The sequence below is a fragment of the Uranotaenia lowii genome, chromosome 1 (genome assembly GCF_029784155.1).
Source record: "Uranotaenia lowii strain MFRU-FL chromosome 1, ASM2978415v1, whole genome shotgun sequence".
NCBI lineage: Eukaryota > Metazoa > Arthropoda > Insecta > Diptera > Culicidae > Uranotaenia > Uranotaenia lowii.
Genome location: NC_073691.1, coordinates 141641542 through 141909898, shown reverse-complemented (window position 1 = coordinate 141909898; position 268357 = coordinate 141641542). Strand labels below are relative to the sequence as shown.

Below are 268357 nucleotides of genomic sequence, written 5' to 3'. Positions count from 1 at the left end.
GAAAATGTATGTAGTAATGACACGGTAGTAGCCTACGCTGATGACATCAGCGTAATAGTAACATCGCAGGACAAAATTATGCGAATACGTGATCTATTTTCAAACTTTGGGCTGGTTTCTGGAGCGAAATTGAATCTAAGTAAAACCACTGCTATTGATGTGGGATACATTAATGGACACCCCATAAACGTTGAATGGCTACAGACAAGAGAAACTATTAAAATCTTAGGTATCACTTATGCAAACTCTATTCGAGTTATGATCCGACTGAACTGGAATACACTGTTATCTAATGTCTCCCAACATGTATGGCTTCAATCAATGAGAACTCTAAAACTCCATCAGAAGATAACGATTCTTAATATGTTTGTCAAATCTAAAGTTTGGTATGTTGCCTCGATCCTCCCTCCAAATACAAGACACATCGCTAAATTAACGTCAACCAGTGGAAACTTTCTTTGGAGAGGTCACTGTGCAAGAGTTCCCATACAACAACTAGCAAGAAAAATCGAACATGGGGGTTTAAATCTTCACCTACCAGATTTAAAATGTAAATCTCTCATTTTAAACAGACATATTATGGAAATTGATAGCATACCATACTACAAGTCGTTGATCGAAAATTCTGAGCCCGCTCCAACAAGTCTTCCGGACATAAAGAATATCAAACAGATCCTACCTACCTCTTGCAATCCAAGAAAGGCCATCAGCTAGAGCAATATATCATCACTTCTTAACCAACACTGATCTTCCAAAAGTGGAACGGAATAATAGCAACATAAACTGGAAACGGATTTGGCGTAACATTTCATCTCGTCAACTGTCTCCTGATCAAAGAGAAACCTTATTCCTGTGGGCTAACGAAAAATCACCATGTCGACAACTGCTGTTTACCATGCGCCGAGCAGAGGACGAATCTTGCCTGCACTGTGGATTCCAGAGAGAAACTATTGAACATAAATATCGTGAATGCTCCAATCTAAATCGTGCTTTCGAATTGCTTCAAAGAAAAATATTTGATACTCTAGATAGAACAAGATCTTTGAGCTTCGAAGAACTCATTCATCCAGTACTTTCGAATATAAACAGACAAAATAGAATAAAAATATTAAAATGTCTCCGTACCTACATCAAATTTGTAAACGCAAGTGAAAATAGTATTGATATTAGTGCATTAGATTTTGAAATGAGTTTAGACATCTGATACGATTCTGTAAATAAGTTTAAAATTCTCAATAAATTAACTGTATATATATATAAAAAAAAAAAAAAAAAATCTGAATTCTGTATCTGAATTCTGAATTCTGAATCTGAATTCTGAATCTGAATTCCGAATCTGAATTCTGAATCTGAATTCTGAATCTGAATTCTGAATCTGAATTCTGAATCTGAATTCTGAATCTGTATTCTGAATCTGAATTCTGAATCTGAATTCTGAATCTGAATTCTGAATCTGAATTCTGAATCTGAATTCTGAATTCTGAATTCTGAATTCTGAATTCTGAATTCTGAATTCTGAATTCTGAATTCTGAATTCTGAATTCTGAATTCTGAATTCTGAATTCTGAATTCTGAATTCTGAATTCTGAATTCTGAATTCTGAATTCTGAATTCTGAATTCTGAATTCTGAATTCTGAATTCTGAATTCTGAATCCGAATTCTGAATCTGAATTCTTAATCTGAATTCTGAATCTGAATTCTAAATCTGAATTCTGAATCTGAATATGAGTTCTGAATCTGAATTTTGAATTCTGAATTCTGAATCCTGAATTCTGATTCCTAAACCTGTATTCTGAATTTGAAAACTGAATCTGAATTCTGCATCTGAAATTGAATCTAAATTATGTATGAGTATGTAGAAATGAAAAAAAAAAACATAAATTCATTCTTCAACACGGGTAAAAAAACGAAGGTCATAAAATCTTCATATAAATTCTCCCCCCCAACGCAGTTTTCTGTACGGCTCTGCATTTTGTTGACACCCGGCATGGCTATAGACACTATAATTTCATATATGAAAATATAGTGTCTAATAGGCATGGCGGACTCTGAAGGAAACGCCCATCCGCCATTTGCTGCATTGAAAAGCAAGAAGTGTAAGATATAAACACTGTTGCCGTATTTGCCCCAGCAGACTGAGAAACTGCCCAGACCACGGTGCGTCTTAGTAATGCCTTTTAGCTATTTGAGTTTGAGCCACTCTTCCTTAAGCGTGCTGATGGTTTATTGGATAGCGTATGCGCCTTGGGATCTGATGGTTTTTGGTTCGATTCCTGAGTCAATAAATTTTAATTTTTTATTTTGATCATCTCTAATTTATAAATGATTGCTGGTGCTGCTGCTTCGAGGCGCCACTAGCAACTTTTTTTTATGCCATAATAAGTATGATATGTATTTCGTAAAGAAAACGGTTTCAACTATTTTGTTTTTTTCCCGTTTTTGAAAGGGTTGTGTAGAAAAAAAAATGCATTCTTTTGAGACTAAAATCATTTTAATTGTGCAGCCCAGTTTCGCAAAAACGTTCTTGACATTTTTAAAATGGCACATACAAATCCACGGACATCAACAGAACTCGTCGAGCTGAGTCGATAGGTACCTATAAAGGTATGTCTAAGACCCATAATTAATGATCTCTCAAATCGACCGATAACCAAACCTTTCTGTTAGAAAGGCAAAAAGGACGTCCAAGTTACACCTGGAGATGTTCATTAGACCAGGATTTTGAAAAATATTCACATATATCAGAAGAAGAATGGCTCGAGCTTGTGAAAGACAAAGCAAAATTGAAGAAAAGGGAAGAAGAGATTTACAGTAGAAGTGCTAGTGAAATATCAGATGAAGAAGAAGAATAGTAAAAATTTGTAACGTATTCTCGATAAAATCTGGTAAATTAAGTCACTTAAAGTCTAATCTCCAAAGAGGAAGGCTAAAAAAATTGTTAAATGTGTAGTATAGGATTATGTAGTTTTGAAAAGAGCAATATTGTCATGAACCATTGGGAATCAAGGAGAAATTGAAAAAAATTATAATTTTTATGACTCAAGCGTCTGACCGAAAAAGAAAAACAAATCAATTATAAATAGTAATGTAAAAGGATAAGGGGAAGGGTAAAGGGTTGGGACGTGCGAACAAAAAATTGGGCTACTTGCACTTTGGGTATAGAAGAAAAGTTAAGTAGTCCAAAGAAGTCAAAAACAATGTAAAGTTATAAGGTAAGGTAAGTAGAGTGGTAGCGGCAAGGTAAGATGTCTATTAAAATGAAAAGTTTGTATTTCATATTTCTATATCCCAATAAGAATGATCAAAAACCTGCCAACCATCCAGGTATATACACGGATGCCGGAATACTTGAAGAAATTTTCTAAAAATTTTAAATTTTTCTAAATTTTTGAATGGTTGTGCAGGTATTTGAAACATTCCTACAAAAGAAAAACCAACATTGACACGAAATACACGCAGACATAACAGATAACACGAAGCCATGGTGCCGGGTATGGAAAATTCTGCATTAGAGTTACGCGGAATAGAGGTAGAATGCAGAGGTGTTCATACTTTGGTAAAATTGCGGTGAATCCGTGCACCCATGGTACCCAACATACAACATACAGAATGAACCATTTACCAGAATTTTTTTCGCCATAAGAACCATTTCCCAGAAAATTGAAAACATTTATCCTTACTAGAAATTATTGTCGGAAGCGGCGGCCCCATCTAGGTCTGCCGGGGCTTCCTAGGTCTGCATGAAAGCTAGGGGTGATCCCTTAGCCCAGTCCGCCACGCGACAGCGTGAAGGACAATATTTCTTTAAAGCACTTTAAAGTTCGAACGCGCAGCGTGAGGAGTCAGATACCAAAACGGTTTTCAAAGCACCATGGTTGGCATTGAATCAATTCAAGTACCCAAATCACAAAACATAATATCGGTTCTGAAATAATTTTAGTTGGAAACTTTCAAACAATTGCTTTCATTTGAAAAATCATTTTGAAAAATTTAATTTCGAATCATATGAAATTTACAAGAATTCATTAGATTTAACAGCACAAAAATAAAATAAAAATAAATACAAAGAAATATTCTGGGATTTGTGTCATTCTGGGAAATGTTCTATTCTGGGGAAAAAAATTCTGGGAAATGTTTCATTATGGGGAAAAAAAAATCTGGTAAATGGTGCATTCTGGGAAATTTTTTTCTGGGAAATGGTTCATTCTGGGGTTTGATTTCGGGTATTTGTCATTCTGGGGAAAAGTCATTCTGGGCAATAGTTTTCGGGTAAATGGGATACAATCCTTATCATTTTAGCTAAAAATGAAGCTTGTTATCTTATTAAATTGATATTTTTCGGTGAGTGTCGAATCAAATAATAACAATTCTTTTACGTTTCGGCCTACTGGATAATTTCAGCCTTCTTCAGAAAACTGTATTTAGATAAAAAAAAATATAATAAACTTTAAATTAACACACTTTTTATCTTAAAATCACTCCACTTTTTTTGCACGTACACACAACGAAAAAAATCTGTAAAATCACATCACATGTGATGTAAATAAAAAGAAGCATCATATATGACGGAATTTTCAGTGCTAGTTGGAAATTACACGCCAGTAAAATTTTGCAACGTGTAAAATAAAAGTGATGTAAAATTTTGCAACGTGTCAAATCAAAATGATGTAAATTATAAAATCACTGAATACTGGAATAAAAACTTTCCAATTGGAATTTGTTTTATTTAATTTATCGTTAATATGATTCAATAATGGAATTTTCTCATTTCCTAATAAAAAATAAAATCTTTCTGTAATTAATATAATTCATTTTATTAAACGGCAAAATTTTTTATCTCACAAATTTTGTTTGTCTTTAGGAGTTACATCCATACTTTTCTTTTCTTCCCCGAAGTACCGGATCCTAAATTTAATAACATGGAGCCACTTCCAGATCCGCATCAAAGATCTCCAGCAACCAGCAAGATCGATAAACTCACTCGCGGGAAAACTGCTTCAATAAAAAATTATAAAATATTATATATGGTGCACGACTTGACTTAACACTTTGTTGACATTTGTGTGTGCCTGTTTTCGATAGTCTGTATTTTTACATGACATTAACGCGTTCAGTGTTTTAAAATATTCATTGAATATTAATTCAATGTCCTATAACATTCCATGTCGTGTAATTTTAAGAAATTTCTATCTCAGTGCTGTTAAGAATTCTGTGTGACCAGAAAAAAGTTGTAAAATTACATCACATATGATGTAAATAAAAAAAAACATCACATATGACGGAATTTTCAGTGCGAGTTGAATATTACACGCCTGTAAACATCTACAGGCGTGTGGAATTTGAAAGACATGTAAAATATTAAAGACGTGTAATATTCAATTCGCACTGAAAATTCCATCATATGTGATGCTTCTTTTTATTTACATCATATGTGATGTAAATTTCCATCAAATAATCGCGTTCCGTGTCAAGTAATATTTATGCCATTAGAATTCAGTGCTGTTAAGGATTCAATCTTGTTTTATTCTGTAAATTTACATTAATAAATCGCGTTCCATGTCATGTAACATTAAAGATTTCCAATTTCAGTGTTGTTAAGGATTCAGATTTTTTTTCTGTGTACAAATTGCATCGCCGCGTGCTTCCGATACGGCTGTCTTATTTAATTTGAATCCAAACTTTTAACCGCTTCTAACAGCTGGTGTTCAGCATTTTCGGCGTCAGTGTCGGCGTCGTCGTGATGTCGGCGGAAATCCTCGTGTTTGAGGTCGTCGTGTTTGAATTAGTAGTTTTGGGTTTGAATTGAGGCGTCTCTCTTAGTTTTTTAATTATTAAGCTATATATTTCAGAGATTTAAATGGAATCTTGTTTGATATTTACTGCATTTCCTTTCTTAAGTTTAATGTATAATGTTTCAGCTGTTTTCCTTTTTGATTTACTCTTTCTAAAATATATGCTTTCTCAAAGTTATACGTATGATTTTGTTCTAGAGCATGTTGTGTTAGTCCTGTGGCTCTGGCGCTTTGTTTGAGGTTTGTTTTGTGGTTTTTAATCCGTTTTTCCAGAGTTTGTGATGTTTGGCCACAGTACTCTTTCCCGCATTCGCATGAAATCGAGTAAACCACATTTTTTTTTGAATTTTGTTATTTGGTTTTGGTAAATAGGTAAGTTATGATTTTGTTAATTGGTCTCGAAGACATGGTCATGTTTTCTAAGCATAAAATTTTCAGAGTTTAAATTAACAATTATTCAGTATTTTGCTGAATAGCCCTAAAGACACAATAAAATACTGTTTCAGTTAAGCGCTCTTGGAGCACGTTCAACCAATGCCATGTAAATAACTTTGGTTTGAACAAAATATTGTTTAAATTGCTTGAAAATGATTATAAATCTCAATTTTTCGACAGAATCTTAGTTAAACTGCCTTTTATTCACCACTTTTTTCGATTCAGTTTTCCAAAGTATACAATGATGAAAGTGTGGTGATTGCGATTCTTACATTCGCCATTTTCTAATAAAACCGCCCGCTCGACCGCGCAATGTCGGCCAAAACACGCACTCGAAAGCCAACGCAACTGCATTCTCCAAGATTAGTTTAGAGACTGATCATTCCTATGCTTAACATTCCAAAACAAATACGAACGAACCTTCAATAACACATTAACCACTCACAAGTTTTCTTTCCACCAATACAAAAGCCATTTGAATAAGTTGTTCACCCACAGCCTACAGTATATTTCAGCTTCACACATGTAGGTACTAAGGGGCAGCATACTAACACTATATACCGCTATGTTTTGATTCCACCTATATTTTTTTTTTATTAAATGTGCTCTTTTTGTGATCCACTATGTATGGAAATACACGCTCAGAGATTTAGCTCGTATTCTGTAGGTAATAATTGATTCATATTTTTCTATTCATTTTATGAGTATTCCTATTTCTATTTATGAATAATCTTATTTTTTCCTATTCCTATTCTACCTCACCACATTCACCCCCTTCTCTACTCTCCAAATTAAAGAGAGCCTTCTTTCAATGTGTACTCAACAAAAAAAGAAAAGTTTTATCAGCTCAAGAAACATCCTTGATTCTTAAAAAAAACTTGTCTTAATTCTTGACTCTTTACGTCGGATTCTTAACTTAGAACTTATTTCTTTTGACCTCCTCATTTTCATTTTGACACATGACATTTGATCTCCACATTTTTACTTTCCATAATCGATTCTTGACACTTGACTCTTAATTTCTAATTCTGGACTCTTGACCTTGCGATTCTCGACACTTGACAATTCTTACTTCCGAATTCTGGACTATTGGCTTTTCGATTCTCGACATTTGACGCTTGGTTCTTATGCTATGACTTTTGACTTCAACTATTGTATCTCAACCTAAACTTTGGATGTCAAACTCATGGCTTAAGACACAAGACCAAACTTTTAAGCATCGATTCCCTATCTGATTCTTGACTCTTGATCTTCGATTCTCGATACCTTGACGCTTGATTCTTATGCTTTGACTTCTGTCTTCAATTATTGTATCTCAACCTCAACTTTAGATGTCCAACTCATGGCTTTAGACACAATACTCTTAACTTTTAAGCCTCGACTCTCTATTGCTTAGTCTTCACTCTTTACCCTTCGAATTTTTACACTTGACTCTAAACTTTCAATTCTGAACTCGTCAATCTTCCATTCTCGACACTTAACGCTTGCTTCTTATACTCTCGACTTCAACTATTGAATTTCAAACTCCACTTGGATTTCCAACTCATAGCCTAAAACATAAGACTCTTAACTTTTAAGCCTTGACTCTCTATTTTTAAGTCTTAACACTTGACCTTTCAATTCTCGACACTTGACGCTTGATTCTTATGCTGTGACTCTTGATTTCAACTATTAAATCTCAACCTCAACTTCGAATATCCAACTCATGGCCTAAGACTCTTAACTTTTAAGCCTTGACTCTATGTTTCTAATTCTTCACTCTTGACTCTTCGATTTTGACACTTGATTCTTAATTTCTAATTTTGTACTCTTGACCTTTCGATTCTCGACACTTGCGCTTGGTTCTTATCCTATGACTCTTGACTTAAACTATTGTATCCCGACCTCAACTTTGGATTTCCAACTATTGGTTTAAGACACAAGACCCTTAACTTCAACTATTGAATCTCCACTTTAAATTTCCAAATAGTGGCCTAAGTCACAAGACTCTTAACTTTTTTAGCCTTGACTATGTTTTTCTAATTCTTCATTCTTGACCCTTCCATTCTTGACACTTGACTCTTAATTTCTAATTCTGGACTCTTGACCTTGCGGTTCTCCACACTTGACACTTCTTAATTTCGAATTCTGGACTATTGGCTTTTCGATTCTCGACATTTGACGCTGCATTCTTATGCTATGACCTCTGCCATCATAGCATAAGAATGCTATGATTGTATATGGTATCTCAACCTCAACTTGGTTCTCCAACTCATGGCCTAAGACACAAGACTCTTACTTTTGAGCCTTGACTCTCTATTTCTAATTCTTGACTCTTGACCCTTCGATTTTCGACCCTTCAGCTTGATTCTTATCATATGTTTCTTAACAACAACTATTGTATATCAACCTCAACTTTGGATGTCCCATTCATGGCTCAAGACACAAAACTCTTAAGTTCAACTCGTGGCCTATAAAACGTGACTCTCAACTTATAACTTTCACTCTTAACTTCCTATTATTGACTTGCAAACCTTCATTCTTGACGCTTGACTCTTAATATTTCGACTCTTGACTTTTCAGCCTCGGCTTCAAACCTTCAACTCGTGGCCTATAAAACGTGACTCTCAACTTTCAACCTTCACCCTTAACATCATATTCTTGACCTTCGAACCTTCATTCTTGACGCTTGACTCATAATATTTCGACTCTTGATTTTTCAACCTCAGCTTCATACCTTCAACTCGTGGCCTATAACACGTGACTCTTAACTTTTAACTTTCACTCTTAACTTCCTATTATTGACTTTCAAACCTCCATTCTGTTGACCCTTGCTTTAATATTTCGACTCTTGACTTTTCAGCCTAAGCTTCATACTTTCAACTTGTGGCCTATAACACGTGACTCTCAACTTTTAACCTTCACCCTTAACATCATATTCTTGACCTTCGAACCTTCATTCTTAACGCTTGCCTCTTAATATTTCGACTCTTGACTTATCAACCTCAGCTTCATACCTTCAACTCGTGGCCTATAACACGTGACTCTCAACTTTTAGCTTTCACTCAAAATTTCCTATTATTGACTTTCAAACCTTCATTCTTGACCCTTGCTTTAATATTTCGACTCTTGATTTTTCAACCTCAGCTTCATACCTTCAACTTGTGGCCTATAACACGTGACTCTTAACTTTTAACTTTCACTCTTAACTTCCTATTATTGACTTTCAAACCTCCATTCTGTTGACCCTTGCTTTAATATTTCGACTCTTGACTTTTCAACCTCAGCTTCATACCTTCAACTCGTGGCCTATAACACGTGACTCTCAACTTTTAGCTTCACTCTAAATTTCCTATTATTGACTTTCAAACCTTCATTCTTGACCCTTGCTTTAATATTTCGACTCTTGACTTTTCAGCCTAAGCTTCATACTTTCAACTCGTGGCCTATAACACGTGACTCTCAACTTTTAACTTTCACTCTTAACTTCCTATTATTGACTTTCAAACCTTCATTCTGTTGACCCTTGCTTTAATATTTCGACTCTTGATTTTTCAACCTCAGATTCATACCTTCAACTCGTGGCCTATAACACGTTACTCTCAACTTTTAGCTTTCACTCTAATTTCCTATTATTGACTTTCAAACCTTCATTCTTGACCCTTGCTTTAATATTTCGACTCTTGATTTTTCAACCTCAGCTTCATACCTTCAACTCGTGGCCTATAACACGTGCTCTCAACTTTTAACTTTCACTCTTAACTTCCTATTATTGACTCTCAAACCGCCATTCTGTTGACCCTTGCTTTAATATTTCGATTCTTGACTTTTCAACCTCAGCTTCATACCTTCAACTCGTGGCCTATAAAACGTGACTCTCAACTTTTAGCTTTCACTCTAAATTTCCTTTTATTGACTTTCAAACCTTCATTCTTGACCCTTGCTTTAATATTTCGACTCTTGACTTTTCAAACTCGGTTTCATACCTTCAATTCGTGGCCTATAACACGTGACTCTTAACTTTTAACTTTCACTCTTAACTTCCTATTATTGACTTTCAAACCTTAATTCTGTTGACCCTTGCTTTAATATTTCGACTCTTGATTTTTCAACCTCAGATTCATACCTTCAACTCGTGGCCTATAACACGTTACTCTCAACTTTTAGCTTTCACTCTAATTTCCTATTATTGACTTTCAAACCTTCATTCTTGACCCTTGCTTTAATATTTCGACTCTTGATTTTTCAACCTCAGCTTCATACCTTCAACTCGTGGCCTATAACACGTGACTCTCAACTTTTAGCTTTCACTCTAAATTTCCTTTTATTGACTTTCAACCCTTCATTCTTGACCCTTGCTTTAATATTTCGACTCTTGACTTTTCAAACTCAGTTTTATACCTTCAACTCATGGCCTATAACACGTGACTCTCAACTTTTAACCTTCACCCTTAACATCATATTCTTGACCTTCGAACCTTCATTCTTAACGCTTGCCTCTTAATATTTCGACTCTTGACTTTTCAACCTCAGCTTCATACCTTAAACTCGTGGCCTATAACACGTGACTCTCAACTATTAGCTTTCACTCTAAATTTCCTATTATTGACTTTCAAACCTTCATTCTTGACCCTTGCTTTAATATTTCGACTCTTGACTGTTCAACCTCAGCTTCATACCTTCAACTCGTGGCCTATAACACGTGACTCTCAACTTTTAGCTTTCACTCTAAATTTCCTATTATTGACTTTCAAACCTTCATTCTTGACCCTTGCTTTAATATTTCGACTCTTGACTTTTCAGCCTAAGCTTCATACTTTCAACTCGTGGCCTATAACACGTGACTCTCAACTTTTAACCTTCACCCTTAACATCATATTCTTGACCTTCGAATCTTCATTCCTGACGCGACTCTTAATATTTCAACTCTTGACTTTTCAACCTCAGATTCATACCCTCAACTCGTGGCCTATAACACGTTACTCTCAATTTTTAGCTTTCACTCTAATTTCCTATTATTGACTTTCAAACCTTCATTCTTGACCCTTGCTTTAATATTTCGACTCTTGACTTTCCAACCTCAGCTTCATACCTTCAACTCGTGGCCTATAACACGTGACTCTCAACTTTTAACCTTCACCCTTAACATCATATTCTTGACCTTCGAACCTTCATTCTTGACGCTTGACTCTTAATATTTCGACTCTTGATTTTTCAACCTCAGCTCCATACCTTCAACTCGTGGCCTATAACACGTGACACTCAACTTTTAACTTTCACTCTCAACTTCCTTTTATTGACTTTCAAACCTCCATTCTGTTGACCCTTGCTTTAATATTTCGACTCTTGACTTTTCAACCTCAGCTTCATACCTTCAACTCGTGGCCTATAACACGTGACTCTCAACTTTTAGCTTTCACTCTAAATTTCCTATTATTGACTTTCAAACCTTCATTCTTGACCCTTGCTTTAATATTTCGACTCTTGACTTTTCAAACTCGACACTTGCGATTCTCGACACTTGCGCTTGGTTCTTATCCTATGACTCTTGACTTAAACTATTGTATCCCGACCTCAACTTTAGATTTCCAACTATTGGTTTAAGACACAAGACCCTTATTTTTAAGCCTTGACTCTCTATTTCTAAGTCTTCACTCTTGATCCTTCGATTCTTGACACTTGACTTTTAATTTCTTATTTTTAACTCTTGACTTTCCAACCTCAGCTTCATACCTTCAACTCGTGGCCTATAACACGTGACTCTCAACTTTTAACCTTCACCCTTAACATCATATTCTTGACCTTCGAACCTTCATTCTTGACGCTTGACTCTTAATATTTCGACTCTTGACTTTTCAACCTCTGCTTCATACCTTCAACTCGTGGCCTATAACACGTGACTCTCAACTTTTAGCTTTCACTCTAAATTTCCTATTATTGGCTTTCAAACCTTCATTCTTGACGCTTGACTCTTAATATTTCGACTCTTGACTTATCAACCTCAGCTTCATACCTTCAACTCGTGGCCTATAACACGTAACTCTCGACTTTTAGCTTTCACTTTAAATTTCGTATTATTGACTTTCAAACCTTCATTCTTTTGACCCTTGCTTTAATATTTCGACTCTTGACTTTTCAACCTCAGCTTTATACCTTTAACTCGTGGCCTATAACACGTGACTCTCAACTTTTAACCTTCACCCTTAACATCATGTTCTTGACCTTCGAACCTTCATTCTTGACGCTTGCCTCTTAATATTTCGACTCTTGACTTTTCAACCTCTGCTTCATACCTTCAACTCGTGGCCTATAACACGTGACTCTCAACTTTTAGCTTTCACTCTAAATTTCCTATTATTGGCTTTCAAACCTTCATTCTTGACTTTTCAACCTCAGCTTCATATCTTCAACTCGTGGTCTATAACACGTGACTCTTAACTTTTGTAATTTCCACTCTTAACTCCCAATTCTTGACCCTTCAGGTCTTGGCCTTCGAAACTTCGTTCTTGTTGCTTGATTTTTTTTTTATACTACGTTTCTTGGTATTTTTCAAAAAATACTTTTTTTTTAGTTTTACTTGTGATATGATGGTAATTCCAAGCCATCACTTTAGGTAACTATGGGTCATGCCTTTCCATGCCATCTTTTTTTTTTTTTTTAGATTCAATTGTTTCATGATGGTAGTTCCAAGCCATCATTTTCTGACTACTTTGGGTCATGCCTTTCCATGCCGTCTTTTCTAGTATCAATTGTGTCATGATGGTAATTCCGAGCCATCACTTTAAGTTACTTTGGGTCATGCCTTTCCATGCCATCTTTTGAAGTTTTAAGTATTTCATGATGGTAATTCCAAGCCATCACTTTAAGTTAGTTTGGGTCATGCCTTTCCATGCCATCTTTTCTAGTATCAATTGTGTCATGATGGTAATTCCAAGCCATCACTTTAAGTTACTTTGGATCATGCCTTTCCATGCCATCTTTTTATGAAGTTTTAAGTATTTCATGATGGTAATTCCAAGCCATCACTTTAAGTTAGTTTGGGTCATGCCTTTCCATGCCATCTTTTCTAGTATCAATTGTGTCATGATGGTAATTCCAAGCCATCACTTTAAGTTACTTTGGGTCATGCCTTTCCATGCCATCTTTTTATGAAGTTTTAAGTATTTCATGATGGTAATTCCAAGCCATCACTTTTAGTTAGTTTGGGTCATGCCTTTCCATGCCATCTTTTATAGTATCAATTGTGTCATGATGGTAATTCCAAGCCATCACTTTAAGTTACTTTGGGTCATGCCTTTCCATGCCATCTTTTTATGAAGTTTTAAGTATTTCATGATGGTACTTCCAAGCCATCACTTTTAGTTAGTTTGGGTCATGCCTTTCCATGCCATCTTTTATAGTATCAATTGTGTCATGATGGTAATTCCAAGCCATCACTTTAGTTTAATTGGCTTAAAAAAGAAATTGGCTGGAAAAATAGTATCTATAAGGCTCCAAATTCCATTCATTCGTTTCCTTAACGTTATTTGTTAAATTTCAATTTTTTTAATATGCGTGGCAAACATTTAAAAGAGTTATTTTTTTTTACAAAAGGAAGCCAATCCTAAAATGATTATAAATTCAAGCATTCTAGGGCCTTTTAATCAAAAGTTGGAAGCGTCATTTACAATATTTTTTTTTGCAGGGTTTATAAATATTAAAGCTATGAATCATTTAACATTGTGTTTAATTATAATTGTATATCATAGGAAACTTGGATCTGAAAAAGGATTCCTAAGGGAAATTTTTGAAAATATCTAACATATGAGCTAGGTTCGAGGGAGAGTCATCAACCTTTTTTTTTTTTAGTAGGTATCTTAAAAAAACATTACGAAAAAGTCTATTTTGTTTCAATATTTCTAAATTTCAAATCACAATAAAACAAATTAATATTTTTTTTTCAAGGATTTTACTTGAAAGTAGGGAAGCCGATAAGTTATGTTGAGTTGGTTTCATTGGACACTAGGATTAACCCTTAAACTTTTGGTCAAACCATAATTATAAGACAGCGATAATTTAATTTTAAAGAAGAATTGGAACGCTTCGAAGGAAACATTTGAACTAGGTTCGGAAGACCTTTATCAGTCATTTCTAGTATTTATCATCTCAAAAACATCACGAACAAGGCTAATTTATCTCAATATTTTTATTTAAGATTCATGTTGCAATAAAAAACTAAGCTTCTTTTAGGGTTCTATAGGATAGTCGGACAACCGATAAGTTCTACTGAGTAACCTTAATCTGCAACTTCTTCCTTGCTGGTAGGGGCCATTGTCTCAGTACAACCCGTTGTGACCACCAGCCTGCTTCTAGGCTGTATGTGATTGCTAGTGGGGGCTATCTTCAATAAATCGAATCTCTTGAAGACGCATTATTACTGAAAGCACATAAGCCAGACGAGAGTTTATCATTCTTCACAGACCACTAAGTTTAAAAACACTGACAACTGAACACGATATCACTTTTTTTGTTTATAGTTTTATAAGTTCACAACATAAATCAATTCGTATACACATTTAATTCTACAGGGCAAAAAGGCGGTGACATGGCCTGTACTTTCGAACAGCACTTGCGAAAGACGTCTTATGCTAAGTGAAAATTCAATTCACTATGAAGAAACTAAACCTGAAGCATTAACATATCATTCCTCAGGCCTTGATAAACTCTAAACCGTGATTAAATACCTTTTTTTTTTTAAATATTTCCCAAGATTTCCAAGCATTCACAGTAAATCGAATTTTCAAATCCTTCAACTCTGTGTTGAAAATTAATGATAATTATCAGAAAATTTTGTATCTGAGAAATGATTAAAATTGCCTCTAGAACGTTAAAAAATTCTGAAATATCGCGTATTATAACCAGCAAAAAAAAACTCTTATCACAAGGTTCATTAATCGAACACCTCTCCAATAAAAACCCAATCATTCCTGTCTGAAACTAGATTGAAATTAAATTTAAATAAAAAAAGTCAATGTTGATTGGAGGGCAGTGAATATTTTTTTTTTATAAGCATTTTGAAGATTTAACATTTAAATGAGGGTTAGAAGGTTTCTTATGTATTACCCCTTTCATCCACTTAACTCTTCAAGGTGTCAGGTCAATCAAGATAGGAATATCTCAATATTTTCTTAAGTTGAAATCGTAATTATGTGTTTAGTTAATTTCGGAGAATCGGTAGGTTCTGCTGATACTAATTTTGGCAGCACTTACCTCCTGCTAGTCGCCGACACGAAATAAATATCGCCCCGGTTTACTTCCGAACGGTTGTTCAGACTATCTTGCCAAAATACCGAAATAAATACCTGAAGAGATTCCCCGCCAGAAGAGAAAATGGTCTCCACTACGGATCAGTTGCGCAAGCGGGCCTCGGTGTAACCCACAAGCCGGAATGTGTTCTGACTCGTTGCGCGGGTCGATTCTTGAGAAAAATGCAAGAAAACTAACGAAAGCAGACGGAAAATTATTCTTCACTGGTCACTCTCGTAAAACGTAACAAAACGCAACCAAAATTTCACTTTTTGTTTACACTTTTATTCGCTTACAAACACATGCATTGAACTTTTCCAGGTAGCACGCGATGACAAAAGGTAGCATCAATATGATCGAACGTGCAGTCGATGCTGTCAGATTAAAAGCCTTTTATACTTGGGGACATTTTTGTGTCTGAAATTTCTTGCAGCCTTTATTTCATTTTATTTATTTTTTTATCATGAATGGTACCTATAAGAACACTCGTAAAACAAACTGCATCACTCAAAGGAAAATTGACCGTTCACCAAGAAAAATGGAGAAACCATTTCTAAAATCGACAACAAACAAAGGGGTGCCATCTTGCAATCAAGGAGACGACAGGAATTCAGAGGGCAACCGGAATTCCTTCAATCTAACTAGGATTCGCCGAATGCACGTCGTGACCGAACTCACGCTTCCATCATAGAGCAACTCCCAAACTCCAGTAAATACAAAGCTACACGAGTGTTTACTTACGATTTCGGAGCATACCGCGCCATTGTGGTGATTGCGATTCTTACATTCGCCATTTTCTAATAAAACCGCCCGCTCGACCGCGCAATGTCGGCCAAAACACGCACTCGAAAGCCAACGCAACTGCATTCTCCAAGATTAGTTTAGAGACTGATCATTCCTATGCTTAACATTCCAAAACAAATACGAACGAACCTTCAATAACACATTAACCACTCACAAGTTTTCTTTCCACCAATACAAAAGCCATTTGAATAAGTTGTTCACCCACAGCCTACAGTATATTTCAGCTTCACACATGTAGGTACTAAGGGGCAGCATACTAACACTATATACCGCTATGTTTTGATTCCACCTATATTTTTTTTTTTATTAAATGTGCTCTTTTTGTGATCCACTATGTATGGAAATACACGCTCAGAGATTTAGCTCGTATTCTGTAGGTAATAATTGATTCATATTTTTCTATTCATTTTATGAGTATTCCTATTTCTATTTATGAATAATCTTATTTTTTCCTATTCCTATTCTACCTCACCACAGAAAGTTTTCTTGAGTTTTCAGATTTTTAAAACAAATTTGAAAAATATTTGCTATTGCACAACGGTTTTTCATGCGATATAAAATCCGTCGTTGACATGTAGAACTTGCAATATTTCTCTCAAATATCGTGTTAATTTGCGAGAACCGTGGAAAATATACGTGTTTATGGCAAAAAAAGAAAAACTGAGCAAAATCAATACGCGTTTAAAGAAAAACCTTAATGTACTTTCTTTTCTATGCATAAGTTTGGCTGATGGTATACGTATAAGTTTGGCAATAAAATTTAGCTTTTTTTAAGAGTTTCTTAAATGTCCCGGTATTTTGTCGTGAAATTGTCGAAGTAATCGATGAGATGAATAACAACACAGGCATGTTGGTGTTATCATTAACAAACAAATTATTGTAACTATGGTTCCCTATGAATCTCTAGGGAACAGACTAGTATAAATAGAACGCAAAGTAAAAAAATAAAGTCATTCCAAGTTCTACCGTCAAACAGAACAAGTCTCTCCTTTCCACTGCCCAAAGTGCTGCATCAACAGGTTATGGGCCCAGCACTAGTGGAAAGGAGGAGAGAAGTGGAATCATCAGCGGCAGGAGGACGACCTGGTAGCCGTTTGGAAGTGCGTCGAAACTGGTAACCGTTTGGTAGTGCGTCGAGCCTGGAAACTGATTGGAAGTGCATCGAGCCTGGGACCGTTCGGAGGCGTCGAGCCGGGAATCCATTCGGAGGTTATAATGCCTGGAATCCGATGGAAGGTGGTCGTGCCTGAAATCCGTTCGGAGGTGATCGAGCTGGGAATCCTTTCGGTGGCGTCGAGCTGGGAAAACCATTCGGTGGCATCGAGCCGGGAAGCAATTGGAAGGTGGTTTAGCCTGGTATCCAATTGGAAGGCAGTCGAACCGGGAATCCGTGCGGATGTGTCGAACCTGGAATCCGTTGGAGGTGGTCGAGCCGGGAATCCGAAGAGGATCGTCAGGCCACTGGGAAGGCGAAAAGACTTGAGAATGGGCTACGGACTGCAAGGAGCGTCAAGCCGACGGGAGGTTGTCGTCGAGCGAACCGAAGACAGGTTGTCGTCGAGTGAGCCAGGAAATGGTCGTCGGGCGAAACCGGTGGAAGGTCGTCGAGCGAAACCTAGTCGTGCTGAAGACGATAAGGTTCGGTGTGTGTCGAGGAGGAGTAGCCACTTTAGGAGGAGCCACCGGAGAGATTGCAGTTGGATAACTGTTAACAGCGTGTGTTGAGGAGGAGTGTTGAGATTCGTCTCATCGAAGTAATCGATGAGATGAATAACAACACACGCATGTTGGTGTTATCATTAACAAACAAATTATTGTAACTATGGTTCCCTATGAATCTCTAGGGAACAGACTAGTATAAATAGAACGCAAAGTAAAAAATAAAGTCATTCCAAATTCTACCGTCAAACAGAACAAGTCTCTCCTTTCCACTGCCCAAAGTGCTGCATCAACAGAAATGTCCCGCTTTTTACTGAAAGTATCTGGCAAGCCTAATTTAGTGTATTTTATTGGCAATTTTGGAAGGCTCGTCCATCGAAAAGTGCACATTTTCGCAACACCCCCTTTTTTGTGATTATTTTTTATGATAAGCGGAACCATTTCCATTTGAAATTAGCGGGAAAATCGGTAGAACTAGTAGAGATTTGAATGATTGAAAATACACACAGACATTTAAATGCGAGTTTTCAAATCATTTAAACTAAAAAAAAAAAACAATGGAACTAATCTTTTAAATTTGGTAGAACACTAAATTAGTATTTGATATCATATAAATGAATAATAGTGTCGAGGGCTCAGGGTAGCAGTGGGTGATTCCCAGACATTAAACGATGCGGACACCAACTCCAAATTTTCGGGTAAGTTCTTGAGCTTACTTTTTACGGTCAAATGATGACAACTCGCACTTGCAGTTCAAACAATTTATTTGCACTATTCACTAAACATTTATTTTGGACTTTAAACGAACTTTAATAACTTATATTTAATTTATTTCTAACACTTAACAATTATTGAGACAGTAAGTATAACTTAGAAAATTGCGGCCTGGCCGTCTTGCCGTCGTGATGGAACAAACTGAAGTGAAGTGATCGCTGGAATGGCGTTTCGGAAAACCCAAGCCGATCTTCTTTTCTGCTGTTGAATAGAACGTCCTTTTCATCCGCTAAAACAATTCGCGGCTTTCATAACAAGACTTCTATAGCGATGAAATATTTCGCGCGCCACGCGCGCCGCGTCCTACTACGACGTGTCGAAATCCTGCTGACTACCTCGCTGCTCGATTACCATGCCTGAACATCCTGCCACCTCCAGAAATGGTAATTTCTGGATACTGTTGTAATCGCTCGCTTGTATGGAAGAAGAAGTGTCACCGTCTGAACGGTAACTCGTATCGTGCCTGACCTTGCGTCGCTGATGCCGAAAAACCATGGGTTTCGATTCTGGGGAAAATATAAGACCCGGTAGACCCGGACAATAACAGGTAAAATATTGGAATGGTCCTCACCTGGGACCCAAAATATCAGGGGGCCTTGTACTTCAATTCATATCTGCTATCCTCAATCATTCATGCCAATTTCCGTTCAAAATTTTGTTGCTGGTATTGATTGATGAACATCCACTTTCATTCATCTTTCAATCGGTTGATGCGATTGACTGCAAAGCTTTGCAGCCGAAACATAAGCCATCCCGTCTTCTCCGATCGATAACTTATGATTGCCCAAAATGTTTGCCCATTACATAGGTGATCGATTTGTATCATGTGTGTCCTGTTTACTGCTCCCAATCTCCCAATGCTACCTCATAATCCACATCTCATTCTCATAAAAATTTTTAGCCCTTCTCATATTAGCTACATCAAGCTCAAATGTTTATTCGAGACTGGCTCGAGCTGGTTCTGAGCCGAGCTGATCGCTGCTTCTTATAAACCACGTATCCTCTTGAAGGTTCGAAATTTTTAAAACCCAACTAAACGCATCTTCGGATTTTCGGAGCCGAACGACTATTGAAGTCGTTGCTTCGGGAATTCTCTCGTATCTCATTTGCCGGAACAACCCAATTACTATCGCTGCTATCGTATAGATCGATGACGCACACTTTAATTGGAAAGTCGCCAGAATTTGCCTGTTCAAAGTCTACCCCAAGTGCAAAGTAAACAAAGTTTTCGAAACCCAAACGAATACAGCTAAAAATGCCTTGCCCGGAGAATCTCTTCGGTATGGTGGTGGTGCGATCCGAGCCGGTGTCCAACAGTGCAACTAAATAGAGAGAATGGATGAAACTACTCGGAGAATGTCTGGCTCTGGTTGCTGCTTCTCCGGTCATCAGCTGATCGATCAGCTGTTTGGGTTCGTGTGGTTCTTCTACTTTGATGACGTCATCGAGCTGGCTTCGCTACTTGTTGTTGACCAAAGGCTGCTGTTGTGTGAAGCAAACAAGAGGGTGTACTGGGTGGTACTCGTTGGTGTTGATCCTCTGGGGATTTATCTCGCCCTTCCGCAGTCGTGAATTGGTGCTGAACCTCGGTACGTATGCTGTGTAGAATACCAGTGCTGGCCCCTGCCACCATGAGGAAATTGAACCCATATCTGCCAAGAAAAAACCGTGAAAAACTCCATCCGCTAAAATACTCGAATTTGTATAAGATTTGAATGCTGCTCCATTCGAGCCCTGCTCCACATAAAGCCCAAGTGCTTGAAATGATCCGTTCCGATCTGAATTTCTCGACAGCTGAAGCGCCTTTCGCTCAGCCGGAATGCGTCCCAATACAATTTCGGAATTCCATACCTCCTTCCCTGCCACCGTCTTCGCCCTGGGGATGATGTCCATGTTTACATCTTTCCGCTGTTGACGAACTCGAGTGGTGAAAACACGAGCCGAAGCTTCATCATGCGTCGTGCGATCATCTTCCTGTGTTAGTTGATCGGGAGACGAGAGCTGTAATGGATGATCAGTTGGATGGATAAGTATTTGCCAATACATATTGTGTATATCAGCAACCAAAACAAATCGATGAGAGCGAGATCGCTTGTTGATCGTTCTCAAGTGCTGCCTTGAAGTGTTCAAGGTTGTATAAGAGGAACCGTGTAAAACAAAGACGTTGATTTTCGTACTTCTATTGCGCATTTCAGAGTAGTGGGGGACTTGAGAATCTAGTTTGGATGTATGCTCGCAGTCGGTCACTAGTGCCATGTGACTGAGCCGAATATACTCCGTAAATAATTGTCTATGTTGGTCGCCCCTAGCAGCTTCTTCAACCAGTTGATTTCCCAATACATGCAACGGACCTCTAGGTTTCAGATCGTCGCCCAGCTGATTAATGACGTCATCTTTCAAACTACGATAGATCGTTTGGTGGGGGTCTTCTTCACATTTTATCTCCTCTGACGAATAGGATGCAATGAATGAGTCTTCGTCAATCACCTTAAATTTCTCCACTCGATTCTCCGTTTCGATTCGGGCAAATTGACATACAATGGGAATTGATTGTGGTGTATCAATATCGGATTTGGTTTTTCCTGATACCACCCAACCGAAAACGGTGTTAACAAATAACGGTATCGATTCACCCAAACAAATTTGACCGGGTGTTGAAAACAACTCGAAAAATATCTCAGCACCAAGAACTAGATCAATGGGCTTCCTTTGGTGAAACTCTGGGTCAGCAAGCGTTAAATTTTCTGGAATAGGCCACTCAGAAATATCAATGTTTGAGGCTGGTAATTCTATCGAGGCTTTTGGCAAAATTAACATGGGAATCGAAGTAGTGTAGCTAGAATTACGTGATTTGATCACGGCTTGGAATCGAAACTTGACTCTGGTCGATAAGTTTCCAATTCCAACTATCGGTAAATTAACCTTTGTACGTCGGGTCTGCATGAGATTGTACAGGCGATTAGTGGCAAAACAACATTCGCTGCCTGAATCCAGTAAGGCGCGAGCTAAATGTTGGTTCCCTTCGTCATCGACTACCACTACCACGGCCGTGGCTAAGATTACTCGGGATCGATCGAAGGTTGGTTTGTGGCAACTGGTGCTGGTGCTGTTGATCCCGGAGTAAGCTATGTTGATTCTCGGAGCTGGAGCTGGGGCTGATGACGGTTGCTGTTCGACGTTGGCCGGTAGTGTGTTGGGGATTGTTTTAGCGGGGTTTGAATTGGTATGGGTATGTGTATTGGGGCAAAGAAGCGTGTGGTGTCTTGATCGGCAATTCTTGCAGCAGTTCTCCGACGGACATTTTCTCGAGTAGTGGCCTCTTCGGAAACAATTTAGGCAAAGTTTGTTTTGTTTTACGAGTGCGGTTTTTTGTTGAACGGGTAAATTAAAGAAAGTGGGGCATTGGAATAAGTAGTGATCATGTGGGCATGCGAAGCAAAATGCTTTTCTGGGTCTTTGGAATGCACTGTAGCTTCCTGAACGTGGATTTGATTGGCGATTTTGTGGTTGAGGATGGGTTTCAGTGTGTGATTTGGAAGATAACTGTTCGAGGACAGTTACTCGGCGTTGGATGAAATCAGTGAGGTTTCGGAAAGATATGTTATCACTGGCGGAAGAATATTCTTCCCAATCTCTGCGGGTGGTGTGATCTAAGCGACTGGAGAGAAGGTGAATTAAAAGCAAGTCCCAGTGTTCAGTAGATTCTCCCAGTTGCTTTAAAATTCGTACGTTTGCTTCAAATTTTTCGACCAGCGAGTGTAGTTCTATATGCGATTCCCGTCGGAGAATTGGAAAGTCGAAAAGCGTTTGGACGTAGTTTCTTTTAAGAATGCGGGAATTTTGGAAATGTTGGTTCAGCAAATTCCAAGCAACGGAGTAGTTTGTGGCGGATATAGGGATGGTTTGTATAAGTTGAAGAGCCTCTCCAGTAAGCGAAGATCGCAAATAATAAAATTTCTGGATGCTCGATAGTTCTTGTGACGAGTGTACCAGTGAAACAAACAGGTCATGGAAATTGAGCCAGTTCTCGAAATTTCCAGAAAAGATGGGCAATTTGACATCGGGCAACTTAACATGCGTTTGGTGGGGCTGTGTGAAATGAGATGGTGCTTGTACTGTGGCTTGTGGGGGGCATTTTTGTAGCAGGAATCCTTTGACTCTATAAAAGGCGGATTCAAACGTGGTTTTTTGCTCGAGATACTTATCTAGTGCTTCAGGTGTTTCGTCCAGGGTTTCCAATTCAGATTGGACCTTCGCGTATTCCGACCAGATTTCGATGAGAGCTTCTAGTCGGACTGGTGCTTCTGCGGTGTCTCGGGTTTCTTGAAAACTATCGACGAATTTGCTGATGTTGATGAAAGATGCTGATAAACTGCGCCGACGGGCTTTTAGGCTGCGCAGTTTTCGCTCGGTGGCCGACATGATATGCGATGTTGGATCTAAAATTTCAGACCAAGTAGCTCCGAAAGCAACAATACATTGATTGGAATGCTAATTACCTTAGCAAGGCAAGGATATTGCCTTGTATTTTTATATAATCCTGCTGCTAATGAATTGTCGCTTGGAAGTGTTGATTCTATAGGGTGATGATGATCTCGGGTGATGAAATTTGGGGTGCTTGATCGAATTGATGTTAAGTGTTGTTGATGATGGTTTGTTCCAGGCACGGATGGGTGTCGAATCGCTCCGCGGCACTCCGACGGAGATGATGTGATGTGTGTAGCCGTATACAATGATGATATGTGCAACAAAAAAAAGATCCGGTAGGGATGAACACGGAATGTAGTGCGATTGGAGTGCTACTAACCTTTTTGAGGATAGAAATATGCCTTGTATATTTCTTTGCTTTGACAAGCAGAACTGCGTTCCCAAAGATGGCGTGGGGCGTCCGTTTTTACGATGGCGTTGGGGCTATCGGTGCTGTAGCTTCCGAATAGGTCAAATCCGGATCCGTTCCGGATTCAGGGCCTCATCCGGCTCGAAGGACCAAATGTCGAGGGCTCAGGGTAGCAGTGGGTGATTCCCAGACATTAAACGATGCGGACACCAACTCCAAATTTTCGGGTAAGTTCTTGAGCTTACTTTTTACGGTCAAATGATGACAACTCGCACTTGCAGTTCAAACAATTTATTTGCACTATTCACTAAACATTTATTTTGGACTTTAAACGAACTTTAATAACTTATATTTAATTTATTTCTAACACTTAACAATTATTGAGACAGTAAGTATAACTTAGAAAATTGCGGCCTGGCCGTCTTGCCGTCGTGATGGAACAAACTGAAGTGAAGTGATCGCTGGAATGGCGTTTCGGAAAACCCAAGCCGATCTTCTTTTCTGCTGTTGAATAGAACGTCCTTTTCATCCGCTAAAACAATTCGCGGCTTTCATAACAAGACTTCTATAGCGATGAAATATTTCGCGCGCCACGCGCGCCGCGTCCTACTACGACGTGTCGAAATCCTGCTGACTACCTCGCTGCTCGATTACCATGCCTGAACAAATAGAACCGTTCTAAATTAAATGCAGCATCACTCGGTGATTTTCCCCAAAAAATTGATTCACGACATTGCAATATGAAACTGTTTGATTGATTAGAGGAAAGAAATAAATAAGTTTTAAAAATAAATGACTCTTTCGAGTTAGTTTGCGGCATGATGAAATCGATTGAAGAGCAATTATACTGCAGAAACTTCCAAAGATTTGCTAAGCTAAATTTCTAGTTTCAATCGAGTTTGATGCACTGTTTCTACGAGAGGAAACTTATGACTCAACGAAAAGACAAAAGCGAATTGTTTGTAAGATTGGTTACTTGGATACAGTTACTTGAAACCGGTTGAAGCTGTTATATTGTACTGGCAAAACTGGTTCTATTTTTCATTTACATGATCATCAAACACTAATTTAATGCTCTACCAAATTTAATAGATTAGTCCTATTAATTTTTTTTTAAGTTTAAATTATTTGAAAAATCTATTTGACGATTATTGACGAATATTGTTACGCCATCACCATCCGTAAGAAGTCCTTTTTTGAATGCCTCGTTATAGCCGTCATACAAGTACAGGGGGGAGCAACAAACATGTACAAAATTCTTAATTATGCCTGTATGTAGTTTGGAGTTCGAAAATGAATAATTTAAGTTCATAAATACTATGCACAATCTTTGAAATTATATTTCTTATACGAACACACGAAAACCAAGCTAAATTTCGCTTGACTTAGCCCAATGAATCACCAATTTGATTAGAATAAATATTAAATTCCGAATAAACTGGAATCCTACAATTTACTGGTTCATCGGGTTTTCCGGGGCTTTTTGCCAGTCTTTGAAAATCATTTGCTTAAGTTGGGAAAGCTTTAACGAGGGACACTCCTGTTTCAGTCGGACTAGGTGTTCTTCCTCGTACGCTTTGTAGGCTGCCTTCATTCGTTTCTCCGGGTGTCGATCGTCAGTGGTATCTTTGACGCTCAGAATAGAGATCGCTTGGTCGATGGTTTGTGCTATTTCCGTATCGGCCATCACACGGTTGAGATTTTCCTCTATTGGAACCGACTTTGTGACCGCAGGTGCCGCCTTTGGTGGGGCATTTAAGCGCTCGACGGCTTTGTTCCGTTTTTCCACCTCTGCCTCGATCTGAGAACGGGTTACCTTCTGAACCGAAACCTTGGGGGTAACCTTTATCGAGCTCATTTCCTGCTCCAACAGTGCTTTAGTTTCCGCTTTTTTCTTGGCTAGTTCGGCTTTCTTGCGTTCCTCATCTTCCTGATTCGGAAAAAGAGACCGTTCCATCAGTAAGTAAGTAAATAAGTAAGTACGTAAGTAAGTTAGAAAGTAAATAAGTATTTTTTATTAATCATATGTTTGTTTTTCAAGATGTAACGTCCGCCAAAGTTTTAGATAGCAGTTCTTTAGAAAAACTATCTTTAAAATGTACCGTACTGAATTGTCCAGATTTTCAAAAAAAAAAAATGAAATTGTAGTTGATTTTTTTGTTCAATGATCAGAACATCTAACAAAATCTGTAATGAAATAGCTTAAACCATTTATCCGATTATAATCTTTGGATCATATGATATTTAGTCAATTATTCTCGATATAAAATGAAGGCCAGCCAATACTCTGTTTGCTTCAGTTGCATAAATTAAGGCGTCTACAGTACCCGTATTTCGCATTTATTCATGCAAACTAAGAAAAACTAGTTTTGTTTCCTGAATATCATTATAGTTTTGTCATGGTCTCCTGATATTTGACCAAACCACCTATCATTTTTGCAGCCTTGTAACTTAAACTTTTCTTTTCCTTTGTGCAAACTTAAAATTCTCGGACCACAATTTTGGATGCTCAAACGTATTTCATATTTATTTATATCTGCATAAACATTTTCATGTATTAAATATATATTTTTAGTACAATGAGGCTGGAGCAAATATCAATTTCTTCTTTTGTTTCAACCGCCTTCCCCAACCTCCCCTACCCTTCGAAATTTCCAAAAAAACCCGAAGGGAGAAAAAAAATTAAGTTTGAAGTATTTTATATAAATTTCGAAAAAAAGATTCAAATATCCGAAAGATTACAAGAGCAGAAAACAAATTTTAGAAAATGGGCGTTTTGAATTCTTGATTTTATTGAATTTTCGACAAAGAATTACTTGATTTATAGGTTTTATGCAATATTATCGTATGCAATTTTGTTGCATGCAAACTTTCGTGCAATTTAGAAATGTACGCCCAGTAGAAATGGCTGTCCCCATCCGAGACGTTAAACAACATTCAGTTAACATTCAGAAATATTGTAAAAATTCACAGGCTGCGTGTTTGTATTAATTTATTACTTTTTTAATCATACCTTTTGTTTTTTCTTCTTTGCTAGCTGTTTGTCGTCGTCGGCCCAGAGAGCATCTTCGGCTGCCTTGGCCGCTTTATCTGAAGCCACTTTTTTCGCTTCTGCCTTTCTTTCCCGTGCCTCGACGGCCTTCGAGTTTATGCCCATCTTTTTCGGCATTTTGATGGTAAAATTTGCCAATAACGATATGAAAACAGTGTCTTTAATTGCGTTGGTTGAATTAGAACCTGGCGTCTGACGTTTATTCCCTTCCAAAACAAAAACATTAATTTTTTTTTATTAATTCCCTTTTGTGGTGACAGTTCGCACGTCATGTTTTGTGGCGAAATTTTTCGTGTAGCTGCATGCTCAAGAAATTTAACTCAAAACTCAGTTTGAGGGTGGCAAAAAACCGAGTCCAATTTTGTTAACTAAATTTACACTGAAAATCGAAAATACCCAAACTTGAGAACTGCCACCCGCCAAACCTAAGTTCAAGATTGACAACTTAAGTTTGTGAAAAAATCACAGCTTGCCAATAAGCCATACTTGTCCTTCAAGCGAAGAACTGTTTTTTTGGGGGGTTTTGTTGTAAGCGCATCTGATTCTGTTACCTCCATGGCGGCAGATTTAGGTTTGGGGGGTAAGTTCAAAGCGAAGAACTGTTTTTTTTGGGGGACAACTTTTATCCTCGCTTCATTCGCAGAAAGTCTCACATATACGATGATATAGCTGCCTCTCTCAACAACTCTCCGGTGGTCGAGCGGTTAGCATCCTGAGATGATAATCGCAAAGCCATTGCAGGTATGAGTGTGATTCCTGTACCTGGCGATATTTTTTTTTATTTTGATTTCCATTTTATTGTGGTATCAGATTTTGGGGGATGAGTTCTCCTTTAAGAGCTTAACTTTGTGCTTTGCCACCAATAGCCAAATCTGTAGGGAGGGAGTTTCATTCGGGTTGGCGGGGAAAGTTCTCAAGTTTGGGTATTTTCGAGGTTCAGTGTAGTGATTTTTTTTTTGGTTTCTTAAGCGATTTTCTCTCCGGGTATGAACAAAAAGAAGAAAATTCTTCAAAATTTCGAAAAGGAGGTCGAATCACTCACTAAATGACCTCACTGGTTTTTGACATTTCACGATTCCTGTTTTGATTTCTTATTTTCTAAAACGCTGAGGAAGCAAAGCAATCATTTGGGTCCTTATTTAATTCTCACTCACGCGTTTTTAGCAATCGTTCTGCTCAATTTTGGGACGGAAAAAATTTAAAAGGAAATTAGTTGTTAAGAAATTTAATGTTTCTAGTATCAAATATTGAATAATCAATCATTATGTTTGTTAATCTAGCTGAAAACTGAAATATTGGAATAAATTGATTTAAACTGTATAGTTAAACTTTCCGAAGTTATTTTTATTCCTCGAAAATAGAATTTAGAATTGTTCATCCTTTTATTTCAGTATGTTTACTGGAGATTTTTCTATATATAGGATTTTCCCGTTCCTGAATAGTGTTAGTATGTTCGCGTAAAAGTATGTGCGCTGCCCCAGAATATTCAATGCAAGAAATTCAAATGTCCAGAAGAAATGTGTTGCAAAAAAGGGTTTTAACAACATGTTGAAACATTTAAATCAACAAACCTACTTTTCGAAATTTTTAAGAATATCGGAGAGATAACCGTGTAACCGTTCGTTACACCTCAAAAATGTGTCTTCGACACATCAATCAATTTCGACTTCAACCCTGACCAAGAAACGTCAAAGCCATCGACACTCAAGGGCTCTCAGGGATTCCTCCCGTTTTACCGCTTTCCTTATATCAGCACGCAGCCACTTCTCTCACAAGAGAATTTCCATGGGCGGAGGATTAACTCTATTGTTAACACGGGGAAGTGCTATCACCCAATCAACGATGCCCACGTCTTTTAACATTCTTCATTCGCGTTAATATTGGTGCGTCGGTCAGATTCTCAAAGCTTGTAGAATATCGACTAATAAATGCAAGGTCTTTCTGTCCCCGAACGCCTTGGAGCAAAGTAGTGCGCGTTGTGTTTAGTAGTTAACGTAAAGGTTATTTTGTTTAAAATTATAAGTGGTGTAAAAATTTCATAATTCTTTAACTAACTTACAGGCAGATAAAAACGGGCAGATAAAATAAAAACTAAAGACGAACACAAGCTAAAAGTCTTTGTTACAAGCGAAAGTCATGTAAAAATGACAAAAGTACGTTTAGAACACATGTTAAAAACGTAACATAATGTCAGTGAAAATGTAAAACTGTTACTAAAAAGCTACAAAAAAAGTACACGAACACAAGCAACGAGTTAAAAACGTGGTACAGGAAAAGGTATAATCTAAAAACGTGCACAAGTGTATTAAAATGGTTCGGTGATAAGTTGTCCCAACAAGAATGAAAATAAGTTTATTTCTATGATTAACAGATTAAAAATATCATAAACAACACAACTATGAAACACAAAAACAAGTTAAAACTATATCTTGAAGAAAAAGGTAAAAATTTCTTATGTTTATAAATATTGTGAAACATTGTTAAACATCATGCGGTATAAAAAAAAAAAATGTCATCACAAGAAGACTAATGAATCTTGGCAGGTCCAGAGGGCCTTTTTCTTTTCTGTTTCATAACCTTAATCTCAGGATTATTCTCATCGGGTGCCGGTTTTGGACGAAACCGAAACCTCATTGCACGGACACGAGAGCTGATGGTAGACATAACCTATAAAAGGTCTACCAAACAACATCGCATTACGCCGATATCCGGTGAGTTCAAGCACCATTCGGGACGCCGAATTGGGTGCGAATTCACCGAAGTAGCCGCTCTTTGGAGGTGACCGGTTTCCGAGACCAGAACCAGAATCGTAGTTATTGACAAAAACCAACAATACCGCAAGTATACGAATCCGAATGTGACGTTAAGTTAGTTAAGTTAAGTCCCTGCGCAGGCAATAAATGTTCAACAACAGTTTTGTAAAATTAGCCCCCCTGTAGTAGTTCTTTATTTTGAATGATTTACACCATAGATTCTGTATTTACATTGTTTTCGCCGTTTTCTCAAACCTATCTTTGAAGGATTGTACTGAAAGTTCATGCATTTTGGTCTTCTATTAGATTTTACCTCTGACAACGGTTGGTAGCATGCGAGGTGTGTGGGTCATGAACGGACGTGCAGGTGTATAGACACATTCTCCCGAAGCAACGGGCCAGTCTCAACGCAGCAGCCTGTCAGGCGGGCCACCGCGTCCGTCATCTGGTTAAGTGTGGCTTGGTGGGTGATCTCAAGTGCTAGTCTAAGTTGCACATTTGGCGACCGTGACAGGACTTTTTGTGTTTTAAGTAAGTCATATCAGTGAAAAAGTATGTTGCATGTTTTTAAAGTGAAAGATTTTGTTTCTAAACACAAAAAGTTACCTTCTTCAGAGATCACCCATCAGAGCGAGAATCGAGTGAAGTTTGGATAGAGAGCGAATAAGAGCAGTGTTGCCGGAGTCACATTTTGAAAATATGCACCAAATTTGTAAGATAAAAAAATTATATTATTTTTTTTTGATTGACGAAAAAGGCGTGTTGTGAGGACAGCCTTTTCCTTTGCGAGTTGGGAGGACCGCAAAGAAGAACAGCGAGTTGAGAGGACAGCTGTTGGGAAAAAGGCCTGTTGAGAGGACAGCCTTTTCCTTTGCGAGTTGGGAGGACCGCAAAGATGAACAGCGAGTTGAGAGGACAGCTGTTGGGAAAAAGGCGTGTTGAGAGGACAGCCTTTTCCTTTGCGAGTTGGGAGGACCGCAAAGATGAACAGCGAGTTGAGAGGACAGCTGTTGGGAAAAAGGCGTGTTGAGAGGACAGCCTTTTCCTTTGCTAGTTGGGAGGACCGCAAAGAAGAACAGCGAGTTGAGGGGACAGCTGTTGGGAAAAAGGCGTGTTGAGAGGACAGCCTTTTCCTTTGCGAGTTGGGAGGACCGCAAAGAAAAATGGCGAGTGGAGAAGACTTCTGTTAGGAAAATATGAATTTTTGGACAGCTTTACCTTCGCGTGTTGAGAGGACTGCAAAAAAAAAAAAAGAATAACGAGTTGAGAAGACAGCTATTAGGAAAAAGACGAGTTGTGGACAGCCTTACCTTTGTCAGTTGGAAGGACCGCAAAGAAGAACAGTGACAGTTGTTGGGAGAAAAGAAATACCCAGTTGTATGGACAATTAAATAATAGCAAGCACAAAAAAGAACAGAGAGCCAAGTACTAATGCTGATGAGAAAAGATCTCGAGTTAGGAAGACAGCCGATTTCTTGCGTGTTGAGCGGAAGGCAAAAAAAACTGCGAGGGAAGAGGATACTTGTTGTAAGGAAAATAATAAAGAAAAAATGGCGATTTTTGAGGGCAGCAGGAATCAAGATAACACCAGTTTAGTTTAGAAGAAAACAATAGCGAATTTCGAAGACAGGCATATACGCACCCTTTAGATGAACTACTTGATGAGAAGAATACTGTGAAGAAAGAATGACCGAGTTATAAGACATGCTGATACTTGCGAATTGAGAGTATGGACAACAAATGAGAACAACTGTTATGAAAAATAGGCGAATTGCTTAATAGTTGCATGAGATCTCGTAACATGACTTTGGGAGAACAGTTGTCATAGCAAAACGCGAGTTGAAAGGAGGTCATGAATTTATAAAGGGCCACACAAAAACATAGTGGAAAGAAAATATAACTAGTATATATAAATTTTAGGTATCAGCAACTTAGAGAAATAACAGTTTATAAAGGAAAACATTGAAATACAACTTAATTAACAGTAAAGTGGGAAAAAGGTAGCTAATAGAGCTTGAAAAGAAGATTTGAATTAAACTGCTATTGAAAACCCAAGGAAATCTCTGATAAGATATCCATCGCATGTTAACGATTTCCAATTAGTTTTTTATGCCTGCATTGATGATTTACCGTGCGTTGTGAGAGTTTCTCTACTGTTAGATCATTATTTAGCAGATGTTTTAATAAGGTACATGCAAGTTGGTGATAATAGACATAAATTATGACTTGGAAGATATTGAAAAAAACCATCTGGCAAGCCTGGTGCACAACTGGGTTTGGGAAAAATAAGCTATGTGAAAGAGCCGTACGGGGCTGCCATACGTACGAAATGTGTGTCTGGTGACGTGTATGCGTGAGATTTCTCCCAATTAGAATTGGAGCGGGTGAGACAAAACTCGCGTTGCAGTCGTGGTTGTCAAAAGCATAGATTTATCTTTAAAGTAAAGATTTCAAGAATACTCAAACTGTTTGACTTATTTTTTCTTCAACCAAAATCAAATGGAACGACCGTTTGAAAAACAAGATAGATGCTGATTCATATTGAGATCATCAACTGTTCACTATCCACTGTATTGAATTATGGTTTAAGAAAATGCTTAAAATATTGATTTTCGTTGTATATACTATATATGACAGCACACGTCGAAATAATATGCGAGCACTTTGTGCAAGTAAGAACAAAATTAGGAAAAAATCGAATAACTTCTGTTTTGAGATCCTCAACATTGATGGAACGTAAATGTTTGAAAATACGCTTAATACGGCAACGCTGGTTGTCAAACCATTACATTCCTGTCACAAACAGGAGCTTAACTCTCAAAGAGCGAGAACGTTACTATTACGTTTTCACACGCTGAAAAGACCTTGTTTGGCTTCCGAAAACATTTCTCGGAGAGACGCACCGGGGCGTTGTTTAATGGCCGTACGAGAAAAGAGAGAATGTGGTGGAACATGATGCCCTTGTGTGGACTGTGATGTAACATTGCCAGGGCCCAGGCCCAGATCATATGCGTATCAATAAGCCACAGATATGTGTGGGTGCAATCATGAGGACCTGTCCGTCGGTATTCTCTTCAGTGGGAGAGCGAAGTTCGCAGCCAAACTGTATGAAGCGCAGCGCCAACTGGTTTTCACTGGCAGAATTGAGTAAATGCGTTATGATATTTAAATCCTTAAGATCATCTCTTCTATCGTACTGCCTCCTACGTTTGGATAGCGATGCAAATTGGCTATAGTAGAGAAATTTACTTTCAACATGTTTAAATGATTAAACACAATTTCGTAGAAACAATACATGTTGAAATTGTTTTTCATCTGAGAGGAAGGGAGATGTGTGGGTCATGAACGGACGTGCAGGTGTATAGACACATTCTCCCGAAGCAACGGGCCAGTCTCAACGCAGCAGCCTGTCAGGCGGGCCACCGCGTCCGTCATCTGGTTAAGTGTGGCTTGGTGGGTGATCTCAAGTGCTAGTCTAAGTTGCACACGAGGTACCACCCGTGGCCTAACATCTAGTTGGTTTCCCCCATTTGGACATCACTGTTTGAGTTCGACTCAAGAGGGAATAGCCCGTGTTGAAAAATCCTATAACGACCCTGAGTTCCATCCATCCCACCCACTAATCTAAAATAAAAACAAACCACCCACCCGCTGAGCAACCGCGAGTTACAACCGTTAAGAAATCAGAAAATGCGCTATATTTAGTTCACGAACTGTAATTTGTTTTTTTGCCACTCTCAAACTGAATTTTGAGTTGAATTTCTTGAACGTGCAGCTACACGAAAAATTACGCCGCACCCTATTTCTCTTTCGTAAAATTTTGTAAACAGAACGTGCGGACTGTCACCACAAAAGGGTATTACGTCATCGTGATTCCAGGGCTATTAAACCTAGGGTTGAACAACTTTGACACAAAGTAGGCGCGGTGAAGAAGTGGGCACGGAAGGCAAAATTTTGACAGCCTATTACATTGTTTACGTTTTGTGTCAAAGAAAATCAATGAAAAGTATGACGAAAAAGTCGTGCTTTGGTAGTGGTGTTTTATATGACGTCACCACCAACTTGATGTAAATCTTTTTTGTTTTTGTTTTACAACAAACAACAGTGGCTGCAATGCCAAAACGGAAAAACATTCTCCTAGCTCCTCGGGCAAAAGCCGTGAAGCCCGATCTCCGAGCACTGCCTCCAGCAGCAGTGGCTACAGCAGCAGTTCCTCCTCCTCAACGCCCTTCCTACTGAAGCAGAAAGTTAAACTGGAACCAGAATCGCTACCAACCATTTCCCAATTATCGCCCGATGCCGCTGAACCAGGTCGTGATGGATTGTGTATTTTCCAACAACATTCCCACTTGATACTTATTGTACTATCAGTGAGTTTAGTATAGGAACTTTCGTCTGTACACAGCAAAAATTATTTCCTGAAAAATTACGCAAATGTCCTGTAACAAAAAGGAGCAGGACATTTACCGTAATTTTACAGGTCGAAAAACAAATTACGTGACATTTAATTTTCAGTGTACAACTTTTTTACAGGACATTTGCTGTAATAATAAATGAATCTTCGATTACTTTCAAGGAAAACAACCACCCCCCCACACCCCCCCCCGCATCAACCCGGAGCTGATCGAGCACATCCTACGATTTATCGTCGAGGGCGATCACCAGTGGCCCCAGGAGGGAACGATCCTCATCTTCCTCCCCGGGCTGGAAGAGATCAAGAACGTTCACGAAGCCCTGCTGGATAGTCGCATGTTTGGCCCCCGGGAGGATTGCTTCCTGCTAGGTGTTCCGAAAGGCTCCCAAGGGAAAAAGGAAAATTGCGCTGAGTACCAACATCGCTGAAACTTCGGTTACCATTGACGATTGTGTGTTTGTCATCGATTGTGGTCAGATGAAGGAGGATAGGAATATGGAATCGTTGGAGATGGTTTGGGTTTCCAGGGCTAACGCTTTGCAAAGGAAGGGTGGAGCTGGTCGTGTTATGCCCGGAGTTTGTATTCAACTGTTTACGAGACCAAGGTTTACGAGTCATATACTGGGTCAACCGGTGCCGGAGATTCATCGAAAACCATTAGAACCACTTCTGTTGAGGATCAAAACGCTCGAAACTTTTAGAGGTCAATCGCTGAAGCTCGAGCTTACCGGGACGGAAATAAATTCGAACGGAGAGAATAATCGGCTCCTAGTGGCCATCCTATGAGTTGCCCTCTACCCAAAGGTCATCAAAGTGTTAACCCCAGAGAAAAGCTTCATCAGTGGAGCGAGTGGTGCGGTACACAAACTGCCTCAACCGTCCGATCTTGGTTTTAAAACCCAAAAGGATGGATACGTTTTCTTGTATCCATCCTCGATAAATGCCACATGTGGCCACTTCAATTCCCCGTGCCTGGCCTACCAGGAAAAGGTTAAAACGTCCCGGATCTACATTCGGGATACCACAATAGTTCCGCTGCTACCGATGGTCCTGTTCTCGGGCAGTGATCTGCAGATAGAACTGCACGGTGGCGATTTCGTGATCCTGCTGGAGGATGAGTGGATTGTGCTGCAGGCGAAAATGATTAAATTCTTACGCCTCGAGCTGGCTAAAGTTTTGGAGCTTTAAATTTCCAATCCGTTGCTGAATTTGGCACACCACGAGCATGGCCGCAAGGTCATTGGAACTATTATGCAGTTAATTATGAAGGAGTAACAGGAGAATGCTTGTAAAGTTGTTTTGGCGCCTTGTATATAATCTAGACGACGCAAAAAAAAAAATTGCTGGAGCGAGTTTTGGTAACACTAGGTTACAGCTGTTGTACTTAAGAAGAAAAGGAATAAATGTTATATGTTTGTATTTAAAAGAATATTTCCTAATACATACAATGTGAAGAATTTAAATTCTTTGAAGTTTTGTTCAACTAGTGTGTATCACCATCAGAAATTTATTCAGTTATCGATTTTTTTTTACCAAGACCAAGACTTGGAATCAAATTTGGTTCAAATTAAGTCTGTAATAATATAAATCACTGATTTCAACTGCCAAGATTTTAAAGTAAATACATTCTGGGCCTGCAGGGCACCGCCGGTCGTGTTGGGTGTTCGCGGCGTCATCAACTGGTTGCATGTCTGAGTAAACACAATCGGTTTGGTGTTTGTACTTTTGTCCTGCAGCAGCATCGTTGTTGCCTAGAAAGAAAAAAAACTGAACTTAATATGGCAAAAGGAAATCGGGATAGCTAATTCTTACCGTGGTATCGCTTTTCCTGCTAATTATGTTGCCCATTGTACCTAAATTGTGGTGGCCACGCATCTTTTTGTTACTGCACAGAAGAGCCATTTTCTGCTGTTCACTTCCGGCTATGATTTGCTGTTGCTGTATCGAATTCAGCTGTTGTTGGATTTGCGAACCGGGAGGTTGTTGCGGCTGAAGACAACCGGTGGCCAAAGTCGAAAACTTTTGTGGTGAAGGTGTCATTATCAAATTCGATTGGTCACTGCTTAAAACTGGACTATGCATTATAGGTAAATCATCGAAACTAGGAGTAGTAGGACTCATGGCGGCTAGATACTTAAACTGTTGCTTCCGGAAAGCGGTCCCCATTTCCGCCCCTGCACCATTGCCTGGAGTTTGTTCTACATTTGTTATACTAGATATATTCTGACTCTGTTGGAGCTGAGGTTGCTGTTGTGGAGCAATTTGGTGTATTGTTTATATTCTGTATGAGACATTGAGAAATCTGATCTAGTGGAGTAGATACATAAATGACTACTGCTGAATAACTGTTGATGCTGCTGCTGTTGAAGCTCGATTCCGACGTCCGGGTTAATAATGAAACTGCAACCCCCTCCTACTCCTCCTCCCCCACCTCTGCCACATCCATTTCCAAACCAAACCACCGACGAGTTTAAGGCCGTTGGCTGACTAGTGGCAAATATATCGGTGCTCGAAAGCTGAAATACTTCCGTCGGATCCGGTTTCGCTCCACGCTGGCATAGCTCGGCAACGATTGCCACATGAATGGGTTTAACTTCACCGCCCTCCGGCTGGCATCGTTGGCCAGTGCCGCACGTTCAGTCTTTTGGCAGATCCTCGACGACAACTCCAGCGCAAAGCATCCGATATCGCCGAACTGTTTGGTCACTTCGTCCAGATGCCATACCCGCAAGTGATCATCGTTGATTAGTGTGCTCAGCTTCTGAGCCAGAAGGAACAGACTTTCCTCGGATTCCGCTGTAGGGGAGAAAAATGTTTGAATTTACTGATAAATTCACGAAACCAAAACAAATTTTAAATACGCACTGTCACTGAACCGATATTATTCAGTCACTCAATAATCTCCGTGATACCTGCGTGCTTGATGCACTTTGATCACTTCTTGTTTTGTAAACAATGTCACAGCATGGCTGAGTGGGTTATTTGACAGTTTACACCACCCTTATCTATAAGCCCTGCGTGATTCGACCCATGCATATCCAACAAGGGACTATTCAAATATTACGTAACGCGTTAAGGGGGCTGAGGAGGTGTAAAGGCAGCCACACAATACCACGTCGGACGTCGCGTCGCGTCAGCTGTCAACGCCGTCGTCGAGTACTAAAAAGCTGACGCGACGCACTCTACAATTTTCGCACCACAATATAGTCCTATTTGCCGCTGGTAGTGTTCGTGATTTTTTGCTGGTTGTTTCACCAACACTTTTCAGTTTTGGGACAATTAACCTCAAAAACGACCATGTGTGTCGACCGGCTGCCCGTTTTTTGTACCGAGAGTTTTTGAGGTTAATTGTCCCGTCTCATCTGCACACGCTCAGCAAGTGTTCGTAAGAAATGTCAAAAACAACTCTATAGCGTCCACAGACAAGGCTGACAGGGAAATATTGAGTCAAAACTCGGCAAACTCCAACACAAAATATTTCATTCATTTTTTTTTCATTACTGAAAAACGAGAACATATATATCAAGCTAATATTTATGATAAATTCTATATGATTTCATCATTATGTCAAATATATTAAAATCTTTAATATCAATTTCAATGAATTTTGAGTAAAATTTGTATCATCGAAGAGATAAAATGACAATGATATGATTTTTGAATCTGTTTGTGTGAATCTTTGAAGAAAAATATCAAAAACAAATAGTTCAAATCCTGCTGACGCGCTAAAATTTTGATTTTTTTCAAAACCAAAACGTCGACGCTGGAAAACGCTGCCGTTTAGAACAAGTTTTGCGTTTTAGTACAATGCCTTCACTGACGCGACGCACCATTGTGGTGACTCAAACGGAAAATGGCATCCTCAAAATTAAATGTCAACGCGACGCGACGACGGACGGGCTATTGTGCGGCCGCCTTAAGAGTTTGTTACGCTTTGTAGATTTAGGTTAGAAAATCTGTGACGAATGTGTTACGTTGGGGGGTGGGGGGTTTGAGAATGACCGAAAATTGCGTTACGTAATATTTGAACGGCCCCCAACAACAACATAATGGAAGTCAGAACTCCTGTATACATTCATATTTGAATTTTAATAAAATAGTTTAAGGACCGAAACGGAAAAGGAAATAAAAAAAAAACATAGTTTTTTGTATTTCCCCATTTTGCTTCTTATAGTCATATAACAATGGATATTCTAAAAGCGGAGATAGCAAGAAAACGGAAGATTTTGGAGGAGAAAAAACTTGTGGTAAAAAGAAACATTCTGTTAAAATTAATATAAGTAAACAAAGTTTTATAATTTATAATAACTGCTTACAGGATGATAAGAAAAAGTACTTCAAAAGGGGTGAACTCTTGGCGCAAGAACAGGAAGAATATCGAGAAAAGTTTGGTCAGAGTGCAGGCTCAAGCGGGGTCACTGAAGTATCTACTGATGACGGGGAACGTTCACCGACCAAGGACTCGAAGTATGATTTCCGAAATCTCCCACGAGCTGAAGTGATACGAAAGCTCCGGGAACGTGGGGAACCTATTCTGCTTTTCGGTGAAAGCGAATCCGATTCATGTTCTCGCCTTCATCAGTTGGAAATTTCTGCTCCGGAAATCAATCGAGGTTTCCGAAATGATTTCCAGGAAGCGATGGAACAAGTCGATGAAGAATTTCTCAATGAACTGCTTACTTCCAATGCAGGACTAGCGAAAGGCAAAAGTTCCAATGAAGATTTTGCTATTGACGATTCCGTTACGTATGAATCAATTCAGGAGATGGCAGTTCGATTGGGAAGAAGTGGCAAAGAACACGATATGCATGTAATCGTTACGGTTATTCAGTTTGTTTTAAAAATGTGGAATGACCAGTTAAACTCAATCGCAACGGCTCAGCGATCCGCCACCAAATGGAAAATAGCCCGAGCAACTTTCGAGCAGACTCGTCTTTATCTGAAACCACTACTGCGGAAGCTCCGAAACAAAACCATTCCCGAGGACATCCTCGACAGCCTAACGGATATCACTAAAAGCCTGCTCAAGAGAGATTATCTTCACGCTAGTGATGCGTACCTGACGATGGCCATTGGCAATGCTCCCTGGCCAATTGGAGTGACCATGGTGGGTATTCACGCGCGTACCGGACGTGAAAAAATTTTCTCCAAGAACGTTGCCCATGTGATGAACGACGAAACCCAGCGGAAATATATTCAAGGATTAAAACGATTGATGACAAAGATGCAGGACTTTTTCCCAACCGACCCGTCGCGTTGCGTTGAATATGTCAGTAAGAAAGATCAACCGGTGTCGATCGGTATGTAGGGATGAATAAAGATAAGACAAGCTAATTAAAATATTTATGCATCCGACTTTAACTATCGTTAAACGTTGCTTCGAACATGTCCTTCGTGATTTTTTAACTCACATAAATTGTTTAGACAGATTGTGTACAGCTTTAATCATTTTTCTCAACATGAATACGTATAATTTTCCCGTCTGTTTGGATAATGTGCCGGTATTGAGGATGTCCTTTTTTTACTTTTTTTTAAAGGAAAGTACAGGATTTAAATTATGTAAAGCTTCCTAGATGAACAGCTTACAGCTCGTTTCACCGGTTTCACCTTGATCCTAAAGACGTGCTAGTGAGTTGTGCTTATTCGTACTAGCGCGCTAGCTCGATACAAACGGATAGGTGGTTTCCATGGTGGTTTCCTTTTTTCGATTTATGCAGACTGTCGGTGAAACCTGTTAGGTGATAGATAATAGGTGTGTTCAACAAAACTCAATCGAAATCAATTGAAATGGATTGACAGTTGCACAGCTGTTTCTCCAATTGACTTCGATTCATTTCTATCAGGCCGCTGATTGAACAGCCACTCACCAATACTAATGCGTTCTGTTGTTGTCAAAGCCGAGTGTTGTTCTGTATAATAAATTGAATGGAAGAAGAAAGCATTTCCTCCGCGAAAGATTCCTGATTTGCATTGTTATAAACCCGTTTTCGACGATAAATAACATTCTTCAGGACTTATTTCTCGGTTTTATAATTGGTAAGTTATAAAACTGTTATGATGATTTGATATGATTTTACGTTTATTTTGTGTTTTTAATGTCAGCAACAGATGTAACTAAATCAGCGAGAAGTTGGTCGTATAAACTCGAAAGAACAATCCCATTGGATACTATTCCGGATACGAGCTTGGAACACCATAATACCGAGTACGCTTTCGGCAAGCGCTTCACGGGAATAGCCGGAAAATTATTAGTAGAACAACATTACAAAATTAGTCTGCGCTGCAATTAGACTCCTAAACAGCTTGTATTGGAAGAGGCAATACTCAGACATCGAGCAGTGGGTTTTAATAGAAGAAAATGTCCCAATCGAAGACGAAGAAGCAAAAGTATAATAGAATTCTAGAAAAGAATTGTATTTCAATCAGCTATTTTTAGGGACAAGGGAGGCACAAATGCGTAAAATTGTTGAAAGCAGGTCGTGAAGATTTTAGATTGATATCAACTTTTAATAAACAATATGTATATTACGGAATAAAATACGGTAACTTGATGTTGTGCTTTATTTTTTGGTTATTAACCATAAGTGCATATTTTCCCTAAAGTGTAAGGTTGAAGCGGCGTAGAATCCGGATTAACCTGAATGTAGCCGATGGACAGATGCATGGTCAGCAACCGATCCAAATTTGCATTTGCATCGCAATTCCTGCACAACTGCAATGATTGCACCAACTGGCTCCACCAACGCAGCACACCAGCACAGCACAGCACCGACCGATACCATCTGCACCGCATCACCACAACACGGAGTTTCCTGGCACCACTTTGATTTTCATAGCATTTGCCGTTGTTAACGAGCAGCTGCATTTGATTCGACATATACAACATACCACTAGCACTGCACCATCGGCACAGTGCAGCGGTACAGCATCACCACTGACTTAGCACCCGACAGAGAACACCGCACTGAATGACACAACTTTCATTTTTTCAAATGATTGTTCACAACAAACTAAATCAGCTGTTTTTTGACATTAAAAAACTTCATATGTGTTAGTGCGATAGAAATCGATAGAAACGAATCCTGCTTCCGAGCATGATCGGTTTTGATTGGTTTCGATCGATTTCGATTGGCTTCAATGAACGCCAATTGGATTAGTTTCGACCAAAACATTGGCTGAGTGAACAACAATTTACCAATCGAAATCGATTGAAACCGATTTCAATTGCCTGTTGAACACGCTTAATATTATACTATTCATCTGAGTTACCTCACACCACCATGATCGTCCCTGATCAAACGACGAGCATTTTCCACACGCATCGAAAAATAACGATTGAAAACGATCAAATTTCGATATTGTTTGTTGATTTTTTATACGGGATGAATGAGCAAACGAGTTCAAAATCCCGATGGAATGAATAAACCCAAGAGGTCTAAAATCCCAAATAAAAAAACGAAACAAACAAGTTTAAAATCCCAGATGAAAAAAAATGATTTTTCATCGGTACAGATCAGGTTTTGGAAAAATAAACAAAATCACGAATATTTGCTGTTGTTGAGCAAAAGATGATTTTTCTGATCGCGTTTAACGATTTTAATTACGGAAAATCAAAAGAAATGCACGTAGCTTACACGATTATGATGCAATGATTTGGATATCATCTTAATTTTCAGTTCTGTCTGCATTTTCATTTTATGTTTGTCTGCATTTCAGTGTAAAAATGAGATGCGTCGATTTCATGTTTTTTATTTATTTGTTCCATGATTTCAAAATGCAGTACAAAAGAGCACTCTTGCTTTTAATTTTCTATTCCTATAATTGATTTACGGCTTTCGAATTTGCAAAAAAAAACGAAATCAAGCCTTCATCATCTTATTCGAACAAAACCAAATTCTGATAACTTCAACGAAGGTTTAAAATCCCAGATAAAAAAAATAACTTCAACGACTTCAACAGTAGCTATTCGACTGGGTTGTCAAAACAAATGCCGCGAGATAAAAAGAAAAGAAAAATAGGATTAGATAACAAACGACACGGCTGATAGACGTGGTAAATAATTGATAACAGTTAGTTGTGATAACTCTCGTGATGTTCAAAACGTGCTAACATATAAACAATTTCAGGTTCCAGTCACTGTTCAAACACAAGGATGGAATCGCAGCAGAAAATGAGTTCCACGCCCAAAGAACATGTTTCCAATGTCAATATTGGCTTCATTGGGGGTGGAAATATGGCCTACGCTATTGCAGCCGGCTTGATCAATAAAGGTGACGTTAGTTTGATCAACCTTGGAATACATTGCAATGTTTCCTTGTCTGCGATCTGAGCTTCCGGTTAAAAAAAACTGAGATAGATAAAAAGGGAACCACCAACAAACCGACTGAAAAAAAACATTACCTGCTAATTGAAAGCCTGTAGATCTTGAGCATGAAATTTCCTAAAGCATAATATTCTATACCATGACCCGTGAAGCAATTGGGCCAGCTAGGTATTCCTTCCAACACGGTATTGAACCCGCCCATGTTGTATATGTATAGGTATACCAAAATGATTACTGTAAAATAACCCTGAACGCTTCAAAATGCCTCCAAATGGTTTAGATTCAACTCCGTTGAGCACCTTTAGAGGCAGGTCAAAACCCTACCGAAATATCAAAATTCTTAGGAACAATATGACAAAACTCGAATTGTTTTCAAGAGACCGTTGCACATAAAAGTTTATAGGGTAAATGTACCCGTTAAATTATTTTCTGTCTGTTCCTTATAGACTCAAAAACGATTATGTTATAATTTGATTTTAAATCATGCTCACACAACAATTAAAATCTGAACAATTTTAGGAAATTTCATTTATTATTGAAAAGAGTAGCAAAGCACATCGGGTCATATGATTCCGATCAAATTAGATACACATACAAGTCTTGATGTAATGAGATGATTTACCGATTTGAAATTCTCTTCCAACTCGGTCTGTATGACGGCAGTGTGGATGCTCCCATACAAACCCAACGTAAGATTAGGTAATTCATTAGTCAAAAAATTTCAAGTGGTTTGCACCAAGCAGGTCGTGGTTTGTATGTTTTCTGTGTTCTAACATATAATCTACTTGAAAAATTTCTAAGTAACTTAACTAAGTTTAGTATACAAGTCATATTTAATAATGAGATGATTCAATTGAAAAAACTCCTCCCACTTTCACCTATCCCTAAATTTTTTTATGACGGAAGACTGTTCAAAAATAAACAAAGAAAAACCATTTTTGGAATATTCCAAAAATGAAAAATTGAAAAAAAAAATTCAAATATTTTTAAAATTGTAGTAGTTATTTAGAAAAAAAAAAACTTAAAGATTCATCTTTATAAATTTAGAATTGAAGATCAATGACTTCTCTAAAAAATAAAACTCAAATCCAACTGGGAATTATTACAAAAAGGTCGCTTTTTTGTGAAAATGTAAGAAATAAGGTATTTAAGATTAAAATTTATTCTTATATAAAACAGAATTTAAGAAACTGAGCCAAATTTTCAGATTTTGAAAATGAAACGATAAATAAATTCAAAATAAGATTTTCTTTCAAAAAACAAGTATGTTTTTAAAGGTGTTGCAAACCACACCGGATCAGCAAGTCTTGTTATAAAAATCACCTAATACCTAATTCGATTCAATTGAATTTCTTTTTTTTGCCAGGTGTGCTTAAACCACAACAGATCATGGTTTCTGCAACTAATCTAGATAATTTGCGCAAACGCTGGGAACGTCTTTTGGTGGATCGTCTAACAGTTGATAACGTCGAAGTAATTCGCAAATCGGATATCGTGTTTCTCTGTGTCAAACCTCACATCTTACCCATTTGCCGTCGCTCGATGGAGGGCTCCTCCAACATTCCCGACTGTAACACCAAATTAATGGTGTCGATTCTGGCCGGCGTCACTTTGGAACGGTTGTACAACGAATTCTCTTGTTTGCCCAACATTCCGTTCGTTCGAACAATGCCGAACACTCCGATGCAGGTCGGAGCTGGTTGCACCATATTTTGTGCCGGATTCGATCATCACAATGCTGTAATGGACCAGTGGGCTTCATCTTAGTGGATATAATAAATTTCTCTTTTCCAGACGGTTGAGGCTCATTACAATGCTACAAAATTCATGTTCAACCAGTTAGGGCTGGCGTACGAAGTAAGGGAGGAGCAAATCGATAATATGACCGGTTTGACGGGTTGCGGTCCTGCTTTCGTATACCAAATCATAGAAGCTCTGGCTGATGGTGGAGTGAAGCAAGGAATACCTCGAGAGATGGCCATTAAAATGGCAGCACAAACAGTCCTGGGAGCTGCGAAAACAGTGCTAGAGACGGGAAAACATCCAGCGGTGCTGAAGGATGAGGTCTGTTCGCCAGGAGGCGCAACCATTCATGGTGTACACGAGCTGGAAAAAGGAGCAGTACGAGCGACCCTCATAACTGCGGTTGAAAAGTCGTCCGCTCGAGCCAAGGAACTATCTTAGGCATCCAGTGTCGGTGCATTACTGTGGTATCGATTGTTGCGTTTAATTTGTGTCCCTGCATGTAATTTGTGTCTCGAAAAAATTATGTAATAATGAGTCATTTGAAGATAACGTACATTGATTTAGTTTTTGAATATCGAAGAAGCCCATTCATCCGCTCGTAGGGACGAATCATCCCAGAGGATGAAAATTCCGTACAAAAGAAAAAAAAACATCCGCTTGAAACAGATTGCATGCCGTGTGTGTAATGATTTTCCGCGGCTATGATGGTGGATTGCACATTTATTTGTGAAATTTCACACGTTATGTGTGAAATGCGCTGCCAGTGTAAGAAGGAAGGCTTATTACAAGGTGAATATATTTCGGACATAATCTATACACATCCTTATTTTGAATAAAATCTCTTTCTTTTATTATTATTTTATAGTTATTTTCAATTTTCTTTAAACAATCGTTTTGCTTGTGTTTCATTCGGTCTCATTTTCTTACGCAGAGAGTCAATGCTTCGCACGACTTTCCTCGAGCCGGATTTCACTGTTTAACGAACCATCAGAGTTTTAATTTTGTTTTGTATTAAACTACTGACAATATTCGTGCATTTATCTTCCTTTCTTTTATTATAATATTAGCTTAGTTCACATTCTTCGTGATAAGGTCTCTCTCTCTTGTTTCTTTTCATAAATACAGTTTGGTTACCAATTGTAGGGACGCAAAATGAAGAACTAATAATACCAACCCGAAGCAAGTAAGAACAAACGAATTCTGACGAAATATTTACAAAAAAATATCTAATACAAGTTCTTTACGATCGGCAGGCTTCTCCATCCGAGCGTCTGAGCGAATTAAATAAATTTACTAAACCTTCTTTATTATATTTAGTCCTGTCTTATGAAGTGCTTGTTTTTCTGCGGCACAATTTGCTAGTGTTTGCTTTTGTCTTATTGTTTACGAGCTTTGCGTTCGTTGATCCAAGTTTTGAATCGGTTCTGACCCTAACCTAGACCCCATGGGTTTTCACTCTTGGAGCATTCTCGAACCTGAATGGTCTCCGATTAATTTATGTTCTATTCGTTTTTTCAAAATATTTCTACATTATAAATATTAAATTATTCATTAACTTGAGAAACTAAGGCGAATAATTGAACAAAAAATTACCTACTTACACAATGCTAAATTCAATCTTGTAAGATCTACATACGATATAAAGACATGATACAGTTTGACAGCTATGTAATTTGTTTTGCGCGTCTTGTTTATATCAACGCACGCGTTTCACAACAGAAACTTCGCTTAAAAATTAACGCGCGTCTTCGTATTCAATCTTAAAAGCTACGGGCTCTAGGATTTCTAGCGTACTATTAATGATTTTTGTTTCTCATTGTCTGTTTGTTTATTCTTTCTATAGCTAATTCACAAGTGTTTTTGTTCTGTTTCAAATTTTGTCACTTTGGATTGATGTATGTTATTTGAATGCTCGATAAGCGCAACGAGAGCAAGTGAATTTTTAAAATAAACTTTTTTGTTATCTGCACTAATCAGTGGTTATTTACTTCATTATCGTTCTAAGTTGCGTCTATTTTACAATTAACTATGTACACCTTGCTGCAAGTTTTGATTTTTATTCAATTTGAGTTTGAAATTTCACTTGGTAGGTAATTGCTTACTAATTATAATTTCTTCTGATTACAAGAATTCGTTGGAAATCGGCTACCGTCGTTGACAAGGTCGAATCGGTTGATATACGACGACAATTCGTTTTGCAAATGATAATTTCTCTCCACTCCGAGTCATTGTCAAGGTTCGTTTCATAATGCACATCGTCTAGTTAGCGGTCCTTTCAATGATTGACTGACACGAAATTCTTTCGCGAGTCACAGTAAATGACAAAGTTTAACTTTTCACAAGACGAAATTTGTTGGGTTGTTAGGTTTTTATGAGAGAAAAATCTAAATATTTTAAGTTATTCATGTTATCTTTTTGAAATCACTTTCATCGGTTTAAAACATGAATTTAAAGTACAGGGATGGCAATGTTAAAGAAAAAGGGGGAACTTGTCTATGGCCGGACAACATTGATTTTTCGAGAACGCATTGTCCTAATTTAACATCATCTTAATACCATGGAAAGAAAGTAAATAGCAGTCTGATATGGTGTTTGAAATATGATTATCCAATCTGTAAAGGTAAACCAATGATAGGCACCGAAAGCTTTTGCCTAGTAGTACGGAGAGGATAGCCTTAACTATGCATTTTTATTTTGATCACTTTGTTCGGCCTGTTAAATGTGAGTTGCTCATAAACGTCAGTGTTGGTTGGTTATTTTTCGACTACAGTAGATATAAGATAACAAAACGGAAGTTCAAACGAAATATTAGGAAAGTTTAAAAAAAAATGCGATTTTGCTACGACCGTACAAGAAAATATTCAAAATTAAACATGATTTCGACTTGAAATTTTCATTTTTTCATCTCTATAATAGCACCCTCAAATGGTTGGCAGAAGGTAAGGGTTCAAAAAACGAAAATATTTTGGTCCTCTGAGAAACTTTGAATTTGGCTGTCCGGTCAGAAAATTTTTCTCTAGTTTTTTTTCGAAACAAATGTTTCATTCTGGTTTGTCAAAACAACTTTTATGAAAGGTTTCATAGAATGTTCAGTACCCTTATGAAAACTCGTACTCACAAGACCTGTGCAAGTGATTTGAGTCATTTTGCTACTTTTTTGCCATTGGTGACAATTTTGGTGAAGTAATTCGTAGTGTCCGACCATAGACAACACTTTTGGAAAACAGTGAAAACTTACATAAAATGTTATGAATATGTTGTAAATTGTTTTTTTTTCTAATATGGTTTAGAGATAATAATGTTGTACGCTTTAAATCAGTAGGGGAACCAATATTTACAAACATATATTTTTGAAGTTATTGCTAAAAAAGCTAAAGGGTGCGGTAGTAGACAAGTTACCCCCACTCATTATTTATGTCATAAAATTAAATCCAGTTTTTATTTCTTTACTGAATGTAGATGCTTTTTGATGTCATTCCAAGCCTCATCCGTAACTTCGTTCGGCTTTACATCTTAAATCTCCATTAAATATTTTTTATATCCCCAGATAATGAACTCTAGCGGGTTGATGAAATGGGCAAACCCTTCTTACACCATTTCTGAACGATCGCTGCTGAATTCTGAGGAAAGCAAAATTGTCATTCCCAAAAAGCATTTTAGCGAAAGAATGCAAATGGTCTTTGACAACAAGGTAGTTGCAATTAATACTACTTGTTTATTTTTACTGCACTACTTGTACTTTTATTGCTAATTATATATATTATGAAATCGTTTCTTAAGAGAAATAAAAACTGGTTCAAGTTTTATGACATAAATAAAGTGTAACACTTCCACGTTGTTATCTATAATTCCTTACAACGTTGAATGGAAAGTTAGCTAGACAGTTCAAGAGAAAGCAATTTACCGTGTTAGTAGAGGCCTTGTAGATATTCCCACAATAAACCTAACTACATTTGTCAAGGGTCTAGGGGCCTCCATTGATAAAATGGTGTATTATAAAAAAAATAAAAAAAACTATAAACATCGTTTTCAATAAAAATTTTAAAAATGTTCATATTTCTCACTTAGCACTAAAAGTGACAATAAATTTAATAAACCTACTTACTTTTCCAGAATTTAAATTTCCTTCACAAAAATTTAAAAACAATTGAATTATAGGATGAATCTTGCATCTTCATTTTTGTCACTTAATTTAAACTTTTCCTTTTTGAAAACGCATGCAACAAAATTTCGTCAATAATCGCAAAAATGTTATCTAAATTGAAAAGTTGGTACCTTATTAACATTCCATGACCCGGTGAGAGAATTGAATTCATGGCTTGCGGCTATACTGTCGTAAAAATTGCTATACGCAATTCGGACAAAGGTACTCGAATTCTTGATTGAATTTAGACCATCGCCCTCGAGGCTGATGCTACCGCAATACTAGCAACCGGAACAACCGACTTGACAACGGTCGCTGTTTGTGAAATGGATGTGCAGGGAGTGCCAATAGCGGAATTCATCATGCCCGAAAGTTGTCAGGATTTTACAATCGTTTTCATCGGAGGGGGTACGGTCGTTGATGTTGACACCGTTTCACCATCGGCCACGGATCCGATACCAGCCGTTCCGAGGTGATGATGTTGCTGCTGTTGATGTTGCTGTTGGAGGTGTTGGTGATGTTGTGACTGTAGTTGGTGCTCAGAAGACATGTGATTCATCTGGTGATCATCGACATCTGATGACGTTCCACCCAGACAGTCGCTGATGTCGTCAATACGGTTGATGTGATGGTACTTGCGTTTGTTTGAGGACGGAGGTCTTTGGATCGACTGGGGGCTGTCTGCCAGGAACGATTGATCCAGTGGAAAGTGAAGGGCGGCTTCAGTTTCATTACTTTGCAGGTTCAAAATAGAATCGATTGCGTTCTGCACCTGACGACTAATGTCTTCTTCGAAATTCAAACTAGCCGGGCCACCCGTCTCGAAGTGAATATGGTTCAACTGATGCTGAAGATCGTTGGCCGCTACAGAGTGTTGTAGATGGTGGTGGTGGTGATGAAGAGCGTGCTGCTTAGGATTTCCCTGAGAGCTGGCACCACTATCCATTCCTAGAAGATCACGATCGAGAAAGTTTAGCTTACCTCCGCTATGACTATGATTATGACTAGAACTGTTAAGACCACCACCAGTGCCGAGACCTATTAGGTTAGTATCATCACAGTTTTCTGCTGCACCGAGAATCGGTGAATGGAAGCAATTTTTCGAGCCCTTCAACGGACTATGATGGGCTGATGGCACATCGTTCGTCATTATGCTCACCGGACCACACATGCTGTTAAGATTGTTTAAGCTTAGACTGAGATTTGTATCGAGAATATCCAGGTCACCGGTCGTCGAGGCTAGCAGAATATCACCGTTCCAAGAAGTGCGCTTCGAATTATTAGTGCTACCACTAGTGCTAATATTAGTGCTATTTCCTAGGTGCCCATTACCACCACCATTATCGTTAAGAATATGATTGTTACCTGAGCCGATGGAGTTGATACCCTGTCCTTGTACGATTTGATGATGACCACCCTCTCTGCCATGGCCAGAGTGATTAGAGTCACCTTGACTCTGGGTACACTCCAACAACCACCGATGGTCATCGTCCTGAGTTCGATTCCCTACGGGTAGACAAGGTCGTTTGGAAGGATTCGTACCATCACCCCAGCCACATTCGGCCACCGTTTGACTCCAGTGACGCTTTTGGCTTAGCTGACTTTGCATTATCTCAAAATTGTTACTTTTGTGAAGAAAACTTGCGTTATCAAGAGCACTTTCTCCACCCTGAAAAAGAGCTTCCAAGCGAGTTTCAATCATATTCTCCTCTTGTTTCTCTCCAACTACTTCTTGAGAAGAATTATCTTCGGAGCTACGGGTGTGCAGCGGAGTCTCGCCAAACAAAGCTTCTAGCCGGTTTTCTACCGATTTATCTGAAGGCACCCTTGAGACACCTACCGCAGAAGAAATGACGCCACGAGGTGCGTTGACGTTTGATGATTGTTGTGCGTTGAAGAAAGCAGCCAACGGCGAATCCACCTGATCTCGGCTGTTTTCTTTATCTTTTGTACCCTCTCCACTGGCTGGATTGAACAAATCATCCAATTGCTTTTCCATAATTTCCTCTTCCGGGGATTTCATGGCTTTAGAACTGCCGCCGCCATCTCGAGCTCGATCATCAGCCAAGTAATTCAGTTCCTTCTGTATACACATCCATTCATCATAGGACTCATGATGATTGGATTGAGCTTTCGGAAGATTAGCTGAATCACTTTTACCCTGAGATTCTCCAATGTGATTGAAAAAACTTAACGAAGGAGCCGGTTGAGGTTGTGATGCTTGGGCTTGTTGTACTGCAATGTGGGCGGCAGTCGTCGAAGATCCAACGTCACATTTCTTCATGATGAAACTAGGAGTAATTTCGCTCTCGATGTCGTCGAAGCTATCTTGCAATTCTTCCTTGAACAATCCCGTTGGACGACGCTGATCAGATGACGTCTGTTGATGCCTGTAAGCTACAAGCTCTTCAGTCTTTGGATTGCACTCTGACTTTATATTCTCTGCTTTGATCGCCGTTAGCGTAGTTGCTGATTCAGCTGTCAGTTGATCCTGAGAGGAGCTAGAGTCACCAAAAGGAAGTTCTTCCTTTTTTATTTTGCTTTCTTCCAACCCTGCATCCATTACAGATGGCTGCTGCTGCTGTTGGTTAGCATCGACGAAGAAAATATCGTTACCGAGGGCTGACGATGGATTAAGGTATTCGTTTATTTTAAGCTGCATTTGGAGAATTTCGTCCTTGACATCCGCTATCAACATGCGATCGATCATCATTAGTTCTGTCGTACGGACGTGGCGCTAGTAATAATAAAGTTTGATTAATAAGTGCAATAGCTTTTTTATACTTTGTTTCAGAATTACAAAATGTATGTCTGTGAAACAGAAACAATGAACATTTTAACTGTCTATGAAACAGAAGTTGTGACTTACCATAGACTCCTGCATGAGCAGGTACTGATACTTGTTCAACATGTTCCGATAGATGACCGGATACTCCTGGACGGCTTCTTGGAAGGCGTTTTCTTCGGTTTCATTCTCCTCGCAACGTTCCTCGTACATACAGTGGTATCGAATCAATCGCTTTACCGCATCCTGTTTGCTTGCAAATGGAGTGTTCGTGTCCGGTCTGGTGCATGCATCCTGATCGACGGAAATCTGTCGTTCGAATCTAAACAGGGAAGAGAAAATATAAATATTGTTGTTTAATAGATAAAGATATATTGAGATCCGTTCGGTCAATTTAGTTGAAGTTACACTCCACACAAAATTATCTACAGCGGTATGAAAATTTCAGGTGCAATGGCTATGCACCTACTTATAACTTTTGTTAACTCAAACTGATTGACCGTTGACCAAAGAATCCTTTGTCGGATTGATCGATGTTAATGCACACAATAATTCATAAATAAAATATCAATATCACACTCACAAACTTGATCGTGGTACAACGACCGGTTTCGTACTGCCGGGGATGGTGGTCGTGACCACGGTAGGCGTCGTTACGGTGGGAGCTGCGGTCGTTGTCACTGTGGCTGCCGGTGCCGCACTACTTATAGCAGAGCTGCTACTGCTGGTGATCGTGTTGATTAAGTTGCTAGTAACACCGGAACCTGTAGAAACTGCAATCGATAAACTTCCTGGAACCACTGTTGGAATGTTGCTTGTATTGGCGGTGCTGTTAATGACCGGTGTTACCGTGGCAGCCGCAGGAATAATAGCCGGTGTCAGTGTCACAGGCACTTTCGACGGAACGTTTGTCGTAACGAGGGCGGGCGTTGGAGTAGTCGAAGCGCTGCTACTTCCCATAGTGACCAAAGGAGGCGGAACAATGTTCAATGACTGTTGTTGTTGCTGTTGCGGAGACTGCAACTGGATGTGCATTGGAGGATTCGCTTGGACAACTATACCGCCCGTTGATGCAGGGATGACAGACGTTTTGGTCCCTATGGGTAGATTCCCGACGATGTTTTGCGGGAGACTGTTGGTTAAAATAGCCTGAGACCCGCTCACGATGACAATAGATTGGCCAGGGTGAGGAAAACTTTTGCTATGGTGATGATGTGCTGTTCCAATAGGCATTGAGGTTGGCACCAGTGGCGGGGGCACTGGAGTGTTGGAAGAATGTTGTGAAGTTTGCGAAAGCTCGACTTTTGTCACACTAAGAGATTGGAGATGAGGAGCTTGAGGTTGAGTGGGAACCAACGAGGGCATCGGCATGCAGTTAGGTGCACTTGTCAGGGTAATATTTTTGTTGTTGAGAACTATCTGATGATGCTGATGGGCTTGTTGAGTCGACTGAGAAATTACTTTGGTAGTTTGATGCTTTGTCAACGCCGGTGATTGTTGCGTAATGGTGACACTTGTCTGAGGCGGAAGTGCCGAGCTAATCGGAATGATCGATGTTGCCGATGTACCGGTTAGCTTTGTTGTCGGTTTGGTTTGCTGCATATGTCCGCTGTTGGTAATTGTTATGGACATGGCTGAATTGCTACTAGTTACAATCGAACTGACATAGTTCGAAGCGGAAGATGTAGGAAGCATTATATCCTGTTTAGCCACTTGTGGGGAGTTGATTTGTATAGGCGAAGGAATAGTTTGTAAATTAGCACCGCCTTGGAAGATAGCAGCATTCGCCGTCGTCGGGGTAACAGTGATTGGTGAAACAATTGCCTGTTGGGGTGGTTTTTGTTCTGTGCTGCTGATCACGGCACCTCCCGGGGCAGTTGATATCGGTGCTGGTGGTGGAGGTGGAGCATTGGCAGCTGCAACCGCTAACGCATGACTTGACGGAATCGTAGGGATGATTTTCCCTGTGGCCAAAATTTTTTGCTGTTCAATGAAGAGTCGTTGAAGTGCTTGTGTAATATCTGGATCCGTCATAGCTTGAATGTTTGTCAAAATAGGCAGTGGTTTGTTGAAAACAGGATTAGTCGGATCGAAATCAGCCGGAATGGTTAACGTCGCTAGCAAATTTTTGTTTTGTAGTTTCGCCGATAAAACTTGGATCTGCTGTTGGACGTTCTTCAGTAATTGTTGATTTTGGGGCGTCAATTGTATCGTTTGAACCCTTGGAACAACGCTTGGCGTTCCGATATTAGTCGTTGTTGAGCCAGTCGTCGTTGGAGTTCCTCCGCCAGAATTTACACTCACTAAAGGTGGTATTGCAGGCTGTGGTTGAATCTTGCCTTTCTTATTACCGACATTACTTATACTATTATTATTATTACTGCTACCACTTAGAACGTTATTCGATTGAACACACACATTTACACTACTTATACTGCTGTTGCTGCTAAGACTACTGCTGCTTAAAATGGATGATCCGTTGGTCGCATTATTGACGTTATTCACAATTAAATTATTGCACTGGTTTCCAAATCCCGGTTTGTTACCGATCATGGTGGTTTTACTGTTGATGCCAACATGTTGCTGAATTTGCGGTTGAACCTGTGCGATCGGAGGTGCAGCCGGTGAATTCGTTACAAAGTTGTTGGGGTTAACCGTACCGACGATTTTAGTGCCAATCTTGGTACCATCTTCAGCTAGTATTGGCTGCGCATGCTGTCCTGGTTGCAGAATCACATTCGGAGGAAGACCACTGCTAACCGGATTGACTTTGACAAGGCTGGTCTTGCCGACCATCGATTGTTGTTTGTCGGATTTTTTGGGACGACTTCTTTTAGGTTTTTCGGGCTTTACGTTGTTCTGAACAGGAGCCACTGGCGTAACTATGGTTTTATTGGGCATCGTAACAGGCATTGTAACTGGAGTCTGTTTGAAGCTTTGGTTATTCTGTATTACCATATGTTGTTGTTGTGGCTGTGGTTGCATTTGCTGTTGTTGCTGACTTGTGATCACAGGCTGTGGTTGAACCAGGTGGTGTTGTTGTGGGACGGACATGGTCGTTTGAGGTGGCGGTGGCTGTTTTGGTGGTTCACTAGCTTGCGTAACTTGACCAATATTGTTGAAATGGATTTGTCCTTGGAGCAAACATTGCGCCAGCTGTTGTGCATTGATTCCGGTAGGTACAATTAGAAGTCGCTCCATTGGACCCAGGGCAGCCGTCGTTTGACCTGGGCTCATTTGTGTGATTTGGTTCGTAAGAGTGTTTAAGGAAAAGAGCTGTTGGTTGGGTCCCACTTTTGGAAGCTCCACAAACTTCGGGGCATTCGAGTTTATTACAACGGTGTGTTGTGAGGATGGCTGTGCATGCGGCTGTGGTTGCGTCTGAGCAGCTGGAGCAACCTGCTGTGACATCACCGATGGAGATGGTTCCACAGGAGTTGACTCATGCTTACGAACCTCTTTTAGACTCTGAGTGATACCAACCGGTTGTGGAGCAATGTGCTGCTGCTGATGATGTTGTTGTTGTTGGTTGACCAAGTGTGGTGTCTGGTGTATTATTTGGCTTGTACTCGTTGCTGTTGGTTGTGAGTGTACCATGAGATGCCCTGGCGTGTTAATGACAGATTGTGCCTGTGAACTGGTCACAATTATATTTTTCGATTGTATTTGTCCACTCACAGCTGCCACGTTTTTCGGTTGAGGTGATTGAACTATTGGTTGCGGCTGGCTTATTACCGGTTGGGCAACATTCGTTAAGGGCTTTGACGAAGGTTCATTTACTAGACTTACGTTACCTAAAGCACCAGATAGAATTGCTTGCAAGATCATTTGTGACTGGTTGTCTTGGGGACTGTTGACATCATGCTTTAAAATGAGTTGACCATTTTCCACAAGAGACAGGCTCAGGGCGCCGCTTAACTGCTGCAGTATGTTTTGTGTCGAATGAGACTGTTGCGGAGGTAGCGCCGCTTGTTGTTGAACAACAGGTTGCGTAATGGGCTGTGGAGGCGGCTGTAATTGGACGTTTGGATGCGAAACGTTGATCATTGCCGTCGATTGTAGATGTGGCGTTCCTGCGAAATTCTGCTGTTGTAGAACTGGAATTTTATTATCTATGATCGGGGTTATTTGAATCTGATTGTTGATTGTATTTTTGGTTGTCTTGTTGTTATTCATATTTGTACCATCAATCTGCGATATTTGAATGTTACCGATTTGAGTTGGTACTGGAGTTGCGTTTATATTTTCCAGCGACTTATCCAGCAGCTTTTTACCATTTTTCTTGCTGTTACCTGATTTTTTCTTAGTCGGAGTCACCACCATTGGTTTACTAGGCGAAATCACCATAGAACTTGTCACAGGAGATGTCAAAGTGGGCGTGACTATTGGAGCTGCATTGATGCTGGTCGTAGTGATAGTTGCAGCCGAAAACTGATGTCCTCCCATTATGCTCGAAACGGCAGCTGATACCATGGGTGGAAGCGGAGTTGAGGAAGCAGCGGCCTGCATCAGTTGATTTTGGATTTCGTTAATTTGACTTTGGAGGGTTGGCGTTACTTGTGTGTTGAGAACGTTGTTCATAAGGCTGTTAACACACAGGGTGTTTTGAGGTGTGCTAACCGAAGCCATAGTCGATATCACGGCTGAAGAGGCGATGGTTTGCGTTGGTGCCACTGTTGCTATACTGACCATTTTCGTAGTGTCTTCACTGCTGGTTGGCTGGTTGGCAATCCGAGGTATTGAGATCGTGAAAGGTTGGGCCGAGTTAGGGTCACTCGAAGGATCAATGGTAATCATGAACGGTGGAGGCTCTTGTGATGTCTGCTGCTGCTGTTGAGGCAACGACTGACATTGTGAATTGTGCAGTACATTAGTAGGTTTAGTCGATTGTAAGTCGCCGCTAGCGACAGTGGTTTTAACCTGCACAGTATCTTGAGTATCCAGTCCAGTTGTTGGGATTGAAATAGTGTACGGGAAATCTACATTCGATCCAGAAGCATTGGCCGGTATGGTAATCATTATGTCGGTCGTTGCAGGGGCAGATGATGGTGGTGCAGGTGGCGGAGACATTATTTGTTCTTTTGAAACCGGTGGCTCGTTCGATATCACATGATGTTGGAATTCGTGTGATTGTTGATCAGATGTTTGCACCAAAGGCGGCGGTTGCGTGGCAGGAGGAGGTTCATCAGTATCCATAAAGTCGTCATCTTCTATACCGATTCCTGAAATTTTCATAAGATTCGCCAGATCTAGTTTTCCAGTCGAGGTATGAGTATTTGTGAAGTTTGGGGATGTTGGTGGAGATGACATAGGCTCTGGATGGGACACCACACTTGGTGTCGAAGAAGTCACAGTTGTGTTCACTATTTGAGCATGACTATTCACTGGGATGCTAGGCGTCACCATAATCGGTGCCGCCGTTGCTATGGGTGGTTGAGTTGTTTTCTTCTTTTTGCTTTTTCGCTCTTTCTTAGGCTTTTCAGGTTCAAACTTTGGCAAATGCTGTTGCTGGTGCTGCTGATCAATGGTCACTGATTGTTGTAGGTGACTACTATGGTTGAAAAATTGTTGATGCGATAAGTGATGATGTTGTCCTTTGGCATCGGTCACTATCACTTGTTGCCCCCCGGTTGTTGTGATAATTGGCGTTTGTTGGCGATTTCCATCAGCCGTCGTCATAGTAGAAATTATTTGAGCAGTTTGCAGTTGCTGTCCTTCCATGCCAGTGTTGGTTATTATCTGTCCTTGGGAGCTTTGATGTTGAGCGGGAGCCGTGACGGTAATCGTTCCTCCAGGTTGCGCTGTTGTAAATTGGATATTTTGAGCACTGACAACGATCTCACTGGGTGTGGACGATTGTGTTGCCGGCGCGGCAGCAGGAGGGGGCGATGTAAATGTGGCTCCACTAGCAGCGGCCAACTGTGCAAAGTTAGCGTTGCCGATTTGATTCAAATTGAGATTTTGATTCTGTATACTGAATCCTCCCGTAACGCCTTGCTGAAATTGAGCAGGTAACGAAGTAAGCAGTTGGCCGTTCAATCCATTTGGCACCTGGATTTGGGTGAGATTTCCATTTAGTTGCAAATTTTGGATTTGTGCTACGCCTTGACTTAGCAAATGTTGATTGATGGCAGCTGCTAGTTGCTGTTGCGGTTGCCTTTGGCCTTGTAAACCCTGAATTTGCGTAAGTGGCACCCCTTGGTTGGTTTTTAAAGCCGGGATGTTTTGTTGCACCAAGTTACCTTGGGATGACACGATAAAAGTTGGTGCAGCTGCCAACTGCATGGCCCCATTAGTGTTCAATATCCGAAGAACTTGCTGTGGTTGAGTTTGTTGCAACTGTGGCCGAGTGTTGTGTATCACCAGACTAGGCGCCGCTATTTGAGGTGTTGGAGGCCTTAGTATTAGCTGTACACCTTGTGGAGTGTTTTGCTGCACTATCACTGGCATTTGGTTAAGTAGAAGGGGTTGCGTGTTCAGGTTGCCTGTAGGCAGAATGATTGAACCCGTATTTGGTGGTGTGGTTGTTGGGTTTGACGTCGCAGTCGGTGTTGTTTGTGGAGTAGCAACAAGCTGCGGTTGCGGTGGCGTTGTATGCGCCTGTTGAGATCCTTGCGGAGTTGTCTGTGTCACAAACTGCCCTCCGGCTGTAGCTTGAGTTGCCTGCATGTGAGTCGGATTGACAACTGATGTCTTTGGCTGGCCCATTATGTTTTTACTTAAAGAATTACTTAGCGAAACTGGTGTAAAGGTAGATTGAAACTGCTGCTGTGGGCTTTGCTGGGCAGATCCCGGCGACGGCGATACCGATGGCGTAATCGGTTTTGGCAATATCTGCTGAGGTCCTTTGGAATTCTTGTAGGTGTGGCCACCGATGACAACTGTTCCTCCAGCGATAGACATCGCTGTCCCAACGGGCGAGGAGGATGAGCTCGAAGATGGCGACGATGTGATGATTTGTTGGATAAATTGTTGAGCCTGAGATTGTGAGCTGGAAACAGAATACGCTGCGGGTGGCGAGCTGAAATGTTGGTGCTGAGGTGATTGCGATATGATTGTTTGTCGATTCTGCAGTTGCTGTGCATGTCCCTGGATAGTTTGGTGCTGGGCAGACTGTTGCTGTTGCTGAATAGTTGCCGGCTGCTGGGTGATAAACTGGGATCCTTGAAATATTTGCACTATTTGACCACCGGCACCGACAACGGGAAACTGATGATAAGGGAAAGAAGAAGAAAATATTAGTGTGGTTTCATACGCAGTATACATATTTAAGAGCTTGGCGAAGACAAACATTATAACCGATGTTTTAAAAATTAAATAAATAACATAGAACTGTGTTTCTAAGATGAACCAGTATTTTTAGGAGTTAGATCTACTATCACGAAACTTACCTGCTGCATCATGGGTTGTGGTGTTGGGGGCCTCAGTTGAGCGGAACTGGTGGCAGAGACTCCTGTACCAGGTGGTCCCGATACGGACCCGGTGGAAGGTCCTGGCCCTGCACCTCCCTGTACGATAATGCTTCCACCCAAACCGCCGTGGCTACCACTCGTGACCAAAATGGATCCGTTGGGACTAGCAATGGGACTGGGGCTAGCAATGGGACTTCCCACGAAGGACACCGCTTGGGTTTGTTGCGATTGCTGATGATGTTGTTGTTGTTGCTGCTGCTGATGTTGGAGATGCTGTTGCAATGCTTTTTTCGCCGCTTTCGGGCTACAAGCGGGGATACCAATAGTGGTCCCATGTCCATGACCTGCATGTGACTGGATGATGTGCTGCGACTGCTGCTGGTGCAATTGCTGCAGCTGAGGTTGATGGATCACAGTTGTTGTGGAGGACTTGCGACCCTTCTGGGGAAGAGACAAGCGTGATATTAACTTTCGTATGCCCTCAAAGCGATGAGTTTTGAACTTCTACAACTCACCTTGTTGTTCAGAGAAATGTTGTTCGAACCGACCAGTGTGGTATTGAACTCATTGCCAGGTATTGTTGTGATGCTGTAGGTCGCCGCTCCAGCCGGTGATTGCGTAGGGCTTGGTCGATACAACACCGTACCAGCGTTCGGGCTGCTATTGCTGAGTTGAACTTGTTGTTGCTGTGGCTGCTGGTTGAATGACTGCCGCCGATTTGTGATTCCGGCCTTCCGATCCTAAAACGAGCGTACGTAAGATTAGGTTACCAATTTTATGTTAGTGGGAATAACTTATTTTACCTGATCCGGTGTCGTATTGCTGATATGACCGGCATTTGTTACCAGAAGTACATCTTGTTGTTGCGATTGAAGCTGCTGATGTTGTTGAAATGGTGACTGCGAAGGCGATGGCTGCAGTCGCGGGCTTGCCGGGATCGATGGCGATGGACTCGGCGTCAGAAACGGACCCGGAGGAGACAGAATACCTAGAATGGGTGATGAAATAAGCGACATGTTAATAATTGATTGACAAATAATCATAGAGGCGTGTGCAAATAATATTTTCATTTGAAATGCATTTTCTATTTTTTTCAATTGTGCCTATTCTGCCTGCACTTACTCATGAAAGCTGGCAAACGATCATTAAATGCTGAACAGAAATTACAAACCACAAATCATTAAATAATTTTTTTGTCTTAATTTGAGACGTTTTCAGTCACTGGCCATCTGGTTCACCTCTGTTAATAAGATATCGTGCAGATAAATTTTAAACATATTTTTTAAAAGATCATCCATGAATTAGAAAGTAAAATGTGTTGTGTTATCACTACCAATAATAATTTTACTCTCCCGAAGTAGGAAACACAACAGTACTAGAATTAATTATGCTATTTCCAAACAGTTGTCCAACAGTTCATGCCACCAAAAAGGATCGACGCAAAGGACGACAAAAATTCACAGAATCGTTCTGGCAGGTATCCTACGCTATAATACACAAACCAAATGTTGGGCGTCATTCATGAAGAGCGAAATCCTTCCAGGCACAAAACAGTGTAAACATTTTGCGTCAGGAAAAGCACCGACCGAGATTTGCTGCAAGAATCGCCTACACCTATACTTACATGTTTAGGTTTGCTTTTTCGGGTTGTTTCTGATTCACTCTCGGCCTCTTACATTCTCACCCCTCAATTTGTTCCTCAGCATTCGTCCTTCTTTATATTACAACAACCGACGATGAACAGAATCGCATGGAGAAATTATCCTACCGCCTACCACGCGCCATCAAGAGCTTCGGAATACGATATAGAGAATTCCACGACATTCTGTCTGTTACTTTTCTTTGTTTATCGATTAGATCAAATCCGTGTTGCATACGGCGGTTGGTTCTCGCTCGCGTGGTTGTTGTTTTACGCTTGTTGTTGTTGTTGCTGTTGTTTTTGACATTTATCCTTTCGTGGATGTATGTGTGGGTGGATGGACCAGACTCATTCGACTCATTAGACTGGATAAAAGTATTCAAATAACTTCGTTGATTTTGGCATCACAATATATGATGCTCGAACAGCAGCCAAAACTAAAAGATGGGTAGGGGAGAGTGGGGTATCGTGGGCCATGGGGAAACGTGGGCCACTTTTAATATATCAGATGTGTGTTGAGATAAAAATCTCAAACCAACTGTCACCGTCGTAGCTTTGCGTGAGCATATATTCCTATATGTTGTTGACTGAAATACGCATCATATGCTTCTTTTATTTATCAAGCTAAAAAAAGTTAGAAAAATTTACTTACATAATTAAAAAAAACACCCGCTAATTTCATCGATACGCTTATGATCTTAGTTTTGTCATGATCTTTCACGTGGAAAAGGAATTTTTGATGAAACATCAATAAGTCACACAAACGCAACCAATTTGCAAATCATAGCTTGTGGGGAATCATGGGCCACACATCTTGAATCACCTATATTTTTATGTTTTTATACATACATATATACGTTTTACCTATCTGTAAAGTTTTCTTATGCCAAATGAAGAGCTATGAAAAATATTTTGTTCATCCTATATAAGAAATTTTGCCAAAACGTTTGCGAGCCAGGTTTTGGAATCTATGCGACCATACACAGCTCTCTTTTTTATTTCATCATCTGGAATTTCTTTAAAATAACGGAATGATTAAGGAAATCACACTTTTGGGTCAACTCATAAACTTTGCATGTTATTTGGCCAATTTGGATTTGGTGGCCTACGATTCCCAACCATTTTTCAAAATCCAAAAAATATAGCTTTTTTTTCAAACAGTCCGAATTTGGGGAAAATAACTTATTAAAAATTTTATAAAAATACCTTATGATACCTTGAAAATGTAGAAAACCAAACCATTTTTTATTTTCATTTTATCTTTTATAATGAAGAAGGTATGGAACAACGAAAAAAAGCGGCCCATGATTCCCCACTCTCCCATATCCTAAAAAGATGTTGATCGGTCTTGAACATGCTGGCGTTATATTCGACATCCATACTTTCATTGCGACAGGATATGTTCGGTCAATCGAGAACTGACCTTATGATTATGCTTCCTGTAATACATTTTGATTGCATGGACCTTGAGCTCATAGTAGGGTCAAAAGACATCAAACTATTTTAGCAGTTAAATCTCATGCATACAAATAAAACTAGATTTCCATGAAAGTTAAAAGATTGACCTTTCTAATGCATTTTTTTTTTTTTTTATGTTTGCAACTTTTAGAGATATTGAACAATAAAAACATGCAATGTTGTAAAGAAATCATCCAAAAAGTACCATGAAACTTGAAAATAGTGACTAGACACCTTCAATGAAGTTGAAGTCGCTTCGAAAAAAAATAAATTTTTCTTTTTCGTTTTTTAAGATTCGTTTTTGAAAAAATGTCTTCAAAACATGTTGTTTCAAAAGATAGAGGTTGGATGTCTTCAACAAAGTTTTTTTTTTTAATTTTATGATCTTTTTTGAAAACGTCATGGTTATAATGATAAATAATGAACACAAAAATAGAAAAATTATGTCACTTATAGGTGAATTGATCAGGAAAAATACATTAAAATATGCACATTTAAAAATATTGAAACATTGTAGAGAAAATATTGGTATCGATTTTTGAAAAGGGCCAATACGCCAAGACCTCTGTTTTGAGAAAAACGTATTTAAAGTTTCAGAAAATATAATCAATTGTCTATTTCACTGTTTCTTATCATTTTCCCAAATAACTCCTTAAAAATAAGCACAATTTCATTCCACGATAGGTGAATACAAGTTTTTGTGATTGTTACGTGGAAAATGAATAAATTATGGCGTATTTTTTTTTTATTCCGGATTTGGCTCTGGAACCGTCAGAATAAAAAAGCAAGTTTCTGGTTTCGAGTTATTCCATACGTAGGTGTGCGTGAGAACGAGCGCAATGTTTACATGCAGCTGTCATTTTGTTCTCCCTTCTGGATTTCTTCATTCGGTTCTTCACATCCGGATTGCCGTTTTTCGTGTCCGGATTGCACTGGACTGCAGATAGTACGATTTTGCTTGGCTGAGAGGTTCAAAATCGCGGCAATAATCATTTGCCCGTTCATTATTTCAACTGTTTTGTTTTCAGCCAAAAACAGCTGTTTAATGTTTTGACAACAACGTTGAGAGTATTGGTTAACTTCTCGCAAAACTGACTTTTTTCTCAGGGCGACTCCGTCCCTTTTTCGAGCGAACCTAGGTTGCCTCTCGAGCAATAAATGAGCACGATGACAGCAGTTAGAGCGAACCTAGGTTGCCTCTAGTTTGCCTCCAGGTGAAAAAAAATACGGTATTAGTTTTTTGGCCCTTTTGTTTTCTTATTTCGGTATCGAATTTTGAATACGGCGAATGCGCCAAGACCTTTGTTTTGAGAAAAACGCATTCCAAGTTTCAGAAAATAAAATAAATTTCCTATTTAGCTGCGTACAATCATTTCCCTAAATAAGACGCCAAAACGCTTTCAATTGATTTAATTTCATCAAAAAATTAATAAATATAACTGTGGGCCCTTTTACCACAGACCGGTGCTCTCATTTTGTTCATTCGCCAAATTGGAGCGCTTTTTTGAATTGCAGAATGACTGTTCGCCTTTTGGATCACTCATTAAAGAAGCAATATTCAAGCAAATTTCGGCTTGAAAGCGGGTCAAAATGATCACATTAACACATTAGCACATTCAACGATCTTATAAATGCTGATTTGTGCTTCTCCTCGTCCTGGGAAAACAAATTTCAAAAACTTCAAAGCCCTTTTTCCATCTCGAAATGACTATTGGCCCTTTTGTTCGCGACGAAATTTTGAGGGGAAATGGGCGAATGAACTGTGGGATTACACACTCATAAAAAAAGCTATTCGCCTTATTTAAAAAATTAAATTTAACTTCACCAAAATAAGTAAAATTAAATAGAGATCATATTTTCGGATGTAAAATAAAGAGTTTAAGCATTTATGTGATTATCTGGATTTGTTCACAGTTGGCGCATTCGCCGTATTCAAAATTCGATACCGATTTTGTCTATTCGCCAAAATGCGAGCGTCCTTTATAAATCCAGAATGACTGTTCGCCTTTTGGATCACTTACCACAGATGCGATATTTCGACAAATTTTACCGTTGCAAAGCAGCTTAAAGTAATCTCACTGAACGTTTTTGCACATAACCATTAGACTGCCCCAAATTTGTATGAGAAATTTCAAGCTTGTGAAATGTTATGCGCTGTAGGCTAATATTGTTCCTTGGCCTAGTACAAGGTCTCATGCCAAATTTGGGCCAGATCGCATCACGGGAAAGGGTCGCTCAACGAGCCTAAAATTTGTATGGGATTTTGAGACATTTTGTTCGGGAGGAACATGGAAATCCAGTTCACTATTCGGGAATATGTTTTGGAATTGGAGTCGTGAAGCGCAGAAAAACAAAACCATTGAGAGGAAACAAAAGCAATCCTAATTTGGTGGATTTTTTTTTCATCATTTACAACCAACCCATAGTTTTCCGCCTTGTCCTTCACACGTCACAGTGCAACATCAGGAATATATGATTTCTCTCACGACAATTCGGCTACCATTAGTGAGCAATCCTTCCAATCATAGACAAAGCACAATCGGGTGTCACACGCGAACTAGACACTTCAGCCATTGTATTTCTTCATGTATTTCACATTTATTTTGCTAACACACGCCTCGGCAAAAAACGTGAATTTCGGCGAGTGCCACTTATTTGGGGTAGATTATTTTTAAACCACCGAAGAAACCAAGCACAAAAATTAACCGCTCCTTCATCGATAGATTGTCATGTTTTTTGGGGAAACAACTGAAGTACAGAGACAACAATCACTTTCGACTTGATACATCCCGAAACGCACAGCAAAAACGTCAATGTAGCGGAACAAAATATGCTTGTCGTCATTCACTGTATTCAGTATTTTTCTTTTATCTCCGGGACTTCTCATTCCGAGCGAATCCTTATTTGAGTCGTGAACTGGCGCACGTGAATAGTGAATGGCTGAGAACCCCAACAAAACAGTCCTGCCGCTCACGGTTCTGGAGGCTTGAAGTGCTTCCGACTTGGTTCATAACAAGAAGGATCGAAAGGAAAACCTACACCAGCAATGGCATCATCAGAGTGTTGTGTAGCAAAACAAAGCTTCCTGACTGTGGTAGCGAAAAGAAAAATTCGGGAAAATCCACCAAAGGGGGCAACTAATAAATTTATTTCATTGAACTTTGAAGATTGGTGAAATTTTAAGGAGTGAATCGATCGTTGAAAGGGAAAATTGAGAAAATTTGAAACGTGTCATTAGACGGCCCATCCAATTATTTTTAACGAAATCTATATATTGTCAATAGGCATACGATTGTACCTTGTCATAAAAAGTGCTGGCTCAGCAAAGTGGCGTATTAAGCATCTGTAAAATATTATGACCCGTGTCAGTACGGTAAGTCTCACTAAAGATGACAAATTTTTCAATGCTTAACTCATAAAAAATACGCGTCCTTGTGAGGGGTCCATTCCATTACCATTGGGTTGGGACAGGAGCTGACCATCAAACTTTCTTTAAAATTGTTCGATAAACGTGTCAGTCTTGTGAATGAGATATGTTCATAACTTTATCACATGCATAACACTAGTCGAGGCACTCCGACTAGCTTCAATCCACAATTCCTTGCACATCAGTTCAAGGTTAGTTATGATGTCCTTTCCAATCCCCCCAACCCCCGAAACAGAGTTAAGCCATTTCTATATAAATAAAAAAAAAAAATGAATCAGAAAACACATCTCACCTTCTTGATAATGATGGATTGGTTATACCACTATTATGAACATACAAATTATTATTAAACTTGCGGGATACTTTAAGAACCAACATTTTGGTTAAATCAAACAGTTGATGCTTGAGCCCATTCAATTTCTCATTCGTAATTTTTAAAGATTTGTTTATATGACTTATATTATGAACTTCTTCTGTTCTTATCTAAGCAATTTTGGAAAAACAGGAATCTTTTTTCATATCTCGGGGGCATAAGGGGCATAACGAGAACCCCCACTGAGGCAGTATCGGGGCACGATGAGCATTTTCTGCCGTAGCATCTAGCAGCATCGATGCATTTTGCACTAAACGGTGAGTCGTAGATCCATCAATCAAGCAATAACAAAATAATGTATGTCTGTTTGTAGAATACAAACAATTCACACACACACTCATACATTATGTTTCTGGTGCTTTGTTTGGCGGATGATGCTACTTAACCGTATAATGCAATAATCAAAATAATCTATCAAGAATGGTAAATGAAAAAAAAATCGCCTCGACTAGGAATCGAACTCGAGTCTTCTGATTACCTCTCCGACATGCGACACCTAACCAATAGGTAAAATCGTCAGATGTAAACTAGTCAAGTTGTGGCTCTATAATTCAGTTGACTTCATTGAGTTGAATTCGCTACTAGATTCTACGGCAGGAAATGCTCATTGTGCCCGATCAATGGTGTTTTATACGCCCGTGTTAACAAGTGTCAACACCACTGGGTAATGATCTTCGATACCATTCTAGCAAGTCAAAGCGGGGTTAGTTTTTCATTTAGAAAATGAGAAGAGGAAAACGTCAGATCAATAATTTCAAATCGTGTTAGCTGCGTGGTGATTTCGATTTATTTAAATTTCTAATATACAGTTTGTTACAAGTTCCGTTTATAGTTATTTGAATATTACCAACAGAAGAATCGTAAGTTATCATCTTTAATGTGAGTTGAATTATATTCAATCTTATATATCTGTTCAGGCTATAAAGAAGCCAAAACAACTCGTATACATAATTTATCGCTTTGCACGAGGTGAAGAAAACACTAAATTAGTGAGTATATTCTATTTATCAACTGCTTAACTAACAGAAATTGTAATTTTAGTTTGAGCTGCATTAAAAAAGTAAGTCGCTGCAAATAAAAGTGTATCTCTCAAAAAGATCCGAACAACAAGTTTAAGTAAATACGTCGTGTTTCCGTCACTTGAGAACCTAGTTTATACCTTTATCTCCCCTACTGGTTGATGTTCACGGAAAATTCAAACGAACATTTTATTCGATAAAAATCTAGAGAAATTTCAACGAAACATGCGTAAAAAAATCTGGATCATTCACTTATCAATTCAACTAAAGTTAAAAGAAATAAATTAATTCAATTTCTTCAATTTGGAAATTTTATATTTTTCATCCGGTTTATGTAGCGCGAACCTTTAAAAAATTCTCATAAAAACATTGTCTAGAAAATATCACAACGCGTTTTCCCAATTAAAAATGCTCGCAAATAATGAAACACAGTTCAAAGGGTTTAACATAGAAATTAAAATCGATAGAAACTTTCCAATTGAAGCGGCTTTGTTAGTGTTCATTTGATGCTTCCCGTCCCAAATCCCATCCTCCCGTCGAATTTTCATAACATCCTTCAACTGATTTCTGATCACTTCTTCACTTTATTGTAACACTGACACTTAACATTGTTTAAATAAGTTTCCAAATGAATATACAAATTTAGATTTCCTTACAAAAAAAAACTTTTGGGAAAAATTTTTCACCAGAGCACCAATTTTACCAAACTTTATTGTTCAAGCACACATCTACTCCTCCAGTTAAATTGGTTAGGCCATTCTGTTTAATAAACTGATTATTAAGGGGAATAATTTAGCATCCAACCAAAGGTTTTTCCATCATTTGATAAAGCTGAGTTGTTTAACTCAGAAAAAAAGGCTCTCTAGTGGTCTGGTGGTTTTAGCATTTGTAAGATGCTAGCCATCGTAACTTACATTCACCAATGGCAGAGAAGCCAATGCTTTTCAAATTAAATTCACATCAATTGTTTAGACTAGCCAGTGGACGATTGTCTTGGAAATTTTTTGCCAAATTGCTTCGTATATAAGCTTACTTCTTTGTAGGGGAGGGTGGGGTATCGCGGGCCACTTTTTCGTTCTTTGCTCCTTAACTTTTTAATTACATAAGATAAAATGAAAAAGATAATTGGTATAGTTTCCTACATTCCTAACGTATCTTTTTATAATAAAATTTATTTTTTTAGAAATTAATCTCCCCGAGTTTTGACTGTTAAAACAAGTTTTTTTTTGGATTTTGAAAAAACGGTGGAGAATTGTGAGCCACCAAATACAAAATGATCAAATAACATGAAAAGTTTATGAGTTCACCCAAAACTGAAATTTCCTAATTCATTTATTTATATTAAAGCAATTTCAGGTGAAAAAACATAAAAAGGGAGTTGTGTATATTCGAATTAATTCAAAAATCTGGCTCGCGTATGTTTTGGCAAAATTCTTCATATAAAATTTAAGTTCGTCTCTATCGAGTTCATTATTGATATTGATAGAATATTTTTCATTTGGCATAAGAAAAGGTCATAGATAAGAAAGGTGTATTTTAAGTTATAAATGCGTAGAAAAAAAAATGTGGCCCACGATACCCCACATTATGTGGCCCATGATCCCCGTCCTTGGACAAGCGTGGATATTTGATTGACAAGCTTTTTCTTTTAATAATTAAAATAGATGATTTTCAATAACAAATGAGCAATTCCCTCACTGAGTAAAAGATTATATTTAAATTGATCAATCAATTTTTGTAAAGGGTGATACGGTCAAAATTTGGTCAATATCAACTTGACGTATTTCTTTCAATTTTGCATTTCAAAAACCTGAACACCACTCATTTTGAAGGTGTGTGTGTGTGTGTGTAGAATGTTGTTCCTATTTTGATTTTGGAATTCACTCTTCAGTTGTCAAAATGTCGTCCAAGGAAGAAGAGCAGCGTATCAAAATTTTGCTCGCGCATCGCGAAAATCCGAGCTACTCGCAAGCAAAGCTGGCAAAATCGCTAAATCAACCGTTACAAATGTAACTAAAGTGTTTGGGGAACGTTTGTAGATAGCCAGGAAGTCTGGATCGGGGGGAAATCGAAAACCGGAAGCTGCTGAGACGACAAAGAGAGTTGCCGGTAGTTTCAAGCGAAACCCTAACCTCTCTCTCCGAAATGCCGCAAATAAGCTGGGTGTATTGTCTACAACCGTGGATCGAGCCAAAAAACGAGCCGGACTATCGACTTACAAGAAGGTAGTGACTCCAAATCGCGATGATAAACAAAATACGACGGCCAAAGCGCGATCCCGGAGGCTGTACACGACGATGCTGACGAAGTTGAACTGCGTGGTAATGGACGACGAAACCTATGTCAAAGCCGACAACAAGCAGCTTCCGGAACAAGAGTTTTATACGGCAAAAGGAAGGGGAAAGGTAGCAGATATTTTTAAGCACATGAAACTGTCAAAGTTCGCGAAGAAATATCTGGTTCGGCAAGCCATCTGTACCTGTGGCTTGAAAAGCAGCATTTTCATAGCTTCCGGGAACCAAGAAATTTACGTGAAAGAGTGTTTGAATAAATAAACGTCTGCTGCCTTTCCTGAAGAAACACGGTTGTTCCGTACTGTTTTGGTACGGTAAAAAGGCCATGGAGTGGTACGCCGCCAACAACGTGCAGGTGGTTCCCAAAGACAAGAACCCTCCCAACACGCCAGAGCTCCGCCCAATTGAGAAATACTGGGATATTGTCAAGCGGAACCTAAAGAAGACCGGAAAAAAACTGCTAAGGACGAGATCAAGGCAAACTGGCTTTCTGCGGCGAAGAAGGTGGACAAGGTGGCTGTAAAAAATCTGATGGCAGGGGTTAAGCGTAAGGCCAGGCAATTCGGATTTGGAAAAGCGGAAGCCTAACTGAATATTTTTCTTGAATTTTATACTAATTAAACTTGAAAAAGAAATTAAATTTGATTTTTTAAATACACGATTTCACCAATTTACACGCGTTTTCCCTTGACAAAATTTTGACCGTATCACTCTTTAGACGACTACGAGTTGGTATTTAGCACTCAATCCCAAAAAATCGAGGGCCCCAAATATTGATGGTTGTAAAATTCAATGATAAAGGATAGGGATGCCATCCCCATCCTGCTTTACAGCCGTAATGGAACAGCATAGTTGATTTGTTATATTTAGTCGGATTCCGGCATCTTATTGTTATGTAAAAATATCATGGAGCATAACCCTTCCAAGAAGCTTGAGCTTCGCTAAAAATTCACTTTATTGTGCTCGAAAATCGTTTCTTACACTTTTTTTTATCGTTGAAACACATTCCATCGAAGAGTTTCAGGCCGGAAAACGAAAAAACGCTCAACCAAAAATCTTCTTCCAGACACGCAAGCTTGCTAGTGTCCACGGCCAAGGCCATTTGTTCAATTTGTAAAATAACCTCTCCCGCACACACAAAATTTTGCTAGCATGGGATCGAAACATGAAATATCATCAGAAGAAGCATGTCCACGTCAAAACAAAATCAAACTTTCTCCGAATGGAGTAGAAGTATCAATACTGCGCTACCAATTCCATTCATTCATACATGTGGGTTTTGCTGTCAGCCCAGACATTAATCGATTCCAAAAGGCCAACAGGTGCGCCCGGTCATTGCTTTCATCATGTTTAATTCGTTCCCTTTCTTGCAAACTTTTTTTCGAGACAGGGAAAATAGCAAAACAGCTAAATATCGATCTCTTCCTGGCTCGTGAATGTGAATCAAATTTACGCCCATCCTCCTCCCTGGAGCAGGAAAAGGGGCGATGCGCCAGAGAGACCATCAGGTTACCTTCCCGGCATATTCGCCTCCGTTCCACTGACTGGCCATTAATTGCGCATGTATGCATTTTTCGGACCCCCGGGATAACCGTGTCGTTGTCGTCCAATCAGTCAGTCAGCTAGTCATCAGTCAGGTGCGGAAATTAGGAAGTATCCGAAACCTTTTTTTGCCAATCCCTTACACCGTGGAAGCTCGCTGTGTTAGTTACCCGAGCAGACTTTGATGCCCACATATAAAGCAAATTAAGACCAAAATAAGGTGTTGACATCAAAACGATAGCATCTTTTAATGTTGATTTTTTCAGACATCAAAACTAGACATCATTGAGGTTTCAAAAAAAATCTATTTAATAGCAAATTTAAACCAACATGAGGTGCAAAATGCCAGCATCTTCTGGTGTAACATTTTCACGATAGCAAAATTAGACATCATTAACCTGATGATGGCCAAAACTTCTTCAGGCATTAAAATTTTCCGGCAATAATGCTCCAGAGGTGCATCCAATATTACAATTATTTAATAATTACATAATTACTCTGGAAAACGGGATGAAGTTAGGGTCTCAGTTTAAGCAAAATTTAACCAAGTATGAACATTTGTGCTCTCATGTTTGCTGTGTACCATTATGTCAAGCAAAATGAGAGCAAATTTGGCTCTTGGGGAGTGATAGCAAAATTTGCTATAATTTTGCTTAAAAGGGAACGTTTTGATTCAGTAGATGGGTTCTGTTTTTTGTGATTTTTTGTTTCGAAAAGACATATGGTCGGCAAATTTTTCAAGGCCGAAAACTATCAAAAACGTTAAGCTTTTTTTTGTTTTAAATAAAATTTAAGTTAACAAATAAAATTCAAAAACAGTTTTCACAAGATAAGACCCTAAAGGATTACTATAGAGTTTCCTATAGAGAGGGCTCTCCATAATTTCTTATTCACGAAACAAAAACCGTCGGATGTATATTTAGAACAACTTTTTTCCGAAGTTATTGGTAAAGAACTCGGTTTCCTATTCCTATTTATATCCATTAAAAAAATTGATAACACTGTTAAAAATATTCGAAAAAAAAACACTATTATGAAGGTGCACTCGGACGAAAAGGAAACGTAAAATTCACCAGGACGGCCCGGCAAACCAAACTGATTCTATAAATGTGTTACCCAGTAACCATAAGTTTGTACAGAAAAACCTGTGATACTTACTGAACCACCTGTACACTCAGAGAAAACCTGATATTTGAACTGAAACAAAATTGAATTTGCTTAATAAAACATCTATTGTAACAAACTCTTTTTTATTTGATGAGTTTAATGCAAAACAATAATTTTTGAAACAAAGGATTCATTCTAAACAAAAAAGAACTTTGAATCAAAGAATTAGTTTCAATTTCAAAGGTTGAAAATTCTTCGAAGTAGGTACATGACAGGGCGGTTTGGTGACTAAACAAAGGAGTTATTCCTTTTCCTAAAATTTTTTTTCGCTGCGTGTAGTTTTTTTTCACCGAAACACCTGTAATATATACCGAAACGCCGGTAACCGAAATACCTTCTTTTAAACGTTTAAACAGCTGCGAGAAGCTGGGCTTTCAGCCCAGTTAGGTGGAAAATTCAAGAGAAATTTACAGCCAAGCTCGAGAGAAGTAAGCGAATGTGAGACGTTGTAATAATTCTGAGCAATACTCATTGATTTTAAACACCCATTGAGTTATTTTTTTATGCCAAAGCTAAGCGCTCGCAGGAAGAAAAAGCCAACAAGCGCTCCATGGACAGTAACTTCATAGTAAGTCTCGTCGCTAGTCTTAATCTCGGTGTGATGCGATAAAAAGCGAGCCGAAAGTCGTTCTAATTCAGACGTAAAAGGTCCTTCCGTTTTCATTAAGTCTTGTTGTTGTTTCTAGGTATTTCGTTAGCCTTTCTGTATGCGTGAATTGATGGATTCTACTTTCGGTGAAGACGGCAGGAGCAGCGGAATGAGGACGTCTGACAAATGGATATTCGAGACGACTGCGATTTCAAATCGAAGAAACTGGGCAACCGTATGTTATCTGATTCAAAACAAATGCTTCAGGATCAGGATCACTCAGCTAGAGCCCACACAAGTATTTTATCCAATCTGAATGCATCTTGTTTTCGAAACCGTTATAAATTCTTTTATTTTCAATATAAATTTCCCATGCACAATAGTTGATTCTTAATTCTCGATTCTCATTTTTTAAATTTTTATTCTCGAATCTCGCACTTAAAAACAATATTAAAAAATATAATGAGATTGTCTTACATTGTGGCAAAAGAAAATAACATTGAATCAAATGAAATTTTTTTGAATCAAAGCATATTTTGAACAAAAATTTTTCTAAAGTTAAATTGACTGAAACAAAGGAAACGCATTTGAAACAAAAAACAATTTATTTATTCCAAAATCAAAGGAAATTTCCTTTATTTTTACGATACTTTTCTTTGAATTAAAAAATCTTTTCGCTGCGTGATAGCAAAGAAAAAAAACATTTCCTTGTTTCAAACCACCGATAAATAACCACGTTTAGCGAGATTCCTAAATATACTACCCAGTTGCTTGCATATGTATTAGTAGGCCAACCAAAAAAATAGTTATAGAAATTCCCTAGAAATGTATGGAAAATTTTCATTAAGAATAAAATTCCAAAGAAAAACTGTCTTGTTGTCAGCATATTGAAAGCTTTTGAACATAAATTTTACTGATTTTGACACATAAGTTATTTCAAAGAATGCGACTGATTACTTATTTGAACAATATGATTTCTCAATTTTCCATTAATTCTAGAGTTCGTTTTGATTAGGTCGTATGAACCACTTAACGAGTTTCGAGAAAATTGCTGTGTTAGTTTGAAACCACCTTTTAATTTCTCATTTTACAAATATCGGTCGGAATTGTTCGGAAGTTTTTAATTCAATTCGAAAATAGACGACTTAAATCCGTTGCTGTATTCAAAACGGGTATTATCGGGCATCTAAATATTTTGTATTTTCCATTAATTTTCACTACTTTCCTAAGCATTTTCTATGACGACCTATGAACCAACTAGTTAAACTGTTTATTTTGCGACCTTTGGCTGCACGGAAATCCAGCGCATCGCAAAATGTCGTTAATACCAAATTGCACTCGAAAATGAGAAAGTCATCATACGCCTTAATTTCAAATCATGTTTACAAAGCAATTATTTAACTAAATGAAACCAAAGTTTTACCAAACATAGAGTAACATGTTTATCAATCGTTTGCATTCAATAATTCAATTTTGTTTACATTGGTTCATACGACGTAATCAAAACTAACTCTAGAATTGTAATTTTGTTGGAAATAAAATCCTATAGGTACATATCGTCCCTAATTTCGTAACTATTTTTGACCCTGCGTTTACATGGCTCTGTCGATTGAGGTTAAGGTTTTCATTTACCTATCTTGAGTAGTAGGAAAGTATATCACAGATTCTGTTTCCAATTCCCTTTCCCATCACAAGATAATACTGGTAAATTCCCGGCCTTACGCCAGACACTGCACTATGCAGGGGACTGAAATAAACGGAGAATCATCGTCAATGATCACACAAATTTTGCTGCCAATGATTGAATTTGTGGTAATTTGTGGCAATTTGTTAGAGAGAATTAGAAGGTTTTAGTTAAAATGAGAGGAACCGGTGCTAAAAGAGAATGAAAATGTGCTAATTGTTGCAAATTGTTGCTTTTTTTGAAGCAGATCATTACCATTCCAAATGCAAAGAATTCTCTCTCCACTGCAATCCCTCGGCACTATGAAGTTTGAGGCGGCAAAAAATAAAAAAAACTGAACTTTATCGGATCGCTTTTTTATGTTCACTAGTTACTAACTTGATATTTAACTAAGATATTCCCATTTTTTCAACTTATTATCTTGGATACTGAACGCAACACAGACATCAGACTTTGAAAAATTAAAGAATTTATATGATGAGAAAAAACATTAACTTACATATACTTCTATGGAAAACATTTTTTTTAATTAAAAGTACAACATATGAAAGCTTATATTAAGAGCTTTCAATCGAACCATTCAAAATGTTTACTCACTTAATTGATATATGATAAAAATGATAAATAAACAATTTTTTTTAAAGTCAAAAACTTAAAAGCCTTGCCAAAAAAAGCCCCGCTTTGCTCCATACTCTTTTTCCTTTCAAGATATAGTTTTAGGCCCTAAAAATACAATGAAAGAGTTTCCAGGCACCTTAAACAGGGTGGCCACTCAAAATCAGTTTTCGATTTCCCGCATTTTTCCCGTCCCGTGAAATTCCCGGTTTTATACAACAAAAAACCAACAAAGTTCCGAATATTCATTTTTGAAACCATATAAACGAAAATCGATTAAGCTTTCTTTTGATAAATGATCTTTAAATGGTTTTTGTTTCAGTTATGTTTACCAAATAACCTACAAATCGTTAGATTGATACGCAGGTTTTTTTTCAATTAGTAAAAATATGCCACTCGAGTCGAAAATGTTAAACAAAAGAAAAAGGGTTTATTAATTAAAATATGTTTGATTACACTGAGTATCAAAAAAAGATTTTTGAAAATAGTCCAGGGTTTTCCTACTGAATTAGACTAATATTGACGCCCTGAGTCCGAAAATGACCATGGTTTTGATCAATCAGGTCAAAACCCCTATTACTAGCATATTGAAGCGTATATAGCCATATGGCTGTATTTTAAAAAAAGTTGGCCTGATACAGCAAAATCAATGTGATTTTCTAACTCAGGACACAAAAATTAGTCTGAATCAGCTGAGAAACCCCAGACTATTTTTTGGCTGTCACCCAGTGTTATCATTTTTCAGTTCTATTTGTATCTCAGATATTTTTAAGTATTTTAATTTTTTCGTCGTAACTCCCCTTGACATGTTGATTCCGTCGTATACGATACGTTGGGCTGTCAGACTTTCCTCAGTTTGGTTTTCAACTAGGCATTTTGCGTTAACGGAAAAGCCTCTTTCCATCTTCGCGTTCCCATGAGACAAAATTAGAAATTTTTTTTCTAAATTGAAGAACTCCTTTTTCGATTCGCCAATAAGTTCCAAAATATGTCCAATCGTTATGTTTTTCTTCGATATCCAGAAAATTATGTATTTATTGAAGGTATTGCACATAATTGTCCGAATTCGTCCTTAATTTTATCGGCACAAGCTCCACTTAAGTATTGCTTGTCAACAAGTACTTCTAGACAGTCTAGAGGTCCAAACGTTGTCTAAACTTGTCGGAAACATGACCCTACTCTTTTGCTTTTGCCAATAAGCGTTTTTGATTTTACGTTTAGTCGTTCAGATTCTACAACTTTCTCCATCAATGCTCTTACAAGCCCGGTTCATGGACTGGATTAAAGGACTCAACAGTCAAAGCGACCGTAACAAAAAAATAACTCAATTCTGGTCCCAGCAAAACATCATCTACAGCTTTACAACAATGTCGAATACCTTCGATCGGGAAATCGATGGAAAACTCCGTTTAAAATTTGGATGGTTTTCCTTAATCTTTTTCTTCTCTTGTTTTTTTTACCTCGTTGACAAATCGGATGAGGTACGGTAGCATTTTGGCAGCCCGTTCTGCAATGCGTTCATTTTCTACCCAGCGAACGTCACAAAATTTTAAAGGAAATATAGTTGAACCCGTTATTGCAGTGTAATCTGCCCTTCCAAGTGGAATGTTTTTGAACAGGCTATACAACGCCCTCAAAAATTCATCCAAATTCCATTCACTTTTCCTCAGTCCCTCCTCGAACGAGTGATGTACAGTGTGAAGTCCACTGCTCCCAATAGTGAGAATCTCGTACGTCGGATTCGAAGCAAGTTCTTGAACCTCGCTAGTTAGTTCCTTTAGCATTTTCTAATTCACTGCTGGACCATCCATGAAACACTGGATCACTTGTTTCAGTAGATCAGGATTTTTCGAAAAACATAGTTTCACGCCATTCAAAAGGTCATTCGAGTGCGTCGACGATAGGAATGCAGAACCAATATACCTTGCTTCAACTAGGTTTGTGTTCTGATTCCAGAAGCGAACACTAATATCCATTTGTTGCTTCTGCACAATCTTATTTAACGTTTCGTCAAATCCTATAATACGAACTCGCTGCAATTCTGTAGTAAATTAAAAACTTCATTCAAAAAGTAAAGAGCAATGTCGTGTGTAATCAAATAGCCTATTTTTGTTCTTCCCATTTCCATTCGATTAGTAATCGGCCTGTCCGAGACTATCCTTTTGAAGATCGACACATCGGAACCAGAGCTTTTGGTCGAAACTAGTCAGGTCGTTGTTCAATGAAGCAAGTTCAAACTGACCGAAACCGATCTAGCTCGGCAGGAAGATTCGTTTCGACCTGGTAGAAATCGGTCGAAGTCAATTGGAAAGAGACAGGTGATCAGCTGTCAATCCGTTTCTACTTGTTTCGACCAGTTTCGACTGAATTTCATTGAACAGACTTTCACTGAGCCAAAAATTCCCGAATTTTCGAAAAAATTCCCGGCTTTTTCCCGCTTTTCTCCCGTTGGATTTCAAATCCCGTCTTTTTCCCGCTTTTCCCGCTTTTCCCGAATGGGTGGCCACCCTGCTTAAAGCACCGTTTTTAGAGTTATAGTAAAAAAAAATGAAAATATCATTCAAATGGGTAATTTTTACCTATTCATGAGTATAAATTTAACAAAGCTGTTTCTGATTTGTCAAAAAATCGTTTCTCATGATAAATCAATCATTTCACATATTTTTTTCTTGAGTTTCACGAAAATTTTTGATAATATTTATCATTTGATTATCAATTAGTTCTAGAAGCGGCTTTGAAAGGAAATAAAAAGTAGGGTCGAAAATAATACCAATCATCCTACTATATAAGTTTTTTTTAAATTTTTGTATAAAGTTATTTAAAATGAGTAAAATAGTCATTTTCATACATAATTTTCAAAATTTACGAAAGAGTCCAAAACACCAAATAATACTTTTTGCGACCTCATTGTATGGAACTGCCCCATAGTGCACTGTGCGCGTTTTTTTTGGTGATGGACCGTGACACAACGCCTATGACAATTAACACTCGTTCTCCATCTACACGCTAAGAAATTTTTACATACTGAAACCGTAAAAAGTACATAATTTGAAGTTCGTTCCATTCTACGTGCGATGAGTTTCGGAGACTCGGTGAATTTTACATACTTTCCCAGTTCTTTATGTTTTTGAAGTTCCTCTCCGTTGAAATAACTACAAAGTATGTAAAATTGGGGGTGACGGCGTTGTGCTTCTCACTCGCACCACCAGAAATTCAGTCTGTGTTTTGCATCCTACTTGCACGCACACAACATTTCCAAAACTGCCGGTTAAGTCTTTCCGAAAACATCAAGATTTCTTCACTCCTCTTGGTAAGTTTGAAAACATTTATTTCTGCTGTATGTTTTATTCAATTTTTGTCCATAATTGCCGATTCCACCATAGTTCCGGCCGCAACCAAGCAAACAAAAAAGCATAAGTAATATTTCTTTTTTTTTCTATTTTAGCCATTTTTTGACCATTTCTTTCTTCTATAGGATTTACAACCTCACCGGCCAATCCCGGGTCTCCTGGACACCCAGCCCCAGAATCTGCAGCCCAATGACCAGCCCAAGCTTACCGATGTCCTGAAGTGACTAACGCTTTAACGGTGGTTTCTGTTTTACCCATCATGCTATGGCTACTTCAAAATTATCCCCAGCGAAGAACTTCTCGGGTGAGCCAACGGAGCCAATTTGCTTTAATTTCATAGTTTATAGACAATAAATTAGCATAATCCAAATAAAATGATTCAATTCGAGAGAAAATATCCCTGCTTCTAAATTTCTAATTTAAATTCAGAAATTTTCCTAATTTATGTAATTTTAACATACTTTTTAGTTCACAGAGCCCTACATTCTTTTGCGTACTTTCTACATACTCGTCCGTACCAGCCTTACTACATAATTTTTCGTATCACCCTTTTTACATACTAGTGGCTTCCTGCACTTACGGGTTGTGTTGACTTCTTTTTACATATTTTTGTGTACGATTTTTTAAGGGTGTAGCTCAGCTGGTACTCTGGTTAAGCTGTCGGATGGGAAAGATGAAGGTAGAAATATGTTGTGAGTTCGGTTCTAACCGATTGGCAGTTTTTTTTGTTTGTGGCCCTGCATCATTTACCGAGAGTTCGGGTCTTTATGCCAGTAACGGGAATGCAATCATATCATCTCTGGCGCAAGGCACATTTTAGCGCATTTTCGACACACAGTTAGCTTAGCTCCGATCGGCATTGAAATTTTTCAACCTCTTCTTTGGGTGTGGACTTCCACATATTTTTTCAGTAAGTGGGACATGCTTTTTAAAGAGGGACAGCAGTCTTTTTTTCAAGCATTCATCTTTGTAAACTTGAGCATTTAATGTACATTTTGTGAGGAAAATACTTGACCGCAGACCACAGGTAAAACAGCTTGCCATAATAGAACCTTCTCGATTTCGTGTAGAATTATGGCCCAGGAAGCGTCCCTGAATCCTATTTGACGTAGGTTTCGTCGTCCATTAAGATGCACCTGTTGCTATTGTCCAGAATCCGTTCGTTAAGTTTCCGTGCCCTTGTTTTTGCTCGAGATTGTTGCTCTATTGATTTCTTAGGTATGTACCTTGTGCTTCTTGTACGTCTTCAAGGAGTTCCTGGCCTTGATTCTCTGAATCATCCCAATGCTTGTTTTAAACTTTTTAGCCAGATCACGCGTTGATACCGATCGGTTACGTTTGATATGAGTGACTAGTAATCACTGACTACTTCAGCATCTGGGGTTGACTAGAACCAAGTTTTTTTCGGGATCTAGGCAGATCCTTCAAGGACGACTCTTTGCCATATTTGTCGATGATATTTTTCACGTTAGTGTACTTTGAACCGTTTAGCGATTTGGTTGTAGGTAACGCCCTTTTCAGTGCAATGCAAAATTTTCTTTCTAGTTTGTTAGGCCTAGTACAAGGTCTCATGCCAATTTTGGGCCAGATTTGATCACGGGAAAGGGTCGCTCAACGAGCCTAAGGCTGATGTCATGCTGAAGCAACTAGCAACGCAACCAGCAACGCAACGTTCACACGACAAACCAGCTCTCATTTGATCTCCATGGAAAAAGCGCAGACCTGTCATACTGGTCGCTTTGTAAAGCGCGACCAATCTGATGCCAGTGTGTTTTGTAGCGCGACTCGTAGGAAATCCAATGGGAATATTGTTTTTTCTCGATTTGAAGCAGTGATTCCGGGTTTTAAGCACAATAGTACGAAGATCTGTCCGAACTTGTGATAATAAACTAAAAAATATCTTAATCGGCGAGAAAATTTTCATGAATTCTTAGTTCCGGCAAAAAAAAACAAGGAATTTTGTCGGTTCAAATTTAGGCATTCTTGCAATCCGGGTCGTGTTTTGATGAGTTTTTGATGGCCCCCGAAATAAAGGAGACGATTCAAAGCATTATCAGATGAAGAGAAGTGATGATTTGTAGGGAATTTCAAAGCGACAGGTCGCGCCAGCATGACATACCAATGCGTTGCAACGCTTCCTTATTGGAACGTTGCGTTGTGTTGCGTTGCTAGTTGCTTCAGCATGACATCAGCCTAAAGTTTGTATGGGATTTTGAGACATTTTGTTCGGGAGGAACACGAAAATCCAGTTTTTCATGAATAACTTTGGCCCCTTTCGGCCGATTTGTTTTGAAAACGGTTTTTCTTAAAGCCCCAACTATGACCAATATTTCATCCGAAGAATGCATTACGATTCAAATTAAGACACAAAAGTTATTAAGCTTTCAAAAATAGTTATCTTTTTTAAGGGTGATATTTATCACTATTAATGAGAGACACTGCTTCGAACATTTTGACGCAGCATAAACAGTGATGAATATCACCCTGAATAAAGTTACCCCATTTTTTAAATTTAATAACTTTTTTATCATAAGTCGAATCGAAATGCAGTCTTTGGATGAAATATTTGTCATAGTTGAGGCTTTAAGAAAAACCGTTTTCAAAAGAAATTGAGTGAAAGGGACCAAAGTTATACATGAAAAACTGGATTTTCATGTTCCTTCCGAACAAAATGTTTAAAAATCCCATACAAAATTTAGGCTCGTTGAGCGATCCTTTCCCGTGATCCGATCCGGCTCAAATTTGGCATGAGACCTTGTAATATGCCTAGGATCAATTTAAGCCTGCAGCGCATAACATTTCACAAGCTTGAAATTTCTAATACAAATTTGGGGCAGTCTAATGTACACAGACAAAAATTGTCCAATTTTTAAGTAAACTAATGTTAAAAGTTACTATTCACTTTTCGATACAGTTCTCTCTCAATGAAGATAAGAAGCTGAAATTTAATTTTCTAATATTAGTTTTGCGATCCGCCATAAAAAAATATTAGAAAGCAATTATAACTGTTTATCAAGGTAGCCAAAAAATAAGGGGTTTTCCGGAATCAAAACTGTGGGGCTGGAATCGTTCCCTGGTCCGCCATTAGGACTCATGCCACATTTCAGAATATATGGTAAACTCTAAAGGGTCGTTCAACGACCCTCAAGTTTCTATTGTAACTTGACACCATTTGTCCTAGCGAAACTGCAAAGTCGTCAATATTGGCTTGAATTCTTATGTACTGATTTAACTACAAATTTGGTTTCCTTATCTAGACGTTATTCCACATATTTCCTTTTAAGCCCGTCAGATGACTCTTTATGACAAAAAAAAATTAAGGGTATAAGAAGGGTATGTCCATCTCTAAGATATGCTGTACCAGCATCGAATAACCTGATTTTTCCGTTCAATTTAGAACGCTTTGGAGATTTTCCCCGCTCACCCTAGAGATGACTATAGGGGTTAACTAAATAAGTTGAAATTTGGCATGTGGCCTTCTGACAGGTCAAGGAACGATTTCAGCCGAAAGGTTTTGATTGCAGTACATACCCCTATTTTGGATAACCTTACTGTTCATTTGGAGACTAAAAAATACGTGATGACTCACCCGAAATATTGAACTCAAATATGACAACTGCCTCAACTTCCTGACGAACATGTAAAAAATATAACACTTTATAAAACCATCGAATTACCTCACGTCAATAATCACTAACGGGTTCTAATGAACCTGCCACAAACCATCCACAATCTTTCAACCGTAAACATGGCTAGATGGTTTTTCATTGAAATGTCAAACCTCTCTAGTTTTTCCAAGGAAATAAAATCTAGCATCCTTAGCACAGGAAAGGGATGGAAAGGACCATCCACCAGTGCTGAGGAACTGTTGGGGGAAAAAATAAAAGAAAACAAACAACACCTCCTGCTTTGTCCACATCCTACCCTCGAAGCCCCTGATCCGATGAACGAGATTTCGTGAGAGCTCTCCTCTGGTGAGAAAGAGAACTTAGGTGAGAGTTTGCGAAAGGTCACTGGCGCCCAATTGTTGTAGCGATTCCGGAAACTATAGCGAACTTCTCTTCCACCCACACGCTTTATGTACCTATATCCTTCCTTCCTGCCTGGCCCGATTCATAGCTGTGGAACAAAAGTTGGGATAAAGGCTACACTTTCTAGACGGGAAATCCCACTTTATTCGGTGCTTGTTAACCAATGCCATGGAACGTGGCTCCTGAGAGCGCGCAGTGACTTTGATCGATATTTCGCGTTTGGCCACGTGTAGACGTGTAACTGCGGGAATGCGCTAGATATTTTCCTACTTTGGGCCATTGTTTCGCTTATTCTTGTTTATTTTCCTTCCAAGTGGCAAACTACTGTTCGAGGATTTGCATATAACAACACGAATGAGATTGATTCAACATGTTAAACCAAGTGGTTTTCGAATTTTATTGAAATATTTCGAATTCTGAGTTTGTTATATTTATTTCTTAAGGAATGCCATGTACATTAGAAAAATGTTGAATAGAAACCAAATCACTCTTAATCGAAGCTGGATGTATCAGCTTTCAAAAGTAGAAAACAGTTTAAGGATACATGAACCTCAGACCGATATTGAAGATCTTTGTATATTTTTCTTGTTGATCAATGTTACCTCGCTGATCGAAGTAACCCCAGTTTACAGACTTCCTGATTCCTAATATGGCCGTACGACTCTCAGGGCGTTGGGTCATAACTACCCCGTGCTTGTATTTACCCCAGTTTGGATAACGTGCCGCTATTAAGCCTACCCCCATTCTAATACCTGATAGATCGCTGATTTTAAGAGCATAAATATAGCTCGAAACTTATTGACAAATGGTAAAAATATTAATAATAATAATAATTCGTAATATTTACGAATTCTGTTTTTTAACTTTGAAATAAACATATAAAAATTATTACTGTGTGTAGCAGGTATCATTACTTACTATCCATTTTGTAACTAAATGTTGAGTGGTTGATTTACCTGAAAAGTAGGAAAAGGTAGAAAATTAGAATAAACGAACATATTTTATTCAAATTAAAGAAAAACGATTAGTAAAATGATGGAAATTCTGTTGAATTTTCAAAATTCTGAAGGGACATCTTGTTGGTTTTGAGTTAATTATATATGTCATATTTTCTTATATTTAAAAAAATGGAGCAGTTTTTTATTTGTTTGTTGTTTTAGGGAATGATTTTGAAAAAAATGCATCACTTTGTTTTGTGACTTTTGAATGAAGTTTATGTTTTCTTTATGACACAATACTTCAAAATGAAATTACGATGACCCTTTTACTTTTGAAACAAAAAATGTGCAATAGCGTAACAATCTGAAGCGACAAAGCGCACTACAAACTAGCAAAAAAAAAAGCCATCCAAATACAGTTTTAGAGCTGTTCTGCATTCTATAAGCTCTGTGGGCCATTTTTGGGGAAACTAACTGCTATATTCGTGCTCTTGGTTACTTGGAGGATCAGGGTGGCCACTCAAAATCAATTTTAAATTTCCCGCATTATTCCCGTTTTTTTTCCGCATGTTCTCACGAAGTTCCCGGTTTTATACAACAGAAAACTAAACAAAATTCCGAATATTCATTTTTGAAACCATATAAACGAAAATCGATTAAGCTTTCTTTTAATGGTAAATGATCTTTAGATGGTTTTTGTTTCAGTTATGTTTATCAATAAACCTGTAAATCATTAGATTGATAAGCAGGGTTTTTTTCAATTTTCTAAAGCTATGTCACTCGATTTGAAAATGTTGATTATCATTTTTCAATTTTATTTGTTTGTCATATATTTTTAAGTATTTTAATTTTTTCGTCCATCAAGCTTGCCTTTTTCTGAGCGTCGAAAAGCACCTTCAATTTTTTCGCTTCCAGTTCCTTACTCTCCTTTTCTGCCTCTCGCTCCCGTTTCGCTATAGTTTTTTTTAGATTTTCCTCCATTTTTTTGCTTTTACGGAGCGAATTGAGAATTGAGACCATGCATGGATCAACGATTTCGTTACCGTTATAGCTGAAACTCCCCCTGACCCCCTGAAAATCCTCTTTCCATCGTCGCGTTGCCATGAGACAAAATTAGAATTTTCTGCAATAAGGTCGTTAAATTGAAGAACTCCTTTTTCGATTCGCCCATAAGTTCCATCCAAAAAATGTCCAATCGTTGTGTTTCGATATCCCGAAATGATGTTTTTATTGAAGGTATTACACAAAATTGTCTGAATTCGTCCTTAATTTTACCAGCACAAGCTTGACAACAAGTACTTCTAGACACAGGTCTAAAAGTTTTTTTTTTGGCAATATCTGGATAGTGTGCAATCACATCGGGATGGGATAAGTCAAGGGAGATCGTATTGCCATTTTATTCAAAAATCCACAGTAAAACGAACTACAGCTATTTCTGAATACAAGGATATCCTTGTCGGAAACATGACCAGACTCTTTTATTGCCGATTTAGTTGAGAATCCAATTTGTACGCTTCCAGGAGGTAGGAGATTTATTTTTGTGTTTCACGCCATTCAAAAGGTCTTTCGAGCGCGTCAACGATAAGAATGTAGAACCAATATACCTTGCTCAACTAGGTTTGTGTTCCAGAAGCGCACACTAATATCCATTTGTTGCTTCTGCTAAATCTTATTCAACGTTTCGTCAAATCCCAATACGAACTCGCTACAATTCTGTTGTAAATTAAAAACTTCAATCAAAAAATAGAGAGCAATACCGTGTGGAATCAAAAAGCTTATTTTTGTTCTTCCCATTTCTATTCGATTAGCAATCTGGCTGTTCGGGACCATCTTTTTGTTGTTCAATGAAGCAAGTTCAAACAATCGAAAGTTCCAGTTCGGCAGGAGAATTCGTTTTGACGTGATAGAAATCGTGTCGGAGTCAATTGGAAAGCGACTGGTGATCAACTGTCAATCCATTTCCATTTGTTTCGAACTATTTCGAATGAACTTCATTGAACAGATTTTCACTGAGCCTAAAATTCCCGACTTTTTGAAAAAATTCCCGGCTTTTTCCCGCTTTTTTCCCGTTGGATTTCAAATCCCGTCTTTTTCCCGCTTTTCCCGTTTGGGTGGCCACCCTGGAGGATGTATAAGAAAAAGTTCATGATCTTATTTCAAAAATCGACCGTCTACAATTTGTTCATTGGCCCAAAAAAATTGATTTGTTTTAAATCGAAGCGCTTTTGAGTGGTTGGTCATCTGAAACATTGTTGAATCGAAATGACTTAAAATGCATTTAACGTTAGGATCAAGGTTGCCGAAATCACAGAAAAATCTGAAATTTCACAGAATTTTGAGCAAATTTTCGACACAGAATCTGTGTCACAGAACACAGAATTTTAAAATTTTCACAGATTTCACAGTTATAATATAAATTATAATATTTTTTGGATAGTATCAAATATAGATTTCTTACTTTGAATTAGAAAAGTATGATAAGATTGGTTATGGTAATTGATTTTGCCCAACTCAAATGTTAAAAATACCCAATTTTTCATGAATTTTCTATGAATTTCAAGGAAATAGCATCACAGAAATCCATCACAGAATATTTGGGCAAATTCACAGAAAGTCAGAATTATTTTTCTCAAAAACACAGAATTTTTTTTTCGGCAACCTTGGTTAGGATCTGTTTTTTTCAACATTAGTATTGATTAAGGATCTGATGTTATTTAAGAAAAAAAAATCAGGGTTTCGGACTTTGATATCACCCATGCTAAGCTCAGTTCTTATAGAAATGGGACACTTTCTTTTTTCAATAGCTCGTTTACTAATCGGACATTAAAAAATTTGACAGCTTTATGCCGCCTGTGAAAAGTACTATCCGACCTTTTTTTGTCAAAATTTAAAATTTACACGTTTTCGAAATATTTACTTTGTAAGAGAAAAAAAAAACTTTGCACAGTTTCCATCAAAATCGGTCAATATGAAATTGATAGCTGACAAAACCGTTGATTTTTCGAAGAATTACTGTATTTGAGTGGTGGAAAAGTATGCAAACACTGTCGACAAAGTTCAATTCAAGCATTGGAGTGAAGCACATAATCGGCAACTTCGGTTAAGGGTCATCAGGGAAGTCAAGTCTCATGTCGGAATTTTTAATTTTTAAGAAGTGAAAATCTAAGTGTTGATCGCTGAAAGGTTTCACAAATTTTTCTCCGATAATCTGGAAATGTTACCTAGCTATGACTCCTGAAACACAACCTAAAAAATCAAATTTTTGCTAGTTCAAGAGCTCGTAAGCTGTAAAGCCGGTACCGATGCAATGATACAGGTGGTTTTTGAGGGACGAAAAAAACTTATGAAAAACTCTATTCAGGATTGCTAGCAATTTTTCGTTTAGAAATTCCAAAGTTTTTCCCGGTTTTTTTCACGGATATTAATGATGATTTATTATATATTATATATTAATTTTATTTGTTTTTAATATAATCAAGGTGAACAAAAAATTCAATGTAAATTTCTAACAGTTGTATCCCAAAACTTGTTAAACGGTAAGAAATTATACTTCGGCGTCTTTTAACCCTCATCCGCATTAGGGTGTCATTTTGACACCATTGCAAGTTTGAAGGCTTGTAACTTTTTTCAGAAGCTTCAAAATACAAAAATTTCTTCGGGGACCCTAAATGAATTCAAAAGTTCTTCAATATTGCATCTTTACTTTTTTTATGGACGAACCCTGGAAGCCTGGACAAAAAAACTCCCTTTTCCGACTTTTGGTGTCATTTTGACACCACAAAAGTAAAATCTATTTAAGTCGTTTGAATTATTATGAACTTCATATAAAACTTATATCAATAGAAACCTTGTAATGTCAGTAAAATATGTTTAGAACATTATATACAGCTAAAGTTACAAGTTTTCTCGTTATTCAGCATGAAAGAAAAAAAATCTGAAAAACGTGCCTCACGAAAACTGCTGTAGTTCATATGTTACGCGTCCAAAAAAATATTTGCCTTATGCATATGAAAGCTGAAGTTAATGCCTACATCATGAAGACAAGAAATATTTTTTTAAATTTTTTTTAATGAAATGGTCACAAAAAGTTCAAAAAAGTGGTCTAAAAAACCTACTTTTCATTCGATTGCTAGTAAATACTGTTTGAGCGATGGTAGAGTTTTGAAAAAAAAAATATGACTACAAAATGTATTAAAATTCCAACATTTTGCTGTCTTTAGATTTTTGATGCAACAAAAATTGAATTTACTGGAATTTTTCAAAGTTCACTACTTTGCGCGATTTTTTTACAAATTGAAATTTCATCTCTTTTTGTGGTTCACCGTCAGGTTGTACCCGGATTATCAGTGCTTTTACTTTGTTTGGACCAACCAAGAGTATATTCATTGGAAAGCACATTTAATCTTCATTCTAGTGAGGTGCTGCAATTCACGCTGTGAAATTTCACAAAAATATGAAAATTATAAACGTAAAATCATTCCTGAATTTCTAGAACTACAAGCACCTCGTCCAGCAAAACGTGTTTGTTTGCTCTCCGAGTAGGTACGGGGGGTGGTGATTCGGGCAGAGAGCGAAGCCGACAGACCAAGAAAATTTAATGCACGACACGCATCGTTATTTCGTCTGTCGGCTTCGCTCTTCGCTCCCGAATCACCACCCACCGTACCTACTCGGAGAGCAAACAAACACGTTTTGCTGGACGAGGTGCTTGTAGTTCTAGAAATTCAGGAATGATTTTACGTTTATAATTTTCATATTTTTGTGAAATTTCACAGCGTGAATTGCAGCACCTCACTAGAATGAAGATTAAATGTGCTTTCCAATGAATATACTCTTGGTTGGTCCAAACAAAGTAAAAGCACTGATAATCCGGGTACAACCTGACGGTGAACCACAAAAACAGGTGAAATTTCAATTTGTAAAAAAATCGCGCAAAGTAGTGAACTTTGAAAAATTCCAGTAAATTCAATTTTTGTTACATCAAAAATCTAAAGACAGCAAAATGTTGGAATTTAAATACATTTTGTAGTCATATTTTTTTCAAAACTCTACCATCGCTCAAACAGTATTTACTAGCAATCGAATGAAAAGTAGGTTTTTTAGACCACTTTTTTGAACTTTTTGTGACCATTTCATTAAAAAAAAATTTAAAAAAATATATCTTGTCTTCATGATGTAGGCATTAACTTCAGCTTTCATATGCATAAGGCAAATATTTTTTTGGACATGTAACATATGAACTACAGCAGTTTTCGTGAGGCATGTTTTTTCGGATTTTTTTTTTCTTTCATGCTGAATAACGATAAAACTAGTAACTTTAGCTATATATAATGTTCTAAACATATTTTACTGACATTACAAGGTTTCTTTTGATGTAAGTTTTGTTTAAATCGGTCTAACACGCCAAAAGTTATAACGATTTGAGCTTGTGGTGTCAAATTGACACCACAAGTGCTGATTAGGGTAATGAAATCTAATGCGGATGAGGGTTAACACGAAGTCTTTTCTTATCAAATTCCAGGTTTTTTTTAAAGAATCTAATTTTTTTTTAAACAATCTAATGAAATAGGCATCTATTCGTTGTTTTCTTCTTTTCGGAAATATTGCGAAAATAAGTCCGGTTAAATTGATCTTGAACTATAACTTTTCAGCCACTGTGATTTTTTTTAGAATTAATATAGAAAAAAAAGAAAAAAAAATTGCATAATTTTTATAAAAATATGTTAAAAAATACATCGAAGCATAAGATCAAATCAGCTGGTCAACTTGAATGTAGATTGGTCTTACGAAACTAAAAATCATCAGATTGCAGGAAAATATTTAGTTATTTTCTGAATGCAGTTATCTTTCCTTGTACAAATCCAAAGATATGTTTTAGAAAAAGAAATCTTCCAATAGGTACACAGATTTTTTTTTGACTATCACGTGTCACTGAAAACAGCAACCTTTAAAATAAATCACCTGTAATTAACAAAACCTGTAATTTTAAATTGTTTTCCTTGAAAGTTAACGATGATTTATTTATTATTACAGCAAATGTCCTGTAAAAAAGTTGTACACTAAAAATTAAATGTCACGTAATCATGTTTTCGACCTGTAAAATAACGGTAAATGTCCTGCTCCTTTTTGTTACAGGACATTCGCGTAATTTTACAGGAAATAATTTTTGCTGTGTATAAGATAATGAATATCTTTAGTATTGCTCTAGTCATTTGAACTAAAGATTTGTGAAAATATAAAAATCGCGTATAAGATAGGGCTGAACTTTAATCATTTGAATGTAAGATATTATTTTGTATCAGGGTAGAGACCTTGGATTTCGACAGGACCTATTTTCGATACAATTGTTACATAAGATATATATTCCAGCGTTGGAAACTGCAAAAACTTAACGTAGGAAGAATTAAAAACTAAACACTTGCGATATAATGCTTCGTTCCTCAGGTTATTTCAAGCGATATACACAACAACTACAGCAACAACATTGAACAATCGATATCTTTTTCTAGTGAAAAAGAGGTGTAACTCTGTTTAAAAACATCTCAAGCTGCTATCTTATTTGCTTTTTGTATAAAATAATTTAAGGGAATATTTATATCAAACACTGAAATATTTGATGTTTAAAACTAAAACTGATACAGTCGAACCTGAGTGAGAAACCTCTATAAGTGAGAGTGTAAAACCTCTATAAGCTAGAGTTATTTTCCTGACTGGACCAAAGAAATTAGAGAAAATACCAGTTTCGTATTGAATTTCTGGTACCAAAAGGATATACCAAAAAGCAAATATCCACAGTTCCATATTGAAACTCTCTCGAGAAAACTTCGAACTGATGCATCAACTGGTTTCTCATAAATCAGTAGATTTCTATCAAATACACATTGAATAGTTGCTCAGCAATTAGTTAAAAAAGCGATTCAAACTTCGTTTTAATAACGAACGAAAATAAGCGTTAATGAGATAAATCTCTATCGAGGCCGTCAAAAACTGCTCTTAAATTAAGAAATAGTTTTAAAAATAATTCTGGAATTCCGTGAAAAAAATTCAAGCATGACAATTTTCCCGGAGAGATGCTGAAATTCCCGGTTTTTTTTCGGTTTCCGCGTGATGCGATGAAATTCCAAAGTTTTTCCCGGTATTCCCGGTTCGCTAGCAACCCTGCTCTATTTCAAACAAATTCCATCGGTTGAATCCTATACCATGTCTGCTCGTGGTCCCTAGCATATTAAAGTATGTATTTTTTGATGGTTTTATATAAAATTTAATGCTTTGCCAATATTCTGCTCCTGTGGAAAAAACAACAATTTTCAAAACGAAAACTTTGGTTTTCGCTGTTTTGGAAAGCATAAAAAGAGTAATCTTGTATGCACCCTTCGCAGCCTACGATCTATACTAACCGAACATACTTTTAGTCCAATCTCATGATGGTTTAACTTCGTTGTTGAAATTGAAGAAGGAGGATGTAGCCACTTAAAATACAAATTAGACGAAGTACCTATAAGTTGGAAAAACTGAAATCATGGCTAAATATCATGGCTGAAAAAAGTGTACACCAGTCGATGGGACGTACCCAGAATAAAGTAGAAATTTTTCTTACAAAAAACGATAATTTTTTTATTTATTTTTTTAAATAAATTATCATAAAATTACCTTCATTTCCCTCATAGAAAGTATTTAGATCAAACGAATAGTTTTTGAGATACACGCATTCGTAACTGTCCCATTTCTGAAAGAACTAAGCTTTATTACTCATGGACGCTGCCGTATTTTTTCCAACAAGTGAGTTTCATGATAGTTTTGCTACGTTTCTTCGTTGGTAATTGTGATGCTTCGATTAGAAGTAGATTGATTTGAGTTTTTAATCATTATTTATACTATTATATTATTATAGCGGAAGAGTGGAAAGGTACAGATGCACAGCATCACTCCGGAGTGCGGGAATTCAAGCGGCTGCACAAAAAAAAAAAAAAATGTCACAATAATCGAAAGTGGTAACACGAAAGTAGAAAGAATTCGCATCGCATTGCACAATCATCCCACGCCATTCATTCAGCGCTGTGCGTTTTGTTACTATCGGGGGATTGTGAGTTAGGAAAATTATTTTTAGTCAAGACAACTTTGTTGTTTTGCTTTATTGGTATTGTCGCTGTCGTATGTTTCATTAGCTAATTAAATGTCACCTAAGCCGAGATGTATGTTGGTTTGTATTTTAGAACTGGTTACTGATCACTCACGGTCTTTACTGGACCATTTTACATTGAATGCATTAAAAAAAAAAACATTGATGAAGAATAACGAACGATAAGGTGAATTGGGACAACGATTATGTTTAACCGAGAGTCACTTATTTGCGAAGAAGTCCAAACCGATAACAATCCCTTGCATCGACCAGCTTCTTCTTAAATGTTAATCATTTTGCGTACCCTGAATTGGAAAAGAGAAGCAAAACAACAAAAAGTTCAAACGTGGAAACCGGTTGAGTGCATCATTACTACAGTACTCGCCGTACATAAATGTGCAACTCATACGTGTATTCACGACACATTTTGACCCGCTTTCTACCTTTCTTTCGGTTCTATATGCCGATCTGACTCACGACATGGTGGTACAGAAGCGTCAATCACACTAGAGCGAGTAGGGAAAAGTAAATGAATGTGTCGTTTTTTTTTCATTCTATGTTTAACGACGACACGGCTGATTTTTTCGATGCATTGAAATGGGCCTTTCGACTTTTTCCTACAATGTTGTATCAAAGCATCAAAACTACACTCGGAGCACAACAAGTAGTTATGCTGAGGTCAGAGGTGTTTTTCTAAATGACGTACGAGAAATGAAAATTCTAGTGATAGCCAGTTTGTGGTCTAATGTAGCGGAAGTGTTTGGTATTATGTAGAGAGCAGTCAAGTAAGGCTGATGTCATGCTGAAGCAACTAGCAACGCGACCTACAACGCAACGTTCACACGACTAACCAGCTCTCATTTGATCTCCATGGAAATCGCGCAGACCTGTCATACTGGTCGCTTTGTATAGCGCGACCAATCTGATGCCAATGTGTTTTGTAGCGCGACTAGTAGGAAATCCAATAGGAATATTGTTTTTTCTCGATTTGAAGCAGTGATTCCGGGTTTTAAGCACAATAGTACGAAGATCTGTCCGAACTTGTGATAATAAACTAAAAAATATCTTAATCGGCGAGAAAATTTTCATGAATTCTTAGTTCCGACAAAAAAACAAGGAATTTTGTCGGTTCAAATTTTGGCATTCTTGCAATCCGGGTCGTGATTTGATGAGTTTTTGATGGCTCCCGAAAGAAAGGAGACGATTCAAAGCATTATCAGATGTAGAGAAGTGATGATTTGTAGGGAATTTCAAAGTCACAGGTCGCGCCAGCATGACATACCAATGCGTTGCAACGCAATCTTATTGGAACGTTGCGTTGCGTTGCTAGTTGCTTCAGCATGACATCAGCCTAAGTGTCTCATGTCTACGCGAAGAGAGATACTGGTCGCAAAGTTGAATCGAGTCGGATTCCGGGCTTGGGCACTCGAGTCGATTGCGTCATATCTGACCGACCGTAAGGCTTTCACAAGAATACGAAACACGCGCTCACGAATGTTCGGCACACCGTCTGGTGTTCCTCAGGGGAGCCACCTCGGACCCCTGCTTTTTATAATTTTCGTGAACGATCTGTGCTCAACATTCAGTCCGGTACACTCCTCTACGCCGATGATCTGAAGATTTTCCGGAAGATCCATAACACTGTTGACTGTTTGGCACTTCAAGCTGACATCGCTAGACTACATGAGTGGTGCCGCTTAAACGGAATGCTAGCAAACGTCAAAAAGTGAAGAAGTGCGAGGTTATGAACTTTTCCCGTGCAAGAAGAACGATCCATTTTGACTATCAACTAACCGTAAGGCTGGAAAACGTGATGTCGGACTTGACCTCGGAGTGAACAACAGGCCCACATTTGTTGAACATGTCACGCTTATTTCCGTAAAAGGATGCGCTGCTCTCGGATTCCTGCGTCGTTATACCAAGTCCAACGTCCAGCCTTCACCACTTTCTGAATAATGGGTTCGCTGTAGATTCGCGCCAGCTCGTGGTTCATCCTTCGCCTCCACACTCCATTCTCCCGCACGCCGCCAAAGATGGTTCTTAACACTCGTCGCACGAGTACTCCGAGTGTGCGCAGGTCCTCCTCGAGCAATATCCACGGCTCGTGCCCGTAGAGGACAACCGGTCTAATGAGCGTTGTGTACAGGTCACACTTTGTGTGGGGGCTAAGTCTTCTCGACCGCAGTTGCTTGTGGAGTCCACAGTAGGCACGACTTCCGCTGATAATTCGCCGCCGGATCTCACGTTGTCATTGTCTGCGGTCACCAGTGAGCCGAGATAGACAAAGTCTTCGACTATCTACAGCTCGTGGCCGTCGACTGTGACCTTGTTATCGCTGGACAAGCGGGTTCGGTCGGTCTCGGATCCGCAGGCCAGCATGTACTTCGTCTTGGACGTATTAATCATCAACTCAATCTTTCCTGCTTCGCGTTTCAGTTCAGTCCTCCACCGCCGCAGATGATATGCCGATTATATAAATGTCATCGACAAAGCAGATAAGTTTATTGGATCTGTTGAAAATCGTGCCCCGCATTTCGACCACCGCTCATCGAATGAACTCGACAATTCACCAGAAATCCACACACAGCACTGCTGTGATGGTGCGTAGGGACTTGGTGTTCACGGCATTTTTGGAGGATTTGCCGTAATGTGAAGATCTGGTGCGTTGTTGACCGTATTTCCATGAAGCCTGCCTGATGACTTCCTACGAATCTGTTTGCTTGTGATGTTAGCCGGCGGAGAAGGATTCGGGACAACACTTTGTAGGCGGCGTTGAGGACAATTTGTCTTCTTGTAGATGGGTCATATTACCCCCTCCTTCCACTCTTCCGGTTGCTGTGGTGTAGGCTATCGGCCAACTTGTCCGGACCCATTGTGGAAGGTTATGCTGCGATGGATCAAGTTTCTCTAGCTAGGAATTCATTGAAAATTGTATGTACCATATTGTCTTTTCATACGGAAAGCGTTAAATCATCGGTTAATGTTTTTACGAGGAAGAAGTCAACAGTTATAATTTGTTGCAAACATTGATGGCTCGTAGATGATTAATTTTTAATTCCCTATGCTTGTTTTCGTCGGCTTGTGTAATTTGTATCTTTTTGATTTCCGAACGTACACGCATATGGATGCAAATCAGTGTAGACAATACCACCACCACTATCATGACATGATGGATACGGTTGGTGAAAGTAACAAAATGCGTCACTAATCACTGAATGAGACCTAATAGCTCTGTGTTATGATAATAATTTATTTGATCCGTAATCATACTAGGTCAATATTGTTCGAAATTATTGTGCAGATGCATCTCGTCTTTTTCCTAGTACAACGTTGCGCTGTAAACAAATAACGAACCAAAAATAAAGAACCGGATCAATACATTTAACACGTCCGTCTGTCGCGGAAGGATTGGTCGGTCGGTGCAATTTTTGCCCTCACTTTTTTGCTCGACGATAGACGGATTGTACAGATTGTACAGAAATCTGATTGAATCTCACGCACACCTGCGAGGCCAAAACGGACCAGCCAAACCAGATTATCAGCAGTAGAGCCGAATCGGTTATGTTTTGTTCGCAACTAGGTATGCATCCGAAACTCAAAATTCAACCAGTTCACCCCATCAGTTTCCGAGCTGAGATCAGAAGAGCCAAAGCAGTGATTCTTGTCCGTGCCAAAACAGCACCAATACTACCGGACTGAGGAGTTTGGGTTCGAAAAGCTGAATCCCTTCTTGCTAGTGGTGGTTATTCGCTTCGAAACAGACAGATATGCAGGGTATGGATTTTCACGTGAGTTTTTCCATCCTACAAAAACAACAACCATCTCGGTCTGGTTTCTGCTGTGTGTACGAAACGGAATCCCCCAACTCACGCGAGGCAGCTCAGCCGTGAGCCCGTGACCAGACAGCGAAACTCACCACCTGACGGATACGAACTCATTGTTGATTTACGTTTTCTGTTTTCTTGTTTTGGTTCAATTCCATGACGTTGGAATATTACCTTTGCTGCTGCATTACAATCGGCCCGAACGCTCAATCGGAACAGAAAGTTCTAGCATGACACGAGACTTCCCAAGTAACACCGATTGTTTTGTAAGACTCTTTAAGCCTCTTATGAAACCTAAACTTGGTCTAGTAGCCTGCTATAAAACTTTATATGTTACTTGGGTTTACCTTTTCCGAGTTTTACGTCGAGAGCAAAATGTTATCAGAAATTTCATAAGCGCTGGAGAGTCGTTCTACAACTGATCGATCAGTTGTTGACAATTATATTTGTTTACACAGATGATTGTGGCACTCAAAAGATGGCATCGATTATAACGCGGGATATAGCTACATATTTATGAAGATAGCCAAAATATGAAATGCTATATTAACACTGATAAACATTAGGTATTATTCGCCATGAAATATTTGTTCCCCATGTTTCAATGTTAAAATACCTAGTTTGTGTTATATAAAAACGAAAAATGATTAGAACGCAGTATACAATATAAAATGTAATGGTGCTTGAAAAAATAATAATAGCAAACAACTTGAACGCCTGTGTTATATCGGATATGTATGGCAGAGTGGGGTATCATGGGCCACTTTCTTTGCTTCGCTCCATAACTTCTTGAATATTAATGATAAAATGAATGGTTTTCCCCATTGCTGACGTATCATTAGCTAATTTTTTATTTATTTTTTGATAAATTATTTAACCTAAATTCTGATTGTTAAAAAATAAGCATTTTTTTTATTTAAAAAAAATGGTGGGGAATCGTGGGCCACCAAATCCAAGTTGACCAAATAACATGCAAAGTTTATGAGTTGACAAAAAAATGTAATTTTAAATTCGTTTCGTTATTTTAAAGCAATTTGAAATAAAAAAGAGAGTTGTGTATGATCGAGCGTGTCATGAGAATACTTTTTACCGTTCAAGACCATTTGTCCCGCACCGTATTTATTGTCTAGAAGAAGAAAAGTCGATAGGCCGATTTTGCGTTGATCTATGATTGACATGGATGGATCGAAGCACGTGTTTTGTTTTCGTACCCCGATCGGACAATCTATTCATCTAAAATTTTAATTACTTTCATTTGATATTTTTCTTTTTAGAATGTATACTTCACCGGTTAAAAACTCATCGATGATTTTTTGCAGAATTTTTAAATAACGTTTACATGAGTAAATTTGAACTAGATCGCATAAAAAGTTATTAACGCATTTACCGTCATCCGTCCCTAAAATTTTTACCCGTTACACTGCCGTTGGACGAATAATTGTCACATGTTACATTCTGAAATTTACTACTATTTGTTGTCTGGAAGAATTATTTCAAACAATTCGTTTGTTGTTATTTGATAGTAAAATCAAGTTCACTCTAAAAAACATGATTTTATTAAATATAATACAAATATTTATTGCAATGAGGCGGTAAACACCAACATATCTCACATATCCAATTGTAACATGTGACAATTGTGCTTCCAGCTGCAGTACAGTCCCTGGATTGTCGATTCCACACTCCTGACTAAAACCAATAAATTTATTTATTTATTTAAAACAATGCATAAAAGTGTTGTAACACAGTACTTTTGAGTCAATGAACCGTAAAAATTGTTTAAGTCATATCAGGTAAATTTCGAAAAGAAGATTGAAAAGTTGACGTAATTTGGCATATTTTTGCATTTTTAGATTGTCAAAATACGAAACATAGATTTTTTGACGAATCTTCAAAGGTGGTTTTGAAACTTTTTGTGAATTTGCGATTTCTAAGATTTTCTTGCACTTAAATTGAACTTTGCGCAAAGGATTTTGATTATATTAACTCGAGATTTCCGCAATGTATTTATACTTATTCATCCGAAAGCCAATTTTAAACCGATACTAGGAGTGTAATTACATTAGCGCTGCGATATTTTACCCAAAAGAATTTTTTTTAATGCCCTCGAATAAAGTTACAAGCCGCAAAACTTCCAATAGTGTCATATTGACACTCAAGAGCGGATTAATGTTAAGGAGCGCTAAGATATCTACGCCGAGAAACTCCAAAATTCGGCACTTTATATATCAGAAACTGTTGAACCAAATTGTTCACACTTAGTTTCATTGAGTTACTAAACTATTTGTTTATAATCTTGTCGATTGTAGTTTCATTATTAACTTTATAACATGTGATTTAAACTTGTAATTGCGGAGAGCGGAAAAAACAAGATATCTTGTTTTGGGTCCACAATGAACGAATATAAGTGTTAATGAGGTATATCAATATCGAGACTGTCGAAAACTACTCTCACATTTCAGCCACGAAATTTCGTAAAAATAAATAGAAACATGACATTATTCCCGGTGATGTGCTGAAACTCTCGTTTTTCCGGTTTCCCGGAAATGCGATGAAATTCCAAAGTTTTTCCCAGTATTCCCGATTTGCTAGCAACCCTGGTTTAAACTTATTTCATCTTTCAAGTTAAGCAGGAGGGGACATAATAAAAACTAATGCAATAAACCAATAAATTGAAAAAATAAATTGTATGCACAAATTTTTACACAAATCTAGATTTAATAAAGCAGAAAAATTTAGTTATTTTACATAAAAAATTGTGAAAGTTATAAATTTATTATTTTAAAAAAAATCAGAATTCCCACAGTTTATTTTTTGCTTTTGGATTGTTATGAATATTTTACTAATGTATCGAATATTTCATAAAATTCATTTAACATTATTTATTTTCCTCATTCGATTGTTCGAAAAATCGATGGGGAAGATGGGGTGATCGACAATGAAGAATTGGATATTTGTTTCGAGCACATTAACCAGGGTGGCCAACGAGTTTTCATTTCCAAATTCCCGGTTTTCAAAATTGAAATTTTATGGTTTTCCCTGTTTCAAAATGCGCAAATAAATATGTTTATCAGGTTTTCAACCAGAAAGTGTAACGTGTATGTGATTTGACTTAATTTTTTTTAGATTAATCTTGAAAACTGAAATATTGAATAACCGATCCATAAATCAAGTTAGTTTCACGTTAGGATTCATTATACTAAATTTAATTTTTATTTTTGACAATTATTTTATTTTTGGAATAGGAAATCACGTTGTATTTTATAGCTTGGCTGCTGCTTGATATTCTAATATTTTTCTTTTAAAGTTCTTAAAACAGGTGCCGTAATATCATTCTCATTTTGAATACTAAATCATGTTTTATTGGATACCTTGATTTTGTTTAAAGAATATAATGAATTCTAGATGCCTGAATCTATTTACCTAAATTCTAGTAAATTTATCTAAATTCTTAGTTTCAATTTTTAGTCCTATTTCAAAACTGCATGTTTTTATTCGATTTTTCTATTTGAAATCCTACTGGTTTAGGTAAAAAAAATACATAAGAATCAGACAAAACTTGGTATCTTGTTACACCTTGTGCCTTCTGTTTTTTTTTAGAAGTTTTTATTTTAATATTTTATCAATCAATTGAAATATGGTTAAAATGAAGTATGGTTATGATAATTTTCAAATTTTAATAACGGTACCGTAAACACAATTGAAAACCGCTGCAAACAAGTAAAGTCACGTTAGAGAAAAATCGCGTTGTTCGAATAATTTAAAAGCAACCTTGAATTATATGATCTTTTTTTAAAAAAAAGCAGACAATTAGTTGACCTCCTGATGCAGAATCAATTTTGGACTAGTGTAAAATAATTCCAGTTATAAGTTAGATGTTAAGCATAAATCTTAGTTTTCGAGATATGAATTCTCAATTGCAAACTAACTGATTTCAACGTATGCATTTACATCAGGACTATAAAGTCGCAGCATTGAGATTTAAAAAAAAATCCTTTTACTTATTTCTTCATTTTCCATATATTCATAAAGAAAGTGCACAACGGCACAAAATCTTTAAATATTCAAAATTTAACTACCATGACTTAATGTATTAAATCTCCATAGTTGTGAAAAGATTATTAAATTAAAACATTTTTTTATATTCACTGCAGTACATAAGAAACGAGAGCTAATGAATAGTTTATGGTACAGAAATTTTTCTACGATTCTTTGCTAGACAAATGTATGCGCCTTGATAAAAAATCTATTTTTTTTATGAAATTCCCGATTTTTCCAGGCGTTTTACTCAGCCATATCCCGACATTTTGCCGATCTTCCCGAATGGTTTACAAATTTTCTGAAAAAACTCGTCATTATATGCATGAATTTTATGATTTGATAGATTTTTATATGGGAAAAAATACCCTATAAATAATTTTCCCGATTTGATTTCAAATTCCAGGTTTTTTTCCCGGTCCCATTTTCAATTCCCGGTTTTTCCCAGTTTTCCCGGATCGCTGGCCACTTATTAACTGTTTCCAGAGAAGCCAGATGTGAGTGGCGCATCCGCAAAGGTTTTTTTTTGTTTTGTGTTCCATTCTGAGAAATTGTTTCCTGTTAATAATAAAAAGCTTCACGGAAATTTTGGAAAACTTTACAAACGCATTTTCGTCATTTAATCAGAGCAAACATTTTTATTTTCGAAATATTAAAAGTGTCCCCCATAGCCGACTTTCCTCTACACACAGTACGCGTCAAAATAAATTATGTTCCCTGCTATCAAAATTTTCAGATCCCTTGTTAGGAATATCAATATGAAATATTAAGATTTGCTAGTTGTTCCTGGGGGCTACCGTCTTTGGTATATATCTTCGCTGATATCTCCGAAAATGTTGCATTCATTTTTCTCCGGGTTGAATTTGCGGCAGTCAATAAGAAGGTAAAACACTCCCCCTTATTCTGCGCCGCGCGTGAGGTGACGATAGTCGAGTCGAGTCGGAGTCACGTGAGTCTTGTCACCTTATTCTCGAAGCCGATGTGACAGAGCATACGATTTGTACCTCACGGTGACTACTAGATTAGGAGAAAACCTCAAAAACTTCATTCTAAAAGACGTTTCTCACCTAAAGCGACTATTGGAATCGGGTGACTCGACTATCGTCACCTCACGCGCGGCGCAGAATAAGGGGGACTGTCATAAGCTCTCCAGATGTTTCACAATTCGTCTGACCACCATTGTTCTCAAAACACGAACACGAGTATGGACGACTTTTTGCAAGAAACTTTCGGATAAAGAACAACAAAGGATGATTCATTCATACGAAAACACATTTTAGCACCCTAAGAGCAGTACCATGACGTGGGCTACTTCGCTAGTTGAGGACATCGATAATCGTAAAAAATGGAATAATGACAGCAGCTTCTGAAATCAGCATTTTAGAAAGGATTAGGTAATTACTACAAATATTCGAAGAATCAAAAGGATTTTGGTCACCTCCTAAGAAATTCAACTACACTCAGAAATGAAAATAATATAAAAATTATTAGTTTTCAGGTATTCGGTTATTTCTCTGACGATAATAAACTGAAATCACTAAAAAATAATGACTCACGGTTTTTAGCCATTTGCTTGTAATTTCTTGCTCTTGGTTGGTTTCAAACAAATTTTCTAGCAATTTAGCTTGAAAAAACGATGTTTAGTTTGAAGTTAACGAATATCTGCGGAAACTTGCCTTTTCACCATCTTATTGGATTTAATCGCGCCCTATCCTTTTGACTTTTAAAACGATGGAACAATTTTCTAAGCAGAGAAATAGCGATCTGTTTAGGTTATTAAGAGTGCGTACTTTATTTCGTCCAAGTGTAAACTGACTTGAAATGTGAAAAACATTTTCAGTATTTTGATAAAAATCACCGGGTGTTAGTGTATTAAAAATGCTACAATTCATCTGAATATTTTAAATTGATATTTCTTATGTGACAAAAGATACAGTGATTTGAAAACTTTGATAGTAAGTGCGTACTTTATTTTGTCTAGTACTGTATATTCATACTAGTGCTCGTAAATGAACCCTAAACGAGCAGTCGTTCGTTCCGTATATTTAGTGCAAGCAGCACTCAGAAGCCACGGTACTCCAGTTAGTTGAGTGTATAATAGCCAACGGTTACGGTTATGCGCTGCGGTTGTTCCTCCATATAGAAACACGCGTTTTATCAAGTGAAGCATGCCGTTTGGTGGTTGGTGGAAAGCCGACTTTAGTCTCTTTCATCCATGTACTTGTCTCCGTTATCAATACTGGTCCTGCTGCGTTCTCTACGATACAATTTGAACATCGTAACTGCAGTTCGGTTTATGTGTGCTCCAGTTGTTTGTAAACAAAGCCCAACCTCCGCAAGCTGGCTGACTGTGGCTTGACTTGGTGAAAAACTTTTCGAGTTTGCTTTCCGCACTGGAACGAAAAAGTTGACCAAACTTTGTTGCGATTTTTATGTTTTCTTCTTGCTCGCTTCGCGTTTCTTCTTGTTTGCTAACTCCTCGAGTGGATGACTTTTCCGGAAAAGTGTTGGCTACTGATTGGTTGGATAAGAAATTCCTTGAACCTGCTTACTCTACTTAATATTTCGCCCGATTTGAATGCATCTTGAGGATAAAGTTATAATCTAATTTGAAAAAATCGTAAACCATTCTTGCAAGAAAGAGGGTGTCTGATGTGTCTCGACCTATCTAGGTTTGAAGTGCTTGAATGAGAGCAACAAAAGTCTGCCAAGTATCTATGAATGGATGACGTGAGGGGTAGTGAAAATATTCCATTCAAGGAATTTCGCAAAGGTCGTTGCTCTCCGCAGGACACTCTAGCATCGCACTGGGTACAGCTTTTTATGCTTCAGATATCCCGCTGCTGGGGCGATAAACGATAAACTTATTCCGCCAAGGGGGACAAGGGGTATATTTTTTGGGGAACACGGCGGGACGGAATTACGCCACACAATCTGCAGGCCACTGTGCAATGTTCAAGGGCAAGGACTAGAGAGCTTCGTCGGCAATCGCCCTAGTGATAGCCCTTGAGGAAGATCATTAAAGAGTGATAATGAAATTTTCCTTCCGGGGTCGTTTGCACGATGCTTGCAGTTATTGCTGTGTGACTTTTCCCCTATTCGACCCGTTGCAAAAGTTACTCCCAAAGGGCAGTAACACTTGGCCGCTTGGAATGTGGCAAGGGACCATTCATCGCTGCCGTCGACGAGGAAAGCGATAAAGGTTTGACCTATATCTCGATTGCACCAACCAGCAGAAGCAGCAAGCACGCTTCACGTTTCCTGAGCGGGGGCACAACGTGAGGCTGAAGAAGTTCTGTTATATACCGGACGACCCCATACTACCGCTGCCAGCCACCAGTTGATTCTAAAGGAAAGCTTTCTTCGGTAGAAGAACTGCATAAGGATATCTAGATAGATGGTTAGGAAAAACTACACACGCAATGCAACAGCTAGTCAGTGTTATTTTTCTTATATGTACATAGGTGTTTTCTAATTTTCATTTTTTTTAAGGACTGCACTGTAGCTAAGCAATAGACCTTTGAATAAACAACGGTCAACGAAGAGACTTTAGAACTAACCTTCCGTCATAGACTATCAAACTGGCCAAATAATTGGGGATAGCATTCAACTTGCAAGTGAAACACAATACTAAAGTATTCAGTACTGATTTATGTATTGATTTGAATTTATACTAATTTAAACCCATTCGAGACGGATTGCACACCGTGTGTGCAATGACTTTCCGAGGCTATAAGACCGATTGCACACCGTGTGTGCAATGGAAGTAGTTTTAACTATTTCATGATTTTGAATAAACCTGTGGACCAATTTTCATGGTTCTTGAACCAAGAGAATGTTGAAAGCATAGATAATCGTAATTTGGCATTGGTTTCACTGTGTATGAAAATGTCTTCAAATATCTGAGGTTGAAAATGACCTATAAAATTAGCGCAGACAGAGTTTCGTTTCGTCGATACAGACAGTAGGTCATTTGCAGGTTATTTGTGCTGTTTTTCTGGAAGTGTGCGTCGGTGATTGTTAAGGTTTGGTGAGGGGAGAATAACTGAAATGTATATGCATCTAAGATCTGGTGTATAGCGTTTGTGTGAACTTCGTATTGTTAAGTCTTATTTTTAAGTTATCAAGCTTTAGAGCGTGCTGTTGGGTTCTCCAGCCCTTTACGGAGTAATTTTAGTAAATTCCACATTCACCCAGGTGAAATCTGTATCTTATAATTGAAAACATTATTTACGGTAGCTATTCAACTAAACGTATGATTGATAAAATAAACTATTGGTGACTTTTAAACAATTTATCTAAAAAAACAAATGAAATAAACTTCAGCTCTATGGTAATTGCTAATAATATCATCATCATGGATTTTTTTTCATGGAATGTATTCAAACAATCATAACATGATTTTCTTGTAACTTCTTGTTTTGTATTGTATTGAAATTTTTGAAATTTTAACGTTCCGTTTGATGTGCCTTCATGAAATGTTTGGCAAATCACCCTCCTTTCAAGGTTTTATTCAGTAGAATATACGCAAGATTATGTGACGATCGTAAGATTTTTCAATATATATATATTTTTTTAAAATAAAGATCTAAATTATTATAAGAGTTTGTTAGCCGGACTTAAATAGTTGATCAACTTAAATAGTTATCAGATAGAAAAAATCAATAGGAAGACACAAGAAAAGTTGGGTTAAAACCGACAAAGTTTAAATCATGCTCATGAATCACAAAAGTAAACACATTTTGGATAAAGTTTAAAAAAACTCATTGTTGGTTTAAACCACACTACATCATATTTTTTGCTTTCCTTTATAACCGAACAAAAATTAAACGAATGATGAACATGTTAAAAATGGTGTATTTTTATTTTTCTACCCATTGCACACCGTGTGTGCAATGCGGCTCCTCGAAATAATTTTATTTCGAGGAGCGGACTGCACACACAGTGTGCAATGGACATTTTTTGTGAATTTACGATTGAATTTTAGAAATTTCATTGAATTCATGTTTTTCAGATAAAAATTGATCGAATCAAAGAATAAAAATTTTTCGCTCCTGGGGGACGCGTTCGAAAAAAGTCGCCGTCTCGAATGGGTTAAGTTATTTACTAGAGCATTCTGTACTGATTCATGCATTGATTTGAAATTTTTACTAATTTAAGGTTTTTTACTCACAGTGTTATATTAACATTAGTTGAACAAAAGGCTTCCGCCTTCAAAACAATTTAACTTAAATAGCATAGCTTGATTAACATCTTCCGCCTTCAAAACAACTGTATATGAACATTACAGTGGGTGTTTTTTCGGAACCAATAGCTTGGGGCTGAAATCGTTTCTTGGCCTGACAGAAGGCCCTATGTAAAATTGAAGCTCATTCGGTTAACTGCAAAAGGTCGATCAAGTATGTTTTGATATTTGATACTAGCGACACTGCTAAATTTGGCCATACCTCTCTTGTACTCTTAACACATTAAGGACCACAAAGAAATATTAGACGAAAAATACCAAAATTCGGCACTATATATCACTATATATAATTCAGTACCTTTGAGTTACTGATAGTGCTCTGTTCCATTTTGTTGGATATAGCTTTAGTTTCTTTAATGAATTATTACATTTGAGTTTTTTGAGTCCAGCTAAGGCTATAATCATCTAGAATTCGGACAGTTACAAATGTGTGTATTTTAAAAACTATTCATGAGATCGAAAAACTTTCAGGGTGGCCACTCAAAATCAATTTTTGATTTCCCGCATTTTTCCCGCATGGTCTCACTAAATTCCCGGATTTATGCAACAGAAAACCAAACAAAATTCCGAATATTTAATTTTGAAACCATATAAACGAAAATCGATTTAGCTTTTTTTTATTGGTAAATGATCTTTAAATGATTTTTGTTTCAGTTAACGGAAAATCTTTTTTCCATCGTCGCGTTACCATGAAATAAAATTAGAATTTTCTTCAATAAGGTCGTCAAATTGAAGAACTCCTTTTTCGATTCGCCAATAAGTTCCATCCTAAAAATGTCCAATCGTTGTGTTTTTCTTCGATATCCCGAAAATGATGTTTTCATTGAAGGTATTGCACATAATTATCCGAATTCGTCCTTAATTTTATCGGCACAAGCTCCATCTAGGTGCTGCTTGTCAACAAGTACTTCTAGACACAGGTCTAAACGATTTTTGGAAACATCTGGATAGTGTGCAATCACATCGGGACTAACGCACGATAAATACCGAGTGATGGGATAAGTCAAGGGAGATCTATATCCATTTTATTCAAAAATCCACAGTAAAACGAACGATAGCTATTTCTGAATACAAGGATATCTTTGTCGGAAACATGACCAGACTCTTTGGCTTTCTTAATTGCCGATTTAGATGAGAATCCAATTTCTAAGCTTCCAGGAGGTAGAAGATTTATTTCTGAGAGTTCAATTCCAATAAGTGTTTTGGTAGTACAAATTTTCATACCTGGTTAGCAAAGTGATACCAAATTTTGCTAAAACTGAGACCCTAACTACACCTCGTTTCCTGAGAGCTTGGAGAGCACAATGATGCCAATATACGGCATCACATATTTTCCAACGATAGTAAAATTTGACATCATTATTCTCTCAAATCTCTTGAGCAAATGTGGTGTAGTTCAGGTTTCAGTTATAGCAAAAAAGGCATCATGTTCCTAACGCAGTACTTAAAATATGCTTTCAATTTTGCTGTGTACCACCTTATGTCAAGCAAAATTAGAGTAAATTTAACTTTCAAAGCATGATAGGGTAAATGTACCCGACCTTGGCACCTAAGGCATGGTTTACCCTTTTTTTCGACATTCCTACCTTCCTGTTGAGTGCACCATATAACATCCTTTGAAGAATTTACTTGCTAACTTGCTTAGAGATCAACAAAAATATGTTTTCTCTATGGAACTTTCATTAATGTGAGCAAAATGCATTCAAAGTACTCACTGCGGTGCTCCAATTACTTGGCCGCCGTACCAATTGTTTGCCGTTTCCATAATCTGATTCTTGGCCACCAGCAATGTGCAATAGATCTTTACCACCAATGCTCGATTGACAGTTAACAGAATTGTTGGCTATTCTGAATATATGGCCACTGACAGAATGACGTCAGCTGAGCGTAAAGTTCTATGCGACGATGGAACACCGGGCGCCACTAATACAACAAAAAGGCTTTTGAAAACATTGATGAAATTTGGTTGAAAGGGAAGCACACAATAAGCTTTCATTTCAAAAAGTCGGAGGTCCAGAAATTCCGCAATGCGATTGAGACACATAGGGTTATTTTCACTACCAAACAACTGTCTTCATATTGTGGAGTTTGGCTTCATAAAGTAAGAAAGTGAAAAAATCCTTGAATGGTATTTAAAAATTTTGCCCTTTTGAATTTGTTAGCTGAGATTATGAGCTTCTAGATTATGAGATTATGAGCCATCTCGAATGCCCGGGGTGTTGCGCAGTGGTTTGACGCGCCAAATAGATGTTAGAATGTAAACCTTGTTAAAACAGTTTTTTTTATTCGACTTACATCAAATATTTTAGGGAATAATTGGAAAGCAAACGATATTTTCCTGAACTTCCAACTTCTGTTTCCATGAAAAAAATTAGAACAAAATTCCAAAAAATTAAATCTGAGTAGGTATATGGCTCCCAAGCAATAGAAAACGATTCCAAAACTCAATTAATTATGTATTTTATATATCTACTAAAGTCGTAAATTGCCATCGATCTAACAATTTTTAGATAAGAAAAACATCTTAAGTCTTGTGAGATGCTTAATTTCACTTAGTTTTTTTTTCAATATTTCGAACCACTGTGTTCTGTAGGAGACCACGTGGCTTTTGCTCGGCAGACTGCAATGCAAATGCTGTTCGCACGCATACCAATGTACCTTCGATTCATGGTTCCCAAATAGCGATTTTTGCATTTAAAATGCTTGGATATGACTTTTAGTTAGTCGAATCACTTACGTTCTCCAACTTATTTCGAAGCTTAAGTTGATAGCAACAGTCTTATCATACAACCCAATTAGTATGAAATCATTTGTGCGTAGTTTGAAATGAAGTTTTAGGGAAAATATCAGCCCAAAAATACCTCTTTAATGAACATCTCCTTTTTCAAGCTTCCAACACTGGTGGTGTATTTCGATTGAAGTTGCATGCCAAGAAAAGGAACAAAATTAGTTTTAAATTTTTATTCAAAACCTAAATAAATATTCACTCTTTAGTCTTTCTAGTATTTTTTTTATTTTTTGTCGAGTTTAACTGTAAGCATGAGTATTTATTGCAAATTTTTCAAATAAATGTCCGCGTTTGAAAGCGCATGTGAATTTAACAGTTGCACTAGAAAGGTGAGTTCATCTGATTTTCATACGGTGATTTCCAACATAATTTCCTCGGATGCAGATCGAAAAAAATTAACTTCTTCATTAAAGTACAAACAATCAAAAAATTCGGTAAGCACAGATTTAAAACAAATTATTCTCTTCGCAATGAAAATATATTCAAAATTTTTTAAGCTCAATTTGGACCTGAAAAACATGAAAAGACATGTTGGCATGCCAAGAAAAGGACCATGCCAAAATAGGGCTCACTTACCCTAGCAAAATTTGCTATAATTCAACCATACTATTGTTCTCGGGATAATTTTTCTTTGATGAATACCGTTCCGTTTTTTTATATCTTTTTTTTGCAATGCAAAATTTCCAATGAACCTCGTTTAATATTCGCCTTCACTTATGCAATCTTAAGTTACCATACGATTTTCGTAGCAGCGATGTTTATAACATGTGCATTGCATTATAAGGCCATTGTAACGCCGCAATGTAATGTAATATCGATGACATATTTTTCACCACTAAATCTCATATTTTGATAAGCACTTATGATAACACATTTTAATAACTGACCTGAATGGAAAATATATATTCTAAACATCTAAATAACGGTTATTTCTTGTTATCATTCAAAAACATTTCATTCAAACAATTTGGGATATGTTTGTCCCTTAAAAGTTTAAACTTATCAAGTCGAAAAAGCATATCTTTTGGTTTAGATTTTTGTACGAGAGTAAATGTAAAAAAATAAATGTAATAGTATTCACATAACTTAATAAAATGTTATTTTGTTGTATTATTTGGGATTTAAGAGCAGAATGTCTGTAGTTAGTTTGAGAGTTTAAACCGTAATGAATAAATTTCTTACCAGAATGCAAAAATTTTGATTTTAGGTTTGAGTTTCACAAAATCATGTATACCTCGATGATGCATAATTTTTGGATAAATTGTAAAGCAAATGTTGCTATAACTTTGGTCTCAGTTTTGAGTTTTGTATGATGGCTTATTTTGCTATCCGTATAAATTCTACAGCAAGTTTTGCTTCAATTATGCTGTTAATGCAAAAATTGGTCTCAGCCTGCTATCAATAAAAGTAAATTTGAAACCTTAGTTATGCATTATTTTGCTCTCAAACTTAATTTGACATCAAACAATGCTATCATTTTGGCCTCGATAGCTCGTTTTGGTTACTGTTTACTAGCGATTCCGGCATCAAAGTCTGCTCGGGTTTCAACATGGTTTCTGTCAACTGGTAGTGTTCAATGAGCCAATGTTTTGGTCGAAACTAGTCAGGTCGTTGTTCAATGAAGCAAGTTCAAACTAATTGAAACCGATCCAGCTCGGTACGAGGATTCGTTTCGACCTGGTAGAAATCGGTCGAAGTCAATTGGAAAGAGACTGGTAATCAACAGTCAATTTCCACTTGTTTCGACCTATTTCGACTAGACTTCATTGAACAGACTTTCACTGAGCCAAAAATTCCCGACTTTTCGAAAAAAATTTCCCACATTTCCCGCTTTTCCCGGATGGGTGGCAACCCTGAACTTTCTATGAAGGAAATGAAGGTGTTAATATGACATTTAATGTAAAAATATATATATAAAAAAAAAATTATCAATGATTTCAAGAAATACTCTTACTTACTCACCTGGAAAAAGCAATTGGAATCTGATTGGAACCTTTTCATGGGTAGGCATCTCGAAGTTTTTGACATAAAGAATCCCGTTTTAACATAAATTTGTTTGTCCATCAGAACACATCTGTCACATTGTGTAAAAATCGGTTGCACAGATTGCGATCTATTGAACTGCTCAATATTAGTTATTTACATGGTGTCTACAAGTCAGACATCACTTTTTGCCTGCCGGAAATGGATTTATTGCATTATTTAAGGGGTCTGCATTCAGTTATCCCCAATAACCATAGACTTTTTACCATATTTAAGATCAATGATTCCACTCTGATGCTTGGTTTGAACTTCGTGTGGATCCTAGAGTGGCTCCTTATATTTCTTAACCATTTGGTCAAAAAAAAACAACCAGAAAAAATCAACAGTTCATGAGTTTTTAAGTTGACAATAAAGGCGAGGCGCAAAATGCGCAAAAGGCGCAAATTTGTGCAAAATTATTTTTACCATGTCTTTTTGCATAGTAAATATCTCAAACACATGTTAACTTAAAAATCTGGAAAAAAATAGATAAGATAGTCCTTTTTATAACCAACACAGCGCTAAATTTTCGCATATCCGATCTCTAGTAATGTAGCTATCATCGAAATGAAGGGTCCGGATACTAAATGATCATAGCTTTACCGTAAGATGAAATGATGGGAATAGAAATAGATCACGAAAAATGATGATGATCACAATTCCCTTCATACCGATAGACTTCGACTCTCGACCAGCATAACTTTCATACGCCAGGTTGTTTCCTGTAGTTGAATGTTAGTACATGTGCTCCGGGGAGGCGCAAGATGTGGGTTCAAGTCTTACCGGGAGACAAGGAGATTTTTTTTCGCATGTTTTTCAACATCAATGTTCATCTTATCTAGTCCCTGAAATTTCATTCATTTCTCTACAAAAAAGTTTCGCTGACTACATGTTTGAGTCAAGACCCCTCTCTAGGTCGCAGTTAAAAAAAAATAAAACATAATTTTATCAGTTTCTAAAATCTGTGAATATAAGATTGTAGGACAAGATTCCATGTTTCTTTCTAAATAAAAAAATCCTCATGTCTAATTAAGGGGGGAGTAGGGTCTAACGGGTAAAAAAACACCATTTTCACGAATTTTTTTAGAGCTATCATTCAAACAAATGTATTCAATTTTTTTGCATTATACAAAGCATTGTTAAAAGAACATTTAGTAATTTTTTCGTAGAAAAATATTGAAAAATGAGCCGGTGACGGAGCACTTTCGAGGATGCCTTTTAGAAAACAGGATTTGCGATGGACACTGTATCTCAGCACAGAATCATCTGAAGTCAAAAAATCAGAGCAAAATATTTTTAATAGATGTTTTTCAGGACCCCAACGATTTTATTTAACTTAAAAAATTTTATGAAATTTTTGTGGTTGTTTGAAGTAAAAACTACGATTTTTCACGAAAAAATCCGCTATTTTTTATCTGTAAAATCTCCCCAAAGTAAAAAAAAAGAAAATCGTTGGGGTTTGGTATTTTATATGTAGAAAATATGTTCCAAATTTGAAAAGAATCGGTGAAGTAGTTTTCAAATGACGATGTCCACTGACATTAAAAATGTGTTTTCGAGAAAAACGCGTTTGAAGTTTCTGCTCTAAAAATGATGCAGTATTAGATAAGAGGAGATAAAGGCCTATAATTTCTACAGTTTTGTTTCGATTGACTTGAAAATGTGACACAACATTCTTGAAATGTTTTACAATAAGAAAAAAAAATCGATTTTTTGAAAGTGTTAGACCCTACTCCCCCCTTAAGGGTAAATTTTGAAAAACCAAAAATCCTATCTCGACGCAGTGTTTAGATTCCTCGTAAAAGTCCGTTCTTGCTGAAAAATAACTTTTAGACACTGAAAACAGTATCGAAAAGCGATAATTTTCGTTACCTACTGTTTTTTGCTGGCAAAAGTACAGTCCACGATTTAATTGATCAGAAATATTCAGTCATTTGGCATGGTCGTTTACACGTGGTTGTTTGTTCAGGTGCCTTTTTTTTAAACTAAGGCATTTCAAATAAATGCAAAATGAATTGAAAACTATGATATCTTAGTTAATTATAATAAAAGCAGAAGATTCGTAAATCAATAAAAATAAGAAACATTCATTTTATTATTTTCATAGTGTAGTTAAAATTGTAATTTATAATTTTGCAGTTTAAATTGATTGAAATTGAATTAAACTACCTATACTATTAAAAAAAACTTCAGAACCCATAAATTTTAAATTCAGGATAAAATTTTGATTCATAATCGAAATTTCAAATTTTGAAAGAAATTTAAAAAGATACAATGTGTAATTTTTTGTAGTAGCCATGAAAGAATTAAAGACAATATTTCTAAATCCTCTACCGCATATGACCCATATATGGTCTCGAACTTTGTTTTATAAATATTTTTAGCACGATTCATTACTGCAAAACATTGCAAACTATATTTATAATTTAAAAAAAAACTTATTTCGTGCATTATTTAAACAATTAAAATAATTGAAAAACAGATCTATTTTTTTGCAAAAGTTTCATAGTTGCAATGTTTCCATAATTTATTCAGTAGAGGGTCAGCTTTGTTATGCAGAAAGATGTGGATTTGATTTCAGTGAAAAAAGTTACATGTAATTTTTCAACATAAATATTTATTTGAGTCAGTTTCCTGGGGTAAAATTATGAAAATGATTGATCCGTTTAATGATAAAAATTATAACATGATGCGAGAAGACACAAGAAAAATTGAGTACTTTATCTGATCGCTTCTTCTCCATCACCATTATTGGGATCTCTCCCCATTGCTCAATATTGGACAGTGAGAAGGCTGACTCTCTCGCAAAGGTAGGTGCGCTTGAAGGTGATATTTATAAGCGTCAAATCTCCTTTAACGAATTTTTTTTTAGTACGTAAAAATGCTCTCATCAATTGGCAGCGCAAATGGAATGAAGATCAATTGGGCAGGTGGCTCCATTCGATCATCCCAAAGGTGAAGTTTAAAACATGGTTCAAGGGTTTGGACTTGAGCCGTGATTTTACTAAAACATTTTCCCGTCTCATGTCCAAACACTGTTCCTTAAACGCGTTACTGTATCGTGTAAATCTTTCTTAGCACCAATCTCTGTACCTGTGGCGATGGTGATCACAACATTGACCATGTTGTTTGGTCGTGTGAGGTCCACTCGATCGCCAGAGCGCAGTTAACAAATTTGCTTCGGTCTCGGGAATTCAACCTGATGTACCTGTAAGAGATACGACGGACCAAACTATTCTTTAAAGCTATCGATCTTCTTCTGTAGAATTTTTCTGAATCTGCTACTAATTTTTAGTTTAAGCAAGAAATGTAAACAGTGCAAAAACAAATGCAATCTTGGTTCCTTATACATACTGGATTGAACCGTTTCGAATAAATAGTTTAAAAAACCCCTGTAACAGGAAAACAAATCTGTTTCTGTAAAGACATGCTAAGTTTCTGTAACCACATGCTAACATAAATTGGCTAAGCCAAGGCTAACTTTAAGGATTGTACATGTGTACATGTGACTAAACATGAGATGTATCTACATGTTTTCCAATCTGTAAAGTCTTTATTCAAAAATTGATTTTGCTGTCCTCAATTCGAATCATTTTTCAGATTCTGTCAAGTCAAATCTAGTTCCGGTGATGGGTTTTGAAATTTAAAAATTACGAAGATTTGAGTAAAATCAATCATTGATAACTAATAAACCGACAACTCTCTTTAAATAACAAAAACTGGTTTCGAATCAATTTATTATCTTTAAATAAATAGTGGATTTAATATATTACCCTGCTTTTCTAGTTTCAAGGAAACAATGCTTGAAAAAAATGCTCAAGTTTTAAAAATACAATAGATAAAATGCAACTATTTCTGACAACATTTCTGAAGAACATGTAAGCACTTTCGGTATCAAAGATTAAAATTCCATTAACAACTTTGTTGGAGACTGCAAGATTGTGATAAATAAACTAAAAGGGCGTCTCAGTTTTCTTAGAAGTTTGAACTACTCGTGATCTTCGAAAAGTTGATCATTGATTCGAAACTTTTGATTTGAATATCTTAGAAATGTTCTAAAATGTTGCTAAAAAAATTCGAAAGTTAGCTCTTGAATCTCAAAACTTGAGCTAGCAGAAAAAACCAAACTGCATATTTGGATACGTCGCCCTAAAATCAGTCAAAATCAGCTCTTAACCTTCTTCAAACGGAAAAACGTATATCTTGTTGCCTTATGCTTTCGAGAAGAAATAAGTAAATATAATCAATATTATTGCGATACATAATTTTGTTATTTTGTTTTAATACTTCAATCAAAACACAAATGTTGAATAATTTTAACATGTTTAAATAATTTATATAGTGCCTTTTATCGACATAAACACACCATCACCATCACCAACAATTTGGAGTAAAATTTTTCTGGAATTTTCTAAATTTTATTCCATTCTGTCACGCGTTTCGAAAATTTTCAAAGCAATCCTAACATATTCAAGCTTTAAAAATGTAATTCGAAATTTTCTGGATCGTAATCGAAAAAAAGGTAATTTTGACACAACTTGATAAGATAGATCTGGACCCCGTGATGGTTTTCTTTTCAAACAGTTCGTTTGATAGGGAATGGTTTCCTTTTCAACTTAGCAATGTCAAATTTATTATGATTAGGTTACAAAAAAGCACCGTGCGTAAAGATGATTGGTTTGTGTTTAACTCATGAATTAAACACTATCACTGGAAAATTATAATATTAGATTAGGAAATTATTTTATCGGCAATGTTGATGAAATTTTATATTCTTTCAGAAAGAATATTTAAGAATTAAAAAATTAGACGAATAAAAGATTAGAATAAGGTGAAAGTTATTGAAAATCAACGGAAGGGTAATTTTAATTTGAAAAACTTTTCAACACATTTCATATTTTTGTTCCTTTGAATCCCTGATATCGGAACCAAAACTGAATTACTGTTTTCTTTTGGTAATTTTTCCGGGTTCGGTTCTAAATTCCCGGTTTTCCCGGCGCAATTTTCAATTCCCGTTTTTTTTCTCGGTTCTGTGGCCACCCTGTTTACTGTTAACAGTGTAATTTGTGGTCATTGGCCATGCAACAAGAAAATTCTACTGAACAAAAGTAACGTGTGTTCGGTGGTTATTTCGGAAATACGGGAATATTTTCCGAACAAACTATACAATGGTTACCAATTCATCGTTTTATTACTGAGCGTTCGATAATATTTTACCGAAACTTCGGTAATTTTTACCGAACAACCGGTAATAAAAACAGAATAACTGATTATATTTACCGAACACACTGTGAAATTTCGGTAAATAACTAGTCGATAAAATGAATTACCGAACTCGTGTTTTCGGGGTTAGTCCCTAGACCAGAAAAGGATGACTCAGGATGAATGTTCGGAAAAGAGGTAGGCTTATGGCATAGAGTAACTTTTCTTAAGGAACACCTGCCAAATTTCGCCGGAAAAACAATGACGGCTCAATGAGCTTGAAGCCATTAAACCTTGTGTACGGGGTTAATATTTCCGATTGAAGCATGGGTTCAGACGAGTTTGTATAGACGACACGGACACTTCCCACGGCACTTGGCAAAGTGGTTCACTCGCCACGCCAGTCTGTGCCGTTTGTTGTGTACAGCCGCTCGGCTCGATCAGCTTTCGCTTGTTTGCACACACCGAGAGGCGAGGGACCGAAAGCTAGGCAGCTCCTACTTCACAATACCACACAGATGTTGCTTACTGGTGTTTTTGTGCTTCTTCGTTTTGCTCGCTTGATTCCGTTTATCCGTCCCGTACGAATGGGAAACGAAAAATGCGGATGGTTCCATTCATTCTTTCCCGAGTCGTAACAGCCTACAACCAAAACCACCCGACGACGCCTGGCCGTGTTATGTTGTGTACGTAACGAGGAAGATTTTCGATTCAGTTTTGTGTTTGAGTGTATGTTTTCTCGGCAGATTTCAACTCACTTCTCACGTGAAGTGGGACTTTTTTTGTAATGTGTTTAACTCTGTTTACGGCTCTTTTAGCGAAAAATAATGAGTATTTTCTAGAAGATTGAATTTTTGAGTATAGAACAGTAGTCTCGTTTCAAGAGAAATAAATCATGAAGGGTTCTGAACGGGCTGATACATTTATCAACACAATGGAAATCTCACTAGAGCAATTCCACATTTTTCATCACTAGAAATTTGCAATCACTGAACCCGTTTTCTCACTTTGAAGAATGGGTAGGTAACATCGATTTCTCAAAATAATCCCATCGGTAGGAGGAAATACACCCAGACAATGTAAGGACCATTCACTTTTCTCGCACCGTGATTTCTACATGTATTCGGTGCGCTGTCATTAATGTCCTTATCGAAAAAAAAGGAACACGAAATGGGACTAGCTTGAACTTACCTGGCTTGTCCAACGATTGCCGACGATTCATTGGCGTACCACGGATGGGTCACGGATGTCACTGCCAAGGCGGACGCAAAAGTGCGACGGCCTCCGGCGGACTCCGGGGATTGGTACGAGAGTTGGGATTCCCTTGCCAGAAAGGGACCTGCCGTGCTGCACCGATTCGGCGGATTCCTGGGGTGCAGCTGCTGGTCAACCGGATCAACGGAGGAATGAAAACTAGGAACAAAACTAAAACAAAGATAATGTGTCTCGTGTTTGCTCTCCTTCTTTTCCGATATCTTTGGCGCTATGCTCTGCACTTTTTCTCTCTCTTGCTAGTACTCGCGCTCGTCACTTCCGTAACCGGTTCTTTGTTGTAATTGACGGGCGCGATTTTTTCACTCTCGCTCCCAATTGCGGGAGTTTTTCATTAAACTTTTTTCTTCCTCTGCTCCTGTTGGCCAATTTTCACCTCTTGATTTTTCGATGAGTCGCTGCTCGTCGCCTAGATCGGAGCAGATACTAGCCCCCGGATTACGTACGGGACAGAACACAAACACAGTAAAAAACAAAACATACACGCGCTTACATACACTTCACCTCTCCCAGTACATCATCGACATCATGCGGGGTGATTTTCTTCACTGGGTACTGATATTTGGGGATCAATTCTATATTCAAATTTGTATCACGTCGTGGCCGCCAACAGCGGACCGTTGCCATTATTATCTTCGGGGAGTGTCGGGGATTGCACTTTTCTTCTGATCGTTTCACATGTCGCGGGTGCGTTGAGATGAGATAGTATTTCTGCAATCGAAAAGAAAATTCAATTTATTTTATTTGTTTTATTGTAGCATCACTCGAAAATGGATGATTCGATTGACGTGAATATAAGATGTTTTTTTATGAGCCGCCGTGTTATATTATATGATGGTTCATGTAATGCAACCCGGTGTGATTGTAAAAGATGATTAAAATACAGTAAATTGATTAGTTTTTTGCAGAAACATAAAATATGCAGCCTTTTTCGAGTCATTTTCAGGAAGAATTCAAATATTTAGACCGCGAGTCTCTATACACTTTGATTTGAACTGAGATAAACTGTTCTTTGAAAATTTAAAGCATAGATTAACATCCTGTAGAACAGGCATGTCAAACTCGTTTAAGTGTGCGGGCCGCATTAAAAATTTTCTATGCGTAGAGGGCCGCAGCCAAAATCAGTTAGAAAACATAACGTATTAGTTTCACGGAGATTAGATACAATAAAATGGAATATAGTTATAAGTAAACTTGGAATGAAATTTTGCGTTAAATTTTTTTGTAAGCTTTTAATGTTTTATATTCTTATATTATTTAATAATTATGAATTAATTATGAATGGTTTTGAATGGTTATTATGGTAATTATGAACAAACGCCGTAAGCGCCGTTAGGGTCATAGTAGGGACTCAAAACTGATCAATTGTGATAGTCTGTCATTCTATTGATAAGTTACAGTTACAACTTGCAAACCTAACTGTATAAATGTTGTAGTAAGAATAATTAAAATAAAATAATGTCTCTGAGAAACGAAAATCGTTTTGAGACGTGTCTTGTAAATTGACTCCCTAGTCAATGTGAATGGAGATGAAATGTTGTTTTTGAAAGTTTTACGTTTGGTAATTGATGCTCCATGTGGTGTGATATGATTTTAAGATGAAAAAAATTTCTACCCACACACAAAGAAGTGTTCATATTTACCCCATACTTTTCAAGATGCAGGGTAATTATGAACACGTGTTTTCTCTGCATTGGTTTATGATTGAAATTTACTTTTATCTTCAAAATCACGATAACCATCCAAACCTTGAAAATAAGCCTAAAACATTACTTCATACTTTTTTAGAATTGTGGATCTGTGATTATTTGAAAAGATGCCTTCCAGCTATGTAAAACTGAAAATAACCAATAACTTCTCAACAGTAAATTTAAAAAATCAACAAATCTCAGTACAATGCTACAGGAATAAAGGATACAATGCAATAGGAATAAAGCTAATATCAAAAGTCATCACATAACAAGAATCGTTACAGTGTTCATAATTACCCCATAGAGAAGAAGGTAATTATGAACAAACGGGGTAATTCTGAACAAACGTTTTACGCCGACAAGCTGCAACTTAAAAATAAGAAAAAAATCTTAAAATGAAGAAGGGAACCAGCCATTTATTTTTGGTTACTTTCCAGAATTCCAAAATTAAAGAGCTACTTGTTTGAGCTGAGTATGAGTATGAAAAACTGAGTAATTTTGTTCATAATTACCCCACCTAGCCCCATATCTATTGTCAGGAGTTTATTTGTCACTGACACTTTCATTATTGATGATAAATTTTTATCAAATAATCTCGAACAATGAGGAGTTTTTGTAGCTTCCATTTTGGAAAAAAAAACTGTTCACATACAGGGTGACAAAAAAGTCCGGTCACACAGGAAAACCTCAATATCTCAAAGAATAAGAAAAAAATGTGAATCTGGCTTTCATAGCTTTATTCAGTAACTCATAAAGATACTTCACAGACGATATCTCGGAATTACACCACCTTTATCTGATCGAACCAGCTTCAGACGTCTCGGAAAGTCGTCGCAAGCGGCGCGCACCTGCTTCATTGGCATCTCGTCCCAGATTTTCGTGATAACTCGCTTGAATTGCTGCAAATTTGCTATTTTATAGTCGTTCAGCTTCGACATCATGTATCCCCACACGAAATAATCCAGTGGATTCAGATCCGGAGACGACGGAGGCCATTCATTCTTCGAAATGAAATCGGTCAAGTTTTTCTCACACCACGCCTGAACAACCTTTGCGGTATGGGATGCTGCGCCATCTGTCAGGAAGCAAGACTGACGTCTTATTTTGGAACCGGGAAACGTTCAGCTTGTCCGCAGGAGCTTGCTGGAGGCTCACACTCCAAACTCGATCATTTTGGCGATTGACTGTTTGCTGCAAAATGAACAGCTTCTCGTCCGAAAAAATAAGCTCGTCATCTGCGCGCCAAACCGAGCAGCGATAACAGCTGCCCTTAACTCTGCCATGGCTCACAACTCAATGTAAACAAACTGCACAGAAACGAAAATCTGCCACTTTGGGCAGCAAGGTTAGCCCTTTCATTTGACATATAGAAGGCACCAGAGAGATGCAACGTGTAGGCTACAGGCGACCCCAAAAAAGTGTGACCGGACTTTTTTGTCACCCTGTAGATAGCTACTTGCATACATAGCAAAAATTCTGGCAACAAATTTCCGTAACTCAACGTAGCGTTCAAGCAAATAGCTGCAAAATTTTGGTACAGCCACTTCAATGTATTTCGCTTTTAATAAAGAATCGCACTGCAGCTCTATCAACTCTAGTTGCAAATTATCTGCAGCATTTTTAGGAGCAAACGAAAATGGAGATACAAACAACGAAAATTCTTGCTCGTATGAATTAAAGTTACGAAAACGGCTTGTGAATTCATCTAGTAACGATTCTAGGTGAAGTACGTATTTATCAAATGATGCAGCCTCATTTGTTCTTTTCAGTTCTTGACACGTAGAGAAGTGCACAAGATTTTCTTTGGAAATTTGGTTGATCTATAACCGTAACTTCGCTTGAAAGTTTGTAACATCATCACAAGCAGTTATGATTTTTTTCTTTTCCTTGAAGCTTTAAGTTCAAATCTTGCAGGTGGCCAGTGAGATCAACGTGAAATGCCAAATCCTGAACCCAGTCGTCTCCTTGAAAATGTTCAACAGGTCTACCTTTCATTTCCAAAAATAATATTAATATTTCCTCTCGTAGCAAAAAAAAATCTTTTCAATATTTTGTGGCAGGAAAGCCAGCGTACTTCTGTGTTGTAGGGAATTTTGTAAAAACTTAAGACAGGCTACGCGGGCCGCATTGACCAAAGCCGCGGGCCGCATGCAGCCCGCGAACCCCCAGTTTGACATGCCTGCTGTAGAAGATACACTGCCGTTCTAAGTAAGATTGTCCCATGTGGAAAAACGTGCAAACGAAAAAAACGCGATTGAAATATCAGCTATATTTACAATTTTTCTCTCAAACTAAAAACTCACTGACAGTTTTTTCGTAGTGAACAGTTCAAGTTAATCATTTTACAATGTTTTCTGTCAAAAAATTACATTTCCTAAAAAAACAGCAAATTAGAGCGAAAAATGCTCCCGTGTGACACTTTTGCGTAGAATCAGAACGCATGCCGATGCTAGTTCTACGAAAAACTGTCACACGGCTTCAATTTTTCTATCATTTTAAAAGCTTGCGTAGTTTATTTTTTTCCCAAAAACTCATGCTAAACCGTTATTTGAGAAATACATTCCTCTTTGTTTATAAAAATGTATAGTTGAGCATGGATCTTGTAAGTAATGCCTACCGAAAAGTGTTTAGTGAAAATTTCTCTGAATAAAACACTCAAGTCTTCTCGCTCCTCCTCTGCCCTCTATTTTAGTGTTCTTTTCAGTGAATGACATTAAATTCAACAGTTTGAACTCATCTCAAGACAATTTTTCGATAAAATTTGCATTTTTTATAGAATTTTCTCTAGTGTGACATTCTTGCGTAGAACTTTCAACATAGAGACAACCACCTTGATGAAAACGTCGTATAAGTTCGGAACAAAGTATATTTGTTTGTGTTTTTATTCGAAAGTTAACACTAAAAGAGACCGTTTCCAGCAAAAAAGTGAAAATGACCCAAAAGTCACATGGGACATTCTTGCTTAGAACGGCAGTACAGGTCACAAAAAAAAATATTTCGATATTTTTAAGCTGCATGTTTACAAAATAACGTGTTAATGAAAATCCTGTTCCGTTGGTGCCATAAGGGTGCAAGTGCACTTGCACCCTTCTGACACCAAAGGATCAAACTTTTAGGCTGAATTCATCAGAACGTAGGTGTTATATCCAAGACAAGCTAATCGCTCAGCCGAACTAAACAAACAACCGAATGAAAACAATAGCTCTGGAAAAGCATAAATAAACTAGCAACTGGAAGAGCTGGTCTTTTTTAGTTCTGGCTTCAAACTAAGTTATACGCGTTTTTACTTATATCCGAATTCTAGTGTTAAAACATAAAAGTGGCGACGATGATGAAAGTGTTGTGTAAATTCGCGATAAGTTTAGTGGCCAAGTGTTTGAAAGAAGGAAAAAAAGTTTACCAGGTGAATAATTTTGCCGGTATTTGCCACCTATCCGATTGGTGAATGGTTCGCCCCAGGCCACCGGAAAAGTTCGGTGTTGAAGACAAATGAAGGGTACGGAAAATTTCGTCCCAATAGTTTCGGTGATTTCCGACATCGTTATCGTCAGTTAACGAGGACAAATGTCCGCGCATAACCATTTTGTGCGTTGGTTAAAGCCATTTTGTAAAGGCAAGAAATGTTGTTTGGTGTTCGCTTTCTAAAGCCTAGTCCACACTAGGAGACGGTTCGTCTCGAGACGGTCTCAGCGTCTCCCATTTTCTTCGGGAGACACTGAGACCGTCTCAGGTTTCCAACAACAACAACAGACAACAAAGTTCGTCTCATAACAAAAATCGCAGTTCATGTTGCCTAGTGTGGACTAGGCTCAAAGCGTTTTGTGTTGGATTCAATTATTAGAGTGATTCAAAAAGGAAAAAAAACTTTTTTTTTTAATTATGATAAAGTGATATAAATTTATTGCGATGATTGTCGTTGTTTTTAAATGTGATGAAATACACACAAAAAGAAAACGGGAATATTTGAAAGATACTTAGACAAAAAAGTTATCAGTGTCATTTTCATTTTTTGAACAGACCTTGGCAAATTCCAAGTGATTTACAAGCCCGCAAGTCGTTTGAGGTCTTCAGTGAGTTACCGGAGTTTCCATTTTGGTAAGTGTATCTTAATGTTTTTTTTTTTGTTTTTTCTAAATTTTTGTTTAGAAAAAAAGGTGGCTAATGTTGCATGAAAACAATAGCTCTGGAAAAGCATAAATAAACTAGCAACTGGAAGAGCTGGTCTGTTTTAGTTCTGGCTTCAAACTAAGTTATACGCGTTTTTAATTATATCCGAAATCTATTGTTAAAACATAAAAGTAGGTATACATTTTTGCCAGTTGAAAACAAGTTGTAGAAAATCGAACATGGAATCATCATCTACCTCCGACTTTTTAGGATTTTCTACTGGTTCTGACCAGGATTATCCAAAGTCTTCAGGCGAAACTTCGATGGTAGGTTAATAAACATGAAAAATATCATTGTTATGTATCTATTCTAAAATGTTTGGTTTTTTTTATGGCAAATCTAGCTTAAGCTAATAAGGATAAAAGGCAGACGCCAGAAATGAAACGCACTTAACAACAATTGTTTGGCAAATATATCTAAGAAAAATCTCTCGGATGAAAAAAGCTCAGAGGATTCAGATTTTTCGACAGGCTCTGATCATGATGTCACATACTATCCCACGGAACAAACTGAAACTTCGGAAAGTTCAGATGAGTCGTTGTCGATTGGTAGTTTACAAATAATAACATTAAGCAGGGTTGCTAGCGATTTTTCGTTTTGAAATTCCAAAGTTTTCCCCGGTTTATTCCCGGCGATGATTTTCCGATATTTATTATACTCGTTTTTAGATATAAATTCATGGTGAAAATTTCTAAAAATTTCATCCCAAAATTTGTTAACCGGTTAGAAACCATGAAAAATGCTTCGGCATCTTCTAACACGTAGGCTTTGCGTATCAAATTGACAGGTTTTCTTGATTTTTTTAAACGAATCTAACGAGATTGACACCTATTCGTTGTTTGGCTCTGACAATTTTAAAAAAAAGGCCGGTTAAATTGATCTTGAAAATATAGGGTAGAATGAAGATATATAGAAAAGTGTAAAAAAGACAGGGCTGACCTTTAATCGTTCGAATGTAAGATATAATTTAGTATCAGGGGAAACCTTAGAATTCGACAGGAGCTTATTTTGAAAGCAATTTTTACGTAAGACATATGTATGTTCCAGCGTAGGAAACTTTAAGCAAAAGTTTAACGTAGGAAGAATTAAAAACTAAACACTTGCGATATATGTAATGCTTCGTTCCTTGGGCCAATTCAAACGATATACACTATCAATCGGCGCCGGACCCTTAGGTAGGTAGGATAGATCAATTGAGGCGCTTGGGATCAAAGGGGTGCAAGTGCCTAAATCATATTTTCGAGAAAACGCGCTTCAAAGATGTGAAGGTACTGGATTGTTCATATATTTTTCGAATTCGAGCAATTTTAATTCAATCAAAAAAGTGTTAAAAAAAATTATAGAAAATCTGAGTTTTTCACCAGGTATACATAAAAACATGAAACATCATTAACTCAAAATTGATGATTTTGGCACTTGCACCCCTCTAGTCCTGAGGGCCTCAATTATCACACTATTATATCACAAAATTTGAGCTTTCTGAAGTTTGTGTGACTAGAGATACAGTAATTCTACGAAAATCGGACTACACTATTTGGACTTTTACCATTCGAAAACTTCAATATCTCAGAAACTACGCTACACTTTTTATTGAAATTTGCAGGGTGATTATTGAAATATTAAGACAGTATGTCTGACGTTTTTGAAAAGTTCTATTGATGGGATCAAAAGTATCAGGCATGAACCTAAAAATGCTATTTCTATAGAATTTTGGACGAATGTTTCCATAGGAAAATCATATTTTATGTTCACTAAATTTTGTTCAACTATTTCAACCAAAAACTCGGAACAATATTGTGTGATTGTGATTTCAGAACACGAATGGATCATTCATTCCATTTTTCTATTCTTTATTGTTCTTGCCAGGCCTTTTTTGACCGATTTGTGGATGGAAACGATATCGTTCTCATGAATCGTCCAAAATTATATAGAAATCGTATTTTAGGTTCATGCCTGAAATATTGTTCCTCGTGTAACTTTTGACGCCATCAATAGACATTTTCAAAAACTTTAGACATACTGTCTTAATATTTCAACAAGCACTTTGCAAATTTTCTGAAATATTGAAGTTTGAATGGTTAAAGTTCAAAAGTTCGATTTTCGTAAAATTACTGTATCTCAGGTCACACAAACCTTAGAAGCTCAAATTTTGTAATATAGTAGTGTGATAGTTGATCTATCGTACGCCGAAAATTTGATCAAAAAATATCATCATAGTAAAAATTTATGGAAGTTCAAAATCGAAGTGACAGTGCGCGTGATTCTAATTTCTATACAATTATGAACGGTACTGTACATAAGGAGTGTATTGAAAATAAGTTATAAACACATTTGATTTTATTGATTATTCAAACAAAGAAACAGTTCGGAAGTGTTTCAAAAAGCTTATTCTTACAGTTTATAAAGAAATACAAGTAAATAAGTAATTATTGGTAATATTCTCGGACTTTCGACTTGACGCGTTTCATTAGATTTTGTACAGCTGATTGGTCACGCTTCTTGGCCGCAGCATTCCAATTTTTCTTGAAAACCGCCATGGTCCGGTTGGCCTTACTATCTTTCTTGAAAACTTAACGATAGCCCAATATCGTTCTATGGGGCGAAGCTGGGGGCAGTTTGGTGGGTTAATATCTTTCTCAACGAAATCTACATCGTTATCTTCAAACCATCTGAGAGTGGATTGTTTCTTATATAGTGGCAGCAACCTTTTCTGCAAACACTCCTTTTGGTAGATATCGGCATTTATTGTTCCTTTTGTAAAGAAATTCGCCGACTTCACACTGCCACACAAGCATTTTCTGGCCACATTTTTCCACCTCAATCGACTTCTCGTGGTCACTCACATCCTCCCCAATAGCTGCAGTGTAGACTTGTGGTCCCGGAAGAGTACTGGAATCTTCTTTTATACTTATAAGTTTCATCGTCCATGAGAATGCACGCATCTGGCTTCAGCTTCCGGGCTCTGGTTTTGGTTTTTGTTCAGCCGTTTGTTTGGACACTTTCTGCTTCTTGATCCGCTGTACCATTCCGATCTATGTCCCAGCTTTTTTCGCCAAATTCCGTATGGACATCGATAGATTCCGGTTGATGAGGTTGATTACCTTACGGTCCAGATTTTTGTCAGATTGTCCTGGTTTTCTGCCTCTTCCTGGCGAATCATCGAACGTATAGTGGTCCCCGAACTTGTGGGTAGTGGGTCGATTTTTTTTCCAAATTTTGCGTGATATCATTAATGGACGTCTTATTGAAGACTTATAATGTTCAAACCACAGATTTTTTTTTCCAGTAATCAAAGTTTTAGTAATCTACAATGTATTGATTTTCATTCTTCATTCAATTGGACGTAGAATATTAAAGAATCACATGTGACATAAAACAAGATTTTTGAATTTTACACACTCAGAGAAAACCTGGTATTTGAACCAAAACCAAATTGACTTTTTTTTAATCATAGGTTTGTTTATTAAGTCATTTTACTTATAAAGTTTCGTTTTTCCGAGTAAGGTACACCGGGGTAAGTGGGAACGGTTTTTCGTATAGTTCAACTTTAAAAAATCATTAAAAAACCAGCAGTGGGTCAATTTTGATAAAATCGCGTGATGCAGAACATGTTGTTCACAAATGCTGAAGAGAGATGAGCAAAGCAAAAAAAAGTTATCACGTAAATTGTTATGGACGGCTGGTGTCTTCACTTACCCCGCTTTATGGGGTAAGTGGGGACGGTAGATTTTCCCTTTGATTTCTCAGGAAATTTTCAACAAATTTGTGTTTTTTTGGTTGAAAACGTTACTTTATTGCTCGAACCGTCCGAAATTTTGAAAAAAGTTCATGGTACTATTATTAAGGCATCTTTCAATGATTGTTGTGTGTAATCCGATATTTTTTTTTTTTTTTTTGTATGGGTTTATGAGCTACCTGGCTGACCCGGAAAGGAAAAACAGATCGGGGGACAGAAGAGGAAAATTTACATGAGAGTAGAATAGCTTAGAGTAGGATAGCGGCAACAGAGCCCGAGGGTTCTGAAGCACCAGTTTAGGGAAGCGTTAAGATAGTGCTCGACGGACTGGGACAATTGGGCCCTACATGAGCTTCGAGTTAACCCAACCTCCAATTCAACCGAGCAGTAACAGTATGGTAGCAAAAGTTATCATATGCTTACGTCTCGATATCATTGTCAGAAGGGTTCACTATCTTACCGTAGTTGAGTTATCCCTACCTGCCACCTAACCTTACTCGATGCAATAACTTTGAATTTATTATCGTTTTAGATTGACTAAAAAAACAATTATGAATTGCATGTTCAATATCTTTTGTACTATCATTGACTTATCAAAATAACAGGATTTAAACCATAATGCAAATGGCGATGCTGTTCTTCTAAAACCTCATTGCTAATTTTGAACAACTTCTCAAACAACTTTCCTCAATCTTTGGTTTGGTTAAAATGAATGTCAATTTTTAAAATCCCGATATTATTTTCCTGGACGAGTAGGTTCTTGTTTATTAGAATCATACCTTCTATCTTCTACATTCTTTATTTGAATTTCAAACCTAATCAAGCTATAAGATCGAACTACAATAAAAAAGTATTAAAACGAGAAAGAACTATGCTGTTCTTCTAAAATCTCGAACATTTACAACTTCACAGAACAACTTTCTTCAATCTTTTTCGGATGAAATAAATTACACTCCTATTTATAAATCTCCAATATTATTTTGATGTGCTATCATCTATCTTTTACTTCATTATTTGAATTTCATACCTAACCAAAAAATAGACAATTCTATCAAAAAGTTTTGAAACGCAAAGGAAATATTTTTGACAGAAAACTATCTAAACAGCACCTTAATCCAATAAACCTCTAGTTCTTGTAAAATGCTTGATTTAAGAATAAGCCTACGAAATTCATAAACCGCAAATGCACACTTACTAGAGCATTGGGGAGAAGGAAACTGTTACTTTACCTTGCCTAGTAGCACATTGAACATTGAATACCTAACCATGCCAATTGTTAACATCCTCATCCATCTAATTCTTGTACAATTAAATTGCCTATCTAATTTTGGCAGTTATCATTCATTTACAATACTGTCTATTCTAATCTAACTTGCGCATAATGGAAAAGTGGAAATATCAACATTAAAACAACAAATTGTGATATTTCCACTGCGCAATGCTGTTGTTGTCCAACGGAAGGGAGGGCAAGTGTTTCAACTCCCATTCACCTTATCAACATGGATCATCAAAGAAAAAGTATACGATATTCAATCACCTTTTAATTTATTTTCTATGATCTCATATCGAATAAGGCTACGTGCAACCGCCCTGTCAGGTTTATGTTAGTTTAGAGTCTGTTTCCAAACCTTCTACTTCCATAAACACAGTAATGCACGCCGTCGCCGTGACCCATTACAGCCTAGGGTACGGAATGATTGTTGTGTGTAATCCGATATTATCGAAAATATAAACTTATTTTAGAAAAAACAAGTACTTTTCCCAACTTTTCATGATCTGAATGCTATATAAAGCTAAATTGTATTGAATGAAGGAGAGAAAATTGAAAAAATGTGTAAACATTAGACTAGTTCATTTTTCGGCTTTTTTCGCTGATCACAACGCCACTTACAGGGTTTAATCCTCATTCATTTTCAAGTACTCTGGCCGAATTTGAGCTCATTTAAGTAAGTTTCCAGCGTGCGCTAGGAGTTTTATTGAAAAAAGTCCATTTTTCTGGAAAATTTCCGTAGATGTGTTCTAGCAAGCTGTTGTTAATATAAAATGATAATTTTATAGTGCTCGGTTATTGGTATGACAAGCATTCGTATGGACCTGTTTTGGATAATTGACTAAATCAAACCGAAAAAATTTAAAAATTCATAAACTACCAACTTTTACAGAAAATTTACTTACAAGTTGAGAGCTTAAAATCAGTAGTAAATAGAAAAAAATATTTTCGATATAAACTTTTCATAAAAAGATAGCCTTATTTATAACCTTTAATTTGATGTATAACACTTAATGATCGCAAGAGTGCTAGCAAAGTTATTCAAATATCTATGCAACAAATTTGATTTGATAAAATATTTTTCATTCAAGTTTGCTCCACACCAACTTGTGCACAAGAAAGGATATTTTATTCAATCAAGTACCCCATGACGGGGCTAGGAGTTAAAAAAAGCGCGCGCTTTGATCAAGTTGTAAGCAAGTCCTCTTGATGCCACGTTTTGCAGGTTGCATGATGCTAAAACTTGAATGGAGACAACATTATGATTCAAAGAATGTGATGTGAATGTTTGAATATCTTTGCTTGTACTGTTGCGATAATTAAGTGTTATACATCAAATTAAAGGTTATAAATAAGGCTATCTTTTTATGAAAAGTTTATATCGAAAATATTTTTTTTCTATTTACTACTGATTTTAAGCTCTTAACTTGTAAGTAAATTTTCTGTAAAAGTTGGTAGTTTATGAATTTTTAAATTTTTTCGGTTTGATTTAGTCAATTATCTAAAACAGGTCCATACGAATGACTGTCATACCAATCACCGAGCACTATAAAATTATCATTTTATATTAACAACAGCTTGCTAGAACACATCTAAGAAAATTTTCCAGAAAAATGGACTTTTTTCAATAAAACTTCTAGCGCACGCTGGAAACTTACTCAAATGAGCTCAAATTCGGCCAGAGTTCTTGAAAATGAATCAGGATCAAACCCTGTAAGTGGCGTTGTGATCAGCGAAAAAAAGCCGAAAAGTGAACTAGTCTAGTAAACATCAAGTATGTATAAAGTCGTCCCCACTTACCCCAGGTAGGGTTTGGAGACACAATTTTAGATTTTTGAATAAACCCTTTTTTCGCAATTTTTGACCGTCGTTTCTTTTCCTAACTGGTTGTTCCGAATGTAAGGATTGTTTCAATGTAGAGTTTTTCATCAAGAGCCAGCTAGTTTACGAGAAATTTGGGATTGAAAAAGATGCACATCAACTCCACATCATCCAAGTCACCGTAAACATCCGCAATTGTCGGAACCGTATCTCTTTTACAGTTATTGGATAGTACAAGTACATTTAACATTCTGCATTAAAAGTTTGAAAAAATAGTTCACAGTATTGTTTTAATAGTCACCGTCTCCACTTACCCCGGTGTACCATATATCACTTTATTAATAGTCGCGGTGACTCAACTGTTAGTTGTATTCTAATTTGGGGGTTGAGAAGGGGAGACCAAATTGATTTTTATTTTAAAAAATATTCTTTTGAAACAAACTCCTTTTTATTTGAAACAGTTTATTGTGAGTTTGATTCAAAATAATAATTTTTGAATCATAGGATTTATTCTTTGCACTAAAAAAACTTTGATTCAAAGAACTTGTTTTGATTTCAAAGGTGAAAAATTTGTTTGAAGTAAATGAAAACGGATTAGAAACAAAGAAATTATTATTTGTCCCACAATCAAAGAACTTTTCCTTTGTTTGGGGACTAAACAAAGGAAAATACCTTTGTCCTTAAAAACTTTTTCGCTGCGTACAGATGCATCAAATTCCGAAAGCAACATACACTGCCGGCCAAAAGTTTGGGATCACCCGCTAAAAAACATGCAAATTTTGATCTTTCATATCTCAGCCGTCTTAGGACATATTGCAAATCTTCTGATCTTATTTGAAAGATAATGAGCAATAGCTATTTTGGAGGTATTTTTCCAACAAATAATGTTTTATTTTTGCACCTAAAACTTAACCTAAAGTTAGAACGTTTTCAAAAAATCGCACTCAATATTCAAAGCCAATCATCTCGCGATAGGGTGAACCAAATTTCAAAGTTTAAGTTGCATTAGAATCCTTATTCTATACTTCTCAAAACACAATCAAAAAATTTTGTGCAAAAACTTAAGAATGTACTTTTAAATAATAAAATAGACACTTAAGTTATCGTCCAAAAGTTTGGACTCACCCCTAGTATGGTGTATCGGCCAAAAGTTTGGGATCGTTCTTTTAAAAACATACAAATTTATTTCATTCATATCTTTCTCATCTAACATCGTATTGCAGATCTGGAGGGTGCATTTGAAAGCTTAGGGCTGTCCCAACGGTAGATGCAAAACACGGTTTTCGACCACGCTAAAACAGTCCGGCTGGCTGTTTTAGCACAGTTATCGATTTCAAAATTCCCAACAGTTATACGCCTTTGTTCCAAATTCATGCAAATTTGGAACAGGATTTCAAAATATACGACAGACCGATTTAGATCACGGTGAGAAAATTTTAGCCAACAATGATTTCTTTCACACATGTTTGGGTAACATTGGTTGTGATAATAGTTTCTTTTTGAGATATTATTTGAATGTTTTTTTTTCGATTCAACCAGCCTATACGTAACATGAATTGAGAATAGATGTTAATAAAAACCATATCAAGTATTAATAATAGATGTCACATTATTCTCGATTTAATATAATTAAATAAAAAGCTTTTCATTTGGGCTCGACAAATTAGTGAATCCAGTCAGCGTTCTAAAATTTGAAAAAATAAACGAAAAGAAAATTTCAATACTTTTTCGATGGGGTAAATTAAATATTTAATTGTTTATGTTTATTGATTGTTCTATAATTATTGTTTTATTTGAGATGTTGAGAGATTTTTAGTTTCGTATAGATTGCTCGGAGTTTTCGTCAATAGCAGCGTATTTTTCTGTATCCATACATAAATTTACAAAGTGAAACAAGTTTTTGTCAAACAAAAATGTCGACAAATCAAAGGAAAATTTCCTTTGACTTTGGGATAAACATTTCTCATTTCCTTTATCAATGTCAGCAATAACTTGAAAAAAAAATTGCTTTTTCATTTCATTTTAACAAAACCTTATTCCATTGATTCAAAGCAGTTTGATTGAATTAATTGAAGAATTTTTTCAGTTGACCTTCTTTCCTCGTTGTGTAGTCATTTTTGCTTTTAAATTAATTTAATCCTGGTAGAATAGTTGAAATCATTGTTCTGTCAAAAATAATGTTCGTAGAATTAATTTTAAGACAATTTACCGTGAAACTCAAAACTTATGCAATTTTTCTAATAAAATGGGTTTTTTCTTCTCAATTATTGAGAGTCTGCAATAAAAGTGTACCCGTTTCAAATTTGCTCCTACACCGGTGGGGAGTGGGTGTTTTAGCCGATTCTAAAATTTCAAATTGGGCTTAAACTGGTATACTTAAAACCAATATTTACGCCTGAACCGTTGCAGGTGCTCTTAGGAATTGTTGTTTTTTCATAAATTCATTAAAAAATTATATTTTAAATCCATAACCATAAAAAATTCACAATCATAAGTGTAAATTATCTAAAAACTATTAATTTCAGGTAATTTTTTTAAGGTTATCACTTTAAAATATAATTTTTTATGAATTTATGAAAAAACAACAATTCCTAAGCTTTCAAATGCACCCTTCAGATCTGCAATACGATGTTAATGGTCAATGGTCCAAAATGGCTATTGCTCATTATCTTTCAAATGAGATCAGAAAATTTGCAACATGTCCTAAGACGGCTGAGATATGAACGATCAAAATGTGCATGTTTTTTAGCGGGTGATCCCAAACTTTTGGCCGGCAGTGTATGTACCAGTTATTAGGAGCATTATTTTGAAGATTATTATTATTATTATTTTGAAGATTATTGGCTACATTAATTTCAATTGAATTTAACTTTATCCTTGTGGATTTTGGAAAGGATTAACTAAATCTGGGGAAATGTCATGAAAAAGCCCGGATTTTTAGTCAATTTAGCCAATTAGAAAATCAAATGGCCGGATTTTGCCAGGTTTTGGATAAAATAGCCCAGATATGCCCAGCCCGGATACGTGCTGATAAAATTCCGGCAACTTTAATTAAATGGTGATCAGAAACAGATTTAAAAAAAATATCCAAGAGTTTGAAAAAACTCAATATGATTTGAAAGTTATTTTCGTACAACTTATGTTCATTGATCATTCAAATATTTTTTTTTTTAAATTAAAAACGAAACATAAATCTTAAATGTGGCTCTTAGAAACTCTGAAATTTTGAAGTTTTTGGCTCTTCTGACTCAAAAGGTTGCCGACCACTGATCTAAACTGTTTGCTTTTTTTTTTTTAAACGAACAAACACAAATAGGATCTCAATGAAACTTTACGTTTCCTCGAAGAGATTCCTTTAACTTAACACTAAGCGTACATCTTTCGATGATATGATGGCTAGCATCTTACAAATGCTAAAACCACCAACCCACAGAATGTGTACTATGTATGCCGTGGCCGGGAATTGATCTCAGGACCGTTGGCTTAGAAGACTTGAACGATATCCTCTAGGCCACGGGCGGCGGCCTGCTTTGTTTTTGAGTGAAGGGTGTATAAACTATTTTTTGTGGGAATATTGTCAGATTATGGCTATGTATCTTTTAGCTCCTTTATGTCAAATGCCCGGCTTTATGCCAAATGTCATACTTCCATAAGTAAGAAGTCTACCGGGTCAGCTTATTATTGTTTAAAAAAAATGAGAGGAAAATTCAAAAACAAGGGTTCAATGGAACGGTCAATCGATTGTCGATTATGAATTTCGATTTTGAGGTCTGCAAACGAAACAGTTCGGGATCAGTTAGTTCACAATGAAATTTCCGTAGTATCAGAATAAGTAGGTAAATCAGGGACAAAAATGCATTCTCCTTTTTTTCAACATTTTTTTAACTGCGATAAAATGTGGTTATCATTTTCGATAGGGAACAATATAATAATTCTAGAGTTTGTTTTGATTAGGTCGTAAGAACCAATATAAACAAAACTGAGTTATTGGCTGCAAACGATTGATAAACATGCATTCTGTTATTGATAAAAACTCGGTTTCATTTGACCAATAAATAACTTTACCAAGATGCTTTGAATTTAGGACGTATGACGACTTTAACATTTTTGAGTGTACTTTGGTTTTTGCGTCATTTTGTGTTGCCGTGCATTTGCCGTGATGCAAAACGTCGCAAAAAATAGTTCGGCAAGTTGGTTATACGACGTTGTGCATCGTCACGAAAATCGCTTCGAGAAGTGATGAAGTTTTTTTGTTTTGTTTGTTTATGGGTTTATGAGCGCCTGGCTGACCCGGAAAGGAAAAACAGAACGGGGGACAGAAGAGGAAAATTTTAAATGAGAGTAGAATAGCTTAGAAAAGGATAGCGGCAACAGAGCCCGAGGGTTCTGAAGCACCAGTTTAGGGAAGCGTTAAGATAGTGCTCGACGGACTAGGACGGTTGGTGGGCCCCATATGAACTTCGAGTTAACCCAACCTTCAATTCAACCGAGCAATAGCAGTATGGTATCAAATAATATGATATCATATGCTAACGCCTCGATATCATTGTCAGAAGGGTTCACTATCTTACCGTAGTTGAATTTTCCCTACCTGTCATCTACCTTACTCGTTTCCATAAATTTGGATTCTTCCTAGTTTGATTTAGAAATAATCATAGATTTGCTAAGTAAAAGATATATTCAAGTGATTGATTCTACGCGACTACACGGTTATTCGATAACTCAATTAGGATATCATAAAAACAGAATCTAGAAAAGGTGTCTCTTAAACTCATCAACAATGAACTGTAAGCTTAAATAGCAATAGCTTTATTTATATCGTCAACTTATCAACGGTACAGGAAAATAACAGTGCTGTTCCTTAAAACCTTGTCACTAATTGTGGTCAACTACTCAAACAAACTTTTATACTCAATCTACACGATAGGGGTTCAATTCAAATAAACCGTGTGCCTGTTTTTAAATGCCCGAAATAAATTATCTAAACTATCTACTCATTCTTGCTTATCGAAATCATATTTTCTATTTTAAACTTCGATTTATGAATTTCAATCCTAACCGAAAAATGTATAGATCTACCAAAAGTAAATAAATAAATCAAAACAAATGTCGAAAGTTTATTACAAACTGAAATATCATATTTGTCAAAACAGCATTCCCGTCCAATGAGCCCCTAGTTCTTGTAAAATGCTTGATTTAAGAATAAGCCAACGAAATTCATAAACCGCAAATGCACACTTTCTAGAGCATTGGGGAGGCGAATACCATTACCTAACCTATCAATACTTGAAACATCCTAATTCTATGAAACTAAACTAGCTAACTACCTTACCAAACAGATTATGCCCTATTGAAAAGTATCACTTTATGACGGCAAAATGTGATATTTTCACTACAAAATTTTCCCATTGTTCAACGGAAGGGAGGGCAAGTGTTTCAACTCCCATTCATCTTATCAGCATGGATCATGAAAAATTTGGACACCATTGAACCTACCGCTAATTTAATTTAAATAAAGGTGTCCATCACGCCTTCTAATTTGAGTCATATTATGATCCAAGCTTGACAAGATGTGTGCAACGACCCTCTCAGGACAATGATAGTAAACCATCATTATCACAAGCATGCACACCGCCGCCGTTACCCATGGGAACCCAGGGTACGGAAAAATCGCTTCGAGAAGTGATGAAGTTAACGTGAAAAGAAAAACAAACCAGTCTGCAGCAGTGATATTATCCATTTTAGCATGGTGAAACACTGCAAATTGTTGTCGGGTAAGTAGAATATATTTTATTCAACTACGTGTGAAAAGCCAGTTTATTTTTTTTCGTTACAGAAGAAACCAAAACAATTTAAAGCGTTGGATGCTTTTAGACACATCTCGAACTGCCAGTGCCTCACAGGTAATGTCCGGTAATGTTCTGGTGGATTCCCAATGGCCAGTTCCACCACGCAGGAATTGAAGATTTCATCGGAAGAAGATATACGTGGATTTATTGGATAAGATTTTTGATTCAAGCATTTCTCTAATCAACTCCGAAAGAATTACTGGGGATGTGGCCAATCAAATCAGTTTTTGTAATCCGTCTTATCGATTGACCAAAAAGACGTTTACGCCAAATGAGAAATGCATCAAGTCGTAAGTACATCTTTATCAATAGTAGTTTAATTTACATTAGTTTCGAGTACGCAAGCATGTTCTGCGTCTAGTTTTACGTGTACTTTCTAATTTACAGAAAAATTTGTTCAGAAATAATAAAATGAGAATTGAAAATGTTTTCCGAAACTTAAACATCGATTTTCTCAGAACATGTCTAGTGGCTCTTACGACCTAATCAAAATAAACTCTAGAATTGTTTTTTTTTTCAAGGGAGTTTAACTGCCAGGGTCATTCTTTTCTAATCATAATAATCGTTTATTTTCCATTTACCTTATGAATTGAAATATAAGGATAAATCATCTTCGGGATGAAAATCCCGAAAAAAATGAACTGAAATATTGAACTATCCAATGTTGTTCTTCTGAAGTGAAAAATTCAAGCTTCATAGAGTTTTTTACGCAACAATCTTGAGTTCGTATGAGAAAATTAACAGGTTCAGCTTCATATTTAAAATATTTGTTCAGCAGAAATTTGAAAATAAACGTTGGATCTTCAATTTAAAGTTGTTCAATTTTAGTAAATTTCAAACGAAGGAAACATAAAATATTGCAAGGTGAAAAACAATAAACAAACCTTTTTCCAGTGCTGTTTTTATCATAAAGCTGCGCTCCTGTCTCGTTTCTTTTTATCCCAAAACTACATCGCTGCTACACAAACACATATTTACAAGCATGCAATTCGGCAATTCGGCAATTCCTTAACTATCGGTTACAGATATTGGTGTCATAAACGCGTTCACTTTTCTCGATTCGTTTCATCCATCTCACTATCTCCTATCCCACTGGAGCTCACGACTCACTTCGGATACAGCTTCTTCATTCTCAGAAAGGGAACCGAGGTTTATTGGCTGATATTAGTGCTTCTCATCCAACTCGCGGCATGCATAATTTTCATCAATCACATCGAACACACGCACACATCCCCAAGGCGCCTGCTCACTCGAGCTCACGGATTCACCAAACTGGTGGAACGAAGAGAAAAAAAAACGCGAACGTTCCCACCGATGTAGGTGAATGGTATAATGTAATATACGGGGTAGCCCCTCGGAAGAAGACTCACTTTTGCAGTGCTCTTTTATCCCGTTTCCAGCACAGTAAACCGATCAACTCGATGCGCATCGCGTACTTCCGGCACTTGGGGCCACGGCACACCTACATTTGGAACCTAGCACGGCCGATTGCACGGAAAAATTCACGGAATAAATCACGACTGCTGCCAAGGAACTACAACTTTTACTGCTCGCACACGAGAACTGTGTCTCTTTCTCACCGTCGTCTCGCTTGCTGTCGATTAGTTCGAGAAAAAAAGGGTATCAGTGGTTTGGGTGTGTGCGTTTTTAAGTTTCGTTCGATAGTACACCAAACACACACTCTTCAATACTCGTTGTCAAATGGTTTCTTTTTGCTGGCGCTTTCTCTCTTGTTGGTTTTCCCAAATTAGGGCTTCCTGAAAGTACGTAACAAAATTTTTTCGATGTTCACTTATAAATTGCTGAATCTAAACAATTTTAAATCAAACATGCTTAAAAGCGGTAACAACAGAAGTTATTTTGTTAGCATATCTATGGATGACCCCTGAGTAAAATTCCTTTCCAATTAGCAACGGTTGGTAGCACAGGTTTTTCCGGGCCATGTATGAGTGAGTGGGACGCCATTTTGAAGCATGTATATGTATATATACAGAACGTGCAGCCAGAGATGCCAATATGCCTGATTTTTCAGGGATTGCCTGATTTTTCGAGGCTCTGCCTGACAACCTGAAAAGCCATTGAATTTCCCTGATTTTTCAAAAAATGCCTGATTTTGCCTGATTTTTGCGAATGTGATGAAAAATGGGTAGTAAGGAACTAAATTAGGTACCATAACTGAAGTTAAAAAGCGAAAATGTGGCTGAATGAAACCAATCGAAAGATTCCCATTAATTCATTTCTTAAAAAGGGAATGAAAAGGAATCTTTCGGCTTTGATTCAGTAGAATTATGCAACCAAGTAGGCCCACAACACAGGAAAAATGTAGAGTGAGGCCCAAAAAAAAAAAAAAAGGTCATCACTTTTAGAGGAATTTCCGTTACTTATGTAGCCTGATTTTGCCTGATTTTTATTTCACCAGTTCCCTGATTTTTGAAAATATATGTTGGCAACCCTGCGTGCAGCAGCGAGCGAAGCTTTCGTCGATGAGGAAACGAATGTGAGCTTAGTGGGAATTTTAGTCGAAGTGGTTGGCAGCAGCAAAGATTCAAACGCTAGGGTGGCCAGAGTTTTTGTAAGCGATTTTCACTTCGCTTAACAAACACACGCTCCTTTTATAAACTCATAATTAAGTTGTTTTGGTTTAAAACCAACCCCCTGAAAACTTGATGTTTCCCATACAAATCGCGTGTGCCAGTTTTTTCTGGTTCTCTGGTTCTGTCAAATCGAAAATTCCACTGCTTAACATGTCGGATGGACCCATATCGACATATGATTTCATTTGATTGATTCAATAAATAAATGGAAAAACGTTTCGAATTCAAGAAACGTTCAAAGCAAGCAAAGTTATAGCTTGATGTTTTGTGTGTCCTTCATAGCATTTAAAACTTCTGAGCTGATCAAAATAATTACCTGATATTCAGCTGTTTTTTGGGACAAGTACCTTTTATGGGAACTATCGTATACAATAAACGTAAAGTACTAAATTACCGCAATAATCTTCAATTGATTTTCATAAAATGCGATGCGTACACGCAGAAAAAGACAGGGGGTTGGTTACAACAATACGTTTTGTTATTTTATTTTACATTTTCAATGCAGATTTTTCGATAGCTTTCACAAAAAAATCGATCGGAAATAACAATAAAATATTGTAATTTTTACACACTCCTTTTTTATTATATAAAAATAAAATTTGGTTTAGTTCGAAATCAAAAATCGGCTAATTTCAATGAACGTGTAGTAGGTCTAGAATTGAAAAGCAAAATAAAAAAAAAGAAAAAAATATTGAGAAAATATTAACAAATTTTCTCATTTGAACAGCAAGCAGCAGCAGCCGAAACAAGTTTTTGAAACCACTGTGACTGCCGAGCACGATTCTCTCCTCCGGATTTTTATTCCACAACTCATCTAGCAGGTTTGTACAATAATTTAAAGTTTAAGTGAGGTAATTTGTTTTTTTTTTTTTAACAGACGGACTAACATGCGGAGCCAGTGCATTCATGAAGTAAGGCGGACCATGGTGCATTACATTCGTACAGCAGCTACAACACAACTGTGGGTTGGCCAGCGATTTGTGAGGATGATTTGGCCATAACATGCTAAGAGGGAACACGAAGAATTCCCGATGAAAAATGGTGTTTTAATACGAATAAATGAAGCATAAAACATTTCTTTGAAAACGAATAAATAAATCCGAAAACCAATAACAATTTTGCTTTCGTTTGAATTGAAAAAAAAAATGAATTTGAATCATACAAAACTGCTAATTTTCAACCCCCAATTTTTTTAATTTTAGGCTAAAAACTTTTTGTGTGTTTTACCCAAAATTTTGTTATTTTGAAAAGTAGGATGAATCATTTATAAAAAGGGTGTATTTCGTTTTCAATCAAACGATAACTTTAAATCAAAACGATACTTTTATTCAGTGTGGCCAAAAATATATTTGTGCTTTTTCCCAACCAAAATTTTTATTATTTTTGGCCGAAATCTTATTATTTTTAAAATATATTTTTCTGCGTGTATGAATAATTCAGGAGGACAAACAATCGAATTTTCCGATTTTTTTGGAACGAGTGTTCCTATTCAGTAAATAGGTTGTTGTTGTTGCTGTACATTTATTTAAAGAGGGTTTTTAGCCTTAAACTTTTACCCTAATGCTAACCTACAATTAGTGCATGATAAATTCTGAAATATTTATTAAATAAAGTTAAACTACCAAGCATCCAAGGCTGGCCGGATACGCTGGGAAGGTCATGTCTCGAGAATGCCGGACGACTGTCCTGCAAAACAGGTGTTCGCTGCAAATCCGGTAGGAACGAGACGAACAGGGGTGCAACGAGCGAGGTTGTTAGACAAAATGATCTGGCGAATGTGGGATGAATACTATGAAAATAAATAACTACCAAGCAAGGCTGACTCTAACATCTGACTTAAGATTCAAAACAACATTCGGTAAAATAGCCGAAGCACATTTATCAATTTTAAACCTCAACAAAAATGAAATAAAAGAAATCTCAATTATGTTTTAACATCATATTGTATTTTGATTACCTACAAGGATTTCAAAACACCATGTTTTGCCAAGAGGATAATTAGAATTAAGCGACATATTCAGCATTTAGAGTCAAATTGATACTCCTAGGTATATAATAAATACGGCGGCAAAACACGCTCAGAATGAGGTTTACAGGTACAAAGGAACGAATAAAAATATACTTTTAAAAATAGAATGGATCATTGTTTGAGAAGTTTGTGAATCATGATTCAAAATTTAATTTTAAAATTACACGACAAACGAAATGTTATCGAGTTTGTTTTTGCTGAATGAAGGTATGCATATAGGAAACTTTGTGGGAGCTTCTGCCAGCCCTGCTTTTTAAAAGCTTTTTCAAAGCTTTTCATCGATAAAGCACCGCACCATAATCGACGCGTTGCAAGATGTCGACCAAATATAGCCATGTTTATTCCACAACACTTGGAAAGGGAATAATCATATTACGAAATCAATACATCGAATGACTCCATGTAGTCTGCAGTTGTTTGTCATACGATTTCACAGAAGTCATATGTCCAAATAAAAAATATTATTTTACTTCAAATCCACAAAGAGTCTTAATAAAACAAACATTGAAAATCATAAAAAAAGACCTCGATGCCCTTTCGACAAGCTGTGCATGACCTGTGATTTCGATTAATTGGCTCCAAAAACTTATCTCGTTAATATCTTCGTTTTTTGTTTCTAGAATTCTCCATAGAAAATAATCATTTCCATAAATTTCAGCAAAAATGGCACGACAATTGGCAAGGCTCGGCTATTTGGACACCAAAAAGACACTATTCATGCTGTGCGATTTGCAGGAAAAATTCCGCCCCGGCATGAAGATGTTCGATCCGGTCGTTAAGAATGCAAGCAAGTTGGTAAGAGTCGCCTGTTAGCATATGAAAGAATCGTTATCGGTGAAGCTTAGGGTAACGTTAAAACACTAACCATTAAATATGAACTCAACAAATCATTACGTTGATCATATCGTGATGGATTTCATACATATTTTGTTTGCGTAATAATTCATCAAAATCTGGATAGACGAATGATAAGCGGTGAAGGTCATCTTTATTTTGGTAAGGTGAACGTGAACTTCTCATGTTAATAGTGTTGCCATTTTTTTACGTTTTCGAGTTCACTCACAAGCAAGTAAAAAATTAGCATTTACAAAAACCTTGAATCCGAGGAGGTGTAACGATATGTCAACTTTCCGATTAAGCTATTTTGGTTTTGTAACTGCGTGGAGTTTGTTTACCAACAGAGCCCTCAATTCAAACAAATTTTTTGATGTTTACAAACCTCACTGCGCTCTCTTCGCCAGCTTACTGACACAGTCAGAGAGTCTTGTGTTCTAACTATCTTACTTGAATCCACAGAGAAACAGGTTGAATCGGGAAGGTTTTCATACTATTTTCGTAATATCTCTGAGCAATTGCAAAGCAATTTGTTCGCTTGTCTAGATTGTATGAAATGCTGGAACCCTAACTACATTTTACCGATAAATTGTTTGTGAGACCTACAAACTTCAATGCTTATGCGTCAAATAGTACGCACCGTTCACCACAACTTTCATGTAGAACATGTAACACATAGTCATAATACCCGGTATGTTGATAGATTATTTGTTGAAAACGCGTCTACAAGAATTGGAGATAGAAGTTAAGTAGTAAAATTTCTCCTGATTCAATACCCGCGTGAAGGTATATTCTAAAAATAATTTGGAGCGTTTAACGTGAACAAGATAAAACCGAATTCAATCCAATGTTCATTATAGGTGAAACTGTAGAGATTACTTTGTGGGTGTAGTGAAACAAGCTATAGAAACAGTTTAAAATTACAATAGAATCTCGCTTATCCATGTTCCGGTAATCCGAGCTTCTTCCTGGGTAATCCGAGCAACCATTTTCAAACAGAATCGATGTAAAGTTATGATCTACCACCGCGATATATTATTATGCTATTTGATCAACGTTTCAGCGAAGTTAAAGTCTAAAACTTGCTGTAAAACAGCGAATTAATTGCACAACAAAATCCTTGTACTGACCGAGTAAAGAGCCTGGATGATATGCAAAACCATAGGAAAATGTAGGGTTTGCCAATGTATATCGTGTAGTCCGAGGTTTCACTTATCAGAGGTAGTTCTTCCCCCAACTACTCGGATTACCGGGTTTCTACTGTACTTGCATATATTAAAACTTTCTAGACTAATGTACAGTAAGGTTTTTTAACGCGGTAATACGTACCGTAGACTGGGGGAACTTTGATCAGCGGGGTAACTTTGATCAACATGAAATTTTGGCAGATAATCATTATTAACTAAGTATTAAGTTAGAATATCTGAAAACGGTTTACTACGTTTGAAAGCCTGTAAATTGAGTTACAAATAAGCTAAATTTGGTTTTTATTAGGAGATTTTTAATGTTACTTAAAATGTAATTTTAAAATCTTAAAATATCTGTTTTTTTGAAGACTCACAAACAAACATCCCTACTGATCAAATTTAGGCATTTAGGAGCAACTGGGTTGTTTAATGTGAAATTTCAACTTTTTTCTTGGTTTAGGTTCAGTTTAGGTGTTATTTTCTGGTCATCTGATGATAATTTTTGGATGTTGAAAAAAAAACAGTCATTTTCCATGAAAAAGCCCGTATAGAAAAAATGGCTAAAAACCCTATCAAATGGTTCAATTTGAAGAAAACAAGAACATGGGAACAGTGCGAGGACTTAGGGAATTGCATGAAGGTTAAAATTTCATTTGTTTTTGAGGCCAAAAAATATTGAAAAATGTTTAAAATTTTTGCCCCTAAATGTATGCAGCAACATTGACCATCTTTTGAGAATATTTGTTTTTTGAAAGAAAGCTTTCAAAAATCCAATTGAGTCCAAACAAAAAATTACTGTTAAGGTACACCGGGGTAAGTGTGGATGCGGGGTAAGTGCGGACGATGGCTATTGAAACAATACTGTGCACTATTTTTTCAAACTTTTGATGCAGAATGTTCAATTTACTTGTAATCTATCCAATAACTGTGAAGAAGATACGATTCATATAGTAACGGATGTCCACAGCGACTTTTTTGGAATTTTCTATTTCCAACTACGATGTCGAGTTGATGTGCATCTTTTTCAATTGCAAATTTTTCGTAAACTAGCTGGCTCTCGATGAAAAACTTTACATAGAAACAATCCTTAAATTCCAAACAACCTGTTAGGAAAAGAAACGGCGGTTAAAAATGAAGAAAGAAGAGTTCATTTACAAAAAATTAAAGTTTTGTCTCCAACCCCTACCTGGGGTAAGTGTGGACGGCTTTAAAAAGACTTTTTGTTTACACATTTTTCTCTTCTCTTTTTTCTTTCCTTCATCCTTCATGAATTGTATTATTTAGCTATATTTACCATTAAGAACACGAAAAATTGGGTAAAATACTTGTTTGTTCTGTGTTTTTGATAAAATCGGATCTCGTGTGTTGCAACATAAATTACACTCAAAAATTATTGAAAGATGCCTTACTAATAGTATCATGAACTTTTTTGAAAATTTTGGACGGTTCAAATAATACTGTAACGCAGGGCCGTAGGAAGAACCGACTCATGGGGGGGGGGGGGGGGGGGGGTTTTGGTGACTGATTTTTACCTATGGTTTTTTGGCCCAATAATGTACAAATACAAAAAAAAACAATATATGTTGGTAACTATATGATTATTCATTTTTAAGTACTACATTAAAAGTTTTCGTGTTAAATCGTGACTTTTGAAAATTGGTCCTAACATTTAAAAGTGAGCTAAATTCGTTTTCATCGATTGTTATAATCCTTGAATGTTTCTGGTTTGAATGTTTCAGAGTCTGGTAAATCAAACTAAGTTGATTTGAGCTCAACCAAATTTTTTTTAGGAGAACCTTCCATTTCTTAAAAAAATCTTATTCTACCCTCAAATCAAACAAGTCCAATCTTCCAAACTCTTTTGCAAATCCAAAGATTTTAACCAATGTTGAAAATTAATCAAATTTTCAAAAAAAAGTAAGAGATAAAAGAAAAAAAACGGATCAAGTTTGAATGTTATGCATCTTATGATGAAACCTCATTTCAAAATATTTAACACAACCCCTTCCGTTACTCATACATATTAAATTCGCAAAATTTTGTATATAGGTTTCTGAAATATATAACTCCGAATTTTGGTGTCTAACAATTTAACTTTTCTGGCTGACCTTAATGTGTATATAATTTTAAACAATACACTGAGTAAATATAAAAACTTATGCAGTAAAAAAGGTATCTTTAATATTTTTCATAAAGAACCAATTTCCTTATGAAAATCCTGTGGGAGATTTAAAAAAAAAAAGTTTTATACATTAAGCTAAATTTAGAAAATAACTGAAATTCTACTTTTTATTTGTAATTTTCAGCTGAATTGTGAGTTCAAACTTGTTTTGATTAGAAATTTGAAATCTGTAAATTGGCAATTAACAAGCAATCTTAAGTTCTCTCGAATTCTTCAACAATTTATGTGGATTGTAAAATTTATTTACTAGCTAAATCCTTTTCTTAATTTTAACTCTGCATCTTGAATCTGAATTCTGAACCTTAATTAAAAATTGATCTTTGAATCAGTATCCGAATTTCTATACGATTTCTGAATTGTACAAAAATATACGATTTCTGAATCTGAATTCCAGATCAGAATTTTATTAATCAAGTTTAAGAGTTCTCATTCTAAATCGATTATTTAAACTTTGTAGTTAAAGTTTAATCTAAAGCCACTATTTTTTTATTTTTTTTATCTGTATTGTGCATTGTGTATTGTGAATTGAAATAATGAATAAGAATTCGAGCTTTCAATTTTGTTTTGCCATTTCTAAACTTAAAACATTTGAATTTTGTGTAAGAATTAAGTTTAAGAGCTTCGAATTTGAATATAAAACTATTTTTTTCTTTTTCTCATATTCAGAAAACTGTTATCAAAATATTGAAGATGCATGTGATCTTGAAAAACATGATTCAAATTTGATATGAAATGCAAAACCAAATTTGAAACAGGATTTCAAAGCAGATTCTCATTCATAATTTCTTATGTTTATGCGAACTGATAGTCAAGGATCCTGAACTACACACTACCAAAAAAATCTGTAAAATTACATCACATATGATGTAAATAAAAAGAAGCATCATATATGACGGAATATTCAGTGCTAGTTGGAAATTACACGCCAGTAAAGTTTTGCAACGTGTAAAATAAAAAATGATGTAAAATTTAGCAACGTGTAAAATAAAAATGATGTAAATTCTAAAATCACTGAATGTTGGAAGAAAAATTTTCCAATTGGAATTTGTTTTGTTTTATTCATTGTTAATATGATTCAATACTGGAATTTTCACGTCTCTTAATAAAAATAAAACTCATCTATAATTAATATGATTCATTTTATTAAGCGGCAAAATTTTTTTTAACACACATTATATTTTATTTCTTTTATTTTTTCCGCGAAGTACCGGATCCAATGTTGAACACCGTGGATCCGCTTCCAGAACCGCATCCCTGTTTTTCGGATATCTCCGGGAACCATCAACACCGATTAACTTACTCGCGCGCGGGGAAAATACTTTGGCGCACGACTTGACTTAAAGTTTTTGTCACATTTGTCTGGTCTTGTTCTTCACAGTTTATAATTTTACATGACATTATCACGTTCAGTGTATTGTAATATTTCATGTCGTGTAATTTTGAGAAATTTCCAATTCAGTGTTGTTGAGAATTTCGTGTGACCAAAAAAAAATTGTAAAATTACATCACATATGATGTAACGAAAAAGAAGCATCGCATATGATGGAATTTTCTGTGCGAGTTGAATATTACACGTCTGCAATCTTCAACAGACGTGTAAAATTTGAAAGACATGTAAAATATTAAGACGTGTAATATTTAATTCGCACTGAAAATTCCGTCGTATGTGATGCTACATTTTATTTACATCATATGTGATGTAAATTTACATCAAATAATCGCGTTCCGTGTCAAGTAATATTTGTGTCATTAGAATTCAGTGCTGTTAAGGATTCAACTGTTTTTATTTTGTAAATTTACATCAATAAATCGCGTTCCATGTCATGTAATAATAAAGGTTTTCAATTTCAGTGTCGTTAAGAATTCAGATTTTTTTTCTGTGTAGATACAGAATCTGAAATACTAAAATAGAAAAACAATTTTTATTATGGTTCGTTTGTTTCAAAATGGGTTCAATTGAATTAAAAATTTGATATTCAGTGCTGAATTTCTATGAATAAATGAGAAAATTTTGAAAAAAATAGTATAATTTTGAACTTGTGATGGGTTTTTGAGGTTTTGGCTTCAGTTTTTAGTCTAAATTGTTACTCTTGAATAACCTTACTACGCTGTTATCATAATTTGATTCTGAATTTTTAAATTTGAGTGTAGTGTAGAATACTTTGCTAGCTTTTTTGGATCCTCATGGGGGGGGGTTTAACCCCCAAAACCCCCCCCCCCGTTCCTACGGCCATGCTGTAACGTATTCAACCAAGATAACACAAATTTTTTGAAAATTTCCTGAAAAATCAAAGGGAAAATCTACCGTCCACACTTAACCCATAAAGCTGGGTAAGTGAAGACACCACCAGTCCAAAACAATTTACGTGATAACTCTTTTCGCTTTGCTTCTATCAAGCTCATCTCTTCAGCGTTTATAAACAACACGTTCTGCATCACATTGAACGTAATTTTATCAAAATTACTCCACTGCTGATTTTTTAAAGGATTTTTTAAAGTTGAACTATACGAAAAACCGTCCACACTTACCCCGGTGTACCTTATCGATGTTTTGAGCCTTGTTTGCTAAATGGCATTAAAACAATAAATTTGAAGATGTTGAGATACACACTTAGAAAAATCCTTGTAATTTTACATGAAAGAGCATGGGTAGAAGGGAATCGGGTATTTACATGTGATGATACAAGTTATTTCATGTAATTCTTCTTGATTCTACTTGAAATGTAAACTCACTTCTTCATGCTTCATGAATGCAAAGGAAATTTACATGTCTGTTTTTGTTTACTGTGAATTTACATTTTCAGCTTGTTTTGTACACTTTTCTCAGAAATGTCAATACATTTAGACACCGCTATAAAAAAAAACAAAAACTATGGGATATACTGAAAAAGGAGGGCTTTTCAAGTAAAGAAAAACGATCTTGAAATCTTTTTGATCTAATTTATTGAAAAATGGCCCGACATTAGAAACTAGAAATTACTGCTTGATTTATTGAAACGAAAGTTATCGTTGCATCGCTTCATGCGGCAATGAGCTCGAAATTAATGTCACTGATTTTTTTTAACTGTTGTTTAGATCTATCTATGTAGTGTATTCTGCATCTATAAACTTGGCCCGCTTCCAGGGTACTTCAACTGTTTAAAAATATCTTTATGAAAACACTGGCATGTCTGGAAACTATTTTCAAAAGCTTCCCCTAAAAATGTTTTCTCAGCGATCCATTTCCGTCTTCGTTTTTTCCTCCTCCATCGTCTCATTATGCGTATCGATGCTGATGGCCCTGATTGAAAAATTGCTTTTCTCTTGGAGAAACCTAATGAGTCGGTTTGGTCAGCTGCCGAAACATTACGACGACCACTCCACGTACGAGTTTTTCCCGTCAGCTTTGCTGATAGAAACGGTTTCATTGAAGAACTCTGGTTCTTGGAACTGGTTCTCGTCACTTGCGACATCTTCATCTAAAACAGAGAAAATATTGTATTATTCTGAGGAAAACCATCATTTGAAAATTTTTATCTTACAATTCCGAATTAATCGAGACCATTTCAATTATCAAGATTCGAGGAAGGCAGGTAGTCTCCCGCGCAATGCTTTTGTTGAAGATTTTGCTGGCCAACGAACACTGCTTGATTTTTTGAGCACATATTGATAATGGAATTATAATCTTTAAACCTGTGGAAAATAAAGAAAAAATCAGTGTTAGTTAATTTACAGCGGTGGTTGATTTGCACCTTCGCTGGAATTGAAAATTTATGCTGTTCAAATCAGGATTGGGGGAAGGCTCTGCTTTGAGAGCAACACGCCGATAAAAATTACATCCGAAACTAAGCTGCGGTTCCATTATGTACTTTTCATATCATATCCGATTCGTCCGGCACTGTTTTCCTTGTTCGAATCCTTCGATTATTATTACAATTTTCTTTCCTCAATAAAGTGGTTTGATTTGCGCCGAGCGTTAGAGCATTGAAACGAAATAGTCAGGCTTCAGGACGGCTTCCTGGCAGATTCTGAACTATTACTAGAGCCTAGAGCTCGGTTATACTTTTCCATCCTTATGCTCAGCTTCCCTACTGGATCCCACTGGTTAGCGTTAGAAACTCTGTCGGGCCACTGCAAACCCTATAAACCTTGAACCTTTCACTCGTTTCTATCTGGTAATTCCGGTCTCCTCTCAAAACTGTCCGGTGTCCCCGGTTGGTGTTAATAATTATTTGGAAAGATTGGTTTTCATCGTTTTCGTTCACCGGCAACCGAATTCTTGGTAGTCAATGATCATAAATCAATTGATACGATTGAAACGATTGAAACCAATTCACTTGACAAAACTTAAAACGACGAACGAATGGCTTTTAAGTTTTCGGTCCATCTCACCTCCCATTTATCAGTAGTATCAAATTACCAGGGCTTAACGATAAACAACATGTATTCACATAGCGAAAAAAATAGAGAAGAATATTAGATAAACGATAAAAGAATCAAGATAAAAAAATATTTTTATTCAAAATAATACTTAAGGGCATCCGCAGCAATCGCGAGCAAAGTGAAAATGCTCACGAGTTTAATCACTTCCATACCGCACCGGGGGTTAGTATGAAGGTGAGCAAAATAGGGCCGATGCCGTCGGGACCGACGAAATCACCAAATTTGCTCACTAGAAAGGGGCGAGAGCAAACATGCACTGAAAAAAATTCTACCGTTTTGAGCAGAATTAAACAAACGATGTCGCAGCGTGTAGATGTTTGTTGATATTTATTTTAAGAAAAAACTGTATCAGATTAAAATTGTGGATGGTTTTTTTTTGGAATTACCAGTTAAATTTGCAATTTCGTTACATTTTTTCGGGTTTTTCCAAGAATTGAACGAGAAAGTGTACATGCTGGTTCTGATGGTGAGTTATTTATTTTGTATTTTATACTGTTTTGGAATTTTTTCTATCTATGAATTTTGATAACATTTTTTCCTTTCTCACTCAATTTCAGATAAACAAACTTGAAGCATCGTAATTTGTGACCAAAAATGGTCACTCGGAGTTTCTCGGAGTAATAATAATCGAGACCAGTGCGCTGTCCAGGATTTTTGTATCCAACCGGCCAATATGGGTGGCATTCCAGTACTGTCCCTACCGATTTGGCTTTCGAAACGAGGTCTCTCAATAAGTTTGCAACTAATGGGACCCAGTTTTTCGGAGCAGCAACTATTTCAATCAGCACGTTGGATAGAAAAAGAAGTTGAAGATTTTTTAGAGAAGTATGATTTTAATATAAATATAATAAACAAATAAAGTTGAATTGTTTAGTTTGTTGAATTTTGTTTTTCGGGTGTTAGGGTGTGTTTCGGGGGTGTTAAGAAATAAAAGTGCCCGGCGTTTTGAAAGCAAAATCGAGCTTAATTCGAAAATATATTCTTATCTGAACTTATTCTTATCTGAATTTATTTTATTCAATCAAGTCGTCCTACAATGCAATAAGTTTTTAATCACAATCCAGCAAACGGGTGACACGGAATTGGAAACACCGTAAGGGAAACTCAACGCTTTACCGAAAGGATCAATGTTGAATCGGTCGCCGAAAACAACCACCACCGGTTGAAAGCGGTGTCCTATAGATATGATGACGAGGCCAAGCGAAGCAAACATCCTGCTCGGAAGTTCTTGCTGCATCCGTCATCGGACCCGATTACTGGTGTTCAAAGTTGCTTGGCCTTGCTGCTGCTGTACGGCATGTTCAACCAGGATGTAGACTTTGACGTCACGATACGGATAGCAGCTATCCCGTCAAATAACTGCCAACACCCCCAGGCCCTTTTAAGACCAACATTCATTAAAATTTCAGCAAAAAACTGACGACTCCGAAAATTTACTCGGTACGTATTAATTTAAGATTAAGATTTTCTTCAAAAGTTTTCTCAGTGCAATGCCAAATTTAAAAATAATTATGCTACCGCCCGGTGCGCAAAAGAGTGAGTATCCCAAAACCGGTCCGCTGAAATGAGCAAAACCGGGCCGCGTATACTCACTTATTGGTGCGTTTGCTCTACGGATGAGCACTAAACCAAATTATGCCCTTATAATATGTTACGATGCATAATGAATGGATGGCGAGATGGTCCAATATTCCCGTGAATGTAAACCATGTAAACAAACGTGGACAAAAAGTCTGTTCAATGAAGTCTGGTAGAAATAGGTCAAAACAGGTAGAAATGAATTGAATCTTTTTCCAATTGACTTCAATCGATTTCTACCAGTTCGCCGCCGTCCTGCCGAGCTGGATCGGGTTTGACTAGTTTCGATCGATTTCAACTAGCTTAATTGAACAACCTTACTAGTTTCGACCAAAACATTGGTTCATTGGATAACTACCAGTTGATAGAAACCAATTTCTACCTATGTACCATTGAACGAAGCTAAAATAGATAACACAAAATTGAAAAATAGTTCACCGGCTTCTAAAATTTTAAGTTTTTATAAGGCAATTCGTTGAGATTGATGTTCTCGATCTAAGGTACACTGGATACAAGACAAGTTTGAGAATATTATGCAGTGGACCAACAGAGCCAGTAGCAGCGTGGAACGCAAGGCTGGCGAGAAGCCGGGATTATGAAGGATAAGTTCTCGATGATCCCGAGGTTCAGAGCTACGACCGGACGCTGTTTGAAGACTTCCCTGGAGGCTGTTGTCTTCCCTTTGGTGGCAGCAGTTCTAGAGCTTGGCGCTAGTTGAACAGTATCGGAACATCGGAAGAATAGCAACCCGGTTAGAATCTTACGGAGAGATGCAGCTCTTAGAATTTCAAAGGTACAGAAGGGGATCCGTCCTTATATTCCCTATCAAAGTAAGTTTTTTTAATGCACCTGATGGAATAGAAGGTTCTAATTTTAACTAGTTTTATGCAAAGCAAATCTATGTGCTTGGAAAAAAAAGTTTAATTTAACTCAATTGTATTAACTTACCCTTATTGATATTGGTGTCGGTGAGATTCGTTGCCGTATGAACTACCTCACTAAAAACTCATTTCCAAGGGCACGATAATCCGTTAGAATTGACAACTACCGTCCGAAATAACATCCAGAAATTTGAAGCTAGAAAAAAGCGAAATGAATTTGAAAACAGTTCACATTATCCAATTTGTGCGGTGTTTCAATATTTTGTAGCATAATAGCTCACTAGAATTTTCATTCAATAATTCAAAGCTAAAATATCAGGATTTCGCTATACGCTTATACTTACGAAGTGTCTGGACAAATTTCATATGTCCGAACATGAAATCGAAACTGATTGCAACTCATTTTCATTTCAAACTCACCGAGACAAAATTTTCGCGACTTTATTTAATCACAAACCAGCAAACTTTTTGGAGCGGCTGTTTGACATGCAATGGCACGTAAACGTGTTCCCATGTCAAGCCATGTAAAGTCCCTTGTGATCAAATGTAATAAATTGTGTTGTTACATGAAGACGCACAACGAAACAAAACGTTAACGGAGATTTACATGAAGAAGCTTTATAATTACATGAAATCGCCCGATTCCTTTCTACCCATGCTCTTACACGTTATGTTACATGGACTTTCAAGCGATTTTTGTTTTCGATTTCAAAAACTGAAAATTCCATGCAACGTAACATTACATTTTTTTTCTGTGTACCTTAAAACTATAGTGATCAAAGTTACCCCGAAACTCGAAGTCTGGTTTTGTAACAAACATTTGATTATTACCACCAATGTCGTTTGAATATTCTGCAATCAATGATCATGTTTAATACTCCTCACCACAGTAAGTGTTTTTAAGTTTTTAGGTGTTACGAAAAGCAACCCCATCCAAATTATTCAAAAATGAAGGAAAAAAGTGATCAAAGTTCCCCCAGCTTACGGTACCACGTAAAAAACCGCGTTAATTCCCGAAAACCGCGTTCATTCCCGAAAACCGCTTAAGAAAAACCGTGCTAATTGTGGAAAACCGTGTTCTCAGGTCTCAGATCTCAGTTCTCATGGCTCAGGTCTCAAGTCTCATGTCTCAGGTCTCAGTTCTCAGGTCTCATGTCTCATGTCACAGGTCTCAAGTCTCATGTCTCAGGTCTCAAGTCTCATGTCTCTTGTCTCAGGTCTCAGTTCTCAGGTCTCTGGTCTCAGGTCTCATGCCTCAGGTCCCATGTCTCAGGTCTCAAAAAGACATGCGGTAATCCAATCACTGAAGGTAAACCAATGATAGGCATCGAAAGCTTCTGTCTAGTAAATAGTTCAGAGAGGATCGCCTAAACTTTGCATTTATAGGTATTGTGTTCAGTTTTTTCGACTTGTCTGTGAATTGCACATAAATGTCAACGTTGATTGGATTCAAAGATAAGGATTCAAAAACGGAAATATTTTGGACCTCTGAGAAACGTTAAATTTTGCTGTTCGGTCATAGATAATTTTTTTCTATTTTTTTTTTCCAAAACAAATGTTTCATTCTGGTTTGTCCAAAAACTTTTATGAAAAGCTTCAAAGAATAATCGGTAATAAAAAAAAACCCGCGGCCATAGACAACACTTGTGGAAATGATTGAAAACTAACATAAAATTATTTCTCTTACTTACTCTCTTACTTTTAATATTATTCTTATGAATATGTTGTAATTTTTTTTATAAGTTAAGTGATCATAATATTCATACTCTTCAAATCAGTAGAGGAACCAATATTAACAAAAATATGTTTTTGAAGTTATTGCTTAAAAACCTTAAGTATCCGGTAGTAGGCTAGTTCCCCGTAATATTTTCTTCAATTTGTAACAAAATTTCAGGTTCAAGCCGGTAAAATGCTCGATGTCCCGTTGATTGTGACCGAGCACTACCCGGAGAAGCTGGGCCCGATAGTGAAGGATCTGGATATCGGCCATGCCAAGGGAGTGTTTGCTAAAACTCTCTTTAGCATGGTCACGCCGGATGTACAGAACAAAATAAACGAGCTCTTCCCGTCTGCTGGACCGGAAACGGTTGTACTGTTCGGCCTGGAGTCGCACATCTGCCTGGAACAAACGGCCATGGATCTGCTGAGCAATGGTTACACCGTGCACGTGGCTGCTGATTGCTCGGTGTCACGTAGCCAGGAAGATCGGCTGCTGGCGCTGGAACGTCTGAAGCAGTACGGTTGCTTCGTAACCACCAGTGAGAATATTATTTTCAAGCTGATGCGCGACAAAAATCATCCGGCTTTCGATAAAGTCAGACACACCGTTCGGGACCCATCAGTCGATTCCGGTTTGGCGAAATTGTAAAGCAAACCAGGTACGATCAATTGTGCCTGCCGAAATCGCGTTTATTCCCTTGATGTGGTTTGTCTGTATCATTAAATGGTAATTTCAATGTGTAAGTGTTCTTTATTTCTGAGAAAAAAAAACTTCGTTTGGCACAGTGGGATTTTGGCAACATTCGATTTAGGCACGGTTCGATTTTGGCACATGTGCGAAAATCAAACGGTTCTCTAAACAACATTACTTAAGGGGGGAGTAGGGTCTAACGGGTAAAAAAAAACACCATTTTCACGAATTTTTTTAGAGCTATCGTTCAAACAAATGTATTCAAATTTTTTGCATTATATAAAGCATTGTTAAAAGAAAATTTAGTAATTTTTTCGTAGAAATATATTGAAAAATGAGCCGGTGACGGAGCACTTTCGAGGATGCCTTTTTGAAAACAGGATTTGCGGTGGACACTGTATCTCAGCGCAGAATCATCTGAAGTCAAAAAATCAGGGCAAAATATTTTTAATAGATGTTTTTCTGAACCCCAACGATTTTATTTAACTTAAAATTTTTTTTTATGAAATTTTTGTGGGCGTTTGAAGTAAAAACTACGATTTTTCACGAAAAAATCCGCCATTTTTTATCTGTAAAATCTCCCCAAAGTAAAAAAAAAAACAAATAAAGAAAATCGTTGGGGTTTGGTATTTTATATGTAGAAAATATGTTCCAAATTTGAAAAGAATCGGTGAAGTAGTTTTCAAATGACGATGTGCACTAACTTTAAAAATGTGCTTTCGAGAAAAACGCGTTTGAAGTTTCTGTGTTTTACAATAAGAATATAAAAAAAACGATTTTTTGAAAGTGTTAGACCCTACTCCCCCCTTAACATTTTCCACTTTTGCAGGACCAATATAATTTATACATACATCATAAATGGATTTTTACGTTCTTAAATATTCATAAATTAGGTATTAAAAAATAACAAAAAAACATAAAAATTGTATATAGTACTCAAAAATGACAAAAATAATAAAAAAAATCTTAAAGTTGAAAAACAAACACAAACACAGTACTAAAATTATTGTGATGACATTAACAATGGTTACGTTTTTGATGACATTTTTATTTTGATGACATTAACAATGGTTACGTTTTGTAAAAAGTTTAAGGGGTTGTCCAGTTGAATTTTCCTGAACCTGAAGATTAAGTACCTACCTACAAGTTATTGTATCAACAATATTTATTAATAATTTATTTCATTATTAAAATCCTGTGAAAAAAATGTAAAATCCAAATTTCGATTTTCAAAGAATGCAATTTTTAAAATGAGTTCAGATCTTATTTTATAATAGGATTTTAACCTGTTTTATGTTTTGTTTTGGGCTATTTTCAATTTTAATTCCGAATCTAATTTCTGCATTTTGAATCTGAATAAAAAATTTGAATTCCTTATTTGAAATCGATTTCTGAATCAAAATTCCAATCAATAATTCCCAATAATTATGAACAGAGCCAGAAATCTCTTATTTAAATTTTGAATCTTCGAATTTCTATATGAATATTTTTTTCAATTATCTACTCGTAATTCAACTTGTGAATCTGAATGATAATTCTAAATGATGACACTCTGATATTTCAATTCCGTATCACCATTATGGAACTTTTATAAGTTTCAATTCTGCGTAAGAATTAAATGTACAAATTTCAAATCCAAATCTTGAAAATGGTTTTTTTTCTTCAAATATGTTCATTTAATATTCCGGAATAGGGAGTTTCGAACATGAAAAATAAATTTAATTTTAGTTTTAAATGCAAAACCAAGACCATAATTTTATCCCAATGATGAACCGACTAAACACCAAGAATCATAATCTCAATACAGATACAGATTCCACAATTCGGACACAGGCAACAAATAAAGGTTTTAAAAAATGGTAAAAGAACATCGGAAATGATTCAAACATAGGCTCACCAGATATTTTTTCGTACTTTTCCGGACGAGGCAAATCCGGGCTATTTTATCTCAAAGCTTGCAAAATCTGGGCATTCGATTTCAATGTTGCAACCCAAAATTTGGGCGATATCTAGGCAAATATTGGAATTATGTATGTATGTATGTATGTATGAGAACCCACCAGTGGCTGATAGGTCTTTCGACCCGAGGCGGTACGGGAAGTCTCGATCGCGCATTCAGATATTGTTCATGCTTAACTCATAAACAATAATTGCAGCACAACCAAGGGGTCCGTTACCACTGGCTTGGGACAGGTTTGACTCATCTTACTCCCTTCCAACTGTTCGAAACAAATAAAGAACCCTGCAAAGGTGTCTAAGTAACCTACTCAAGATTCCAAATTTGCCGAGATACTCCGGCTGGCTTGAACCCACAATCCATTGTATATCAGTTTTCTGGTCGTTTGATGACCTGTCCAATCCCCCCACGAGTCCCCAATAACAGAGTTAAGCAGTTATGAAAATATGGATATAATTTGAAACAAAATTACATATTTTAAACATTTGAAAAGGATTCTAGAATTTCTTCAATTACACAGGAGAAACACTCTGCCTCATGGAACAGCTTTGTTCCTAAAATACTTTTGCCATCAATCGCAGCAATCATAGAAATCCACAAATTCTTTTTGTTTCAACAAAACTTGCAAAACATAATACAGTCCCCCCACAATCATTAGTCACTTAACGTATCCTTTCACCACAAATTGTTTGTTTATTTGGGTGTTAGTTGACCAAATATCAAGCTTTTCATGGATTTCAGTCATTCTATACTTCCTCTTTGAATTCAAATATTTTTTTTATTTTCACTTTTGTTCAGAAATAAAATAATTTACCGAAACAATCAACGTTTTTCAAAACCACAATCATGGGTCAAAACTGTAGCCCGCAACAATTATTAGTCAAATAGCCCACAATTATTAGTCACATAGAAGCCCATGGCAACACCCGAATATCAACATATAAATCAACAAGTTGCTAACAAACATTCGGGGGCATTTTTTGCTAGTATACATTCAAGGGGCATTTTGGTTGAGCTAGCAATCAAGAAATGTTTTGCTTTGCTAGCAAAAAAGTGATCCATGATTGTGTGGAATTTGGTGGATGCTGTAACAATTATGGGTCACTTTTATTTTGCGAATTAGTATTGAATTTTTGAGTTTTATTCGCTCAGTTTCATTTGTAAAATGTAAACTGGTCCTTTGTGCTTATATGAGGCCAATTTATTTTGTTGGAATCTTTAAAATTCCCGCATAAGGGGCTTAACGGTATAAGATGTCAACCTTATCACATTGGAATTTTATGCGATAGTTGGACAGATAATAGTTCATGTATGATAAAAACTGTTCAAACGGCAATTTTAATGTTATCAAAGGCACACATGATATTGTTTATGCATTTTGATGATATTTTCGATTAACTAAAAATAAAAGTACGAAAAAATTTCTTTCAGTTCAGTAGACATCAGCTGTTCAAATGATAGGTGACTAATAATTGTGTGTGACCCATGATTGTGGGGGGACTGTACCAAAGCAATTCTTTTGGGTAATGAGAAATCCTCATCGATAGCCTTATGTTTCATTTTCACTTTTTCATCACACCGGATAACCAAACCAAACATTTTTATTAAAAGGTATACACACACTTATTATTCCAGTCCAAAATTTCTCAAATGTTCTTCCCCCTAATCGGCACACAAACCTCTATTCATATTTTTACAAATTATTACAAACTTCAAATATTTGCTTATAAATTCCGCACTGTATGTTACATTTCCATTTATTGATTTCAACAGTTTCTTCATTAAAAATACCTCCACAACCGGTCAAACAACCACACAGGCTTTCACAGATGGATCAGGCAAAAACAGATTGAAAAGACCTGTCGTATCTTTTTGTTTCTCAACCGGTACGATTATTCTTATACTATCCGGTAACCGTTTTTTGTGAAAAATATCGACAATTTCACCACTAAAACTGATCAGAAAAATAAAATTTTCACACGAAAAAAAAACGCGTGCGCTGCCACCAAGTCAACGCTTGCTTCTCATATCTAGGCAAATATTGGAATTCTTCAGTTAAAATCAAGAAGAAAAGTTTGTTTGTTTTCATCTTCGAAAAACAGGTTGGAGTTTAAAAAATATTGTACATCATAACCAGCTCTCCCTCAACCATTTGGATAATTCCATTGCAAGAGCTTGCGACACACTAAATAATTAGGAGCGGAGAATTTCAAGCTGAGTAATTTAGCTCTTTTTCTACAACCATCAATAATCAATTGTACTAGGAAACGTCTTAACGTCCTCATTGTGGGTAACTACAAGCAGCACCCACATGTACTCACCAACTGCAAACTTTAATTCCCCAAACGAAAGAGAAACGCTCCCTTGCTCATCATCATTATTCAACTGACCTAATGGAACCGATAATCTGAATCAGGTTCAATGCATCCTCCTCCGCAAACAGAGAGCCTCCTATCTCCTGGGATATGTTGCTTAAAGGTGGTTCATTATGCACACCCGCAACCTCCAGCCAGCATCAGCCTAAAAAGAAAACTTGGCGCTGCCCTTGCCTAACTCCAACGCTGATTTTTATGAATTGTGTGGAAAAGTGGATTTTACCGTTCTGAAAACTCGAAATCCGAGTTTTCGCCCGTGGGGCGGCATTTCTTGACATTCCGTTCATATACTGTATACAAAATGCTGGCGCGCTGTGTATCTAGTTGCTGTGAAATCTGTCGGTTTATTCAAGATATTGAGCTTCCTCAATTCGAACGCGCTGTAAGCCTAGCGGCAAGAAGTCCTCTACTCTCATATTCAAACGAAAGATTGCGCGTACCACACACCGTGTCGTGCGTTTTCTTCCGATTTGCGTTGCAGTCATTTGTTCCGGTGCAGGGATTGCAAATTCCTGTGGCCACTGATTCCCTAATTTTTAGTTTATTCCAAGTTTACCTAACATGAACAGACAGTAAAAAATGACAACAACAAAAAATAAGGAAAAAAATTAAAATTTTCAAAGTTCTCTCCACCCGGGATAGGAAATCCTAGCCAAACGATGGATTACCTACATAATATTGCATCTTCATTTGACGGAAGGTGTTGCATAGAACACTTTCAGCAGGGTGCATCATGCGTGCTTGTCCCTCGTCAACCTATCTCCACCAGTGCGGGAGCAACGGGTTTTTCCTCATTTGAAGTTGCAACAGCCTAAGTGACCGATCAACCCACTGCCGAAGAGACAGGCGAAAGTAAAATGGGGTCCGACCACCGATTAATCTTCATCGTTCCCAGAGGCAAGATTCTCAGCATGAGCTTACGATCGTATGAAAAAAAAATCGAAATATGCATTGATGTACGCGCATAGGTTTATCACTTACTTTGGAATCAAAAACGTTATAGAATCGCATTTTTTCATCAGTGTAAATTGTAAAACGTATGAAAGAAAGTGTCAATACGGGCACGGAAGTTTTAAAAAATTCAATTCACTTTCATTTTAGCTAACATTTTTTTGACTGAGAAAGTCGAATTATTCGAGAAAAATCTAGAGCAGTATTAGCTCCATATGGGTAAGGGAGAGTATGATATTTTAGACCATCGTTTTTCATTTTGTTCTATTAGAGCAAGTTCACTGGTGTTGGGAGAAAGTGGTAGAAATTTTGACATTTTGAAAATTTTACCATGGAAAAATGTTTTCAAGATCTTGGGGCGTTGTATTTTTTTAACAACACTGTTTCCATTTCGGCCGTATGTGATAGAAATATTGCTATTTTGGAATCACAGCATGCGAAAATACAACACGTATTGTAAAAAAAGAAGGTCACAGATCTTGAAAATGTTTTTGCATGTCAAAATTTTCAAAATGTGCCGTAAGTGTCGAAATTTCTACCATTTTTTACCAACACCAGTGATCTTGCTCTTAGGTACTTCTATGCCATATTGGAAAATTTTAACGTATCTTTTGACAACAGAAATTATTTTTGAAATGAATTTATTTCCTTGAGTTCTGGCTGTTTCAAAAATTTAATATTTTTTATTCATTCAAAAAACAGTTTTTTTGACAACCCAGGCTACGACAAGAAAAAAAACATCAATTCAATTGCATCGAGACAGTTTCAATTTAGCTTGTTGACCATCGGGATGCAGGCTAATGCAAAAAAAAAAATGCAAGGGGAATTTTTACGCTCTCGAAACTATCGCCATTGCAATTACTTCCGCAAAAGGTTTCTCTGCATAAGGATTTCTGCGCCGAAATGCTGGAGATTTTAACGATATCTATACATTGAAAGCTGTTTCTTGCTCATCATTACGAAGCATAATGGAGTGCGCAGCTCGGTTTTGGGTTTCTTTCAGAGCACGCAGTGTTACCGCCTAGACCGCGTTCGACGTAATTCTATAAGTAAGGCTTTACGACGCCTTTCTTGGACTTAAACGCTTCCGTCTTACGAACAAAGATGCGCCCTTGTAAATCTGACCACGCTTGAATTTTTTGACATCCTGACTAATCGTGTGAACTTCTTTTATAAACTGCAACGTTGGGAATCGGTGTCGCGAGTGATTAAGCGGTTCGAAGAACGATTGACCACCGATCGGAAGCTCAGAAGTGAAGGAAAAAGTATTCCGAACAACACCAAAAATCACAACCGCGTAGTTGGGGCCTTCAACCGAAACCCTAACGCCTCCGTTCGGGATGTGCATGTGGCTAAGAAGCTGCACCTAAGTCGAAGTTTTGTCCAGAAGACCAAAAGTAAGGCTGGGCTTCGAACGTTCAAGGTACAAAAGGACCCTAATCGCGACGAGAAGCAGAACAAGTCCGCCAAAACCCGTGCCAGGAAGTTATACCTCAACAATCTGACGAAACTGGACTGTAAATAAAATACGAGTAAAATGGTAACATGAAGCTTAATAGTTATTTTTCAATCACTGAAAGTTTGATGGCAATGGATGAAAACTAAAATTTTGCGAATCAATTTTGTGTGTGGCAATTTCATCGTGGATACTAGCGCGACTAGACCTCTCACGTCAAGTCAAGTTGAACGAGGGTTCGGCTGGGATCAAAGATCTGGGGTCTTAGGTGAAGTTGAAGGAGTAGGAGGTACACGTAAAGGGTATCATGATCATGAGTCATCCCATTGCACATGGACCTAGAGTAACTGGTAAGACGCGGTGGCTCGCTGTGCCTCAGGATGAAATCCGTAAACGAGGATTTACCACCTTGAGTAAGCAACTTTAAAAAAATCTAATCCTTCCCTTGTGTGCTGAGCCATACACCAAGTTAAATAGAATCGACAAGGACAGAAACCGCTGTCAAATCGCTAGCAAACGCAACGTACTAAAATGTTGGTACCAGAACGTCAGTGTGGTTCCCGAAAATGAACACTTAACCCCAAAATGGCATCAAAATAGAGTAACAAATTTATGGCCAAACACACCTGTTTGTGTAATACCGTATATAGTGTAACCAGCCTTCTGCTGTTTACAATTAAAACTCTGCTGCTTGGGTCAACTGGATTGATGTCAAAAACTATTGTTATATTTTTTTTTGTAAATTGTCCTTAAATTCCTAAACCCAGATTACCACATTATACTTCACTGTTAAGTGTTTGAGTTATGTCGTATTTTGCGTTTAGTAGCCTCGGGTTGGTGTCACCATTAGTTAGTTTGTTTTCCGTTATTTATTTATTTATTTATTTGTGTATTTGTTAGTTTTGTTCATATTCAGATGTTTATTTATTTAAAAAAAAATTAGTTACTTAGGCTAAAAAAACAATTATTCAATTATTTGTCAAATAAAAAATTAAAAAAAAATATAATTACTATTGCAAGAAGGGAACATTGCCATTCAAAATTTCAAATTTGAATGTGCTATAAAAATTGAAAAATAAAAACATAGAATTGAAAATCATATTGACACCAACCATAAAACAAAAATTGTACTGCTCCTGTCACCGGGAAGGCGTGTCAACGATGGGGACAAGATTTGGGGCGGAAATGAAGGAGATGGAAGATGGGTCGAAGGATATATATAGGACCCCTGACGGTACATGAGGCCTCTTCTTGGTAGTCGATCAAACAGTTCGGGAGCGTGAATTTTAAGCGACGTCGCGTTTAGAGTTGTCACACCACATAATTGTGACTCTAGCACTTATAATTCCCCGTGAACCTTTACAACGAATCGCGAATGTGTAAATGGTCGAAGTTTTATCGTGAAGTGCAAATTGCTTCAGTGAAATTCACCAATCCATAATCGGAAAGTGAATTACGACCACTCCAGTTTCCGTGACAGTTGCACACGCGTGTTCTAAGTTCACCCGGGTTCCGCTTTCCGAACATTACTGGGCCACGCTGGTCTCCGCCAACATAGACCCGTTTAGCCTTCGAAAACGATCATCTCGGGTCTCCGTCAACATAGACCTCGTGCTGATCGGCCAAGAAAACATCACAGGTCTTCGTCACCACAGACCTTACTGGCACCCGATATTCGCCAGAAAAGCATCCCAGGTCTCCGTCAACAAAGACCTACCTAGTTCCTGAAGAAGGTTCCCAAAATCGTTAACTCCTGGAGACCATTAGTGAACGCCCAGCCGGGCAATCAAAACGTAGAGTAGCTTTTTCACAGCCCTAACTAATTGACACGTTTCACTTGGCGCCCATCGGTAAATTTTTTTTATTGTTAAAAAAATAATAAGAAAAAAAAGATCACTTTTTCAGGACCAAAAGTGATTTTTTTTATCGGTCTCCCGGAGAATTTCGATATTTTTATAGTAACAAATATCTTCAATATTAAATCGCGTGTCTTCTCGAAAAGTTTGTCCGGAGAGATTTCTCTTGGGAAGCGAAGGATATTTGAAGGGGTTTATCTTTGCAAATGATGATGTTAATTGCGAACTGCTAATGGATATTAGCCATCATTAGCCAAACTCGCGAACACAGCGATATATTTCACTAATCATTACCATCCAAACAACAGCGCAAACAGAACGAAAAATCAAAAGGACCTGTACATCCAATAAGCACAACTTTTATCTACCTTAATTTGTTTATTTTTTGTAATCCCAACCGCATAATAGTTTAACTAAACAAAAACCTACCGCCTCACAAAAATATCATTCTACCCTGTTCATAATCTGCAATAGTTAAATATTTTATTTCATTTAGTAACAGCAAATTTCGACGCAATGGCAGTTTCACAAATTAATTTCAATCAAGCATTGGAATTGCTTTCCAAATGGTATTACGAATTACGAGCGGAATTGCTTGATGAGGACGAACTCGATCATGAACTCAAATCGCGCGATCTTATCATGCCGGGTACGATAGATTTGTCTCGAAAACGTAAGTTCCTTCGCGATCGATTAAAAGCGGAAAAAGAAGAAGGTTCGGGTGTATCGAATATTGCTTTCAAAGGCGAAGCAGAAATCGAAAGGGAAATTTGTTTGAAAAAGTTCGAAGAAATTAAAAAAGAGTTAGAGTCTAATGGAGACGACGCGACAGTTAAACGAACATGCTTATCACGACTTGCCCATATTGGTATGCGAGTGGCAGTAATGTTAACTTCTTCTCGTGGCTCACCTAATGTACTTAGCACTATGCAAAATATGTTGGCAGATATTGTTGCTATCATGAGACCGTTTTGTGATGATAGTACTTGCCACACAGAACCCATCGAAAATTCAGTTATTGAAAGTCAGAACCCATCTAATCAAATTATCCCATCAGTAGTCGATTCCAGGCAACAGTTGTCTATTCTTAATCAGGAAGATCAGGAGTGGATTCATGGCCTTCATTTAAGGATCATGGATCTTGAAGCACAACTTGCGAAAAGAGCAGAATGTAAAAATATAGAAACTCAGACTGATGATAATCATCAAACCGAGAGAATCGCCGAAGTGGAGTTGATAAATTCATCACTTAACGAATCAGCGAATAATAATATCAATAATCCATTTCCATCAATTTCATCTCATCAAAATTTCCAACAATTGCCAAATAGCTATCCGTTACAAAATCACAATAATTTTCATACAGCAAATGCAAATTTTACAAATTTCAATTCCAATATGCCACCAATAGTTTCTAATTTTCCACCGGTCACAAAAATTCCATCCATCTCAAACCATAGCAACAACTTCAGTCTTAATCCACCACAGAATAAAGTTCCATTTAATCAGCCAGTAAATTTCGCAACGACAAACCATCCAAATCCAACTGGACACTCAGTTCCACAGAATTTTTCTAACACACAACTCAACCCTCCTCGATTTTCGCAATATCAGATTCCACAATATTCGCGTCACACTCTGCCGGTATCAAAATGGAGCATAAATAAGTACCGAGGTGATGATCAGGGACTAAAACTCAACGAGTTTTTAGAAATAGTAAATGCACTTGCTATTGCAGAAGGAATTTCGGAGCCAGAACTATTTGCTTCTTCGGTCCATCTTTTCGAAGGCTCTGCTCTCAAATGGTTTATGACCCAGAGGTCAACAGGATCACTTATGAACTGGCAACACTTGGTTTTCGAGTTAAAACGAACATTTATGCACCCAGATTTAGATGCGTTAATCAAAATGAAAATTTACCAGAGAAGGCAACAGAAAAATGAATCCTTTTATGAGTTTTTCTGCGAAATTGATGGCCAATGTCGAATCATGAGCAATCAAATACCCGATTTTGAAAAGGTCCAAATTTTGCAACAAAATATGCGAATTGATTATAAGCGACAAATGGCATTTTTGCCAATTTACGATCTTACCTCACTCGTAGCTGCTGGTCAGAAGTTAGATGCCTTAAACTTCTCTGCTTATAACAAGGTTTTCGGTTTAGAAAAATCGGTTAATGTGGTGTCAGAAAATGTAAAATCAAATAAGACAAAGCCGAAAAACGATCCACCCAGAGCATCATCTTCTGGGCAGGCAGCAGCCATCCACTCGGGGCCATCCAATAATGGTCGAGCCAACAATCAAACTTCTTATCACTTTAAAAATTCAGCCAACACAAATCCTCAGCCTGGAAGATCAAATACTTACCATTCCACAAATCTAGCTAACCAGCCAAGCACCAGTGCGATCAGTGCACCATCTCAACCAGCTCTGACATTGGAATCGGTGGTGCGGGCCCACAAACCAACACCGCCGAATTCATGTGTAAATTGCGGGAGAGATGGCCATCACTTTGCTGTGTGCCGAATGCCTAAAACCATCGTGTGTGGAAACTGTGGACTCAGAGGGTTTCCAACCAACTGCTGTCCCTATTGTTTAAAAAACGGGAGCCCAGCGAACCAAAATCGCGGTTCGGCTGGAGCAACAACGCAAGCGTGAGAAATAACCAACCGTCATTATCTCCACAGTTATTCTGGGAACTCGTTACTGATCAACAGTACGAAAATGAACCAGAGGTGTGTGAGATCTCATTACCAGAACCCAATGATAACCGCCCATTTGTTTCAATGACTATCTACAACCAAACCATCCAAGCCCTGCTTGATAGTGGCAGTAGCTATACCATCATCAGTGAGAAACTCTTTACAAAATTAAAATCCAAAAAACTCAGCACTCTTGAAAAATCGTTAACACTAAGATCAGCCAGCGGAGACAAATTGAAGATTCTCGGACAGGTTCATCTCCCTTTTCAGTTTAGAGAAGTTACCAAAATCATTCCCACATTAGTTGTGGCAAATTTAGCACTAGCCTGTATTTGTGGCATGAACTTCTGGGATAAATTTTCAATCCACCCAACCCGATTAGATCGAGAAAGAGATCTTTGTGAAATTTTAGCCTCAGTAGATATCAGTACAGATCCACGGCTCACTGATGAGCAAAATCAAGCAATAGAAAATATCAAAACTTTTTTCTTGCCCGCGAATGAGGGAAGCTTAACGATCACACCTTTAGCGCAACACAGCATAATAATCTCCGATGAATGGAAAAATAAGCCACCGGTTCGGCAGTTCCCATTCGTAATGTCACCTAAGGTACAAGCATTAGTGGATGTCGAACTTCAGCGATTATTAAAGGCGGGAATCATCCAAAGAAGTAATTCTGATTGGTCCTTAAACTGTGTACCAGTCGTCAAGCCAAACAAAGTTCGTTTGTGTTTGGATGCGCGTAAGATCAATGAGCGCACGGTGCGCGACGCGTATCCGATGCCTCATCCCGGACGCATTTTAGGTCAGCTTCCGAAAGCGAACTTCCTTTCTACAATTGATTTAACTGAAGCCTTTCTACAGGTGTCTTTAGATCCGGGCTCGAGAAAGTACACTGCTTTCAGTGTTCAAGGTAGGGGACTTTTCGAATACACTCGAATGTGTTTCGGACTTGTCAATAGTGCAGCTACCCTAGCGAAAACTATGGACCGAGTATTAGGGCATGGCGAGCTAGAGCCATTCGTTTTTGTGTACCTCGACGATATCGTCGTGGTCACAGAAACGTTTGAGCACCATATTCAAATCCTTACAGAAGTTGCGCGACGTTTACGAGAGGCCAATCTGTCAATAAACGTTGAGAAGTCGCGGTTCGGTGTCGCAGAAATTCCGTTTCTCGGGTACCTGCTAAGCACCGAAGGTCTTAGAGCAAATCCAGAAAAGATCCGCCCGATAGTCGAGTATGAAAGGCCGACCACGATTACTAAACTTCGCAGATTCTTGGGCATGGCGAATTATTATCGGCGATGCATCGCTAACTTTAGTAGGGTAACGGCTCCTCTCAGCGACCTTTTGCAAACGAAATCCAAATCCATTAAATGGACGGAAGCTGCAGAGGATGCATTCGTTAAAATAAAAGAGCTCCTAGTGACATCGCCGATATTAGCCAGCCCAGACTTCGATCGCGAGTTTGTTATCCAGACAGATGCCAGTGACGTGGCAGTGGCTGGTATCCTTACACAGCAGCAGGAAGACGGAGAAAAAGTTATCGCGTATTATTCGCACAAATTAACAACACCGCAGAAAAATTATCACGCCGCAGAAAAAGAAGCGCTGGCGGCAATCTTATCCATAGACGCATTTCGCGGATATGTGGAAGGCTACCGTTTCAGTTTAATAACTGATTCGTCAGCACTTACGCATATTTTAAACACAAAATGGAAAGTAGGATCCAGGTGTAGCAGGTGGTCTCTAAGTTTGCAGCAACATGATATGAAGATATCGCATCGCAAGGGCAAAGACAACGTTGTTGCCGACGCGTTATCTCGTAGCATAGCTGCAATCATAGATTCTCCTACTACATCCTGGCATTCCTCTATGATGAGTAAAGTTAAAAATAACCCCGATGATTACGTTGACTTCAGAGTAGAAGACGATATGTTGTGGAAGTTTGTGTCACAACGAAACAATCCATGTGACCAACGCTTCGAATGGAAAATCGTTCCACGAAGTGATGAAATTCCTGATATTCTCAAAACGAATCATGATTCGGTATTCCACACAGGATATGATCGCACGATCGCGAGAATACGCCAGCGATATTATTGGCCCAGGATGGCCACAGATGTTCGCCGGTACGTTCAAGCATGTGGCACATGCAAAGAAGTAAAAGCTCCATCACAGCCAGTAAACGCTGAAATGGGAAAAATGAAATTAGCCAATCAGCCTTGGCAAGTGATATCGATAGATTATGTAGGACCGTTGCCTCGTAGTAAGCATGGCAATCAGCATATGCTAGTAGTATCCGATTACTTTTCAAAGTGGGTAATGATTCAGCCTGTGAGAAATATTAGCAGTTCATCGCTTTGTGCTATTCTAAAAGATCAGTGGTTCTTGCGAAATTCAGTGCCAGAAATCATCATTACGGACAACGCAAGTTGCTTTCTGTCAAAGGAGTTCAAAAGTATGCTGAATCATTTTAGAATAACACATTGGCTGAACTCCAAATATCACTCACAAGCTAATCCAGTCGAAAGGGTGAACCGGATTATAAATGCGGCTATACGTACTTATGTTCAGAACGATCAACGACTCTGGGACACTCGTGTCTCAGAAATCGAAATGGTTCTGAATACGAGTACGCATTTGCCAACCGGATTCACACCTTACTTTATAATTCACGGTCGAGAGTTCACAGAAACGGGTTCAGATTACAAATTATTTCGGCATCAAGAATCGCTAAGTCCTCAAGAATTAGAATCGAGACGGGAAGATATGTTTAAAAATACTTATGAAATAGTCCGTCAAAATCTGCGTAAGGCCTACGAATCTAGTAAAAAAATATACAATCTCCGACATAGGAAAACAGCCGTAGCTTTTATGGACGGTCAACTCGTGTACCGGAAGAATATGAAGCAATCTAATGCTGCCGAGCGATATAACAGTAAATACGGAAAACTGTTCCTTCCTTGCCGAATTCGAACAAAAATAGGAACCTCTTCATACGAAATTGAAGATCTAGACGGTAAAAGCCTAGGCATTTGGGCCGCTGCTAATTTGCGTCAGTGATAATCGATTTTATTCAGAAAGAAATTTCCATATCCGATTAACTAGAGAAGAAGTTGACATGCTATTCACTCATGATATTGTAGTTCTAATCGAAAGGCATAATAAATTATTTTTCAAAAATTCTAATATCAGTAACCGTTAGCTACGTTCATTCAGAAACTTAGGGAAAGCCATTGTCCGTCGTCGAAATTGGGATAAGCAGATAATCAAAATAGATATCAACAACAAAAAGTCTAAAACCCAGGTAGAGGTGAGTGCGGAGGCGTTTATACATCATCATATTCTGTCAGCCACCGTAATTCTCAATGTATTTCTGTTTCAAGAAGTTGGGTAATTCTGAAAGTTTCCACGGGATACCATAGTTATGTTATTTAAAAAAGAAGTTTTTCAGAGTATTCCCATTTTCATCAATAATTTTCTGACCAATTCTACAAAGGAAATGGTATTTGAATATTTTATTAGATCCTTTAATAAGGATTCTAAATGTCCTAGTTCTTGTATGAATGTGTAAAAAGAATGAGAAGTGTATAAATGAGAAAGAAGGATTCCGGAGTCCTGCAAGAATGTTTGTATGTATGTTGTATGAATGAGGATAAGGTAGTTAAAAGTTGTTGATAAAACTCGCCATTGATTGGTATTTAAAAAAAGGTGTAAAATAATTTTGTCCTTTTCAAAAAAAAAAAAAAAAAAAAAGCTGTTCGTTTGCCCACCGATTGGATGGATAATGGTTCTTAAAATATGTTTCTGGTACGTGCAGGAGGTATTAATGAATTTTATTTGTTGCGCTGATGCTTTGGAACACCAGAAGATCTCCAGACAATATCTTGAGATTGATCAAAGGCAAACTTCTAGAGAATTTGACAAGAGGCTTAACCTCAGAGAAAAAACCCTCGTTAAGTTTTGGGGCATTGTGCCGTGCTTTGTAACCCCGCCCGAAAAGTTGTTCGAAGATTTAGTGAATCACACTACTTATTCATGTACTTTTCGAGCCAAGGGAGCCGCGGATTAGTGCTTGTACTTCCATCCTGCAATTTTCTCATCAGTACGAGAAAGTCGTTCCGTGCATTGTAACCCCATTCGAAAAATGAACGAAGGAGCTGTTTCATAAAAAATGACACTGCTTCGGCATGCGCTTATCGAATCAAGGGAGCCGCGGAAATGGATTTACAAGTATTTCTAAGTTACAATGTCCTGAGTACAGGAAAATTGTGGCCGTGCTTTGTAACCCCGTTTGAAAATTGAGCACTTAGTACTTTAGCAGCTCCTCTGCCTAGCATGAAAAATCACAGTACTCGGTAGCGCGCTTATTGAACTAAGGGAGCCGATGGAGGTTGTTGATGGAGGTTGATGGACATTGCACCGCCGTCCATCGCACAATTTTTCTCGGGTTTTTTCTCCCCCGAGTACGGGAAGATTGTAACCAGCCTTCTGCTGTTTACAATTAAAACTCTGCTGCTTGGGTCAACTGGATTGATGTCAAAAACTATTGTTATATTTTTTTTTGTAAATTGTCCTTAAATTCCTAAACCCAGATTACCACATTATACTTCACTGTTAAGTGTTTGAGTTATGTCGTATTTTGCGTTTAGTAGCCTCGGGTTGGTGTCACCATTAGTTAGTTTGTTTTCCGTTATTTATTTATTTATTTATTTGTGTATTTGTTAGTTTTGTTCATATTCAGATGTTTATTTATTTAAAAAAAAATTAGTTACTTAGGCTAAAAAAACAATTATTCAATTATTTGTCAAATAAAAAATTAAAAAAAAATATAATTACTATTGCAAGAAGGGAACATTGCCATTCAAAATTTCAAATTTGAATGTGCTATAAAAATTGAAAAATAAAAACATAGAATTGAAAATCATATTGACACCAACCATAAAACAAAAATTGTACTGCTCCTGTCACCGGGAAGGCGTGTCAACGATGGGGACAAGATTTGGGGCGGAAATGAAGGAGATGGAAGATGGGTCGAAGGATATATATAGGACCCCTGACGGTACATGAGGCCTCTTCTTGGTAGTCGATCAAACAGTTCGGGAGCGTGAATTTTAAGCGACGTCGCGTTTAGAGTTGTCACACCACATAATTGTGACTCTAGCACTTATAATTCCCCGTGAACCTTTACAACGAATCGCGAATGTGTAAATGGTCGAAGTTTTATCGTGAAGTGCAAATTGCTTCAGTGAAATTCACCAATCCATAATCGGAAAGTGAATTACGACCACTCCAGTTTCCGTGACAGTTGCACACGCGTGTTCTAAGTTCACCCGGGTTCCGCTTTCCGAACATTACTGGGCCACGCTGGTCTCCGCCAACATAGACCCGTTTAGCCTTCGAAAACGATCATCTCGGGTCTCCGTCAACATAGACCTCGTGCTGATCGGCCAAGAAAACATCACAGGTCTTCGTCACCACAGACCTTACTGGCACCCGATATTCGCCAGAAAAGCATCCCAGGTCTCCGTCAACAAAGACCTACCTAGTTCCTGAAGAAGGTTCCCGAAACGTTAACTCACCGTAGAATTACCATCCTGGTCACCGACCGTCGCCGAAGCCTTACCTGCCATCATCCGCCAACTGCAAGTCCCCCAACGAGTCGACCACCGAGCATCACGGCCGCAACGAGTGTACGAACAACCTGTAAATAAAACCAACAAAAGCGCAAGTACTTACCTTTTCAATCATAGTTTATCCACACAATCGATACCTGAAACATTAAAACAAAAAATGATGGGAAAATTATTTTCCTTGAAAACTAAAATCAAAACCTTTCAATAAAACTTGAAATATGTATGGTCCGTCATCAAAATCCAGTTGTTGTGTTCTATTTTTTTTATAATTGATGTTCCCCGAAAGTAAAATTCAGTTTTCAGATCAAATGAGTAAATTTCAATCATACAGTTCATAATTTCCTAGTCGCAATAGTTCCACTCGTGCAGCAGAGTTTGGGAAGAAAGTCCCGCCAAAATCGATAACTCCTGGAGACCATTAGTGAACGCCCAGCCGGGCAATCAAAAACGTTATTAAAGTAGCTTTTCTAGCCATAACTAATTGATACGTTTCAATAGGGATCAATAAATAATCCTTAAAATTAAGCATTTTATTCTATAACATCTTTTTTCTATCTTACTAAGGATCCTCCTGATTGACATTTCCGAGACGGAAGTATTATATTAACGAATTTTTAAAAAAATCCTACTGGTACCAATTTTTACAAACCGTGTTACCCCTTTGTCCAGAAGGCCAAAACTAAGGCTGGGCTTTGAACGTTCAAGGTACAAAAGGCCCCGAATCGCGACGTGAAGCAGAACAAGTCCGTCAAAACCCGTGCCAGGAAGTTGTACCTCAACATGCTGACGAAAGTTGAATGCTGATCATGAACGACGAAACATATGTGAAGGCCGACTTCAAACAGATCCCAGGACACCTGTTTTTCACGGCCAAAGATAAGTTCAGCGTTCCGGAGCATGTCCGCACTAAGAAGATGTCCAAATTTGCGAATAAATTCCAGGTTTGGCAAGCCAACTGCACATGCGGGAAGGGGAGTGCACCTATTGTGACCCAGGACAAGATGAACGGACAGGTGTACATGAAATGGTATGCGGACAATAAGGTCAATTTCGTGTCGAAAATGTTCAACCCTCCCAACACTCCGGAGCTCCGCCCCATCAAGAAATACCGGGCGATTATGAAGCAGCACCTTCTTAAACAACCTAAGGTAGTGAAGACAGTCGACGAACTGAAGAAAGTATGGGTTTACATGCAAAAACCGGTTGATTCTCAGGTTGTGCAGAATCTTATGGCCTGGGTTAAGGCCAAGGTGCGGGCATTTGCGTATGGATTGTTAATAAAATACAAGTAAAATGGTAAAATGAATTTTATTAGTTTTTTTCAATCCCTGAAAATTTGATGTTCGGATGGAAACTCGAATTTTGCTAATCAATTTTGTGTGTGGCAATTTCATCATGGACACCTGATGTTTTCTTCAGCTTTTTTTTTTGCTTTTTCGCTGCGCCCTATCGTATACCTAAATACGTGGAGGGATGAATAAGCCGTAGATGCTTAAAATCCCGCAGAAGAAAAAGTACATATAAGTTTATTTATTTATCAAAGTTTGATGATCACTGCAACCTCCTTAGAATGACAAGCAACCCTCACATTAGTAAGCCAGACCAGGACTCCGTTCGAAAATCCGCCAGCTAAAAGGTCTAAGATTTGTAAGTTGAATAGCTGGATATAGTAACATGATATTATGAGGACAAAATGCTGGAAGCTCTTCGGTGAATAATAATATTTGGTAAGTGGAAGAGAGTACGTACTTTTTTTTATTTCGCATAATAAGAATTACAATCGGGAATTCACATGAATAGCCAGAACACCATCTACTGCGTTTGCTCCTATGAAAATGTTGGCACGACCAGCGCCATCAACAGTAACCGTTGTTCCCGAACAAGATCCGGCTCCTCTCGATCCTGAAATAACATCACAGTACTGACCAGCTGGTAGACATGTCTGCAAGTTCTGGTTCAGATCCGTATTCTGGTTATTAAAGGCAATGAATCCTCGTCCGCCACGACAGAATGCAATCTGATTGCTTCCGTTGCTCCACCAATCGTTAATTCCAGTACCGGCAACAGCATTGTGGAATTCAACCATGTTGAAGATCTGACTCCACCGATGCTCACAAACCCATCCATTTCCACAACTGCCATCCGGATTGAAGGAAGGTGACACAAGATTCTGGTTGGCGTCCATCGGTGGTCCATGTTCTCCATCAGTGAAGGCAAAGGAGCTCATCACTCGAGGAATACCGTAGTTATAAGCCAACATGAATGCTGAAGCCATTTTGTATTGCTTTGGATTTTTATATGTTAAGATGTTACCACCACCGGCACCGTGTCCTCGTTGATTATCATGGTTGTCGATAAACACTAGAGCTTTATGGGAAGGTAAGAATCCCCAACCGGTTCCCCAGTTGTTCAGATGATGCAGAGAATCACGTCCATGGAAAACACGACCAATTTCAGCAGAATGTCTAAATTCGGTCACCGTACCCAAGTGAGTGTATTCAGTAACGGAAATGGCTTCTCCTCCCAAATCAATAACTTCCTGGGTGATGAAAGGTCGGGCACCAGCCGGGAATCCATGAGCGGTGTTGAGGTTGTTCAACCTCCCGAAGATGACTTGCAGATCTCCTGGCCACATGTGCTTAACGGCATCAACACGGAATCCAGCAACTCCCAACGAAATCAAATGGTTCATGTAATCAACGATTCTGTCCCGTACCCATGTGGTTCCCTGGTTTAAATCGGGCAATCCAACTAGCCAACAATTACGGACCATAACAGGATCGTTGTAGTTACTTATGGGACATTCCGGATTGAAGTCGCCCGGTCCATAAGGTACAGCTGGGAAGTTGAGGCTTCCGACATTTGCTGTTGATCCACCAGTTCCCGTTCCACTAACTGCGTTCATGTGATTGATCACAGCATCGACATAAATCCTCACTCCAACGTTGTTGCATCGACGAACCATATCAGTGAACTGGGCTTCGTTTCCAGAACGGGTGACTAATCTGTAGGAGATTGGCTGGTAACGCTCCCACCACGGCCTGTTGGGAACGATCACATTCTCACTTGGAGGTGAAACTTGAACGCCGGCATATCCTCTTGGGGCCAAAAAGTTTTCACACTCATTGGCGATATCGTTCCATTTCCACTCGAACAAATGGACGATGCTATTACGGCCAGCAAGCCAATGGGGATTATCCTGTGTAGAGCCGAGGGCCAAAATAGCGGCCACCAGCAAACCCGTCGTCAAACGCATTTCGAAAGCGATAAATGTCGCAATCAAATTGAAACTCAATCGCCAAACAGCAAATCAACCTCATTTTATACATTTCACGTTATCTTTGGCAACGGAACTTTTCAGCGATTAGGTTTATTCGGGAAAATTCGCTGGAGATAAATTTGAAGCAGCCCTTAACCTGAAGCTTTATCTATATTTTTTATGTCTAAGAAATCTTTAAAAAGAAACAACGTTTCCATCACGTGATTGTTACTCATTATTTGTAACTGCCTAACATAAAGTAGCAACACGATTGAGAAAACAGGATTCATGATTCATGATTGACCTTCGGATTTGACGGGGCGCCTTAATTTTAAGATACTATTTCATACACATTTATCCTTAAATCTTGCTTCCTCTGTTTAACACATGAGAAATCCTTTACCCGGAACTAAGAGCGCGACCATCGCCAATTATCATTCATAAACCATCATGGTTGCTGGAAAAAATAAAAAAGAAAACTCCGAGAACTCACAGAATCGAAAAAAAAAATCAAAAATTGCTAATATGTTTAGCAATAGCTTTTGAATAGCTTTGGTGACCAACATTTTAAACCATATCCAAGCAACCAAAAGTCTCGTTAAAAAGGTCAAACACAGCTTAATCAGCATAATCAATGTGCTGAAGTTCGTTTTATTCAGCCCAAAATTTAAGTTCTTATTGAAACTTTGAAGTTCCATTACAGATTTGGACGGCCTTCTATTCAGCCCACAAGTAAACGTTTAATCAGCAAAAACAAAAAAGTTATTCTCCTCTCCTCTCTTACTTTGGTCACCACCAGCCTATGTGGTGCTGCCGGTTTCTCGGCATCCATCTTTATTCCTCCCATCACCTCCCTCAATTTCTTACTTAATTGCTTTGTTTTTAACTTTGTTCGATACATGCCAGCATGTACGCCAGTTCTGCTACACAATTATTTGTTTCGCTTACTCAAGCAATTCATCGACCTCATGGAAAAAACTAGTCCTGGTACCAGATTTGAACCCGATCCTCCGAGATGATAGCCAAACACGCTGCCACGACGCTACGCCTAGATATTGCCTTACCGGCAGCTAAAATTCGAAGTGGTTATTAGCTTCCTAGAATACCCGCAAGGGCAGCCAGCAGCCAGCAGCAAAGAAGAATGTTGATTATGACTAAGAAACATTACGAAATGGCGTAGAAATCAATCATCCGTTAAAATAATATCGGTTTAAAAAAATGGAATTCCATGTTTACAGCTAAAAATTATACAAATTCTTTAGTTTATCTTGATATTTAATTAATGAATTGCTTCAAGTGCCTTTCAATGTGTGATAAGTTCGTGGTAAGTAAATACAGTTGGACGAAATTTTTTAAAGTCAACATATTTTCTTTTTCAAAAATAATCATTTGCGAGTTAGCTTTAAGTTGTTCTGAGTTGAAGTTTCAATATCAATTATACATTTCAACAATTTCCAAGCTCCAAAAAATGATTTATTTATTATATGCCCTTTTTGGATGTTCGTTCACATCTCATATTCATGAAATGGCGGATATGTCTAAAAAAAAAAGCTATTTGAGGATCTTTTTGGAACTTCGAGTCCATATGAGGCTATTGAGACCCAATTTGTAACTTTTATTCTGAATGATGCGTTTGACATGTCACAAAAAAGGCTATTTGAGGAACTTCTTGGAACTTGAGTTCACAGAAGGCTATTTGAGAAACTTTTTGGAACTTGAAGTTCACAGAAGGCTATTTGAGACCTAATTTGTAACTTTTATACTGTGTTGATGCGATTGACATGTCACAAAAAAGGCTATTTTAGAAACTTCTTGGAACTTGAAGTTCACAGAAGGCTATTCGAGACCTTATTTGTAACTTTTATACAGTGTGGGTGCGATTGACTCATAAAAAAGGCTATTCGAGGAACTTCTTGGAACTTGAAGTCCACAGAAGGCTATTTGAGACCTAATTTGTAATTTTATACTGTGTGGATGCGATTGACATGTCACAAAAAAGCTATTTGAAGAACTTTTTGGAACTTCAAGTCCATAGAAGGCTATTTCAGGAATCTTTTGTAACTTTCATGCTCACATTTGAGAAAACTCGGTACCAATTCCCTTTGGAACCTTTGTTCAGTGGAATTCGAACTTTGGAGACACGAGTTTAGTAAATATGAGACTTTTTGTTGCTTGGGGTATTATGCCCCTCCAGTGACTGATTTTTAGCTTTCGGCATGAAAATTTTAAAATGCTTTTTTTTACTTTTTCAAGTTTCAGCCCGTTAGGAAATACACTTTTTTAATTTCTGATCATGATGAAATTGATGGAAAATAGGCCTGAAATTTTTTTTTCAAATACTTGCATTGTGAATCCATCAACATGGTGTCATTTTGTGCCCTTCGATTTTGCAACCAACATGGCGTTAGTAAATTTAATGCTTAATTATGGCTTATTATTTTTATAATGGTTTTATGAAGGCCATATAATTTGACGTTTCTCTCGCAAGCCAACCAATTACACGCTTAGGGTGAGTTCCTTATTTCTGAGTTGTTAATCATTAATACAGTAAATAAGGACAGAATTTTTGAAAGAAATAGGATTGGTTGTGTATGACCAGTGAAATCAACCATGAGTTGAAGCCAAATTTCGTTGTCTGACGCCATCTTTAAATCCAAGATGGCGGCTTCCGCTGAACTTCATAATGTTGTAAATGACTTACAATCACTGAAACCCCAACAATATTGATATTGGGTGCAAGGGCTAAACGAGTAGAAGTCGAATCTCGCTATCTGACGCCATCTTGAAATCCGAAATGGTGGCTTCCACTAAACTTTTAAAATGATATTAACCACAGAAAACCGCATGAAACTCCCACATTATGGGTAACTAGAAGAAGTCGTATTTCGCTATCTGACGCCAGCATCAGTCCAATATGGCGGAAAGCCTCATGATACATCCACAATACGGGGTATTGGGTGAAAGGGCTACACGATTAGAAGTCGAATTTTGTTGTCCGACGCTATCTTGAAAGCCAAGATAGCTTAGCCTTTTCAACCAGTACCCATATAGTTACGGTTTAGTTCGATTTTTTGTCATTTACAGCATTTAAAGCTCAGCGAAATCCACCATCTTGGATTTCAAGATGGCGTCAGAGAGCGCGAAATTCAAATTCTACTCGTTTAGTCTTTTCACCTTATACCCCGTATTGTGGAAGTTTCATTAGATTTTCAGTAATTTATAGCTTTGAAAAGCAAAACGAAAGCCACCATCTTGGATTTATGATGGCTTCAGGTAGTCAAATTCCACTTCTTCTAGTTATTCCGTGCACCCAATACTCATATTGAGGAATTTCATTTGATTTCAGTAACTAAATTTATTTTAAAGTTCAGCGGAAGCCGCCATGTTGGATTTCAAGATGGCGTCTGATAGCAAAATTGGACTTCTAATTGTTTGGTACTTTCACTCAATACCCATAATGTGGGAGTTTTATGCGATTTTCACTGATCAACAGAATTTTCAAGTTTTGTGGAAGCCACCAAGGATTTCAAGATGGCGTCAGATAAAGAAATCGACTTCTACTGGTTGATCTCTTTCAACTAATACCTATATTCTAAGGGTTTTATACGATTTTCAGTAAGTTAAAGTATTTTCAAGTTGCGTTATAGCCGCCATATTGGAATTTAAGATGGCAACGGACAAGGGAATTCGACTTCTACTCATTTATCACTTTCAACTAATAACCAGAATGTGAAGGTGTCATGATATTTTCAGTAAATTACAGCTTTGGAAATAAAAGCGGAAGCCGCCATCTTGAATGAATGAAAAATTTCTTACTATTTTTGCCCTTTAACTAAAAACCAACACACATAACTTATAAAAAATGTGTAAAAATGAGAATTCCAATTCAAATTTGTGCTATCTAATCTAATCTATTTTCTATAAGTTTTATGGCGGTTTAATAATCAAGCACTGAGTGCTATTATAGAACATGAAAAAGAAAACTTGGAGCAAACTTCTACGTTTGTGTTTTGTTATAGTTTAAACAGAGCATTCATAACTCTTTCAAAAAAAACTAAAAGCTCTATTAGCGTTTTCAAAACTATCTGTAGACATATGGTCGAAACAAGAATATAAGCATTTTGCATGACTATAATTAAACCGTCTTAAAATGAGCTGTGTTCCTGGGTGATCTGTGTTACTTGAGATCAACGGATTACAAATAGATCTTAGAAAGTTTGAAATACAAAATTATATCAATAAAGTTCAAGCAATGGCATGGCTTTTGCTTAAGTTTCAGTGAACTGGTTAGTTTTATTGATTCGTCATCTTTCACTAATTCAATGTACATAGAAGACAGATTTGTTTTCTGAAAATATTGGGGGATGAGTTTTGCTTAGTTAGTAAGCCTGTAAATTAATCATGGGACATATCATAGCTTCGTTGGTGAAACAGAAATGCTAGCAAGGAAAATAAGCTAGCTCAAATAGAAAAAAGGCAAATCTGATCATTTTTAAAATGGGAGAGCATCAGTTTTGTACATTGAGAATATAATGCTAATCCCAAGCACCATTCTACTGGACCTTGCATAATATTGATGGCCTTGATTAATTAAGGAGTAGCAACCATTGGCAATGTGGAACTTGTTCTGCTTAGCCACGCCAGCAATAGTTACTTATGAAAATCTAATGTACTAGGTAAGTTACTGTAATTTAAATAAAATGATTTTGTTGCGCTTTGCGTTCAATAACTTAATGTGGATATGAGTAGTCAAACAAGCTAAGCTATAGCTTAGTTGAAATGTTTTTGATGGATGAATATGAATGTTGACGTTTCATCGCTTCAAGTTGTAATGGAACCCGCAAAATCCGCAATTTCACGTCACGACGTTATGTATCATATAAGTTCTTCGAAACTTTCCAATAAGATACATTTCTGGACCTTCATTCACCAACTTTTTTCATTGTCACTAGCTAGCATGGGACCATAAGGTAGGTACCTAATTTCGTTTGTCCTAGTTCCCCCGATAGGATGATGACTTATAGGAACTGTGGTTTTCCTTTTCCTGCCTATATGTACGTTTCCTTTCAATGCACTTTGAATCCACACAATGTTACTTTATTAAAGCTTAAAAGATAACTTTTTATTTTACGCCAAGTTCCTCTAACGTTTTTTTGTACTCTTTGTACTATCCATATGATTTTTGAAACTCCATTTAGTGGGACAACTATGTTAGGTCTTTTGAACGCAACCCGATTGATGGAAACGTTCCCATAGTTCCAACAGATGTGTCAGCTCATTGATCTTATCTCCCACAGGTATTGGGCCGAAGAATTACGTATCACTTGACTTAGGCCGGCCTCCGATTGGCAAAATGGCAAGTAACGATGATCATCCAGATGATCGACAATAAGTTTACTTATTTTTTACCATATTGGTCTCGTACAGTTGTTGATTTATGGCACGATATGGGTTCCAAGAAGATCAAAGTCGACATGCCTCGTTAATTTTTCTGTCTGGTGAAAGTTCTGTTTTCAAAAGTGAACCTTTTTGCAGAAAAACCTGACCAGGTCACATTCCGAGAACATCATGTAATTTCAAATCTATGGCATAAATGACAATAATGACAAAAATGACAAAAATGACAAAAATGACAAAAATGACAAAAATGACAAAAATGACAAAAATGACAAAAATGACAAAAATGACAAAAATGACAAAAATGACAAAAATGACAAAAATGACAAAAATGACAAAAATGACAAAAATGACAAAAATGACAAAAATGACAAAAATGACAAAAATGACAAAAATTACAAAAATTACAAAAATGACAAAAATTACAAAAATGACAAAAATGACAAAAATGACAAAAATGACAAAAATGACAAAAATGACAAAAATGACAAAAATGACAAAAATGACAAAATGACAAAAATGACAAAAATGACAAAAATGACAAAAATGACAAAAATGACAAAAATGACAAAAATGACAAAAATGACAAAAATGACAAAAATGACAAAAATGACAAAAATGACAAAAATGACAAAAATGACAAAAATGACAAAAATGACAAAAATGACAAAAATGACAAAAATGACAAAAATGACAAAAATGACAAAAATGACAAAAATGACAAAAATGACAAAAATGACAAAAATGACAAAAATGACAAAAATGACAAAAATGACAAAAATGACAAAAATGACAAAAATGACAAACTGACAAAAATGACAAAAATGACAAAAATGACAAAAATGACAAAAATGACAAAAATGACAAAAATGAGAAAAATGACAAAAATGACAAAAATGACAAATATGACAAAAATGACAAAAATGACAAAAATGACAAAAATGACAAAAATGACAAAAATGACAAAAATGACAAAAATGACAAAAATGACAAAAATGACAAAAATGACAAAAATGACAAAAATGACAAAAATGACAAAAATGACAAAAATGACAAAAATGACAAAAATGACAAAAATGACAAAAATGACAAAAATGACAAAAATGACAAAAATGACAAAAATGACAAAAATGACAAAAATGACAAAAATGACAAAAATGACAAAAATGACAAAAATGACAAAAATGACAAAAATGACAAACTGACAAAAATGACAAAAATGACAAAAATGACAAAAATGACAAAAATGACAAAAATGACAAAAATGAGAAAAATGACAAAAATGACAAAAATGACAAATATGACAAAAATGACAAAAATGACAAAAATGACAAAAATGACAAAAATGACAAAAATGACAAAAATGACAAAAATGACAAAAATGACAAAAATGACAAAAATGACAAAAATGACAAAAATGACAAAAATGACAAAAATGACAAAAATGACAAAAATGACAAAAATGACAAAAATGACAAAAAAGACAAAAATGACAAAAATGACAAAAATGACAAAAATGACAAAAATGACAAAAATGACAAAAATGACAAAAATGACAAAAATGACAAAAATGACAAAAATGACAAGAATGACAAAAATGACAAAAATGACAAAAATGACAAAAATGACAAAAATGACAAAAATGACAAACTGACAAAAATGACAAAAATGACAAAAATGACAAAAATGACAAAAATGACAAAAATGACAAAAATGACAAAAATGACAAAAATGACAAAAATGACAAAAATGACAAAAATGACAAAAATGACAAAAATGACAAAAATGACAAAAATGACAAAAATGACAAAAATGACAAAAATGACAAAAATGACAAAAATGACAAATATGACAAAAATGACAAAAATGACAAAAATGACAAAAATGACAAAAATGACAAAAATGACAAAAATGACAAAAATGACAAAAATGACAAAAATGACAAAAATGACAAAAATGACAAAAATGACAAAAATGACAAAAATGACAAAAATGACAAAAATGACAAAAATGACAAAAATGACAAAAATGACAAAAATGACAAAAATGACAAAAATGACAAAAATGACAAAAATGACAAAAATGACAAAAATGACAAAAATGACAAAAATGACAAAAATGACAAAAATGACAAAAATGACAAAAATGACAAAAATGACAAAAATGACAAAAATGACAAAAATTACAAAAATTACAAAAATGACAAAAATTACAAAAATGACAAAAATGACAAAAATGACAAAAATGACAAAAATGACAAAAATGACAAAAATGACAAAAATGACAAAAATGACAAAAATGACAAAATGACAAAAATGACAAAAATGACAAAAATGACAAAAATGACAAAAATGACAAAAATGACAAAAATGACAAAAATGACAAAAATGACAAAAATGACAAAAATGACAAAAAATGACAAAAATGACAATAATGACAAAAATGAAATAAATGACAAAAATGACAAAAATGATTAAAATGACAAAAATTATGAAAAGTACAAAAAGGCAATTTTTAATTTGTTCCCTTTAATTATTTTTTGGAGATTAATTTTAAAAATTATCCCAGGGGAGGTTAAATTTTTCTCTTTCAAAATCGACCCTGAAATTATTAAAAAAAATGCTTTTACAAGCATGTGAGAAAATTTCAAATTTCAAGCCATATCGTTTCGATAATTTGTTAATTACTATCCAGAAGGCACTTTTGTTCACACATCATTGAGTGAGTACACATAACCCACTGTCAATTGTGATTCAATGTCTAACATCCATTACTTCAAACCTCATTAGCTACTTGGAGTGTACTCCTATCACGCAATAGCGTCTTTTGGGTCAATGGGTCGACCTTCACGCAGCAGCTCTGACCTCATACATATATAGCTATAACTAGCAACGCGTGGAGGTCGATCTTCGGCGGAAATCAGAGGGTTCCATTTCACTTGGGCACTTTCCCATATAGGCCCTTGTACAAACATCAATTAAATCATACCAACCTTCGCAAGCATTTGTTTTCCCCTCTCATTAGCATCTTGTCAGCATTCGGGCGATAGGCTGGCTAATTGTCGTACTTACTGCAGCGTGACGCTTAACAGCGAAATTCCAAGCCATCCGAGAAAGGGAACGTACCTACATAAGTTCCTGCTTGGTAATGAATATTTCTTTCTCACAATGGCCGCTTATCCAGGTTTAGTCACCAGAGAGTTAGTATTCGAACCTACATTCATTCATTCATTCATTCATTCGTTCGATGGGATCTGTTAGATGTTTGTTTTGCCAGATTGCTGAACACGTGTGTGAATTGGAACATTAATTGGCACAGTCACGTGGCTTAGATCATTACAACGAGTAGAAGGAGGTTTTCGTATATTTGTTAAAGAAAAACAAAAAAAAAAGTAAACAGGCATTTAATTTAGGTCTTGCTTAACGCTATTACAATGGTGGATACGTTCGCAGCGATAGAAACAAGCCAAAAATTCAGCTTAACTTGTTGGCTAAATATACATCATAAATCAAGAAAACCTTTTTTCACAGAGATTCATGTTTTAAACTTCCTTTTTTTGACCGTACTTTTTGAAAAAAAAAATATTGGTCTCGAAATTTTTCAAATTTTTAGGTAGAAAGTTTCAATAAGGTGTTAAATCGAAGACCAGTTATCTAATCAACACTGTTAGGTGAATTTGGGAGGTTGATTTTGGATCCCTTTTCGCCGCGCTTTCTAAGGGTACTTACGAAATTAAAAGCTGAAGATTTAGCTTAACAAATTGCCACTCTTTTTCCATATATAAAAGTGTAAATATTTGAATTATCACACAAATTTGCGTTGAGAAAATTTAAATGTATGTATGCATGTATTGTAGATAATTCACCATGGGTGAACGGATTCACCGAAGTTTTGCCAACGCATGTGCAGAATTGTATTCTTTAGATTACTAGTTCGGCTAATCTTCAATGCAAACACCAGGTTTGCGTTTCTTAGCTGACTTAGATTGAATTTAAAATTTTAATTTTGAATCAAGAATTGAAGTTATGAAACTGCGATCTCCTTCTGTTTGAATCCTGAATGAAATTTAAACATTGATCTTTTAATATTGATTATAAAGCTTCAATTTTAGTTAAATCTGAAAACAAACCTTGGATTGAAAATCAAAGTCTAAATTTTGCACTTTGAACCTGAATTTAAACTCCATCTAAGAAACCCTATGAATTTGAGACCAAAAAGCGAAATTAGTATCAGAATCCTTAACTAGAAATGTTCAATTTGGTTCTAAGCTTATGGTTTCTATATGATTATTTTTCTTTTTTTCTTAATTGAACTTGTGAATTTAAATAATATTGTGATTTATGACATTGTTTCACATTTTTCAATTCTTGACTTATGAAACTTCTTATGTTTCAACTCTGCATATAAACTGAGTATACAAATTTTATATCCAAACTTTAATATGGTTTGAATTTTAAATATTTTCTTTTCATATTCCGAAATCAAGAGTTTCGAATATGGAAAATTAATCCCATTTTAGATTGGAATGCAACACCAAGGTTCGAAGCAGTACTATATACCAATGATCATTCAAAATGAAAATCAATAACCAAAACTGGAGACTTACTAGATATTTTTCCGCGAGTACCCCCGGTCTGAGCAAGTCCAGGCAATTTTATTCTAAAACCTTGCCAAATTAGGGTTAGATTGGTTCAAAGTCTACCCTAAAATCCAGTAAATATGCATGCAAATTTTGGAACCATTCCATTAAAATAATGAAGAAAAACACATGGAAAACTGTTTATAATTTTTTACGTGTATGATCGCATAGATTCCAAAACCTGGCTCGCGAACGTATTGGCATAATTTTTTATATAGGATGGACAAAATATTTTTCATAACTCTTCATTTGGCATAAGAAAACTTTACAGATAGGTGAAACGTATTTGAGGTTCTGAATGCGTATAAAAACATAAAAATATAGGTGATTCAAGATGTGTGGCCCATGATTCCCCACAAGCTATGATTTGAAAATTGGTTGCGTTTGTGTGACTTATTGATGTTTCATCAAAAATTCCTTTTCCATGTGAAAGATCATGACAAAACTAAGATCATAAGCGTATGAGCATATTTTTGTTATGCACTTTAGGGTCCCTATCGATGAAATTAGCGGATGCTTTTTTAATTATGTAAGTAAATTTTTCTAACTTTTTTTAGCTTGATAAATAAAAGAAGCATATGATGCGTATTTCAGTCAACAATATATAGGAATATATGCTCACGCAAAGTGACGACGATCACAGTTGGTTTGAGATTTTTATCTCAACACACATCTGAGATATTAAAAGTGGCCCACGTTTCCCCATGGCCTACGATACCCCACTCTCCCCTACTCTTAAAAGAGTACGTATGGTATTCCTAGGTAGCTGATTAACAGTATTTTTCCGAAGCAGGTTTTTTCTTTTTTTCTTAGACTTTCAATAACGGAAAACTGAAGTGATGTAGGTGTATGATGTCTGAAAAACATATATGAGTTAGATTACGAGGTTTCCAAAACTGTAAATTTATAAAAAATCGGTTGAGGAACAAGAGAGATATGGCGATGGCGATGAGTGCCAAATAGACACTCAAGGTCTGATTAGGTAGTTTTTTCCTGGGCTTAGTTTATCCAACTAATATTGTTTATTAATCACATTAAATTTGTGTGTAATTTTTAGGAAATTTTCACGCTTGAAATATTTCATTTTTTTTTACGTTTAAAAACCTATAATTTGAGTTTCAAATTGGGAAAAACTTGATTTGTTTTTGAAAACTTAAAATGTAAGTAAAAATATTATCTAAAAATCTTGAAATATATCTAGCGTAACATTTAAAAAGGGCGAAACTGCCAAATGTAAACAAATCGAGTTAACGGTTATTCCGGATGCACGCGGTTGCACTTTACCTATCAAACGCGATTTCATTTTAAAATTACTTAAAACTTTTGATTTATCGGCCTAGCGGTGAAAAGTGATGTCCTTTTTAGTAGGGACATCTAAAGATTATGAAATTTTTTTTATATATAGATGGATAGAAGGTTAGAAGAAATGAGGAACAAAAAATTTGGTATGTGATGGTAATGCTTCTAAACAAATTCTACCCGCTCATTTTCACCATCTTTCATTTCTTCTAACCTTCTATCCATCTATATAAAAAAAAATTTCATAATCTTTAGATGTCCCTACTAAAAAGGACATCACTTTTCACCGCTAGGCCGATAAATCAAAAGTAACAAACAAAAATTACGGTGGTTAATCTCTTCATTACTTAAAACTTTCAAAAAATTGATAAAATTCAATTGGGCGAAACTTCCTGTTGATGCATTTTCGTTGGAACGTGAAGTTACGCCTATTCAAAATGGAGTGAATTTTTCTATTCGTGTAGAGCCAATAGGCGTTACTGAGTTGACCGTGTGTGACAAAATTACCTAATTTGTTTTTGCGTGTAGGACGAATGGGCAAAACTTCGAAACCAAAACAAAAACGGCGAAACTTGCAGGCGCAACTAAAATCGAAAACAATAAAAGGGCGAAACTCGAAAATCTCTGAAATTAAGTGAAAAAAGTTAAAGTTCTGGATAACCATCGAACAATAAGTGAATATAATGCACATTTTTTATTTTGTTGAACAAAAAGTGGTCGACTTTTTAAATAGGATTTGAATAGGTGTTTCCGAATTTTCAAACGCGTTTTTCTCGTTTCGAGCTAATTGCTTGTTTCGCTCTTATGAAATGTTACGCTAGATATATTCTTTCGAAGGCTCGTAAAGAGTAAGAGCAAGTTCACTGGTGTTAGAAAAAGTGGTAGAAATTTTGACATTTTGAAATTCTGCCATGCAAACATGTTTTCAAGATCTTTGGGCGTTGTATTTTTTTACAGCATTGTTTCTATTTCAGCCGTAGGTATGTGAAAGAAATATTGATATTTTTGCATCACAGCATGCGGAAATAGAACACGTGTTGTAAAAATACTTGAAGGACGCAGATCTTGAAGATGTTTTTGCATAATGAAGTTTTCAAAATGTACTTAAAGTGTCAAAATTTCTACCACTTTTTTCCAACACGAGTGAACTTGCTCTAAGTGTATAGTTTTGGTGTAGGTTTTTTTGTAGTTTGAGGTAAATTTTTGATATTTAAAAAACAGGGACATTTTCCAAGAGTAAGCCAGTCTAAAAAAAATGCTAGAAACTCTATTTAATAGTAAAGTTTAAAGGAAAAAATAAAAGGGGAATAATGTGAGGGCCTAGGAAATCGACTGAAGTCAAATTGCATTTGGTTTTGTCGTTAAAATTTTATTAGTAATTTTAAAAACTTTAGTCCCTGCAGAATCATTGTCCATATTTCGATTTTAATTGTTGTTCAGCAATCAATACTGATGTTATGAAATCTCTTGGTACATCTTTGTACCTGAAAATGATCACATTTTCATATGTGATGAAAGAAATTAGAGAAACATGAACTATCAAAGAACGAAAGAACATAAGCCGTAAATATCATGAAAATTTCGAAAAAGATACAACGGCTCACCGACAGGACTTGAACCTGCAATCTCCGCTTCGGTACAACGGCGCGTTAGCCAATTCCACCACGGTGAACGTGATGGAACCGGCGAACACGAGCAATCGAGCTCTGCCGATCAACTGCTGGACCATCTATCGAAACACCATGTATATCCCGCATGTGATCTTTCCCTCTATTGATCTCTCTTGTTTCTCTAACCCCACCCATCGACTCGGGATTTTAGCCGAGCGAGCACATGGTCGATTGCTTCGGGTTTGCCGCAACTTACGGTCAGATGAAGAAGCAATCAGTGCCGCTCAAGGTTCCGAGCAGACCAGTTACACAGGGAGGTGTTGCTCTGTTGAAATCAATACTGATGTTATGAAATCTCTTGGTACATCTTTGTACCTGAAAATGATCACATTTTCATATGTGATGAAAGAAATTAGAGAAACATGAACTATCAAAGAACGAAAGAACATAAGCCGTAAATATCATGAAAATTTCGAAAAAGATACAACGGCTCACCGACAGGACTTGAACCTGCAATCTCCGCTTCGGTACAACGGCGCGTTAGCCAATTCCACCACGGTGAACGTGATGGAACCGGCGAACACGAGCAATCGAGCTCTGCCGATCAACTGCTGGACCATCTATCGAAACACCATGTATATAGATGGTCCAGCAGTTGATCGGCAGAGCTCGATTGCTCGTGTTCGCCGGTTCCATCACGTTCACCGTGGTGGAATTGGCTAACGCGCCGTTGTACCGAAGCGGAGATTGCAGGTTCAAGTCCTGTCGGTGAGCCGTTGTATCTTTTTCGAAATTTTCATGATATTTACGGCTTATGTTCTTTCGTTCTTTGATAGTTCATGTTTCTCTAATTTCTTTCATCACATATGAAAATGTGTTGTTCAGCCTTAACACATTAAGGACTGCAATGTTGTTTTTTTGGACCGCGAAGAAATCTAAAACAAGAAACACATAAATTCAGAAGGTGTTTTGTATAGTTTATGATAAGGTTGCCAGAATTTTGTCCACTCCCATCCGGGCCTAGCAATTCCGGGCATATTTTCAAAAAAACCTGGCAAAATCCGGGCATGGATTTCAATTTTTCAAATTCAAAAACCGGGCAAAAACCGGGCAAAATTTAGGTATTATTATATAGAAATGCAAAGAAAAAATGCAAAAAAAAAATTAAATTAAAGTCTGCTTCATTTAATATTGGAACAAATTTTTTTGCTCATTGTGGCGCTCCTAGTGGACGGATTTGGAAACTTTTTTCACCCACGTGTCGGGAAATTCATTACCTTTCACCATGTATTTATGTCATAACACCAAACGATAGCATTTTGTAAACAACCGCCATGGAAGCCGAACGGAGAGATCAAATTGTGCACAGTTTGCTTGAAAATCCATTGTTGTCGGCATCGAAGCTAGCTAAACAGCTTAAAATGCCCAGAAATACCGTATGGCGTGTTATCAAGCAGTACAAGGAAACATTGACGACGGCTCGGAAGCCGCATTCGAAGCGTTGGAGTGGAACTGTCGACCGGAAACTGCGTGGGAAAGTCATCAAGACCGTCAAGAGGAATCCCAATTTTTCAGACCGCGATTTGGCCAATAAGTTCCAGGCCGCTCACAGTACGGTGCGAAGAATTCGTCTCCGGGAAGGAATAAGGTCATTCCGAGCCAGCAAACAGCCAAATCGGACGCTGAAGCAGAACAATGTGGCCAGAATCCGTGCTCGAAAGCTGTACGACCAAGTGCTGACCAAGTTCGACGGATGTAAAGTCTGCTTCATTTAATATTGGAACACAAACAATTGCGTGTAGTTCAGTCATTTATTAACGAATTCATAATTTGTTTTTTGTAGCATTTTCTTTACTCTTTCATAAAAAAAAATTAAAAAAATTATTCATTGCTGTTTCGAAGAAATTCTCGTACTCGTACTCGTAAGAAAACTGTGCACAATTTGATCTCTCCGTTCGGCTTCCATGGCGGTTGTTTACAAAATGCTATCGTTTGGTGTTATGGCATAAATACATGGTGAAAGGTAATGAATTTCCCGACACGTGGGTGAAAAAAGTTTCCAAATCCGTCCACTAGGAGCGCCACAATGAGCAAAAGAATTTGTTCCAATATTAAATGAAGCAGACTTTAATGTTTCATTAATGTAATTGCAGACCAGTGTTCCGAATATCACTCATTTTCAATGAATGTTTCTGATTGCACTTCGCATCTGAACGTACAGCGGTCGGGTTTCGTTATTGATTGCTACTGGACCTACCCGATCATCGATCGTTCAATTCATCGCTAACATACAGACCACCTCGCACGATGCTTGCTGTCAAAACAGTGCAGCACCATCATCAAATTGGAATCTCATCAATGCGCAATGCATATGGCGAATCATGTTGGTCTTCGATCAGGAGTGAATGGATCAGGCAGTGAGTGAGTGATACATGAAGCCGATCATTGGCGTATTTTGTTCGATTTGATACATAGCAAATTAATAAATTTATTTGTTGTTATAACGTTTTTTAACATCAGTATGATCAAAATCAAATTGTAGTTGTGTTTGTGAGGGAAAGATGTTCACTTTCGCCGTGTTTTTCAATTTTTACAAGTTCTCTTATTAAACTGTCGTCCGTCACGTTAAAACTACTGAGAATTTATGGTGTCCCGCACAACTGTTTGATTTTTCTCGTCCTGCAAAAAATAATTTTGAATTTCATATAATTCAGGCAGATGCTGAGCGAGCTACATTCAGAATGGATCAGTTTGTATCTCCCTCATCTCCGATATGCGTTGTTTGCTAAACCGATGATTCTGAATGATGCGACTCGGTTTGCATAGCTGATAGGAGCGCTGATCGAGATTGCATACCAGCCAGGCGAAGCAGTTGCGAGAGGCGCTATCCCATTATACAATCAGAATGTTTCCAACAGGAAACGCATCCTGAGTGTTTGTTTTGATTGATTTTCGGAACCCTGTTGCAGACTTCAAAAAATTTTTTGGAACACTTAAATATTTAAAGGTTTATAAAAGTAAATCAGCAAAATTATTTGAAACAACCGTTGAAAATTTCCATACCGTTAATCGATTTTGCTGAAACTTACTCAAAAACTTTGATTTTTTTTTCGGTTTTTTTGTGAAAATTGTGAAAAAATCCGGGCAATATCCGGACTTTTTTCGCGATATCCGGGCAACCGGACCGGACCGGACTTTCTCGAAATTTTGCATCAAATATCCGGGCAAACCCGGATAAAACCGGGCAATCTGGCAAGCTTAGTTTATGATCAAGAAAACGCATTAAAACAGTCAAAATAAAGACTGATCAATGTAGGACTCCAAAGCATAAAATCCTAAACAGAGACAAAATCGATTTTTAAATCAAATTTAAAGCAGGCTAATAAATTTATACAACCATGTTTTACGTTCATAAAAGTATAGTATCGTTTTTAAAGATATGAAACATGCTGTGCAGACTGGCCAAGTCTTCCGTAGCGACGCCGTCGGTCCACTTGACTGCCCTAGCCGGGGAAACTACGCAATGTCCCACTTGGCTCGCTCTCCCACTCACACTCGCTCACTGACTGACTGGCTCGCATACACGCTTGTGTCGGATGACCAAGACCATACACACATCCCCCTCCTGTCCTATAAAAATGTAAAAATTACAAAAAAAAAGTTGTTTGATATACAACAACAGGCTCATGCAGTACCTTCAAGCACAAGAAAGATTTGCAAGAAAAACAAAAAAAAAACACAATTTAGAGGCTTATTGGGCCACAAAGGTCTTAAGCCTTGCCTCCAAACCATTGTTTACATTTTTTGATTGTTTTTGTTAACGTTTTATGAAGCTAAAACTTGGTAAACGTTATCTATAAAACTGTAATAAAATGTAATGATTACACATTTACGCTGGGAAATCCATATTTTTTTTAACTGGATTTTTTTAAATGCATGTTCTAGAAATTCCGAGATGGAAAAATTATCAACGAATATCTGCGAGCTTTAATTGCTATTTTGACAAATTTGGCTTATATTATTTGAGATTCGACCATTTTATGAAATTTATAATTCATTTTTATGTTCCGAATTCTCACTTTCTTCGCATGAACAATAACTTACCTTTATTGATTCGCTCTCAAGAAATATCGTATTAATCATCTTAAATAACATTCTTAACTTGCTTTCAAGTTGTTCTATGAAGCTTCCAAGCTTTTTTAACTATTTGCATGACTTAAATTCGTCACAGTGCTCCTGCAATCCTCTCTTTTTTATTTTCAAGTTGTCCATTCAACTGGAATTCAAAACATTGTATCCAAGTAATTCTCGATTTGCATCATTATTCACATTCATCTCAAGCTGTCTCCTCACCTCGTTTGGTTATAATTTCTATGAGATACCAAAGCTGATCTCTCAACACCAAGTTGTAGTTTAAAGTTGTCTTCTTGGACTCGCTTGGAATTCATATCATTTGTATCAATTAGTTGTGTTCCCAACAAACTGGACAAATTTAAATAATTTGTTCCAGCTGTTCCTCGAGTCCTCGACTTCCATAATTGTTTATTCCTTTCTAAAGCTTACTTTTCATCTGATTCATTACGAGTTTGTGTAGATTCCGAAACTATCCTCACAATACGCTTTAAGATTTCCAGTAGCAATTTAAATTTACTTGAAATTTGAACAATCTGTTTAAACCGACACGCTCCATAAACTTTTCTTGTCTCAAGCTGTTATTTCAACACGTTCCGGCTGCCTTCTCAACTCACCTATAAGTTTTCAAGCTGTGCTTTCAATTCACTTTAATTGAAACTCCAAGCTGTTCCCTTTTGTTTTCATCCTCTCATAGATGTTCTCCTTATTTATTTCACGAGTTTTTTCTTTAAATTGTCCTCACAAATCATTATAAGATGATTTTTTTTTCTTCCAACCTGTCCTTTCAACCCTCTTTTGGGTTTTGTTTTATTTATTTCAAGCTCTCCTCTCAACCAGCTTGTTAACCAAGCTGTCCTCTCAACTCGTTAGTTGGTGCTTTTTCTATTTATTTCAAGCTTTCCTCTCAACCCGCTTGATCACCAAGCTGTCTTCTCAATTCGCTTATTGGTGTTATTTTTTGAATTTATTTCAAGTTGCCCTCTCAACCCGCTCATTGGTATTTTTTTATTTCAAGCTGTCCTCTCAACTCGTTTGATCACCAAGCTGTCCTCTCAACTCGCTTATTGGTGTTTTTCACATTTATTTCAAGCTTTCCTCTCAACCCGCTTGATCACCAAGCTGTCCTCTCAACTCGCTTATTGGTGTTTTTCACATTTATTTCAAGCTGTCGTCTCAACCCGCTTGATCACCAAGCTGTCCTCTCAACTCGCTTATTGGTGTGATTTTTAAATGTATTTCAAGCTGTTTTCTCAACACGCTTGTTTTTCATTTATGCAATGCGTTTAGGCTGTCCTCTCAACTTGCCTTCAAATTTCAAGCTGTCCTCTCAACTCGCTTGATTTTTTTATCAATAAGTTTAGGCTGTCCTCTCAACTCGCCTTCCAATTTCAAGCTGTCCTCTCAACCCGCTTGAAATTGTGAGCATAACTATGCTGTCCTTACGATTCGCTTATTATTTCATCATCATTCTTATTTCGGCACTATTTCATAAAACACTTTCTGCTCATTTGCAAAAACACGAGTTCTCTATCACATACGGCACTATGTTTTCTTATTTTCCACTTTGCACAAAATAGCTTTCGAAAATCATCCGACTGTGTTACTTTTTTGCTTCAACTACGAGCTACCCATTTTTTCGCAGTGTTTTTCGCTATGGGTAATTAAGGAAGTGTCTGATTTTTAAGCATTTGTGATCAAAATTTGTTCGACGTGAACGCTTTTGTTTGCTTTTCTTGATTCGATTTTTTTTTTGTGATAATTTCTCGTATAATTAATTTCACGAGAAATTACCTGTCACGGTCGCCAAATGTGCAGACTGGCAAAGTCTTCCGTAGCGACGCCGTCGGTCCACTTGACTGCCCTAGCCGGGGAAACTACGCAATGTCCCACTTGGCTCGCTCTCCCACTCACACTCGCTCACTGACTGACTGGCTCGCATACACGCTTGTGTCGGATGACCAAGACCATACACACACATGCCATATCCCCCTTAACAGAAAAAAATAATCAAAAAATAAAATTGAGAAAAGTGGTTAATCTTACTCCAGATTACAGTACTTTTACCTTAAGCTTGCCAGATTGCCCGGTTTTATCCGGGTTTGCCCGGATATTTGATGCAAAATTTCGAGAAAGTCCGGTCCGGTCCGGTTGCCCGGATATCGCGAAAAAAGTCCGGATATTGCCCGGATTTTTTCACAATTTTCACAAAAAAACCGAAAAAAAAATCAAAGTTTTTGAGTAAGTTTCAGCAAAATCGATTAACGGTATGGAAATTTTCAACGGTTGTTTCAAATAATTTTGCTGATTTACTTTTATAAACCTTTAAATATTTAAGTGTTCCAAAAAATTTTTTGAAGTCTGCAACAGGGTTCCGAAAATCAATCAAAACAAACACTCAGGATGCGTTTCCTGTTGGAAACATTCTGATTGTATAATGGGATAGCGCCTCTCGCAACTGCTTCGCCTGGCTGGTATGCAATCTCGATCAGCGCTCCTATCAGCTATGCAAACCGAGTCGCATCATTCAGAATCATCGGTTTAGCAAACAACGCATATCGGAGATGAGGGAGATACAAACTGATCCATTCTGAATGTAGCTCGCTCAGCATCTGCCTGAATTATATGAAATTCAAAATTATTTTTTGCAGGACGAGAAAAATCAAACAGTTGTGCGGGACACCATAAATTCTCAGTAGTTTTAACGTGACGGACGACAGTTTAATAAGAGAACTTGTAAAAATTGAAAAACACGGCGAAAGTGAACATCTTTCCCTCACAAACACAACTACAATTTGATTTTGATCATACTGATGTTAAAAAACGTTATAACAACAAATAAATTTATTAATTTGCTATGTATCAAATCGAACAAAATACGCCAATGATCGGCTTCATGTATCACTCACTCACTGCCTGATCCATTCACTCCTGATCGAAGACCAACATGATTCGCCATATGCATTGCGCATTGATGAGATTCCAATTTGATGATGGTGCTGCACTGTTTTGACAGCAAGCATCGTGCGAGGTGGTCTGTATGTTAGCGATGAATTGAACGATCGATGATCGGGTAGGTCCAGTAGCAATCAATAACGAAACCCGACCGCTGTACGTTCAGATGCGAAGTGCAATCAGAAACATTCATTGAAAATGAGTGATATTCGGAACACTGGTCTGCAATTACATTAATGAAACATTAAAGTCTGCTTCATTTAATATTGGAACAAATTCTTTTGCTCATTGTGGCGCTCCTAGTGGACGGATTTGGAAACTTTTTTCACCCACGTGTCGGGAAATTCATTACCTTTCACCATGTATTTATGCCATAACACCAAACGATAGCATTTTGTAAACAACCGCCATGGAAGCCGAACGGAGAGATCAAATTGTGCACAGTTTTCTTACGAGTACGAGTACGAGAATTTCTTCGAAACAGCAATGAATAATTTTTTTAATTTTTTTTTATGAAAGAGTAAAGAAAATGCTACAAAAAACAAATTATGAATTCGTTAATAAATGACTGAACTACACGCAATTGTTTGTGTTCCAATATTAAATGAAGCAGACTTTACATCCGTCGAACTTGGTCAGCACTTGGTCGTACAGCTTTCGAGCACGGATTCTGGCCACATTGTTCTGCTTCAGCGTCCGATTTGGCTGTTTGCTGGCTCGGAATGACCTTATTCCTTCCCGGAGACGAATTCTTCGCACCGTACTGTGAGCGGCCTGGAACTTATTGGCCAAATCGCGGTCTGAAAAATTGGGATTCCTCTTGACGGTCTTGATGACTTTCCCACGCAGTTTCCGGTCGACAGTTCCACTCCAACGCTTCGAATGCGGCTTCCGAGCCGTCGTCAATGTTTCCTTGTACTGCTTGATAACACGCCATACGGTATTTCTGGGCATTTTAAGCTGTTTAGCTAGCTTCGATGCCGACAACAATGGATTTTCAAGCAAACTGTGCACAATTTGATCTCTCCGTTCGGCTTCCATGGCGGTTGTTTACAAAATGCTATCGTTTGGTGTTATGACATAAATACATGGTGAAAGGTAATGAATTTCCCGACACGTGGGTGAAAAAAGTTTCCAAATCCGTCCACTAGGAGCGCCACAATGAGCAAAAAAATTTGTTCCAGTATTAAATGAAGCAGACTTTAATTTAATTTTTTTTTTGCATTTCTATATAATAATACCTAAATTTTGCCCGGTTTTTGCCCGGTTTTTGAATTTGAAAAATTGAAATCCATGCCCGGATTTTGCCAGGTTTTTTTGAAAATATGCCCGGAATTGCTAGGCCCGGATGGGAGTGGACAAAATTCTGGCAACCTTATTTTACCTGTTACAAACTGAACGCCGCGCCGTGGAGCGAGATCTGGCGAATGTGAGATGTCCGAGAAATTGGAGAACGGTTGCCATGGACCAAGTGAATTTGAGGAATTATGTTCATTAAGTTATGTCGTGAAACCGAATACAATGAAAATAAATAAAAATAAATAAAAATAAATATTTAGTAGTTTATCCAAGAAAATTAAAAAATTTGAAATCTCTAACGCAACTGTAGGAGAACAAGAAGAATGTTGCATGTTTCGCTGAACTTACCGATAATTAGCATAAACAGATTTTATTGGGCCAATAATCTTCGCTCCGGATGTTGGTTAGCATAAAATGCTCGGTAGGTAACAAGCTTTTTATTTTCTGATTGCAGAGCGTCTTCAGTTGGTACGATTTGTACAACCAACAAACTGCGTCTTTACATATCGATCTGTAGGGATAGAATTAGATAACCAATGTCCCTGGCAAAACAGCGTAAAAACTACAACATCGAAATTCCATTAGTCGAAATTATATCAATGGTGGTAGCTATTTAGCGGTTGTTTATCTACTGTCTAAAACAACGTTCTCTGCCCTCATAGATAAGGTTATGGAAACTTGATTTTAAGAGGAAAACTGACCAAGCTGGTTAAAATGCTCTACAAATAAACAAAATAGATTAGAAGATTAGGAAACTTGATTTGAAAGCTGTAATACTGCATTTGTCCTCCTTACAAAAACAAATCTAAAAATAACCAAATCTAAGTGATGCGTTGTCTTCTTTAGAATTACATAGACCGCCCGCCACTAGGAAGTTAGCCGATCTGCGAGGGCCAAAGATCACCACACAACGGTTCTGGCTTGGCTTGTAGGTCGCTCAGATCGATTGTGTCCGGTGATTTCGCTTGCCTCTTCCTTCCCTTCCACGCACACCAAACAGATAAAACACGGGATACAAATGAATATAAATTTCAAATAATTACAGAAATGATAAAAAGCAGCTGTGATGCCTTCACGTGGTTAAACGGTACTTCCTCAATGAACGGGGTTGACTCCAGGCCAGGCCAAAAGGTTTCTCGCTGCTTCATTCGGAAAGTTCTTGGCTGCCCTCTGGCTGGAAAATTGTGACCACCTCGTGGTAATTAAGAGAACAATAGCCGATAGAATTTTAATTACGCTAAAATGTGTGCCCAGACTGTGTGCTCCGTGGCAAATGATTCGTACGACAGTCTTCCGGGAGAACACACAGAATCAACAAGCGACCATTCTTTGTGGGCTGGCGAAAAGCTGGGAAAAGCAAAGAAGCGAAAGGTTAAACACAAACGATTTTAATCTTTTAAAAGAGAAAAAACAACAACACACCAGCTAGATTTTCCCGTGGATTTGAGAGAAATGGAGATTTGCAGCCTTTTTGCATTGTAAAATAGACAGTTTCGATCAACAAACTCTAGGAATAAAAGGTTCAATTTTTAACTGTCAAACACTCAAAACTATTAACCTGAGCTAGGCGCTGGCCAATGCCCCAGGCTAAGTGATATATTTTTGTTGTAATATATTGATATAACTAAACTCATTTCACAAACCCTCAGAACATAAGAATTTTGAAAGGACCTATATGTTCTTATTTTAAAGTGTGTAATTTTAGTTCGATGCGAACTCACAATACTTAGCATACTACGAAAAAATCTGCAAAACTTCATCACATATGATTTAAATAATAATATTCAACACACACTTAAGCCTAGTCCACACTCGGCAACTGGAACTGCGATTTCGGTTGCTTTCGGTTGCTGAGACTTGTTTATCTTGGTTGCTGAAGGTCTCCCATACAAGTAGGCAGACTTGAGGCGAGGATTAAGAATTCCGTCATATACGATGTTTATACATATGTATATGACGGAATTTTCAGTGTATGTTAAACATTACACGCTTGTAAAATTTTGGAGACGTGCAATACAAAAGTGATGTACATTTTGAAACGACGGATTTAATGTAAAACATTCCTATTGGATTTTTTTGTTTACTTTAAAGTACATTCCTCAAAGTACTCAGCAAAGTGATCTTGAACAGGATCCGGGAGAAAATAGACGTTACCCTCTGACGGCAACAAGCTGGATTCCGATCCGGACGATCATGTGTGGACCACATCACAACGCTACGAATAAAACTGGAACAAATCAACGAGTTTCAGGACTCTCTTCCAACATCTTTTCAAAATTTTGGTTTCCATAACTCTTCAGTACCAATCCGGAGGAATTAACTTAAAAAAATAGTATGAAAATGTCAAAATTGTAGATTTTTCAGATTACCAGTTGGAAATTGTAATATATATATATATATATATATATATATATATATATATATATATATATATATATATATATATATATATATATATATATATATATATATATATATATTTATATATATATATATATATATATATATATATATATATATATATATATATATATATATATATATATATATATATATATATATATATATATATATATATATATATATATATATATATATATATATATATATATATATATATTTTTCTTTTACATCAAAATTTCGTTTGTTTTTATTTTTTAAAGGAGAATCCATAATAACTTCCAATTGCCATTACCATTTACTTTCAAGCATCTTTGAATATTTGTTCCAAAATTTTCGTTTTTTTTTTTTTTTATCAATGCAAACTCATAAACAAATCCATCGAAATATTTAATTGTCGATATCGTTTTAAAATTTTCGATTTTCAACCATCATATTAATATTGTTTCAAAATTTCCTTACTTTTCCGTTACCCATCATAGAAAATCATGTAGTCAAGAATTTTTAAAATTTTCGTTTTTCATGCAGTAAAATTAAATCAAGATATTATAGTATTTTCTGGTATTTTATCAAAAAAATTTCGTTTTTAATCAAAATAAATCCATAACAATTTCGAATTTTCTATATCGTTTTAAGAAATAGAAAACATAGAAAATCATGTAGTCAAGAAATTTTAAAATTTTCGTTTTTCTTGCAGTAACATTAAATCGAGATATTATTTATATTTTCAAAAAAATTTCGTTTCTAATCAAAATAAATCCATAACAATTTCGAATTTTCTATATCGTTTTAAGATCTTCTCAGTTATTTTTGTATATTATATCCAAATTTTCCAGTAAAAATCTAGAAAACAAATTTCTCACCATTATTAAAATTGCCTTTTAATTTTCGAAGTCTTCAATTGATTTTTCTTTTCTTTCAACTCATTAAAATCCATAAAAAAATCCGCTTTTCGTGATCGTTTCAAAATTTCGGTTTCCAAACATCTTCAATGAACACTTGCTCATTGATTGCTTCAATTTTCGATTTTCTAAAACGTCTAAAATCATCATTTTTCAATTTTATCGTTTTCTCAAAATGTTCTGTTCATCGAAGTGAAAATATATTTCCAAAGTTTCCGAAATTTTAATCAATTGTTTGGTCGACGCCATCTTAAAAAACTTTCGGTGCCAAGTATCGCATTTTTCTCACTTAATTTTCTGAATTTCCGTCAAATTCAGCTGAAGTACTTTTAATTCGGTTTACACTTCACTATTTCACTAGAAAACCTTACCTTTCGGGAGCGTACGGTGCGCCAATGTAGTGGCCGGGGGACCTGTTGTCGGACGCCGACGCCATTTTTGCCACGCGAATCGAAACGTTAGAGTGAACGGGCTAACGGAATGGTGGACTGCTCTCGACAATATGCGTTTCTTAACTGACGGCCTTTCTCTTCGGCCGGCACGATGCGGTGCAGGTGCAGCTTGGAAAAGGATACTTCACCAATACCAACCTCAATCGGCCTCTCTGTATTAACGGTTAGACCACGTTAAACTACCACACCTACACGCTTGAGATCTCATTCCTCTCTTTCTCTTTGACAGCTCCAATCGAATTGAATTGCGCTCACGTTTTCATATAACGGAACGTAACGCTCACGCTCGTATGAACTAAGTCATCTCCTCGTAATTAAAACCTCAATTATGATGTAACGTTTCTGAATCAATATTTTATTTAGCTCATTTTGGTTTCATTATCTATCCTGATCCCTACACTGGTGTTTGTTGATTTCGAAAAAACATTTGACCGACTTAACCACGAAAACATCTGGGCTGCTCTAAGACGACGAGGAATCCCAGATAAACTAGTCCATCTCATCGAAGTACAGTACAAGGCATTTTCGTGCAAAGTCTTGCACGACGGTGTCTTGTCCAAACCAATCCCGGTAACTGCTGGAGTGAGACAAGGATGTATTTTATCACCGCTGCTTTTTCTCATCGTAATGGATAAGATCTTGACTGGATTGAATGACTGTAGACCAAACCGAGGATTGTCGTGGAATCCTTCAACAATGAAGCAGCTGAACGACCTTGACCTGGCAGACGATATTGTTTTGCTCGCCCAAAGACAACAAGACATGCAGAGCAAACTCGAGGACCTCACCGAAAGCTCCAAGGCAGCAGGAAAGACCAAGTCGATGGAAATCAACACAGTAGACCCTTGCAATTTCGTGGTAGCTGAGCAACAGGTTGAGAAAGTGGAAGTGGGAAGAAAGTGGTGCTTCCAGTATCTTGATAGCCAGATAACGCCTGATGGTGTGGTACGAGAAAAGACATCGAAATCCGGATCAGAAAGGCTCGATATGCGTTTGCGAGTCTCCGGAACATTTGACGGTCACGCCAGATCTCTCTACGAACGATAATTTGAATCTTCAACTCAAACGTCAAATCCGTATTGTTGTACCTACGGGTATGAAATTTTGTGCAAATATGCGGCGACGACGCGAAAACTGCAAGTATTTGTGAATCGCTGCCTGTGGAGTATCATCCGTGCTTGGTGGCCTGGCAATTGGATCTTAAATGAGGAACTACATAGCCGGTGTCATCAAAGGGCGCTAGAAATCGAGATACGGGAACGCAAGTGGAGATGGATTAGGCACACATTGCGAAGAGATGAGAACGAGATTTGCAGAGAGGCGCTTGAATGGAATCCAGAGGGACATCGAAGGAGAGGCAGACCCAGAAACTCGTGACGGCGAAGCCTAGCCACCGAAATCCGAACTGGCGACGAGAATCTTGACTGGGACCAAGTGAAGACGTTGGCTTCAGATCGTCATTAGTGGAGGTCTTTTACCACGGCCCTACACTCAGAAATAAATAAAATATCAAACAATTAATTTTTAGGTATTTTCACGTTTCTCCCTCTTTACGCACACGGATATTTCTCATGGTGTAATTACTGGGATATTTCTCACTGAGAAATATTTCTGCGATTAAAATTTATGCATTGAGAAATGGGATGATTGTTATGGAAGCGACATCTGGTGGTCAGAAAAAAAGTTTGAGCCGGGACGTAAAGGCAAACGCTTAAAGCAGAAATAATCAGAAAAAGCAAACGAAAATCGTTTGATTTTCGTATGAGTTCTATGGTCAATGTGCATTATTGACCATAGCATACAAAACAAATGCACTTTCCCTTTAATAATTCTTTTCTGCTATAGATTCCATCCTTTTCAAAGATGATTCACAAATTCGAAAAGAATGGAATCTGCATGCAGTCAAGTTGAGCGGCATTTTGCAACTGAAGAATCTAGCACGTGCTCATACCCGTTGAGTTGGGACTCAAACGCACAAATCACAAAGCGTTTGTTTGAACAAAATAATATTTCGGTTATTAAATTTTATGCATTGGATCATTACACGCCAAGAAATTATTCGGGTGCATAAATTTAAATAACTGGAATTGTTATTTTTTAATATTTCTGGATATTAATGTCAGTCAAATGTCAGAGTAATTAAAACATAATATTTTTAATATTTTTTAAATTTCTGAGTGTATGCACCGGAGGATCGGCGCGGGATCATTAAGTAAGTAAGTAAGTAAGTGTAATTGCTTCAAAATAACTAACTTAATTGAGAAATAACAGTTTTGGGTAAACTGTTACCGTTCTGAAGCATTTTGACTTGAAAGAATTATGAACCACCTTAGCAAAACTAGCAATTTTATCGGATGTTAAGAAAAACAAATATTGACTGTGTACAAGCGATAACAAAAGCTTGACACATCAATCGTGCTGACATTAGCAAGAGTCCATTTCCGCTCAAGCCTCATTTCTTGTGTCCCAAGTGCACGCACGACATGTTGTGAGTCGTCGAGATACTAATTGTGCAAACCTGTCCCGAATAAACGCTGACGAGTTACAAAAAATAATTCTGCGGAGTACAGTAATTCGTGACAGATAGGTAAAGTACACGAAGTTGACACATTCATGCGTCGATGATGAAAATCACTTGTTTTCTTAGGGGACAACAGTCCATGCCGATCTCGCGACCGGAAAACACTTAAGAAGCGCCTTAATACTCTAATTAGACAAAAGCCAGCAAGTGAAAGCACAGCGATAGGGCAATCGGCATCGCAGGGACCAGAAGTTTGGCCACGGCCACAGGAAATCTTCCTTAGATGCATGCGAACAATAAGGTAAGATTCAGTCTCGCTAAATTGAATCGGGACTGATGCACAAATTCCCTCACAGGCTTAGATCCCGATGATCTAATCAGAAAAGTCAGCTGTGAGGTCACAGCAGCACAAGTTGGTTCCACTCCATGGGCGAAGGAATAGCATGTTTCCGATATCTCAACCTAGATGCATGTGAACAATGAGGTAAGATACAGATTTGCCAAGTTAAATTGAGTCTAAGGTACCGATTCCCTCACAGGCTCAGATCCTCTATATCTAATTAGAAAAGCCAGTTGTGGAATTACAAGAACAAAACTTGGGTTCTCTTCCATAGGCGAAGGAAAGGCACATTTGCAAAATCTTTCTTAGACGTATGCGATCAACAAAATAACTAAGAAAGGTAAGGTTCAGTTTTTCTAACGCGAATCAAAATTTAATGCATCGATTCCCTCGCAGACTAAGAACCGCTAAATCTAACAAGAAAAGTCAATTGCGCAGTCCAACAAGAACGGTCCGTAGGAAAACATCAACAGAGCCCTCACCAGAGGTAACACAAATACAACATACTTGCTTCCTCGTACTAAGTACTTTGCCTTCAGGGCTTCTGTATAGGTTCGTCAAGCGACCCGGAGCGTTTTATCGTTGATCCAGACATCCCACCCAATTTCCCGACACGCACACCCAGGAACATCCGTGTGCGAATAGTCAATTATACTCATTGAGCGGTAACTCCAGCAAGGCGGGCAAGAGGAACACAGTAGTTGTTCGCGTCTTTCTGCGTCGGTCGAGAGTCGAGAGTGCTCACATCGTCATCGGGTGTTGTCTTCGAGCATCGAGAACGAATATCGCGCGCATCCGAAAACAAGATCCGCCTGTGCTCCGTGCTAAGCCAACAATCAAGAAGATCGAGATATGGATACGATGTGCCATAGTGAATAATTTGTGTTGTGAAGTGGAAATTGCATGCATGCGGCGGGCTAGCTCTAGTGAGAATTGAGCAACCGTCTACGTTTGTCCGTGTTTGTGATAGTAGAAAGAAGAGCATGCTCGTGATCGGCCATACGAGAGGCGAAGAAGGAATTCTATCACCAACACAGTCCTGCCATTTGTTTTGGTTCATCTTTCTTGTTGGAATTTAAGAAGGATAGAGTCAATGACCGGAACATCTGTTTAGGAAGATAGCAACAACAACAAGCAGTAATCGGTAGCAGACATCGAAGCCCGTATGAAGTCGGCGCTGCAGCGGCGCTTTATATCAAGGTACATGATTAGGCTTAAGAATGTATAATTAAAAGGCAATTATCGCATTGTTTTGAAATTCGCTATTTATGACAAACAACAATAGCTTATTCCATCGTGTTTGCACACACGAGTTTATACCAATATGCTACATTTAATGGATGATCATGCTTCATTATGTTTGATTGTGGAATAAAAGTTTAGCCATTATAAAACCATATGGCGTTATTTAATCTGTTGATATTGGAGAATATTTTGATGATTACTTTCGCAACGAAATAAGTTGAATTGAGAGTAGGTATTATTATGATGATTATGATGATGCAAAACAACGGTACTTGTGTGTGAGAACATCACTTCATGCAAAGCGAGGCAATATTAATGATTACGAACATCGGGTAAAACGGTATCAACCAATCGGGTAAAAATACAGTCGGCAATAAAACTCATAAACTTTGCATGTTATTAGATCATTTTGGATTTGCTGGTCTACGATTCACCAAAATTTTTCAAAATCCAAAAAAGAATACTTTCTTTTAACAGTCAGAACTGGGGAAACAAGTTTTATTTTAAATGAATAAAATTGCCTATTGATACGTTTTAGATGTAGAAAACCATACCATTTATCTGTTTTATTCAATATTTTATTAATAAAGAAGTTATGGAGCGAAGAGTGCTTTTAAGGGTTCAGATTTTTTTTGTTGGATCAGATCGTGAACGGATGATTTATCTGAGTAGAGTGGGGCCGATCTAACTATTGAAGCTAGAAAGGTTAAAAAATACCTCCTCGATCTCCTCGAGTACTCACGTAGTTTCGTTTCCTACCACACTAACTACGAGAATAAAATAAATTTTTTTTCCGTAGCGGATCTCGTAGGAAAGAGTTTTACTATCTAGAAATACCCGGGAATGTTACTGAAGTCGGTATCGTCGTAATCGTTGAGAATCATCAATTATGATGCGTGAAGCTTCCCAGCAAACATTTTTGTATCTATATTCTCATACTAATTTTCCAGTTCTACATTGGTCAATATAACTCAATTCCCATTTGATTTTTAGTCATCCTGATGCTCTGCTGGTTGCAGAGAGAACATGGCATTGATTTTCTCACTTGAAGCCAGCGAGGGAGCCAAATCATTTCAATATTTACAAACATGGTGGACTTTCTATCATATCCGATATAAACTGACGACATTTTATACGATCGCTTTACTATGCAGTTGGAATTTCGATTCGCTAAACAATTGTAAATGACTTAAGTTATCATTTCTGATACGATTTCATGTTTAATTAGTAATCCATTGTGCGCTTAATACGTTCGTCGCCTCGGCACCCACATTCGGGTGACGGGTGTATTTTCTGGGGGGCCACATCATAAAGCATGTGACGCTCTCTTACTTGAGTTTACCGCTCAGCTTCGCCACATGTTCTAAATATGGGAGTTCTCCCTCTTTGCTTACTCTCTCTTTGAAAATTTCTTTGGCCCGGCTAGTAAAACTACCAAAATATTTGTCATAGAATTTCTGCCACCGATCAATCACTTAAAACCGCACTGAGGCTGAATTTTGGGTGTAGATAGAAAAAAAAAAGCCACCGGCGAACTCCGACATTAAATCGTTCTTGAGAGCTTTCGAGTCCAATCGTGATAAAAAAAACTTTATTATTGTATAAACTCACTGAAATTATTTGTTAACAAAAATGTTAATCTGCCGCTTTCGGTACCAGGTTGCATAGACCTTTCCCACCCGATAACGAAACCAATCCATTCATGTTAGAAGCTGAGATATAACTACTAAAACTTAGATTCCCATACGCCAGATTGCTGTTCTCGTCACTACTTCTTCCGTATCCTAGGATAATAAGATGTTCAACTGTTGATTTTGTTGGTTAGGTTCCTATGATTGCTTATCAAAGCGGTATCAGCGATAGCTGTAATCACAGTAAGTCAAAGACAAGCTCCCAATTGGGAATCGATATCTTATCAAATCTTTAATCGCACCCGGTTCAATTTGGGGGAAACAAATTGCCGGACTTCAATTGCTTTGTTATAAATCAGTCTACACGCGAATGGGTAATTAAAAAATGAGCTTGTTTTTTCTTCTTTCTAGTGACCCACTCATATGAATTAAAAACACAAAAACGTTCGATTTTCAATCGATCTTTAATCTACCAAGAGCTATTTTTAACAATGCGTTTCAATTACTAGGGTAACGGACTTATTTAGGACCAGGTTCTTTATGGACCACCTTGCAATCAATCTCTAGAATTTCTCTCATGAATCAATTAATGAAAAAAAAAAAAAATAAAAACATACACATTGTTGCTCGGCCTTTATCTACATTACAACGTTACCCTTCATAAAGTAGAAGCTTCTCGATTGTTTGTGAACCAGAACAACTCAATAATATGGATGTTTCGTTATTTAAAATTAGACAATTCCGAAATCACCTGCTGATTATTTTCGTTTTAATTGGGGACCACAAATAGTAGGCGTAAGCCAATTTCTTTATTAAAAAAACGAAAATAAAAAAGGTTTTTTTTCTTTTGGAAATCTACAATCCAAATCAGTTATCAACCTAAGCCAAATGTTTATTTACAAATCTAGGATCAATCACGCGTGGGAAACGTGATTGTTAACACTGGTCAACAAAAAAGACTTTTGAATTCATTTGAGAATATTTTCTAAGCAGCGCTAGAAAATTCGATAAGACTAAAGATTGTGTTTCGTACAAATATTTGTTGATCGGTGAAATCGTAAATAAGCAAACCTTATCTTGCGATTAACTCTTTTTAATTTATGCTTGACTCCAACGTAGTTAGCTTATCTTGAATCGAGACCCCCGACCAGGTTGATAGGTAGAAGGTATAAAAGAATTCAATCAGCGACCGCTGATCCATAAGTCTATTGATTGCGAATTGCTGAAATAGTCAAGCAGAATGCGTCTGCTGATTGGAATTGCTTTGGTGGCCGCTTGTTTTGCGCCCAGCTTGGCCCAATGGGAAACTCATTGGTGGGGAGGTCGAAGTGGAATGGTGCACCTGTTCGAATGGAAGTGGGACGATATCGCCAATGAGTGCGAGAATTTCCTGGCCCCCAATGGATTCGCAGGTGTGCAAACTTCACCCCCGAGCGAAAACGTTATCATTCACAATAGGCCCTGGTGGGAACGTTATCAGCCTATTTCGTACAAGCTGGAGACCCGCTCCGGAAATCGTCAACAGTTCGCCAACATGGTTCGCCGTTGTAATGATGTTGGTGTAAGGATCTACCCAGATGTTGTCATCAATCATATGAACGCTGGAGATGGATATGGTGGAACCGGTGGATCGACGTCGAATGTTGGTGCTCTCCAATTCCCAGGTGTTCCTTATGGACCTGGAGATTTCAATCCAAGATGTGACATCTATGACTACAATAATCCATATGAAGTTCGTAACTGCTGGCTTGTAGGGCTTCCAGACTTGAACCTCGATGTGCCGTATGTACGAGATAAACTTGTTGACTACTTGAATGATCTTATCAGCCTCGGAGTAGCAGGATTCCGTGTTGATGCCGTGAAGCACATGTGGCCACATCATTTGAAGGATGTTTTTGGGCGTCTCCATAACTTGAATACTGCTCATCATTTCTCAGCTGGGGCCAGGCCGTTCATCACTCAGGAAGTTATCGACTTGGGAGGCGAAGGTATCAGTCGTTATGAGTACACTGACCTGGGAACGGTAACTGAGTTCAGATACTCAGCTGAAATTGGTCGAGTCTTCCGTCGCTATGATAGCCTTAGTCATCTGCACAACTTTGGTACAGGATGGGGTTTCATGGCTTCTACAAGCGCTCTGGTGTTTATTGACAACCACGATAATCAACGAGGACATGGTGCTGGAGGTAGCAACGTTCTTACCCATACGGCATCCAAAGAATACAAAATGGCTTCGGCATTTATGTTGGCCTATCCATTCGGTATTCCTCGTATCATGAGTTCCTTTTTCTTTAGTCATGGTGATCAGGGTCCGCCGATGGACGGAAACGGCAATCTCCTGTCTCCTTCCTTCAACGCTGATGGTAGCTGCAACAATGGTTGGGTTTGCGAACATCGTTGGAGGCAAATCTTCAATATGGTCGGCTTCCGTAATGCAGTTGCAGGAACTGGACTCAACGATTGGTGGAGCAATGGAGATCAACAGATTGCTTTCTGCCGTGGTGGAAGTGGTTTCATTGCCTTCAACAACCAATGGGGACAAGACTTCAACCATCGCTTGCAAACTTGCCTGCCAGCTGGACAGTATTGTGATGTTATTTCCGGAAGCAAGCAAGGAGGCAGTTGTACAGGAAACGTTGTATCAGTTGATGGAACAGGCCACGCTCAGATATTCATTTCATCTGGTGCCGAAGATGGTGTTCTGGCTATCCATCAATATTCTAGGTTATAAGGCTTTCAATCGCACTGTGAATTATAATTCTCGATTACGTTTGTAAGACAATAATAGCCAATATAACGATTATTGGGAAATTGATTTGTCCTTTTTGTTTTATCTCCCTTGCATTCGTTCGATAGTAAAATTTTTATCTTAATTGAAGAATTCAACAAACCAATTTCAGCTAGAAACGCAGTTCACCAAAGGTTTCATTGGATTGATGTGTAGCTTTAAATTGTGCTTGCAAGTGCCTGTCCTCGGAGGCTTAACACATTGGATCGTCTGCTACTATACAGTATTAAATAACTTTGTACTTTTACACGTTTTATCCTGCAAATAATTGAAGCAAGTTATATCAACTAAATTTACATGAATTATGACGTAATGTAAATTCCTATGGGAGCCGGGAGTGTGGAAGCTAATACCGTATTTGTGTATACCGACTGTTGCACTAGTGTTGCACTGGTGCACCACTGGGTTCTGTCAAACTGTTTGTTTATTCGGACAGTGTTGCACTGGTTTTGACCTGGTGTTGCACTGCCATCGGGCGGTAATGCCCCGAAAATATTGTCGGTGTTGCGAGAGAGCGTGTTAGTGAGTGAGGTAGCAATACACTGGCGACGATTTGTGTTTGTTTTTATCGGGTTCGGTGGAACACTGAACGAGGGGAGAAAACAAATACGGTATTAGTGAAGCTTGAACCACCAAAATCTAATCGGGCTCTCGAAATCTCAAGGTTGGATATTTGCCTGCAATCAACGGCGGTTGTCGAACCCCCCAACGAGCGTCGTTGAAACCAAAAATTTCTGTAGAAGAATAGTCTTTTTTTTACCAATGTCTACAAGTGCGAATAATAATAACCTTTTTTACGAGTGTTTTGATGATTTCTCAAGAATAAATATCATGTAGTAAATGATAAGGGTGGAATCTCATGGAATATTCGTGGAATGAACAATATTTATAAGTTCGGCTTTTTCGGATCACAAAGCATACGTGGTACGAATAGCGCTTCCGTATCTCGGCTCGCCACCCGGTAGAGGAGTTTGGAGAATGCAACCAAGGGTCTTAGACGATAATGAAATAATGGCTGAACTAAACACTAAATGGAATTACTGGTGCAGACAGAAACGACACTACTCCAATTGGATCGAATGGTGGACAAAATTTGTGAAACCGAAAATCAAATCCTTCTTACAATGGAAAGCCTCTATCCAATGTTACAGAGATCAGGATACAATGGAATTGTACCATGCAATGTTGAGTAGAGCTTACGATCGGTACTTCGGGGACCCTCAACAACTTCGAGATATTAACCATATAAAAAGCCTAATGCTAAGACACCAAGAGGATTGATCACTGATCAAACCGCAATCCAGCAACACTTCTATCAATTTTTCGAAAATTTGTATAGCCCTTCGCAAACCATTCGGAATGAAAACTTCATTCATTCTCTACAAATACCGGACGATAATGCTATGAACCAAGATGTCCTTCAGGTAATAACCAAGGAAGAAATTCGGATCGCGATTAAGTCTAGCGCTTCTAGAAAGGCTTCAGAAATAGATGGTTTGCCCAAAGAGTTCTATGAGAAAAGTTGGAACATCATCAGTCGTGAATTTACCCACGTAATAAACGACGCTCTACGAGGTTAGGCGGCCAAAGAAGTTTTCGATGGAATGATTGTCTTGATTAAAAAGGACAGCGATACGAGCACCCTGAAAGACTATCGACCCATCTCTTTATTAAATTTTGATTATAAACTTATTGGAAGAATTCTTAAGAAACGTATGACAGATCTGGTGTCAAAGGTCTTAACCAACAAACAAAAATGTTCGAATGGAGGAGGAAACATCTTCGAAGCAAAATGGAAAATCTTGGACTACATATGAGAGCTAAATGCAAATAGAAAAGATTCACTTTTAATAGCATTGGACCTCGACCATGCTTTTGACCGAGTGGACCATGGGTTTTTGACTGCAACCATGCAAAAAATGAATTTCAACGTGAGCCTAATTAATCTGTTACTATCCTTCTTTAATAACAGCTACTCAAGAGTTTTGATCAACGGAAAGTTATCTAGTGAATTCAGGATTCAATGCTCCGTTCGCCAAGGTGATCCACTATCTATGTTGTTATTCGTCCTTTACATACAGCCACTGCTGGACAAAATTAGTTCAACGATTCCAGAGTCAGTACTAAATGCATATGCCGATGATATTTCGATCTTCGTGGAAAACGAGAACCAACTAATGACTCTGGTAAACTTAATTCACGACTTTCAACAGGTTTCTGGAGCGTTACTAAATCCTCTGAAAACTGTAGCAACAAAAATTGGGAACATTACTCTAACCCAAAATAGCAACTGGTTACGAATAGAACCTAGGGTGAATATTTTAGGTTTATACTTCGGTGAACATTTCGAAAGCATCATCGATGAAAATTGGCAGAAGACTATTCGAAATTTTCAAACGAAACTATGGATGAACAATGTCAGAACATTGAATATATGCCAAAAAGTTATCCTAATAAATACCTACATATCATCAAAATTGTGGTATATTGCATCAACACTTCCGTTACCAAACAAGTATGCTGAAAGAATCACATCGCAAATTGGAAAGTTTATTTGGCATGGCAGATCATGGAACAGAGTGGCTTTCGAAACTATGATTCTTCCAAAGGAAAGAGGAGGACTCAGCCTTCATTCACCAATACTGAAATCCAAATCATTGCTGATTAATAGGTTACTGCGTTCTGGATCGAATCTTCACTATATGTGGAGCTATCTGGGAAATAATGACAGTCCTCCGAATATATCTACAATTCCCAGGAAATATTCTCATATAAGAAGCGTTGTGCAGGAATCAGTGTTTTTGCCAGATTGTATCCGCCGGGCTCCTTACTCGTTGAGCATTTACCAATTCTATCTCCAACGACTGAAGAATCCGAAGATAATTCAAGAAAATCCACAGAGAGAATGGAAAAGGATCTTCAAGAACATTCACTCTGAACACCTTTCATCGAATCGACGTTCCACATGGTTTATAATCAGAAGAGAAATGAGAGCTGATCCATTTTGTGACCTGTGTCCTGGAACTACGGATAATTTGGAGCATGTTCTGTTCGAATGCGGTAACACGAAACTAATATGGAACTACCAAAGACGACTATTCTTGGCCATCGACAGGAGAACCCTTAGGCTGTACAAAATGGATTGGATCTTTCCTAGCTTTCGAAACTTTCCTAGAAACACTAAAGATTTGCTTATTAAAAAGTTTTCCTTGTTATTATGTTATCTAATAGAAACAACTAGTACAGGTCGAAATGTAAATAGTTATAAATTTTACTTACTATGTGAATAAACCTAGACGATAAAAAGGGGGTCGTCCATACAAGACAAAAATTGATTTCGAGTTTTTGGTGTTATTTTTCGTCGGATCGTGATGAAAATTTGCACATGGGGGTTTTGGAAGATAAAAAATCGACTTCAGGTATTGAATTTGAGGTCAGGGGTCGGCAAAAGGGGTCGTCCATATTAACTTTTCAATATTTCTGTGATATTGACGTTAGTGTACATCGGATTGAAATGAAAATTTGCGCTCGGATGTTTTTAGGGACGGGTAATCGATTGCTGGTATCAAATTTTGTGTAAGGGGACAGCCAAAGGAGTCGTCCGTATTCACTATTCGCTATTTTTGCGATAAAGACGTTATTTTACATCGGATTCAGATGAAAATTGGTACACGAGAGTTTCGAATGACAAGCAATCGATTTCAGGTATCGAATTCAGTGTAAGCGGTCGGCCAAAGGGGTTTTCCATATTAACTTTTCAATATTTTTGTGATATTAACGTTTTTTTTTCATCGGATTGAGAAGAAAATTTGCGATCGGATATTTTTAGGGACATGCAATTGATTTCTGGAATCAAATTTTGTGTAAGGGACCAGCCGATGGGGTCTTCCATATTTACTGATCGCTATTTTTGCGATATTGACGTTATTATACATCGGATTCAGATGAAAATTGGTACACAATTTTTTTTTTTAATAACGTACAACCGAGTTCAGGTATTAAACCACAGAGAACAGACATACAAGCTAGCCCACGAAAGTTGTGTAAAAATCCCAACACCCTTTTTGAACCAATTTTTGTCTTTTGGCTGGGCCACCAGATGTCTCCAAACACACCAAAGAGAACTGTCAAAACAAAGCTGACTAAGTTTCAGTCAGTTTTCTAAAGGTCGTATGTGCTGCTAAGCATGCTTCAAGAAAATCGCTGTTGAAGTTTCGTTCGAAACTTGATGAACGAACGTTCACCATGTTGCATGAAAAAACTAATCATAAAAGTTAGACATTATCTTTTTCCTTCGAATTTGTTAGAAATACATAGTTTAAAACAGCTGGATACTAAAGTGATATGTGAAAGTAACCCGCTTTGAAATGCCTAGAATCAATACTGCTGGGTAAGACTGATCGTCAAGAATGTTCTTGTATTTGACTGGACATAGGTGATGCATTTTCTTACATAAATTACTGTTCAAGAAGTGCGAAAACTTAAACCGAAGGTGTTAGTTATCTTAAATGTCATAGTAGTGCCAAAATAAAGAAAGTGTAAGTTCGCCCAGTTAAAAGTAACTCTGATTTCATTTATTTAGCAATACATTAAAGCCGTCCATTTTACTGAGACATTGGATTCATTTTTTGTGAGTTTATATACGATTACGCCTTTTTGAAAACTGGGCACTTTAAAATTGATTTGTAACTTTTGAACGGCGCAATAGATGGCACTGTTTGTAGTCAATTTCTAACGTATTTTTTGGGTGATAGCATTTGAAATTTTACACACTTTTTTGAAGATTTTTTGTTCGAGCTTGTACGTCTGTTCTCTGTGATTAAACTCAGTGTAAGTGACCGGCAAAAGGGGTCATCTACACACAACGAAAAAAATCTGTAAAATTACATCACATGTGATGTAAATAAAAAGAAGCATCATATATGACGGAATTTTCAGTGCGAGTTGTATATTACATGTCTGTAATTTGAAAAAACCTGTAATATTAAACTCGCATGGAAAATTCTTTCGCTTCTTTTCGATTACATCATATGTAATGTAATATTCCAATTGTTATTTATTGAGGGCTTTCCCGATTCCAATAAGAAATCAAAATATTTTTTTTTTAAATTTTATTGTCATTTGTTAACATTTTAAAAACATGCAACTCGGCACACTGAACTCTGAACTGAACTGAAATTTAGTCGAATAAAATGATGAAATAGTCCAAGATTTTTCCTTTCGCTTTCAGTTGGCTATTTGTTTTCACAATAAAAATATACTTTATTAATTTTCTCGATGAAGACTTTCTGAAAACAAAGAAAACACAGCATTAACATAAGAAATCTTTCAGAGAGATGGGACAACTTATTACCGAAAAAAAAAACAAAAGAGCAGCAGCTAAACCCACATCCCTCCGGTGGGTGGAATTCAACAGGATTAATGTTATATCGAGATCGAGAACCCGGCTGCTTACGAGGTCCGAATTTTTACCAAACTTAGCCATGGTGTTGAGACGGCAGTGATAACCTGTTTAATGATATAATATATAAAAACAAAATTTGTTCTCAGAATCTTATATCTGGAGGTAGCAAAAACTCGCAGTTCCGGAAGTGTAACTGGACTAGATCAGCTCGATTCAAATTAGTTTTAGCGGTAGCGGATGCGGAAGTGCTTCTGCAAATTATAAGGTGCTTACCTCGATCTCCTTGCTTTGATTTCGTTCGTTCGACGGGAATTTTTAGAGGGGCTGTCAGAGGTGCAAAGAGATCCCTTTACGCTACATGCAGTGCCGATTCTTACAGCCCGACGTCAGCCACGAAAGAATCATCTTGCAAAGTTGCAAACTGATTCTTTTCCCCTTACGTGCAGAACGTCGAACGTGTCTGCAAGTAAAAGTCAACCGCGCGATGACTGCACGTTCCGAAAATTACAAACGATTCTCCGAAGTTAGGAACAGTTGCAAACTTGCAAGCCCGAAGATAAAATCCCTTGAGCCGAACAGAAAGAATCATTTCCGAAGATAGCTACAGTCTGCAAGTTGCTTGCTTGCAGACTTGCAGCGCGGCGATGTACGTTTTCAAACTTGCAAGTTACAGAACGGTGGACTCGTTCTTGTGCGGATGGATTCGTTCCACTAACCTAAGCTAAGACCGACCGAACCGAATCCACGGAGGAAGAAAGTGATAGGCCGAAGAACCACCGCCACCGACCATCAATTCAGTTGCCGTTCAGCCATCGAAGCGTGCGCGGGTAGCGTATGTAGGTACATGGCTATCAGCATAACGCTCGGCGCGCCGTACTACAAAAGTAAGGACACGATGGAGTTGTTGTTGGTGCCTTCGTGCTCGTTTCGTTTCCTTCTAAGACGGATTCGAAAGGAAGTGGTGCCCAAATTTTATGGTCGAAAGCGTGATATGTTTAACTGTGAAACGTCCAGCTTTTTATAAGCAGTTTCGTAATATCTGAAATATATACAACTGTAGAGTAAGATTTTTAAAATTAAAGTTTCTACGAAGATTGCAAGTAATTTTGGCATTGAAGTCAAAGAAATTTTGTTGGTTTTTTCCTTCTGTTGAAACGAAATTCTGATGAAAATTTGTACCAAAATGAATCATAGATATTTTTCAAAGTATAACTTAAAACGCTTTACAGTCTTCAGCAAAGAAGTAAAACATAATATATAGTCAATGATTGATTTATCATAGAACTGTTTTTTAAAAGCCTTATCAGTAAAACTGGATGCGATAGACAAAATCTCACCAAATATTCGAGTTCAGTACGCCAAAATCATTCAAAACCAGTTATAAAACATTGATAGAAGATTTGAATCAAACAGAGTGTGGAGTTTTTGAGTTCAAGGTTGGAATGACGACGAACAAGCACTGAATTTCTATTGAGTTTTGAACTGAGCTGTACAAACTTTTTGTAAAAAACCAAATGAGTGTTGCAGACCACAGAAGAAGACATGACTCCCAAGATTACTTGGTAAAGATGACGTGATTCTTATACATGTCTAAGCAGATGAAACTGAATTCTAAATTTGAAATTTACACAATTTAATCTGTGATCCTACTAATCAAGTGATCCTGCCTTCGGAAAATCGATTGAATTTTCGGGACGTAACTTCAAAGAAGTTTTCGGGACGAAACTTCAAAGAATTTTAACGCAGCACTGTTTTAAAACATCATAGATGATTTTTCAACATAGTTTAGATCAGTTTTATTTAACAACTTTGTGTTCATAAATTACTTGTAAGATGACAAAGTTATAATCATAACTAATTTGCTTGTATTAGCTTTGATGATTTATATCAATCACCCTGATATGATAATTGAAAACTAAAATAACAGTTGGGCACCACTTCCTTTCGAATCCGTCTTAGAAGAAAACGAAACGAACACGAAGGCACCAACAACAACAACTCCATCATGTCCTTGCTCTTTCTGTTCGGCATGCCGCGCGTTATGCGGATAGCCATGTAGATACGCTACGCACGCACGCTTCGATGGATGAACGGCAACTGAATGGATAGTCGACGGCACCTCGGCCTATCACCAGCGTTGCCAGATTGAAAACCGCTCAAGTCCGTAGATTTCAAGAAACCGGGAAAATGTACTGTTTTCGGCTAAATAAAATTTGATGACCTTTTTTTTTTTTTGGTCGTCAGGTAGAATTTTCATTTATCCGCAGAATCCCTTGAATTTATTCGATAATCCGTAGAAAATCCGTAGGAAATGCTGAAAATCCGTAGATTTGGAGCAACGATCCGTAACTCCGTAGAAATGATCAAAATCCGTAGAACTACGGAGAAATCCGTAGAACTACGGAGAAATCCGTAGATCTGGCAAGGCTGCCTATCACTTTCTTCCTCCATGGATTCGGTTCGGTCGGTCTTAGGTTAGTGGAACGAATCCAACCACACAAGAACGGGTCCACCGTTCTGTAACTTGCAAGTTTGAAAACGTACATCGCACCATCCCGCTGCATGCAAGCAACTTGCAGACTGTAGCTATCTTCGGAAATGATTCTTTCTGTTCGGCTCAAGGGATTTTATCTTCGGGCTTGCAAGTTTGCAACTGTTCCTAACTTCGGAGAATCGTTTGTAATTTTCGGAACGTGCAGTCAAAGGATTTTACCGCGCGGCTGACTTTTACTTGCAGACACGTTCGACGTTCTGCACATAAGGCAGAAAGAATCAGTTTGCAACTTTGCTAGACGATTCTTTCGTGGCTGACGGCGGGCTGTTAGAGTCGGCTAAAAGTCGTGCGCTGCATGCTACATGTAGGGATCTCTTTGCACCTCTGGGGGCTGTACGTTGCCTTTTTCGTCGGGGCGTTGCTCTCGGTCGGCGGTAGTGGATTGATGAAACACACAGCTGCATTCCGAACAAATGGCTATGTTGGGACTTTCCGTACAATCCACGAAATTCCGTTGAAGTTTAACACTTTAGCTCTCGCCTATTGCACTGGAAGTTCTGAAATTGAAATGGTAAAAGAATAATTCTAACTATTAGATTTTTCTAAAAACTAAACACTTGTAAACTCACCATTAGATTTCTTTAGGTTTACGTAATGAACATTTAGCAGGCTGCAAAAAAATTGGTACCTTGCCTTTATCTGGTTCGTCCCGCCAGTACGGAAGCTGGTTATTGTTACAGCCGGTAGGCGCAATTTTTTTATTCAATCAAAGTCGATCAAATTGGTTTTAAATTTTACTTCGCGATGTAAACAAAACGCACTCATAAATCAGCTGTCAATTTTATCCGTCTGCTACCACTGAACTAAAATTTGAGCAACCACAGTCTATGGATATTGAGGATAGCTGGATAAATTGAGCTAATTGCAATATCCACCATGATTCAAAACGAGCGTTTGATACTTGAAAGAAATCGAGTTAATTTTTTGCGATGACGACTTGAAGATTTCGTATATGAAAAAAAAAAAATGAATAGAAATTGATGTTTAGATAAATTTACGTTTTATTTGAATATTCCATGTCTTGTAACATAAGGGAATTTAATTTTCAGTGTTGTTATGGATTCATATTTTTGGTGTGACAAAAAAAATCTAAAAAAAAAATTACATCACTTATGATGTAAATAAAAAGAAGCATCATATATGACGGAATTTTACATTTAGAAATCGTGTTCTGTGTAATGTAATATTAGTGTGATTCATTTTCAGTGCTGTTAATGGTTCAATGGTTGTTATTTTACATTACAAAACCACGTTCTATGCCTTGTAATATCACGGGTTTTCAGTTTCAGTGCCTTTAAGGATTCAGATTTTTTTGCTGTGTATATAACCTTTTCAATTTTTTTGTGATATTGAGGTTATTATACATCAGATTGAGATGAAAATATGCACAGAAGAATTATTAAGGCCAAAAATGGATTCTTATATCAAAATTTGGGTCAGAGGTCGGCTCAAAGGGTCGTCCATTTTAACTATTCACTGTGTTTGCGATATTGACGTTATTTCACAGTGGATTGGGATGAAAACTTGCACACGGGAGTTTTCAGCGATTGGCAATCTATTTCAGGTGTTAAATTTTTTACCAGGGGCCAACAAAAGGGATCGTCCATACACATTTTCCACTGTTTTTGCTATATTGACGTTAATATGCTATCGATTGGTTTGAAAATTTGCACACGGGAGTTTTGAGGGAAGAGCAATCGATTTCAGATATTTAAGATTGTTAAAGAGGACACCAAAAGGGGTTTATCTTTATTTTAAAGAGCAAAAATTGCGTTGTCATGCAACAATCGAGTCGAAATGTATACACGGGGGTTGGGATAGTCAATTGATTTCTGATTTCAATGTTTATATCAAAGGACAAAAAGAGGTCTGCCATATTAACTGTTAAATTTGTTTCTGCAATAATTACGTGAGATTGTAACACATCGAGACGAAAATTCATATACGGGGGTTTTTTGGCACGGTCAATTGATTCCTAGTTTCAAATTTAGTAGCAAACGACAGAAAAAGTAATCGAACATATAACGTGTTCCGCATTTTTGCAGTGATTGCTCAACAACGCATTCGAAAATGCCTGACAATTGACATTCATTCAAACTGTTCATGACATATTCTAAATTGAAAGCGAAACGGAGTTCGTATGGGATCAGCTATTAGAAATATATGAAAAAAATAAAAATCATTGATATTCTTGTTGAAAACTCTATAGGGGAGAGTGGGGATACTTGATCCCCTTTTCTTATTTCCACCATATCTTTTTGGAAAAATTTAGCAACTCGCCGTCTTTGACATTTTCTGACAGCTTGTAACTTCAAGTTTCTATGCTCCAAAAATTAGAACGATACTTGAACCCGTTGATGAACTAGAAGCATTTTCGTGGGAGTGAAAAAATTGCGATTTTTCTGAAGTTAGGGGAGACTTGATCCCCTATTGAAGGAGGCTTGATCTTTTATTCAGGAAGCCCTAATCCTTGTATAAAAATCAAACAAAACCCCAAGATAGAATGTTAATTGACTATTTTGTTCATGTTTGTTCTCATTTCACAATTTATAGCAGACATAAGAAGAAAATTCAATAAATTTGTCTCAACGCTAATAACATTGCATACTTAAAGGCGCTATTTTATATAGTTAAGAGAAAATTTATTATTTTTGCATTTTTCTTCAGACAATTGTTCGAGAAATATTAGTTTTTGGATAAATATTAGTAATTTCGTAATCAGCAATCATAACGATCAATTCAGAAGAAGAATATGCCGTTTGGAAGGGGGATCAATTGTACCCATAACCAACATTTTAGAAAACTTTTTCTGAAAAAAGTTGAGAATTTTCCATTACTTTGAAAATATGGCATTATGAAGTTCATTTTACGCTCGAGCGATTGATACATTGGAACAAATATTTTTTTCATAACTTTCCCAAGTAAGGAACATTTTAAAGGGATGAAAAAAGATCTTCAAGTTACATTTTGTGAAATTTTTCAAACAAAGTTCAATTACTCAAACAATTATTTTGTTAAAAATTTTTAAACTACAGACATTGTTATTTTGCTCATTTTGGCACATTTTTCTAGAACATTTGATATTTGTAAGACATTCCAGTTTCGAGATATAGCTAAGGAATCAAGTATCCCCAGGGATCAAGTATCCTCATTCTCCCCTATCTATTTGAATTCATCTCTATCAAACGTTTATCAATACGACCCCAATAATATGAGTTATCTTTGATGCAAAACACTCATACTTTAAAGGACTTTTTTGGCTTTAAGTTCGTTTTCTGATGACTATAAACATTCAATTTCAATTTTTAAGATACATCTGATAGCAGACATTTGGACGATTTCAATATGGTATTGTTTATGAAAATCGGATCAGTAGTTTTGATTTTAGAGCCAAAACAATAATCGGGGTCTGTATGACCCTAACCGGCTAATTGTTCTTTTTTTGCTGGGTAACTCTGCTAACCTTTTTCAAAATGTAAAAATGAGAAATTGTAGAGTTCCTCATTTTGGAAAAAGTCAGAAAATTCCATGTTTCTAAATAGCTTTAACAGTTCCTGAGATATCGCTTTAAGAAAGTACAGTTCGGATCATATAGATCCTAACGGCAATGGAAGGTTAAGTAAGGAAGTTTGTATGCAAAATGAAATTTATGCAAGTCAGTGATGAAAAAACAACTTTTCGACACTGAAAACTGTATCAAAATATGCTATTTTCCATGATTTGTTAAAATGTGCTTCTCATAAGAATGAATTTTAATTCTTTAATGCATGACTTTTTGTTTGAATTTGCAAATCTCAAGAAATAAAAGTGATGTTTCAAAAACTACTTTAAAAAAAAATAATAATAATAATTTGATTTTTGCAATTTTTTCGCATACTTTGTTCGATATCTCACACATAAAATTTCGTAATAATAATATCATAAGCTAAATTCTTTTGAATTCTACAATATTTATTGTCAGTACACCATTCAAAAATATCCACGCGTTTCCGGATTATTTGGATTTTAATTGGTGTTGTTTTAAAACAACACTATGCATTATTGGGTTAAAGGGATTTTTTTTAGAATTTGCGTAAAATTGTGTTGTGTATAACGACTCGTTGCAAAACTCGAAATTTTTCAGACAAAAGGTGCAGCGGTCCAACGAACATGTAGTATGAAGGACAGGCAATCACCACGAACTGTTGGAGAATATTTGAGTACATTTCAAGCCACTGATTCTAATTTTTAATATAAAGTTAAAAACATCACAATCTAAGAAGGTGCTGCCATTTTTTCAAATGGTTTGAAATGTTATTCATTAATCCCAATTATATTTAGATCTGGTGTTCTAATCTTATCAACATTGAAATCGTTTTCGAATTGACTTCTCACCTAATGACCCAGTCATAAGTTCAATTGAGAAATCAGGAAAGTTGCTCATAAAAAGCTTAGTCATTCAATGAATTTATTCAATAAACATTTCTCGATGTTTCCCGAATCCAAATCGTATGAATTTTGGAAGTTTATTCTATTTTTTTGGTTTTAATATTAACGACAAAATGATGCACATGTTTTATAACTTTCTTAACAGCTTTTGGGTAATTTTAAATAAAAATTATTCAAATCTAATAACATCATTATCTATGCTTTTACGATAACCGGGAATTTACGGGTTAGATAATACATTTGACCATATGATTTTGGATCGTTGTTTCCCAATTTACAAAAGTTCGAATCAGTCACACCTGGAAAACGTGATATTTGTTTGGGAATTTACGAAGATAATCACTTGAATCACCGTTTTAGCTTGTGGTAGGTTGCAACGTAGAACGGCTTATCGTTTGTTGAGACCCCCGAAACAGCTGATAGGAAGCCGGGTATAAAAGAATTCAGCAGCCATCGAAAAGTTAGTCGATTGATTGCAAAGATACGACAAACTGCTAAGCAGAATGCGTCTGCTGATCGGACTAACCGTGGTAGCCGCCTTTATTGCGCTAACGTCAGCGCAATGGGAAACTCATTGGTGGGCTGGTCGAAGTGGTATTGTACATCTGTTCGAGTGGAAGTGGGACGATATCGCCAATGAGTGTGAGAACTTTCTGGCACCCAATGGATACGCCGGAGTACAAACTTCAGTACCGAGCGAAAATGTTATAATTCACGACAGACCCTGGTACGAACGTTACCAGCCTTTGTCCTACCAGCTGACCACCCGTTCCGGAAATCGTCAACAGTTTGCCAACATGGTGCGCCGTTGTAATGATGTCGGTGTTAGGATCTATCCAGATGTTATCATTAACCATATGGCTGCAACCGACGGTTATGGAGGTACAGGTGGATCAACGTCTGATGTTGGAGCCAAGCAGTTCCCAGGTGTTCCTTATGGACCTGGGGATTTCAACCCTCCTTGTGGAATCTACGACTATACTGATCCCTACCAGGTTCGTAACTGCTGGCTTGTTGGGATGCCTGACTTGAACTATGATGTAGCATATGTACGTGACACAGTGGTAAACTACTTGAACGATCTGATCGATCTCGGAGTGGCAGGATTCCGTGTTGATGCCGTTAAGCACATGTGGCCTCATCACCTGAGGGAAGTTTTCGGTCGTCTCAAAAACTTAAACACAGCCCATCATTTCCCAGCTGGTGCCAGGCCGTTCATCACTCAGGAAGTTATCGACTTGGGAGGCGAAGGCATCAGTCGTTATGAATACACTGACCTGGGAACGGTAACTGAGTTCAGATACTCTGCTGAAATTGGTCGAGTCTTCCGTCGTCATGCTAGCCTTGCCCATTTACATAATTGGGGAACAGGATGGGGTTTCATGGCTTCTACTAGCTCACTGGTGTTTGTTGACAACCACGATAATCAACGAGGACATGGTGCTGGAGGTGACAATATCCTTACCCATGCCACACCCAGAGAATACAAAATGGCGACGGCATTTATGTTGGCATATCCGTTTGGTATCCCCCGTATCATGAGCTCCTTCTCCTTCAGCCACGGTGATGAGGGACCTCCAATGGACGCTAATGGTAACCTCGTGTCACCTTCCTTCAACCCAGATGGCAGCTGCAGAGATCGCTGGATGTGTGAACACCGTTGGAGGCAGATCTACAACATGGTTGGTTTCCGCAACGCAGTAGTAGGAACTGGACTCAACGATTGGTGGAGCAACGGAGATCAACAGATTGCTTTCTGTCGCGGTGGAAATGGATTCATTGCCTTCAACAACCAATGGGGACAAGATTTCAACCAACGTTTGCAAACTTGCTTACCAGCTGGACAGTATTGTGATGTTATTTCCGGAAGCAAGCAAGGAAGCAGTTGTACAGGAACTGTTGTATCGGTTGATGGAACTGGCAACGCTCAGATCTTCATTTCATCTGGTGCCGAAGATGGTGTTTTGGCTATACATCGCAATGCGAAGTTGTAAAATATCGATGTGCTCAGCAAATAAATAAAATTTTTAAAGTTGCACCGGAAAGTTTTTGTATTAACGCTATTCCCATAAATTTACATGAATTACTAGACATCTAATTTTCTTAACAAAAAGAGAGATCTCAATCTAATTATTGAAACATTTCAGTAACCCTAAAGTACCGCCAGCAGATCGTGGCCTAGAGGATAGCATCCTTGTCTTCTATGGCAACGGCCATGAGATCTAATCCTGGTCGTGAAATAACCTGGTACACATAGTATGATGAAGGTAGATGGTTCTAGCATAAGTAAAATGCTTGCCGGGTATACCTTGGAATTGTACGCCTCTACGATGCAGCACATTCCTGTGGATGGATCTTTTCATGGAACTTAGATTGCACTTGAAGATCCTACCTAGATATGTGTGTGCTCGTAGTGCTATCGGTAAACAACTGCAACTGCAAAAAAGGTAAAATCTGATCTTTATGAATTTTCGGTTGCGGAACCGGCCAGATTGTCCAGTCCACATGGGTAAAGTCTCACTTCCAAGAACTTTATCCCTCCTGATTAAAACAAGCAAGAGCCACCAGCTTTTATCGGTCGTGACATTCATTTTAATAACATTTCATTGAGATTCCTATGAATGTCACGATTATCGTTTGAAACTTAATTTTTCGGTCTTATTGGTGAAAAGTGATGTCCTTTTTAGTAGGGACATCTTAAGATTATGAAATTTTATAGAAGGATAGAAAGTTAGAAGAAATGAAAGATGGTGGAAATGAGTGGGTAAAATTTATTAGAAGCATCTTCATCACATACCATATTTTTGTTCGGCACGGACCAACTACTATGAAGTGGTAGATACAGATAGTGTTGCATCTACCACTACACATTAGTATGCCAAGCGTGGTTCGCTCCACAAGGGGTAACTTGCAGTCCGAACGAACAAAAAGATGCTCAGATATGTAAGCTTGGCCTACTAATGTGTACTTAGTGGAAGGTGCAACTCTATTTGTATCTACCACTTCATAGTCCTATTTGCGCTGGTAGTGTTCGTGATATTATGCTGGTTGTTTCACCAAGACTTTCCAGTTTTTGAACAATCAACCTAAAAAACTACCATGTGTGTCGACCGGCTGCCCGTTTTTTGCACCGAGAGTTTTTCAGGTTAATTGTTAATTGAGGTAGTTGGCCCGTGCCGAACAGAAATTTGGTATGTGATGATAATGCCTCTAATACATTCTACGCGCTCATTTTCACCATCTGTCATTTCTTCTAACTTTCTATGCGTCTGTGAAATTTCATAAATAAAATACAGATAAGACTAAGTATGAGTTTGAAAAACTGATCAATATCATGACTGAAAAAAGTGTGCGCCGGCCTTTGGCAGGTACCAAGAATAAAATAGAAATTTTTCTTACAAAGAATGGAAAATATTTTTTTCATTTTTTTTCCTGAATTATCATAAAATTACCTTCATTTCCTTCATAGAAAGTATTTAGATCAAACGGATGGTTTTTCAGATACAAGCATTCGTTACTGTCCCATTTTTTAAAAGAACTAAGCTTTATGCACTTCACATTCAACACACGGATTACCCCTTTCTGACTTTTCTCACATAGTGCTGAATCACTTTGGAGAAAAAATTGTTAAAAGGTAGATGTTTCCTGGATAAAAGTCGCGTTTGCACTTGTTCCACCGTGTGAATTAACTGTGATTTTATATAAATGTTGAACGATTGTATTTGCATTAGTGTACCTTCTAAACTGAAAATTCTTCCGAAAAATGCATATCCTTACAGGGAGGACGTCACTTTTTGTTATCAAAAAGTGATTTATTTTATAGATAACTTTCACTTACCCATGCTTGCAAAAAATCAAAAAGATCTCTGCATTCGGTCTCATCTTATCTATTTTAAAGGACAGGCTCTTGTTCAGTTCATGTGTTTGTTCATTTTCATAGGGTTTTGTTGATGTTCTAAAAGTTTAAAGGCGCTTGATACATCTTCAGTTAAGTACATTTGTACATGTTCGAAAAATGTTTTCCATCTATTTCTGTCGAAAACATCTTATTTTTTTTCTGTTTTCGATATGAATCAAAACTATCCTTCTAGGCGTAGATATTGGGTTATAGAATTCTTCCCACTTTTATTTTTCGTCCGTAATTATTTTATATGCATCAGAACTATGTACGTTTATATTTTTTATACAATAATTCCCAAGCAACCAAAAGTCTCGTTGAAAAGGTCAAACACAGCTTAATCAGCATAATCAATGTGCTCAAGTTCCTTTTATTCAGCCCAAAATTTAAGTTCTTATTGAAACTTTGAAGTTTCCTTACAGATTTAAACGGCCTTCTGTTCAGCTCACAAATAATCGGTTAATCAGCAAAAACAAAAAAAAACTCTCCTCTCCTCTCTTACTTCGCGGTCACCACCGGGCTGGTGCTGCCGGTTTCTAGCCATCCATCTTCATTCCTCCCATCGTCCACAATTCATCTGACATCTGATTGCTTTGTTTTTGACTTTGTCAATCAAACAACCTAATGAAAAAAATTAGTCCTAATGCCAGATTGGAACCGCGACCCTTCGAGATAATAGTCAAACACGATGACACGACGCCACGCCTAGATGTTGCCTTACCGGCAGCTAAAATTCGAAGTGGTAATAACGAAGTGGTAAGCATTCCTAGAATACCTGCAGGGGAAGCCAGCGGCCAGCAGCGAAGGCGCATGTTAATTATTACTCAGAAACATTACGAAACGGCATATAAATTAAACATCCGTTAAATCAATATCGGTTTAAAAAAACTGGAATTCCATGTTTATAACTTTTAAGCATTGTGGAAAGTAAATAAATACAGTTCGACAACATTTTTTAAAGTGAAAAAATGTACTCTTTTCGAAACGAGTTAGCTTTAAGTTATTCTGAAGTGAAATTTCAATATATTTAAATTATACGTTTCAACAGTTTCCAAGCTATAAAAAAAATTTATTGATTATATGCCCTTTTGTGATGTTAGTTCACATTGCATATTCATGAAATGGCGGACATGTCTCAAAAAGGCTATTTGAGGAACTTCTTGGAACTTAAGTCAATAGAAGGCTATTTGAGGAACTTCTTGAAACTTTAAGTCCATGGAAGGCTATTTGAGATCCATTTTGTAACTTTTATACTGGGCTTGTGATATAGCTCAGTTGGCAAGTCAGTTGCTTTCTGGGCCGATGTCCGTGAGTTCGAGCCCAAGAGTAAACATCGATTACAGTTGTACCGGATAAGTTTTTCATTGACTTATCCGCCAACTTCATCGTTGATTTAATGTCGCGAATGTCATAAAGATGTTAAAACGACTATAATCGAAACAAAAAAAAACTTTTATACTGATTGGATGCGATTGACATGTCATAAAAAAAGGCTATTTGAGGAACTTCTGTAGGAGCCATGTAAGTTGACTACAGGTTTAAGAGCTAAACAGGAGGCCACGATTATGTATAAAAGAGTTATTCAGATATTTTCCAGACGTCAACGAATAAAGTCCAATATCAAAATTATCAAGTCTTGCTTTTATTGAAAACCGGCATCCTTCACTTCTTGGAACTTTAAGTCAATAGAAGGCTATTTGAGGAACTTCTTGAAACTTTAAGTTCATGGAAGGCTATTTGAGATCCAATTTGTTACTTTTAAACTGATTGGATGCGATTGGCATGTCGCAAAAAAGGCTATTTGAGGAACTTCTTGGAACTTCAAGTCGATAGTTAGAAGACTATTTGAGGAACTTTTTGTAACTTTCATGTTCGCATTCGAGAAAATTTGGTACCAATTCGCTTTGGAACCTTTGTTAAGCGAAACTTTGGAGGCACGCATTTAAGTAGATATGGGACTTTTGGTTGCATATTAGGTAATAATAATGGAAAAATATCTTAAAAGTTAATCGCAATTTACTTCAAGTTAGGAGTGCTAACTTCATGACAATGGGATGCAAAAGTGATACTTGAAAGTAACCCGCTTAAAGATGTCTGGAATCAGTTCTGATGGGTAAGACTAATCGTCAAGAATGTTCCTAATTGACTGGATATAGACGTTTTGTCCTCTGACGATAACCGTTCAAGAAGTGTAAAAGCTTATTATAAAACTGTTAGAAATTTCGACTGCCTCAGTAGTGCAAAAATAAAGGAATGAAAAACAGTTTATCATCGGTACTTTTTATACGGTTTTTACCTATTGACTTTTTTCATTGAGTAAGACAACTATTTTTTATTTTTAAATTTTCGTAACGTTACGTCTTACTTTGGAGCATCTGATGACAAGTGAAGAAAAGTAACCCGAAAAGTTACATAAATTTAAAAAAAAAGTTCTTTCACTCACCGAAAAAAGTCTATAAGTAAAAACCGTACTAAGTACAGGAAATGCATTCTTTCCAGTCAATAGTAACTCTAATTGCATTTATCTAGAAATAAATTGAACCTGTCTATTTGAAAGCGGCGTTAATTTAATTATTAATAAGTTCATATACGTTTACGCCTTTTCGAAAACTGGGCACTTGAAAATTGGATTTTATACTTTTAAACGGCGCAATGGATGGCACTGTTTCATTAGACTGAGTCGATTTGGAGTCATTTTTGAATTTCTCAAACCCTGGGGTCTTGAAAGCTTCGTCTTGGTCCAAAATTCAACCATGATTTTTTGCAGAATTTTTAAGTAACGTTTACATGAGTAAATTTGAACTTTTAGGTTTGTATGGGAAAATTGAATATTTTGTACTGAAAAATCAACTTCATTTTTGTTTCTTCTGTGGAACCGAGCCATCTGACAGTTTTTGTGCCAATTTATAAAATTTTCCTCTGAACAACTTTGTCGAAGACCGTAACTTCGTATTAGGCAAAAAAGTTGTTAGCTGTTTATTAGAGGTATGTCTTTTCGCAATGATAAAGAATAAATTCAATTAACATCCCTGCAGAGTGCCTTGCGAGGTATTGCATAGGTCGATTCACGCACTGCCTGGCCTCACTGTTTTTGACATTTCGCGATTCCTGTTTTGATTCCTTATTTTCCAATTCTGCACGCTGAGGAAGCAAAGCAAACATTTCGGTCCTCATTTAATTCTCATTCACACGTTTTTAGCAAAAGTACTCAGCTCAATTTTGGGATAAAGAAAAAAAAAAAGAAAATTAGATGTTTTCAGTATCAAATAATGAAAAATCAATCATTTTGTTTGTTAATCCAGCTGGAATAGATGGACTTAAACTTAAAAGTTACATCACTGACCACTGACTGGACACTAAATTTCGGTTTTTGGCGCTGCTCGAAAATGAACTGAGAGGAATTTTGTCTATAAGTCTCATGTCAGTGTGATTAGTGGTTAAACTGACGTTATTTTTATTCCTCGAAAATATCATATCGTAAAAATTTATAATAGTTATAATAGTTATAATAGTTTATAATAGCCTTTCTTTCGGAATGTTTTCCGGAGAATTTTCCTTTACTAGATTCTTCTGCTCCTGAAAAGTGTTGTCGTATAAGTATGTGCATTTGTTTTACAAACATTACAACATACAAGCATTTTAATAAACAAACCTCCTTTTCAAATTTTTTTTACGAATTTTCACAAAAACTGTCAGATGGCTCGGGTCCACAGAAGAAAATATTCAATTTTCCCATACAAACCTTAAAGTTCAAATTTACTCATGTAAACGTTACTTATAAATTCTGCAAAAAATCATGGATGAGTTTTGGACCAAGATGAAGCTTTTAAGACCCCAGGGTTTGAGAAATTCAAAAATGACCCCAAATCGACTCAGTCTACTGCTTCATGTCAATTTTCAACGTATTTTTTGGATGTCATTATTTGAAATTTTACACACTTTTTTGAAGATTTTACGGACAATTGATGTGACGTTGTTTTTTTTTTTTTTTAATTTGATAAAAACGGATTCTCATGCCTACAGAATATTCTAAAAACAGTTTCATTACAATCGATTGTGACATTTCAGAGGAATAGTGGTACTAACACCACCTAACACCGTTACACAACAATTTTATATAATAGATTGCCTCGAACGTCAAGTTTCTTTAGTGTTTATCTTCTGAGCTACAGCTTAAAATGGCTGCAAATGCGTTATTTATTTTTCTTCAATGATTTTTTTTTTAAATTATTCAGACTATTTGAGAAATTTGTTCAAATGTATAAAATAGAGTAAGGTGGGGTAAAAGTACGAGTCGGGTAAAAGTACGTTTTGTGATTATCCCAAACCGAGAACAGTAAAATTCAAAACTCTAACGTGGATTGATTAAGATTTGGACTGCCTACATCCAGACATAATTTTTATTCGTAGAAGTTGATAATACTCCGTAAAATGAGGTAAAGTAGCTTTTTTATAAAAATGATGTAATATTCAAAATTACGGCAAACCTGTTTGAGCAATCAAGATTCTGGTATTCGATGAAAGTTTTAATGTGTCTGTTTAGTTGTTTTCAACCACTTTCAAATGTCGAAGAAAGAATTTAATTTATATGTCTCTATTTTTCACAATCAACTGTGAATTACAAGAAACCTTGAAGGGGTAAAAGTACGAACTGCAAATGGGGCAAAAGTACGATTGATATACAGGGTCCACTGAAATAAATCTGAAAGGAAAGTGTCAACTTTATTTTTAAATGCACTGGAAACATCAGCGCATATTTTTGTTTCTAGAAAGACTTGTTCGCACGAAAAATTGCTCAAATACGATGAGAACTCAATTTCGAAAACCTGTTGAATAAGGACAATAAGTAGAAAACTGTAAATTCGCGCAGGTTGTTCGCCCATGTATAGGATTTGTATCAGAAGCGAACACAGAAGCTGCTGCTGTAAGCAAAGATTGATACAAAATAATATTCCTCTTACCTTCATGCAGAATTGTGGAACTCGTACTTTTACCCCACATCATTCGAACTTTTGCCCCAGAGGTGGGGTAAAAGTACGTTTCAAAAGCAGTTAGGCATTTTTACTACTGCTATCAAATGCGTCGATAGATTATCTTCGTAATTTTTTAGAAGAGAGACTAAAGTCTAAGGAATCAAATGCTGTTCTCGGTTTTTTGGAATAACAACTACAAAATTTTCTAAAAATAGGATAGCACTAAGGTCGTACTTTTACCCCACCATACTCTACATATTTTTATCAACACTATAGGCACATCAAATGTATGTTTTTAGAGTTACAATGACAAAATGCATAACCATAATACTATTTCAACCTACATTTAAAAAACACCAGGTAAAATCGGACAGCCCGCATTATGCGCTAATAGATCGTCAGGGTTTCGTCTTGAGATGGAGGTGAACCATTTGGATTCCCTTGTCTATATATATATATAAATGAATTTCCGTCTGTCTGTCTGTCTGTCTGTCTGTCTGTCTGTCTGTCTGTCTGTCTGTCTGTCTGTCTGTCTGGTCTGTCTGTCTGTCTGTCTTTCCGTCTGTTCCTTATAGGCTCGGAAACTACTGAACCGATTCACGTGAAACAGGTGGGGGTATTGGAGGCCGGGGAAGGTTCCTATTATAGTTTGTGACCACCCCCCCCCCCCCCTAACAGGAAGGGGGAGGGGAGGGGCCTCCCAAACAAAAGACAATTTTTTGCAAAACTCGAGAACCAATCAAGCAAATGGTATCAACTCATAAACTAATGAAGCAAATGTAAGCAAACTTGGCATGGGAGGGTATTTGGATACGGAACATTTTTCTATGATTATTTCAGACCCCTCCCCTGAGGAGCCCTCTTTTAAATTTTTTACATAACTCAAAAACTTATCAAGCAAATGGAACCAAATTTGGCATGGGCGGATATTTCGGAACGTGATATGTTCTAATGATCTAAGAAAGGAAAGAGGGTGGGAAGTTTCATATAATGTTTACTGTATAACTCAAGTACTACAACAGCAAATGGAATAAAGTTTGGCATGGAACGATATTTGGGTACGAGAAATGCTCCTATGAATATTTGGTATTCCTCACTCCTTCAAAAAGATGTATGAAAAGGGGGAGAAGAGGTCTCCCTTACAATTTTCAGTATAACTGGAGAGTGGATCAAACAAATTGAACCATATTTGGCATGTGAGGGTATTTGGATACGAGAAATGTTTCTATTATAAATTGAAGCCCTGCCTTATTTAAGCGGAAAGATATAAAGGGGGAAAGGGGGACTTCCATACAATTTTTTTTGCATAACTAGAGAATTAATCGAGCAAATGAAACCAAATTTGGCATCAAAAAGTATTTGAGTACGAAAAAAACTTTTTCTATGTAAAACAATTCCTATCTTGCGGTAGGTTGATGTGGAAGGAGGTGAGCCCAATAGAATTTTGTTAGCATAAGTTCTCAATTTATGCTAACGAAGCCAACAAATGGAAACAGATATGGCATGGAAAGGTACTTGGCTACGAAATATGTTTCTACGAATGTTATAGACCCTTACGCTTTACAGTGTAGAGAGGGGAAGAAAGGAGGGGGCTCCATATTCATTTTGTTGTAAAGCTTAAAAACTTATCATCTATATTTGATATAAGAGGATTTTTGGGAACGAAAAAAATGGGTAGGATTATTAAACATCACGACCTCCATTCAGCAAGGGGTGAAGGGAAGGACAGGGGAGAGGGCTCTCTTATCAGTTTTCAGCATAAATTCAGAACATATCATGAAAAAGCAACCATATTTTATAACTTAGATTGTTTGCGTACGATTAATTTGAGACCCTTCAGACAGATTTTATTTATTTATTTATTTATTTTTTTTTTTTTATTTAAAGCTAAAAATCGTGTTTTTACATTACATGGTCAACTAACTAGCCTAACTCATATCTAACTGCCATACTCAAAACTTGGGTCAACAAATATTCAAAAACACACCAAACTCCGCTTTGAATTGCTTTCTGTTATTCCACCTCACTTCCCTCAATTCTCTTTTAAAAACATACAAACTAGGATCGGCCACCCTCAAATTGTATGAAATCGCTTTCGTTACCAACCATAATGCTGCCTTAAGTTTTTTACAGTTATTTGGAATAATTTTTTGTAAGATATTTTCAATGTCATTGATTTTTAATTTTAAACGATTTTTTATTATACTTTCGCACCATTTCCAAACTGCATTAGCATTTTTACATGATTTTAAACGATGCATATTATCATCTATGGAGCCACATTTTTCACAAATCACTGATTTCAAATTACCAACATTGTACATTTCTAATTTTCTTTTATTTGGTATCAAGTCATTTACAAAAGAATAAACCAATGAGCGATCTTGGAAAGAAATGAGTTTATAATTCAAATTTGCCCACACATTTTTCCATTCAACTGACAATTTATTTTCTATATCGGGTTTTATTTGCATTTTATCTAAAAAATAATTATATAGAGCTTTAGTTGTCGGTAAGTCAAAATTTGTCGTTACATCTACACCTTCGTTTATCCACTCTCTTGCATTCCGCGATAGAAATGATTTAGATCTTGATTCAATGAGATAGTTTTCCAAAGCAAAACCACCGTCCACATCCTGATTGTAAAATATGTTTTTCAAAAATAATGCTTTAGCTTTAGCCTCTGGATCTGTTAGTTTCAATCCTCCTTTATCAAAATCTAAGTAAAGTTGATTTCTGTTTAGTTTAAAAATGTAACCGTTCCAAATAAACTTTCCTGAAGCGGATTTTAATTCCGCTAAATGACTGTTCAGAGGAGGAAAGATTTGCGAAACATACCATAGCTTTGACAAAATGTAAACGTTTAAAACAAAACATCTCTCGTAGAGATTTAGAGCCCGAACATTGTGCTTTATCAAAGTGCCTTTTATTGAACTTATGAGTTTATTATAATTACTTGTGATCGAAGAATTCCACGTTTTTTCGAATATTACACCCAGAATTTTCACTCTATCAACCTCTCGAATTTTTTGAGGACCAAAAAACGCTTTATTCAATCTAATAAATTCGGATTTGTCTTTGTTTAGCTGAATGTGCGCGTAAAGGCCATATGAATCTATGATTTCAAATAAAATATCAAAATCTTTATCATTCCTTACGAAAACTACCTGGTCATCAGCGTATGCAATTACATTAATAAACTTATCGTAAACAAGAACACCATTGATTTCATTCGCGAGATGCCTAATAAGAGGTTCAATATACAGAATGAACAGAATCATACTCATCGGACACCCTTGTCGAACTGAAGAGTTAATTTTGATTTCTCTTGTAAGAAAACCATTTACGAGTACTTTGAAACAAGCGTTAACGTATAAATTTTTCAAGCAGTTGATAAAAGAAGGCGGGAACCTAAATTTTTCCAAAATTTTCCATAGATAGTCATGATTTACACGGTCAAAAGCTTTATGCAGATCTAAACTGACTAATGCTCCTTTGAATTTAGCACTTTCTACTGATTTTGTGAGAATTCTTCTAACATCTTTTAAGTTTTCAACGCAAGAATTTGGATTAACAAAAGCTGCTTGTCCGGGTCCTATTATTTTGGAAAGTATATTCGTTAAACGTTCAGCTAAAATTTTCATAAACAACTTGTAGTCGCAGTTTAATAAACTTATTGGTCGAAAATCATTCAAGGAACTTGACTTATTACCTTTCTTAGGAATTAATGTGATAATACCATCTGTGAATGATTTTGGCGGGCGAATAGATCCAGATAAATAACCGTTAAAAATAAAAAGTAAATCATCTTTGAAGTGATCATAATGATTAATATATACCTCATAGGTCAAACCATCCGGACCGGGACTTTTTTTCTTGGAGCAACGTTTCAATACGGATTTAAGTTCATCATCTGTTATTTCTTTCATTAAAGATGATCTATCTTCGTCATTCAAATTTTTACTTAAGTTGTTAATCGGGTCGTTCTCTTCATTTTGTGCAGAATTAACTTTGCATGAAAATAAATCTGTGTAAAAATCAAAAACTTTGTTCAGTAACACATTACTTTCAGTGATTAAAATACCATCATCAATAAGTTTGAAATTTGCAGAAGTTTCAATACGTTTAACATGTGCCGCAACTTGAAATATATTTGTTAACTCATTTTGTAGAACGCTATTTTCATTTAAGTTATTCGAAAAGTGTTTAATCCTATTTGTTTCAATTTCGAGTAGCCTTGATTTTATTACACCTATGTCCAAAAGTGTTGGAATATTTAGGCTCTTTTTCTGCATCCACTCCATTAATTTCGCATAAAAATAACTTTTTTCACTAGCTATGGAATTATTCAACGTCCAACTTTCGCGTTTATAAAATTGTTTTAATTTATTTTTCGCAACCTCGTGCCACCACCTATTTCTATCATTAAAATATAATTGACGCAACTTCCATGTTTGATAGTTTTCAACAAAGCGTTCATTTGCCGAGCAATTTTTAAGAATCGAACTATTAACTTTCCAATATCCTCTGCCTTTAATGATAATAGAGTCTTGATTTACTTTAAGTTTCATTAAAATTGCGCAATGGTCAGAAAAAGGAACAGCAACAGTAGAAAAATCCAGCACATTATTCGACAAGTTTTTTGAAATATAGAATCTGTCCAGTCTTGAAGAGGTATCTCCTCGGAAAAATGTGTGGGTGTTTTTTTTTAATTCTAATGCAATATCTTTCAGTTTAAGTAAATTAACAACATTCTTTAATGCTGACGATACGTTATTAGAGCTCCCGCTTGAATCTATGGGATTCAAAACACAGTTGAAATCGCCGCCAATAACAGTTTGGAAACAGTTTGGTTTAGCTATGTGCAAAGAAAGGTCGTTAATAAATAAATTTTCTCGTTCTTTTTTTCTATTGGTTCCCGAGTGTGCGTAAACATTTACGTAATTAGTTTTATAAACAATAATTGAAGATATTCGGCCACTTTTTTCAAATAAAGGTTCAGAAAACTCCAGCGATGATCTCAACAAAATGGCGGTTCCCGATCCTGAATCATTTAAATTTATTAATGAAATGGAATGGAATAAAAGAAAAATTAGAGTAACATACTTCCTGTAGAAACAGTATGTCAACATCATTATTGTACATAAAATCTCGTAGAAGGAATTTGTTGACCAAGCTATTAGAACTATTCAAATTAACAGATGCTATTCTCAAAATATAATTCATGACTGAACAAAAATTATGTAAAAAGAAAATTACAAAGAAAATAATAATTCAATTACTGGTAAAAAGCAGAAAGGAAAAAAACTAACCTACATTCGGACTAGCTTTGCTAACTTCGTCTACCTTACCTCCACTGTCACGCAAACGTTGCACCTTCTTTTTATTCCTGGTCATCATACCTTGAGATGCGCTGATCGATGTTTGATGAAGATCCATTTCCTCAGAAGCTAGACTTTCGGAGTCCGAGCTGGCTTCTGAGCCCGAACGCGGCACCGTCTCATTGGTCCCCTTCGGCCGTCCTCGCTTCCGGTTGTCATCTACGCAATCCATACCCATCTCGGTAACATCTTTCGGGTGGCTTTCGTCGGTTGACGTCGTTGGCATCGCATCATTCGCATCACCGATTGCTGGCGACGCCTCTTCGGTAGCTTCCATCGTCGAATCCAAATTCCGCTGGGTTGGAGAGGAAGAAGGTTGTGCGCTGCGTCTCGGTTTCGCTGCAGCCGGGAATAAAGCGTTCAAACTCGTGAGTCCGTTTTGGGCGACGTCGGATGAAGACGAACTCGGGAGCATCGCTGGCGATCGAACTTTCAACGGTTTCGACCACGTGTTGCTGGCAATTGTGCTGTATGATGGTTTCTGTGTTTGAATGTTTTCCACTCCCTGCTCTTCCGGCTTGCCTTCCGCTCGACGGTTTTGGTCCATCCGCTCATTTACCGAGATCTTGGGACAATTGATCTTCAAATGCTCGGTGCTGCCATATTTGAAGCATTTGTTGATCAATCCTTCGTAAAAGACACGAGCGCGTATATTTCGTATATGCACGCTGCTGGGGATTTCTACTCCTTCGTCCAACTCCATGTAGACTCCACGAACCGAAGTCCAGATAGGAAATCCAGTGTCGGCACCATATTTTTCCCGAACAGCTCGCTGAACTTTGCCAAATTTTGACATCGCTGTCCAAATCTCCCGGTCATCGATCTCCGGGGGAAGGTTGAATAGTCTCACATAACGGACGACAGCTGATGCTGGAGACAGTTGAACCGCACTTTTCCCACTTGTACCGTGATGGAAATCCATCGTTCCTGGGTGATTCTGCAACGTTGCCTGCAGATCACTATCAGTTTTAAATTTAACGATAACTGATAACTCTGGGCGATCTTTGTACATGGCCAACAGATTGTCGGGTTTGAGGCCAAGTTTCCCTTTCAGAAACTCAAATATTTGAGCTTCTGTTGGTTCCGTGCTTCCACGCTGGAATCGTATACGAAGCGAATTCGCTTTTAACTCCAGTTCCGCCATATTCCTTTCTTTACTTAGGAATTGGATTGAAGCTATTGTTACCGCTCAGCTTTAAAGCCGACGGTGCGTGGTTAGAAAAAAAAACTATTGGAGCTTGAAGAATTTGCGTCTAACTCGCACGATCACCAAACACGAACTGAAACAGATTGAAATTATCAGATCATTAATACAATTTATTAGAGCAAGATTCAGAATATTAGTTTAAGTTATCTTTGTGTTGTAATTTGAAACTCCAGCTGCAGCTCTAATTTTATAGCGGTTGCGGATATGTTAAAATTTGATTTAAAATAATGCCAATAAAACAATAAAAATTTGAATAATTTTTGAAAATATCATTTGATTTTGAAAGGTGTAGCAAAGCACACCGGGTCAGCTAGTTAATTTATAAATTTAATAATTATTTTTAATATTTTTCCTTTTAAACTTCATTGACGACACCGATAAGAAAAATGTTAAACAAAGAGGTTATATGCGATGATCAGGATTTTTTGTATAAATCTTGACTACTGTTGATCGGTTCCATATTTGTAAAATAATTAACGTAATTAATTTTCACAATGTATTTCCCAATCCCAAAGGAATCAAAACAATATGATAATTAGGAGAAAAGTTTTATACTTTTCACTTATGTATTTTGCTTTATTTTTCACACCGTTTTATCTTGATCTTTTACAAACTAAAATAATATGATTGACTGACCAAGTATTGACAATACAGCTTCTCCAGTTTCGTCTGATTTCTCGATAATCACAGCTTAGCCTGGAATTAAACCATTCAAAATTTAAAAAGAGACGCACAATCGGATTAAATGGTTTACTGGTGACTCACGCCGATATGGATCGCCAACACGCCGTCTTGAGCGCCGGCTGGGATTTGAATCCTCGCGAGACCTCCCGAACGAACGGTAATGCTCTTTCCGGTGCATCCAGACTGGCCATTGATCTTCCCACCCGAGATCACATCACAGTAGGTCCCCTGCGGCAGACATGTGTTTAGCTCCTGATCTAGGTCAACTGCGTCTTCTAAATTGAATGCAATGAAACCCTTTGTCCCGCGACAGAACGCAATCTGCTGATTGCCATTGTCCCACCAATTGGCCAGCGGTGACGATGAAGATATGGCGTTTCGAAACCCGACCATGCCGTAGATCTCACGCCATCGATGCTCGCAAACCCATCCATTACCGCATGTGTCATCCGGGTTGATCGATGGTGAAATAAGGTTCCCATTGGCATCTTGCGGTGGCCCTTGGTCGGAGTTTTCAAATGCGAAAGAGCTCATTACGCGTGGGATTCCGTACGGATGGGCAAGCATAAATGCGATTGCCATCTTGTAGGATTTGGGATCTTTGTACGTGAGAATATCAGCGCCACCTGCCCCGTGACCCCGTTGGTTGTCGTGATTGTCAACAAACACAAGAGCCAAACTAGACGGAAGGAAGCCCCACTCGGGACCCCAGTTACGCAGCCACTTCAGTTGATTCCTTCCACGGAAGGCTTTACCGATTTCAGCGGAAAATCTAAATTCCGTCACCGTCCCCAGCTCTGTGTATTCATTTTTCGAAACAGCTTCCCCACCCAAATCGATCACCTCCTGAGTAATGAATGGCCTAGCACCGGCCCTGAACCCATGGGATCTGTTTAGGTTTTTAACCCTACTGTAAATCACTTTCAGGTCCTGTGGCCACATGTGTTTTACAGCATCCACTCGGAAGCCGGCTACTCCGGAATCAACGAGCTTATTCATTAGATCAACAATCCTACCACGTACCCATTCAAGGCTGTGATCTAAATCTGGCAACCCAACCAACTGACAATTGCGCACTTCCCAAGCGTTGTTGTAATCGTTGATGGCGCATGGTTTGTGAAAATCATTTGTGGCGTAGGGCACAGCCGGAAACTGCATCGTCCCGGAATTACCTTCCGATCCTCCCGTGCCACCATTTGCCGTTGTCCCGGCCATGTGATTGATCACTAAATCCACGTAAATCCTGACCCCAACGGCATTGCATCGGCGCACCATGGCTGCAAACTGCTGCTCATCTCCAGATCGCGTTGCCAGCCGGTAGGAAATCGGTTGATACCGTTCATACCATGGTCGCATCGGTTGCGTCACAATCGAATTCTCCGTCGGTGGTGAAACCTGAACTCCGGCGTACCCCTTGGGTGCCAAGAATCGCTCGCATTCCGCCGCTATGTCGTCCCATTTCCACTCGAACAAGTGCACTATGCCGCTGCGATTCGGCCACTGATGATGATCGAAATTGCCGCAACCACTGGCGGCCACTATCAGCGTCGAGAACAACGTCACCGCAACCGCAGAAAGCATCTTCTATGCTGAATGATTCAAAATAAACCCCTTTCTACTGGCACGGCTCGGATGAGAATATTTTTATTCTATCGGCCGCGAGCGAATCGCGGAAAACACACCGGTCATTATCAGGCATGATTACTGAGTTCAAGTTGAGTTGTGATTGTGAGGACATATTTACCGAATAAATATTGAATATTTGAATTTTAATAGGTTTGTTTGTTTTCCGATTTAGAATAAATATACTCTGGGTAAATTTGCGGTTCTTTTAATTTTTTGTTACAATCTGATGCATATAACTGGAAGGCAGATAAAACAAACATACCGTAATCCGGGGTAAGATTGATAATTTTATTTTCAATATTTTTCGTTTTTCCTATTAAGAGGAATGTGCCATATTGTACATTTTTAAAACCACTACTGGACTCCTCTGAACGTAAAGCATTGTGCAGAAATTTATTACACTGTTTTAAATTTGATTTAAAAATAAATTTCGACTCTGTTAAGAATTTGATGCTTTGGGGTAACATTGATCAGTCTCTATGTTGACGGTTTTAACGAGTATTCTTAATCATGAAGGATACAAAACACCTTCATAATATTTACAAATGCTAGTTTATCAATTGCTTAGGCAGTTCGAAACATTTATAATAAAAATAGCTGACCCGGCAAACTTTGTTAAGCCTGTAATTTTTGAGTATTTTTTTATATTTTAGCACTGTTCCTTAGTCAGCCTTCCTTTTAAGTGTATAAAAGCTAGTGGATACCTTTGAATGAGAAAAAAATCCAGAATTATGGTTCGTTATTATTATTTCATTATTTTAAGTTCATTCAAAAAACCGCTAATGGAATGGAAAATATCAAACATAAATTTATATTCAAAACCGGCAGTTCGTGACACAAAAACGCTCATACGATTTGCTCTAATAAGTTCGCTAACTTTTATTTAGCGAACTTATTTTCTTGTTGAGGTAGCGTATAAAAAAGTTCTGCTAATGATCAGTTCCGATAACTTAAGAACGCTTAGTCTATCAAGTTTCAATTAAGTTTAGTCATCATTCCTATTCAAAAACTCCTATCTGATAAAGTATTTTAAAAATGTTGAAGATTGATTTCAACAGAAAATGGATATTTTTTGCTGGAGTCGTCATAAATAGAGTTGTATTTTCGATTTGTGTTAACCTCTGTATTTAAATACATTACAGTTTTTTTAAACATGGTCAGAATAGAAAAATGAAAAAATGGACCCGGAACATTTAAAGAATAATGAATATTAAATTAATTTTTATTTTCTTTTTAATTATTTCAAATGTCTTTTTTTCGAACTTTGCACTAAATACACAAATTGAATCTTATTGTGAATTTACAGAGCTGAGTTTGACAAATATTTAACAATTCAGAAAAAGTTACTATTCATTTCATTTTACAGCAACACTTTTCTAATCAATATAATGTTTGAAAATGTCTTCGAAAAATGTGTCATCATATCGCTTTTTTCAATTTTCAGTTAGGGATTGCCAAATTGAACTAATAGTTAAAGAATTTAGAAAAAAAAAAAGAATTTAAACTTTCTTGTATTTAATTTTAAATACAATTTAATTTATAGTTTAAATTTATAGTTTATGATCGTAAGATAAGAAACTGTAATCCAGACAGTTAAATTCAATTCTGAACTTTATTGTTAATTTGAAACAATATTCTAAATTCTAAAGCTGGGTTTTCGTTGATCTTGATTTTTTTTTGGTCGAATTTAAGTGTTTATATTCTTTAATTTACTTATGCTTGACAGATTGTTTTTTGAGATCTTATATCTGAAACGAAACTTGTTTTGTATTTTTGTGTATTGGTTCAGATTTTTCTCTATGCTTAAATGTTCGAAATTTTAGGTGGCATGCTTTTTACATAAAATTTAATTTTTATATTCTTTCAATGTTTAGTACTTGATGATATTATTGATTACGATCCTTTTTTCTTACATTTGAAACTGAGAGTTGGAACTAATATCAAGGTAAAGTTCTATATAGCTAAAATTTTCAGAAGTTCCGATTAACCACTGAGCATGAGAGGTAGTGTGGATTTTCCAATGTTTCCTGATCCTTCAATCCGTTCTTATGATAATGATTCAATTTACTTGGAATCACAAAATTAATAACTTTCAATTCTCAAACTAACTGGATAAAATCAACAAAAAATAAATTAAGGTGATCTTTTACCAGTTATATGACTTTCTATTGGTGTTACCAAAACTCATAAAAATGATTTTCAATTCAATCTCCTTAAGTTGTTTTGATTCTATTGGAAATTTTACAGCCATATTGCTTGAGTTGCTAAAAGAATATGACATTTCAAAAAAAAATTAACGGTGAACGAACAAACATCTTAAAAAAAATCTCAGAATTGCCTTGATTCTGATGCAAAAAATTACATTTTTTGTCAATATTCTTCGTACAGGCTTTGCTATGCTTCGTAGTTGCGGAACCCCATAGGGAAAATCACATCCAAGTATGCATTTTTCTGGTGCCACGTGAAAAGTACACTTGCAATGAAAATGGGCGCCAAAACTTCCTATAGAGAGATGGTAGAGAGATGGTAGAGAGATGGATGCACATCAGTAAGCCTTGATTGCTTTTGGCGCCTTCCTACTCTGGGTGATTCAAATGAAAAAAAAAAAAAAAAAATGGAAATTGGGTGCCATGACTTTTATTTGATAGCATAGCATAGCATAGCATAGGGTGACTACACACATCTTGCATTGGCTGATACACGAGGTACAACTGATAATCAAGAGTAACGCAAGATGCCAAAATGAGGATCTGGATTCAATATTCATTCCAAGTGCTGCTCTTGAAGATCAGTGTGGTACCATGTTGCACACCGTGACAAGTCAATGTAATCATAGAAGGGATTATCTGAAACAGCAAAAATAACTCTTTAGGTGCAGAGAACTCATACGACCCATAAAGCTGTTTCAGAAAGGAATGGAAGGGATGTTTTAGTGGGAAATCCTACATGGCAAATAGGATTGACAAAATATGTTTAAATATAATCAAAATAAAATGAAACAATCTCACCAAAGTCCATTGATAGGCGATGAGGGAAGGAGGCAGCGTGGGTTGATTTCTGTTTGATGGTCCTGTTGCACTAATGATGATAATCCCTGCACCTTCCAGTCACTGTTGTTTGATAATCCAGCAAGTGCGTATGAATGATTTTTCGGGATTTCAGTGCTTCTTTTCTTCTGCTGATTTTTTTAACACAATCGTCACTGCTATCCTTACACAGATTTCGAAAAAGAAGCTTCTAAACAGATAACAATCACAATATATTCAAGAAAACAAACGAGAAAATTTCGAGCTCGAGCTTAATAAATTTGATTCATATTATTTAAAAGCAGTCAAACCCGCATAACTTTCGTTTACAGAATTCAGCATCTTCTGCTATTCGTTTAACAGTTTTGCACTTCTTTACACTAATCGGGTGCCATGACTTTTATTTGATACGAATAAAAACTAAAAATTAATTTTCAAATTCCACAAAAACATTTTAGAAATTATCTCTCCGTTGTGTTATTCTTCGCGTGAAGACGAACACAACACAAAAAATCGCATGCAAATCTGATGATCCAGTGAAGAGTTTTGCGTGTTCGTACATTTCTGTATGGTCTGTCTCTCTCCCTGTTTTATATATATAGAAGTAAATAAATAAACAAATAAAATAAATTTAAAAAAACAGTAGTTAGAGCAAAACTCGTGAAGAACTAAATTACCACTGCTTACAGTCAAAAACGCTATTTGTTATCAATTTGCGGACCAAGTATGAAAATTTTCGTTCTTTCATTTCTGCGAATGAGCTACTCTTAGAGACAAAATTCAGATGATTTAAAATTAATCATGAAACTCTACAAAATTGAACTCAACACTTTCGATGGCTCAAAGATACTAAATTTGTATATTTTCATCCCGGTTAAAAAAACAACATCGCGGTCCTTAATATGTTAAGGTCGAACATTTAAAATCGAAAGATGAACAATGATGCTGCATAAATTAAGGGGCTAAAGTTTTTAACATTACATACTAATAAAATTTTAACCACAAAAACAAAAGAAATGTTGCCTTCATTTAATTCTCTAGGCCCTTGAACTATTCTCCTTTAAATTTTTGCTTAAAATTATACCATTTGATAGGGCTTCTAGCCTTTTGTACTGACTTACACTTAGAAAATGTTTCTATTTTCAGAATATTACAAATTTACCTCAAACTACAACAAAAACTACACCAAAACTATTCATTGACTAAGGAAAAAAGTTGAACTCTCACATAAATCAACCTGTTTGCTTCTAAAAGCTTTGATTTTATCGGGAAGGGGTTTGTATGTGAGCCTTCGAAAAAATAGATATTGAAAGATTTTGAAATTACTTTTTTATTTACATTAGAAGTTTGAAAAACAAACCAAGTTTTTCCCAATTTGAAACTCAACTTAAAGGTTTTTAAACGTAGAAAAAAGTTTTAAGATATTTTAACTTTAGACTTAGTTATTGATGATTTTGTGGAACAATTTCATGTTGATCAATGTTACCCTGGTGAAAAATGTTACCCCGTTTTACGGTTCTGATAAATAAGACTTATTGATATAAGATAAAAAGCAAACGACAAATAATATGGTATTCAATAATATTTAATTTTTCACAAATTTATTTCCCGAAGTGCTGAACTGTTCTAAAAATATGTTTTTTTTTTGTTTAATAAACATCTGGTTTTTGTCCCGCTGACTTTCCAGCAATTTAAATTGCAGCAAAGAAACAGCAAACGATAATGCTAGTTTGCAGCAATTCAAATTGCAGGAAAATCAGCAATCCAGATTTCTGCAAACCAGTAATTTCATTTAAAACAACCGGCTGTATTATGTATCAAATTTATATTTTAATTCAAAATTAAATATTGAATACTGGCTGAGCAGTAAAAACAATTATTTTCTTCCATTCTTAAATTATGTTTGTATTTATTTCCAAGAACTTGTTTAATTTTTCAACACCGTCCTTAGAGTGCACAGTGGTGCAGAACATCAATCTAGCTGTACGAAATTAATAGCGCTCAGGGATGAAGAGATAGACATTTGATGTCTTCAGCAACATTGTTCAGTTTTACATGGAGCATTTTCCTATATAAAAGTTTTTGCCGAGGGGTCCACCAATAGCGAGATAAAAATGCTAACTTTTTTGTTCTTCAAATTAGGGCTTTGATGTCTTCGACAAAGTTGTTTATCTGATCAAAATACATAAGTTTGTCGAATATGTTGAAGTGCTATCACATCACCCTCAGGAGTTACAGTCAAAGTAAAAAAAATCTCTTTAAAAAACAGTTTTTTGAACCTGACACGTTGTAGATCGGATAAAATGGTTCGCTGTCTTTGAAACAAAGTTGTAACAAGCCAAGATCTACAATTGTCTCATACATTATGATGGGTTTAGAAGTTGCTGAAGCCCTATAGGAAGCATTTAGTGAATTTTATTGGCAATTTTGGAAGGCTCGTCCATAAAAAAGTGCACATTTTCGCAACAATACCTTTTTTGTGATTATTTTTGATGATAAACAGAACCATTTCCATTTAAAATTAGCGGGGAAATCGGTGGAAATAGTAGAGATTTGAATGTTTGAAAATACACTTTTTATATGAAAATTATCTATTTTGCTTATAGAAAAAATGTTGATAACATTTAATTCATCAATAAAGTGTTGCATTTTTCTTTCAAATATATTGTTTTATTAAAAGACATTTAAATTCGATTTTTCAAATCATTTAAACTTAAAAAAATGAAACTAGATTAGTTAGATTAGTTAAATTTGGTAGAGCATTAAATTAGTATTTGATATCATATAAATGAATAATAGAACCGGTACAATATAACTGCTTCAACCGGTTGAATTTAGTGCTCTACCAAACTTAACGGATTAGTTCCATTATTATTTTTTTTGAGTTTGAATGATTTGAAAAATCAAATTTAAACGTCTTTTAATAAAACAAAATACATTAAAGGTAAAAACAACACTTTACTAATGAATTAAATGTTATCAACGTTTTTTCTATAAGTAAAATAGGTAATTTTCATATAAAAAGTGTATTTTTAATCATTCAAATCTCTACTATTTCCACCGATTTCCCCGCTAATTTCAAATGGAAATGGTTCCGCTTATCATCAAAATTAATCACAATAAAGGGGGTGTTGCGAAAATGTGCACTTTTCGATGGACGAGCCTTCCAAAATTGCCAATAAAATACACTAAATGCTTTCTATGGGGCTTCAGCAACATCAAAACCCATCATAATGTATGAGACAATTGTAGATCTTGGCTTGTTACAACTTTGTTTCAAAGACAGCGAACCATTTTATCCGATCTACAACGTGTCAGGTTCAAAAAACTGTTTTTTTAAAGAGATTTTTTTTACTTTGACTGTAACTCCTGAGGGTGATGTGATAGCACTTCAACGTATTCGACAAACTTATGTATTTTGATCAGATAAACAACTTTGTCGAAGACATCAAAGCCCTAATTTGAAGAACAATAAAGTTAGCATTTTTATCTCGCTATTGGTGGACCCCTCGGCAAAAACTTTTATATAGGAAAATGCTCCATGTAAAACTGAACAATGTTGCTGAAGACATCAAATGTCTATCTCTTCATCCCTGAGCGCTATTAATTTCGTACAGCTAGATTGATGTTCTGCACCACTGTGGAGTGACAGCTTTGTGCCAAAGTGTTGATCATTCGCCACCTGAGAAAAGAGTTCTGATTAGTATCTTTGGTGAAATATTTACCTGTCCAATAAAAACTCACCCTTGACTTGATGTCTGGTTGCTAGAATATAAAGGAAATTATAAATAATTACATTATTCTAACCAAAATTCGTAAAATAGAGTCTCACCTTGCTTCAGCGTACGAAAACAAACAGACTCCAATTTGACAACTCGATTGCTGATTTTGCAGCAAACTAGATCAATTGCTGGAAAGTCCAGCAATTTGAAAACCGATTGCTGATTTTTCAGCAAAAATTACAAGAAAACAACCGAATGCTAAAAAATCCAGCAATTAGAAAACCGATTGGTGGTTTCCAGCAAAAATTTGGATTGCTGAAGGTTTCCAGCATTTTTTTGTGCTGGGAATTGAGGCAAAAATTTACTGTGATCGTTAAAAAAAGTTTCGAAAAAAATGCTTAGTCAATTAATCAACAAGGCTTAATTAAGCCTTACCGTTACACACATTTTTATGATTGATACAAGACGGAATGAAAAAGATCCTCTTTCAAATGTCTATAGTTATTATAATAGTATATATAGTTGTTATAATGATGTAAAAAATCAATGCCTATTTAGCAAATCTGTGCCGAAAATGTGCTGAAAAGCGTACTGTACCAATTTCGAAAAAAAGATTAAAGCAACCTAAAACAAAAATGTATATCTACAAAACAAATAAGCACTAGACTAGCACAACACAGTTTAGAAACTGGTAACTTTTTGACTTCGACAATAATACAAACATTATGGAAAAAGTTACAGGTTATAATGCAAGATTCACAGCAGAAAATTCTTACATTTAAATCCGAGGTGACAACAATGTTGTCAATAGGCAGATAGACTCCTCTAATTTTAAGATAGCTTACGACTTAGTAATTAAAAATTGTCACAAATACTAACAGACAAATGTAAACGAAAATCAAAACAAAATGTCCCGTTTCAAATTAGTATAGACAAACGCCAGTAGTTTGTAAGATTTAAAATAGTTTAAAGAAGATAAAAATTCATTGTACAAAATATATACATAATTTGAGTGTCCACTGAAGAGAAGCGAAAGGCAGAGTAGCTCGAAACGTCTGGACAACTGGTAAAAACGTTTTTTGATTCTGAAATCCACCAAAAAAACGTGGGTGAATCAAAGTCACATTGAAGCGCGGCGATAAACAAAATTCCAATACTGTACAAATGATGATATGACTAGAAAAGCATTCAAGCGAAATAAGAAAAACATTTTATGGATTTGGATTGAATAAATCATCAAAAAAAAAATATAGTGAGAATCGAACTCACTGCAACATCTGATCTCGGATTGCCAGTAATTTTACGTCCTTTTGCTTCACGGCAATGCACGGCTGAGCGAAACTACGTAAAAACTAAATGGCACTCAAAAACGAGAAAGTCATCATACGCCCTAAATTCAAATCATTTTGATAAAGTTATTCAATGATCAAATAAAACTAAGTTTTTACTAAATATAAAATACTCCTTTATCAATAATTTGCAGTAAATAACTCAATTTTGTTAGTATTGGTTCATACGACCTTATCAAAACAAACACTAGAAACATTTGGCTATGCTGTAAGTGTAAAAAAATCAGTAATTTTGTTCATAACAAAACTAGCTCACTTGCCCTGTAACACAAAACAACACATACCTACATAATTACATTGCGCTTTTCACTGCTCTTTTTCTGTGTGAAATAATGTGATCTTTTGAGATGAACATTGTATGAAAAATACAATAAAAACCTCAAAAATAAGGGTTTGAAGAATATCTTGAATATACATATTTGATTCATTCAGTACTCAATAAAAAAAATTAAAAGTCCAATTGAGAAGAATCTTTCAATCGGCGAACATTTCCTTAAGCTTAACTGACGGGTTGCAGATCAATATTTTCCCATCCAGAAACCGATCAAATAAATTTGTATCGCGTTATATGTTAATATGGTTAATGAGCCTATTGATTTTTCACCATAAAAATGCCTCTATCTGTTAATCGCATATTTTCGCATTTTCCCAGCACCGGGGTTACCTTAATTGAACCTTTAGTCTTGCAGCACCTATCGATCAGTCATTCCGGGGAACAGTGAATCCCACAAACCCAGATTTGTGGATACCTTCCATCTTTCAATCGTCCTCGTACATAGTTCCAGCCAAGGGGATACTGCGAACATCAAGTCGTATCAACCGTGAACCTGGACCAAGACGACAAGACTATTTTCTCTTCGTTTGTCATTGTACATGTGACCAATTGCAGGTGACCATTTTATAAGCCGTAACTGTGTGACCATCATAGTGCCGTACTGATTCACGGGGTTGAAAGCAAATAAAAAGAATGTCCAATCGGTAGTAAAAGAAAAGCAAGCGACTGCCCTCCTTGCCCCTGTTCAGGAAGCTGTCCGGGGCATCATCATCAGTGGGATGCAAAAGTGCATTTTTATTGAGCGAATCGCGCCGTGCCACATGTCATCTTCAATTGGCAATATTCCACCTTAGAGTATTACGGCCAATTCAGAGGACTGTTCGTGTGGCTGTGGGCTTCCTCAACAAGTCCCATCATCAACGTGGACTCGGCTAGTTTCGTTTGGCGCAGTAAGGTGAAAGGTGCTCGGGAAAAAGCTTCCTATTGGACGGTGGTGGGCAACTTCATTGGGGAAGATCCTTTAAAAAGAGTTTTAAGCACAAGAAAAACGTGAATTCATACATGATCATGATAGGTAGTTTGGGTTTGTACGACGACATGGTGTTTATGTTGTATAGGATTCCGCCAAATTCTGTCAGACGGTAAACAAAAAACGTTCAGACTTCTGAGGTTACCTACTCAAAAAGTTGGAGAGGAAAATGAGTGGCTAGATTGGACAACCATCTAGATTTTCTGTTGTTGTTCTTAAATTCGGGAGTTTTTTTGTTATAAACTAACGTTCGCCGAAATGTAATTAAAACAGCATAGAATAATTTATCAACGCCGACTATTCGTTAAAAAGAATACAATCATTTGGCTTTGGGGTATAAATAGGGGGTAAATATTTCAAAAATACAGTTCCAAAAATAAAAAGTTGTCAGAAGTAGGGATGTTTACGGTACTTGCTTGAAAACAATAAGTAGCGCTGTCGATAAAAACGAAATCCGAACAACCGGTAACACATCGCTCAAACTGATTCATCGATAGGAAAGCTGAAATCTGGTATTCAGCAACATTCCCAGCCGACTGGATCCAGGGGATCCTCTAAAAGATCCCAAAGAAAGGAGACCTGACAGAGTGCGGTAGCTGGCGAGGCAAAAGTGCAAAGTGATCCTGAACAGGATCCAGGAGAGAATCGACGCTACACTCCGACGGCAACAAGCTGGATTCCGATCCGGACGATCATGTGTGGACCACATCACAACACTACGAATCATACTGGAACAAATCAATGAATTCCAGGACTCTCTTTTGCTGGTGCTCGTTGATTTCGAAAAAGCATTCGACCGGCTGAACCATGAAAACATCTGGGCGGCTCTAAGGCGACGAGGAGTCCTAGAGGAACTAGTCCATCTCATCGAAGCACAGTACGAGGCATTTTCGTGCAAGGTCTTGCACGACGGTGTCTTGTCCGATCCAATCCCGGTAACTGCTGGAGTGAGACAGGGATGTATCTTATCACCGCTACTCTTTCTAATCGTAATGGATGAGATTCTGATTGGATCAATCGACTGTGCACCGAACCGAGGATTGCCGTGGAATCCTTCAACATTGGAGTAACTGAATGATCTTGACCTGGCAGATGATATTGTTTTGCTGACCCTAACACAACCAGATATGCAGAGCAAACTTGACGACCTCACCGAAAGCTCCAAGGCGGCTGTTTTTTGGAACAAAACAGACGTTTTGGCTTTCGTACCACCTCAGTGTGTCATTGGCGTAATGACATGATGCCAAATCGGGCCAAAATATGACGGGTATCATGATCATCGGCAATAAACGCTTCTGGAGGCACTCCTTGATATAGTTTTGGGTGTTTCCGATGTGCGGCTAAATATCTAGCCACAGCCACACATCTAGTACAGATATTTTGCCGCACTCTCAAATTGCCTGCCACACCATCATCTTCTTGCCAATTTTTTCCGTGAAAATGGCCTTCTCCGTTCCGGGGATACCCTTGTCCTTGCGGACAGTGAAGTATTGTGGCTCAGGAAGGGTTTTATAGTTCAATTTCACATACGTTCCATCGTCCATGATAATGCATCCAAACTTTTGCAAAATATTGAATCATACAGTTTCCGGGCTCTTGGTTTGACAGAAGCGGCTTCATTTGGGTTTTTTCTGCTTGCAGTACGTCTTGAGCCCAAGTCGCTCTTTGGCAAGCATCACGTTAGACGTCTTTGTCCCGACTTTTCTCGCCACATTCCGAACGGAAGCCGATGGTTTCTGTTTGTAGGCATCCCTGACCTTTTTGTCCATAGCAGAACTTACAGAACCAGATTTTCGACCTCTTTTCGGTTCATCTTCAAATGAACAATGTTCACCATGTTTTTAATAGCTGTCCGTACCGCTCCGACGCTCACATCTTCTTCTTTAACTTATTTTCTCAATGAGATTCCACTCACAGTAGACCACTTGTACACGATACTTTTTCTCATCTCCGAAGTAAGACCACGCATTTTGAAATGTAATCGCAAACTAAATGTGTAAATCACGTACAGAAATGTGTAAACAAAAGGACCCAGCCAATAGAATAAAAAAGAAACGATTCAAAATGAACGTTACCATTAGGTGTCTATATTCCCAAATATTTGGGAATAGTACTCGATTAGCTTAACGTTCGGGTAGCTAAAGCCACATTCATTGCAGTAAATGGTGGCTGAGTGATGCAACTCTCACTTAACTTGGGAACGAACCGTGGCTCGGTTTTATGGTCTGTTTTATACAAAAGAGCAACGTCCTTGTATGAGGCATTATTATAATTTGCAAAGTTTACTTAGTTTGTTTGTCATCAGTCGTTAGTTTATAAAAATACTACAATTCATCTGAATATGTCCAATCAGATTTGAAAATTTTGACAGTGAGTTGCATGACTGCATTTATTATGTAAAACTGCGTAATGCAGTAAAGTGTAAAAAGCCAACATTGCCCACCGCTAGTTTTTCCATTTGATATCCAACTAAAGCGCCAACTGTTTCTTCCGACCGGCTGCAACGGCAATAATCGTCAGTGGAGGTAGTTCGCGATGTCAGCGGGCATTTGTTGTCGATATAAACCAGTTGACAGGTGACTTTATGCTAATTTTGCTCCCCGGCTATTTTCCCTACCGTGCCCATGGCCAGTCTCGTTCTTTGGTTTTTTTTCTCTTTCCATTGAAAAATAAAACAACTATTGGATGAATTTTTCCCATTCCATAAATCGTTTGGCTCGTCACTAATCGATTGACTACAATGCGGAATACCGGCTAGGGAGAAAGTTGAAGCCTAGTTTTGCCTTTCGATAACCCTGTTAATATGCAGTATTGCGCTGAATCACCTACATCAAAATGTGTGGCAGATCTGGGATGAGGAGCCAATCAGGTTCAGCAACTATGTTTCATTGATTGGGACAGCTCAAGGAATCAATTGGATCCAGAAGGGAGCTGATCCAGTAATGGGCGATGGAATCGAAAAGTTATTCTTTCTCTCCTTCACAAAACCCCGTAAGATCTGTCAAAAGTTGGGTGAAATTTTAGCTGCATCCCACTTGCACTAATGGAAAACCATCACCCAAATTCGGCAGCGCTTCCATCGCCTATTGGAAACATTCTTTCCCTTTACATGTCAATAACCATTTTACATGTATTCAACTAAAATCATTTTTTTAAATAAATTTGAGTGACGATGTTATTTTTAGCTTTGAATTTTTTAGCTTTTGATATAGCTCAGTTGGCAAGTTAGTTGCTTCCTGAGCCAAAATCCGTGAGTTCGAGCCCAAGAGTAAACATCGATCATAGTTGTACCGGATATGTTTTTCAATGACTGTCCGCCAACTGCATCGTTGATATAAGTCGCGAATGGCATAAAGATGTTAATTTGAATTGAGATCAAAGATGGAAATCATAGAACATTCTTATCCTCCGCATTAATTTAAACTTGACAAGACGGTCAATACAGCGTTTCCTCTAAGTGAACATGGTCTATCAGAAAGTAAAACCACAGAGAACAGACGTACAAGCTAGCCCACGAAACTTGTGTAAAACACCCTTTTTAAACTAATTTCTGTTTTTTGGCTACGATTACGCCTTTTCGTAAACTGGGCACTTTAAAGTTGATTTGTAACTCTTGAACGGCGCAATAGATGGCACTGTTTGCAGTCAGTTTCTAACGTATTTTTTGGTGATAGCATTTGAAATTTTACACACTTTTTTGACGGTTTTTTGTTCGAGCTTGTACGTCTGTTTTCTGTGGTAAAACATAAAATAAGCCATTGGTTCACTTTTTATGAAGGAAAATCTAAAGTTTTATTCAGTTTTAGGACAAACAAACCCTTCTTGTAAATACATACATACTTTCTACATTCAGGGATTAAGCTTGTAGGTACTAGATGAAGCATTCTTTATACAGTTACAGGTGACAATACAGGTATTGGAAGTTTTTAAGAGATTGAGTGAATGCGATCTACATTTGGTTGACGACAAATAAATGGAAGAAGTGTCATCTTTATAATAACTCACGGTGTACACATTTTAACACGTATTTCTTTTATATAACTTTCGAATTTACATGAATAGCCAACGCTCCGTATCCTCCTCTAGCTGCCACATAAATACGTGCTAAGCCATTGGCATCAACCTGTACCGAATATCCGGTACAAGAACCGTTCAGCACGCTCCCGGAAATCACGTCACAGTAGGTGCCTTCGGAGAGACAGGTTTGCATCGTAAGATCCAGATCGGTATCCTCCAAATTGAACGCTACGAAACCTCGATTTCCTCGACAAAAGGCCACCTGATATGCTCCGTTGTCGACCCAGAGCGAGATCGACGTATCAGCAACTGCGTTACGGAAACCCACCATGTTAGCGATCGGTGTCCATCGGTGTTCGCAAATCCAACCGTTTCCACAAAAGCCTTCCTCGGAAATTGTCGGTGAAACTGTATTCCCACTGGCGTCCGATGGTGGACCTTGATCGATGTTGTTAAATTCAAAAGAACTCATCACCTGAGGTAGTCCATAGGGATGAGCTAACATGAATACGTTGGCCAGAATGTAAGATTTGGACTCTCTATGAGTCAGAATATGGCTCCTTGGTGACGATGGAATGCGTTGATTAATATGGTTATCTATGAACACCACCGATCGTTCGGAAGGTAAAAATCCCCAAAATGGTCCCCAGTTTTGTAAGAGCGTAAGTGGTTGCTGCCCACTGAAGAATGATCCAATTTTTTGAGAATAGAGATACTCGCTAACTGTTCCTAATGGAGAGTATTCGTACTTTGAAATACTCTCATATTCAATTGTGTCGTCTACTAGTTGAGAAATGAACGCTCGAGAACCTGGAGGAAAGCCATGAAACTCGGAAAGGTTCAACAACCGGCTGTATAAATTTTGCAAATCTGCCGGCCACATGTACTTTGCCGCATCTATACGGAATCCAGCCACTCCGTAAGAAATGAACTTATTGAGGAGGTTAACAATTCTATCACGTACCCACTCAGAGTTAAGGTTTAAATCGGGAGAACCGTTAAGTCGACAGTTCCGAATCTCCAGGGGGTTGCTATCACTAGTAACTTCACAATTCGGATTGAACTCGCTTGCAGTGTACGGCACTGCCGGGTAATACATCAGGCTCACGTTGCCCAAAGATCCACCTACGCCTCCATAATCGGTCATCCCGGCCATGTGATTCAACACCACGTCCACGTAGACCCGGACCCCTATAATATTGCACCGGGACACCATATCCATGAACTCATCTTCCGTTCCGGAGCGGGAGTTCAGATAGTGAGATATTGGCTGGTATCGCTCCCACCAGGGTCTTCGAGGGTTCAGCACCAAAGCGTTCTCGGTCGGTGGAGACACCAGAACCCCTCCGAAGCCTTTCACCGACAAAAATTGTTCGCATTCAACAGCGACATCCCTCCACTTCCACTCGAACAAATTCACTACACCGGATCTTCCGGTCCAGTGATGCAGATTGAACTGGCCGCTGACCACACCTGCCGATATGGCTACTAAAATTGCTCCAAAAATTTGCATTTCTACCGACTCGCTACCACACAATGAATGACTTTAGTGACCGTACTCATCACCAGCATGCGTATTTAAATTATCGACTAGTGACTGACAAGTTAATAGCCGTTATCTGTGGCGTGAGATTGCTCTGAATCACTCTTTATCATTCAACGGTTGCCCAATATTGCTAGATTCATGAGAAATAAATATTACGCACGCTGATGAGAGCTGAAATTTTTTCACCTTCTATTCTTTTCGGGGCGTATTTTTAGAAAGATAGAAAACAAATTTTGAACAAATTTTTTATACTATCGATATTTTTTAAAATTATATTGTGTGGTATTGTGTATTGTGTGGTAAAACTGAGCCGTTTTCCTAAAACCGGTATTCGGTATTTCATTTTCGTCAAAACCAGTAAAACCTGTTTTGTTGATTTAATCTAAAACCAACAAAAAATGAAAGACGAGGATGTGTTCAAGTCAAAATATACACATTTCTTCAACTCAAATAGGTGTTTGAGTAGTTCCTATTCTTAAAACTAATAAAATGCGTTATTTTAAAGGAATTAATAAATTATATTATGTTTCTTCAACACATACCGTCAGCTTACACTCGAATTTGGGGAACTTGTATTCAGAAAAGACTGCTACACTCGTAATTTAGCCTATATGCCAATCGTGAGTAACCAATATTACAGCATCATTGGCATAAGAACAGAACGCGACCGGGGATGATTCGATTTGCGACCGCCGGCATTAACCTCCCAGCGCAACCGCATTGCGTATGACTGAAAGAAACAAAATAAATACGTTTTCACGTCCTTTTCTGTTTCCTTTATAAAGTACTACCTTTTTTGTGATTGATCGGTGGCAGAAAGCCTATGACAAATATCCCTCGTCCTCCATCTGCTCAGATAATACACTGGTTAAGATGTCGGATTGGCAAGACAATATAAAAATGGTGTTGTGAGTTCGATTCTCGCTTCCCTACGGCACTGCGGTTTTTTTTAATTTCCTTGTTTCTGGGATAAATTACCCAATAGGAAGAAAATCCCGAGTCTTTTTAGTAAGTTTCAAACATATCATCTTTGGCATGGTACGCTTTTCAGTGCATTTTTGGCACAGATTTGCTAAATTGGATTTGGCATTGGATTTTTGCAACCTTTTCTATGCGTGTAGAAAGTCGGTTAAATTAAGGGAGCAATAACGCAAATATTTATTGAACTTGCGATGAAAAATATTTTCAAAATCTTTTAAAAGCATTGTCTGAGAGTCAGTGTCCGGCACAAAAACGCTAATCCGCTAATCGCTAATTAGTCCGCTAACTTTCGGTTAGCGAATTTATTTTCTCGCCAAATATTTCTTCAGCTAGCAGATAAGAAAGTTCCGCTAATTTTTAGTTCCGCTAACTGAAAAACGCTACATCTTTAAAGTGTTAATTTGGCCTTAGACTTATAGATCATAAATTCAGCCTCATTCAAATTTAAAATTTTGAATCCAATCAGGTATTCAAATTATCGTTAAAGATTGATTTCGAAAGCTATTCGATCTCGATTTTGACTGCAATCATACACAGCAATTTTTTTTTTGCTGAAAACCAGCAAAATTTTGCTGGTTTTTGTCCCGCTGACTTTCCAGCAAAATTTCCAGCAATTTGAATCGCTAGAAAAATCAGCAAACATTAATGCTGGATTCCAGCAATTCAAATTGCTGGAAATCAGCAATCCAGATTGCTGGAAACCAGCTATTTTTTTTTTCAAAACATTCAGTTGTATTTGGAATCAAATTTATATTTCAATTCGAATATTGAATACTGGCTGTGCCTATGATGAGCAATAAATAAGAATTATTTCTTGTTGGTATTTATTTCCAAAACTATATATTTTATTTTTATTATATCAGCACCTGCTCTGCTCTGGGGCGGCAGCTTTGTGCCAAAGTGTTGACCACCTGAAATAGAGTTTGGATTAGTATCTTTCATGAAATATCTACCTATCCAATAAAAACTCACCCTTGACTTGATGTCTGAAAACCATGGTTGCTACAATATAGAGGAAAATAAGAATAATTGATTAATCTATTCAAAGTTTGTGACATAAATTCTCACCATTTCAGCGTACGAAAACAAACAAACTCCAATTTGACAACTCGATTGCTGATTCTCCAGCAAACTAGATCAATTGCTGGAAAGTCCAGCAATTTGAAACCCGATTGCTGGGTTTTCAGCAAAAATGACAAAAACACAACCGAATGCTGAAAAATCCAGCAATCAGAAAACCGATTGCTGGTTTCCAGCAAAAAATTGGATTGCTGATCGTTTCCAGCAATTTTTTTTGCTGGAAATCGAGGCAAAAATTTACTGTGTAGGAATAAGCCTTCTTTGAGTATAAAAGAGATGAAAAAGTTGTGAAAAATTGAAATTTCCAGAACAAAACAAGTCAATGAATCAATCAACGTTTTGAGTTGTATTACTGTCAAAAAAGATGAAAAATTATTTCGGACAAAACAAAACTTAAAGAGAATCTTTGCATAAACTGATGTAAAAAAAAAGATAATCGGGTGAATATTCTGAAAAATGTGATTCAAAAGCTTTTTCTTTTATTTTCCACCAAATACGCTAACTTATATTAAAATAAACTGACGCAACTGATATGGCCAGAAATATTACAAAACAAGTTCGAAAACTGCTCCTATTGATATCTTTAACAATTTTTCAAGTCAATATTATAATTAAAGATGGCTGCAAAATTTGTGTTTTGCTAATCTATTTCAAAACTTTGTACTATCGATTAGCGATTAGCGCTTACCTATAGATCGATAAATTTTACGCAACATTTAGCGGTTTTGATTAGCGATCGCTAACTTTAACCGAGTTAGCTATCTAATTAGCGCCGCTAACTTTTCAGTTAGCGATGCCGAACACTGCTAAGAGTTCGTCTTCAACTGTTAGTGGAATGGGACGTACTTCAACGCGCTCGAAACCAGAATATTTAATGAAAAAAAGTTCCAGAATAGAAATGCTATTGTTTCTCTTCTAATGAAAAAAGTTAAACAAGTGTGTTTTCGGTGGGATGAGTTCTTCACCCGGAAGACATCCGGATAGGACCATTTCGGAATGGTCTATATGGCAGATTGCTCGAAAACTTTTAACTTACACCCAAAATAATCTGCACGTCGTGGGTATGTGAAAAACTACATAATTTTTATCCAATTGATTTTCACGTAGATCCTACGAGATCAATATGTAAACACGTCCCTATAAGAATTCGTGTTTCGTGGGCCTATTACCTACAATTTACGTGAATTTTTAGTTAATTCAACTCACTGTGCTTATGAAAGCTACGAAGAGTGTTTTTAGAATCGTAGTGAAATGTAGGTCAATTTGTATTTTGGTTTATGTTTATAATGAAAATATAACAAAATTTCATTTAGAACTAACTTTATTTTCACAATATTTTTCGCTTACACTTCACTTTTACCACAATAAAACACTTCAATTCCAGCAGTTCCAGCAACGCAGGACGGTTTGTGGATCGCTGAAAAAAAAATGGAAAAGTATTCAGTAATGAAAAATAAATGATCTAATTAAAACATAATTTTACCTTGTCCGTTGTTGTCTACATGGTGTCCTGTGTTCCGTGTTCCGGGAAGTCGTACCAAAAAACAGTAATCGGCACCAGTTTCGGAAGGGCACATGCATCCAGATCCATCCCTTGTCATCAAAATATGGAAACAAAAATCAATTTATTATTATTCAGAATCATCAAAAAGTCAAAGACACTTACCAAAAAGACAAAGCTAAATCTAATTATGCTTGTCAATGCAGTTTCTCTTCCGGGGACACACCAACTGGCTGACAATTCTTTTTCTAATCAGAATTAACAACCACACGCTTAAGACAATTGCATAAAACGGGTTTAGATCATCCACTTGGAATTTACGTGAAAATCATGTGTAAGTTATGTGAAAGTAAAATAGCTTTTACCAGGGCATCCTTGATACTCTGTGGTTACTACAAAATTCACGTAGAATCGATATGATGCATCAAAATCTCAATTTATGTGAAAAATCCCGTAGAAAAAATTTAAAAATTATTTTGGGTGTACGCTCATCGATGGCACTCCAATCGAAATTGATCGTTATCCTGAGCTCAATAGCCGAAAGATCGTAATTCGATGCACTCCTATCTCAACCTCCCCGTGGTGCCTGCTGGGATGCGAGTATAACCCAAGCGAAGATCGGGTACCCAAACCCGGTGGATGCTTTGGTCGCATGCAGACTGAGAAGGTGGCCGCATGCGTCAGTTCCCCAGGTCAGGGCGGCTCGAACTGTCTCGCAGCGAGCGGTTGAACTTAGAAAATGCGGCTCCTGCCAGCAAAGTTCAAGATGGCAGCCCAATCGCGGGATAGGGACCTTAGATTAACAACCTACTACTCCCGATTTATAAAATGGTTACGGAATCCGAAAGAAATTACCGACCTGGAACTTTAGCGATGACTTTTAGCATGAAAACACGGACACGAATTGGAACTTGAAACGTTTTAAACCTTGCCCAACAAGGCAAGCTGGCTCAACTTGCAAGAGAAGCTAGCCGCCTCAAGCTAGAGATATTGGGACTGAGTGAAGTCCGTTGGCATAACCCTGGAGAACACAAGACACAGTCCGGGCAAGTACTGCTTTACCCTGGCATACGAGGAGAACACGCTACTCGGGAACGAGAAGTTGGTTGCGCCAACTGAAGTTGCCGATTTACAGGAGAAGGAGCAGTTTTACAGTCAACTGAACAGCGTGGTTGAGAAAATTCCGAAGGGTGACACTCAAATCCACTTTCAACGCAAAGATTCGCTCCGATAATCAAGACTTTGAGCTCATCATGGGACGCCATGGTCTAGGACAGATGAGCGAAGACGGAGAGCTGTTTGTAGAATTTTGTGGCAACAACAACATGGTGATCTTCCCCCATCGACCAGCACATAAGGTCACTAGGGTATCCCGAGATGGCCGAACAGAAAATAAAATTCACCACATCTGCAATCATCTGCACCACATCATCAAATTCACCACAATTGCACCACATCTGCATCAGCCGAAAATGGAAAAAAGCCTTCTTGATGTCCGCAACAAACGAAGCGCAGACATTGCATCTGATCATCATCTCGTCCTTGGTGAGATACGACTGAGAGTCGAGCGTGTCCAGCAGCGAGAGGAGAAAGCCGGATGTCGATACGACGTCCGCCGATTGGAGAATCCAGAGGTGAAAAGGACATAGGTACGTTGGACAGCTGGAGTCCCGAGCCTCGGAACTGCCGACAGATGGAACAGTCGAAAAACAGTGATGTAGAATCAAGAATACCTTTATCACTACAAGCCTTGGTACTCTCGGTAAAGTTTGTGGAAGAAGAAGTGAAAGGATGAAGATAAAACTTGGAGGATGGTCGATGGTCGGAGTTAGGCTAAAGTCAGAATCGAGCATTCATGTACCGGGTCAGCCAAAGCAGCCGCTCGCCTACGATATGCGGAGCTGGAAAAGGCAGTTAAACGAGCTTGTAGACGAGACAAGAGAGCCTGGTAAAACTCCCTAGCCGAAGAGGGAAAAATAGCCGCCGCCATTAGAGATATCCGATTATTGTATGATATATCTCGCCACCTTATTGGTGCAAGGACTAATGCTAGGATGCCGCTGAAAGACCGAGCAGCTCAGGTGTTGACCATTCGAACAGATCAGCACAGTTAGTCGCACTCGGCGTCAACTCGGAATCGCCTTCACTGGCTGAAAAAGAAGCGGCGATCAAAGACATGAAGTCTAACAAAGCGCCTGGAACCGTTTGCATTCTTACTGAAACGCTGGAAGCCGACCCTGTCTTGTCAGCACAAATGTTCCACCGTCTTTTCGCTGACATTTGGAATACTGCAAAATTCTCGGTCGACTGGATGCAGGGTGTCCTCGTAAAGGTCTCGAAGAAAGGGAGATCTTTTTATCTCAACCCTGTACGTCGGATAATCGGTGCCGGACCCTTAGGTAGGTAGGTTAACGTAAGAAACCGTTCCGAGATAATTAAACTGTTGGCAACTTAATCGATTGATTTGTGAAAGTTTTTTGCTTGGATTTTAATTCCCTCTGTATTATCGCATAATAATTACATCTCTCCGTATATATGTTGCATCTTTATTTCAAACAATCGTTATGTAAAGAGCTAAAAAAGCTTTAGCATTGAAAAACTGAATGGGAATTTAAAAAAATATAAAACAGAGTTCGTTCATATGTTTTCAAATATTTTTGAAAGCGTATGATTTAATCTACCGAGGAAATGATGTGTAGAAATATAGGATAAGGATACACAATAATCACCTTTATGGATAGCCAGTGGATCAGCAATCTTACTAATGAGTCAGCAACCCTTACCTCACAAGCTGCCCGCTGACCGCTTAAACGAAGATGAAAACTGTAAAAATCTCGATTGGGTTCCACCCTCTTTAACGCCGTTTAATTCCAACCGGTCGGATAAATTGTTTCTGGTACAAATCTTAAGCTTGACTACTCATAGGAACATGTCATAGTGAAAGCAAGTTACGAGTTGATAATTACACGTACAAGGTTCTGGCTTACCACACTAACTGGCTGGAAGGAGGAGATTTTTGCTGATCCCCAAGCTTCTGTAGCCATCTTGCTGGCCGACTGGAATCATCCTGGCACGCAGGGGTGTGGAAATCGACTCAGGCGCAGTGAAGCCATCATTAGGACCACCTAACATAATCATCGTTTAATTGAATGTCAAAATTTGTAATCTTCATACGCCCGTTGTCTGGCCCGTCGACAGATAAGGAGCCAAACTGGAATGAGGCGAGCTGTTAAACGAATTCCAAACCACTACTAGAGGTTACTGGCAGGCAGAGAAAATGTAGAAATTGTTGTTTTGTTGAGCGTTTATTGAAAACTTGCAAACTCCCTAATTCCGAATACAGTAATGGGGATTTTTTATTACTGTCAACGGCTTCTTAATGGCTTCTAAAAACTTAATGTCCACAGATAATCCAACCGAAAAATGATTGGTTGTACCAATGTACCAATCATTTTTAAATTTCAAGAACATGCAATTTTCACCCTACTTAGAAAAAGGGGTAAGTTGCAACAAACTCACTTTTAAAAAGTGCCAGGTGTCTAACCAAACAATAAATCAATTCATATCAAAACTTATTTTTGCTCCAAGTTTCGAGGAAAGCTCTTGAAAATCGTTCGAATTCTGTCATTTTAAAATTGAATTTGTATGAAAACATCCACCCCCTCCCCTTCCTTCAAATAAGAGAGTTTCCAACTATTTAAATAACCATTTTCGGTTTTAAAATACATAAATGTAGGTACTCAATTCTACGTATATTAGTCCATAGCTCATGATAGCTAGATTCTTTAGGTATACTACTTCGTTGTTTGTATATGTATCAGTAGGCAAACCAAGGAATAGTTTTAAAAATGTATGGAAAAATAAAATAACATTTTTTTTTTATTAAAACTTCTTATTTTAAAATTCTACAAAAAATATAGCGATGTTCATTAAAGTATTTTCATTGTAATAAGCGCTTTTGCGAATGAAAAACATATTTTGAACTTGTATTTGTCATTGAGTTAAAAAATAGCTTATCGTAAAATTCCTAATTTTTGATGGATTCAAATTAAAGAAGCATTTATCACTAGTTAGAACAAGTCGTATTTTACGCATATTTTACAACTAAATTTGAAAATGTGCTATCCGAACTTTGAAAATTTTGCAAAAATACTGCTAGTTTCGTAATCGTAATTTTGTTCGAAATCCCATACATAAAGGTACTGAATATGTAACACAAACAAACAAATACGAGAGTTTGATTTAATTTAACGGATCACGAAACTAACAATGCAATGCAATTAACGTAAGCAAATTGTCAATTGACAATATAAAAAAAACTATACACTATCACGTGCTATTGATAGATGTACAAACTTAGCAAATATAACCGATTGTTTTCAAGCCGAGTATTATCAGCTGCCGCCGTAAACATGAATCGTAATCTATCGAAGCGACAACCATCGGGTTTGTGTTGACATCACAAATAAATATACTATGGTGAGGGCTGCTACTTTAGACCGCATCGGTCTTTGTTTGGACAATTTAAAATACAATTATTTATACATCTTCCATGACTTTTTTATAGTTTTGGCAGCTAAAACATTTTTTTTTTTTGGAAGTGTTGCATTCAGTCCTGATTAAGCGCTACTAGTTTAATTTTGTATAGAGATTTGATTGATGAATCAAAATTTACAAATAAAAATCATTAAAATTTAATGAAAATCCGAAAATATATACTTAAGTGGTTGAGTAGACTACTTTATTCTTGGATTCTGCTATACATTTAATGAGAAAAAAAAAACTACGACCCAACTTGCAACAGCATTTATATTTTTGATGTTGATAACAAAATGATCATGATATAGTTTCTCACATCGTAAGATAATTTTTTAGAGTTTTTACACTAATAGAAAATTTATAAAATCTAGCAATAGATGTACAATTTTTTACATTTTTCGATGCCGTAAAAAACTTAACCCAGTAAAGGGTGATACGGTCAAAATTTGGTCAATATCAACTTGACGTATTTCTTTCAATTTTGCATTTGCATTTTGAAGGTGTGTGTGCGTAAAATGTTGCTCCTATTTTGATTTTGGAATTCACTCTTCAGTTGTCAAAATGCCGTCCAAAGTAGAAGAGCAGCGTATCAAAATTTTGCTCGCGCATCGCGAAAATCCGAGCTGCTCGCACGCAAAGCTGGCAAAATCGCTAAAAATTGCCAAATCAACCGTTACAAATGTAATTAAAGTATTTGGGGAACGTTTGTCGACAGCCAGGAAGTCTGGATCGGGGGGATATCGAAAACCGGAAGCCACTGAGACGACAAAGAAAGTTGCCGATAGTTTCAAGCTAAACCCTAACCTCTCTCTCCGAGATGCCGCAAATAAGCTGGGTGTATCGTCTACAACCATGCATCGAGCCAAAAAACGAGCCGGACTATCGACTTACAAGAAGGTAGTGACCACAAATCGCGATGATAAACAAAATACGACTGCTAAAGCGCGATCCTGGAGACTGTACACGACGATGCTGACGAAGTTTGACTGCGTGGTAATGGACGACGAAACCTACGTCAAAGCCGACTACAAGCAGCTTCCGGGCCAGGAGTTTTATACGGCAAAAGGAAGGGGAAAGGTAGCAGATATTTTCAAGCACATGAAACTGTCAAAGTTCGAGATAAAATATCTGTTTTGGCAAGCCACCTGTACCTGTGGCTTGAAAAGCAGCATTTTCATAGCTTCCGGGACTGTCACCCAAGAAATTTACGTGAAAGAGTGTTTGAATAAACGTCTGCTGCCTTTCCTGAAGAAACACGGTTGTTCCGTACTGTTTTGGCCGGATTTGGCATCTTGCCATCACGGTAAAAAGGTCATGGAGTGGTACGCCGCCAACAACGTTCAGGTGGTTCCCAAGGATAAGAACCCTCCCAACACGCCAGAGCTCCGCCCAATTGAGAAATACTGGGCTGTTGTCAAGCGGAACCTAAAGAAGACAAAAAAAAACTGCTAAGGACGAGCAGCAGTTCAAGGCAAACGGGCTTTCTGCGGCGAAGAAGGTGGACAAGGTGGCTGTACAAAATCTGATGGCAGGGGTTAAGCGTAAGGCCCGGCAATTCGGATTTAGAAAAGCGGAAGCCTAACTGAATATTTTTCCTGAATTTTATACTAATTAAACTTGAAAAAGAAATTGAATTTGATTGTTTAAATAAACGATTTCACCGATTTACACGCGTTTTCCCTTGACCAAATTTTGACCGTATCACCCTTTACCACTTCCATGAATTCAATTCTAGGTTTTTAATGAACATTCCTGCATCATTGATCAGTTTAGCATAGTGTCCCAAAGAGGAAAATTCCAGGTGTTTTTCCTATTTTTTTCTTCTTCCAACACAACACCCGCGCTGGCAGCCCATCTAATTACTTTCGATTTGTACTGATCGTGCTCCAGATGCATCGCGCGATTGCAAATATTTGAGCTGCTTTCCCCCATTTCAATGGCATCTAATTAAAAAGTACTTCCGTATGCTAATGAACTTTCGGCATCTGCCCTGTTTGTTGTTGTTTGCTTCTCACATATCGGGGGACGCCAATCGCAATCACTACAGATAGGTACATATTTGCCGGAATGTTCGCTCGCTTTAAGATCCCCAACGGGCAACAAAGTTTAGTTGGGTTTCGCCATTTGGATTCATTAAGGCTCGTGTCGATCGTTTTCCACAACATGTTCCCGATAGGTGCTGCTGCTCGAGTTTTTTTTCTCCTGTCGTGAAAATGCCATTTCTCAGCCATGTGGGCAGGTGTGAAGAAATTAGCGCTTTATTTTTTTTCCGCTGCGCCTCAGGAGGGTATCGGAAAGTTTATCCCGTTTGCTGAGTAGGTAGCTTACTGATAGAATGGGCAAATTGGTTTTTGTCGTTCGAAGAAAATCTTTTTGATTTCCATCATCAGGTTAACATGCAAATGAAGAAATATCTAAAAAAACCGATTATAAATACAAAAATTGGTTACTTTCTTCGCGGAAACAACAACGAGCAGTGTTCGGCAACGCTAACTGAAAAGTTAGCAAAGCTTAAAAAATCTATATGAGAGTCAAAATTATCGATAGTTAATAAAAAAAAAACTAAATGTTTTGAAAAGTTCGCAATGGCTGCATCAAAGTGCATATAGCTCAATCTTAACACATTAAGGACCGCAAAGAAATTCAAACCAGAGAACACCAAAATATGGCATTCTCTATTTCAGAAACCACTGGTACAAATTCTACAAATTTAGTATCATTGAGATATCGAAAGTGTTGTATACATTTTTATCGAAAATAGTTTATTCATAAAATGTCTCACATTTGAGTAATGCTTCTCATTTGGTCCACAATGTGTTAAGATAAAAAAAATGCCTTTAGAAACGTTTATATATTACGTTTAGAGCCGTTTATTATGGGTTGAAAATGTCATAGAATACCTTTGTATAAACCTGTTTTGATCTATAAATCCTTACAAAATAATTCGTAGCATTATTGTTCTTATACGGTCGTAACAAGTCGCTTAAATTGAAAACATGCCAATAAATACTTTATCGTGTCGTCTATAAAACCTTTTCATTTATCTGTATATATAAAAATGAATTTCTTTCTGTCTGTCTGTCCGTCTGTCTGGCTGTCTGTCTGTTCCCAATAGACTCGAAAACTACTGAATCGATTTGCGTCGAACTTGGCAGATGGGGGTATTGGAGGCCGGGGAAGGTTCCTATAATAGTCTGGGAACCCTATCCGTGGAAGGGGCAGGGGCTCTCTCAAATAAATGTAGTAAGTTTTCATAACTCGAGAACTGATCATGCAAATGGAACCAAATATGGAATGGGAGTGTTTTTCGGTACGAGGAATGTTTCTTCGATGGTTTGGTACACCCCCTTCTTTCAATGGGGGAATAGGAAGCGGGGTGGGGGGCTTCTATACAATTTTTCGCTCAATTCGAGAAATAATCAAGCAAACGGAACCAAATTTTGGCATGCGAGGGTATATGGATAGGAAAAATATTTCAAAGATGGTTTGAGACTCCTCCCTCTTTCCAATGTGGAGATCAAAAAGGAGGAGGGGCCTACCATACAATTTTTCTAAAATTCGAAAACTAATCAAGCAAATGGAACCAAATTTGACATGGGTGGTTATTCGGATACGAGAAATGTTTCTATGATTATTTGGGACTCAATCATCTTCGATCGGTGAGATAAAAAGGGGAGGAGGGAGTCTTCCAAAAACAAAAATTGAATGCATTATTTGATAACTAATCATGCAAATGAATCCAAATATCACATAGGAATGTATAAGGCTACGAGTCAAGTTTGTGCGATGTTTCGATGTTTCCTTTCAGCGGTGGAGGATAAGAAGGGAGGAGGGGGTCTCCCTTTATGCATTGCTCGATAACTAATCGAACAAAAAAAAAATCAAATTTATCATGGAAGCAAATTCGAGTACGAGAAATGTTTTCTATGTTTCGAGACTCCTCCCTCTCTTCAACGGAAAGAGTGGAAGGAGGAGGAAGGTTTTTAAACATTATTTTTTGATCACTCGAGAATTTATTATTCAAATAAAATATATGATTTTTAAGGCTTCTTCACTGATTCGCTAGGAAGGGAGAATGGGAGCTTCCATATATATTTTTTTATAATTCAAGTGCTTATCTAGCAGATGGTAACAAACTGGGAAGAGTATTACAAAATTTTTCTAAGATGATTTGGTTCCCTTCACGGGATAGGAAAGAGAAGAAAGGTGTCATACGTTTGTGTTAATAAATTCAAAAACTCATCAAATAAATTTAACCAAATTTTATATGGGAGGTGATACGGTCAAAATTTGGTCAAGGGAAAACGCGTGTAAATCGGTGAAATCGTTTATTTAAAAAATCAAATTAAATTTCTTTTTCAAGTTTAATTAGTATACAATTCAGGGAAAATATTCAGTTAGGCTTCCGCTTTTCCAAATCCGAATTGCCGGGCCTTACGCTTAACCCCTGCCATCAGATTTTGTACAGTCACCTTGTCCACCTTCTTCGCCGCAGAAAGCCAGTTTGCCTTGAACTGCTGCTCGTCCTTAGCAGTTTTTTTGGTCTTCTTTAGGTTCCGCTTGACAGAAGCTCAGTATTTATCAATTGGGCGGAGCTCTGGCGTGTTGGGAGGGTTCTTGTCCTTGGGAACCACATGCACGTTGTTGGCTGCGTACCACTCCATGGCCTTTTTACCGTAATGGCAAGATGCCAAATCCGGCCAAAACAGTACGGAACAACCGTGTTTCTTCAGGAAGGCAGCAGACGTTTATTCAAAAACTTTTTCACGTAGATTTCTTGGTTGACAGTCCCGGAAGCTATGAAAGTGCTGCTTTTCAAGCCACAGGTACATATGGCTTGCCAAACCAGATATTTCTTCGCGAACTTTGACAGTTTCATGTGCTTGAAAATATCTGCTACCTTTCCCCTTCCTTTTGCCGTACAAAACTCCTGTTCCGGAAGCTGCTTGTATTCGGCTTTGACGTAGGTTTCGTCGTCCATTACCACGCAGTCAAACTCGTCAGCATCGTCGTGTACAGCCTCCGGGATCGCGATTTGGCCGTATTTTGTTTATCATCGCGATTTGGAGTCAGTACCTTCTTGTAAGTCCATAGTCCGGCTCGTTTTTTTGGCTCGATGCACGGTTGTAGACGATACACCCAGCTTATTTGCGGCATCTCGGAGAGAGAGGTTAGGTTTTTTCTTGAAACTACCGGCAACTCTCTTTGTCGTCTCAGCGGTTTCCAGACTTCCTGGCTGTTGACAAACGTTCCCCAAACACTTTAATTACATTTTTAACGGTTGATTTGGCATCTTTTAGCGATTTTGCCAGCTTTGCGTGCGAGTAGCTCGGATTTTCGCGATGCGCGAGCAAAATTTTGATACACTGCTCTTCTTCCTTGGACGGCATTTTGACAACTGAAGAGTGAATTCCAAAATCAAAATAGGAGCAACATTTTACACACACACACACCTTCAAATGAGGGGTTCAGGTTTTTAAATGCAAAATTGAAAGAAATACGTCAAGTTGATATTGACCAAATTTTGACCGTATCACCCTTTAGTTAAAAAATCTGTGGTTAATATGTATTGCTAGTTCCAAGCAGAATTTTGAAAAATTGAAATCGAGACACTTTAAAATGGACCATCTTTACAGCTTGTTTCCCTCCAATGCCATGATGAGAAGATCATCATACAACTGGGTAATCCATTCTTAGAACAACTTAATTAACATATCTGCCGTGCATCGTGTAAAACTACGTTTAATTGCGCTCATAAAACAAGTGACCACATATGCAGTCCCCTAGGATGACCCACATTTCAACGGATTCTCAATCTCGAAACTCACCCGAGACACGTGCTCGTTTGATGCTAAACTTAAAACGACAAGAGACCCAGTGACACTTCTTTCCGGACAGGCAAATGCAGTTCACATTAGCTCACCTTCCCAGCTTAGAAGCGGCGACCAATCTCAGGTGTCTCTCTGTCTTAAAAACAATTAAAAGAAACTAGATTCACCCGAACTTAAGACCTCCGCCCCGACATTGCATCGGTGCAGTTTTAGTTTTATTTTAGGGTTTTTTTTATTTGCAACCGATTCGCTGGAAACGATTAACCCATCGCCAAGCGCGTCCGGAATATCGGGATCAATTAGATGTGGTGTTTCTCTTTTAATATGAGTTTAGCTAGTACCTTGCTTGAAAACATGAGGTACAGAATTCATCATGAGGTAGAGAATTTGTCAACACCTATTTTTCTTACTCAATGTTATTTATTTATGCGTTCTTCTAACAAGTATTAGTTTCCAAGACATATGTATGTTCCAATAGAGGTAACTTCTAAAATTGAAAGAAGCTTTTAATCCGGGGAATTGAAATGGAGGGAGAAAATTCGTCATTGATCACACAAGTTTAATCTTGTGTGATGAATCAGTTATGGAGGAGTCAATAGGATTTGGAGTGTTCAACGAAATCTTAAGCGCCTCTTTCTATCTTCAGTCACCATGCTCTGTGTACATCGCGGAGTTAGCAGTTAGCCACACAACCTGTTGAATACTTTTGTATTTTAACTGACAGCCTCGGCTCTGTTGAAGCAATCCGTTCAATGAGACTGGGAAAGAGACACGCCGTACTTACTCGAAAAGATACGCGATATTTTGAGTACTTTATCAATACGTAGCTTCTCCATCTCCTTTGTCTGGGTCTGGGTCCTCTCACATTGGTCGATAGTAGGCAATTCCCTTGCAAAGGTGCGTACAATGGAAGTCAACATTTATCAGCGTGAAATTGTATTCAACGAATTTCACTTCGGAGAAACTCTCTTGTCAACTTGGAGCACAGATGGGACGAGGATAAGTTGGGTCGGTGGATCCACTCGATTATTACGAAGGTGATCCTTAAACTCTGGTTTAGTAGATTGAATCTGAGTCGGAATTTCATTCGTATATTTTCCCGGCTCATGTCCAATCATGATTTCTTGAATGCTGTACTCTATCGTATAAATATTGCTGGCAGCAATTGAAATATGCGGTTGCGGCCAAGGCTACCATGACTCCGAGCATATTGTTTTGTCGTGTAAAGACCATTTTGTCACCAGAGCACAGTAGTGCAGAACATCAATCTAGCTGTATGAAATTAATAGCGACCAGGGATGAAGAGATAGACATTTGATGTCTTCAGCAACATTGTTCAATTTTACAATTTTGCAACGCTTCAATCCCTACTAGTTCCACCAATTTCCCCGCTAATTTGAAATGTAAATAGTTCCGCTTATCATAAAAAATAATCACAAAAAGGGGGTGTTCTGAAAATGTGCACTTTTCGATAGACGAGCCTTCAAAAATTGCCAATAAAATACACTAAATGCTTTCTATAGGGCTTCAGCAACTTCTAAATACATCATAATGTATAAGACAATTGTAGATCGTGGCTTGTTACAACTTTGTTTCAAAGAAAGCGAACCTTTTTATCCATCCTACAACGTGTAAGGTTCAAAAAAATGTTTTTTTCAAGGGATATACTTCATAGATTCCCTTCGGGCCCGAAGAAAACCACCCAACGTTCTAGTGAGGGAACACATCAGCTGTGATGGACTTGGACTACATATTCGATGTATATGTATGTACCTTTTCACTTTCATATTTCCCTAACTATTATATTTTCCTTTAAAAAGTGATATAGATATAAGCACTCAATTTTAATCAAACAAAACGAGTCTGGCTGCTTAATTCTTTCCTTCCTACGAAGTTTTTCACGTTTTGAAAATAGAAATATTGATTCACAACTACAGTTCCAGAAAAAAGATCTACTTTGATGATCCAGTTGATAAATTTGGATTTTGAGGTGGATCATATACATATGCTCTATTGGGAACACATCACATAGAGTGCAATTGAATAATAAGAAATAACGGCCAAAATACATGGAATTTCATCAATTGACATGCAATTGGATCACAAACTAAAACGATCCTATTTTGTAAAGTATTTTTTTGGTATATCAATTCCTCAAAAGTTAAACTATTGAAATTTTTGATTTTTTTCTTTCACCTTGAACAATAATCACCATTGGCCACAACCTGGCGCCAAAAAAACTAAATATCACGTTTTTTAATTTACATAACTTTCAATACTTTATTTCAGACCTGTGGTTTTTTTTAGTAGATGAAATACCTATCCTAAACAGAAAAAAAAACTTTTGACGGAATGATTTTCATCACGGTGTACAATATAATAAGGTGATATCTTCCCGATAATGTCGTCATTACTATCCATCTAGTGATCCTCGGTGTATGCAGCATTATCTTACGCGCGCAAAATTTTTGCCTGGCATTCTATTCGAAGATAGTAATGACGTCACTTGTTTGCATTCAAACGAGTTGTTTACTCGCGTTAGTAGCCTACCTTGTCTATTTATACCGTGGATTTTCATGAGTATTGATAAAAAGCTCAGCAAGATGAAAAGTACGTTTTGTTCCTAGTGTTTCACCTGTGATCCACTTTACTTATTCGAAATGTTATATGTTTAAGTTGAAATCTAAGCAAACTATCATTTGATTTTGCTTACACAAACAACCTTCTGCTCGTCAGTATTTTATTTTAAGGAAAATTCTGAAAACTTTGGAAATTATTGAACATCAAATAACGACTTGACTGAAATTTGAAAAAAATCCAACTTTTGCGCAGCTTTTGATCTGCCGAGCAGAAACTAGTGAATCGTTTTTATTCAAATTTTGTGCAATGATTCTTCATTCATACCTGAACACTCGCTGAGAAAATAGTGTTTATACAAAGCGCTCAGTTCAAACGCGAGCTGTGCGAAGTTATGGATCATCTGTACTACCATTGGAAAGAAAGGGTTAAATCCTAAAGGTATAAGCCGTTTCAAACAAATGAATTACAAAAAAAATCTATTCTTTGCTAAAAAGAGTATTAGTGCAAAAATGATCAATTTTAAGTTAATAATGACAAACGGTTCTTCATATTTTGAACTCCACTGTATCAAAAAATTGTCCGTACAGCACGTACCTTGAAATTGAAACAATCAAAATGTGCACTTTTTCAGTCAATAAAAATACTACAATTACATCATTCGCTGCAGAAACTAGTCCTTTTTGTAGATCAGTTTTTTTTTTTTTTTTTTTTTTTTTTTTTTTTTTTTTAAACAAACAAACGCATACAGGATCTCAATGAAACATGATGTTTCCTCGAAGAGATTCCCTTTTTCTTAACTCTAAGCGTACATCTTTCAAAGATATGATGATGGCTAGCATCTTACATATGCTAAAACCTCAAACCCACCGAAAGTGTACTATGTATGCCGTGACCGGGATTCGATCTCATACCCCCTGGCTTAGAAGACTTGAAGGCTATCCTCTACGCCATGGGCGGCGGCAAAGGCAGTATTAAAAATGTTTATGAATTAAACCTTAAAAATAATCCAATTCATTTTGTATAGAAAGTCCCAAAAAGGACGTCAAAAAATTGTCCGTACACTGAGGCCTTTGTCAAATATTAGTCAAGTAAACAGTTATGTGTCAGTCTGTCAAACGCAGAAACGTCAGTTGAATCTCAGCAAAGGCAATTTCCAGTGGTCTGAGCGATAAATACGGTAAAATGAACTTTATTTAGCATAAATCAGTAGATTACAACAATTTGTGGATTAAATCAACAGAAAAATGTCTGCTCCTCACAAAAAAATACCGTTGACATCCGGAAACTGATTGTTAACCTGAATGACGGTAAAAGCTTGTCCGAAATTTATTTATTTACTTGTCTTCGAATTACGCATAGAATAGTAAAACGGCCATGATCGTCGGTTCAGTATGTCCTTCAGAACTTTAAGAAGACTTACTCCCTGGAGACTAATCGTGT

General features: G+C 37.2%; 11 protein-coding genes and 2 long non-coding RNA genes across 18 annotated transcripts; 6 read left to right on the top strand and 7 right to left on the bottom strand.

Moving 5' to 3' along the window:
- Nucleotides 1-24881: 24881 nt before the first annotated feature.
- LOC129740347 (coiled-coil domain-containing protein 124) lies at nt 24882-26820 on the bottom strand. The gene is made up of 2 exons (XM_055732001.1): nt 26580-26820; nt 24882-25496 (listed from the first exon to the last, which is right to left on the bottom strand). Exons 1-2 carry the CDS (start codon nt 26733-26735, stop codon nt 25020-25022), a joined length of 633 nt encoding a protein of 210 aa, XP_055587976.1. The 5' UTR covers nt 26736-26820; the 3' UTR covers nt 24882-25019.
- Nucleotides 26821-33228: 6408 nt separating this feature from the next.
- On the top strand, nt 33229-35248 carry LOC129740350 (uncharacterized). Its single transcript, XR_008736208.1, has 2 exons — nt 33229-33741; nt 33905-35248. It is a non-coding gene; the product is annotated as an uncharacterized LOC129740350 (long non-coding RNA).
- LOC129740349 (uncharacterized) lies at nt 35233-36795 on the bottom strand. Its single transcript, XM_055732004.1, has 3 exons — nt 36651-36795; nt 35598-36581; nt 35233-35536 (listed from the first exon to the last, which is right to left on the bottom strand). The coding sequence occupies exons 2-3, from the start codon at nt 35949-35951 to the stop codon at nt 35348-35350; spliced, it is 543 nt and encodes a 180-aa protein (XP_055587979.1). The 5' UTR covers nt 35952-36581; nt 36651-36795; the 3' UTR covers nt 35233-35347.
- Nucleotides 36796-37418: 623 nt separating this feature from the next.
- LOC129740345 (pre-mRNA-splicing factor 18) lies at nt 37419-39131 on the top strand. The gene is made up of 2 exons (XM_055731997.1): nt 37419-38032; nt 38104-39131. The coding sequence occupies exons 1-2, from the start codon at nt 37970-37972 to the stop codon at nt 39091-39093; spliced, it is 1053 nt and encodes a 350-aa protein (XP_055587972.1). The 5' UTR covers nt 37419-37969; the 3' UTR covers nt 39094-39131.
- Nucleotides 39132-41557: 2426 nt separating this feature from the next.
- Nucleotides 41558-44409, top strand: LOC129740346 (uncharacterized). Of its 2 annotated transcripts, none has more exons than XM_055731999.1 (4): nt 41558-41837; nt 41912-42055; nt 43475-43848; nt 43903-44409. In XM_055731999.1, the coding sequence occupies exons 2-4, from the start codon at nt 41938-41940 to the stop codon at nt 44290-44292; spliced, it is 882 nt and encodes a 293-aa protein (XP_055587974.1). In that variant the 5' UTR covers nt 41558-41837; nt 41912-41937; the 3' UTR covers nt 44293-44409. The 2 variants fall into 2 exon arrangements, with proteins under 2 accessions (XP_055587974.1, XP_055587973.1); XM_055731998.1 differs by having other exon boundaries at nt 41558-41854.
- Nucleotides 44410-44683: 274 nt separating this feature from the next.
- LOC129740341 (mucin-17) lies at nt 44684-134917 on the bottom strand. Of its 4 annotated transcripts, XM_055731994.1 has the most exons (9): nt 134250-134917; nt 114751-115542; nt 58999-59183; nt 58711-58935; nt 58175-58636; nt 51367-57992; nt 50868-51105; nt 49364-50735; nt 44684-48946 (listed from the first exon to the last, which is right to left on the bottom strand). In XM_055731994.1, the coding sequence occupies exons 2-9, from the start codon at nt 114779-114781 to the stop codon at nt 48375-48377; spliced, it is 9711 nt and encodes a 3236-aa protein (XP_055587969.1). In that variant the 5' UTR covers nt 114782-115542; nt 134250-134917; the 3' UTR covers nt 44684-48374. The 4 variants fall into 4 exon arrangements, with proteins under 4 accessions (XP_055587969.1, XP_055587965.1, XP_055587967.1 ...); XM_055731990.1 differs by having other exon boundaries at nt 44684-50735; XM_055731992.1 differs by having other exon boundaries at nt 44684-50735; nt 58175-58633.
- Nucleotides 134918-138378: 3461 nt separating this feature from the next.
- LOC129740348 (isochorismatase domain-containing protein 1) lies at nt 138379-151528 on the top strand. 2 transcript variants are annotated; one of them, XM_055732002.1, is made up of 3 exons: nt 138379-138581; nt 138647-138783; nt 150967-151528. In XM_055732002.1, the coding sequence occupies exons 2-3, from the start codon at nt 138652-138654 to the stop codon at nt 151438-151440; spliced, it is 606 nt and encodes a 201-aa protein (XP_055587977.1). In that variant the 5' UTR covers nt 138379-138581; nt 138647-138651; the 3' UTR covers nt 151441-151528. The 2 variants fall into 2 exon arrangements, with proteins under 2 accessions (XP_055587977.1, XP_055587978.1); XM_055732003.1 differs by lacking the exon at nt 138379-138581 and having other exon boundaries at nt 138589-138783.
- On the bottom strand, nt 145154-146699 carry LOC129740351 (uncharacterized). The gene is made up of 3 exons (XR_008736209.1): nt 145923-146699; nt 145713-145863; nt 145154-145649 (listed from the first exon to the last, which is right to left on the bottom strand). It is a non-coding gene; the product is annotated as an uncharacterized LOC129740351 (long non-coding RNA).
- Nucleotides 151529-170133: 18605 nt separating the features above from the next.
- On the bottom strand, nt 170134-171698 carry LOC129740344 (alpha-amylase 2-like). The gene has a single exon (XM_055731996.1). The coding sequence runs from the start codon at nt 171672-171674 to the stop codon at nt 170193-170195; it is 1482 nt and encodes a 493-aa protein (XP_055587971.1). The 5' UTR covers nt 171675-171698; the 3' UTR covers nt 170134-170192.
- Nucleotides 171699-203713: 32015 nt separating this feature from the next.
- LOC129740340 (alpha-amylase A-like) lies at nt 203714-205309 on the top strand. Its single transcript, XM_055731989.1, has one exon. The coding sequence runs from the start codon at nt 203739-203741 to the stop codon at nt 205227-205229; it is 1491 nt and encodes a 496-aa protein (XP_055587964.1). The 5' UTR covers nt 203714-203738; the 3' UTR covers nt 205230-205309.
- A 12842-nt stretch (nt 205310-218151) lies between these two features.
- Nucleotides 218152-219708, top strand: LOC129740339 (alpha-amylase A-like). The gene has a single exon (XM_055731988.1). It carries the CDS (start codon nt 218176-218178, stop codon nt 219664-219666), a length of 1491 nt encoding a protein of 496 aa, XP_055587963.1. The 5' UTR covers nt 218152-218175; the 3' UTR covers nt 219667-219708.
- Nucleotides 219709-233666: 13958 nt separating this feature from the next.
- On the bottom strand, nt 233667-235462 carry LOC129740337 (alpha-amylase 1-like). The gene is made up of 2 exons (XM_055731985.1): nt 233897-235462; nt 233667-233827 (listed from the first exon to the last, which is right to left on the bottom strand). The coding sequence occupies exons 1-2, from the start codon at nt 235394-235396 to the stop codon at nt 233816-233818; spliced, it is 1512 nt and encodes a 503-aa protein (XP_055587960.1). The 5' UTR covers nt 235397-235462; the 3' UTR covers nt 233667-233815.
- A 13413-nt stretch (nt 235463-248875) lies between these two features.
- Nucleotides 248876-250381, bottom strand: LOC129737990 (alpha-amylase A-like). The gene has a single exon (XM_055729164.1). It carries the CDS (start codon nt 250370-250372, stop codon nt 248876-248878), a length of 1497 nt encoding a protein of 498 aa, XP_055585139.1. The 5' UTR covers nt 250373-250381.
- Nucleotides 250382-268357: the final 17976 nt, after the last annotated feature.

What these genes read in the sequence shown, in the direction of transcription:
- LOC129740339 (XM_055731988.1), top strand. Translation starts at nt 218,176, where the DNA reads ATGCGTCTGCTGATCGGACTAACCGTGGTAGCCGCCTTTATTGCGCTA.
- LOC129740345 (XM_055731997.1), top strand. Translation starts at nt 37,970, where the DNA reads ATGGATATTCTAAAAGCGGAGATAGCAAGAAAACGGAAGATTTTGGAG. An exon ending in TGGAGGAGAAAAAACTTGTG is followed by an intron (nt 38,033 to 38,103) that starts GTAAAAAGAAAC and finishes AACTGCTTACAG; the next exon opens with GATGATAAGAAAAAGTACTT.
- LOC129740346 (XM_055731999.1), top strand. Translation starts at nt 41,938, where the DNA reads ATGGAATCGCAGCAGAAAATGAGTTCCACGCCCAAAGAACATGTTTCC. An exon ending in AGCCGGCTTGATCAATAAAG is followed by an intron (nt 42,056 to 43,474) that starts GTGACGTTAGTT and finishes TTTTTTTGCCAG; the next exon opens with GTGTGCTTAAACCACAACAG. An exon ending in GATTCGATCATCACAATGCT is followed by an intron (nt 43,849 to 43,902) that starts GTAATGGACCAG and finishes TCTCTTTTCCAG; the next exon opens with ACGGTTGAGGCTCATTACAA.
- LOC129740347 (XM_055732001.1), bottom strand. Translation starts at nt 26,735, where the DNA reads ATGCCGAAAAAGATGGGCATAAACTCGAAGGCCGTCGAGGCACGGGAA. An exon ending in CAAAGAAGAAAAAACAAAAG is followed by an intron (nt 25,497 to 26,579) that starts GTATGATTAAAA and finishes TTTCCGAATCAG; the next exon opens with GAAGATGAGGAACGCAAGAA.
- LOC129740348 (XM_055732002.1), top strand. Translation starts at nt 138,652, where the DNA reads ATGGCACGACAATTGGCAAGGCTCGGCTATTTGGACACCAAAAAGACA. An exon ending in TTAAGAATGCAAGCAAGTTG is followed by an intron (nt 138,784 to 150,966) that starts GTAAGAGTCGCC and finishes ACAAAATTTCAG; the next exon opens with GTTCAAGCCGGTAAAATGCT.
- LOC129740349 (XM_055732004.1), bottom strand. Translation starts at nt 35,951, where the DNA reads ATGGGGACCGCTTTCCGGAAGCAACAGTTTAAGTATCTAGCCGCCATG. An exon ending in GCAGGAAAAGCGATACCACG is followed by an intron (nt 35,537 to 35,597) that starts GTAAGAATTAGC and finishes TTTTCTTTCTAG; the next exon opens with GCAACAACGATGCTGCTGCA.
- LOC129737990 (XM_055729164.1), bottom strand. Translation starts at nt 250,372, where the DNA reads ATGCAAATTTTTGGAGCAATTTTAGTAGCCATATCGGCAGGTGTGGTC.
- LOC129740341 (XM_055731990.1), bottom strand. Translation starts at nt 114,781, where the DNA reads ATGAATCGTCGGCAATCGTTGGACAAGCCAG. An exon ending in ACATTTCTCTGAACAACAAG is followed by an intron (nt 58,637 to 58,710) that starts GTGAGTTGTAGA and finishes TCTCTTCCCCAG; the next exon opens with AAGGGTCGCAAGTCCTCCAC. An exon ending in GTTGTACCACGATCAAGTTT is followed by an intron (nt 51,106 to 51,366) that starts GTGAGTGTGATA and finishes TTCCCTGTTTAG; the next exon opens with ATTCGAACGACAGATTTCCG.
- LOC129740340 (XM_055731989.1), top strand. Translation starts at nt 203,739, where the DNA reads ATGCGTCTGCTGATTGGAATTGCTTTGGTGGCCGCTTGTTTTGCGCCC.
- LOC129740344 (XM_055731996.1), bottom strand. Translation starts at nt 171,674, where the DNA reads ATGCGTTTGACGACGGGTTTGCTGGTGGCCGCTATTTTGGCCCTCGGC.
- LOC129740337 (XM_055731985.1), bottom strand. Translation starts at nt 235,396, where the DNA reads ATGCTTTCTGCGGTTGCGGTGACGTTGTTCTCGACGCTGATAGTGGCC.